The following is a 280,525-nucleotide window of genomic DNA, read 5'->3' as shown; positions in this document are numbered from 1 at the left end:
TTTTTCCCCAAGGCAGTTTGGGCCAGCATCTTACGCATTTCTGAAGAGCCCTAAACCCTGCCTTGGTGATGCTTATGCCAGCAGTAAAGCAGGGATTGAGGCCAGGCGCGGTGGCTCACACCTGTAATCCCAGCACTTTGGGAGGCCAAGGCGGCCAGATCACCTGAGGTCAGGAGTTCGAGACCAACCCGACCAACATGGTGAAACTTCATCTCTACTAAAAATACAAAAATCAGCATGGCATGGTGGCATGTACCTGTAATCCCAGCTACTTGGGAGGCTGAGGCAAGAAGAATGCTTGAATCTGGGAGGCAGAGGTTGCAGTGAGCCGAGATCGCACCACTGCACTCCAGCCTGGGCAACAGAGTAGACTCTGTCTCAAAAAAAAGGTAAAGCAGGGATTGTTCAGTGTCCCTCTTCGCAACGAGGTCGTCAGCTCCTCGGGCAGGCAGGTCTTCTCGTTAGCTGGGTGGCCCAGGCCCAGCACGCGGTAGGGTCTCCATCAGGGTTTACCGAGTGAGCATTCTGAGAGCTGGGACAATGCCATGGAACCCAGAAGCAGCACAGGCAGATTTCGGCTTTGTAGGAGAACATGGAGCTCCCGCGATGATGGGATGTAAAGTCAGGGCACAGCCGTGACAGAACCGCATGTGACGTTCGGACATTGGGGCTCAGCCCACACGACCACTGAGGGAGCTTGTTGTGGGGAAGATGCGCTCATCTCAGGGACGTCTGACGGTTGAGCTTACGAATGTGCAATTTGGAGACATTAACACAGAAATGACAGTTGAAGTCTTGAGTTTGGGGGAGGTTCTTCAGAATGAGTCAGAGAGAGAGACACACATATCTGCCTCTTGTTTGAGGTGACTCGTCCTGGACTTCTCTGAGTTGCTTTTCTGACCTGTGGACGATGGAGACCCCTGAAGTGGTGCTGAAGAACCAGACCTGTGCCTTCTCTTTCTCTGTCAATGTCAGCTTTCTGATCCCTGGAAGGGATGAAAATAAGAAATGAATTTGTTGTAGGTTTTTGTTTTTAATTTATTTAGTGACGGGGTCTTGCTCTGTTGCCCAGGCTGGAGTGCAGTGGTGTGGTCAGGTGCACGCCACCACACACCTCTGTCGCCCAGGCTGGAGTGCAGTGGTGTGGTCAGGTGCACACCACCACACATGGCTAATTTTTTAAAATGTTTTATAGGGACAGGGTCTCCCTGTGTTGCCCAGGATGGTCTTGAACTCCTGGCCTCAAGTAATCCTCCTGTCTCAGCCTCCCAAAGTGGTTACATGCATCTATACATGTGTTAAAGTTGATAGAACTGAGGCTGGGTGCAGTGGCTCACGCCTATAATCCCACCACTTTGAGAGGCTGAGGCAGGCAGATTGCTTGAGCTCAGGAGTTCAAGACCAGCTTAGGCAAGGTGATAAAGCCCTGTCTCTACAAAAAATACAAAAATTAGCTGGGCATGGTGGCTCACACCAGTGTAGTCCCAGCTACTTGGGAGGCTGAGGTGGGAGGATTGCTGGAGCCTGGAAGGCGGAGGTTGCAGTGAGCCGAGATCACACCACTGCACTCCAGCCTGAGCAACAGAGGGAGGAGACACTGTCTCAAAAAAAAGAAAAAAAAAATTGTGGAACTGTCCACTGAAAGAAAAAAGTCAGTTTTACTGAATGACCAATTTTTAAAGCATTATAATCAAAAGGAAAAGAAATAGCAGCAAGCCTGGAAGCATTTGAGCAGGACCTCAAGAGACCCACACCCTGGTCCCCGGGGGAGGCGGTGGGCCAGGCGGGGCCTGTTTGACTCCTGCATTTCATACCTCCTACCTTCTGCATGTATTACCTGTTGAAGAAAATATATATAATGTTATTTAAAAAACTTTAAAACTTTTTTGAAGACATCTTAGAAACACAAGAGTTGCAAATCTTGGCTGTGCACAGTGGCTCACACATGTGATCCCAGCACTTTGGGAGGCCGAGGCAGGTGGCTCCGCTGAGGTCAGGAGTTTGAGACCAGCCTGGCCAACATGGTGAAACCCCATCTCTACTGAAAATACAAAAATTAGCCAGGTATGATGGCATACTCCTGTAGTCCCAGCTACTCCGGAGGCTGAGGCAGGAGGATTGCTTGAACGAGGAGGTGGAGGTTGCAGTGAGCCAAGATGGTGCCAGTACACTCCAGCCTGGGCTACAGAGCAAAATTCCATCTCAAAAAAAAAAAATTGCAAATCTTGAAGTGTAAGTGAGAGCACACAAGAGTCCAAATCAGCAGGTGACTTTCAAGCACACAGCAGCCACCTTCCTTCCCCTGATGCAAAGGACAGTGGGGTGGCCGGCCCCTCAAGACCACCATCTGGAAGGTGTCCTTTTTTTCCCCTTATATACGCTTACTCCCCTTATATACACACATTTATATATACTTAATATGTATAAATTTGTATACTTTTTTTTTTTTTTTTTTTTTTTTAAGACAGCGTCTCACTCTGTTTTGCAGGCTGGAGTGCAGTGGCACGATCTCAACTCACTGCAACTTTCACCTTTCAGGTTCAAGCAGTTCTCATGCCTCAGCCTCCCGAGGAGCTGGGATTATAGGCGCGCGCCACCCTACCCAGGTAATTTTTGTGTTTTTAGTAGAAATGAGGTTTGCCACATTGGCCAGGCTGCACTTGAACTCCTGACCTCAAGTGATCCACCTATCTTGGCCTCCTAAAGTGCTGGGATTACAGGTGAGAGCTACCGCACCCGGCCTTCATTTAATTTTTTAATTTTAGAGATGATTTCTAGTTTATTCACTCTAAGATAAGTTAATGGATGTCTACTGTGTGGCAACAATTTTGCCTTTATGTATGTTCTTCAAAATTGGCCCCAACTCAACAGATGGCCTCAGATGTAGGGTGGGCTGGCAGTGTGTTAGCTGAGGAGACTTTCGCAGTTTCCAAGCTCCTTGCACGGCTATGCTACATACTTTTGTGCCATTCTAAATCCATTTGGTTTTTTAAAACGGTTTTGAGAAGTTAAATTCTAACTTTTGTTTTGTTTTGTTTTAGGAGATAAAGTCCCTCCAATTAAACCAAATGCTGGTCATGAATCTTGACAAATTGAGATTTGCTGACGGAAGCATAAGAACATCGGAACTTCGACTCAGCATGCAGAAGGTAAGAGCCTGGACTCGCTCTGGAGTGAGCAGGCTGGCTGCATACCTGGCCCTGCACTGGTTTTGTTTTTTTAAAAATAGATTTAGGGGGATGCAGGTGCAGTTTGTGTGGATGAACCGTGAGGTGGTGGAGTCTGGGCTTTTCATGTACCCGTCACCCAAGTCGTGTATGTTGTACCCAGCAGGTAATTGCTCATCCCCACCCCTCCCGCTTTTTGGAGCCCCCAGTCTCTGTTAGTCCACTCCGTGTGGCCATGTGTACTCACCATTCAGCTCCCACTTCCAAGTGAGAATGTGACACTTGATCTTGAGTCACTTCACTTAGGATAGTGACCTCCTGTTTCATCCACGTGGCTGCAGAAGACATGATTGCGTTATTTTTGTATGGCTGAGTATTTCACGGTGTTTATGTACCACATTTTCTTTGTCCGGTCATCACTGATGGGCACTTAGGTTGATTCTAGACTTTGCTATTGTGACTAGTGCTGCGATAAACATGCGAGGCTGCACCAGTGTCGAGGTAAACAGCAGTAGGACCTACTCCTCACCGTATCAAGAACATGAAAGAGACCAGGAGGCCTGAGCTACACAGAAGTGCACTTTTCCACATAGAAGGTCAGCAGGCTAGGGCAGAGTTAGTGACTGCTTGGCATCCAGGACGGCCTTCTCTGGTTCGCTCGTGTGTGCTTGGGCGTGCCCTCGTGCCCTGACCGTCGCTGGCTGTCGTGGATGAGTCACAGCATGGAGGAGAGGGAGCAGCAGGACTGCCGGAGAAGCTCAGTCCCCAGCAGGGCAGCTTTCTCTTCGCAGGTTTCCTGGAGTTCAACACAGTGCTGCTGCTTACATGTCAGGCCCACGTATTGATCATGTCATCATGCCTGGCTTCCAGCAGCTTGGAAATGTCTTTAAGCCGGGCCTGTTGCTGCCCCTGAATACACTCAGAAGCGAGGGAGAGTGGGCGGCAGGTGGAAACCGATCTCTGCGGCCTGTGCTGCTGGGAGTCGGTCCAGTAGGACCGTCTGTGACGATGGAAATGTTCCGAGTGTTTGCCGTCCAGTATGGCAGCCATTAGCCACAGAGGGCTGTGGAGAACTTGATATATAGTCAGTCTGAGAAACTGAATTCCTCTAATAACAAGGATTCTTGTCTATGAATGAGATCTCCTGTCTAGTATTTGCAAGAATTTCTGTGTATTTTCTAAAAAGAAGTCCACTGCTTTAGTGCTATTCTGAAAGGCATATGGTGTTAAGACACAAGAGAACAGGTTCCCTGCTGACATTTTCAGAGGCCTGTGCCCTTCAGTCTTCAAGTGAGGCTGGGCTTGAAGGAGGCTTTGTGGAACGGTGAGAAGAACAGTGTGACTAAGGCACAGAAGGCTGAGTGATGCCTTGCAGTACTTTTGTAGGGTTGGAGGCCAGCTGTGAGAGAAGGAACCATTGCATTAGAGAGTGGGAACATGCCTTAAGATATAGAAATGGCAAATCCGTGAGACAGTTTGAAGTGAGAATAATAGAAGCATTCTCACCAAACAAGGTGTGTCTTGGTGCCTGCTGTGTTGCAGGCTCCGTGAGATGCTGGAGTCAGCACTGAACAAACAGAGCTTCTTGTGCTCGTGGAAATGCGTTTCGTTGGGGGAAGAGATTTTTCTGCTGACTCTGGCTATTAATAGTAAGAATCAAAAAAAGAAATGAGGTAAATTGTTGGGAACAGGCCCCCAAATCTGGCCATAAACTGGCCCCCAAACTGGCCATAAACAAAATCTCTGCAGCACTGTGACGTGCTCGTGATGGCCATGATGCCCACGCTGGAAGGCTGTCAGTTTACTGGAATGAGGGCAAGGAACACCTGGCCCACCCAGGGCGGAAAACCACTTAAGGGTTTCTTAAACCACAAACAGTAGCATGAGTGATCTGTGCTTAAGGACATGTTCCTGCTGCAGATAACTAGCCAGAGCCCATCCCTTTGTTTCCCATAAGGGATACTTTTAGTAAATCTTATGACTGGCTTGTTGTCAGTAAATATGTGGGTAAACCTCTGTTCGAGGCTCTCAGCTCTGAAGGCTGTGAGACCCCTGATTTCCCACCCCACGCGCTATAGTTCTGTGTGTGTGTCTTTAATTCCTCTAGCGCTGCTGGGTTAGGGTCTCCACGACCGAGGTGGTCTCGGCAAGCGGCTCCCATGTGTGGGGTTCAGACCCAGGTCAAAGGGTCACCGGAGTGACGGAGAACATGCAACTAAGCTGGAGGACGCCCGAGTACTCTTAAGCCATCCCCATGGTGAGTAAGAAGGGGAGCTTGGAAGCATCATGGTAACAATGGGACAAAGGTGGGCTCTGGGTCGTTCCCTTGGAACCTTTTCATGCTAATAATAAGGGGGAAGGAGAGTATAACGAAGTAACAGAAGAAGTAACAGAGCAGGCTTGTTTGCCAGCTAAAGCTAAAGTGGCAAAGGAGGGAGAGGTTCATCCCTACCCTTCTGTACCCCCTCTTTATTTTGAAGAAAAAGAGTGACCTGACCCTCCAGATCTTTATTTTCCGGAGGACACTGGGCGAAAAGTAGTTGCTCCAGCGACTGACTGAGCAGTGCCTCGAGCGACCGCTCTCAGTTCTATTCAGCCAGGAATTCAGCAAGTTAGAAGAGAGGGTGATATAGAATCTTGTCAGTTCCCTGTTAGAATACACCCCACAGATCAACAGGGAAATATTTTAGCTACATTTGAGCCTTTCCCTTTAAATTACTTAAAGAGTCTAAACAGGCTGTCAATTAACGTGGACCAGGTTCTCCTTTTGTAACTGGACTGTTAAAGAATGTTGCTGTTTCCAGTCGGATGATTCCTACTGACTGGGACGCTCTTACTCAAGCTTGTCTAACTCCTGCTCAGTTCTTACGATTTAAAACTTGGTGGGCAGATGAAGTTTCCATTCAGGCTGCTTGCAACGCCCAGGCCCAACCTCAAATTAATATAACTGCAGACCAACTTTTAGGGGTCGCGGCTGGGCTGGTTTAGATGCACAAGTGGTCACGGCAGGATGATGCCACAGAGCCGCTTAGAGGAGTGTGCATTAGAGCTTGGGAAAAAATCCCTTGAGGTGGAGAACAGTACCCTTCCTTTAGTGCGGTAAAACAGGGACCAAAAGAACCGTATGCAGATTTTATAGCTTGGTTACAGGAGTCTCTTAAAAAGGTGATTGCAGTTTTGGCTGCTCAGCGTATAGTTTTGCGGTTATTAGCTTTTGACAATGCTAATCCCGGCTGCCAGGCTGCTCTACGACCTATTAGAGAGAAAGCACACTTAGTTGGTTATATCAAGGCCTATGATGGTATGGGAGGTAATATGCATAAAGCTACATTGTTGGCACAGGCAGTGGCGGGACTGAGAGTGGATAAAGGAAATCCTCTGTTCCCTGGAGCTTGTTTTAACTGTGGGAAGCATGGTCATACTAAACAAGAAAGTAGAAAAAAGCAGTGAGTCAGGCTGCCAAATAGGGGAAAAAAGAAAACTACAGAGCCAGAAATATGTCCAAAATGTAAAAAGGAAAACATTGGGCTAATCACTGTCACTCTAAGTTTGATAAAGATGGAAACCCAATTTCGGGAAATGCCATGAGGGGCCCGTCCTGGGCTCCGTTCCAAACCAGGGCATTTCCAGCTCAGGCCACTCCTTCACCCCTGTACAATGTCTGTCCCCCACCACAGCCGGTAGTGCTGCAGTAGATTTATGCTGCGCAATAGCTGTGAGTCTTCTGCCTGGGGAGCCCCTGCAAAAGGTACCAACAGGAGTCTGTGGATGCTTGCCAGTGGGGATGATAGGATTATTTTTAGGAAGATTTAGTTTAAATTTAAAAGGGGTACAAATACATGCAGGAGTCATTGATTCAGATTACAATGGGGAAATTCAAATTATTATATCTACTTCTGTTCCCTGGAAAGCGGCACCAGGAGAGCGCATAGCACAGCTCCTGACTGTGCCATATGTGGGAATGGGGAAAAGTGAAACTAAATGAACAGGAGGATTTGGAAGCACAAACAAACAAGGCAGAGCAGCTTATTAGGTGAATCCAATTACTGATAAACGTCCTACCTGTGAAATAACTATTCAGGGAAAGAAATTTAAAGGTTTGGTAGATACAGGAGCAGACATTTCAGTCATTTATCTACAGCACTGGCCATCCGTGTGGCCAATTCAGCCTGCTCACTGTAACATAGTTGGAGTTGGTAAAGCGCCTGAAGTATATCAAAGTAGTTGTGTTTTACATTGTGAAGGGCCCAGGGTCTAATTCCAGAACAATTATATAGCCCTCAAAGTCAGCATGTGATGCATGAAATGGGGTATGTCTGTGGTATGGGACTAGAAAAAAATTTCCAAGCTTTGAAAGAACCGCTTGCAGCGGAAAGACAAAGTTCCTGCCAAGGTTTAGGTGTCATTTTTGATGGCGGCCATTGTTAAGCCACTAGAACCTATACCTTTGAAATGGTTAACAGAGAAGCCAGTTTGGATAGAACAATGGCCGCTAAGTAAAGAGAAACTGGAGGCTTTAGAGGACTTAGTTAATGAACAATTAGAAAAGGAACACATAGCTCCAACATTTTCCCCTTGTAATTCTCCAGTTTTTGTAATTAAGAAAAAAATCGGGTAAATGTAGAATGTTAACTGACTTAAGATCCATTAATTCAGTTATACAACCTATGGGGACATGACAGCCAGGATTGCCTTCTCCTGCTATGATTCCGAAAAATTGGCCTTTAATAGTCATAGATTTATTAAAAGACTGTTTCTTTACTATCCCCTTAGCTGAGCAAGACTGTGAATGGTTTCCATTTACAATTCCTGCAGTAAACAACCTGCAGCCTGCTAAGCGTTTTCATTGGAAAGTGTTGCCACAAGTCAGGTTAAACAGTCCAACAATTTGCCAGACATATGTAGGGCAAGCAATTGAACCTACTCCTAAAACATTTTCACAGTGTTACATTATTCATTGTATGGACGATATACTTTGTGCTTCCCCCACTTGAGAACTATTACTCCAATGTTATGATCACTTGCAAAATTCAGTTTCTGGGGCTGGTTTAATTACAGCTCCTGACAAAATTCAGATTACTACTACTTACTCCTACTTGGGGACCTTAGTAAATGACACTACCATTGTGCCACAGAAAGTAGCCATACGTAGGGATCAACTGAAAACATTAAATGACTTTCAAAAATTACTAGGGGACATTAACAGGATACGACCTGCTGTAGGCATTCCTGCCTATGCCATGAGTAGTCTATTTTTTATCCTTAGAGGAGATCCTAGTCGCAATAGCCCTCGGCAATTAACGAAGGAAGCTGAGGCAGAGCTGCAGCTAATTGAAAAGCAAGGCCATAAAGCTCAAATAAATAGAATAGATCCAGAGAAGAGTCTAGATTTGCTCATTTCTCCAACTCGCGCTCACCTGCTGATGTTAGTGTCCAAGAGCAAGATCTTGTAGAGCAGCTTTCCCCCGCACCCCAATCCACGGCATAGAGCGGCTTTCCCCCCCGGCGTAGAGCGGCTTTCCCCCCGCGTCCCGATCCACGGCGTAGAGCGGCTTTCCCCCCGCGTCCCGATCCACGGCGTAGAGCGGCTTTCCCCCCGCGTCCCGATCCACGGCGTAGAGCGGCTTTCCCCCCGCGTCCCGATCCACGGCGTAGAGCGGCTTTCCCCCAGCGTCCCGATCCACGGCGTAGAGCGGCTTTCCCCCCGCGTCCCGATCCACGGCGTAGAGCGGCTTTCCACAGCGTCCCGATCCACGGCGTAGAGCGGCTTTCCCCCCGCGTCCCGATCCACGGCGTAGAGCGGCTTTCCCCCCGCGTCCCGATCCACGGCGTTAGAGCGGCTTTCCCCCCGCGTCCCGATCCACGGCGTAGAGCGGCTTTCCCCCCGCGTCCCGATCCACGGCGTAGAGCGGCTTTCCCCCCGCGTCCCGATCCACGGCGTAGAGCGGCTTTCCCCCCGCGTCCCGATCCACGGCGTAGAGCGGCTTCCCCCCGCGTCCCGATCCACGGCGTAGAGCGGCTTTCCCCCCGCGTCCCGATCCACGGCGTAGAGCGGCTTTCCCACAGCGTCCCGATCCACGGCGTAGAGCGGCTTTCCCCCCGCGTCCCGATCCACGGCGTAGAGCGGCTTTCCCCCCGCGTCCCGATCCACGGCGTAGAGCGGCTTTCCCCCCGCGTCCCGATCCACGGCGTAGAGCGGCTTTCCCCCCGCGTCCCGATCCACGGCGTAGAGTGGCTTTCCCTCCACATCCTAATTCACAGACTCTGACCCCTCATTTGGATCAAATCGCTACTATGATAGGAAATGAGAGAACTCGGATTGTTAAATTACATGTATATGATCCTGGAAAAATTATTATCCCTCTCATGAAGGCACAAATACAGCAAGATTTTACAAACAGTCTTACTTGGCAAACCCATTTAGCTGACTTTGTGGGTATTCTCGATAATCATTTTCCTAAGATGAAACTTTCAATTTTTGAAATTAACTAATTGGATTCTCCGTAAAATAACTAAATTTAAACCAATTGAAGGTGCTGAGAATGTTTTTACAGATGAGTCTAGTAATGGTAAAGCTTCTTATTCTGGCTCGAAAGGTAAAGTTTTCCAGATGCCCTATACTTCAGCTCAAAAAGAGGAGCTTGTATCTGTAATTGAGGTAGTGACTGTTAATATGCCTATTAATGTGATTTCTGATTCTTCATATGTGGTTCATTCCACACAGTTAATTGAAAATGCTCAGTTACGATTTCACACAGATGAACAACTGATGACTTTATCCAGTTGCAAACGGCAGTTAGGAGTAGAGCGCACCCTTTTTACATCACTCACAGTAGGGCTCATACACCTCTTCCAGGACCTTTGACTGCAGGGAATCAAATGGCCAATCGCCTAGTTGCTACTGCAATATCTAATGCCAGACACTTTCACAATTTAACCCATGTCAATGCCTCTGGTCTCAAACGCAGATACAGCATTACCCAGAAAGACGCTAAAGCTATTATCCAGCGATGCCCAACTTGATAAATGGTACCTTCCTCATCTTTTACAGGAGCAGTTAATTCTCAAGGATTGGAACCCAATTCTCAAGCTCTAGCTACATTTTTCTCTACATGGAATATTAAACACGTCACTGGTATCCCATGTAATTCTCAAGGACGAGCCATAGCGGAAAGAATGAATCTCTCCCTGAAACAGCAGTTGCAAAAGCAGAGGGTGGAAACAGGGACCACGGGACACCCCATATGCAGCTGAATCACGTTATTACCTTTAATGTTTCGAGCCCAAAGGCCGGATGTCGTCAGCAGCTGAGCAGCATCTACAGAAACCCGCCGCAAAGACGGAAGCAGAGCGACTGGTTTGCTGGAGAGACCTGATAACAAAAAGTTGGGAAATAGGTAAAATAGTAACTTGGGGTCGAGGTTATGCTTCTGTTTCTCCAGGACTGAACCATCAAGACACTTGAAACCTTATCATGAGCCGATGCTGAGGAGGAGATTCTGGGAGGATCCGGAGGACCCCCTGGTTGCGGCCATGTGGAGACTGACACTGAGGAGGACCCCAACTGTCACGAGCAACGCCTCCTGTCAAACAGCCACCACCTCGGGACAGATCAAGAAGCCGTCACAGATGGCGGAAGAAACCCTGAGGAAAGCGGGACAGCCGGTCCCAATGAGTGATTTAATGGTAGCTGTGGTAGCAGTGATCACCACTGCTGTGAGTGTCCTTCCGCCAGGGCTGACACAGGGAACAGTTGTGCTTATTGGGCATATTTATCCATCTTGGCTGGCAGTAGTGCCTGGACGTAATCACTCTATGACACAGTTACACATGCTTAGTAAATCTCCTGTGATTGGGGCATACCACCCTCAAAAACCTATTTGTAAACAGGATTGGACCCGCTCAGAGAAAATGAACGTGCTTATTTGGGAAGATTGCTTTGCAGAACAGGCAGAGGCGCTTCACAGCGACTCCTATGGAATCATTATTGATCAGTCCCCTAAGGGGATGTGTGGCTTGAATTTTCCCTCTCGGTCTGCGTGCCGTGGCCACACGATGTTCAGCTGGTCTGAACAAAACAGTCAGGTGGTAGAAATGGTAAGAAATACGGCAAGAGGCCGGGCGCGGTGGCTCAAGCCTGTAATCCCAGCACTTTGGGAGGCCGAGACGGGCGGATCACGAGGTCAGGAGATCGAGACCATCCTGGCTAACACGGTGAAACCCCGTCTCTACTAAAAAAAATACAAAAAGCTAGCCGGGCGAGGTGGCGGGCGTCTGTAGTCCCAGCTACTCGGGAGGCTGAAGCAGGAGAATGGCGTAAACCCGGAAGGCGGAGCGTGCAGTGAGCTGAGATCCGGCCACAGCACTCCAGCCTGGGCGATAGAGCCAGACTCCGCCTCAAAAAAAAAAAAAAAAAAAAATACGGCAAGAGCTCCTATTATCTGGAACCATAGCGATGTAGTGGCACCTCAGCCTCCAATGATATGGCCCACTGTAGGAGCTAAACATAAGGATTTGTGGAAACTATTAATAGCTTTTAATAAGATCAGAATTGGGGAAAGAATAGAAAAGCATCTAGAAGGACACTCTACAAACTTGTCTTTGGATGTTGCAAAATTAAAAGCACAAATAGTTGAAGCATCCCACGCACACCTGACCTTAATGCCAGGAACTGGAGTGCTTGAAGGAGCTGCAGACAGGTTAGCAGCTAGTAACCCGTTAAAATGGATAAAAACACTTGGAGGCTCTGTGATTTCAGTGTTGATTGTGCTTTTCATCTGTGCTGTTGTGCTTTTCATCTGTGCTGTTTGTATAGTCTGCAGTTGCAGATCCTGACGCCTGTGAGAAGTAGCTCACCGTGACAGAGCTAGCTGCCTTTGCTTTTATCACTTTGCAAAACAAAGGGGGACTTGTTGGGAACAGGCCCCCCAGTGTGGCCATAAACTGGCCTCCAAACTGGCCATAAACAAAATCCCTGCAGTGCTGTGACACGCTCGTGATGGCCATGACACCCATGCTGGAAGGTTGTCGGTTTACCAGAATCAGGGCAAGGAACACCTGGCCCACCCAGAGCGGAAAACCGCTTAAGGGGTTCTTAAACCACAAACAATAGCGAGTGATCTGTGCCTTAAGGACATGTTCCTGCTGCAGATAACTACCCAGAGCCCATCCCTTTGTTTCCTGTAAGGAGTACTTTTAGTAAATCTTATGACTGGCTTGTTATCAATAAATATGTGGGTAAATCTCTGTTGGAGGCTCTTAGCTCTGAAGGCTGTGAGACCCCTGATTTCCCACCCCACACGCTATTTTCTGTGTGTGTGTCTTTAATTCCTCTAGCGCTGCTGGGTTAGGGTCTCCACAACCGGGTTGGTCTCAGCAGTAAATATTGAAAAGGAATAGATAAAATTGCTATTATTTACAGACATAATTTCCAAAAAATTCCCAGAGAATAAACTGAAAAACTAACAGAAACAAAACAAGAATGCAGTAAGGTGTCTGGATAAGAGATTTGTATCTAAAAATCAGTAGCTTTGCAATGTGCAAGCAGTAATCTGCTCAGACATCAGTAAATACCTTGTTCACATTTCAAACAAAAAATGTAAAATGTTTTGAAATAATGTAACCAGAAATACAGGAAAGGATATGAAAATGTGGCTGCTAAAGGACATGAAAGAATGTAATACTAGATTCTGAGATGCAACTTTTTTCATTTGTTCTTCCTGAAAAACCATTAGGTTGATGTGCATTACAGTGTCATGATTATGTATGAGTCCAAGGAAAATCAGATGAAATGTCCAAATTAAACCATGAAGCTGCATTGGTAGAGGAAGAGACAATTAGGGTCAGTGGAGCAAAGCAGAGTTAGAGGGAGAAGCAAGGAGGAGGAAAGATCACGGAGGTTTTGCCTCTCTGTCCCACAGGGAGCAAAAGCTGGCGCCCGATTCCCAGCACACCTACAGGAAACTTCAGGTCCACTGCGTGGCACGTTTCTCGCCACAGTAAAACTAGGAAGGAAGTCAGTGTACAAGAAGCTTCTACAAAATAGGCAGAAGGCAGTAGCCAGATGGGCCAAGGGCCCCAGCCACCCACGCCCCTCCCTCTCACTCAAGACCTTCGGCTCCAACCCCACCATCACCAGGACTCTGCTCAGCTCCTCCTAGTGTGTGTCACCACAGGGCTGCTGGCTTGTGTCACGTTCACCACCAGACCCCACGTCAGGAGTCCCGCCAGGGGTGTGGGGAGGCAGCACTGCCTGGTTGACTGTGGAGCCATACGGAACATGGTGCCTCACAGGCAGTCTGCTTGGAGTCCTGGACCCTGGCTGTAGCCCACTGGAAAGGATGTGTCTGGGTCTAAGATGTGTATGTAATAGAAACATTTATTCAGAAGCTTTAGTCAAAACTTCATTTTTAAGTTCAGAGTAATAAACTCATAGTCTGAATTTCCTAATTTTTCTGCTTAATTTAGGTAACTTTCAACTGAAATGCAAAACAACAGTTAAGTCTAAAAGTTAAGCAGTTCTTGGTGTGGCTACTTGTATGGATTAAAAGTTTACAAATAATATTTTGTGCCACAGTCAATGCAAAATCATGCTGCTGTGTTCCGTGTGGGAAGCGTGTTGCAAGAAGGTTGTGGGAAAATCAGCAAGCTCTACGGAGACCTGAAGCACCTGAAGACGTTTGACCGGGGTGAGCAGACAGCGGGCTCTTTGTACAGTGTTGGGCCCTGCCTTCTGCAGGGTGGGCTGGTGTGTGTCCCATCAGTGCTGACTTAGTTCCATGCTTGCTGTCCGGATGGGTCCTGGCCCACAGCTATAAAGCCACAACCAGTGGCTCCACGGACTAGCAGGCCCAGGCTGACAGCTCAGAAGGCCCATGTGACTGGGTCCCGCCTGCCCCTGATGGAACTTTTTGTGTCCCCAGGAATGGTCTGGAACACGGACCTGGTGGAGACCCTGGAGCTGCAGAACCTGATGCTGTGTGCGCTGCAGACCATCTACGGAGCAGAGGCGCGGAAGGAGTCACGGGGTGCACACGCCAGGGAAGACTACAAGGTGCACTTTCTCGCCATACCCACCTGCACCTGCCTTTTCCTCCCACCTGGTGGGATTCAGCCCTACCCCTGCATTTTCTCTGCATTTTATTTCATTTTCCCAAAAGTAAATCCAAAAAATGCCTTTTTCCCCCTGGTAACTCTGATCCTTGGGTTCCCGCCATCCTCTGGATCACTGTGACCTTCTCCTTGCTTTGGGTCAGCATCTACTGATGCCAGCAGTGGCATTTCCAAGCCAATGTGCTTTGCTGTTAGAAGGCCAAGGTTAGAAGTGCAGCCAGAGTGGCATGACCAGGAAATAAATGCCAGTTTATTAAATAACGAGTAAGCCACCGTTTCAGACCTGCCCTGAGGAGGAAATGCCAGTTTATTAAATAACGAGTAAGCCACCGTTTCAGACCTGCCCTGTGGTTTGGAAAAGGTATTATAGAGCCTGCCCTGTGATCACTTGTTCTTCAGGTGAACTGATTTTTGTGCAGAGCACACATGTTGGATTCTGCCTGGTAAGAGTTTTTCACATACGATAGCAAAAAAACACGGAAAGGGAAGCTTGGGGTACAAATGCAAGTTCAGGATAAACCACATCAGCAAAAGGACAAAGGCTCCACAAGGCAGGCGCACAGGCTGGTTCAGGACCGTGTGTGGGCGGCTGCTGGCGGCCTTTCCAGTCAGCTGAACACGGTGAGTGGGAAAGCATTTTTATTCACCATGAAATTTTACCGATTTACCCTTCACTAGAATATGCTGATGGCTGTAATCACTGCTCAGAACTTGCTCTTGCCTCCTTGTACATATTAAGAGTCTTTCCTGCAAAGTATATGAATCCGTGTTTGCCAGAATACAGAATAATAATAAATTTGTTATTTTTATTTTTATTTTTTTGAGATGGAGTCTTGCTGTCCCCCAGGCTGGAATGCAATGGCGTGATCTCAGCTCACTGCAAGCTCTGCCTCCCGGGTTCAAGTGATTCTCCTGCCTCAGCCTCCCAAGCAGCTGGGATTACAGACGCATGCCACCATGCCTGGCTAATTTTGTATTTTCAGTAGAGTCTGGGTTTCACCATGTTGGCCAGGCTGATCTTGAACTCGTGACCTCAAGTGAACCACCTACCTCAACCTCCCAAAGTGCTAGGATTACAGGCATGAGCCACTGGGCCTGGCCAGTAGTATAAATTTAGTTGGTCACAACGAGTTTTAATTAGAATAGAAGCCAGGTGCAGTGGCTCACACCTGTAATCCCAGCATTTGGGAGGCTGAGGCAGGCAGATCACTTGAGCCCGGAGTTCTAGACCAGCCTGGGCAACATGGCGAAACCTGTCTCTACACAAAAATAAAAAATTAGCCGGGCGTGGTGGTATGCGCAGGAGACTGAGGCAGGATGATTGATTGAGCCCGGGAAGTCAAGGCTCCAGCAAGCTGTGATCACACCACTGCACTCCAGCCCAGGTGACATAGCAAGAGCCTGTCTCAAAAGAAAAAAAAATTTTTTTTAAATAAAAACAGGCTGAAAGAAAAGATTGAGGTAGTAGGTAGTCTCCCAGCGCATGCAGCAAAAAGACAAAGTATTTGGTAAACTCTTAGGTACATAAAGGATGTCTAAGGGAACGTGCGGACACGGATTACTCTGGACTCACTGCTGGCTGCACACCCCCTGGCCAGCCATGTGGCCTCCGTGGGTTCTGAACATGTTGATGGTGCCAGGGCTGAAGTGGAAATGGAATGAGTTCTAGGGCATCTGTCTCTTAGATCATTTTAATGTTTGCTGTGTGTTTTCTGTATTGCTCTGTTAGAGTAATAAGAAATGTGATGGTGTTTCTGGCCTCAGGTGCGGATTGATGAGTACGATTACTCCAAGCCCATCCAGGGGCAACAGAAGAAGCCCTTTGAGGAGCACTGGAGGAAGCACACCCTGTCCTATGTGGACGTCAGCACTGGGAAGGTCAGTGTGGAGCTCGTTCTCACCACAGCCCAGAACGCGCACGGCCCCGCCCAGGTTTGCGGGCTGACCTTGCTGATGGTGAACGGGGAGGAGCAGGCTGGATTTAAATCCACTCCTGACAGATGTGAGGCACCACTGAAAAAGGCACTCTGACAGCAGTCAGGCTTCTGGCTGGAAACAGAATCCAGTGCCTGCAAGTGGTTCAGAGGAGCCTTGAGGAAGGGTTGCTCCGTGGTGTGGGCCCGATGGAAGTCACTGGGCAGGAGCGAGTGTCCAAGGCCTGGTGGCGGGGGCGGAGAGGAGGGTTGTGGACTTAGGGAGAAAGTCAGCGTCTGTGGGGTGGGGACACAGCCACTACCAGAAACCAGTCCCAAACCAAGGGAGCCCAGAAGAGACCCCTCCCCTCTCCTCCCTTGGGCTGGCCCAACCAGAAGCATCTGCTGGGGAGCCGAGGGGATATGGTGCGGCACTGAGCATGCACAGAAGGGAAGGGCAGAAATTGAGGAGGGGTTGTGGTGAGCAGTGTCTTGGGAACAGCCAGCTGAGGGTGGGGTAGGGGGGTTGCAGCCTTGTTCCACACAAGCACAGTTCACCTATGTGGCATTTCCGCTGGGCATTAAGATTCAGAAATAATGAAGATAGAAACCTTTTACCCTTAAGCTTTTCGTAGCTTGTAAGAGATAGTTGTATAATCACTTAGCTGTGTCTGTGGAAGTTACCTTTGGACTCTCACTATCATCTAGTGTGTCTGTAATTCAGGCAGTAGGTCATTTTCAGGATGTATCATGAAGGCCATTTCCTGATCGTATATAGAAATCACACCTCACTCGCTTAGCACAAGTCTATTTTTAATGTTTCCGGGTTCGGGTTTTTTGTTTCGTTTTTGTTTTTCTGAGATAGAGTCTCATCTCTGTTGCTCAGGCTGAAATGTGGTGGCTCGATCTTGTCTCACTGCAGCCTCAACCTCCCCCTGGCTGAGGTGATCCTCCCACCTCAGCCTCCCAGGCACATGCCACCATGCCTGGCTAATTTTTGTATGTTTTGTAGAGATGGGGTTTTGCCACGTTGCCTAGGCTAGTCTTGGACTCAAGTGATCCACCTGTCTTGGCCTCCCCAACAGGCATGAACCAACACCTCAGCCAGTTTTAGTGATTTCTCAAGAAATACATACTCATTTCAGAAAGTACAAAGAGATTGAAATAAGAGCTCACTAACCAGAGATGACCCATTATGGTTTAAATTTCTTTGTATATGTGCCTACCTTTTCCTGTGTGTGCATTTTTAATACACAGCCTGAGTATTCCTTCTCTGAAATCCTTGGGACCAGAAGTGTTTCAGATTTCAGGCTTGTTCAGACTTTGGAATATCTGCATGATACTTGCTGTCTGAGCATCCCCAGTCGGAAGATCTGACTCCATAGCACATTTCTTTTGAATGTCATGTTGGTGCTCAGAAAGCTTCAGATTTTGGAGAATTTCAGATTTTTGGATTAGGGATGTTCAACCTATGTAAATATTTACTTTGAACTGGAAGTAGGTAGTTTAAACATAAAGTGTCTCAGTATAGACAAAGGTTCTCCCACTTTTCATGACCGAAGCATTTTTGTAAAGCACTGAGAATCTGGCACAGGGTCATTTCGTTGCTGTGTTCCACTCTACGGATCTGCCGCCATTTACAGTCCCCTGTTGCGCGTGTGGAACATTGTTGAATTTGTTATCGGAAAAGACTGCGGCAAATACCTTTAAGTTCCCAGGCCGTAAATCTGCTGGTTAGGGACCGCCAGTTTAAATAACCAAATACTGAAAGAACTGGCATAGAAGTAAATGGGCTGCTGCTTTATTTTTAGACTGTTCTTTTTAGAGAACAATGACAATTATTTCCAAGTTTGTCATTAGAAAATAATATTAGGTTGGTGCAGAAGTAATTGCAGTTTTTGCCATTACTTTCAGTGGTAAAAGCCATAATTTTGCACCAACTTAATATGATAAATTTGTTCCTTAAAGTGTATTTTTGGTAAGAAAAACCTTTTGTTTGTCCTTCTATTAATTTTTTGTCTTTTTCTTGGTAGAGACAGAGTCTTGCCATGCTGCCCAGGCTAGAGTGCAGTGGTGTGATCTCGGCTCACTACAACCTCCACTTCCCAGGCTCCAGCAATCCTCCCGCCTCAGCCTCCCAAGGAGCTGAGACTACAGGTGTGAGCCACTATGCCTGGCTAATTTTTATATTTTTTTTTATAGAGACCGGGTTTCACCATCTTGCCCAGGCTGGTCTCAAACTCCTGGACTCAAGCCATCCTCCTGCCTCAGCCTCCCAGAGTATTGGGATTATAGGTGTGAGCCACTGCCAGAAAAACTTTTCCTAAGGCAAGGCAGATTTTACATTATATTTAGATTTTTTTTTTTTAATGATGTCTTTTTTGGCAGTTTACAGCCAGAGAACAACACATCACGCAGAGGAAACAGTTGTGCTTATGTGATGGGGCCTCAGCACTAGGAAGGAATGGACTGTTGGCACATGCAGCAGCTTGAATAAATCTGAAAGTCACTATGCTGCGTAAGAGAAGCCAAATAAAAAAGTGCATGCTGTGTACAGAGGGTGTCGAGAATGCCTCCTACATGACGGAAAGCAGATCTGTGGTTCCCTGCAGACTGGCAGGAGCAGATTCCAAAGGCACAGGAAGAAGCTTGCAGGCAGAATGTGTTCATTACATTCTGTGCATTACACCACAAAAAAGCTGGTAATAAAAATGCTAACCAAAAAAAAAGGTGAAACTAGGATGAAATTTCTCACCTGTGTGATTGGTAAACGTGCAGGTTTGCCATCATGCTTTGTTTATGAAGCTGTGGGGTACAAGGACTCTCATACGTCACTGTGGAATGCAGAACGTTGCAGCCTCGTGGAAGAGGATTTGGCAGTGTCTAACAAAAGTATGTGGCATTTGCCCTTTGACTCAGCAATTCTGGAATCTGCATCAAAAAACTGGCAAAGAAATGAAAGGACTTTATGCACAGAGTTATTTTGACAGCCTGAATGTGTTTGCAACCAAGTTCTTCACTGTGGCATTTGTAAATGTAGGGAAAAGAAAGAGAAATCAAACTGTTACTGTGTCTATGTAGAAAAGGAAAACATAAGAACTCCATTCTGATCTGTACCCTGAACAACTGTTTTGCCCTGAGATGCTGTTATTCTGTAACTTTGCCCCAACCTTGAGCTCACAGAAACGCGTGTTGTATGGAATCAAGGTTTAAGGATCTAGGGCTGTGCAGGATGTGCCTTGTGAACAATATGTTTACAGGCAGTGTGCTTGGGAAAAGTCATCGCCATTCTCCATTCTCGATAAACCAGGGGCACAGTGCACTGCGGAAAGCCACAGGGACCTCTGCCTAGGAAAGCTGGGTACCGTCCAAGGCTTCTCCCTACTGAGATAGCCTGAGATACGGCCTCGTGGGATGGGAAAGACCTGACCATCCCCCAGCCCGACACCCGTGGAGGCTCTGTGCTGAGGAGGATGAGTGAAAGAGGCAGGCGCCTTGCAGTTGAGATAAGAGGAAGGCCTCTGTCTCCTGTCTGCCTCTGGCAACGGAGTGCCTCGGTATAAAACCCGATTGTACTTTTGTTCAGTTCTGAGATGGAAAAACCACCCTGTGGCGGGAGGTGAGACATGTTGGCAGCAATGCTGCTCTGTTACTCTTTACTCCACTGAGAGATTTGGGTGGAGAGAAGCATAAATCTGGCCTACGTGCACATCCAGGCATAGTACCTTCCCTTGAACTTATTTGTGACACATATTCCTTTGCTCACATGTTTTCTTGCTGACCTTCTCCCCACTGTCACCCTGCTGTCCTGCCGCGTTCCTCTTGCTGAGATAGTGAAAATGGCAATCAATAAATACTGAGGGAACTCAGACCGGGGCCAGTGCGGGTCCTCCGTACACTGAGCGCCGGTGCCCTGGGCCCTCTGTTCTTTCTTTCTCTATACTTTGTCTCTGTGTCTTATTTCTTTTCTCAGTCTCATCCTGCCTAATGAGAAATACCCACAGGCGTGGAGGGGCTGTTCCCCTTCATTCTATAGTTATTATAAATGTACAGGAATGTTAAAAGGATCATGTTTGTATAATGCCACTCAGTAGCCCAGGAAATGACCAATCTGATGTGTGTTATAATCCATCCAAGCCCCCTGCAACCACCATTTTTAAAATAAAATTTAAAACCTGTCCTTTCCTTGGTGATAGAGTAAAATAATAACTAGAACAGAAGAAAAAGAAATTCCCAAACAAGTAACTTTAAAATTTGATGTTTGTGCAGCCATTAATGGTAACAAGCTAGAATTAAAATGTAGTTCCCTTAACTAGGAAAAGAGCTACACAGTAAAAAATAAATGTTTGTCGTAAGCCAAGGGTCTGTGAAAATTGTGCCTATTGGCCATGTGTTATTTAGGCTACTTAAAAACAGGACAGAAAGGACCCAGTTCACCTTCAAAAAGGGGCAACCAAGCTCTCCTGGACCCCGGTCCCTGTAACCCACCAAACGAATAATCTCTAACCCCCTGGATCCCGGTCCCTGTAACCCACCAAACGAATAATCTCGAACCCCCTGGATCCCGGTCCCTGTAACCCACCAAACGAATAATCTCTAACCCCTTAGACCCCCACTGGAAGAAAGGAGAGCATGCAGCCCTGGGGATCGATGGGACAGGGCTAAACCCCCAAGTTGCTATTTTAGTCCGAGGGGAGGTCCACAGACGCTCTCCCAAGCCAATGTTTCAAGCCTTTTATGACGAGCTGAATCGGCCAGCACCAAAGCTTCCAAAAAAGACAGAGCCACACACACCTTGCATCACCCAGGTGGGGAAAATGAGCTGGGCTGTGGGTGCTGGGAAAGCCGTGCCTGCAGTCCTCTTCAGAGTCAGGCTGCACTGCACAGGGAGCTGGAAAGAAAGGTGGAGAGGCCTCCTGAACGGGGCTCTGGGCATTAGAACAGCTGGTGCCTTCCGGTCAGGACGCGCAGGGTCTGCACCGCCAGCTCCAGGGAGGTGGCCCGCTGACGGTGAGTTGGTGGTGCTCAGGGTTCTTGGTCCCATCCCACACAGCAAGACACAGACAAGACTGACCAGCCACACAAACCAAGGAGCGAGAGGAGTTCTCCAGATTGTGTGTCTGGAGGCTAAGTGGGTCCCTTGTCCTGCATCTAAAGCCCTGACCCCATAACCCCACAGCTTGCCCTGAGGTGGGTCCTGGCACATGGTTGCTGCCTCCAGGACAGGGGACATGAGCCCACAGTGTGGGCCGCCCCTGGCCATCCTCCGGGGCTGGCCATGGCCATGGGTGTGGCACTCTCAGGGCCCAGTATGCAGCAATGGAGGCCACAATGACGGGAATCTCCAGTGTGGTCGGGCAGGCGCCCAGGCCTTCCCTGGCTCCAGTCCATTGTCTGCCAGTTATGTTCCCCAGGGGCCACCCAATGCCTCTGGCACTCTCCGTGCTGGCTGGGAAGACCAGTGTCGGCCACTTGGCTGTGGGCAGCCTCCTTCTGGCACTAGCATGTGTCCCTCCCTCTGTCCTCGCTCTGCCTGCCACGTCTGCTCAGCCACATGGCACCGGGGTGCCCTCGCCTGTCCAGCCTCCCAGCCTGGTGAGCCTCAAGGGCATAGAGCTCTGCCCACCAGGCTGACATACCCCGAGGGGGGACTGGACTCAGGACAGCCCCGACTCATGGCAACCTTGTTGTCCACCTGGGCTCCTTGGCCTGGGTGAGTCCTTACTGGGGAGAGGGCTCCTCTGCCCTCCAGCTGATGGGTGTGTGCTGGGGAACAGAGGTCAGGAAGCAAAAGCAGAAAAACCAGGGAGGGGGCGTGAGGTGTGGAGGCGAGGAGGGGTCCTCCCCTGACCAGTCTGTGTAGCCAGCTGCCCCTCACACCCCAAAGCCATGCCCAGGAGCAGCCCCCCGCTGTGTGTCCAGGAGGCAGGGCGCTGACCCCACTTCACCTTCCCCTTAATCCAGCCGTGACCCTGCCCCATGCCGGGATGCGCTGGGATGGCTTGTGGGCAGCACCCTGCACAGCAGCTCTGGCTCTAAGCTGCACAATCGGATGTCCTGCACAGTCACCTGCTAATCCAGGACAAGCCGGTGAAGGTCACTCCTCTGGGCATGAGTCGCCACCCTGCACCCTGCAGGACAGGTAACTTGGGGAGGGCTCACGTTAATCTTATTTAACAAAAACATGGCCCAGAGCATGGTATGATAAAGACCTGGCAGGATGAGGGCGCCTCCCACAGAACTTTCACCAGGTGGAGGAAGGCAGGATGCCCACGGGGCGTTTGGGCAGATGCCACAGGGCGATGTTGGGTGGAACCCCCAGCTGCCAGCTCTGGGAGGGGTGAGGAGGCCCTTGGGCTCCTCTTCCAGGTAGCCCCACTCAGAGCCTTGGACAGAGGGCGGCGCTGCATGGAGGGGCAGCTGGAGCCAGACTGGGAGCAAGAGGGCCAGAGGGAGGCAAGATGCAAAGCAAAGCCTGGAAATCCAGACGACACCGGGAACCTCCTGCACTCTCTGAGGTTCACCAGCGCACACACAGACCTGCCTGTGGATGGACTCACCCTTGTCCTCTGGGTCCCACCTGTGCCCAGGACTCCCAGGACCTCGGAGGTATACCCTAGGCATGATCTTCATTCTTCTGCAGAACTGTTCGCCTTAATTTGCTGGAGATTGTCTTAAAGCATGGCCTCTATCCATCCACAGATTTAGCGGAATTGATTAAAATAAACAACACTTTCATGTCGTCCTTTTAGGGATTTCTTCAAAGCACTCTGTTGATTTTATAATTCACCTGCTGGGGAGAGTTGGCTTAAGGGATATTCTGAAATGAACAAACAGCCACCGTCGCCTGTGAAGAGCCACACGTCGCCCCTCCCATCCCAGCTCTGAACCTCTGCGAGGTTCTCCCCTGCCTGCTGAGCTCCCTCCCTTGTGACACTGGGGGTGGCCCCTCCTCCCATGCAGGGGCCTCCAGATCCCAAGGGGCAGGCCCAACTCCCTGAGAAACTCAGGGACCAGTGGCCCCTGTCTCCTTGGGGACAAGGGTTTGTCCAGAAAATGTGGTGGGCAGGATGGGCTGGATCTGAGACAGGCCTCCAGGTGCCGGGGTCACAAGCCAGTCAGCCCTAGCAGCAGGTGGTCACTGCAACGCATCAAGGCTCTTGTGACTTCGAGTGTGGCCCCTGGGAAAGGAACCAAATGGGCCGACTCAGTGTGGCCCCTGGAAAAGGGACTGAATGGGCTGACTCATGTCTGAGATGCCGGTCAGCCTCTCTCAACCTTGCGCCTCGCTGGGAGGCCAGACACTGGGCCAGGACCCAGAGGGTGGGAAGTCACAGCCCAGAGGATGGGGGAGAAGTGAGGACGATGGAAGGGAGGGCAGGAGGATGGGGGTTGCAGTGGGGGGAAAGTGAGGAGGACATAGGGGAGGTGAGGACAGAGGGGAGGTGAGGAGGATGGAGGGAGGTGTGGAGGACATGGGGAGGTGAGCAGGGGGAGGGGTGAGGAGGACATGAGGGAGGTGAGGAGGACAGGTGGAGGTGAGGAGGACATAGGGGATGAGGAGGACATAGGGGAGGTGAGGAGGACATAGGGGGTGAGGAGGACATAGGGGAGGTGAGGAGGACATAGGGGAGGTGAGGAGGATAGGGGAGGTGAGGAGGACATAGGGGAGGTGAGGACATGGGAGGTGAGGAGGACATGGGGGAGGTGAGGAGGACATGGGGGAGGTGAGGAGGACATGGGGGAGGTGAGGAGGACATGGGGGAGGTGAGGAGGACATGGGGGAGGTGAGGAGGACATGGGGGAGGTGAGGAGGACATGGGGGGTGAGGAGGACATGGGGGAGGTGAGGAGGACATGGGGGAGGTGAGGAGGACATGGGGGAGGTGAGGAGGACATGGGGGAGGTGAGGAGGACATGGGGGAGGTGAGGAGGACATGGGGGAGGTGGGAGGTGAGGAGGACATGGGGGAGGTGAGGAGGACATGGGGGAGGTGAGGAGGACATGGGGGAGGTGAGGAGGACATGGGGGAGGTGAGGAGGACATGGGGGGGTGAGGAGGACATGGGGGAGGTGAGGAGGACATGGGGGAGGTGAGGAGGACAGCTGGGGGTGAGGAGGACATGGGGGAGGTGAGGAGGACATGGGGGAGGTGAGGAGGACATGGGGGAGGTGAGGAGGACATGGGGGAGGTGGGAGGACAGGTGGGGTGAGGAGGACAGGGAGAGGTGAGGAGGACATGGGGGAGGAGGACATGGGGGAGGTGAGGAGGACATGGGGGAGGTGAGGAGGACAGGTGGAGGTGAGGAGGACATAGGGGGTGAGGAGGACATGGGGGAGGTGAGGAGGACATGGGGTGAGGAGGACATGGGGAGGTGAGGAGGACATGGGGGAGGGAGGAGGACATGGGGGAGGTGAGGAGGACAGGGGGAGGTGAGGAGGACATGGGGGAGGTGAGGAGGACAGGTGGAGGTGAGGAGGACATAGGGAGGTGAGGAGGACAGAGGGGAGGTGAGGAGGACAGAGGGGAGGTGAGGACAGGTGGAGGTGAGGACAGGTGGAGGTGAGGAGGACATAGGGGAGGTGAGGAGGACATAGGGGAGGTGAGGAGGACATAGGGGAGGTGAGGAGGACAGGGAGAGGTGAGGAGGACATAGGGGAGGTGAGGAGGACATAGGGGAGGTGAGGAGGACATAGGGGAGGTGAGGAGGACAGGTGGAGGTGAGGAGGACATAGGGGAGGTGAGGAGGACATAGGGGAGGTGAGGAGGACATGGGGGAGGTGAGGAGGACATGGGGGAGGTGAGAGGAGGACAGGGGAGGTGAGGAGGACATGGGGGAGGTGAGGAGGACATGTGGGAGGTGAGGAGGACATAGGGGAGGTGAGGACATAGGGGAGGTGAGGAGGACAGGTGGAGGTGAGGAGGACAGGTGGAGGTGAGGACAGGTGGAGGTGAGGAGGACAGGTGGAGGTGAGGACAGGTGGAGGTGAGGAGGACAGGTGGAGGTGAGGAGGACAGGTGGAGGTGAGGAGGACATAGGGGAGGTGAGGAGGACATAGGGGAGGTGAGGAGGACATGGGGGAGGTGAGGACATGGGGGAGGTGAGGAGGACAGGTGGAGGTGAGGACAGGTGGAGGTGAGGAGGACATGGGGGAGGTGAGGACAGGGAGAGGTGAGGAGGACATAGGGGAGGTGAGGAGGACATAGGGGAGGTGAGGAGGACATAGGGGAGGTGAGGACAAGGAGAGGTGAGGAGGACATAGGGGAGGTGAGGAGGACATAGGGGAGGTGAGGAGGACATGTGGGAGGTGAGGAGGACAGGTGGAGGTGAGGAGGACAGGTGGAGGTGAGGAGGACATAGGGGAGGTGAGGAGGACATAGGGGAGGTGAGGAGGACATGTGGGAGGTGAGGAGGACATAGAGGTGAGGAGGACAGGTGGAGGTGAGGAGGACATAGGGGAGGTGAGGAGGACATAGGGGAGGTGAGGAGGACAGGTGGAGGTGAGGAGGACATAGGGGAGGTGAGGAGGACATGGGGGAGGTGAGGAGGACATGGGGGAGGTGAGGAGGACAGGTGGAGGTGAGGAGGACATAGGGGAGGTGAGGAGGACATAGGGGAGGTGAGGAGGACAGGTGGAGGTGAGGAGGACATAGGGGAGGTGAGGAGGACATGGGGGAGGTGAGGACAGGTGGAGGTGAGGAGGACATAGGGGAGGTGAGGACAGTGGAGGTGAGGAGGACATGGGGGAGGTGAGGACAGGTGGAGGTGAGGAGGACATAGGGGAGGTGAGGAGGACATAGGGGAGGTGAGGAGGACATAGGGGAGGTGAGGAGGACAGGTGGAGGTGAGGAGGACATAGGGGAGGTGAGGAGGACATAGGGGAGGTGAGGAGGACATAGGGGAGGTGAGGACAGGTGGAGGTGAGGAGGACATGGGGGAGGTGAGGACAGGTGGAGGTGAGGAGGACATAGGGGAGGTGAGGAGGACAGGTGGAGGTGAGGAGGACATAGGGGAGGTGAGGAGGACAGGTGGAGGTGAGGAGGACAGGTGGAGGTGAGGAGGACATAGGGGAGGTGAGGAGGACATAGGGGAGGTGAGGAGGACATAGGGGAGGTGAGGAGGACAGGTGGAGGTGAGGAGGACATAGGGGAGGTGAGGAGGACATAGGGGAGGTGAGGACAGGGAGAGGTGAGGAGGAGGACATGGGGAGGTGAGGAGGACATGGGGGAGGTGAGGAGGACATAGGGGAGGTGAGGAGGACATAGGGAGGTGAGGAGGACATAGGGGAGGTGAGGACAGGGAGAGGTGAGGAGGACATGGGGGAGGTGAGGAGGACATGGGGGAGGTGAGGAGGACATGGGGGAGGTGAGGAGGACATGGGGGAGGTGAGGACAGGGAGAGGTGAGGAGGACATGGGGGAGGTGAGGAGGACATGGGGATGGGGGAGGTGAGGAGGACATAGGGGAGGTGAGGACAGGGAGAGGTGAGGAGGACAGGTGGAGGGAGTGAGGACATGGGGGAGGTGAGGAGGACATGGGGGAGGTGAGGAGGACATAGGGGAGGTGAGGAGGACATAGGGGAGGTGAGGAGGACATGGGGAAGGTGAGGAGGACATGGGGGAGGTGAGGACAGGTGGAGGTGAGGGGACATAGGGGAGGTGAGGACAGGTGGAGGTGAGGAGGACATGGGGGAGGTGAGGAGGACAGGTGGAGGTGAGGAGGACATGGGGGAGGTGAGGAGGACATGGGGGAGGTGAGGAGGACAGGTGGAGGTGAGGAGGACATGGGGGAGGTGAGGAGGACATGGGGGAGGTGAGGAGGACATAAGGGGAGGTGAGGAGGACATGGGGGAGGTGAGGAGGACATGGGGGAGGTGAGGAGGACATGGGGGAGGTGAGGAGAACATAGGGGAGGTGTGGAGGACATAGGGGAGGTGAGGACAGGTGGAGGTGAGGAGGACATAGGGGAGGTGAGGACAGGTGGAGGTGAGGAGGACATAGGGGCGGTGTGGAGGACATGGGGGGGGTGGAGGACATGGGTCAGGTGAGGAGGACATGGGGGAGGTGAGAAGAACATAGGGGAGGTGTGGACGAGAATCTCAGATGCCGGTGGGTCAGGGTGCCTGTCACCAGGTGAGTGCCTGCAGCTGCCCTGGCTCATGGCTTCCGTGGCCTGCAGGCTGTGCTGCTTTCTGGCATTTGTGGGTGCCTTTAGCCTTGTCCACAGGAGGAGGCTGCTTCTGCAGAGCCGGGCCCCTGACAGGCCTTAGCAAACCGCTGAGGACCTTGGACTTAAGGACCCTCCACAAGGAAAGGTGGGGGACAGGGCTGGCCACAGGGGCTCTTTGTCTAGCTCTTGCTGGGGGTGCCAGGCCCTCACCTGGATGTGAGAAGGTGGCCCCAGGGAACAGCTGGGATGGCCATGCTGGGGCCGGCTCCAAGTCCCCTCCACCTTCAGGGACAGAGGACACAGTGCAGAGGCATGGCCTTGAATCCATGTGGCTTTTCTACAGGCTGTGGGTGAAGACCACCCAAGGATTCTGGGGTGAGCTCCAGATCATGAGTTTCCGGTGGATGACGGGGGCAGCAGCAGCGGCCACATCTCAGGAGCCTGTCTAGGGGCCTGTCCTCCAAAAAAGCAGAGAAATGAGGCAGCAGCCCCCAGAGACCCTCCCGCATGTGGCCACCCAGCAGGTGGGGCTGCATCAGCCTCCTGACAGGAGGGGTCCCGGATGCAGCATCAGTTCCTGGGCCCTGGAAGCTGCCTGGCGCAGGCTGGCAGCCGCTTGACCAGGCTCAGCCAGGGAGGCATTTCCAGAACGCTTCCTTCTCGTCCTGAGAGCCGCCTGTGTTCTGTGCTGACCGGGCCTGTGGTCGGCACAGAATGTGGTTTAGGGCCGCTGCTCTAGGGGCTGGGGAGGGTGCAACCTGCGTGACCAGCGGCACCTGCATCCTGCTACCTCCTGAGACTCCTGAAAGCGTGGTGATGGCCGAGCACGTGGAGGCCCATTCTGGGCGAGGAGGCCCAGCTGGAGCTGCTGTGGGGAACTGAACTCCCCAGGAGCAAGAAGTCCTGGGGCTGAGGCTGAGCTGAGTGGAGTCTGGAGCAGAGAGGATTCGGGACATAAGTTCAATGTGAGGTTTTTAATTTTCAAGGGTAGGAGTTTGTGTGTATGAATGTTCCTGTGGTCTGAGCGGTCCCGCGAAATCCGTGTGTTGGAACCTTAATACCCAGTACAACAGTGTTGGGGGTGGGTCCTTTGGGAGGAGCTTAGGTCACGCGGGTGGAGGGTGGGGCCTTTGGGAGGAGCTTAGGTCACGCGGGTGGAGGGTGGGGCCTTTGGGAGGAGCTTAGGTCACGCGGGTGGAGGTGTGGGGCCTTGGGAGGAGCTTAGGTCACGTGGGTGGAGGGTGGGGCCTTTGGGAGGAGCTTAGGTCACGCGGGTGGAGGGTGGGGCCTTTGGGAGGAGCTTAGGTCATGCGGGGGGGGTGGGTTAGGGGTGGGGCCTTTGGGAGGAGCTTAGGTCACGCAGGTGGAGGGTGGGGCCTTTGGGAGGAGCTTAGGTCACGCCGGTGGAGGGTGGGTTGCGGGTGGAGGGTGGGTTAGGGGTGGGGCCTTGATGTGGAACTTCCCAGCCCCCAGAACTGTGCAAGAAAAAAACCTGTTCTTCATCAGTTACCCAGCAAGAAGCATTTCGTTACAGTAGCACGAACAGATTAACACACATGTATTGCTGGGGTATGTGTGTGTGTGCACACATGTATGCCACATTCCTTGTGAAAAGAAAGATATTTTCCCAAACGCAGACTGACTCAGTGCCCAGCCATGTTCCTAGAGCCTTGGCGGCTCCTCTGTGTGAACTGTGCTCACTGGGCCAGTGTCATGACCTGGAAAAGCTGCAACCCGAGAAAGGGAGCCAGCCCTGCCGTTCCCCATCGTGCTGAGTGAGCTGCCGCAAACTCGCTGCCGACTCACCCTGGATCCTCTGAAACAAGGACCTTCTGTCCCCAGGACCTCTGTCCCAGGCTCTCTGTGCACCCAGGACCCACCCAGACCACAGGAGCTGACAGTTGAGGCCGCGTGCAGGACACTGGGGAAGATGAGGGGCCTCTTTCACCTCGTCCTCCTCCTCTTCCTCCTCTGCCAGCTCCAGGTCTGTCCACCGCCTTCCCCTTATCCCCACATTGCTGCAACCTCACCCTTCCCTCCACATTCTTACTATCCAAGAGAGCAAGTACAGTATTTAGTTGAGTTTGTTTTTCATTGAGATAAATTGGTGTGTAACAAAACTAAGAATAAAATCTAGTTAGTGATAATCCATCAATCAGGCTAAAAGATGTAATCTGGATTAGGGAACATTGTATCTTTGAAACAGACGACTTTCATGCATATTTATCAATGAGAAAACCAGGCGCCAATGTTTTTGCGATGCTGTAGTGACTGACTGTACAAGACTCATTTACACTAACGCAGTTACTGAGAATGGAATGTTAGTGAATAAGATTTCTTTTACATAAATGAAGATGTCTTAAAATCCTGTTACCCTGAAAGTTGACTCACTGAATTTGCATTTCATGGATCCAGAAAAGGCCATGCCAGTGTAGCAGGACGAGCCACAGACAAAACTCCTCAGACACCGGCTTAAAGAAGGAAGAGGTTTATTTGGCCGGGAGTGTCGGCAGACTTGCATCTTAAGAGCCAAGCTCCCTGAAAAAGAAATTCTTGGCCTTTTTAAAGCCTTACAATTCTGAGGGGTCCATGTGAAAAAGTCGTGATAAATGAGCAGGCGTGGGGAACGTGACTAGGGGCTACATGCATCAGCTAACAGAACAGAAAGTTTTGCAATGCTTTTTCATATGATGTCTGGAATTTACAGATAACACACATAGTTTTAGTCAGGGGTTGATGTTATTAATATTTTTTAACTCCTAGGGCCGGGTGGTGGTGCCAAGGTTTTCTGGTTACTTATCTTACTTTTGTTTCTTTCTGACTTTTTGCTTTCTCTCTTTCCTCCTGCCTTGTGAACTAGGCAAGGTGGGGGGAGGAGGGCAGCAGGAGTAGTAGTGGTCTCCTTCCTTACCAGGTGGATTCCTTCCGAACCTCAACAGTGGTGACTGGTGGTTTCTGTAATGAAATTTCAATTCGACCCTCATCTGAGATGAGAGAGTGTCTGGTAACAAAGCTCAGGAACTACACACAAAACTTATGTCCAGTTTCCATCTGGTGTGCCAGCCCAATCGAAGGGCAGCTAAATGTCACTAGGAAAGTCCTGTCGGCAGTAAGTGTTACATAAGATGTAGATTCGGTGAAGCCAGGCCCATCACATGACGAAAGCTTGTTAGGGTGGGTTTATCTGTCAGATTCCAGATTCATAGATAGAAAAGGAGGAGACGTTTATGTCTTCAGCCATTATAAAGAGTAATTCTTATATGTTTTAAAATATTGGCTATGTATATAATTTAGAGATTTATATGTAGCTCTGTATAATCAATATTGCATATCTAATATATACTACATAGAGATGTAAGTATTATATAAATTCTATAGATCTATGTATTTAAAATGTAGATATGTAGAGAGCTCTACAGGCATACTTTGTTTTGTGGTGTTCTGCTTGATTTTGCTCCATGGATGTTGCTTTTTTTACAAATCACAGGTTTGTGGCAACCCGCGTGGACCAATTCCACGGGCGCCGTTTTCCCAGCAGCGTGTGCTGCCTTCATGGCTCTGGGTCACATTTTGGTAATTCTTGCCACATTTCAAATGTTTTCATTATTATTATCTATGTAGTGGCAATCTGTGATCGGGGTCTTCAGTGTTACCAATGTAATTGTTTGGGGTGCTATGAACTGCACCCATATAAGACACAAACTTAATAAATGTTTGGTGTGTCCTGATTGCCCCCCATCAGCCATTCCGCCCACCTCTCTCCCTCTTCCCAAGCTTTCCTGTTCCCTGACACACAACAATATTGAGATTAACCCAGTAAGTAACCCTACCATGACTAAAGAGTGCTCAGGTGAAAGGAAGAGCCACCGCATCTCACTTTCAATCAAAACCTAGAAAAGATTAAACTTAGCATAAGGCATGTTGAAAGCTGCGATAGGCTGAAAGCTAAGTGAGGCTTGCACCAGTGAGACAAGTAGTGAAGACAAAGGCAAAGTTCTTAAGAGACGTCACAAGTGCTGTTCTAGAGAGTGCGTGGATGATGGGAAGTGAACCAGCCTTGTTGCTAATATGGAGAAAGCTTTTCTGTTCTGGATAGACAATCAAAACAGCAACACCGTTCCCTTAAGCCAAACCCTGGTCCAGAGCAGGGCCCTAACTTTCTTCAATTCTGTGAAGGCTAAGAGAGGTGAGGAAGCTGCAGAGGAAGAGTGGAAGCTGGCAGAGGTGGGTTCATGAGATTTAAGGAAAGAAGCGGTCTCCATAACATAAAAACGCAAGGTGACACGGCAGGCGCCGATGGAGAAGCTGCAGCAAGTTACCTTCTGCAGCCAGAAGATCTGGCTAAGACCACTTAACAACAGATTTTCAATGTAGATGGAACAGCCTTCTGTTGGAAGAAGATGCCATCTAGGACTTTCCTAGCTAGAGAGGAGAAGTCAGTGCCTGGCTTCAAAGTTTCAAAGGACAGGCTGACGCTCTTGTTAGGAGCTGGTGCAGTAGTGACTTTGACTAGAAGCCGATGCTTATGGACCGTTCTGAACATCCCAGGGACCCTAAAATCATGCTCAGTCTACTCTGCCTTGCTCTATAGATGCAGTGAGAAAACCTGCATGTCAGCAAGTCTATTTACAGCATGATTTACTATGTTAAGCCCACTCTTGAGAACTACTGCTCAGAAAAAAAGATTCCTTTCAAAATATTACTGCTCACCGACAATGCACCTGGTCACCCAAGAGCTCTGATAGAAATGAACAAGGAGATAAATGTTGTTTCCATGCCTGCTAACACAACACCCATTGCACAGCCCAAGGACTCGTTTCAACTTTCAAGCCCTATAATTTAAGAAATACATTTTTTAAGGCTGTATCTGCCATAGTGATTCCTCTGATGGATTTGGGAAAAGTAAATTGTAAACCTTCTGGAAAGGATTCACTATTCTAGATGCCACTAAGAACATTCATGATTCATGGGAGGAGGCCAAAGTGTCACCATGAACAGGCGTTTGGAAGAGGTTCATTCCAGTCTTCATGGATGACTTTGAGGGAGTCCAGCCTTCCGTGAAGGAAGTCACTGCAGATGTGATAGGAGTAGACGTGAGACCAATTACTGCTGAAATGCTTGGGATATGCTCCTTTTGTCTTAGAAAGTGGCTTGTTCTTGGGTGTAGCAAAGCACACACTTTGAGAGACATTTCCCCATGGCAGCCAGCATTTATTACGCTGATCAGGAGCCACGCTTTGGGCGCCAGTACAGCAACAAGGCAGCGTGCTGGCCAAGCCAACTCCCTCCCACGGCACAGGGCCAATGACTTCTGTGTCCCGGCACTCAGACATGACCACATGACTGCTCCTGCCTGGGAGGATAGGGCAAGGATGCCACGCTCCCCGGCACTCTCTCCCACCCCGCCACGCCCCCACTTGTCCGCTGAGTCCCCAGCTCTGTCATCCACAGCTGGATGCAGGGACCCAGCCAGGGACTCCAAGGGGCTCCTAGAGGAAGGCAGCATCTCAAGGCAGAGTCAGGCCTGGGGAGAAACACTTTTACCATCCAGGGCCACAGAGCTCCTGGCTGTGAGTGAAACAGCACCTGGCCCTGGTGCACACACGTGGGGCACGCAGAAACCCCCACGCAGGGAATTCACCGAATTCTCACCCATGCGGTGGGCTGGGCCCTGCTCACCCCAGGTAAAAACCACAGGACCTGAGCTCACAGGGGAGTGCGGTGTGGGCTTCACCTGAGGGGGAGGCACAGAGGTTTCAACAACTCAGGGAGGTGGGCGTGCCTGGAAATGCACTGGGAACAACCTCGCCAGGAGCCAGAGGAACTTCCCCGTTACCAGCCTGGCCACAGCTCCACGCCCGGGCCCTCTGCCGTTTGCCAACTGTAAGTGGCCTCTACCCACCTGAGCAGTTCATGAGAAACAGGAAAATCATTTCCAGAAACAAGTTCAGAGTCAAACAGTTACTAGAGTCAACATTTCAAGAAGTTGAAACTTCTACGTCACACTTTTTTTTTTTTTTTTTTTTAATGAAAGCAATGCGTGCTAACCCTACAAAACTGGAAGAGGCAGAGAGAGAAAGGAAGAAACTGAAAATCATGGTCACAGGCCTTCTGGGGCTTTCCTCTGTGTTTGCGTCTACTTGGGGTTGAGGTCACACAGTTCTGCGTCCTTCATTGTCACCTGGTATTTTCTTAAGACGATTCCATGTCATAAAAGTGCTGCAGATGCATAATTTAAGGAGCTATATTGTATCATATCGGTTTTTCATCCACTTATTCCGATGCCCCCCGCCCGGTGGACCTGTTCTCACTCTGCCAGGGCCTTCACAGCGCCGTTCCCTCTGCCACCTCCACCATGCGAAGCCCTCCTCACCCTGTAGCCCCACCACGAGGGAAGCTCTGTCCGTCAGCAGCCAGCACTCGCGTGGGGATTCCTGCAAGAGAAATCTGAGGGCGAGGGCCGAGGCGAGCAGGACCAGGCGTCAGGAGGGGTCCCTGTCAGCCGGTGCCCGGGATCTCTGGGTGGTGACCCGCACCACAGTGCTGGCCCTGGGGAGGCCAGGGTGGCTGTCGCACCCACCACTGTCAGTCCCTGGCTCCGGGTCACCCACAGGCTGGGCTCGTGACCTCCCAGGCATCTCCCAAAGAGGCACGCAGCCTCCTCAGCCTGGCACAGGGATACAGGCCCGGACAGGGCATCTGGGAGGCACTCATCCTCCTCAAGCCCTGTGGATGGCAGTGGGCCCCATCTGGCACCACCTGCTCTGCACATGGCACTCGGGAGGCACTTGGGTCACCTGTGTTCATGGAGCACAGAGGCAGAACGGCACTTGTGTGCACATGGGAGTCATGCCCTGGCCCGCTGTCCTTAGCCAGTGGGCAGCAAGCTGGAGATACACTCCTTCCCGGAGGCCTCGGGCCAGGGGCTCTGTCACCAGGCTCTAGATCGGCACCGACCCCTTCCTGGAGCATGACCCGGACGTGGGGTGGACCCAGGGCCTCGGCTGGGTGTGGAGAGACAGCGAGGGAGGCTGTGGCCTGGGAAGTGAGGCCCGCAGGGCTCAGCACTGATCCGGCCTCCCCTCGGATTGCCCCGGTGGCCTCTCTCAGCCTCAAGCTTCCCATCAGTGAAATGGTGCAGAAAACAGGGCTTCGTGTCCTGGAGGGTGTGAATTCACCAGGGCCCTAAATCACCCAGACCCCTCCTGTGTCCTTGTAGGGACGTGGCACTCCTGTGTTTGCTTCATTCCATTAAAGAAAGAAAAACCAGGCACAGCCACAGTTGCAGAGCTCATCGTAAACAACCCACGGGCGGGCCCTGCTCCACAGCCCCCCACAGCCCCCCCACAGCTGCCGTTCTGACGCGCGGCTGCCACTGTGCAGCGGTTCCTGCTGGACGTGGCATCTTTGCCTCCTCCGACATCTAGAAGGCCTGGGCCAGCCCTGTGGTTCACCACAAGGAATGCCGTACGTTGGGCAACTCTGAGCCAGGAAGCCACACTCAGAGGAGCTGGACACGGGGCATCAAGGGCGCTGCTGGCAGTTGAATGGTGTTTGCAGAGGGAGGCGGGGAGACGAGGGCAACCTTGAGCCGATAAACACTTGAGCGACGCTGTCAGGAAGGAATCCATGACTCGATGGCTCAGCAAATATTAGCTCAGCAGGTGGCACTCTGCTGCGGGGGGCAGAGACAGCACTGCATGCAGACACGGGTCCTCTCAAGTTGGCCTGCCCTCGAGTGTGAGGAGGGTGCCCGGCCAGCCAGTACCCACCCTGGAGGCTCCCTTGGCAGGTGCAGCCCACCCGGCCCAGCTGCAGACAAGACCCGTGGCTTGGAGGTTCCAGGTGCGTCTCTGTCTCTGTGGGCTGAGGGACATCGCGGAGAACATCCTCAGCCCGTGGGAGCCTGAGACACTGCCTTCCTTACTGCTAACACCAGACCAGGTTCAGAAAGAGACATGAGGCACTGTGCGTTTTGCAAAGTCCACAGGATGAGCACAAGGGTTTGGAGCCCAGACATGCCAAATGCCTAAAGGATGCACTCATTAAAAAACAAAGCTTTGAAGCTGAGGATCATTTCCGCAAGACAGAATAATCCCTGTTATTAGAAAAATCCGTTTTCAACTCAATCTGTCTTATAACTGAAAATCTTTGTGTAGTGAAGTATCTTGAAGTAAAACAAGCTGCTAACAAGTCACCATCACAACTTTATGAGTGCAGCACAGGGACGCCTCCCGGCACGCGCCCGCCCTCAGCCCGCCAGGCTCCCTGCGTGTTGCCTTCAGGCTGAGCCTCGGATTCACACATGTTGGCCGTAGCCTTGTAGAACAGTTAAAATTCGTAAATGCACTGGGGTGTGTGGGGGACCAAGCCCCTCACCTTGCAGAGAAGGAAGATGAGGTGCTGAGCACCCAACGCCTTGATCAAGGACATGCAGTGACCCCAAACCAGGACCCGTCCCTCGGCCTCAGCTGCCCTATGCCCTGGTCAGATGTGGTCTGGCCTGTGGAGTTTCTGTTTGGCAAAGACCTTGCATCAGGAACGTCACCTCCAAGATGTCCCTCCCTTTCACCCTGCCTCTCATTGCCAAGCTCAGACACAACTTTACCTGCTTCCAGACATCCAATTAAAACCCATCCATGCATAAAACCTTTCAGGTCATGAGGAGCGGGGTTACACCTGGGGGCACTGGATGTGGGGCATGGCCTTTCCTGTGCCCCTGGGCCCCAGGTGCCCCCACAAAGCCCTTGGCTGCCCTTGGGGCCACCCTTCCTCCCCCCCAGCACAGCAGTGTCCGGCACTGAGACTTGTGCTGGACCTGCTGAGACTTTCGGAGCGTTCATTTGAGCAGCACCTGTGGCCAGTAAGATTCTTACGCTGAAAGGCCTCCCTGCCTCTGGAGGCCTCCTGGGAGCTGCTGTCCTCATAGGATGTGCCCCGCAGGGGAAAGGCTTCCCACCCTGCCAGTTCCTCCACCAATGGGACGAGCAGCATCCACCCGCCCACCAGCCACAGGATTCTCCCCACACCCTGCCCCATGCCCCACAGAGCCAGGGTCCCCTCACCCTGCGGGCAGTCACTGCAAGGCCATGCAGCCCCTGAGGGCTCACCCTGTCCCGAGTGGAGTGGGCCGCCTTCCACCAGCGCATCAGCACCTGTGACCGTGGCCTGCTGTCGCTCTCGGCTGTGCAGGGTTGGGTGCCAGGCACTCAGGCATCTGGTACTATTGAGGACAGCGGGTCCCCCTCACCCATAGGGTAGAGTGGAAGGAGGTGATCAGAATAGCCCCTGTGGCTCAGCAGGCCCAGCTTCCAGGCCCACCAGAGCCTTGCCGGACCCCACTTCCCCCATCAATGGGCTGCAGGGGAAAGCACAGGGCTGGGCTTTTCTACCAAAGGACCATCCGGACATCTCAGATTACAGAGCCACAAAGACTGGGAACTGGAGGGGGCAATTCCTCAAAATCCAAAGGAATGGGGGGCTCTAAGCGGTGGGGACTCTTAAGTCGTGGGGGTCCTCTCAGAACCTTCTTTGGCAGAGGAGAGCCCACCTGGGGTAACGCTCACTGCCTGAAAACTAAAGACCAGCTCCGTGCACTTTAGGACGTGAAGAAAAGGCAGAGTTAAGGAGGCTCCTGAGCGTCCTGTAAACTCTTGAAGTTCCTCCAGGTTCAGGGCGCCTCTTTCCCCAGCCAAGCCCAGCGGTGCTGTCTGCTCCCCCCACCCCTGGGCTGACGTAATGAAAGCCTGCTCTCTCCGGGCGCCCATCTGTGAATCCATCGCGGCCAGGCCTCGGCGGGGCCCTCTCTGCTTAGAGCCCGTCTGGGTGGAACAGAGGCTTTTTGTTGCATGCGATTTCCAGGGCTGTGCTGGCTTCATGCACCGAGGAGACTGCTCTATAGGCCACGGCCGCCGGGCCAGCGTTCAGCGGGGACACAAGGGATCTGTGTGTCGGGCCAGGTCAGCATCACAGCGCAGCCCGGCGGGAAAGTGGGGCGGCCGCTCCCAAGGCTCTGGCTTGTTTGAATGAGGTTGCTTTTCCCAGAGTAGCTGAAGTGTCAGTCCACCCTGAGAACTGGTTGCCTGCCAGCATCATTGCCTTTAGATTTAAAATGAAAATATGACAGAGCCAGAAGCTGGGTAAACTGTTTTCCCTCCCTCTCCTTTCACAAAGCCAAATGGAATAATTGAGATCAAATCCAACTCTTCAAAAGTGCATTTGCCTGAGAACTCTCCGTGCCAAGTGTCGGCCTGAAATAATCCCTTCGCTGACACTCTAAGCCGGGAGAAAGGCTGCCTGTCACAGAGGTGCTGACGCTGCCAGACACAGCCACGCCAGTGAACTGAAGCCTCACTCTGAAGGCGAAAGGGTTGGCTGCGAACTGAAGCTAAAACCAGATGCCTATCAATGCTGTTAGCAGTAAAATGACTTATTATTAGGAAAATGGTTTTACTTTGAATTTTAAAATAGAATTGAACAAAGCAAAATTAAAATAAAAATACAAAACCATCATTTAATTGTCAAATAAAGCTAAATGGGTAAAACTTAAAGTCACAAATGAACACTTGTGAAGTATCTTAGCACCTCACCCCTCTCAGTCCCGCCCCCGAGTCCCACACAACCTGGCATGTGAGACCCTGAGGGCCCCCCAGGTCACCCCGTTCCCTTCCTGTGCACCGTGTCCCCAGGCTCAGCCACACAGGGTTTATCTGCTATTGCTCCTTCTTTCCAAGTGGTGTTTTCTCTGCCATCTCTACTCCGTCTCTTACAAAGATCCAGAGCCCCCCATGAAAAGTGCTGCCTTCAAAGTCCCCCAGAACCCGTGTCTCTCCTCTCTGGTCGCACAGCACGGTTACTGCAGGGCCTCTAAAGCGATCCCCATCCCACTGTCTGGCTTGGGCTGCATGGTGATGCTGCTAACAGGAGCAGGTGCGGGCAGTCGTGGTTACGCATCGGCTTGACTGAGTGTTCCGTGTACTACTGTGCAAAACTCTCATCACTTCTTCCACTTCGTATATCACTCTCCTTGCAGATGGCCATTTTCAGTTTCTCATAATTCCAAAATAAAAATTCTTCTCAAGTGTTAGTTTCTTCAGGGCCTATTCCTGCAAGTGTTGTTCCTGAATCTCAGCCTCGCAGCTTCCTTTGCTGGAGATTTGCAAATTGCCTTCCTGAGAAGAACCTCCAGTCTGTGTATTCAGTGTGACTGCCCGGCAGTCACGGGCTCTAGGCCTGGTCACACCTGCTTCCTTCCTCAGTGGAGGGGAGAGAGGTGCATCCATCCCCAGCGGGGCACCCGCTGCAGCTCCCGTACCCCAGGCAGCTCCAGGCCAGGCGCCCACTGCAGCTTTGGTACCCCAGCCATCTCCAGCACGGCGGGTGCCCTGTCTCCGTGGCCTGTTGGGTCTCCTCTCAGCAAGTCTCCTGTTCACGAGCTGTGCCTGTTTTTTGGTGCTTTGCTTTCCTATAGCTACGAGGAACTTCTTTAGTCTATGGATGCCAATCCTTTTCCAATTATATTCACTGTAACTACTCTTTGTCCAGTTCACAGTTTTTATTTTCCGTTGGTTTATGGTGACTTTAACAGTGTTGCATTGTTTAAATTTGCCAGTGTTTTTCTCTGTGCTTTTAGTTATTAAGAAATCCTTTTCTAGGCCGGGCGCGGTGGCTCAAGCCTGTAATCCCAGCACTTTGGGAGGCCGAGACGGGCGGATCACGAGGTCAGGAGATCGAGACCATCCTGGCTAACACTGTGAAACCCCGTCTCTACTAAAAAATACAAAAAACTAGCCGGGCGAGGTGGCGGGCGCCTGTAGTCCCAGCTACTCGGGAGGCTGAGGCAGGAGAATGGCGGGAACCCAGGAGGCGGAGCTTGCAGTGAGCTGAGACCCGGCCACTGCACTCCAGCCTGGGCGGCAGAGAGAGACTCCGCCTCAAAAAAAAAGAAAAAAAAAAAAAGAAATCCTTTTCTATCTCAGGCATTAAGAAAACCTTCTAGTTTTTTTTTTTTTTTTTTTTTTTTTTTAGACGGAGTCTCGCGCTGTCACCCAGGCTGGAGTGCTGTGGCCGGATCTCAGCTCACTGCAAGCTCCGCCTCCCGGGTTCACGCCATTCTCCTGCCTCACCTCCCGAGTAGCTGGGACTACAGGCGCCGCCACCTCGCCCGGCTAGTTTTTGTAGTTTTTAGTAGAGACGGGGTTTCACGTGTTAGTCAGGATGGTCTCGATCTCCTGACCTCGTGATCCGCCTGTCTCGGCCTCCCAAAGTGCTAGGATTACAGGCTTGAGCCACCGCGCCCGGCCTGAAAACCTTCTAGTTTTTAACTTTAAGATTTATACTTTTCACATTTAGTCACTCCTTCCTTTGGGTTTTTATGAACTACGGAATATCAAATATGTGTAACATAAAATTTGCCATTTGAGCTGTCTTTGAGTTACCCGTCAGTGGCATTCACAATGTTGTGCAAACATGGCTGTTTCTATTGCCAAAGCTCCTTATTACCCGGACAGACTCATTCACTTTCTAACCCGACATTCGGTGGCACTGGATGAGTATCTCCTAACAGCCGGGCCCTGCCCTCAGGGGGACTGCTCTCTAGTAGGGGAGGCAGACAGACAGGCACAGTGGGCGCCGCAAACAAGTGAATGAGAGGGCCTGGGGCTGGGCAAGGATAGCCTGGATGGCTTTGCAGAGGGAACCTTTGCTCCCCAGGGCCACAACCCACCATGACCTGGGCGGTGACTGTGCTGCGTGTCCACCCCCAGCTGTGCTCCTCAGCCCCAGTTCTCATGATGTCTGTTCTCCTGGGTGTAGCGATGAGGCTCCCATTCCACCCGGTAAGGAAGAGGCACAAGATGGGGCCGTCGTGCAGACTTCTAAAGAAAGAACTCATGTTATTAACACTGAGCTCATTGTCTCCATTGACATTTGCGGAGGGATGACCACGCCATGTACCCACTGAGCCCCCATCCCTGCCTGCACAGGGCCTATTTCTAGTGGGGACAGAAACAGCTTGACCCCAAGGAAAAGACAGGGAGCCTACAGGGTGGGGTGGGGCCAGAGCTGGTCTTAGCAAGGACAGTGGGAGTCCACGAGCCTTGAGAACCTTTTGTGGGAGGGGCAGCAGGGGCAAAGGCCCTGGGGCAGGAACAGAGCAGAGGTCAGAGGTCGAAGATCCTCTCCAGGAGCCCGCGTTTTCTGTGTAGCTGTGTTCTTACCTGGGAAGAGGCACACTCAAGTTAAAAGCAAACCCAAGGCCATCTTGAGCCCACGGGGACAGGATGACCATCGCCGTAGCTAGGGGTGGAGGATGTGGGACAAAACGGACGGGGTGCTGGTCACACTCCTGAGAGCACTCAGGCCCAGGAGCAGGGGGAGAAAGCCTCCCACACACTTAGTGCCACACGCTGGGCAGGGGCTTCTGACATTCCCATGACCCCACGAAGCAGCTCTTATGTCCCATTTTCCAAATGAGAACACCAAGGACCCAAGAAGTCAGCAGCCGGCCTATGGCCACGTGGCTGGAGAGCAGAGGTGCTGGCCTCGGGAAGGCGACCCCACGGGTCCATGGCTGAGACTGGCAGGCTCCATCAGCACCCTGCCCTGCTGCCCTCAGAAACTGTCTCCCCCCGCCTCTGCAGAACACGCCCTGGGCTGTCATCTTTGAATGCCGCAGGGACTCTGGGAGAAGGTGGCAGCTCCCCACGATCCACTCCCACTCTGGTCCACATTTCACAGGGCCAGGGCCTTAGATAACTTCAGAGGTTTTCTTTAAGATAAATGGTACATAATCACCAATGCTAAATTGATACGAAATTGAATATTTATGCAGAATGAGGAAAGAGATGGCGGCTGAAGGCAGGTGTTTCAAAGCTGCATCACCCAAGAGGAAGACTCTGCCTGGAGCGGTCACTGACCTGCTGCGACCTGGCAGATCCCACGGCGGCCTGCGTTGGGGGCTGCGTCCTCCCTGCATCTCATCCTGGGCTGGGGTGTGCTGCTGTCCACGGATGGACAAAGGTCGTGGAGCCCAGCCTGGTCTCACCTCCCAGTGGCTGTGCAGTGTGGTTTTGTTGGCACTGGAAGCTGGGAAAGTTCTCTGCTTTGCAGACAGCTCACTCAGGGCTGACACCACACCTGCACCCTCCACAGGTGGATTTTCTGCCTTAGAAGAAGTCATGCCCTTTGACCTCAGCTGGCATGGTTCCCTCAGCCAGATCTGAAGTGTCCCTCAAGAAGGCAGCAGAGAACATGGCATTTGACCTTTTTCCTTGGGGTCAAAGAGCGTGGAGAGTCCACATGGGCAGGTGGGCCTGGGGGCAGGGGAGGAAATGAGGCAACCCACATGTCCTGAGGCAGCCCAAAAGCCCACCCAGGGGAGAGGGTTACCCCCCAGGCTGGGGCAACACTTGGGCTCCTGGGCCAAGGTGGGAGCTGCTGCCACCCCGCTGTGCCCTGGAGAATGTTCTGAATGACCCAGAGAAGGGGGAGCCCTGGATAATGTTCTGGAAAGTTTGGAGAAGGGGGAGCCCTGGAGAACATTCTGGAAGGTCTGGAGAAGGGGGAGCCCTGGAGAACATTCTGACAGGTCTGGAGAAGGGGGAGCCCTGGAGAACATTCTAAATGACATAGAAAATGGGGAGCCCCGGAGAACATTCTGGAAACTTTGGAGAAGGGGAGTCCTGGAGAACATTTTGGAAGGCTGGGGGAAGGGGAAGCCCTAGTACCTGAAGACGACCCCTCTTGGGGCTCTTGGGTGAGCAGGAAGGGTGATGGATGTTTCCCCTGACGTAGCTAGGAAAGATGCTCTGCTTGGCAAGACGCTTCTGGAATCCTCATGTCAGGTGCGGGATTCAAGGAACGCCTCTCCCAGGTAGGCTGCCCTTCTTCAACTCCGAGTGGCAATGCCAGGTGCTTGGCCAGCGGGCGGGACGCCATACAGGCCTGTGGCACATCACGCATGTCCAAGGGACCCTGGAACGCTCCTGGTCTTGCCATGTGGGTCGATCATCTACACCAGGGAGGACCAGGAGCCGGGCTGCCAGGCCCCAGGTCTTGGTGGGCCGCTTCTGACCCTGTGACCCGGGGCTGTCACCGCAGGGGCCTCCCTGGCTGCCTGGCTGTTTGCTGTCACCGCAGGGGGCTGCTGGGGCTGCCTTCCCTCTGCGGATGCCACCAAGGTGCCCTGGGGAGCGGCAGGCACGTCCTTTCCCGTACTCAAGATGCCCCTTGACCTCGGTGCCCCGGCAGGGCAGACTCTTTGGGCCCTCTCAAGTGACACCTTCCTCTTCTTCCTTCTCGGGGCTGCGTCTCCTCCTGATCCGTGGCCTCACTCCTGCCTGCTTCCCCAAGCAGCCCTCCCACGTGTGCTGGTCAGACGGAGGCCGCCGGGGATCTACAGGGAAGTCTGCCAGGGCCCATCATGGTGCTCACAGCAGTGACGGAAAGGTCTGATGACCCAGAACCAACCGTGACCCAAGTACACAAGAAAGGAGTGGGTCGCGGAAGATGCCGAGGGCTCCACAGCCAACTGACAGAGCTGGCAACGCCAGGGAGACGGCAGCACGGCCGCACGGCCCATTCTCTGCTGAACCTTCTCATTAGAAACTTTATTACTGAGAAAAAACAGGAAACCAAAATATCAGCAAATGAAAAGATTCTGAGAAAAAGATTAAGTTGGAGCATTAGAAACTTTATCATGTGCAGTGCAGCTTGAGAGGTGGACCAAAAGGAGAAATGGCCATTCAAAGACGTTGAGAGTAAAAGTTTGCAAGTCTTCTGCTCACAGATTTTACCGAGTTTCCTATCGTAAGGCAGAATTCAGTTTTAAGGAAGGAAATTGTTTCTGGATGTGTCTTCTGAAGAACTCTGGGCCCCTCAGCATTAAAGTTGCCATGTCTCTTTACACTTGGGCTTTAAACAAATTAAATGACTCTTGGTTCCAACGGGCAGGCTGTCCGCTTGGGGGCTGCACCGGCCCACTGTGCAGGCAGCCCACGCGTCACCGGCCCACCAGCACAGGCAGCCCACCGGTCACCGGCCCACCAGCACAGGCAGCCCACCGGTCACCGGCCCACCAGCACAGGCAGCCCACCGGTCACCGGCCCACTGTGCAGGCAGCCCACGAATCACCGGCCCACTGTGCAGGCAGCCCACGAGTCACCGGCCCACCAGCACAGGCAGCCCATGCGTCACCGGCCCACTGTGCAGGCAGCCCACGCGTCACTGGCCCACCAGCACAGGCAGCCCATGCGTCACCAGCCCACCGGCACAGGCAGCCCACCCGGCGTCCTCTCCCCACTGAGCCTGGCCCTGATAAAGGGCCCCTCGGACAGCAGGACAGGCCAGTCCCAGACATCTAAACTTGCTCAGCACCCTTCTGGGGTGGACCTGCCCCATTTGCAAATGTGGGTTCTTGCGCAAGGAGTCCCATGTTTGCAGGTATTTCTTCTTTATGCCTGCTCAAGGCAACCGTGGCTGCTGAAGACCCCGGGGCAGGACGGTCCGCAGTCTCCCTACACAGTCAGCTGCTCCTGCTTCAGAAGAACTGGCCCCTCATCAGGATCCTGCCCGTTGGGAAACCTGCATGGATTCTTCTGTATGCCCATGACACAGGCAGGGTCTGTGCTGTAGAGGCTCCTCCGCAGTTCTCCAGGGAGACACCTGTGGCCTACAGTGAAGAGGGCTCTGAGTGTCACTGTCTGAGGGCACTTTCTGAGAAACAGCAACAACGCAGAACAACAGGCAACATTGTGCAGCGTTTATCAGCCCCTCCGGTGGTACCATTTATCAACCCCTCTGATCACACCACTTATCAGTCCCTCTGATCACCCCATTTATCAGCCCCTCCATCACTGTTTTGCCATGTGCATGGCTTTCCCAGCGTTCTTCTTAAAAAAAGAAAAGAGGGCCAGGTGCGGTGGCTCAAGCCTGTAATCCCAGCACTTTGGGAGGCCGAGACGGGTGGATCACGAGGTCAGAAGATCGAGACCATCCTGGCTAACGCAGTGAAACCCCGTCTCTACTAAAAAAAAAAAAAAAAAAAAAAACTAGCCAGGCGAGGTGGCAGGCGCCTGTAGTCCCAGCTACTCGGGAGGCTGAGGCAGGAGAATGGCGTAAACTCGGGAGGCAGAGCTTGCAGTGAGCTGAGATCCGGCCACTGCACTCCAGCCTGGGTGGCAGAGCGAGACTCTGTCTCAAAAAAAAAAAAAAAAAAAGGAAAAGAGAACATTTCCTTAGATCTTCTTGCCTCTTACAGATTGATTTGTGGTTGGCTGATTTTATACACACGCGCCTGGGTCCCTGGGGTCTCCTTTAGAGGATCCTGTACCCCCAGCCATCCCAGCTTATTTCCTAGGGTTACAGGTCAGTGAGGTAGTTGAGTCATTTACCTACTCGCTTTTTTCATGAATCTCTTGACAGCTACTAAAGAAGAGACAACATCCAGCAACAGCCTCTCCCGCAGGACACCAGAGAACAAGGACAGAATGAGAATTGAGAAGCAGAGCTGAGCTGGGACTCAAGCCCCAGGCTGGCTGTCACACAGCATCCCTGTGACACTCAGACACCAGCTAGCGTGTTCTAATAAAAGTAAGCATCGCTGGCTGGGCGCGGGGGCTCACGCCTGTAATCCCAGCACTTTGGGAGGCCGAGGCAGGCTGGTCACCTGAGGTCAGGAGTTTGAGACCAGCCTGGCCAACATGGAGAAACCCGATCTCTACTAAAAATACAAAATTAGACGAGCATTGTGACAGGCACCTGTAATCCCAGCTACTAGGGAGGCTGAGGCAGGAGAATCACTTGAACCCAGGAGGCGGAGGTTGCGGTGAGCAGAGATCACCCCATTGCATTCCAGCTTGGGCAACAAGAGCGAAAGTCCATCTCAAAAAAAAAAAAAGTAAGCATCGCTTTTGAAGACATAATACCAACATGACATCAGCGGCTGAAACATTGTCTGATTTCATGGTTAATAAGAAAAAGCACAACGCCAGCGCACTTGGTTTCTGGAGAGAACCACTGTGAGGAGGCCGTGCTGACAAGGACGTTGGAGGAACTCAGCCGCAAGCACCAAGCAGACTCCTGGACAAAAAGAAGCCGCGGCTCCGAACCTGAAGGGTGGTGAAGAGTACGTTCCCTTTGGCTGGCACAGTGAGGGGAAGAGACCAGAGTTTATTCCCTGTAGAGAAGACTCAACGCGTATGGCGCTAACGATAACAGTGACTGATGAGTAAGCACATTCCACCACGATGCTATTCCAACAGCCCTGAAGACAGGGCTTCCATTAACCCCTTTCTACAGAGGGGACACCAAGGCTTAGAAGTGGAAATTCCTTTCCAAAGTTATCCCGGTGGTAAAAACAGTACGGGGATTTGAACCCAGGCCTTCCTGGCTGCAGGGTCCTGGTGCCTGTCCCACATCCTACGGTGTCACTGTCTCCCGGGAGACCCTGAAGGGCAGGGGGAGCCACAGAGCAGAGCGGACAGCCTCCGGTTCTAGCGCCCGATGTGTGTACGTCGATACATTAAAGCCCTGTCACTGGGCAGATGGACGAGGGATGTATGTCCAGGGAAATACCCGTGTGCTTTGAGTAGTAACAAGCCTGGACTATCGAAATGAAGAACTGAGGGCACATCATTGGGCCCATAGAATTCTGAATCAGCTGTGAAAGTAGAAGAAATAATTTGCTCCAAGAGAAGGTGTTGACTTGTCCAAGACAGAATACGCTGTCTCTTCCTCTAGAAATCAGAAGTATTCAAACCCGGAGTTCTACTGAAATATCCTAAATTGGCTGTGCTTTTTTGTGGTAATTTAATCAGTAGCTGAAGCTGAAACACCCGGCTTTTCACAAAAAGCAGTTTGCAATCTGAGATCCAACACCGTAAAAAAGTGTAGCTGATTCTTCACTCTCATAAAATAATCAACATTTTCCAGCCACCTGGTCACATCAGCTCAAACTCCACCTAGATCTGGTGCTGTACACCCTTGCCCACCCCAAAATTTCCTCCGTGTTCATGGAAGACGATTGACTCCAGAACGGAACATGAAGCGCGTGCTGAGGCATCAGCACCAAGTAAGCACCCACTGTGGGCCAGGCCCTGTCTCTGGACAGCTGCGCTCCCTCCAGACTCCTCGGTCCTACGGGTAAGTTCCACCTCGCCCCTGCTTTGCAGAGGATGGAAAGTGAAGCAGAAAAGCCGAGTCACTTCCCAAGATCACAGGACAGAGCTCAGAGCCCTGTCACTCCCTGTGTCACTCCCTGTGTCACTGCCTTCCCGGGTCACGACGAGTAAGTGCCTGAACAGAAGCGCCTGACTTGCTGCGTTTGTCCCGGCGGAGGGATCACTGTTGGCTGCAAATGGGTGTCTAAGACAATCATTTAAATGTGAACATGGAGAAACGGAGAATCGCTAAAAACATTGCTGGAAAACGTTGCCCATATAAACGTCTACCTGAAAGAGCAACTTAGCCAGAGCAAAATCGTCCACTAAATCAAAGGCAGCTGGCACAACTAAATGGTGTAGAAGCAAATATTTCATTTTCAGCTTAAAGAATATCGCCACAGGCCGGGCACGGTGGCTCAAGCCTGTAATCCCAGCACTTTGGGAGGCCGAGACGGGCGAATCATGAGGTCAGGAGTTCGAGACCATCCTGGCTAACACGGTGAAACCCCGTCTCTACTAAAAAATACAAAAAACTAGCCGGGCGAGGTGGCGGCGCCTGTAGTCCCAGCTACTCGGGAGGCTGAGGCAGGAGAATGGCAGGAACCTGGGAGGCGGAGCTTGCAGTGAGCTGAGATCCGGCCACTGCACTCCAGCCTGGGCGACAGAGCGAGACTCTGTCTCAAAAAAAAAAAAAAAAAAAAAGAATATCGCCACAAAAATATGTTCATTCTGGGTTATCAATGCGTTTTCTAAAAGAAGATCATTCTAAAAACACACTAATAAAGTTAGATATATGCTGTTTCAATCCCAACTGACACAAACACTCCAAGAAGTCAAGGACTCCAAACCAATTATGTTTGCAAAATCCTGGCCCAAATGTCCTTCCTCAAACACAGACGTTAATGTCTTACTCAGTGTACTAAGAAATATGTCCTCTTTGCTGACTCTTTAAAATCAAGTGGTTTATGAAATAAACCTCCGATTCAGTAAGAGCTCTTGGCCTTATCAACCCATATTGAAAATAGGCACAAGGGTTCTGTTATGATAGTCATCTCACTGTTGAAGGGTCAAATCAGGTGATTCTCGGCGTCTGTTACCAGAGACCAGGTGCTTCCGCTCAAGATGACTTCCCGGTTTGCTCAAGCAAGAACCACTTAATGAGAAAACACTCTGGGCTGCTCCAGCTTCGGTGAGAGTGAACATGTGGGGTGACGTAGACAGCTGGGGATAGAGGAACAGGTGTGCGTGCAGGTGTGAGTGCAGGTGCAGGTGTGTGTACACAGGGGAAAGTGTGTGTATAGATGCAGGTGTGTGTGTAGGGATGTGTGCAGGTGTGTGCACAGGTACAGGTGTGTAGGTAGGTGTGAGTGCACAGGGGCAAGTATGTATACAGGTCTGGGTGTGTGTGCACAGGGACGTGTATGTACAGGTGCACGTGTGTGTGCAGGTGTGTGCAGGTGTGTGCACAGGTACAGGTTTGTGTGCAGGTGTGTGTGCAAGTGCAGTTGTGTGTTCACCGAGGCAAATGTGTGTACAGGTGCAGGTGTGTGTAGGTGCCTGTGCAGGTGTGTGTGCAGATACAGGTGTGTGTTCACAGGCCCAGTGTGTGTAGAGGTGAACATGTGTGTGCAGGTGTGTTTGGAGGTGTGGGTGCAGGTGCAGGCGTGTGCACACAGGGGCAAGTGTGTGTATAGGTGCCGTGTGTGCAGGTGTGCGTGCAGGTGCAGGTGTGTGCACACAGGGGCAAGTGTGTGTATAGGTGCCGTGTGTGCAGGTGTGCGTGCCGGTGCAGGCGTGTGCACACAGGGGCAAGTGTGTGTATAGGTGCCGTGTGTGCAGGTGTGCGTGCAGGTGCAGGCGTGTGCACACAGGGGCAAGTGTGTGTATAGGTGCCGTGTGTGCAGGTGTGCGTGCAGGTGCAGGCATGTGCACACAGGGGCAGTGGTGTATAGGTGCCGTGTGTGCAGGTGTGCGTGCAGGTGCAGGCGTGTGCACACAGGGGCAAGTGTGTGTATAGGTGCCGTGTGTGCAGGTGTGCGTGCAGGTGCAGGGTGTGCACACAGGGGCAAGTGTGTGTATAGGTGCCGAGTGTGCAGGTGTGCGTGCAGGTGCAGGCGTGTACAGGGGCAAGTGTGTGTATAGGTGCATGTGTGCAGGTGTGCGTGCAGGTGCAGGCGTGTACAGGGGCAAGGTGTGTATAGGTGCCGTGTGTGCAGGTGTGCGTGCAGGTGCAGGCGTGTGCACACAGGGGCAAGTGTGTGTATAGGTGCCCGTGTGCGCAGGTGTGCGTGCAGGTCAGGCGTGTGCATACAGGGGCAAGTGTGTGTATAGGTGCCCGTGTGTGCAGGGTGCGTGCAGGTGCAGGCGTGTGCACACAGGGGCAAGTGTGTGTATAGGTGCCCGTGTGTGCAGGTGTGCGTGCAGGTGCAGGCGTGTGCACACAGGGGCAAGTGTGTGTATAGGTGCCGTGTGTGCAGGTGTGCGTGCAGGTGCAGGTATGTGCACACAGGGGCAAGTCTGTGTAGGTGCCCATGTGTGCAGGTGTGCGTGCAGGTGCAGGCGTGTGCACACAGGGGCAAGTGTGTGTATAGGTGCCGTGTGTGCAGGTGTGCGTGCAGGTGCAGGCGTGTGCACACAGGGGCAAGTGTGGTATAGGTGCCGTGTGTGCAGGTGTGCGTGCAGGTGCAGGCGTGTGCACACAGGGGCAAGTGTGTATAGGTGCGTGTGTGCAGGTGTGCGTGCAGGTGCAGGCGTGTGCACACAGGGGCAAGTGTGTGTATAGGTGCCGAGTGTGCAGGTGTGCGTGCAGGTGCAGGCGTGTACAGGGGCAAGTGTGTGTATAGGCCATGTGTGCAGGTGTGCGTGCAGGTGCAGGCGTGTACAGGGGCAAGTGTGTGTATAGGTGCCGTGTGTGCAGGGTGCGTGCAGGTGCAGGCGTGTGCACACAGGGGCAAGTGTGTGTATAGGTGCCCGTGTGTGCAGGTGTGCGTGCAGGTGCAGGCGTGTGCACACAGGGGCAAGTGTGTGTATAGGTGCCGTGTGTGCAGGTGTGCGTGCAGGTGCAGGCGTGTGCACACAGGGGCAAGTGTGTGTATAGGTGCCGTGTGCAGGTGTGCGTGCAGGTGCAGGCGTGTGCACAGGGGCAAGTGTGTGTATAGGTGCCGTGTGTGCAGGTGTGCGTGCAGGTGCAGGTATGTGCACACAGGGGCAGTGTGTGTATAGGTGCCGGTGTGCAGGTGTGCGTGCAGGTGCAGGCGTGTGCACACAGGGGCAAGTGTGTGTATAGGTGCCGTGTGTGCAGGTGTGCGTGCAGGTGCAGGCGTGTGCACACAGGGGCAAGTGTGTGTATAGGTGCCGTGTGTGCAGGTGTGCGTGCAGGTGCAGGCGTGTGCACACAGGGGCAAGTGTGTGTATAGGTGCCGAGTGTGCAGGTGTGCGTGCAGGTGCAGGCGTGTACAGGGGCAAGTGTGTGTATAGGTGCCATGTGTGCAGGTGTGCGTGCAGGTGCAGGCGTGTACAGGGGCAAGTGTGTGTATAGGTGCCGTGTGTGCAGGTGTGCGTGCAGGTGCAGGCGTGTGCACACAGGGGCAAGTGTGTGTATAGGTGCCCGTGTGTGCAGGTGTGCGTGCCGGTGCAGGCGTGTGCACACGGGGCAAGTGTGTGTATAGGTGCCGTGTGTGCAGGTGTGCGTGCAGGTGCAGGCGTGTGCACACAGGGGCAAGTGTGTGTATAGGTGCCGTGTGTGCAGGTGTGCGTGCAGGTGCAGGCGTGTGCACACAGGGGCAAGTGTGTGTATAGGTGCCGAGTGTGCAGGTGTGCGTGCAGGTGCAGGCGTGTACAGGGGCAAGTGTGTGTATAGGTGCCATGTGTGCAGGTGTGCGTGCAGGTGCAGGCGTGTACAGGGGCAAGTGTGTGTATAGGTGCCCTGTGTGCAGGTGTGCGTGCAGGTGCAGGCGTGTGCACACGGGGCAAGTGTGTGTATAGGTGCCGTGTGTGCAGGTGTGCGTGCAGGTGCAGGCGTGTGCACACAGGGGCAAGTGTGTGTATAGGTGCCGAGTGTGCAGGTGTGCGTGCAGGTGCAGCGTGTACAGGGGCAAGTGTGTGTATAGGTGCCATGTGTGCAGGTGTGCGTGCAGGTGCAGGTGTACAGGGGCAAGTGTGTGTATAGGTGCCGTGTGTGCAGGTGTGCGTGCAGGTGCAGGCGTGTGCACACAGGGGCAAGTGGTGTATAGGTGCCGTGTGTGCAGGTGTGCGTGCCGGTGCAGGCGTGTGCACACGGGGCAAGTGTGTGTATAGGTGCCGGTGTGCAGGTGTGCGGCAGGTGCAGGTGTGCACACAGGGGCAAGTGTGTGTATAGGTGCGTGTGTGCAGTGTGCGTGCAGGTGCAGGCGTGTGCACACAGGGGCAAGTGTGTGTATAGGTGCCGAGTGTGCAGGTGTGCGTGCAGGTGCAGGCGTGTACAGGGGCAAGTGTGTGTATAGGTGCCATGTGTGCAGGTGTGCGTGCAGGTGCAGGGTGTACAGGGGCAAGTGTGTATAGGTGCCGTGTGCAGGTGTGCGTGCAGGTGCAGGCATGTGCACACAGGGGCAAGTGTGTGTATAGGTGCCCGTGTGTGCAGGTGTGCGTGCCGGTGCAGGCGTGTGCACACGGGGCAAGTGTGTGTATAGGTGCCGTGTGTGCAGGTGTGCGTGCAGGTGCATCCGCGTGCAGGAACACTCATGGTTCCACGGCCAGCTCATCCGCAGCAGCTGTGCCTGCTTACTTCCGGGCGTGAGTGGGGAATGCGTCACCATCCAACTGAGTGAGAGGCCCTTCCGAGGAGCCGGTGCCTGCTCACGGAGAAGAGGGGAGATGGAAGGGGACAGGGAAGGAGGGCAGCACGGAGAGAGCATCTTCTTATTCATTCAACCCCCTGCACGTGCTCCGATGTGGTCACATCCAGCCGGGCCCTGGCCGGAGCTGACGATGGCTTTCCCTCTTGCTCCCTGCTTTTCTCCTGAGCCTCTTCCCCCATCCTTCTCACATACCCTCCTCGAAGATCTCCTGGGACTCCCAGGCAGGAAGGAGCCACTTCTCCTCAAGAGAAGGGGGCAGATAGCAGGGGCCAGGCTTCTCCCTGAAGCCTCTGGGCCCACCTGCAGCGATGTGAGTCCCAGTCTGCCGCCAGGGCCAGAGCCCTCTGCACCCTGGTTCCTGTCCTGGCATCTATTTAGGACAGTAAAATGGCTACTTAGATACTAATGAGAATGAGGATTTATTAAATGAAATCTTTCTAGAATAATTTTTTTAATTCTCCAAATGAGTCTCTTTTCTTTCTTTTCTCAGACAATGAATATTATGCAACAAAAATGTCTTGGGAATTCAGAGCCAAAGGCAGCATTCTGAGGAAATGCCTCCTGCTCTTTTGCCATGGCATAGAGCTCTGCTGGCCTCTGGAGCTGCAGAGAAGGTGAATACGGTTCTGAGGGTGTCAGATGCCAAGGGGTGACCTGAGGAGGAGGTGGGCTATGGAGTGTGAGGCAGCACCCCACATTCAGCAGACAGCAAGGCATGGGGGCTCCGTGGGGAGGAAGGGCTAAGGCGAGGGCAGGGGAGGTGGGGCTGGGAGGGCAGGAGTCCTCGGGCACCACCGAGAGAGCCACAGCTCAGCAGCGTGCAGGAAGGGAGGGCAAAGGGAAGGGAGGGCAAAGGGAAGGGAGGGCAAAGGGCCAGGTCAAAAAGTCCGATAGAAAGTGGGATGAGAAACAAAATTGAGGTTGAGAGGGAGCAGCAAATAAAAGTACTCAGAAGGATTCGAAAGGGTTTTCTAAATTTACTTCAATATGCAAAGATAGATGACATGGGCCTTGGTTTTGCTTTTCCAGTCCAAGCATCTCCAGGAGCCAGCAAGTCCATTAGAATCAGCTGCACTTGCAAGTAGCAGAAATGTCCAAAACAATAATTACCTAAATGAGTTAGAACTTCCTTCCTCCCTCCCATTCATTCCCCCTCCCATTCATTCCTCTCTCCCATTCATTAAGGCCAGAGGTAGCCACTCCAGAACTGAGAGGGCCCTTCCTAGGTTCCAGGACACAGACTCCTTCTCCCCAGGTGCTGCTGGCCTGATTTCCCTTCCTGAAGTTGTTTTATAGCCCAAGATGGATGCTGTAGCTCCAGCCAACACAGCCAACTTCCAGCCAACAGGAAGTTACTCAAGGGCACTTCCCAGAAGCTCCACAATCTTGGGATCATATCCAATGTACAACCACACCTAGGTTGGGAATGCAGTCTTTCTTCACCCTGGGTAGTCACATGTCCAGCTAAAACATGCAGGTTGTATCATTAGGAAGGAGGTAAGGCCAGATGCCAGGAGAGGCCATCAGACTCTGTGGGGCCTGGCCACTGACTCCTCCCCACAGCAAAGTTCCTCCTTTCGAAACCTGCCCTCCTCCCAGCCAAAGAAGGTCTCTGTCTTTGCAACTCTGGGAAAAAAAAAATTATATGTATGTATATATACACACATACGTGTGTGTATATTATATATGTGTGTATATATACATATATACATACGTGTGTGTGTATATATGTGTATATATTTGAGACAGTCTTGCTCTGTCTCCCAGGCTAGAGGGCAATGGTGAGATCTGGGCTCACTGCAACTTCCGCCTCCCAGGTTCAAGTGATTCTCCTGCCTCAGCCTCCTGAGTAGCTGGGATTACAGGTGCGTGCCACCGCGCCTGGCTGATTTTCGTATTTTTAGTAGAGACAGGGGTTTCACCATGTTGGTCAGGCTGGTCTCGAACTCCTGACCTCGTGTTCTGCCCGCCTTGGCCTCCCAAAGTGCTGGGATGACAGGCATGAGCCAGCACACCCAGCTGAGAAAATATTTTTTTATGCTGAATTCCTTACAAATGACACAATAGATCATACAATTAGCCATGCTTATGTTTTCGACAATATAAAATTACACATGATTTTAAAAAAGGAGATACACCTTCCTCATTCGATCAACAGATGCTGGGGATTGTGGGGGGCCAGGAAAGGAAGAGGCCCTCGTCACAGTGGTCCTGAGACGGTGAGGCAGGGGTTTCCCTTACACTCCCTGTCCCCAAGTGTGTGAAGACAATTCCAACCAGCACTTCTCAAAGCCAGCTGGGACGAGTTACTGTAAGCAGTCTTTCCACAAAAGAGCACTCTTTGGGAATCCTTGTTTTCATATTTGTGCTATTTTTGACATTTTGGGAAGCAAAATTATATGCAAACATTTGTTCTGCAAACCCAAAGTGTGAAGAAAGATGCATTCAAATACTGAAAAAAGCTGCATGCCTCTAGATTTCAAAAATCTTTTTAGTTTTCACAAAGACCCACTGACGAGATAATCATTCCAGCTCATGTTCCCACACAGCATCACATATTTTACGTCAAAGAAAATGGGACAGACGCAGCCGCTGAGGGAGATACTGTGTTCACAACACAAGTGTTTTTTACATGACTTGGGACCCCAAGAGCTGCATCTCCACGGAACCGGTTTCAGCATCCTGGTCCTGCTGCCACGATTACTACCTCGTGCTTTAAATGCTTATCACAATATAGTAAATGAAGTCAAAATTTCCCAATAGGATATAAAAACAATGTCAAGTATCTAAATCCTTATTTGATGTCAAATGTCCCGTAGTTGAGAAAAATGGTTTCTTCTGGGAACCAAGTGTTATGAACCAGAGCCTCCTTCGAGAAATCACCTGCAGAATGGATGGTCACAGGGCAGACTCCACCAGGGACGCTGGATGAGTGCCCAGAAGAAAGACCCCAGAGACTGGAAAGGAGGTCACCGCCTTCCTTCACTGGTCCTGGCTATGATCCGGGTCAGTCTCTTGTGCCTCAGTTTCCCTGACTATAAAACGGTCTAACTCACTCACCGAGGTGCCTTGGAAACCACTCTATACCAAGCAATGAAGCCTCCTCTAAGATGCAGGCAGAATGCGTGGGCTCACAAGAGCTGTGCACACAGCAGGGCCCAGGGCTTGTCTGCCGGACTTTTGGGTCAAGACCCAAAAGAAGTGGCTGCAGGAACAGCAGGCGCAAGAGCCCACTGGCCAGAGCACAGCTGCCTGGGGGGCAGGGAGGACCCTCAGGAAGGGTAGGGATGAGGCAGAGGGGTCAGGAATGAGGGGCCACAGTGGCAGCCAGGCCCAGAGGCATCTCCCTGCTGGAGAGGTGGGTGCCACTGGTGGCCCCAGGCAAGGAAGTCCCATCCACTCACTGATGTCCAGAAGGATCCCCTGGTCACAAAGATGAAAAATCGGGGCACAGTCAGAGCCAGCCAGGAAGTCAGAGATTCCTCAGGCAGGAGGTGCTGGTGCGGCGAGAAGGGAATGGGTCCCAGTCGTCTTTATGTTCCGAGCTTTGACTCCGGAGCTTTGCTGACCCTAGAGCCATCACCTCTCCCAGGTCTGGCCAGCACCTAGAGTCAGGAAGCCGCTTACCTGTAAGCACACCTTCCATATTAGTCTGTTCTCACGTGCTAATAAAGACAGGCCCAAGCCTGGGTAATTTACACAGGAAAGAGGTTTAATTGACTCACAGGTCCACATGGCTGAGGAGGCCTCACAACCATGGCGGAAGGTGAATGAGGAGCAAAGTCACATCTTACATGGTGGCAGGCAAGAGACCTTGTGCGGGGAACTCCCATTCATAAAACCATCCGATCTCGTGAGACTTAGTCACTACCATGAGCACAGTATGGGGGAGGCCGTCCCCATAACTCAGTATCTCCACCTGGCCCCACCCTTGACATGTGGGGATTATGACAATTCAAGGTGAGATTTGGGTGGGGACACAGACAGCCCGCATCACTTTCCATGTGGAAACCGAACAGGCCAGGGTGCCCTTGCCTCCCACTGCCCACCTGCCCTGCCCACCCCAGGGCCGGGTGTCGGACAGCAGGGGCAGCTTCTGCATGTACCCTGGACCCTGTGGAACCACAGACTAATCCAGTGAGTCAACCCTAAGCCTGCTTGCCCTGCCCGGCTGAAATGCCTCCTGATGGGTTCTTCCCACATGGGCTTGTGAGGCCCTGTGTAGCTCTGTGTGACCCTGTGTGGCCTGTGTGGCCTGTGTGACCTGTGTGACTCTGTGTTGCCCCATGTGGCCCCGTGTGGCCTGTGTGGCCTGTGTGACCCTGTGTGGCCTGTGTGACCCTGTGTGACTCTGTGTTGCCCCATGTGGCCCCGTGTGGCCTGTGTGGCCTGTGTGACCCTGTGTGGCCTCATGTAGCTCTGTGTGACTCTGTGTGACCCCATGTGGCCCTGTGTGGCCCTGTGTGACCCTGTGTGGCTTGTGTGACCCTGTGTGACTCTGTGTGGCCCCGTGTGGCCCCGTGTGGCCCTGTGTGGCCCTGCGTGACCCTGTGTGGTATGCTCTCCCTCCCGTCCCCCACCTTGGGCACTGTGGGGAAGAAACTCTCTTCTCAGTGAGCATCATTCCTGACACATTGGCCCTGCCATATCTGAATAATAATAAAACCTGCATTTTCAAACAAGGTTGGGCCATCAGGAAATGCAAAGGGGTGTGAGGGTGAGAGGCAGAGGCAGGCAGTCCGAGGGTACCCGGGTTTGGCTTGAGCAGCCAGAGCATGGGCTGCCCCTCCCTGGGGTGGTCCCAGGAGCAGGGAACACAGGCTTGGGAAGGACATTACGAGTGCAGCCATGGATGCTGTAGATTTGAAATGCCTGTTAGACCCCACTATGGACTGAACTGTGCCCCCCAACCACCCCCCCATTTCCAATTCCTACACTGAAATTCTTACACCCAAGGTGATGCTATTAGAAGATAGGGACTTTGGGAGATGATTTGGTGCCTAATCCTTCATGAATAGGATGAGTGTCCTTAAAACAGAGACTCAGAGAGCTCCCTCGCCCCTTTCACCACATGAGAACACAGGGAGAAGACGCCATGTATAAACCAGGAAATACGGCCTTACCAGACAGCAAATCTGCCACGCCTGGACCTCGGGCTTCCAGGCTTTAGATCTGTGAGCAGTAAGCGTCTGTTGTTTGAGCCACAAGCCTGTGGTGGCTTCTACTGCAGCAGCCTGAGCAGACTAAGACAGGCCTCCAAGTGAAAGCATGGAATCACTGCCAGACGTGTGCATCTGAGCTCAGAAGGAGGTCAGATGCAGACGCAGGCATCACCCATGGGCAAGCAGTGTGTAAGGCACAGTCATGGCCCAGAGCACACAGGGCAAGAGTGTGCGGAGAAGAGAGGGAAGGGGAGTGGAGGGAGCCCTGGAGAACGCCACATTCACAGCTGGATGAGGGGGAGCCATCAGCCAAGACAGGGAGGAGTAGTGGCCAGAGCACAAAGGGATGGGGAGAGACCACAGTAGCCTCTCCACCTGAAGTCTGAGGAGAAAGGCTTTGGCAGCGAGGCCTGCTGTGTGGGCAACGTGAGTGCCCAGGTGATGGTGGCGAAGGCCCTGGAGCACCATCAGAATTCCCCAGTGCCACGAGAAGGGAGCCTTAGCACTGACCTCCACAGCGAGGAGGAGTGGACGGCAAAAGGGACATGGGCAGCCAGCAGGGACCACACTTCATCTCTAACATCTGTCATGGATTTTGCCCAAATTTTACGAGATTGGATGACTGTAGAGTTGGGGAGTGGCCCCAAAAAGATGTGTCTAAGTCCTAACTTCTGGTACCTGTGAATGTGACCTTATTTGGAAACAGGGTCTTTGTAGATGTAATTAGGAGGGGCATCTTGAGATGAGATCATCCTGGATTTGAGGTGGGCCTTAAATCCCATGACTGGGGTCCTTGTCTGAAAAGGAAGAGGACAACTGTAGACACAGACACAGGAGAGCAGCCAAGTGAACTCAGGCAGCAGGGCGGTGAGGCAGGGGCAGGAGCTGGGAGAGGCCTGGGTCAGACCGTCCCTTTTAGCCCTGAAGAAACCAGCCCTGCCCACACCTTGATCTCAGACTTCTGACCTCCGGAACTGTGAGACGACACATTTCTGTTGTTTTAAGACACCCGCTTTGTGGTAATTTGTTCCAACAGCCCTAAGAAGCGAGTACACTGGCCAAGGTAAAATTCTGTCATTAGTTCAACCCAAACACGAGCAAACTACACACTACAGAATCCCCCAACCCGGTGGTTCACTCAGAGGCAGACCCCGGAACTGCAACTGTGTCCCTTCCAAAAGCTCCGTCCTGGGGGAAAGAGCCGTCTTCCGACCCCAACTCAGAAGAGAGGACTCGAGTCACAGATTTTATTACATTAGGAGGGTTTTGTGGCAACCTTTTCCGTTTTCTAAATTTCTATCTACAACTGTCACACAGTGAATGACCAACGGATCTCGAACCCGGAAGTTGGTGAGGTAGTCCCTGTGGTGGGACGGGCACAGGATTTCAAGGCATAAATCTGGCTTCCAACCTCAGTGCTGTTCCTAGCCTCCTCTGACACCTTGGGCTGTGTTGTGCAACCTGCAGAGATTCAACGTCCTCCTCTGAAAACTGGGGTGAACACCACCTGATGGAGTTAGTAAACAAGAAGATAATTCACGTGAAAGTAGCCAGATCACCGCTGAGCCCAGCCACAAACAGAGCCACAGGGACCAGATGGACCACATCCTTCTTATGTTAGGTACGAAGTAAACGTCTGAGCAAACATTTTCATCTGTAGCCTTTCTGGAAATCAGAAAAAGCCTAAATTGTAGGCAATTACAATAATTGTACCCATATTATTTCCTATGGAATAGTTTAGCGGGGTGGATTTCAACTACATTTAAATGGAGATTTATCATAGATGAGAAATAAAAGTGCAAGTGAGAGTGACAGTTGATTCCATTTTTTAAAAGTTTCCGAAGTACATTAAGATATCTGGAGAGAGAACAGTTCAGCATTTTTAAAAATATAAGTTTGGAGTTTTCCACTTTGGGTATGTCCATGTAAGCTGCTATGAGACAAGACTCCTGAGATTTTTTTTTTTTTTTTAACGTTTTGATAACCTGTCTTGGAGAATGAACAAAAGCTGGTAAATTGTGGATGGGAGGTAAACCTTGTAAGAAGAGATATACACAGGGAACTGTCCCATTTTGTAGCTTTGAGCCAGAGGTTAAAACCACACAGAGTGGCTAATACTATGACAGAAAATCCACTAAAGGGTAAGGGGGAGCCCTAAAAAGAGAAAAGACATGAAGAAGAACCCCAAATTCTGTGCATAAGCTCTATCCATGTCACATCACTGGTTAACAGCAGGGTCACCAGGTGTGGAGTGACCCAAAGCAGCTCAGCCAAGGACTGAACTGAACCAAAACAGAGGCTGCCACCCAGGAGACAGAGTTCACATGCGAGTCAGACCCAACTAAATAGCACTAAAGGGAAACCACCAGCATTCACTGAGAGAACGTGCGCCCCAGAGCCTCCTATATCCCACGTGAAGAACAGGGAAATGCGACCCAATCTCAAAGAAGAGGACGACCAAGCAAGCTAAGCCCTGACGAGCCAGTGAGGAGACAGCAGATGCGGGCTGTAAGGCAGCCATTCCAGCTATGCTTAGAGCAAAGAAAACATACTCACAATAAATAAAAAGATGGGGAATATTAGCAGAGAAAAAGAAACTATGAAAAAGAACCCAGTGAAAAACTAACACTGAAAAACACAATATCTGAAAATACAAATTTACCAGGTTGGCTTAACAGCAGAATGGCAATGACAAATGAATTAAAATGGACGACAGATCACTCAAAATTGCCCAATATAAAGAAGAAAGAGGGAATTTTTTAAAAAAATGAACAGAACCTCAGGAACCTATGGGACGATATCAAAAGGCTTATGTATCTGTAATGGAAGCTCCAGAAGAAGAAAGGAGAAAAAAAAAAGGAGCAGGAAAAAAAATCTAAAGATATATAGTAGCAGATAATTCCCCAAATGTAGTGTATACACTTTCAGATTCAAGGATCTCAGAAAACCTACAAGCAGGATACACTCTAAGAAAACCACAATTAGGAAGATTAACATCAAGCTGCCGAAGATCAAAGATCAAGATAAAAGGAGAGGGCAGCCGGGTAAAAATGACGCATGACACACACAAGACGAAGATTTAAATCACTGTCGATTTACCACCAGCATTTTTAGATGTCAGAAGACAGGGCAACAGGATTTTTAAAGGGCAGAATGAAAATAAACTGTCAGCCTAGATTTCTAAAATCATTAAAATCGTGAAAGCAAATAGTGAAAGCAAAATAAAGATTTAAAAATTAAGATTTAAAAAACTATTCGTGTGCAGCAGACAGGTACTGTAAGGAATGTTAAAGGAAATTCTGCAGGATGAACATATATTATACTATGGAAACAGGGAACTTCAGAAAGGAATAAAGAACTTCAGAAATAGTAAATCAAGTGATTATTAATTTACTATTAATTTCTTTAAAATACATAGGGCTGTTAAAAGCAAAAATTATTAGATTCTGTTAAAGGGTAGGTAATCAATGTAGATATAAGGCACATTAAAAGTGTTCTGTGAAGAATGGGGGTAAAAGGGCTGATAGAAAAAGAATGAAAAGTCAAGAAAAAAACCGTATACTGTCCACAAAAGATCCATACTAAATATAAAGACACAAATCACAAATGGGTTCATAGTAAATGTACCAGGCAAAACTAAGACTGGAGTGCGTTTATTAATATCAGGAAAAAATAAACTTCAAAACCAAGTGTAGGCCGGGCGCGGTGGCTCAAGCCTCTAATCCCAGCACTTTGGGAGGCCGAGACGGGTGGATCACGAGGTCAGGAGATCGAGACCATCCTGGCTAACACGGCGAAACCCCGTCTCTACTAAAAAATACAAAAAACTAGCCGGGCGAGGTGGTGGGCGCCTGTAGTCCCAGCTACTCGGGAGGCTGAGGCAGGAGAATGGCGTGAACCCGGGAGGCGGAGCTTGCAGTGAGCTGAGATCCGGCACTGCACTCCAGCCTGGGCGACTGCGAGACTCCGTCTCAAAAAAAAAAAAAAAAAAAAAAAACACAAGTGTATTACCAGAAATAGAGATATTTCATAATGTTAAAAGGCTCAACTCACCAGAAAGACATAATTAAATGTGTGTGTACCTAATAACGGAGCTTCAAATCACCAAAAGTACAGGTAAAAAGAAAAAAGAATTAGAAGGAGAAGTAAACCATATCACAATACGAACAACACATCAGTAAAGACAATCAGACAAAAATGTCAGTTAAAAGTAGAAGACACGACATCATTGGCCACAATCTTGAGCTAATTGACATGTATAAAACACTATACCCGACAGATATAGAATATACGTTCTCCACAAGTTCACAAAAATTTTTCAGTGCCATTTAAAATATTAAATATTTAATGATAAATCTGACAAAAGACGGGTAAGATTTACACATTGGAAACTACGAAACATTGTTGAGAGAAATGAAAGAAAGCTGAGACAGGCCGGGCGCGGTGGCTCAAGCCTGTAATCCCAGCACTTTGGGAGGCCGAGACGGGCGGATCACGAGGTCAGGAGATCGAGACCCTCCTGGCTAACTCGGTGAAACCCCGTCTCTACTAAAAATACAAAAAACTAGCCGGGCGCGGTGGCGGCGCCTGTAGTCCCAGCTACTCGGGAGGCTGAGGCAGGAGAATGGCGGGAACCCAGGAGGCGGAGCTTGCAGTGAGCTGAGATCCGGCCACTGTGCTCCAGCCTGGGCGACACAGCGAGACCCCGTCTCAAAAAAAAAAAAAAAGAAAGAAAGCTGAGACAAACTGAGAGATGTGCCATGATGGGGGTCAGAAGACTCAATATTGTCAAGATGTTATTTCTCCCAAAATCTGTGTACAGTGCCAACATAGTCTCAAAATTGCAGAATTTTTCTGTGGTAATTGACAAACTGATTCTAAGATTCATATGGAAATGGAAAGGACCTCAAAAAGTTGGAACAACTTTCAAAAAGAAAAACTAAGTTTAAGGACTAATGTCACTGGATCTTAAGACATATTATAAAATTACAGTAGTCAAGACGTACATCCAAATGAATAAATAGGTCAATGCAATGAATAGCCCAGAAACAGAAACACACAGATGTGGTCAATCAATTCTTCACCAAGCTGCAAAGGCAATTCAGTGGAGAAGGGATAGTCTTATAACAAATGATATAGAACAATTCTACATCCGTAGGTAAAAATAAAAAATAAAAAACTTGTATCTCTACCTCATACCATGTAAAAGTTAGCTCACAATGGACTATAGACCTAATTATAATATATAAACTAGAACACTTCTAGAAGAAAACAAGAGAAACTATTCATAACCTTGAATTAAGCAAAGATATTTTTAGATATAACATCAAAAGCATGATTGTTTTTTAAAAAGGTAAATTGAACATAAAATTAAAAAGTTCTCTTTGAGAAATATTGTTAAAAGAATGAAAAAGCAGCCACAGAATGGTACAAAATATTTGCAAGTCACATATCCTATAAAGAAATGGTATTCACGATATATAAAAACTCTCTAGACCCATTAATAATAAAACAAAGAAAAATACTATAATGAGAAAAATATTTGAACACATCACCCAGGAGATTTATGGATGAGAAATGAGCACATGTACAGATGTTTTAGGTCATTATTCAAAGGGAAAGCAAATTAAAATCACAATGAGACACCACTGCATATGTATTAGGATGCCTAAAACTTAAGTCTTACCATACTAAGTGTAGGCAAAAATATATAAGAACTGAAACGCTCATTCACAGTCTGGGTTGGCGGATGTAAAATGGTCCAACCACTGTGGACAAGAGTTTGACCATTTCTTTCAAAATTTATCACCCAGCTTCCCACTGGTGAGTATTTATCCAACAGAAATGAAAACCATACATCTATACCAAGACTTGTACTCAAATGCACGGCATCTTTATTTGTAATAGTTCCAAACTAGAAACAACCCAAATATTTATCAACAGGAGAATGGATAAACAAATATCCATGCAATGGAATACTATTCAACAATAAAAACAAGTAAATGATTGATAAAAACAACAAAAAAGTGAACCTCAAATAGTTATGCTGAGGGAAATAATTGGCACCAAAGAAGAAACTGTATGATTTTATTTATATAAAATTTCAGAAAATGCAAACTAACTTACAGCAACAGAAAGTGGAACAGGGGTTGCCTGAGGATGAAATGTGTAGGGGTGGGATGTAGGGATTACAAAAGGGAGTGAAAATGCTTTTGGGAATAATAAATATGTTTCCTATCTTAAATACAGTGGCAATTTCATAGGATGTGTGTGTGTGTGTACATACAGGTGTGTGTATATATAAAAACAGCAAAATGTCCACTTTAAATTTATGTGGTTTATTATATATCAATTATAATTCAATAAAGTCATGATAAAAAGGAAATAATGACTATAAGTTTTCTAAATTTTATTAAAAGTATAAACCCATAAATCAAAGAAGCTCAGCTCAGTGATTTCTCACACACAGGCACATCATAATTGATTTGTGGGAAAACAGTAATAAAGACAAAATTTTGAAAGCAAATAAATATACAAACAAAATAAAAAATTTTTGAGTTAGAATTCTATATTTATCAGGGGAAAAATCCTACAAAACAAAGGTAAAATAAAAAAGTTTTTTATACAAATCAAATCCGAAAGATTAGTTGTAAACAGCTCTGCACTGCAAAAAAATTAGTAAAATTTCTTCAGAAGGCAGAAAAGTGTTAGAGAAGGAAACTCAAATCTCAAGAGAGCAATGAAAGTGCTTGAAATAGCAAACATACAGATAAATACAAAAGCTTCTTAATTTTTAAAAAATCTCTTGAAAAGACTGCTCAAGACAAAAAAATTATATATTATGGAGCCTACAGCATATGTAAGAGTGAAATGTATGAAAGCACTAGCCTAAAGGATGAAAAGGGAAGCGAAAGTGTAATACTGTAAAGATCTTCAATTATATGTGAAGCAGTATATTACTTAAAATGTCTTCCAATAATACGCATATTAAAAGCAGATACTAAAAAGGTAAAACAAAGAGGTATAGCTGATGAGCCAATGGTGGAGATAAAATACTAAATTAATCTAGAAGAATGCAGTTAAAGAGTAAACAAAAGTTAAAGAGTAAACAAAAAGACCAGATAAGACAATAGAAAACAAATAGCAAGGTTGTATATTTAAATCTAACCATATTAACACATCAAATATGGATGATCTAAACATACCTATTAAAAGACAAAATTTTTTTTTTTTTTTTTTTGAGACGGAGTCTCGCTCTGTCGCCCAGGCTGGAGTGCAGTGGCCGGATCTCAGCTCACTGCAAGCTCCGCCTCCCGGGTTTACGCCATTCTCCTGCCTCAGCCTCCCGAGTAGCTGGGACTACAGGCGCCGCCACCTCGTCCGGCTGGTTTTTTTTGTATTTTTTTAGTAGAGACGGGGTTTCACCGTGTTAGTCAGGATGGTCTGATCTCCTGACCTCGTGATCCGCCCGTCTCGGCCTCCCAAAGTGCTGGGATGACAGGCTTGAGCCACTGCACCCGGCCAAAAGACAAAAATTTTAAGATTAGATAACAAAGCAAGATCCAACTCTATGCTGTATACAAGAAGGCTTCTTTAAATATAAAGCCACAGAAAGATTAAAAGGATGGAAAAACAGGCCATGCAAACACTAAACATAAGAAATCTGGAGTGACTATGTGAATATCAGACAAAGTAGCCTTCAGAACAAGAAATGTTACCGGAGGCCGGGCGCGGTGGCTCACGCCTGTAATCCCAGCACTTTGAGAGGCTGAGGCTAGCGGATCACAAGGTCAGGAGTTCAAGACCAGCCTGACCAACACGGTGAAACCCCATCTCTACTAAAAATATAAAAATTAGCTGGGCATGGTGGTGCACACCTGTAATCCCAGCTACTCGGGAGGCTGAGGCAGGAGAATCACTTGAACCCAGCAGGTGGAGGTTTCAGTGAGCCGAGACTGTGCGACTGCACTCCAGCCTGGGTGATGGAGTGAGACTCCATCTCAAAAAAATAAAAAAGAAAAAAATATTACCAGAGTAAAAGAGAGCCATAACATGATGATGAAAACGTTGATTCACCAGGAAGACATAACAATTTCAAATATATATGTACCTAATAACATAACTTCAAAATATATGAAGCAAAGACTAATAGTAGTGAAAGGCAAAATAAACAAATCCACAATTATAGTTGGTATTTCAATTATTTATATAACAGTAACAGAAAAGCACAAAGGTACAGGAAGCTTGAACAAAACTATCAACCAATGGAGTCAACTGGCGTTCATAGAACACCCCACACAAAAACAACAGAGAGGCCGGGCGCAGTGGCTCAAGCCTGTAATCCCAGCACTTTGGGAGGTCGAGACAGGCGGATCACAAGGTCAGAAGATGGAGACCATCCTGGCTAACGTGAAACCCTGTCTCTAGGGTGGCCTACCCCTCCAGACCTGTGGGCGTTTCTCTCAGGTGGAACGAGAGACTTGAGAAAAGAAATGAGACACAGAGACAAAGTATAGAGAAAGAAAAAGTGGGCCCAGGGGACCGGCGCTCAGCATACAGAGGACCCACGCCGGCACCGGCCTCGGAGTTCCCTAGTGTTTATTGATAATTATCTTTACCATCTTAAAGATAAGGGAGTGGCAGGATAATAGGATCATTGTAGGGAGAAAATCAGCAGTAAGACATATGGATAAAGATCTCTGCGACATGAATAAGTTTAAAGGAAAATGCTGTGCCTTGATATGCATATGCAAACATCTCCATAAACCTTTTAGCAGCACTGGGCCAGCAAGTCCCACCTTTTGCCGTAAGGCAGTTTTCTCCTATCTCAGTAAACAGAGCATACTATCTCGGTTTTACACCGAGATGTTCCATTGCCCAGGGATGGGCAGGAGACAGATGCTTTTCTCTATCTCAACTGCCAACAACCGCCAAGAGGCCTTCTTTCCTCTAGTACTAGTCCTCCTCAGCACAGACCCTTCACGGGTGTCAGGCTGGGGGACAATCAGGTCTTTCCTTTCCCACGAGGCCATATTTCAGACTATCACATGGGGAGAAACCTTGGACAACACCTAGCTTTCCTAGGCAGAGGTCCCTGTGACCTTTGGCAGTGTACGTGTCCCTGGGTACTTGAGATTAAGAGAATTGTGATGACTTTTCACAAGCAAGCTGCCTTCAGGCACTTGTTTAACAAAGCACACCCTGCACAGCCCAGAATCCATTAAACCTTGAGTCACCACAGCACACGTCTCTTGCAAGGACAAGGTTGGGGGTAGGGTCACAGATTCACAGCATCTCAAATACAGAATAAAATGGAGTCTCTTATGTCTACTGCTTTCTACATAGACACAGTAACAGGCTGATCTTTCTTTCTTTTCCCCACATACAAAAAACTAGCCGGGCGAGGTGGCGGGCGCCTGTAGTCCCAGCTACTCGGGAGGCTGAGCCAGGAGAATGGCGTAAACCCAGGAGGCGGAGTTTGCAGTGAGCTGAGATCCAGCCACTGCACTCCAGCCTGGGTGACAGAGCGAGATTCCAAAACGAACAAACAAACAAACAAAAAACAACAGAGAACCCTATCTTATAATATGCATCTCAACAGTCATAAACACAGTCTATAAAAGGATTGAAATCATACAGAGTATCTATTGTGACCACAAATAAATTATAATAAAAATTAACTGGAAATTCTCCAAATATTTGGAAATTAACATATAACAAAAAAGCCAAATGAATCAAAGAAGAAACCACATGGGAAAAGAGAAAGTACATTGAAAACTGAATGAAAATGAAAAATCAGCATGCCAATATTTGTGGAATGCAGATATGGCAGAACTTAGAAGGAAATTTGTGGTATTACATGAGGCAGGTCTAAAATCAATGGTCTATACTTCCAACTTAAGGAAGTAGGAACAAACGAGCAAATTAAACCCAAAAGAAGGAGAGAAAAGAACATAGCCTGGGCGGCAGAGCGAGACTCCGTCTCAAAAAAAAAAAGAACATAATAAAGATAAAGACAGAAATCAACAAAAATAGAAAACAGAAAAGTAATATGAAAAAAATCAATGAATTCAAAACGCAGCTATTTCTAAAGATCAATAACAAAATACACCTCTAGCCAAAGTGATTAAGAAAAAGAAAGAAGACACAAATTACCAATATTATAGATGTGAACAAGGGACATCAGTCTAGATCCTATAGATGTTAAAAGGATAAAAGGGATTATGATAAACAACTGTATGCCAATAAATCAACAACTTAGATAAAATGGACAAATTCCTGGAAATATCTAAATTACTAAAAAAAACAGGTTTTTAAATGGAAGAAATATAAAAGATGAATAACACCATACCTAATGAAGCATTCACATTCATAATGTTTAAATCTTTCTGAAAAAGATAACCCTCATTACAGATAGCTTCATTGATGAACTCTAACAAACATTTAAGGAAGATATAATACCAACCCTACTCACTCTTTATTTAGAAATAGAGAATTTGGAATACTTCCTAACTCATGTTTGAAAGACAGTATTATCCTCATTAGAAAGTCAGGCAGGCCGGGCGCGGTGGCTCAAGCCTGTAATCCCAGCACTTTGGGAGGCCGAGACGGGTGGATCACGAGGTCAGGAGATCGAGACCATCCTGGCTCACCCGGTGAAACCCCGTCTCTACAAAAATACAAAAAACTAGCCGGGCGAGGTGGCGGGCGCCTGTAGTCCAGCTACTCCGGAGGCTGAGGCGGGAGAATGGCGTGAACCCGGGAGGCGGAGCTGCAGTGAGCTGAGATCCGACCACTGCACTCCAGCCTGGGTGACAGAGCAAGACTCCGTCTCAAAAAAAAAAAAAAAAAAAAAGAAAGTCAGGCAAAGGCCAGGCGCGGTGGCTCAAGCCTGTAATCCCAGCACTTTGGGAGGCCGAGACGGGCGGATCATGAGGTCAGGAGATCGAGACCATCCTGGCTAACACAGTGAAACCCCATCTCTACTAAAAATACAAAAAACTAGGCGGGCGAGGTGGCGGGCACCTGTAGTCCCAGCTACTCGGGAGGCTCAGGCAGGAGAATGGCGGGAACCCAGGAGGCGGAGCTTGCAGTGAGCTGAGATCCGGCCACTGCACTCCAGCCTGGGCGGCAGAGCAAGACTCCGTCTCAAAAAAAAAAAAAAAAAAGAAAGTCAGGCAAAGACATTAGAAGAAAAGGAAACTACAGTCAATATTTCTCATGAACACAGACACAAACATCTTTTTTTTTTGTTTTTTGTTTTTTTGTTTTTTTTTTTTTTGAGGCGGAGTCTCGCTCTGTCGCCGGTCTGGAGTGCAGTGGCGGATCTCAGCTCACTGCAAGCTCCGCCTCCCGGGTTTACGCCATTCTCCTGCCTCAGCCTCCCGAGTAGCTGGACTACAGGCGCCCGCCACCTCGCCCGGCTAGTTTTTGTATTTTTTAGTAGAGACGGGTTTCACCGTGTTAGGCAGGATGGTCTTGATCTCCTGACCTCGTGATCCGCCCGTCTCGGCCTCCCAAAGTGCTGGGATTACAGGCTTGAGCCACCGCGCCCGGCACAAACATCTTTAACATAAATTTATCAACTTAAATTCAGGAATATATAAGTCAGTCGTGTAGTATGGTTAAGTGAGGCCTATCCAGAAAAACCAGGTTGGTTTAAAATTGGAATATGAACCAATTTAATTCACCATATTCACAGGATTAAGAAGAAAATTTTAAGACAATCTCAATAGACGGCAAGCAAGATTTTTGGCCAAAACGATAAAAACTACTCAGTAAACCAGGAATAGAAAGGAGCACCCTCATCCTTTTTCACGGCATCTGTGAAAACCCACAGCTCACATCAAGACTGGGCACTGGGTACTAACAACCCCAAGATTGTTAACAAGACAAGATGCCCAGTCTCAGCACTCTGTCCAACATTCTGTAGAGGATGTCACAGTCAGTGGAACAAGAGGAAACGCAAACAACAAAAGGCATACGTGTTGCTGGTGAAGGAAGAAATAAAGCTCCTTATTCACAGGTATTATGATTGTGAAATGGGGAAAATCCTAAAGAATCTACAAAAAAAGTCACTAGAACTAATAAATGAATTTAGCGAGGTTAATGCATACAAAGTAAATTTATAAAATCAGTTGTATTTCTATATATGAGCAACAAACTTCTGGAAATTGAAATTAAGAAGCAGTATCATTTACAACAGCATCAAAACATGAAATAGGAACAGAGTTAGAAAAACCTATGTAAGACCTATGCAGTGAAAATTATAAAACATTGCTGAGGGAAATTAAAGAAAACCTAAATAAATGAGCTCTATACCATGCTCATGGATGGATAACTCAAAATTGCTAAGATGGCAATTTTCCCAAATTGATCAATAGATTCAACACAATCTCATTAAAAATCCCACCAACCTTTTGTTCATTTGTTCCTGGATACTTCAGTTTGTTGACAAAATGATTCTAAAATTTGGCCGGGCATGGTGGCTCATACCTGTAATCCTAGCACTTTGGGAGGCCGAGGTGGGTGGATCACCTGAGGTCAAGAGTTCGAGACCAGCCTGGCCAACATGGTGAAACCCCATCTCTACTAAAAATACCAAATTAGCTGGGTGTGGCAGTACATGCCCATAGTCCCAGCTACTCGGAAGGCTGAGACAGGAGAATCGCTTGAACTCAGGAGGCAGAGGCTGCAGTGAGCCGAGATTGGGCCACTGCACTCCAGGGCAGTGCAGTCTAATTTCAAGACTTAATATAAAACTTTAGTAATCAGGATAGTGTGATGTTGGCAGTTGCAGACGTACAGATCGATGGAACAAAATACAGAGTCCAGGAGTAGACTCAACTATACATACATGGACACTTAATTTTTTTACAAAGTTGTTAAGGTAATTCAATGGAGAAAGAATATTCTCTTCAACAAATGGTGCTGAAATAGTTGAATATTCAGACGAAAAAATTTGAAACTAACAAAGCCTCTGCCTCTACTTTATGCCATGTACAAATGTCAACTTGAAATGGAATACAGACCTACACGGTAAAGCCAAAACCATAAAACTTCTGAAATAAGAAAACCTTGATGACCTTGATACAGGTAAATATTTGTAAAAGAGGATACCAAAAACATGATCCCTAAAAGAAAACACTGATAAATTGGACTTCATCAAAATTTAAAATATCAGCTCTTTGAAAGACACTACCACTGCTTAACAAACTCATCTCAGTGACTGAAAACCACCAGAATGTTCTGTTAGTCGTGATCCTGGGTTCGCTAGGAAGTCCATCCTCTGTACATGACGGGGTCCCTCACTCTGGGGCTGTGCATTCCTCAGCTGCAACATCCACAGGTCCTCTTGTACCCTGGGGTCTGTCTTCATACAACCTCTACAAGTCCAACACAATCAATAGTGGTTCTCCATATAATCCATACTGTCAAGAGTCATTTTTTTTTTTTGAGACAGAGTCTCGCTCTGTTCTTGCCCAGGCTGGAGTACAGTGGCGTGATCTTGGCTCACTGCAATCTCTGTCTCCCAGGTTCAAGCAATCCTCCTGCCTCAGCCTCCCGAGTAGCTGGGACGACAGGTGTGTGCCACCACACCCGGCTAATTGTCATATTTTTAGTAGAGACGGGGTTTTGCCGTGTTGGCCAGGCTGGTCTCGAACTCCTGACCTCAGATGATCCGCCCACCTCAACCTCCCAAAATGCTGAGATTATAGGCATGAGCCACTGTGCCTGGCCCAAGAGTAAATTTTGAAATGATTATTATACCACCGCAGAAGTAGGAAGCATTAAGGAATTAACAAAAATACAGAATCTTTATGTAGAAAAATGTTAAATGCTGTCAAAGGGCATGAAAGAAGATCTAAATAAATGGTGGAATAACCATGTTGGTGAAAAATAGTTCTCAAAATTGTAAAGTGTCCATGCCACGTCATCCATTTAAAACAATGTTTTTTGTATTTTCTAGTGCTTTGAAACCTTGGAGGCTTGCTGGCCCTCAGAGGGCCCCTCCCAGGGCCAGCCAGCTCTTACTGAAGTAACCTTCTTATGGGACGGGGAGAATGAACATTAAGAATGAAGTAACATTCTTACTGAAGTACCCTGTACAATTCATGTGATTCAAAAGGAAGCTTCCAGTGGGAATTTTTAGCAACAGCGACAACTGCTTCCAAAATTTGGATGGAAAAATAAAATTCCCTGAATTCCTACTACAATTCTTGGGAAGAAGAGCCAACAGGAAGGAACCCCTCTGCACACGGTTGAAAGGTGTAGTCATTGAAGCAGCCGGATGCCACCACGGGAGTAAATGAGTACACAGACCGGTGGGTGACATGGGGCAGCCAGAAGGAGCTTTAGGAACTCTTCTGTTCACGCTGGAAGTGGACCCACAAGAGGGAGTCCATGATTCATACCTGGTGTTGAGAATATCGGGTCTCCATGCAGAGAAAAAAATCTTCAAGTGGATTAAAATACAACCATGAAAGGCAGAACTGAAAAAAGATGTTAGTAGAAAATGAAGGAGAACATCTCTTTCTATCCTAGAGATAACTCTAAAATTCAAAAATTAAACCAACAACACAAAAATACCCAGCCTCACCAGAACAAGCAGGTACCTCGTGTTCTCAATGCACTTGGAGTATAGGAAACACCTCTTGTGAACCTACACTCTTAAAACAGAAACAAAACCAGAGAGAGAAGCCTCAGGGATGTGGTTACCAGCCCCAGGGAGCTGTTGGGGGGGCTTCCAGGAGGTTCCTGGGAACCACAGTGGGGACTCCTTTTGTAGTTAAAGGGCCATTAGGGTGGTTTTCCCAAAACTAAGTCCTAATGATAAACTCATTTTTCCCCTGCTACAGTGAGAAAACTGCTTATACCTCCCCACCCAAGACAAGCTTCTCTTAATCAAGCTTCCAGAACCCTCCAGATCTTAAGAACATTCCATTACACAGAAGAACCAAAGCCTAAGTGTGAAGGACCGGTGCGGGTTGAGGAATTTCCTTGCTGCTCCTCCAGGCTTGCACTGATTTCCCCATAATCAGGCTCTCCTCTCCACCCCTCACAGTCCCCAGGAGAAAACTGACTCCTGCACACAAGAGTGCCCCAGCTCCCCACCCCCTGGGCACATGCCCTGTGGACCATCCCACCCCTTTCCAGCTGCAGCAGAAAAGAAGTCCCCACTCCGGACCCCAGGCCCTTCCTTCCCCTGAGCGCTGGATCCTTCCTGACTGAGATGGGCCCATCACACCCCCTCTCATAAGGGTTTTCAACATCTCCTGTGAGGCTGGCCTGTTGCCTTCCACCCAGGAACATGTCCTGGGCCCCTTCCTTGAGCTGCTGCCCTGGATCCCAGCCTCCCACCAAGCCTCCACCTTCCTCCTCCTGCCCTTCACGCTTCCTCCTTTCTCGGGTAGCTGGGAAAGAAGCTCTGTAACTCCTGTCCACTTCACAGCACCCTGCAGGGTGGTAGTCTCCACCGCTTGCTACTACCACTGCCTGGCCTTCCCAGTTCTCTCCTGGCCAGTCCTCCTAGAAGCGGCAGTTCTGTGGACTCAGCCCTTCTGGGGGCCCTCCACGCCTTGGCTGCTCTCTGGGGCCTCCTTGGGTTCTGCTTGGTGAGGAAGAGTGTGCCCCAGTCCTGCCCCCTGCTCTGCTCTGCCCTTGGCCCTGTCTCACCCACCCTCCCAGCTGTGCCCCCTTGTGTACTGACCCCAGAGCTGGGCCTCTGGGCCTCTTCCAAATGGTGCCTCAGTGACCCAAGGATCCACTAAGCTTCTATACCAAGGTCACGCTACCCATAGTGGCTCCACCAAAGACCTCTGCTGGGAGAGGGACTCCTCTTTCCACTGACCTTGGCTCAAGGACAGCCTGCCGACCCTGCTTAGATTATGGGGCAGTATGAGGTTCTTCCCCCAGTCTCCCCACCTCCTTCCCTGGGGTCCGACTCACTTTGCACTCTGCAGGTTAAAGCTGAAAAAATTTATTCTCTCCCAGCCTGGAGGTCAGAAGCCTGTGATCATGGCGCCCCAGGGCTAGGCTCCCTCTAAGGGCACTAGAGAGGACCTGCCCCAGGGCTGTCCAGCTCCTGGGAGCTGCTTGCCTTTAGCAGCAGAACCCCGGCCTTCCCGTGGAGCTCTCTCTGTGTCTGTCTCTGAGACCAAATCTCCCTCTGTATAGGGACACAAGCCATTTCAGACTAGGGCCCACCCTAATGACTTCCTCTTAACCTGATCATGTGCAAAGACCCTGTTTCCAAATAAGGTCGCGGCCACAGGTGCTGTGGGTTAGGACTTGTGCTTCTTCTGGGGACACAGCCATGACTCTCTGGCGCTCTCCCCATTGAATCTGGCTCCACACCATCTCCAGCAGGCTTCCCCTCCACCACACACCACTTCCTGGCCTGTGCTTCTGGAAGGACCCCACTTTCATGGCTCTCCAAGCCTGGTGCTGAGGCTGCTCTCATCCCAGGACTGGGACACCCTAGGACCCCACCTCTCCAGAGTACTCAGGCAGCAGGTGGGGCCGCCTGGATCGCTGGGGTGCAGGTGCTGCCCTGTGGCTGGCAGGCTTTGTGTCCTGGGCTTTCTTGATGATCAGTTCTGTGAGGAGCCTTGCGTGGCCTCGGGTGCTGGGTTCTGGTTTTGGGGATCAGAGCAAGTGGCCACTAACAGCCCAGGAGGTGGGTGCAACGCTGGTGGTGGAGCCACAGAGCTCACCCCATCTCTGTGGGTGTGGCACTTGGGACAGGTGCTGCTGCTAGGCATAGGCTGGGACTCTTACGGGGCAGGAACAAGGCCAGGCAGCCGGTCTGGCCTGCCAGGATCTTCTCTCTGCATGTTACGTGGATAGCACAGACCTCTGGCCCTCACCCAGGTCTCAGACACAGAAGGGTCTCTGCCTGCCCACTGCACTATGAGGTCCACAAGGGCGCAGGCAGGGTCATCGGAGGGATTGGGGCACTCCCTGGCATCTGCTGAGGATGGGGCCCAGCTGAGGCCTGCACAGCAGTGACATCCCCAGGAGCCAGGACCCTTGGGGTTTGGCCAGGTGACCCAAACCGGCTCTGTCTGGGTAAGGTCCAGTGGCCGTGCAGGAACCAACAGTGCCAGCCGGGGTGAGGAAGCCGTGAGCACTGTGACCGAACGCCTGCGTGGGTTCTTAAATCCATGCGTGTTCACCCGGAGGCAGGAGCCCATCCCACTCTCGCCCCGGCTAACTATGGGCCCCACCCTGGGGCTCCTTACAAGGCTCCCGAGCACCAGAGGCAATGCCCGAGCCAGAGGAGTTACGGGTGGGAAAGCGCTGGGATCCCATCGCAGCCCCTGCAGAACCAGCACGGACAGTCAGGGCCCCTGTGTGCACCTCCTGCCTGGGCCATCCCTGCGGGGCCTGAGGCCTGGGAGGTCCTGAGATCGGAGGGGTCCTGAGGCCTGAGGGGTCCTGAGATCTGAGGGGCCTGAGGCGTCCTGAGATCTGAGGGGATCCTGAGGTCTGAGGGTTCCTTAGTTCTGAGGGGTCCTGAGGTCTGAGGGGTCCTAAGGTCGAGTGGCCCCCAGGCGGGAGTCGCCAGGGCTGAGGCGTGGCTGGAAGAACCTCCCTCAGCCCGGGGCAGCTTCCAGGGTCGCCGGTGCGAGCTAGGAGCAGGACGAATAAGAAGAATGGCGGGCCTTGGCCGGTACAGCCCGGGGCTCGGCACCCAGGGCCTGGTCCGCCTTGCGCGCAAGCTGGACGCGTGCCCGCCCCTTCCTCCGTCCCCGCGAGCAGGCGGGCCGAGCGGCGGAAGGGGACGACGTGGCAGCCTCGCGGGCCCCGGAGACCTCCCTTTCTCCCGGCGCAGACCCCGCCGGGAATCCCTGTGCTCCAGTGGCTGCAGGAGGCGCTACCGGCCTCCCACGGCCCAGGCCCCCCACCGACCCCAGAGGACCCTCCAGGGCGCGGAACTCACGCTGGTGCCGCCCCTGCCGGCCGGCGGGAGGCGAGGCTTCCAGGAACGCCCCGCCCCTGCCCCGCCCCGGCCGGCGCCCCCGCCCCGCCCACGTCACCTCCCGCGCCTGCGCGCCCGGCCCGCTCCAGCCGCCGCGCATCCTCGGCTCGCGCCCAGAGACCCGCGCCCAGCCAGCCGCGGCCCCGCTCGGCGCCCCAGGCAGATCGGCTGAGCTCGCGGCGGGACGGCGCGGCCATGAGGTTGCGGGGATGCGGACCCCGGGCCGCCCCTGCCTCCAGCGCAGGGGCCGGCGATGGTCGGCTGCTGGCGCCCCCGGGGCGGAACCCCTTCGTGCACGAGCTGCGCCTCAGCGCCCTGCAGAAGGCCCAGGTGGGTGCCCCGGGCGCGCGGCCCCAGGAGCTGGCGCGGGCGCCAGGGATGCGGGGACCAGGGAGGCGCGGCGGAGCAGGGGCCGGGGAGGGGGCCTGGGGCGCGGCGCGGCCCTGCAAGCGGCGGCGCCTTCTCTCCCCGCTGCCGCCCCTCAGCCCGCGTCCCCGCCGCCCGCACCCGATGCCTGGGTCCCTGCGCCGGCTTCCCGCCGCCCACACGCGCATCCTGGTCCCTCAACGCCTTCCTCGGGGTCCCCGCTTCCGATCCCCGCCCCGCGTCCTGCTCCTCCCCGCAGGCCCCCGCACCTGGAACCCGGCCCACAACCCTTTCTCTGCCTCCCAGAATCCCGACCTCGGGCCCCGCGGGAGCCTGGACCTGCATCGCCGGTCCCCGCGCTCGTCCCTGGTCCGGGCCCCGCCCGCCCTGGCAGGCCCTGCGCGCAGCCCGGGGACTCCCGAGCGGCTTTCCCTGGACGCGGCCCGCGGGCTGGAGGGGACCGCGGCGCTGGATGAGCCTCGTGTGCGGGGCCTGGTGGTGCCCGGGACGGGGCGCGTAGGCGGTGCGGGTCCCCTGCAGGCGCACGGGTGCCCCTGCTCTGCGGCCGCACGTTGCCTTCTGGGGTGCATGCTTCGCTCCTGTTGTAAGGGATGCTTTCTCAGGGCTGGTCTGTGACCAGAATCAACTTTATGCAACCTGGGCTGCCACGTGGGAGGGAACGGTTTGCTGAGATCTTGCGATCGGACAGTGGTGAGGGGAGACCCGGGGGCGTCGTGGGGAGGGGGCCGCTCGCTGCCGGAAACTGCACCGGAGATGTGCTGGCTTAGCCTGGCTTTTCCCGCTACCTGGCTGCCAGCTGGGTTTGCAGTCGCCTGAGATCCACTCTCAAGAGGACCTTACTTTTGACTCCACAATAATTCCTACAAGCAAGCACCGCTTCGGGGCCTATGGGGCTGTCCGGTTTCTAGGGAGCACACTTCCAATTGTGAGAATACAGTTTCCGGGAAGATGGAGATGTGTTCATGCATAAAGTACTTTATCTGAAAGAACACTAAAGTGAAAAGTTACTGACGCCAGTTTGAGGTTGTCATTTTCCCAGGACGCCTGCTTTAGCTCAAAGCCCCTTGATGCGGCTGGTCCTCAGGGTATGGAAGGGGACGGGGAGCAGGAGAGCCCGATGGTGCCGCCTCTCCTGGTGACCCACAGGGTGAAGTCATCCCCAGCTTGGCTCCCAGGCCCTTCGCCGCTCTCCCCCCGCCTCCCCGGCTCCGTGTGTGTCGCAGCTGGACTCGGGCTGGGACCGTGCCGACCCCTCGGCCACCGCTCTGCCTGGCCCTCCCTCTGCCACATGCTGTCAGCTGCCGTGTGCTGTGCCCCTCAAAGGAGGGCTTGGGACACGGTCGCTCCTTTTGTGCCCCTCAACCATTCCTCCTCTTCAGTCCTCACCCCCACCCAGCCACCAGGCTCTCTGCCTGGATCACTCCCAGCAGACTTTTTTCCTCCTGCTCTCTGCTGCTCGGAAGCCCTCAGCCCTGACGCCCCGATGAAATTTGAACCCCTGCTGTGGTTTCCAGGGCTTTCCTAGCCCTGCTTCTGCCCCAGCTCTGCCTGCATCAGGCATGTTCTCTCTTCCTGCCTTTCCTACTCCCTCCTGACTCCCTGGGGGAAACATCAAGCCACTTCTCCCTGGAGGTCCCCAGAGGCTACTTTGTCATCCCTGTCGTAGTTGCAGCCCCCGGTTGAGGTGTGTTCTGTCCAAAAGTGTGCACCCACTGCCCTGGCGAGAAGCAGGGCAGAGACTCTCATGGGTAGGTACGGATGTCAGGACAGAGCCAGAGTGCCCAGACCCTGGGCCTGCTTTCCTCTCCGAGACCTCAGGGTGCAAGCTGCTCCCAGTGGCTCTTGGACAGGGGATCATCGAGAGGCTCCTGGTCCCAAGATTGAAGGCTTCGGGCAGCTGTTCTCCCTTGGGCGGAAGCCAGGCAGAGGTCCTGGCTTTAGGTGTTGGGGCCCCTGACAGAGGGCGTTTGCTTCGTTGTCACTTCAGAGGCCCCATCTGAGTAACTGGGTGTGTTTGTGCATCCAGTTGTTTCTGCTGGATGTCTGCAGTGTGTGGCTCAAGGGTATAGTTTGTAAATGTTCTCGAAACATTTTGGTTTTCACCAAGCATTGCATTGCAAAGCTTTTACCTTTATGTAATATATTCTTGTAAAGTTTCCACAGAGTGAAATGGCCTGTCTTTCAAGCCAAGAGAGCCTTCTTCCCCAAAGAAAGAAAGGAGTCCAGTAGTGACTGACACACTCAGCAACCCTCAGGAACCCAGCTAAGTTCCCAGTTGAGATAAACCAGTGAGTACCTGCATTTACCTGTGAGCATTTGCCACCTGGGAGGGGCTGCTGGGATTAGCACCATGCGGGGACACCTCCCCAGCCAGCCCATCTGTCATTTAACTACAGATTTAATGAGGAGCTTAACTACCTCTTTGGACAGAAAACAGCACATTAAGATCTGAAAAGAGGTATCAAAGCCATCAGGGTCTGTAATACGTGCAATGTTTTAATCCCGGGCTAAAGCAAGGATATAGATTTAGTAGAGAGCAGTGAATAGTATACTGTAGGATCTTGGTGAATTCAGCTGAAGTTCTTCAGAGTCACACATTCATGTATTGTTTTGGAGTCGTGAGTGGTTTTCTATCACCCAGGGTTTTCTCGGTACTTTCCTTGGAGGCTGTGGGTGTGAGTATTTCCCACCCTGGTTCTGATACATTTTCCCCATTTCTAAAGTCTCTGCTGCTCAGAACCAGAGTCGGCAAGAACTTACATTCTGGAAAGCATAACGCCTTCCTGTGCACCTTGTATCAGAGTCCTCGGACGTGCGTGACTGTCTCAGAGTGGAGGAGGCTGCTGGGTGCCCGCCTGCCCACGCTGGCTAATCCACAGAGAGGATTATGATGAGGGTTGAGTCCAGGGACAGATTTTGCCCCTCCCTGCCTGGTGGCCCTGCATGGAATTTACCCAAAAGTGGGCCATCTTTTTCTCCACATTTTTATACAAACGCCTGAGTTATGATTTTTTAAAACAAACTCAGGAGCAGGACTCTGCCCTCTCAGCCTCGCTCCTGAGTCCAGTGTGGCCACTCCCGAGCAGGAAATCTTGTGCCCGCACACCTTGCCAGGTTCCTCATGTGGATGGCTGTGTTTGTCGTGTGTTCTTGACCCTTGGTGCCCTCCAGGCACACATGCACAGGGATGGAGGTTCCTCAAGCTTCTCTGAGCTGCTCCTGCTGCCCACGGGGTCCCCGGGTGCTGCCTACCTGGATTCAGTAAGACCAGCTCTTGGCTCAGCCCCAGTGCTGAGCAGTGGGTGTGGAGGGGTGGGGTGGCCCAAGAAGCCCTGGGCAGCGTACCCGGTGGGAGCACTGGGCAGCCACACCCTGTGGAGGATGTGCAGGAGAGTGCCTGTCCCTTGGGGAGGGTGGAGAAGGCCAGGGCTGTACAGGGCCTGTTCCCTCCCTGGATGCCTCAGAGGCCTTGGAGACGGTGCCAGGCCCATGGCCCCCAGCTGCCTTCTGATGACCTGGGTGTGATGGTGCCAAACTGTTCTGGTCCAGTAGAGGCCCAGGGATCGTTTTCCCGTATCCTCGCCTCTGGTCACTGTCATCCTTCGCCCCAGGAAGCACAGGTGAGGACCTAGAAGCCCAGGTGCTATGCCGTCTCCCAGGCAGGGAGGGCAGCATGGGCTGTCTTAGCATGGATGCCTGCCCTGACCTCACAAGGAGCCCTGACCTTAGAGAACTGGCTTTTTTTCTCAAAGTCATCGAGAGCGTTCCTGTAATCCTGTCTAATTTGCTGAATGATGCACTCATGAAACAGTTGTGGTTAACTTTGCAGAATGGGAAAGGGGATTCAAAATTGGAAAAGACTTTACTTTTCATTTTTTATAGTATTCTGTCCTAAAACTTGGATTTCTAATATGAGTGTGTATGAGACTATGTGTGTACACACACGCATACACACATACATGTGAGTGCATACACACGCATATACATGCAAGTGTACACAGACATCCACATAAGCATACCCACATAGACACAGAAACGCACACACATAGTTTTGTTTTACAGCTGACAGCAAAGCACCATCAGTTTCAGGCGGAAGCCTGTGATCGTGGCCCAAAGCTCGTGTTAAATGGATACTGTCTTGGCACTCCTGTTTCATCGTGAGAAAGAGTCCTTTATCTTTATATTGTCAGCACTCATCTGTGCCAACTTTTAAAACTCTGCAGCTTCTGGGTCTGTTTCAGGACGAGAGGCTGGCGTGAGCCATGGGAGGTGCTTTCTTCCCCCACGCGTGTACCCTGCCCTGCGCACTTCCTGCAGGCACGGTTCACTTCTCAGACAAGTGAGGTGGCACCTTCCCATTCCCAGACAGGAGATGACACCCAGGGTGCCTGCTTTGCTGCCTGTAGTCGTGGCTCCGGAACTCTAAAGGAGCACATGTTTTTATACATTTCAGAATGATGTTGGCCTCTTGCCTGGGACTGGCCACCTATCATTATCGATGCTGGGGGCCCGCTCCTTCCTCGCACTGGAACACGGGGCCACGTGGGTTCTGCTCCTATCTCTGCTTGCTGTTCACAGCTGTGGTCGGTGCTGGCCGCAGCAGGTGCATTTTAAGTTTTTACTATGCCCGGGACAAAAAACCTGGGGTAAGACATCAGCTCTGTCTTACATTTTTCTCTTTTTTTGCAGCTGTGTGTTTTTTTTTTTTCCCGCTTTAAACCACGCAGTGCCTTTTCCCTGGAAGGCGTCCAGCCAGTCACCCAGCCCAAGCCCTTCATCCCATGCATGGGGCCACGGCACATCCCCCGCCCTGTGGGACCCAGGTTCAGGGGTGGGTAGGCTTGAGAGAGGCTGTAGGGCCGTGCTCTGAGTGGGGTGGGAACCTCGAGGCGTCCGTCAGCCCCGTGGTTCACTTGTGCGTTAGTCCGTGTGAGCTGTCACCAGACTTCGCAAACGTTTCCTCTCTGATGTCCACTTTCTTTAATAAGAGGCGGCAGGCGGCCCACAACTGCCTTCAGAGTGTGTTCCGGATGCCGCTTTCTTGAGCCCTCCGACCTCATCCTCTCGTCCCCTCGTCCCCTGTGTGGGGAGGCACTGGCAGGGGTAGAGGCTCCTGTCTGGGAACAGCGGCCTTTTTCAAACCTTGATTTTACTCTTGAATTTCACACGTCCCCTCTGTTCCTGTATGAACTGTAGTCTTTAGAAAATGTCAAGCTGTGGTCACTACTTGCTTCCATTTCATTTAAATAATTTCTTCCTAACATTGGTATTTTTTTGCAGTTGAATTATTTGTTTCTTATATAAAACTGTTAGGATTTTGTGCCTGAAAAAGTGGCCACTCAGGAGACCTGCTGCAGGAGCCGGGAGTGGGACTCGACTACCACACTTGCTGGGTGTCTGGCCCATGCCCGGTGCCTCCTGTGCCCGCACGGGCAGAGCGCCCTTGAGTGCTGGGAGGGCCCAGGCGGTGGAGAACGTGGCTCCCTCTCACCGCTCTTGTCTAAGAAGGCGCCCTGGGCTGTGCTGCTTGGGCATGACTGGTTGGGAGTGTCCAAGCTAGGCTTTCACGAGGTCACCCGTCTTGCTAAGCCATGTCCCTGCCTCTGACACAGAGACCACAGGAGGAGCCCTCCTGACCATCCTCTTCCTGTTTCCAGGGCCCCCATCCCCACGCGGCCCATGACAAAAGTATCATGGTTCTCAGAATGGCCAGGGGCCGCCGCCATCCCCTCCGAGTCCTGTGGGCCTCCTGTGGGTGCTGGGGCCTGCTTACCGCTCCCAGTGACTGTTTCCAGCATTGCCAGTGTAAACCTTGAGTCTAGGTGTGAATCATTTTGAAAATGAGCCCAGGGAAAAAAGCATGATGCTAGACTTGTGTTTGGAAATAACACTATTTTCTAATGTGATCAGTGTTTGTCCCTCTGAAACCCACGTCCTTCTGCAACCCTGAGGGATACTTGTTGTATTAAAACCAGCGCATCCCTGGCTTCTCAGCCGTGTTCCAGCAGTGTGAGCTTCGTGTGTTAAAGGTGAGGGCTATTCTTGAACTTATACCACAGTCAGCTCCCAGCTTCCCTCAGTGCGGTCTTTCCTCTGCTTGGTTGGTGGCCCTCCAATCTCGTCCCCTGTCCCCTCGTCCCCTGTGTGGGGAGGCACTGCCGGGGTGGGGCTGGTACCTGGGGACAGCAGCCTTTTCCAAACCTTGATTTTACTCTTGAATTTCACACTTCCCTCTTAGAGCCAGAGGAGTGAGTTATTTCCTCTTAAAGAAGGTATTTGCCACATACAAGCTTTAAAAAAAAAAAAAAAAAAAAGGAAAGAAAGAAAACAGTCTTCCAGTTCTAAATGTTTTAAAACCCTTGGGGTAGAACCAAGGCTGGGCCAAGGTACTGGAGGGCTAGGGCCCTGGAGCTGGGGAGGGCTGGTGTCCAAGCACAGACAGTGGGGATGCCACCAGGCTGGGCAGGCGTGGATGGGACATGGCATGCCTGGGCTCCTTAGAGTGGAGTCCCTTTGCTCTCCTAGGCTACCCCAGAGGGGTCAGATCCACCTTTCTGCAGCAGCGAGTCATTGCCCCCATCAGGGCAGGGTCATGGTCACCTCTGTGCCATGTGAGTCATCACTGTGACATCCTCATGGATCCCGTGCATCCACCAAGCTCAGCACATCCCAGACTAGACCCGACCTGTCCCTGTGCCAGGTTGTCTTTGCCCAGTCGGTGGCCCCAGGACCACACGGCGCCCGTGCCTGTGGGGAAGCCTCTGTGGAGTGGGCTCTCCTGTCCCTCACCTTAGAGCCATCCAGGTCATTGCTGCCTCTCCCACAACTGCCACCGGGCAGTGGCCTCCAGCCCCCAGCAGCCCTCCCCCTCTGTCCACAGCTGCACATCAGGCTGGTCACCTCCGTCCCTCCCTGCACTCAGAGGAGTAGGCATACTTGCCAGGGCCCATTCCCCTGCCCACTCCCGTTCTACCCGGTAGCCGGCACCAGGGTTCAGCCTTGCCACACAGACGTTACTGGTGAGCCAGGGGCTCCCTGCAGCTGGGGGGAGCAGGATGTCCTGGGTGGAGGGTCTCCCACAGCCGGGGACAGGGCCAGGATGTGCTTGGTGGGCTCCCTGGAGATGGTGGCACAGACCCAGAATTGTGGAGACAGAGGCACTCCTGCAGCTCGGGGAAGTGGGGGTGAACCAGGATGTTCCAGGGGGGCCCCCTGTCTCTGCCTGTAGTGTGGAGCATGGTGTACAGGGCAGGCCGTGGGCTCCTGCAGCTAAGGGGGCGGGACTTGGGCCAGGATGTTCTGGGCGGGCGGCAGTGGGAGGTGGGGGAGGGTCCCAGTATCTGTAGATAGTGCAGGGCAGGGTATACAGGGCAGGCCAGGGGGTTGGGCCAAGATGTTCTGGGGGTCCCTGTATCTGCAGGTTGTGTAGGGCAGGGCGTACAGGGCAGGCTGGGGGCTCCTGCAGCTTTTGAGGGCTTGGGCCAGGATGTGCTGGGGGGCCTCCCCATATCTGTGGGCAGTTTGGAGTACAATGGGCCGGGCACACTGGGGACTCTTGCAGCAGGATCCCCTGATGCAGGATGTGTTGGGGGTGGGGCTCCCACCACAGGCGGCTTGGGAGGTGCTCTCCACCAAGGCCTCATTACAGGCAGAAAGCACCAGGGCTATCTGGAGATGTTTGTTAAACAAATGCAAGCAGCTGGAAATGCCGCGGATCTTGAATTTCAGGATTCTTTTTGCTCAGACCTTGCAGGAGATCCGGGGAGACTGGCGTTTCCCTGGGCCCCAGCTCCCGAGGGTCTGTCTCAGGGCCTGGGCTGAATGGGAAGCGTGCTGCCTTGGGGAAGGGTCCCCTGAGGGAGGTGCAGTTCTGAGGTATGTGTGACGGTCCTGTTTTGGCTGGACATGGAAGGCGGGGTCCTGGCGGAGCACGCGGGTGGACCTTTCTGTTGGAATGGTCCCAGGAGCCTGCTTCTCCTCAGCCCTCCATGATGTGGCACTATCTGCAGCACCCCCATGGTCCCCAGCCCCCGAGGTCTTCGGATACCAACAGAGCGAAATGCTACTGCAAACCTCGGCCTGGCCGTGTTGTAGGAGCCTTTCCCAACCTTGGAATTAAAATGTGCAAAATGTGCACCTTGGCGGTCAGGGTGTGGCCTTTGGTTCACCGTACCGCCTGCGGGCCCCGTCTGGACTTTGAGTCCCCCAGTGTCCTGGGACATAGCCTGGGGCTCAGGAATGACCTGTTGAAGGAACAGTACTTAAGAAACAGGGTGCCTTTCACGGCAAGTGCTTGGCATGGCTCTGCTTTGTGAAGCTGTGAGACCCGTGCACCTGCGATGGCCCCTCGTGCTGCTGTGGCTGCAGTGCTGGCATTTTGACCCTGTTTGTTGTTTTTGGATATCGCTCAATGGGCATATGAGGCTGGGCCCTCCCTGTGCCTGGCCTGTGCCAGGCCCCTTGTCCTCAGCATCTCCTGTGCTTCTCCTCCCCTTGGCCTCGAGGACAAAGCTGGTACCTCCCAGGAGGGCCCTGGCATCTCCAGCCTCTCCCCAGCTGCTGGTGGTGGGGGTCCTGCTCTTGGGCTGCCCTTCTGGCCCTGTTCTCATTGGAGTTTCTCCACTGCTCCTGGGGCTCCCGCCTCCAGGGCCTGTTTCTGCACGTGGGAGCTTGATACCTTGAAAGCTGCCTTCCAAGGAAATGTAATCACAGGTGTCCTGCCCCATGGGTGAGAGCCTGTGGAAATAGGTCAAGTGTAACCGAGTCCCTGCAGCCTCCAAATAGGAATCTGCAGCCAGTTTCTGCTTTTGGAGCTTAGCCTGTTCCCACAGTGGAACGTGTGCAGCCCAGAAGCTTACACCTCTCAGAGTTTCTGCTCCCTTTCCTCCTGTGTTCTTCTTGCGAGCAGCTGCCATGAGCCAGGCCCTGCAGGAGCTGAGTCCTCGGGGTGACCAGGCAGCGATGGAAGAGCCTCCCAGCCTGCAGCCTGGATTGTGGTGGAATCTCACCTCTAGAGTGTGGGGCTACAGGTTGGACATGGGGGACCTCATAGGTAGGGACCAGAGGGACAGAACTCTGGCTGGGAGTCCCAAAAACTTCAGGGAAGGGGGATTTGTGCAGAGCTTCTAGGGTGAGGAGGCATGAGGACTGTCCAGGGGAGCATGTGGGCAGGACCGGGAGGCCAGCCTGGGGACCAGAGGAGCGGCTCCGGCACCTGCCTGCCATCGGTCATCTTGAAGCAGGAACTGGGGCATCGGCTGTGATGCTCACATAACCACCCTGCCTGGGCCCTCCCTCCATGGGACTCTGCACTCTCTACTCCTGATTTCTTAGCTGAGCTTGCACCCCCCCCCCCACGCCCTTTTCCCACAGGCCCACACCTGGATGCCTGCGCGTGCCATCTTGACATGGGCTGCACCCGTGCCGTCTGAGCCAGGCGGTGCTGCGGTCTCCGTCGGTCTCGTTCTCCCTGTACCTGGACACCATTTGTCCAGAGTGCACATCGCAGGTGCTCAGGAAGTGTCTGCAGAATGAGTGAACATGTTTTCTTTCACACACCTTTTTACCAGTTACTTACCAACAGCACCAGGGCGTGAGCACCGGTGTTTTCTTTCACACACCTTTTTACCAGTTACTTACCAGCAGCACCAGGGCGTGAGCACCGTGCCCTGTGCTGGCATCATGGGTGTGTGCCAGGGCTTCAGGGAGCCCTTAGTCCAGACAGCAGAGTCCCCTGATGGGAGGAAGACTCCAGGTGAAGGCTTGGGCCATACGTAGCTCAGGGGGCCCGAGGGAGCCAGCCCACAGGGCACAGCCTCATTCCGAAGGTTGTAAGGTGTCCAGGAATCTGCATTTGTAGTACACAAGATTAAAAGTCTGAGATGTGGCCCCCCCGGGCACTTCAGCAATCTGTGTCTTCTCTGGCGACTGCAGGGTGCTTGCCCCAGATGTTGGAGGGTGGTCTCTGGTCCTTGCTTCTACAAGAAGCACAGGTACTGGGTGCTTTAGGGATAGAGTGAGAGGGAGGCTCTCATGTGGGGCTGCTCTTGGGCCGGGGCTGTGTGACCCTGTGAGTCTCTGTGGGACGACGATGCTGAGCTGACGGTGACTCTGAAGGTGGGTGTGGCTGGCCCAGCGGCTCCATATGTTCCTGATTGGACATGGGGCATGGAGGGCCTGCCTGTGTGGCACCACCCAGCACATAACCCCACTGCCACTCATGGGGCCGCACCCCACACAGGAGCTCAGACGACTGTGCCTGCCAAGCCCTGTCTGGGTAGCCGTGGGGCTCGCTCTACTGGCGAATGAGCAGGGCTCTAAGCGTGGTATACGCCCTCTGCCACCTGTTGTGTCCTGGTGGTGATGTGGGGCTGCCCAGGTGGAGCCTCCTTGCCTGGCCTCAGTAGGACCCAGCCCACCCTCCAGACACCCGCTGAGACCAGGAAGTGATGCTCCTCCCAAGGCCTCTGTGCTTAGGGACAGCTGGGGCTGCAGCTCGACACAGCCAGCCCCAGGCATGGGGCCTCCTCCTTGGGGTTGTTTGCTGAGTGGCAAGCAGGAGGGTGCCACCATCTGGGAGCAGAGGACGATGCCCAGCTTTGCTGTGCAGATGCATGAGGCTACTGGATGGGCCTCCGTCCTGGAGGGGCTCGGTTCCTGGCCAACCGAGACTGGAGTGGCCTGATCCCACTTAGGGATCCCCTGGCTGTTCTCTGACCCTGTCTGCTGGAAGCAGTTCTGCGTTCAAGAGAGGAATTCAAGTGGTGTCCTGATGGCAGAGTGAGTGAGGCGTACAGGTGCATCGCCACGTAGGGTGAGTGAGGTGAGCATGTGACGTCCCCACATAGGGTAAGCGAGGCATGCAGGTGACGTCCCCACGTAGGGTGAGTGAGGTGAACAGGTGATGTCACCAGGTAGGGTAAGCGAGATAAACAGGTGACGTCCCCACGTAGGGTGAGCGAGGTGAGCATGTGACGTCCCCACGTAGGGTGAGCGAGGCGAGCAGGTGCATCTCCGCGTAGGGTGAGCGAGGCGAGCAGGTGCATCTCCGCGTAGGGTGAGCGAGGCGAGCAGGTGCATCTCCGCGTAGGGTGAGCGAGGCGAGCAGGTGCATCTCCGCGTAGGGTGAGCGAGGCGAGCAGGTGCATCTCCGCGTAGGGTGAGCGAGGCGAGCAGGTGCATCTCCGCGTAGGGTGAGCGAGGCGAGCAGGTGACGTCCCCACGTAGGGTGAGTGAGGTGAACAGGTGATGTCTCCACATAGGGTGAGCCAGGTGAGCAGGTGACGTCCCACGTAGGGTGAGCGAGGCGAGCAGGTGGTGCCCCCTGAGGGTTGGGACCACGTGGTCTCTGATACCACATCTGCTGCAGGACCTAGGTAACGGGAACACACAAACAGCGGCTCGCCAGGGAGGCCAGCCCCTCAGAGCCAACCATGAGCCCAGGTGCAAGTAAGGAGCTGTGCGGTCGCAGTCAGAGGTGCTGTGTGTGGCGATCCACAGCGAGGCCTGCGTGGGCCTGAACAAGTAACCGCAGTGACTACCTGGTCTCTGCTTGCTAGAATATGGGGCCTCAGTGCCGTCTTAGGGGCCCAGGGTTTTCTCGGAGCCAGTGCCCCTCAGACGCTGGTGGGACGCCCCTCAGGAGGAACGTGTGCTCCCCCATGGCTGTTTCCAGAAAGCAGGACTAACCAGGGCATTCAGAAGCCATGGGAGACAGGCTTCACCCACGCCGCGGAGAGTGGCTTCGGCTCCAGAGACACCACACGCTCCTCCAGGCCCGCCTGCCATCCAGGTCATGCTCCAGTGTCCCACAGATGCAGCACCGCCGCCCAGGTGGCATTGGTGTCACCCCGGGGTGCTACGTGCATGATGCCGTCCACTCCTAGTGACTACGCTGGTGCCAGCGGTCCCGGGGCCTTCCCTGTATCCCGGAAGCTGGCTCACGGGGGAGCTGGTTGGGTGTTGATGGGGGTTCTCCAGTCACAGGGTGTCATGGTTTAGGGCATGGCCAAGACCAGACTGGCTTTGATCCCGTTCAACACTGCAGCATTCTCGTAAGACGCCCGTGGACTGGAGTGGGTTGAAAATGGTAAATAGAGTGGTCTAGGGGAATCGCTGCGCTGTGGGACTGCGGGACCGATTTGCAAATTCAGAGGGAATCACTGAACACACTGTCCTCTCGCAGGCGAGAGCCTCGGGTAGGCGACGTGCCGAGGATTCTGTGAGGACGGTGGAGTAGAGATGACAGCTGCAGGAGGCGGTGTGGCTGGTTGAGGGTTTGAAAGGAAAAATAGTTCAGTTTTAGAAAAGCTATATTTAATTTTAGATTTGAGTGGGAGAGCAAAGAAGAAACAGCTTTATAAATAGCAGTCAGCATGGGCTCTGGGGGAGAGGGGTTCCTGCGGGGAGGCGCAGATCCTCCTGGAGTCGCACGGGGTGGGGGTGAAAAGCTCCAGAGTGCGACCTCACCGAAATTTAAGGTCAAGGAGACAATGGGTGTTCACAGGGGTGAGAAAAAGAAAAGAAACCCAACGTAAATTTGGCAAAAGATGTATATACATTTATATAAATGAGCAAATTACGCAAACAGAAATGGGAATACCCGCTAAGCATCAAGTATTCCTCCTGATGAAACTGTCCCGGTGATGTGGCCTGCGCTTCTGGCAGCCCGTCCCGCCTCCTGCAGGTCTCACCTGGGGTCTGTAGCGCCTGGGGTGTGGGCCGTGTCTGCCAAGGTAAGAGCGGTTGTGTGTGGAGAGAGAGCCCACTGCGCTCCTGGCAGTGGTTCACAATGCCAGTTCCTCACGTTTCGCGTCTGCGTTCAGTATCGTAACTATGAGAATTGATTGTGGGCGTGACCGCTGATTCCATATTTGAATGCAGCGTTTGGTTTGGACCAGAAGGCACGTTACATGAATAAAGGTGTTTTGGTGACTGGGGAGACAGAAGAGGAGGGCGTTTGCTATCGCTGCCTTGCTTGGTGTGTGTCTGTGGGTGCTGGACGGGAGTGGGTGAGTCCCGAAGCTCCCGCCAGCTCTCAGATGCCGAGGGCGGGCTGGGGGGTGGTTGCCGGTGGAAGTGCCAGCTCCGTCCGGTGGGAGGCCTCAGAGAACTGCTGTGCTTTCAAAAGTTGTTCTTTCTCTAAAAGGAGAAAGCGAAGTAAAATTAGATGTACCTTTTACCTCCTGCCCGTGTTGGAAGTGGCCCTAGGATCTGAAGTGCTCCCAGGTGGGTCTGCTGAAAGTCTGTGAAGGCTGTGTGGGGCCTCACACCACCCAGGGTCCTTCACTCGTTCCCAGTTTTTGTTCATTGTGTCTCATCTAAATTAGGTTACAAATAGCTTGCTTTCTATTAATTCCTAAGTAACAACAAGAGCAACCAAGATTGCTCCCTGAGCAGTGGGGTCCTGCCCACCCCCCAACCAGCCTCAAGGTCTTCCAGTTTCTGCCTCTCGCCTCTTTAATCTGCTTCGGGAAGCCTGTGCCCCTGTCCTCAGGGCCTCTTGGGAGGATCTGGAGATGACTGAGACCAGGCCCCTGGAGTGGCCTTCAAGGACTGCACAGCCCCAGAAGCTGCCGTTCCCTTCGCTTCCCGAGGAGCCCTGTCCTCCCCAGTGGGACTGCACTGTTCTCCAGCTGCCCTGCCAGATAGGGGTCGATGAGGGTTTGGGCCCCCTCTCCCCTGCAGGAGAGCCAGCCATCCTTAGTGGTCCCAGTTGCAGAAGGCTAGGAAGCTGTCTGAGGGAGTGGGTGCTGGGTTCATTTTGCAGGGGTTACCAACGGGAGTTGGTGAGAAAGTGGGCCGTAGGAATGGCGGTGCCCTGAGAAGGGAAGGGTGGAGCGGGGCCGGGTAGGGCTGGGTTTGGGACATCAGCTGGTGGGATGGTAGGTTGCCTGCGGGCCCTGCACACTGGAGGGGGCTGAGTAGCAGCTTGAGGGCATCAATGTGATGGTACTGGCCACTGCCCAGGGTCATGAGAGTGCACAGAGCGGAGGGGGTCCCGGGCCTGTGGATCCCCTGCCACCTCCCCACCTCCCCCAGGGCGGCCCCTGCACTCCAGCCACCCTGCAGCCGTGGCTCGTGTGCTGACCTGCTGGCCACCTGGGAAGGCTGCCCTGCTGTCCCCCTCTGGCCTCAATTTCCCCACTTGTACAAGGCTCCCACAGTGGGTGGGTGTTTTTGCTCTCTGGGGTTGGACAGGCTCCTGGGGCACACGGCCGCATCCCCTGGCAGGATTTTCTCTGCCTTTCCCTTGGCAAGTGAGGTGACCTTCCGGGTGACATGCAGGAAGTGTGGCCTGGCCTCCTCCGTCTCTACATCTCGCTCAGCAAATTCTAGCGTGTCGTGTGCACTCCATTCTGGGTGTGGAGTTAACTGGTTTTGGGGCTGGCTATTAATGTGTTGTATTGTTCCTTAAACCACGTCTTTGGGTCTCACTGGCCTTTCCTTCTGTTCGGCACTGTCCATGAGCAGCTCTGGCTGGCTGCCACCCACTGCTCTGGGTTTCTGGACTGGGGCGCAGGCTGGGGCCTCTGGGCCTCTGGTGTGTCCCCTCAGCATCTGAGGGTGGCCACGATGCCTCTGTGCCCTGGGCCGCATTGTGCCCTGGCCTGCAGTGTCCTCAGGGGTTGGGGGAGCCCACAGGTCAGGGCACCTGCTAGTTCTGGGCACCCTGGGCCCTGGTGCTGCCACCCGGAGGCTGGCTCGGCGGGCACTGGGCCTGGCAGCCCCTCACTGTGCTGTGCTTCTCCCCACCCAGGCCCCGCCTAATGCGTGACTTCATTCCCCAGTCACGCACGTCTGCGTGTTCCTCTGGGACTGGGAGCCTCGAAGATGCTTGGGTTGCCATTGAACGTTGACCCAGTGGCACAAGGCACCAGCCCTGTGCTGCTTCTGACCTCAACCACCTCGGGATCCATCCCTGGTGCCCTGCGTGGCTCGGAGCCTCTCCCTCGACTGGCTCGAGGTGCTTGTTGCACAGGTGACTCCCGACTCACCTGTCCCTCATGGTACCCTGGGTAGCGTCCTGCCCTGTTGCCACTAGTGATGAAATCCACAGCCTGGGGCCGCCTTCCCGATTGCCCAGGCCATGTGCTCAGCTCCTGGGATGCCTGCTGCCAGCCTCAGCGAGGGCCTCCCTCCCCTCCAGCCCCTCTGAGGCACCTTGCTCTGAGTGGCACAGGTCGTACCTGGGCTCTCGGTGGAAAACCTGATGGAGAGAGGCACCCCAAGAGGCGGTCTTCTGCTGAGCCCGAACATCACCAGCGTGGTGCCCTGGACGGGTCATGACAGGAGGCCGGTGCCTGCCCTCCACACACCTGCTCTCCTCCTCTTTTGAGCCAATGGAATTTCTCAAAGGAGGGGGATGCAGAGCCTTCTCGGACATAGGAGTGCCTCCCAGGGCTCCCCGAAAGGGTGGGCGCTCCCAGTCTGTCCAGCCCAGCACAGGTTAATTTGGCAGCAACGTGTTTTACCAGAATCTTTGTTTCACCTTCCCCAGAGCCCACCTTTCCCAGTTCCCACTGAGCACCTCCCTCCCTCCCCGGCTGTGGAGCACCTGGACTCCCAGGTCGTGTGCTGTGGGATAAGGGGCATCAGCCCTGACCCATAGGGCTCCCAGGAGCAGCCTGCAGCCCCCACCCCCATGCCTCCCTTCCCTTCGGCTTCACTTTAGAGGAGCGTCTTTCCTCCGCGTCTCCGGGTCTGTGCTTTTGGTGCCCTCCGGAGATGGGGTAGACTGAACACTCTCCCTGTGAACACAGTCTCCCTCTGTTTCTATGAACAAATCGGAAGCGTCTGAGAAGCAAAGACAGCCCAGAATGTGGCTGTGGCAGCAGCCTCTGGACAGCAGGCGCCCGTGTGTGCTGGCGCTCGCCCTCTCACCGTGGGAGGAGTGAACGTTCTTTCGTGGATTTGCAAGTGCACTGTCACATATCCTGTGGAGTCGGGATAATTTTTTCTCCAGAATTAAAGCAGCAATGTCGGGATGCACCTTCAGGAGGGAGGATTCCTGTGAGCTGCCTCCACTGTGCTAATGGTAGAGCTAGGGAGTGGCTGGTACTGAGCATCTGCCCTGGCTGCCTGTGCGGGGTGACGCAGCCCTGCGTCCTTCGAGTCTCCGGGCCCCGTCCTTCGGGCAGCCTCCCCTCCACCCCTGCCTTGTTGCAGGTGCATTGAAGCCCCTCACTGACTGGGGCACTGCAGTGTGACATCCCCAACACGCGGGCTTGGAGGGGCCGCAGCATCACTGCGCCTGGTGGGCCTCACCAGCTCCCCTGCCGGGCACCACGATGGTCTGAGTGCACACGAGAGGGACCACATGTTCTCTGGAGACCGTCGTGTCTTTGGGTTTAGCACTGATTGTGAAACGCCGGGCGATGCTGGGGCCTGGGGCTGCTTTTGGCCCTGGTGGCCTTGGCAGAGACGAGGGAGGGGTTTGCCAGCTGCCTGACGTCAGAGAGCCTGGGCCTGGGCATTGTGACCACCAGTACCTTCACTCAGAGACTTCCAGAGAGTTCCAGGCCAACATTAGGATGGCCTTGTTTACATTTAAACCAAGAGTCATCACTTTTATACTTTTTGTCATGGGAAATTTCAAACATAGGTCAAATGTCTTTCTCAGCTCAGGCTTCCCTAATAAAATGCCTCAGACAGGGCTTAAACCACAGACATTGTTCTCTCACCATCCTGGAGGCTGGAGTCCGAGACCGAGGCGCAGCAGGGCTGGTTCTTCCTGAGGCCACTCCTGGCCTTGCAGACGGCGCCTTCTCCCTGCGTCCTCACAGGGCTGTCCCTCCGTGGGTGTCTGTGTCCTCATCTCCTCTTCTTATAAGGACACCAGGCAGATTGGCTCAGGGCCCCCAGATGACCTCAGTCTACCTTCATCACCTCTGTAAAGGCCACATCTCCAGATACAGTCACGCTCTGGAGCCCTGGGGGTCAGAACATCAACAGGAATTGGGGAAGGGGGCCAAAATTCAACCCAGAACACCAAAGCAGTGATAATACGGTGAGCCTGGGACCTGCCCCCAGCCTGGAGAATGACGGTGTGTGGTCAGGCCAGCGTCACGTGCACTCCCACTGCGCCTGCCCTGCTTGGCGCGGCTGCTGTCACAAAGGACCACAGACGAGATGGCTCCTAAACAGCAGACATGGATTTCTCACTCTTCTGGAGGCTGAAGTCCAAGATGCTGGCAGATTCGGTGTCTGCCAAGGACCCCCTCCAGGCAATGGATGTCCAAGATGGAGGGTTGAGTGAGCTCCCTCGGGCCTCTGGTGCGTGTCGATCAGGAGGGTCCTCCAGCTCCTCCTTGTTTGCTGCAATGGATTTGGGCTGTGTTTTGTGGAGTTTTGTGTTTTGTGGAGTTCTCTGCATTTTCTGATTGATTGCATCTCCTTGTTTTCACTGGGGTTTTCTGGAAGCTGGTGGTTGCATCTAGACCCAGAGGGGGTCAGTTCCCACCGGTCTGCTGTGCTCCTGCACCAGGCTCGGTTGGCTGCTGCTGGGCCCCTGTCACGTGAGTGTGTGTGAGCTGGGCAGGCCTCGAGCCAGCCCTCAGGACGTGAGCCTCTGCCAGCTTCCTTGATTTGGGCTGCACCATGCTCCTGGGACTGCAGGTGTGAGCCCCCGCGCCAGGCCCCTGCCAGCTTCCCTGATGTGGGCTGCACCATGCTCCTGGGACTGCAGGCGTGAGCCCCCGCGCCAGGCCCCTGCCAGCTTCCTTGATGTGGGCTGCACCATGCTCCTGGGACTGCAGGTGTGAGCCCCTGCGCCAGGCCCCTGCCAGCTTCCCTGATGTGGGCTGCACCATGCTCCTGGGACTGCAGGCGTGAGCCCCCGCGCCAGGCCCCTGCCAGCTTCCCTGATGTGGGCTGCGCCTGCTGTCCCATCTTCCTTTCTGCATTTCCCACCCGTGACCTGGAGTAAGCCTGGCTGAGGACCCTTGGGCCTTCTGCTGGGAAGTGGTGTTCAGCGGCCGCAGTCTGCACCAAAGCTCTCCATGCATGTGGGCAGGTCACTGCCTGGATGCCTTCGTCTATCGTAGCCAACTTTCAGATAGTTCAGACTTCAGACAAAGTTCCTCATAGGATTATGCTATAAACCCTCATTTATGGCTCACACACAGGGTGACCATATTGCTTCCTCCAACTGGCATTTCTCAGGGTGATCAGGGTCCTATGGTGACAGCCGGTCCACAGCCATCAGCAGCTTGTCTTCGGAGGGTCAGGTTGCAGGTCTCAGCATCTGCAGGTGTCCACAGCGTCCTCCCCAGTTAGCTGCCACGTGGAGGCCTGACCTGTGGTGACCTGGAGTGTGGTCCATCTTCTCCTGTCTGAGTCCCTCCGCCTCCCTGCATCCAGCCTCTGGCCACACTGCCTGGAGGCTGCTCCGGCTCCCCACGGCTGCCCGCCTTGTCCATGCGACAACCTGCTTATCCCTGTCCATGACTTGCAGTGATGTCTTGGGCCGCACACTGCCCCTGCTGCCTCTGGTGAAGGTGCCAAGGGGGCCTCTGTGGGAGCCTCTGAGCCAGGGTGCTGGACCTTGCTTAGGTGAGGAGAACAGACACCTGCCCTCTCTGCCATGTGTCCCTGTGGCTTCAGGTCTGAAAACGCACGCCTGCTCTCTGTGGACACTGCAGAGCTGCCTCGGGAAGGAATGGCTGTGCCCAGTGCCTCCACTTTAGCGACCTGAGTCTCCAGCGACGCTGCCTGGGAGACCGCATGGCCAGGCCCCTTTCCTTAGAGGGCCATTGTTCTGGGAGTTTCAGGTCTAGCCAGGATTTTCTAAGAATTTCTTTGCCTACCCAGCACCTCCCTTGGCCACCCCCGCCAGTGCTGAGGGCTTGGCTGCCGCAGCTGCCCCAGCCAGCTTCTCTCTCTGCAGCTCTGCCATTCTGGCATCTCCCGGGGGGGGCAGAGTCCATCCAGACCCATCTGCACCAGGGCGTGGGGGCATGAGGAATGGAAGGATCCCAGTGGGTGGGCTTGAGGCTGGATGGAGGGGTGAGGCCTGTGGAGGAGGGTGGGCAGAAGGTGCTGGAGCATAGAAGCTTCTGGAAGGAGCCACAGCAGTCTCCCAAGCCCTGTTCTCCCTGGCGAGGGCTCTGGGCTCCTGTGGGCGGGCCAAGCCTGGCAGAGAAAGAGCGCACAGGCCCAGAGCTGGGTGAAGTGAAGGCAGAGCGGTGGAGGTGCCTGGGCTCTTCACCAGGAGCACTGCTCCTCCTCTTACCTGGGGCTCCCAGAAGCCCCCTCTCCAAGTAGATTTCATAGCACTGCAGAGCAGAGCCACGCCCTCCCCATCTCCCGGAGGCCTACCCTCCACTCATCAGCCCTGTTTAGCGAGGGTCAGCGATTGCAGTTGTGGCCCACAGGCCCCTCTCCGTGCTGCCGCTAAGCCCAGAAGCACAGGCTGCATTCCCTGATGCACCACGAGCAGGCTCAAGGATGCATGGGCTGAGGGTCACATGGTCACGCAGTCTTCTGGGACGCCAACAGGAGCAGGTGCACTGACGGGTGGGGAGGGTCACGTGGTCAGGCATTCTTTCCCATGCAGGAAGGAGCCGGCGCAGACGGTCACTTGTTCACGCAGTCTTCCCCGTGCACTAAGGAGCAGGTGCATGGATTCATGGATGTGTGGGGCGAGGGTCAGGTGGTCATGCAGTCTAACCCGTGCACGAAGGAGCGGGTGCAGGGATGTGTAAGTTGAGGCTTGGGTGGTCTCCCTGTCTTCCCTATGTGCGCAGGAGCAGGCGCAGGGGTGCGTGGGCCTAGGGTCACGTGGTCGCACAGTGCGTCCCCCCACTGGGTGGCCCAGCGAACCCCATGTGCTAAGGAACCAGCAGCTTGACTACCCTGGATGCAGGCAGGGCCTCCCCAGCCAGGGCTCATTCATGCCCCGTGTTGTTTGGGGATGGGCGCTGCTCCCCCAGCCCCAGAGCCTTTTCCAGTGGGGGTCCCATATGGAATGGCCTGGCTGGCAGTGCTGTTTCAGGAACGCCAGAGGTGGAGTGAAGCAGGCTGTGGGATTACAGATGTGAACCACCATGCCCGGCCCAGCTGTCGGCTTTAACAGCAGAGCCAGGCTTGTGTACCCCGGAGTGGCCTCTTCCCAGCCAATGGCCCTGGAGCCCCAGGACCGGGCGGGCTGAAGGCGGAGGCAACGGTCTCCTCCACTGCAACAAAATATGAAACAGTACCGTTAGATGGGAATGGATGAACTATTTAAAACTAAATTTTACAAATGCAGGAAAAGGCTGCCCCTTAAATTTGTGGGATTAAATCGAGGTGGTCCTTAGGGGAAGCTGTGACCTAAATGTGAATATCAGGAAATAAGGTGTTTCTGAAAATAATGACGTGGGCTTTTCCCTCAAGAAGTTGAAAAGAACATTTGACTAAATTCAAAGCAGAAGAAAGAGGAACTCATAAGAGCCAAAATTAATATGATTAGGTCCCAACAGAGAGAATGAACAAATCTGAAATGGTTCTGTAAGCGGATGGATAAAAGAGAAAAATATCTGGCGACATGGGTTTAGAAGTTTTGGCAGGCACAGATAACATTAGAAATGGAGCCAGAGGCCGGGCGCAGTGGCTCACGCCTGTAATCCCAGCACTTTGGGAGGCTGAGGCGGGCGGATCACGAGGTCAGGAGATGAAGATCATCCTGGCTAACTCGGTGAAACCCCGTCTCTACTAAAAATACAAAAAAATCAGCCGGGTGTGGTGGCGGCGCCTGTAGTCCCAGCTACTCAGGAGGCTGAGGCAGGAGAATAACGTGAACCCGGGAGGCGGAGCTTGCAGTGAGCTGAGATTGCGCCACTGCATTCCAGCCTGGCGACAGAGCAAGACTCCGTCTCAAAAAAAAAAAAAAAAAAGAAATGGAGCCAGAGAGCAGCTTTGGTGTAAACCCAAGGAGAGTGTGGTGGGCAACTTGACTCAATTATCTTAAAGGCAGCTGGGGGAGACCTTGGTAGCGGGAGGGGAAAATATGCCAAAAGCTTCCAGGAAGAGATTTCCTCATTGACAAAAATAGTGAGGTCAACCCAAGGAAAAAGAGGGACTTTTAGGCAGTAGGGTTGGAAACAGTGAAGCAGCCGTCAGGGGCTGCCGGCGGGCATGGCCGCACGCTGGTTTTGTAGGGCGACCGCATGAGGAAGCCGCCGGGAGGAAGTGACAAGTGCGTCTTACTCAACAGGTGGTGACAGTCCCAAGCACCTGTTACCCAACAGACCTAGCAATTCCTTTTAAAAAACAATCCTCACAGGTGGCGGCACAGTGCTGAAGCTGGGTTTTAGTGTTAGAGAGACCGTGGCCGTGAGGCACCACAGTAGTGGATTAAAGTGGGAAACAGCACGTGGCTGACCCCATAGATGCAGGAAGGACCGTCTGATAACGCTCAGCACCCACTCATGATTTAAAGCAAGACAAAGCTCGTGGAGGATGAGGCCTGGGAAGGTTTCTCAGCGGTAAAGAACGTTTGCTGAACGCCAGTAACATAACACGATGTTGAACAGTGACAGTCGTCCCCAGTGGCGGCGTACCAGGTTTGTGGTTGCTTGGCGCAGCGAGGGTCATGCTGAAGCGGGGACCCAGCTGGGGTGAGGAGGAGCCCCCGGAAGCAGGGGAAGGAGAGGCACATTCGAAGTCGCCACCTCTGGCAAACCAAACATCGTCTAGATCTGTGTACCCAACAGGCTGACCTGACCACTGGACCCTGACAGGGTGGAGACACGGGTGGCGTGAAGCCGTGAGAGTGAAATGCACACTGTACATACAAGACAGTGTGAGAAAATGCAAACCAGCCAGTAGCAACTTCTATGTTGAGTACGTGTTGAAATGATATTTCAGATATATCGGGCAAAATGAACTATGTATTAAGTTGTCATTCCCTTTAAATGTGGCCCCTTGAAAATTTAAAATGACGCTTGTGGCCGGCATGTTTCTCTTGGACTATGTGGGGTCTCTGTTGAGAACCCAAAAGAATCTAGGGACAAACCAAGGAAACAGTGGGAGCGCTCTCATGACAGGCGTCAGAAATGAGGGATGGCTGCCGCCTGGGAGCCGACTGCGATCTGTGTCTCCTGGGTCTTTTCTGTCTCTGTGCACAAAACCTGCACCTCACGACTGGTGTTTCCCCTCATCCAAAGCCTCTGGCCCCTCTGCGTGGAGTCCTACCTACTGCCCGGAGGGACCTCCATCCTCAGACCCTGGGCTGCCTGGGATCCACAGCCTTGGCCTGCCCTGGCGTGGGGGCCTGCCCTGGCGTGGGGGGTCTGTCCTGGCGTGGGGGCCTGCCCTGGCATGGGGGCCTGTCCTGGCGTGGGGGCCTGCCCTGGTGTGGGGGCCTGTCCTGGCGTGGGGGCCTGCCCAGGCATGGGGGCCTGCCCTGGTGTGGGGGGTCTGTCCTGGCGTAGGGGGTCTGTCCTGGCGTGGGGGCCTGTCCTGGCGTGGGGGCCTGCCCAGGCATGGGGGCCTGCCCTGGCGTGGGGGCCTGCCCTCGTGTGGGGGCCTGTCCTGGCGTGGGGGCCTGCCCTGGTGTGGGGGGCCTTCCTGAGCCCCCATATTGACCTGCACCCCTGCCCTCCTGCCAATCCACTCTCCTGCGCTGGGTCTTCCATTGGCTGGAAAGTCACAGCTTCATTCTGCCGTCTTCTCTGTGGTCTGAGGTCCAACCTTGGACCAGCTACCTCCCCACGTCACCAACACTGCCGAGGGTGGCGTGTACATTCTCATGTCCACACAAACGATTTCAGGGGAAACTGCTGAGTGAGGCCTGGGGGCTGGGGGCTGTATCCTGGGGGGCGGAGCTGCCTGGGGATGTGTCCCGTGGGTCAGAGTGGCCCTTGAATTTGCAGGAGGAAGCTCCACTGTGTTGTTCCCAAGCCACTCGCTTGGCGGCTCCAGTAAGGAGGTAGGAAGCTGGCAGTGGGCGTGGAGCGTGCCAGTCAGCACTGGTCAGTGTGCACAACCATGGTGAGGGCTGGTCAGCACCGGTCAGCCTTGGTTAGTCGTCAGTGCTGGTCAGTGCTGGTTAGCCTTGGTCAGCACCGGTCAGCCATTGTCAGCCTTAGTGCTGGTCAGCCTTGGTCAGCTGTGTGCCAGCTGTAGCCCCTCCCCAGTTCTCCACTCTGTGGGGCGCGCTGTCCCCCTGGGCTGACCTCCATCAGGTGGGGAGCTGCCTGGTGTCCCACATGGATTCTCTGGATAACGCCCCCCTCTGTCCGCAGGTGGCCCTCATGACACTGACGCTCTTCCCGGTCCGGCTCCTGGTTGCCGCCGCCATGATGCTGCTGGCCTGGCCTCTCGCCCTTATCGCATCCCTGGGCTCTGCGGAGAAGGAACCCGAGCAGCCCCTGGCCCTGTGGAGGAAGTAAGTTGAGCATGTGCTGTGGGGGAGTCACGCGGCCAAACAGTGGGAACCCATTCTCCCGGTGGGGTTGCGTCTCTCCACCTTAGCCCATCCGTCCTTCCCTTCTGAGCCCAGCATCCACCAGGGCTGCCACCTCCCAGTGGGGACTGGGCCACTTCCCTGCTGCCTCCTTCTTCCACGCCTCCGCCACAGTCCTGCTCCGAGGCTTCATTTTCCAGTGCTCTGCAGGACGTGTGGCCACTGTGACACACCCTTGAGCACAGAGATCCCCCTACGCCGTGGCCTTCTCTGCTCCAGAACCTGCCAGGGCTCCCTGTTGCTGCTGGAAGTCAGGCTTCTGGACACCCTCTCCTGGCTTTGTGACTCCGGCCCCCTTACCCCTCCCACCTCAGACCCTCAGCTCTGGCCCTGTCCATGGTGGCCTCCCCAGACCCTCAGGCTGTGAGTGGACGACCTCTTGGGCTGCACTGACAGGGTACCACAGTGACATAGGCCTCCTGCCTAGGGAGGTCCCCACCTGAGTGGCCCCCATGCAGAGGCAGCTGGACCTGGTACGGTTGCTGTGGGCCTGGGAGGGGCCATCTTCCAGGTGTAAGAGCAGCAGCAATGAGGGGAATGGCTGCTTGGGGGGCAGGTGGCCGCCGTGGCATCTCCTGCCAACCTGGTCTTATTAAAAGTGGGCTAAGTGGGAACAGGTTGCCACATCATAAACGTCCAGTGACTTGACATCAAAATCCCCATTTCCGGCCAGGCTTGGAGAAGCAGAAGCTGCTCCCCAGGGCCAGCAACTGACTGGAGCCAGGCCCAGCCCTGCCTTCGGACAGGAGGCTCGGGTCCTCCCCCACCCTCCGAGACTGCGTGTCAGCCAACACTGGCCTGGCCTGCTGCCTGCTGGCACCAGCCCTCCAGGGCCGTCTTTCCCTTGCTTTGTGGACCTAAAGTCTTCCTGGCTTTTAAGCACGGAATATAAATAAAGCACTATGAGGATTACATCTAAACTAAAGATCCAAAACAGACCACAAAAAATTAAACTAAATCACAATATTTGTTTCATTTAAATTCCTGAATTCTTGTTTCACTTAAATTCCTGAAAGTATCTGCCATTAGCAAATGAAAATGTTGAGATATCATAAATATTTTGATAAATATTTTCAGTGTCTTAAAAGTTATCACTCATGTCCTATAACCACAGCTCTGACAACCCTTCCATGTGTTGTTAACGTCTCTCATCGTCCTGAAGGGGCTCCCAGAATCTTTTATTCAGAAAGAGGATTAGTAGTAGTTAATTGGAGACTGCTGCCTGACTATAAATTAAGTTTTACCGGAGCACGGCCACGCCCACTCGCCTGCGTGATGTTCAGGGCTGCGTTGGTGGGGAGCCGGGCCAGGTGGTTGGGACAGAGGCCATGTGGCTGTAGAGCCTAATGCATTCACTGCCTGGCCCCTGACAGGTGTAGTGGACATGCCCAGGCCCCTCCTTTCTCTGGAAGGTGTCTGATCTGTGGGCTGTATGTACACCAAAGTGTTCATGGCCAAGAGGCTGAGGGGAGCTGACATCTGCCTGAGCTTCGGTTCTCCTCGATACCCAGGGCCACACTCAGACACGCAGTTAGGTGCAGGGGAAAGACGACCACTTAGGGTCCCGGGTGTGCCGCCCCATTGCGTGCAGACATGGTGCAGTTGTCGTTGAGGGCAGCCTGGGCACTGGGGTCCCCTCACTCCAGGCCCTGCTGAGCGGGTGGACGTTGAGCAGCTCACTGGGTGGTAGTATCCTGGGGCAGCCTGGGTTCTTATTTTTATTTTTTTATTTTATTTTTTATTTTATTTTTTTTTATTTTTTTTGAGACGGAGTCTTGCTCTGTCCCCCGGACTGGAGTGCAGTGGCCGGATCTCAGCTCACTGCAAGCTCTGCCTCCCGGGTTCACGCCATTCCCCTGCCTCAGCCTCCCAAGTAGCTGGGACTACAGGCGCCCGCCACCTCGCTTGGCTAGTTTTTTGTATTTTTAGTAGAGACGGGGTTTCATTGTGTTGGCCAGGATGGTCTCGATCTCCTGACCTCGTGATCCGCCCATCTCGGCCTCCCAAAGTGCTGGGATTACAGGCTTGAGCCACCGCGCCCGGCCACAGCCTGGGTTCTTTAGGGCAGTGGGATTATCACTGGCTTTGGTTCTTCATTTTGCCTTTCTAGATTTTTAAAATTCTTTGAAGAATATGCTTTATCTTGAGGTTTGTTTTTGAAATGTTTTAACCACAAAATAGGAATTGAGTATCAAATATATAACCAAGCAAAATAAATCAAGGCCATATCAAAGTCAGGTTTTCAGTTTTGCTGAGTTGAGAAGCCACAGCTAGAAAGTGGGGGTTCTATGGTGTTAAGCTGCAGGTGACCTGGCTGAATGTGCTGCTGTGGGTCGCAGTGGCTTCATGGTGCTTTCCTGGCACCCTTTCTCTTTAGCCCCTGTGTCCTTGTTGGGCTGAGCTCCCCACCTCCCCTGTTCTGTCTCGGGAGGCAGCAGCCCAGTGCAAGCACAGGCTCCACTTTTCAAAATAGACGGCTTGGGGCAATTTTCCATTTCCCCGTGCTAACCCTGGTGGTTTTTCTTGTCTATGAATAATTGACTTGGCTTCATCAGGTGGTAAATGGACCATGACGGACTCTTATTCTAGCAGCTATACTTCAGAGACGCTTTCCTGTGTACATCTCATGCACATGTACAGTGTACCATGACAGTGACATGCTGGGATTCCTGTCACCTCTGCTTCATGAGATCTTTGGGCATTTGGGTCTGTGGAGACTCACTGTGTATCATTCTGTGTATGTGTGCAGAGAGGGTGTGTGTGAGAGTGCACATGTGTGTGTATGTGTGTACGTATGTGCATGTGAGTGTGCATACATGTGTATGTGCATGCATGAGAGTAGGTACATGTGCATAGGTGTGTGGTTGCATGCGTGTATGTGAGCCGGTGCGAGTATGCGTGTGTATGAGAGTGTGTTCATGTGTATATGTGTGTGCTGTGTGCATGTGTGTATTGCATGTGTGTACACGTGAGTGCATCCATGTGTGTATGGATGGATGGATGTCTATGTATCATGCACATGTACGTGTACGACGGCATGTACATGTGTATGAGTGTTGTGACTGTTCATGTGTGTATGTGTGTATATGTGCAACGTACATGTGTACAGGTGTCCACATATGCATGTGTGTACATATGTGTATGAGACTATATGTGTGTACACATGTATGAGTGTGTGTGCATGAGCGATGTGTGCGTGTGTGTGAATGTGTACCTGTGTATGTGCAGGTGAACGTGTGTGCATGTGTGAGAGTATGCACGGATGCTTGTGGGCACTCAAGCTGCCCGTGCTGCCTGGCATTGAATCCCAGCCCTGGAGCCCCTGGCGTCTCCTTCAGCAGCACCGATGGGAGCTCCTTGGTGCACAGTCCTGGGCTTGGCTTGGTGCTTGAAGGGAAACAGAAGAGAGAACAAACCCTGAATTCTGAACTCCCCAAAGGGAAACCTAGTCACAAAAGCACCGTAGTTAGGGACGCAGAGGATCAGGAGAAAGCTGAATTTGAAGTAGCAGATTCAGAGTGTACCGCTGAATAATAATTATGTAGTCGGTGGGGACTTCAGTTGACTCACGTTACGCTCTGCTCTGCGGTTTTGAATAGATTGATGCTGAATTAAAGCATTTTTGCTGAATGTAAGTGAGTGTCATTCACACCCTCCTAAAATAAAAATCTTAGGCTTTCAGTGAAAGAATGACACAGTTTTGCAAAAGGCACTATTTTAAGTTACTTTCAAAACACACAGTGTTGTAAAAACCGTAGCATCGTTTTGCAAAACCCGACCATCTGGTGCTGAATCCTTGACCGCTGGCCAAGTCCTAAGCTGAGCCAGGCCCCTCCAGGGGCTGCCCCTTGGCTGACTGGACAGTTCAGATGATGGTGCCCTTTCCTGAATGCTCTGTGTGGGAATGTCCGTTCCCAAGTTTGGGGATGCCATCCCCATGATGACTCTAGGTACTCCACGTATGTTGGCCTGGAGGTTGGAGCTTGAACTTGAGCATCGATCCACTTTAGTCTCCCAGAAGCCGGCAGCTCCTGCCACCTGCGTCTCAGCCTAGGACTCCCCGCTCCCCACCAGCTGCCCAGAGGCTGTCTCTGACCCAGCTAGGCCGGTCCACATGCAGCACCAGACTTGGCTCCTTGAGGCCCTGCCAGACGTGGCCCCAGGGCCCCTTCCCTTGCCCTGCCCCACCGGCACTGTAGCCGGCAGTCAGGCTGTGTACCTGTGTACAGGTCCTCTCCAGGGCCCGCTCCGCCTCTTGCCTCCGGTCGCAGCAGAACATTTGGAACCTGCAGAGCCGCGGCCTGTGCATGCCCCTCACGCTTGGAGGTGTGGGCCTCCCCCGCCCACCTCCACACGCCAGCTGGGTTGCGGGGATGAAGGCCTCAGCGGCCTTTCTCCTTTTCCGCCTGCACGTTCTGGGAGATTTCCTCCTCCTCATTTCCCAGGCTTTCCTGTGAGTTGCTTGTCTCCACAGTGAGAGTCTTGGTTTCTGAGAGTGTTTTCTTGTTCCTTGATGCCCCTCAGAGCACCCCGTTCTTCCTGACTCTCTTGGTGAGCATGGTGGATGTTTTGCACCCCTCTTCTGTTGCCCACCCTTTCTGTCTCCTTGGGGTCAGGCCTCTGCTTCTCTGCCATGCAGCTGCTCTGCTCACACGTCTCAGGATTCTTGGGTGTCGTCTGTGTGAGGACGGTAGGACGGAGTGGATTTCCTGGGGGTGCTGATGGAGATCCCCGCTCCTGTGTATGAGACAGATCCGTCTCCTGACTCACACTCGCCTGGGAACGGGCTGCCCAGGCACCTGAGCACCTTGGGCTTGCACTGGCTGCCTTTGCCTTGGGGTGAGTGGGTCCTGGGCCCCCCACCCCACAGCGAGCGGAGCTTTTCTCTAAGGCCGTCATCTGCACCAGCAGTCCGGGTTTTCACATGTGGGTGGTTTAGGTATAAAATTCCTCCAAGATCTTTAGAGACGACCAGAGGCTGTTTTTTCCCTTCCCCGACACCCAGTACATTTCCCCTGAGCACGGTCTGACCCTGCACTTCGATTTGGGGGCTGGCAGGTGTGTTCCTCCAGGGGCTTCCCAGGTTTTGATCCCTTTTTCTCTGCTGTCCTCTCTCCTGCCCCTGAGCCTGCCCGGAACCGGCTCCTGTGGCTGCCGCAGCCTCCTCTGCAGCCTCACTTCTCCTCCCACTGCCTTGTTTCTTCCATCTTAGGCATCATTTGCTGTCTGTTGGCTTTTGTTTTTGTACTTTTTGTGTGTGTGTGTGGAAAATAACATGCATACATAAGAGTACATCTTTCTTTTTTAGTTTAGTTTAGTTTTCTTGAGATAGAGTCTCACTCTGTTGCCCAGGCTGGAGTGCAGTGGTGCAATCTCGGCTCACTGCAACCTCTGCCCCTTGGGTTCAGGCAATTCTCCTGCCTCAGCCTCCTGAGTGGCTGGGATTACAGATGCCCACCGCCACGCCCAGTTAATTTTTGTATTTTTAGTAGAGACAGGGTTTCACCATGTTGGCCAGGCTGGTCTTGAACTCCTGACCTGAGGTGATCCACCCATCTTGGCCTCCCAAAGTGCTGGGATTACAGGCGTGAGCCACCTTGCCTGGCTAGAAAAGTACATTTTTAAATGTTCAGCTGAACAGGTGGTGGAGAAGTGCAAGCCTGTGTAATCCCCCTCCTCTAGAAAAGCAGCATCCTGGGTTGGTCCCCAGCATCTCCTTACGTAACTACACCATTGTTTATCACCCACATACACAAAGGCCGTTCCAGGGTGGCCCCACGAGAGGCTCTGTGCTCTCCTAGTGACCGCCTTGGCTCAGATCCATGGGGACCCCTGTCCTGGAAGTCTTCTGAGAGGACCCTCCATCCCAGGGGAGTGTGAATCCAGTAAGGCTTCAGGCTCTTGCTTCTCTGTGCCGTGGTTTTACCCAGTGTGATCCCCCACTTAACCCAGTGGCCGAGTGAGATGTGGCTTTTCACGAGGGTGAAGCATGTTCTCTGTGGACTAAGGTGTGTGTGGCCTGTGGCTTCTCACACACTGTGGCTGTCTGCTGCCTGTCAATTCCCTGACGTGTGGAATAACAGCCTCATCTGTAACCTTATATGAAAGCGAATACACACATTTAAAAGGCTAAATTTGTATCTATTTTTAAAAAGAGATTGAGGATACACAAATTCAGTTAACCTAGGCTGATTTTTACTTTATTTTCCAAATCTATTGGCCATGTAATTTCTTCCAGAAACAGCTCACTGTAATAACACAACGCCTGGTTGTGGGAACCCCGGGCTTCCTGTGGAGATGAGATGGGGAAATTCGCACGCAGGTCTCAGCGTCTGCTGTCAGCTCTGAGCCCCTCCATATTTCGATATGCATTTTAAGAGTTTTAATGGTTTTCCCGTTTCAAAATGATAGGATGCTGATAAATAAGTTGCTAACATGAAGGTCCGGAGGTCTTCTGCCCTGGGGCTTGTGCTGTCTGTGTTCTGGAGTCTCATGTTGTCTTAGCACTGCCTGTCGCGTGGCCGTGACCGTCACACAGGGCCCCACGGCCTCCCTCATAGGAGAGAGCGCAGCCAGTGAGGACACAGGCGGAGGCCAGGAAGGTGTGGCATCTTTTCTTCCCTCAAGCAGATGTCCCAGTAGCAGTGACCGCAGGAAGCCCGTGGCCTGGACTGCGCCCTGGAGGGCCCTCCCGTGGGACTGCCTCTGTGCCTCACACAGGCTCCGAGACCGCGGACCCATGCCCGTGTGCCCGTGTGACGCGAGACCGCGGACCATGCCCGTGTGCCCGTGTGACGCGAGACCGCGGACCATGCCCGTGTGCCCGTGTGACGCGAGACCATGGACCCGTGCCCGTGTGCCCGCGTGACACGAGACCACGGACCATGCCCGTGTGCCCGCGTGATGCAGCGCCCTCTTTTGCAGGGTTGTGGACTTTCTGCTGAAGGCCATCATGCGCACCATGTGGTTCGCCGGCGGCTTCCACCGGGTGGCCGTGAAGGGGCGGCAGGCGCTGCCCACCGAGGCGGCCATCCTCACGCTCGCGCCTCACTCATCCTACTTCGACGCCATCCCTGTGACCATGACGATGTCCTCCATCGTGATGAAGGCAGAGAGCAGAGACATCCCGATCTGGGGAAGTGAGTGGGACCCCCCTGCTGGGAGTGAGGGACCCCGCCCTGCTGGGAACGAGAGTTCCCCCCGTCCACTGGGAATGAGAGATCCCCCTGCCACTGAGAATAAGAGATTCCCCTCCTGCTGGGAGTGAGGGTCCCCCCTCTGTTGGGAATAGCGAGACTCCCTCTGCTGCTGGGAGTGAGAGATCCCCCTCTTCTGGGAATGATAGATCCCTCCCCTGCTAGGAACGAGGGACCCCACATGCTGGAAATGAGTGAGACCCCCCTGCTGGGAGTGAGGGACCACCCCACGCTGCTGGGAGTGATCGAGCCCCCACCGCCGGGCACATTGGCCTTGCACGCCATTTTCTGTGTTGTGGTTTCCTGTGTAATTTTCATTGTTGTAATTGTTATTTTTATTGGCACCTGAGTGCCCTCACTATCATAACAGGCTACAGTGCTTGCTCCAGGTCTGCTTGGCAAGGGTGGCTCTCCTTTATCAGATGGCAGCTCTGGAAGTCTTTGGGAGCAGGTCGGCAGGGCTGCCTGTGCACCCGGGCTGTGCCGTGAACCCAGAGGCCTGAGCACCTGGTGCTGCTGTGACCCCTCACCAAAGCCAGGGGCTCACTGCAGCAGAGACCCACCCTCTCGTCATCTGGGGACCAGATGTTCAAAAATCAAGGCGTCTCTGGGCCGAAGACCCTGCGGGGCCCCTTCTTGCCTCTTCCCACTCTGGGGGCTGCTGGCGATCCTGGGCTGTGGCTGCATCGCTCTGCCTCTGCCTCTGCCTCAGTGGTGGACTGGCCTGGCTCCCTCCAAGTGTCTCTCCTCCATGTGTCTCTTACAAGGACCAGTCATTGGATGATCCAGGATGCTCTTGTCTTGAGATCCTTAATGAGTTTCCTCTGTAAAAACCTTTTTCCAAATAAGGTTCCATTCACAGGTTCCAGGGTCAGCATGTGGACCCATCTTTGGGGGTCACATCCCATGGACCCACTGTCTGGGAGGACTGTAGGGAGCCCTGGAGCCCTGCGTGGCCCCTCACCCAGCTGTGTGCAGCCCTGACCCGCCAGAGCTCTGTCCTCGGTGCTCTTCAGGGCGGCTGGGCCTGTTCTGTCCTCGTGCTTCCTTCACAGGTGCCATCAGCACAGCACAGCAGGTTCTGGGGCACAGCGGGTCCTGGGTTGGCAGTGGGCGGTGCTGCGGGCAGGAGCTGCAGGGAGGAGGGGCGTCGTCTGTGGCCGGGGCCCTCACCTGGGCGCTCCTGTCGGCTCTGTTTCCACGCAGCACCTAACCTGAGCATTCATGTGACAGTTTTCTGGAGAATATCTGGGGGGGACACATTCTGTGGTGCTGACCACTGAGGGTGGCAGCCACAGCTGGGATAGGAAGGCTGGAAGTGGGGTGAGGAAGCCCTGGCACGGCCCGTGGGAGATTGGGCCTGCAGCAACCGGAGGGTGTCCAGACTGTGCCTGCAGCTGGGCAGTTGTGGGTGGCCTGAGTCTGCCTGGGACAGGCCTGGAAATCGGGGATGGTCCTTGGTGGGACTGGAGGTTCTAGGGCTGGCTGCACTCAGCTGGCTGGGGAAGCCTGGAGGAGGCTGGACAGGCCGGCAGTGGAGGCGAGATTGGACTGCAGGCACCATCCGAGGGATGGCCTTGGCTCTCACATGCAGGTTTCTCTGCTCTGCACGCTCCACTGGCCTGTGGGGCAGCCCCAGCTCCAGTCAGCACTCTTTGCATCCTGTGGTTCCGGCACACCCAGAAAACCACATTTGTGCTCCCCACCGTGGCAAAGGCCCATGGTCCTTCGTCATCCGCTCAAGGAAGGGGATTGTGGAGCCCAGGGACCCTCGCAGTGGCAGGAGTCCTTGGGTAGGGGGGCTGGCCCACCCGGAGTGAACCTGAGCGTTGGCCGGGCTCTCCCCGTGCCCCTTGGTGCTTCCCTGTGGAGATCGCCAGCGTGAAGGAGTGTTTGGTGCGGTGATGCTGGACGTTGTAGTCCCATCTTGCTTAGAGGCCCGGGAGTCCACCTCTTCAGGACCAACCCAGGTGGCCCAGCACTGCCCTTCATCTCGGCGCAGCCATGCTGCTGTGTGCAGGGCTCTTGTGGAGCCCTGTGTGTCTCGTCATTTCAGAGATCGTCCATGGACCTGTGAGGGAAAGACAGTGACAAACAGGCTTACCAGAAATTTTTGTTAGAATTCAAACTTAGCAGGAACCACATTTTGCTCCCTGCTGTCCTGGCCTGAAAGGGCCATCGTCGTGGGGCGTGGCTGATGACTCCTCTACCGGGCACCTGGAGCACCCTCTGATTCGGGAGCTCAGAACCATCTCCCCAGGCTGCAGCTCAGAGACATCTCCCCAGGTCCCAGCTCAGAGATGTCTCCCCAGGCTGCAGCTCAGAGACGTCTCCCTGGGTCCCAGCTCAGAGACGTCTCCCAGGGTTCCAGCTCAGAGACATCTCCCCAGGCTCCAACTCAGAGACATCTCCCCTGGTCCCAGCTCAGAGATGTCTCCCCTGGTCCCAGCTCAGAGACGTCTCCCTGGTCCCAGCTCAGAGACATCTCCCCTGGTCCCAACTCAGAGACATCTCCCTGGTGTCCAGCTCAGAGACATCTCCCCTGGTCCCAGCTCAGAGATGTCTCCCCAGGCTGCAGCTCAGAGACGTCTCCCTGGGTCCCAGCTCAGAGACGTCTCCCAGGGTTCCAACTCAGAGACATCTCCCCTGGTCCCAGCTCAGAGATGTCTCCCCGGTCCCAGCTCAGAGACGTCTCCCTGGTCCCAGCTCAGAGACATCTCCCCTGGTCCCAACTCAGAGACATCTCCCTGGTGTCCAGCTCAGAGACGTCTCCCCGGTCCCAGCTCAGAGACGTCTCCCTGGTCCCAGCTCAGAGACATCTCCCTGGTTTCCAGCTCAGAGACGTCTCCCCAGTCCCAGCTCGTGGTGACTTCTGGTTCCTCTCGTGGACCCTTTGAAAGCTCACAACTTTGTTGAAGACATGAGTGTTGAAAATGTTCAAAATATTTTCATTTTTAGATGTATCAATACCAATTAGAGTGATCAACCAAGTGGATTTTTTTCATTTTCACGTTGTTAGTTTCCTTTCAGTGACCTTCATATCTGCACCATCCATTTACAAACCTTGTCAAGGAAAGTTTGAGGCTCAAATGCCCAAAAGATAGCAGAACGCTGTCACCTTCTTGCTGGCAAAATGCGCCAGTCCCAGTGTGGCTGTGCACACGGCGTGGTGATGCCGTTCCCTCCTCAGAGCTCCCGGGGAGGAGCTGCATCTCCTTGCCGTCCTCGCCGCCCAGTTCTCAGTGCTCGAGTGTGAAACGCACCCCGGGCAACCCACCCGAAGACGCACAGCCCAAGACTTCTCTGGGATGCAGAGTCCTTACCCTGCACCCCCCACATGTATCCCCGGACCCCACGGAGAGCGTGAAATGCCCCCATGTCACTGTTCTTTTCTTCGCCGTTATAGACAACTTCTGAAATTTTAACTCTGTTCATGAAATAAACCAGCTGACAAGATGGCGAAGGTGGCAGGGTGGCATCTCCAAACCCCGTGTGCCCTCAGGATGACCATGGGACGCTTTGGCCAAAACAGTGGGCACCAAAAGACCATGCAGTCAGGGCCATTTCTTTCACACGTGCACCATCCTGTGAGACAACTCTGTCATTCTTTCCTTCTTCTGATTTCGTCCTTTTTGGCAGAGTTGGGAATAACCCATGAGTAAGGATGAAATAGTCCTGGAATCGTGAAAAAGGAAAATGATTCAAGACATGGGAAAGACCACAAAGACCCTCGTGTGTCTTTGATTTTACAGGAGGTTCCCACAGACCCAACAGGCAGCCACAGGATAGAAGGAATTTTCTTTTTTTGGCTTCAATTTTCTCATTGTTCTTGGAGGAAAGAACCTCCAAGAAAGAATGAAAGTCATGAAATGCTACTCCTTACAAGTAATAAAAACACTAAGAAAAGAAACTGAACTGGAAACTGAACAGGGGTGGGGAGGTGGAGCTGAGCTGCAGCAGCCTGGGAGCCCATGGTGGGGTCGGAGACACGCTCAGTTGGCCTGGGCGGCGCTGTGCGTGGATCCTGCTCACCGTCCTCAAAAAGGAAGCTCCACTCAGCGGTAGTTTCATTTTAAAGTCTTCAGAGTTTGCTCTTCTGAGAAGTACGTTTCCACGTTCAAATCTTTTTGCAGAAAGACAGGTGCCGTGCCTGTGTTGTCCTGGTTGAGCACCAGCCTTCATGGCAGGGTGTCCCTTGTACCCCAGCCTTGCACCTTCCAGGAGGCTGTGGGGTGCCGTGGTTAGAACTGGGGCTGCGCTACAAAGCACCACAAAACTGGTGGCTTAGAACAAAAGGAATGTATTCTCCCCCATCTGGAAGCAGAAGCGCCAAATCAAAGTGCTGGCAGCACTGGGCTCTTCTGAAAGCTCCTCAGCCCTCCTGGCTCCTGTCGGGAAGGTGCTGGCTGTGGCCACATCCTCCCATCGCCTCCTTCATCATTGGCCTTCTCTCCCCTTCTTCGTGTCCTCTTCCCATAGGGACCCTCATCTGGGACTTTAGCTTGATCGTCTGCTTTGTCTCCTTCTCCCATAGGGACTCTCAACCGGGACCTTGAGCATCTGCTGCCACCTGTTTCCCAATGAGTTCCCATTCCCGGTACCAGGAGTGAGGGATTCAGCTTCTCTTTTAGGGGATGCAGTTCAACCCACACGGGGTGGGCGGGGCCCAATCCACGCAACCTGGCACCTTCAACCCTGTCCTCTGTGAAGACCAGGACTAAAGACATTCTGCTTCCTGGCAGTTGTCTTTCATTGACTTCTGTTCTGTGCTCTGTGTCCTCAGTGGGTGCTGTGGACTTGGTGTTTGTTACTTGTGGCACTGAGGATACAGGGCTTGCTTCTGTCACAGATGTGGGAAGGCCAGGTGCTGTTCCCATTCCCTCAGTCAGAGACTCACAGCCCACCCGTGGCACAGGCCCTGGGGCATCTGCCCCACTGGGCACCGTGCAGCAGCCCCCTCATTGCCCAGCCCTGCCTGGCAGGAGCCATGCATTCCACGTGATCCGTCTCCCCTCCTCTCTTCCAGCTCTGATCCGGTATATACGGCCTGTGTTCGTGTCCCGGTCAGACCAGGATTCTCGCAGGAAAACAGTAGAAGAAATCAAGAGGCGGGCGCGGTCAGATGGAAAGTGGCCGCAGGTAACGCGCGCAGCCCTGATTGTGTCTCAGTGCTTTTATTCCGAAAGATGCGAACTTTGGGAGTGGGGAGGAAGAGACCGGGGCCCTTCCTCCGGGGCTGGATTCCGAATCTCTTCTCCTAGTGAGTACGTGAACTCAGGAGGGTGCTGCCAGGCACCTTTGGTTTTGGCACCCAAAATTTAAAGTTAAAGTAAGGAAAAACAATTCTCAGATGCATCTCAGCTTCCTGAATCACCTTTTTTGAACTAAGTTCTGACTCAGAGCATTGCTCATCCACCCTCCTGTTGCAGTCTGATTTTGGAGTTGATGTGTCAGCCTGCTGTGTGTTGGGTGGTTCCAGAAGTCCTGGAGTAAACTTCCTGGTCTGTGTGCTGGTTCCCAGGCACCATTCAGAAGCCCTGACCCCAGCTGTAGGGGCAGCTCGGCCAACATGAGCTTGGACACTCTTTTCCTTCCAACTGAGCCAGCATTAGAAGCTGGACATTTCACAGAACTGTCTGGGATCTGATTGCTCAGGAAGCTTTGCAGGGTCTGGCTGGAGCTAGCCCCTTAGAGGGCTGTGACTTCCAGGGTGCCCCAGTTCTGCCCCCGCAAGCACAGGCAGCCTCCTCCCCCACCCAGTTGGCCTGCCTGGCCCTGGGCTTGCCAGGGTGAGCCCACACCGGCCCACCTGACGTCTGGGTGAGCCTATGCTGGCCCGCCTAAGCTCTGTCTTCCTCGCGGGGCCCAGAACTGAAAGCAGCCTGCAGGGCTGGGAGTTTGAGTGCAGTTTCGGCTTCTGTAGGCCAGTGTGAATCGGAGGAACCGAAACCCTAGTGTGGAGGGTGCTGCCTGACTGGGGCTCAGCTCCCCTGCTCATGCAGCCCGTTGCTGGGGTCCCAGCCCTCCTTCGGCTCCATCGGCCAGGCACTGCCATTTGTGGGTCTTTGCTCTCCTCTCCGCCTTCTTCCTGATGAGAATGAGTGCTGCCCCCAGGAGGTGTTTATGTTGTGCCAACCATGGGTTATATTTAGTTGCACCTGGTTCTCACAGTGTCTGAGAGGTGGGCACCGCGATGACCTGGCTTTCCAGGAGCTGTAGTTGAAGAAGACAGATGCTGTTTGTGTATTGACACTGCTGCCACAGTTTCAGAAAACCAGCAGAGTGCAAGTCAGTGTGTGCTTCCAGAATGCATTTTAATAATTTAGCTACTGAATCTGAGTCCAGTGTCTAAATTATGTCAGTAGCAAAGAAAATATATTGTGAAGATTGGCATCGGTAAGCTCTGAATTATAATTATGTACAGTTTAATGCTGATCTTTTTCTTCCTCCCACTTCCAGATAATGATTTTTCCAGAAGGAACTTGTACGAACAGGACCTGCCTAATTACCTTCAAACCTGGTATGTAGTTTTCTTAATTGTTTGTTGTTCTTCTCGAGAGAAGGAAAGTATTAAAGTAATGCTTCTGAAGAATGTGCTGTGCACATAAGAACAGTTTCTGCTTTTATCCTGTATGCTGGAGTTCTTAGCGGTATTCCTAAGAAAAGTCACAAAATAAATTTGAGAATTTGAGTCAAGGATTATCGTGTTTACAGGAAGATGGAGAAGTTATGGTTTCAGGTCGTTTCCAGTGAGGTGGAGATAGAGGTTTGCCTCTGTTTTGAGATCCAGGCTAGGGGAGTCCTGGGTCCACAAGGGGCCTCCTTGCCTTTGAATGGTTCAGGGTGCCCTTCTTGGCCTGCAGCTCACCCCCAACACCCGCCTGGGAATCCCAGGTGCAGATCCCTGCGAGCCATCCTCAGATGCCCAGGTCCTCAGGTCCCCAGGTCCCCAGTTAGACAGTGTTCTTTCTCCCTGGGGAGGGGGGACTCAAGTGCATGTGAACTTGGGTCTCTCCCGCAGTGGTCACCCGGGTCTAGTGTTGTGTCTGCACCCGTGACATGGGAAGTGTGGCCGTGAGCAGGCATTGGGTCTCTCCCGTGGTGGTCACCCTGGTCTAGTGTTGGGGTCTGCACCCCGACGTGGGAAGTGTGGCCATGAGCAGGCATTGGGTCTCTCCCGCGGTGGTCACCCGGGTCTAGTGTTGGGGTCTGCACCCCGACGTGGGAAGTGTGGCCGTGAGCAGGCAGCAGAGTCCACTGTTCTTTCTGCGCTGAGTCTCTTTGGAATTCTGCATACCCTTGGGCATGTCAGAGGGTCCACCTGGATCCTGTCGTCTCCCTTGGGCTACTTTAGAAAGTCATGGCTCTCATCAACTGTGTCCACACTGGGGCATGCAGACCTGTTCTCCGGGGTTGGGTCAGAGCCACGTGGAAAAGCCAGTGCCTCGCTCGGACTGGCACCGGCCGCCGTGCCTCTGGGGCCGCACAACCTGTGTGTCTGGGCTTTTGTGGGAGCTGGGTCGAGGAAGTGTGCAGTCGCTTGCCTATGTGTGCCGCCGTGGTTTCCGGGGCCTGTGGCCATCCTCCTCCTGCTCAGATGCGTGTGCTTTCACCCTCCGCCCTCCTTGGTGCAGCAGGCAGATGGCAGGTTTTGTTGCTAGCAGCGCCTTCAAAGTGCAGCTCCATGGAAGGTACTGGGTCTTCCCGTTCCATTGTCTTCACCACATGTGGTTCTGATCAGAACCAGAGATGCAGGGGGTGGAGGCGGCACCCAGTGACCAAGAATCCACGTGCCCCCACCACACTGGGCCCATGCCTGGGCATGGCCTGTGGGCAACCTTGATGAAGGCTGAAAGTGGGCTGTGTTTCCAAGGCTCCAGGCAGAAGACAGCTGGCAAGTGTGTCAGGTCTTGTTCCTCGGCAGGTGTGGGGCTGGGGTGAGTGCCGGGCCCTGTCTTCAAGGGCAGCCGTTCCTTGGGAGTGGAGCCTCGTGCCTGCGGGGAGGCCCCTGGGGAGGGCCATCGCCTTGCCCTTTGGAGCTGGCAGCCTTCGTGTAGACATGAGGAGGGCGTGTGAGCACCTCTCAATACATATCACAAAACCGAGGGGAGTCATGGCGGTGCCCGGCGGGCGCTCACTGTGCCCCAGGTGGGTTCCACAGCATCTGGGGAGACAACACGGCAGCTTGATCCCATCCCCGTCTCCGTTTCCAGTGGGTCCAGCTGTGAGTTCCGCATGTCACCCTCAGGCACAGGGTTCCGGCTGCCTCGAGTCACATGTTCGGAATCTCTGAGGCCCTCATGCGTCTTAGCTGGGTACTTTTTAGTGAGGTTTGGAGGTGAAATTCGTGTGTGGTGGGTGATCCTGACGCCTCGTGGGGGAGCCCTCCAGAGCTGTGGGAGTCTCCCGCCTTGAGCCTGACACCAGAGGCACCCACAACCTCCCTGGTGTCTTGGGCTCAAGCTGCCCCAGCCCCATGGTGGCCCGCCCACTCAGACCCCTCCCTCCACCTTCCATCAGATCGCCTGATGTTGGGGTCATGTTGCTGGGGTCACCCCTGTTTGGGCACCACTGCCAGTTCCCCACCTTCATCCGCGGAGACCTTCCTGCATCGGGCCCAGCCTCCAGCCTCAGGCTCCTCCTGGGCCCGGGGCCTTCTTTCTCCTGAGTGTCTCCTGTCTGTGCTGCACTGTCCACCTGAGTCCCCCGTTGCAGACCCAGGCCAGGGGTGCCAGGGAGTCCCTGGCCTTGGCCGCCTCTGAGGTGGGAGTGACAGAGCTCAGCAGAGCCCCGTGGGGTCTGCTGGATGTAGTGGGTTCCAGCAGGGCTGAGACCCTCAGGCTCTGCAGGGATCAAATTGCACTTGAAACAGGCCCATGTGGGGCCTTCCTCTCCAGTGTCCACACTCACCCTCTTTGTCAGGGGACACTAGAGCAGGATCGGCTGACTGGGTGCCTGGAGACCCCTCCTGGAAGGTCCTGGGCCCACGCCCTCCACATGCCCACACCCCACCCGCCTGCCAGCTCCGAGCTCTCAGAGCACAACGAAGACAGTGAGAAGGCCCTAGGATACTGTGTGGGTCCAGCGATGGCACCGACTGCCTGAGGATGCAGAGGCTGGGCCTGCCGAATGTGGCTGCCGGGAGTGGACGCAGCTCTCCCTGGGCCACAGTGGCCTCCCTGCACGGGCTGTGAGCAGACATGGCTGCGGTTCTCCCTGGGCCGCGGTGGCCTCCCTGCACGGGCTGTGAGCAGACATGGCTGCGGTTCTCCCTGGGCCGCGGTGGCCTCCCTGCACGGGCTGTGCCCAAATGTGGACATGGCTCTCCCTGGGCCATGGTGGACTGTTTCTTCCTGTGGGTGGGCTGTGGGGGATGGGCATTGTGAGTAAGGGGTGATGGCCTTCTGGGGGCCTCAGGGGTCTCTGCTGAGCCATCTTCCAGCCTCATTGTTGCAACCAGTGAAGTTAGACCCATGCGCAGCACAAGGTATGTGTGAATATGGAGGTTTCTGCGCAGTTTAGAAGCCCGCGCCTCCTCCCCTCAGCTGTGTTCCTGCCTTCAGGAGCCCCTGGGCTCCGACTCCTCATCTTGGTTTTTCCAGCCTGACCCTTGTGCAGCCTGCCCTGGGTGCTGGTGCTGGTGGGGTCTGGGTGCTGCTGACCCTCAGGGGCCCCTGGGAGACTAGGGAGGCCAGAGACTCCTGCAGACTTTCCCACTGGGATTTCTGTAAAGTCACTGACCTTTCAGGCTCATGGGGGCTTTCTGCGCTCTTGGGGACTTTCCCAGGAGGTCCCCAGTGTGTTGAGGTGTTCTTTGATTCTTACTGAGTTTCTTCAGTGATGTCCCCTTGACACGTGGTTGAGATGATCAGCTGAGCTGCAGCAGCAAAGCCATCATCACCCGCAGCAGCTCTCGGCACTCCATGTGTGCTCCTGGGCTCGGTCCTGGGCAGTGAGGACTGTTTTCTCCACACTGCATGTCTGAGGGGCTGGGGCTCGGCTGCCGGACGTTGGAGCTGGGGCTTGAGCCTGGGTCTGTGCCAGCCCTGCCATCCTCCGCCTCCCCGACGCAGCCACCCGTCCACCTGGGTACACAGAAGTGCAGGGTGAACTGCGTGAGCTCGTTCCCAGATGCTGCTGGGCCCACAGCAGGAAAGGGGCAACCCAGCACTGGACACGGGGGAGCTGCGGCACACAGGCCAGGGACTTGGGGTGCCGGCTGGACACCAAGGGTGCAGGCGGATGTCCTGCATGAGACGAAAGCCGAGTGGGTTGGGCTGTCAACTCGAAGTTTCAGCCCTGACACGGGCCTCTGGCCTCAGGCCACCGTGAAAGGAGAAATGGCCCTAGGGACAGACGCTCCTGGCAGCTCCAGGGGCAAACATGGGCTCCATTCTCCCAGAATCGTGCAGAATCCCGCAGCCAGGACCAACCCCAGATTCCTGACCACAGTGGTGCTCGCTGGTAGCCTGGGAGGAACGTGCTGCCTGGGGATTGACCCGCGTGGCCTCCGGTTGTCAGGCAGGGGAGCCCTTCTCAGACCGCCTGTCTTGTTCTAAAACTTGAGTACTTCTAATGCCTCAGTTTTCCGGTTAAAAACAAAATCTTTCGATAGACATTTAAATAGAATTTAAAATAGAAACAGAACCCACAGAGTCCATGGTGCCTTGCTGCAGCCCGCAAGGGCACAGCTTCAGCCAGAGAGACGGCGGAGCGGCAGCTGGTTGCAGCCACAGTTCCAGTGGGAACGGGGAGGTTCCTGAGTCTCCGTGGCCTGGGGCTCTAGCTGGGCCTCGCTGGGGCTCGTCCTGATTCCTTGGGAGCCCATCAGGTGACAGCCGCTCAGAGAAAGAGGCAGGTCCCAGGCAGGTCCTGCTGCAGCTGTGACCAAGTCTGCCTGTCCTTCGAGCTGAGCCCCAGGGGCAGGTGAGGGTGGTGGGTGGGGCCCGAGGCAGATGTGTGTGCTTGGTGGGGGCAGACCCTGACCCCATCAGGTGCATGGGCATGGCCGGTGATGAGGACCCTCACTTCCACCGATGCCTTCCAGCTGGTGCGAGATGTTATAACAGAAAATGTCCGTTGGCCGGGGAGCGCCCCTGGCCGAGGTTCCCGCCCATCCGTGCTGTGGCGCTGGGTGTTTATGGTCAGGATGGATGTTGAGATAGTCCAGGCATGGAGTGCCCTTGCTGACCAGGAAGGCCTAGACAGAAAAGCTCGTTTTCATCCCAAGAGCAGCATGAGAAACGCAGCAGATGCTGTCCTGCGTGGGCTTCCGTGGGTCACACCACTGTTCCTTTCTCGGCAGGTGCGTTCATCCCGGGAGCACCCGTCCAGCCTGTGGTTTTACGATATCCAAATAAACTGGTGAGTTGTGTTTTCCTGGGGTCAGCTTCCGGGGAATTCTCTGGGAATGGGAACTGCGAGCTGCTTCTATGCACCTGTGTCTCCATCTCTCCTCTGTGCACCTGTGTCTCCATCTCTCCTCTGTGTACCTGCGTCTCCATCTCTGCTTCTGTGCACTTGCGTCTCCATCTCTCCTCCGTGCACCTGCATCTCCATCTCTCCTCCGTGTACCTGCGTCTCCATCTCTCCTCCGTGCACCTGCGTCTCCATCTCTCCTCCGTGCACCTGCGTCTCCATCTCTCCTCCGTGCACCTGCGTCTCCAGCTCTCCTCCGTGCACCTGCGTCTCCATCTCTCCTCCGTGCACCTGCGTCTCCAGCTCTCCTCCGTGCACCTGCGTCTCCAGCTCTCCTCCGTGCCCCTGCGTCTCCATCTCTCCTCCGTGCCCCTGCGTCTCCATCTCTCCTCCGTGCCCCTGCGTCTCCATCTCTCCTCTGTGTACCTGCGTCTCCATCTCTCCTCTGTGCACCTGCGTCTCCATCTCTCCTCTGTGTACCTGTGTCTCCATCTCTCCTCTGTGCACCTGTGTCTCCATCTCTGCTTCTGTGTACCTGTGTCTCCATCTCTCCTCTGTGCACCTGTGTCTCCATCTCTCCTCTGTCTACCTGTGTCTCCATCTCTCCTCTGTCTACCTGTGTCTCCATCTCTCCTCTGTCTACCTGTGTCTCCATCTCTCCTCTGTGCACCTGTGTCTCCATCTCTCCTCTGTCTACCTGTGTCTCCATCTCTCCTCTGTGCACCTGTGTCTCCATCTCTCCACACCCTTTATCTGCGCCACAGCCCACGCTCGGCTGTGCTGAGTCCATCTGGCCTCAGCGCTGGAGAAGGCAGGACAGGGCTGGGTCCTGGGCTCGGTGCGCCATGTTCCCGAGTGCGGCCTTTTCTACACACGTGTCCCTGATCAACCCCATGATTCCACAGTGGTCCCCAGTATCCCAGAGCCCTGCTTCCATAGGTCCTGAAGCAGCTGCCCTTTCCTCTGTGTGGCCAAACCTGACATTTTGGAGAGGGAACCCCCCAACCCCACGTCACCGGCCAGGGCCCCCGGCAGCTTTCAGTACCCAGTTCATGCCAGGAAGTTTAAAAATTAAGAACATTTAAGTTCTGGAAGGCGGGGGCAGCTGGAGAGAAAGGAGGTAACTGTGTCATTTCTGTAGTTTTGTCATTTAGTGCCCAGGTTTTGTTTGGTTTAAGAGAACAAAATTAAGAAGGTGTTTGGGGCCCGGAGCTCCTGGGGTGAAGGCGGCCCCACCTCTGGGGAGAGCCTGGATGAGGCCTCAGGGCAGTTCCTCATGGGGACTTGCTGCCTCTGGAGGAGGCTCAGCCTGCCCTGGCTCTGCCCTGGTCCACCCCACCCCAGCCTGCCCTGGCTCTGCCCCGGCCCCACCCGATCCCTGACCCAGGCCCTGCTCCATCCCCGCCCCTGGCCTCAGCCCCACCCCCTGGCCCCGCCCCTGCCCACGTCCCGCCTCAATCTCCACACCTGTAAGGTGGCTGCTGCACCTTCCTTTGGGTGCTCTTGGATGCTCAGAATACTTCCGGTTCCATCGGCCCCCCCCCCCCATTTCAGCGGCCTCGCCTCACAGGCCTGCCGCTGAGCTCAGGGCACTCATTTAGTGCCAGCTGTGTTTCCCCTTCCACCGCAATCACTCCCGCACGTCGTGGCCCCTTCATGGGCTCCTGGAGCATAAAGACGGCCCAGGCGGACTCAAGGTCCCCACAGCCCACTGGTGCTGGGCTCACTGCAGGTTCCTGGTAGAGCACCCACCTGGGAGAGCGCCGAGGAGGGCCTGTCCATCACAGGGAGCTTCCCGTCTATCGCAGTTCCTCTTTGTGATGGCAAAGGAAAGCACTGAAAGAAAGACCTCGCGGATCAGGACACAGTGGGGCAGAAATACAGGTGACCTCTGGGTGCCAGGGTTCTGGCCCATCCGCCTCAGGGCCTGTCCCATCCGATGCCTGTGGGTTTCACTCTGCCCGGAGGGCTGATGGTCAGGTAATAAAATAGAGTCGGGGCCGGTAGTCACACGACTGAAAGGCCTCGTCCTTCTCACTGAGGCGTGTGTTTGTCAGCCAGGCTCCTGGCCACGGGCCCCTTCCTGCCTCTGCTGCAGGAACCATGTCCCAGTGCAACTCCGATGGGCAAAAAAATCAACCCAAGGACAACAGACTCCGATCTGTGCAGAAATCTGGATTTTCCCACTTTTTTTTTTTTTTTTGAGACGGAGTCTCGCTCTGTCGCCCAGCCTGGAGTGCAGTGGCCGGATCTCAGCTCACTGCAAGCTCCGCCTCCCGGGTTTACGCCATTCTCCTGCCTCAGCCTCCCGAGTAGCTGGGACTGCAGACGCCCGCCACCTCGCCCAGCTAGTTTTTTGTATTTTTTAGTAGAGACGGGGTTTCACTGTGTTAGCCAGGATGGTCTCGATCTCCTGACCTCGTGATCCACCCGTCTCGGCCTCCCAAAGTGCTGGGATTACAGGCTTGAGCCACCGCGCCCGGCCTCCCACTTTTTAAGATTGTTTCGTCAGCGTGTTTAAAGCAACACACTGTTACTGGACGCACCGAGAAACACCCAGCTTAGCCGTCAGGGGAGCAGAAGGTCCACCCCAGGGTGACAGTGCCCGGGCCTCTGCCATCAGGGCCCCTGCTGTGTAGTCCCTGCCCGGCGGCACTGAGGCTAAAGATGGGACTTCCAGAGCACCCGGGGTGGGGGGGCCCTGCACATGCACAGTGGCTGGGGGAATACCCAGAGCACTTGGATAGAGCGGGGAGCGGGGGAGGGCTGGGGTCCTGGGCGCACACTGGAATCGGTGTCCCCCGGCCTGTGAGGAAAGAGGAGAGCAAGCAGGGAGGGAGGACCCTTTTCCCAGATCCTAGGGGCCCTGGGAACCTGTAAGAGGGGGCTCTGAGTCCTCAGGGACTCTGGGGATCTTGGGAGAACTCTGGGGACCTGTAAGGAGGTCTCTGGGTCCACAGGCTCATCAAGGCCTCCAGGGTGCTGATGTCTGAGCTGACGTCAGGAGGGAGGGTAGAGGGAGCGGGGAAGTGCAAGAGAGACCCAGAGTTCTCTGGGTCCTTAGAGGCTCTGGGGACCTCAGGTTGGGGGCTGGTCTGAGTCCTGGATCCTCAGGGGCTCTGGGAAGCTGGAGCTCTAGCACCCTCCTCCCTTCCCCCTGGCTGCAGCGCCTCTGTGGGGTAGGAGGTGCAGGGAGAGGCTGGCACACGCAGGTGCTGGGTGCAGGCCCCGGGTTCAGGCCCTATGCTGACTGACCCTGCCTCTTCCTCCACAGGACACCATCACGTGGACGTGGCAAGGACCTGGAGCGTAAGTTGCGTGTCATCCTCTTTGTCCTGTTGTTCCATGAACACGTAGGGGCTGCTTGGGGTCTGCTGTGCACGCTAGTTACTTTTGCAGTTGTGAAAGCAACTGTGGGACAGCCGTTAGGTTCAGCCCATTGTGAAAACGAAACGCACAGACGTGGCCCCACCCTGACACTCCTGGATTCTGGGGTCTTAAGTTGCGTGTCCTCAGCACCAGCAGGAAGGGGACAGTGAGTCTTGCGTTCTGCTCTCGAGCTTGCCAGCTCAGTAGTTGCCATCGTCCACCTGGCGGCCCCTGGTAAGGAAAGTGGAGATTTAGGGGTGTCTGGAGGGACCCCGTCTGCACAGGTGCAAGGACTGAGTAGTGCTGGGAGGCCAGCCCCTATTGTAAGTCAGTGTCCCTGTCCCCCGGCACAGACACTGAAGGTCAGTTATGCAACGATGAACAACCCCACAGAAACGGGAATGAGCCCCACAGGAAAAGCCCGGGGCCACAGGCTCGTCAGGGCCTCCTGGGTGCTGATGTCTGAGCTGACGTCGGGAGGGAGGGCAGAGGGAGCGAGGAAGTCCAAGAGAGCAGCTCTGTCCCAGGGGCTTGGGAGGACGTGGGTCCGCTGGTGCGTTCAGGTGAAGGTGTTGGGGTCCGTGCTTCCCAGGCTGGCGTGTGGAGGCTCCCAGGTGGGAGCAGAGCTGGGAAAGGACTCTGGGGGGTATGGGGGCTCTGGGGTCCCTGGGGCCTAGGGCTGGGGTTGGCGTGACAGGGCAGAAACAGGGTTGGGGCGGTGGGCTGTCTGTTGGGGGCGTGTGGCCCTGGGAGCAGCTCCGAATGTCTCCTATATCAACTCCTGCAGCAAAGGCATGGCGATCCTGGTTCTGAGGTTGGGAACCCTGGATCCAGGCTGGTGGGGTGGCATGACTTAGGGCCTGTGCTGCCTGGGGACGGCGAGGAGGGACAGGTGTGGAGGGAGGAGGGACAGGTGTGGGTTGTACGAGGTCTCCTGAGCTGGAGAACAAGCAGGAGATGGTGTCTTGCTAGATGAACCAAAGACATAAGCAGGTGTTGAATCAGAAAAGCAGCATTTCCACCCACAGCTGCATGTCACACTGGGGCTCGGGCTGGGTGGGCACAGCACCCCCTCCGCGGGAGCGTTGACTGCCCGGTAGTGCCCTCTGGAGGGCATGTCTAGAGGTTTTGCTCCAGAATTGGAAGTAATTTACTTCTTAACCTGTGTTGTAAATCTGCTCAACATTGCGCAATCTGTTTTTAAGGCTGGAAATCCTGTGGCTCACGCTGTGTCAGTTTCACAACCAAGTGGAAATCGAGGTTCGTATGGATATGGAGTTACACAGTGCTCTTCACAGTGGCTGATGCAGACACAAGGTTACACCAGGATGCCCAGATAAGCCTTGTACAATGTGACGTAGCACCTGTCTTGCTTCCCCATCTTTCCATTTCTCAGGGCTCTGCAGAGGAGCCTCTGGTTACTTTACATCAGTGACTTTATGTCTCTCCTGAGTCTGAACCACTTGGATACGATTTGGGTTTTTGTTCTTTGTTTTTCTAAGACAGCATCTTGCTCTGTTGCCCAGGCTGGAGTGTAGCATTGGGCTCACTGCAGCCTCGACCTCCTGGGCCCAAGCGATCGCCCTACCTCAGCCTCCCGTGTAATTGGACCACAGGCACACGCCACCATGCCTAGCTAATTTTTGTAGAGACAGGTCTTGCTTTGTTGCCTAGGCTGGTCTCAAACTCCCGGGCTCAAGCAGTCCTCCTGCCTCGCCTTCTAAAGTGCTGGGATCCCAGGCATGAGCTACCACACCCAGCTGCGTAGGAGTTTTTAAACCTACCATTCGTTATGATGAGTATTGTAGCTTAAGGGCATGTGAAGCTGGCCCACGTGCAAAGAATTATTCACTTGGCTTTTAGTTTTACTTGACATACTTAATACTGCTGAGCTTGTCACAATACTTTGCTCTGTTTAATACACAGTCAAAGAATCCCCCTTCTCAGCCTGACCCAGGTCTCCAGAGTCAAGACCTTGGGCTAAATAGTCACCTCTGTGTAGCCTGCACAATTTTATCTAAGTCGATGAGGAGTAGTTCTTTTTTTGTTTAAAAGGGGAATTAATATGCACTTCTTGCAACTGGAAATAAAAGATGAGTCACATGCAACTTAAATATTTAATAAAACAATTTGCTGCCTTAAATATTACAGAGCATTACGAAATATACCTATGAGCCTGGCTTTCAGCCCAGCTGTTCACTTCCACAGAGGATAAGCCACTCTCATTACAGAGGACTGGGCTGAAGCGCCTCCGCCCAGGCCTGAGGGCGGCAGTCCCCCCACCCAGCAGGATTATGTGGCTGGATGGGCAGTGGCTGGGAGGGTGCAGGCCAGGCCTCGAGCGCAGAACACAGGGACTGAGCTTGAGCTCCTGAGGGCTCCCTGGTGTTGAACGGCTGTGTTACAGGCCTGGTTTCTAATTTTAAGAGTTGAAAAGAAAGTGAATGGCTTTGCAAAACTGCTCTGTTCTTACGTTGTTCATACAAGATGCAAATGCCGATGCGAGGAACCATGGCAGTTTACGGAAGTTTTAGAAATAACAGGAGAACTGGGGTTTCAGGATGTTCCTGTATTCTGAAATATTCCATATGAGAGAAAAGGCCATCCAGGATGGTCTTCTGCCCTTTCCTGCACCGTGTGCACTGTGGGTCATATTCATTTAAAATGCTGTGCAAGTGTCACTCAGGCAAGGACAAGTTCATTGGACAATTTCTTTTAATTTCAAAATGTACAAGGTGCCAATAATCTGTTCCAAATGTCGGAATAACGTGCTGCATTATCCCCATTACAAAACGGATTCCGTGAGAAGTGGGCATAAGTCCTCTGTGAGATCAGGGAGCCGGATGTTCTGACGTAGGCAGCAGGTGCTCCTAGGAGCACTGACGGGGTGAGTGTAGATCAGGAAGTCGGATGTTCTGCCGTAGGCAGCAGGTGCTCCTAGGAGCACTGACGGGGTGAGTGTAGATCAGGAAGTCGGATGTTCTGCCGTAGGCAGCAGGTGCTCCTAGGAGCACTGACGGGGTGAGTGTAGATCAGGAAGTCGGATGTTCTGACGTAGGCAGCAGGTGCTCCTAGGAGCACTGACGGGGTGAGTGTAGATCAGGAAGTCGGATGTTCTGACGTAGGCAGCAGGTGCTCCTAGGAGCATTGACGGGGTGAGTGTAGATCAGGAAGTCGGATGTTCTGACGTAGGCAGCAGGTGCTCCTAGGAGCACTGACGGAGGTGAGTGTTCAGGTGCAAACGTGTGGAGTTCATGCATCTTCGGGTGTGTGTGTGCACGCGTGTGCACATGACAACTTTAAAGACGGTTCTAATAGGCATTGCTTTGACAGATTTTAATTTTGTCGTTATGGTGGTGTTGCTGAGGTCAGCGTCTTGTGATACTAACGCAGCTTCTCTGTGTGTTCAGTTCCTTCCTGTGTACAGCCCTTCTGAGGAGGAGAAGAGGAACCCTGCGCTGTATGCCAGCAACGTGCGGCGAGTCATGGCTGAGTAAGTGAGCAGCTCCTTGCCCCACTGCTGAGTCAGGGGCGTCTCCTGGAGTGCTGCTCGCTGGGTATTTAAAATAGCCCACAGTGTTAGGAAAAGGCATTCTTGCTGAAGCACAGGAACCAGCTCCATGCGTGTTGGTAAAGTGTGCTTGGCCTTGTGCTCCACATCCCTTGTTTCCCTCTGATGGCGTTTCACCGTCTTTGATGTTTGGAAGATGCACGACTGATTTTTCCAGACCTTCCTGCAGCTGTTGGTCACCCCAGGCCCTATGTTCCCTGTGCCCTAAATGATCTGACGGGGCACTGGCCTGGGTCAACTTCACATCTGTGCGGCGGCCTCCACGCCTGCCTTTGCTCATCTGCCTGTGTGATACTTACCAGTGCCCTTACTCTATCTGGCAGGGCAGAGTGGTGGTTGCACATTTAATCTTGTAAGGTGACTTGTGCTACTTACACAATTCTCATGCATACAGTTAGGAAGAGGGAATGTCCTCGCTTCCCATGGTCCCAGGTCCCCTGCTTGCATGGCCAGCAGTGCTGTCGGCTCACACGCCCTCCCCTCTCCCTCTCTCAGTGCCGTCAGCTCACACGCCCTCCCCCTCCCTCTCTCACAGCCCTCCCCGCTCCCTCTCTCACATGCCCTCCCCCCTCCCTCTCTCACACGCCCTCCCCTTCTGCCTCCCTCAGCACCTTCCATCCCTCAGGGTCCCATTCCCCCAAAACTTGTCCTTGCAACCAAGTCCTCCCACCTGGATTTCCCCCCACCTGGACGCCTCCCTAGTGCTTCCTCCTGCAAAGCTCTGTCCAGTGGAGCTGGAGCCTCCCCTCCACCAGGCGGCTGCCAGACCTGAGCTGCAGGAGCCACCTGGGAGCCACATCCACCTGAGTCCGCCGGCCCCACCCCCAGGCTCCTGCTGCAGCAGATCGGGGCATGGCTGGGAACTTGCCTCGCCAGAGAGCCCAGAGGGGAACACAGCCATGGCCAGGCCAGCCGAGTGTGCCTGGCTCTGACCTTCCGGTCACTTTGTTCACACTCCGCTGACACCCTGCAGATTCAGCTGGGCGGCCCTTTCCCTCACATTCCCGTCCTCTCCCTCCCAGAGCATGTACCCGAGGGTAAAAATGGATCCGGCAGTCTCTGTCCCCCAAAGCTCCACACAACCGCACCACAGGCCGCTCTGAACAATACAAAAAGCTGAGTAGGTGCCAACCAGGGGAATGCATTCCCACCTCCAAGCCCAGCACCTGTGACCCAGACTGCTGCCAATACCTGCTACTTTTGGGGACTTGGGAGGAAGAGAACACATTTTACAGAACTCAAGGAGAGATCACCTGCGGGCCTCACTGATTATTTTAGAGCCCTCCATTTCAAACGGACTCTGAGGAGCCTGCACCTTTTTTTAGGGTACGAGAGTGCCATCATTTCCATTGTAGTAATTCAGAATTCTCTTAAAACCCCACTCTGAATTACCAGGAGCTGTGTTCATCCCATCAGGGCCATTGGGGGGTCTACCACCATCAGCAAAAAACCTCCACCAAGGAACATGGGAGGGAGAAGCAGCCTCAGACTCCTGGGCCTGGGCGGGTGCCCCGTGCAGCACCACTCAGGGAGTGGAGTTGGTCACGAGCAGAGGGACCCTGGCGGTGCCTCCTCCTGGCTGGTTTTCCAATCCTGTAGTGGGTCCTAGGAGGCAGTGCTGGAAGCACGTTCTCCTCCCCTGCCTGCTGCGAGGACAGCGGCACCCCAGGGTGGCAGAGCGCACACATCCTTCCCTGACCTTGCTTTTTCCTCTGGGATGAGGCTGAGCTCTGTGTCATTCAGGGTTCTGAGATGAATGACACATGTGCAGTGCTGGCCTGGAGAGAGGTGCCACCCAAGACAGGCCATCAGGAGAGGCCAGGGATGGCCCCAGGTGTGGCTGGCGGAGGTGGGTGGTTCTCCCAGCCAGGGCTCCTGGTCCCTGGCCCACCTGCAGTCACCTGGCGGAGGTGGGTGGTTCTCCCAGCCAGGGCTCCTGGTCCCTGGCCCACCTGGAGTCACCTGGCGGAGGTGGGTGTTCTCCCAGCCAGGGCTCCTGGTCCCTGGCCCACCTGGAGTCACCTGGCGGAGGTGGGTGTTCTCCCAGCCAGGGCTCCTGGTCCCTGGCCCACCTGGAGTCACCTGGCGGAGGTGGGTGTTCTCCCAGCCAGGGCTCCTGGTCCCTGGCCCACCTGCAGTCACCTGGCGGAGGTGGGTGGTTCTCCCAGCCAGGGCTCCTGGTCCCTGGCCCACCTGCAGTCACCTGGCAGAGGTGGGTGGTTTTCCCAGCCAGGGCTCCTCTGAGCTTCATGGCCAGCCCCTCAGTTAGGCTTGTCCTTCTTTCCTGTGGATAGCCTGAGACTCTCCTGTTCCCAAATGGTGATGCCTACTTTTGCCAAGGGGAACTTGAGCGACTCTCAAATAGGACTGGAGAGGTACCAATTTCTCATCACCTGAGCGTACACGGCGCGGTCAGGGCAGCTCTGGGAGGGAGGGCGCCCCCCGCTTCACTCTGCTTCATGTTACTGTGCTTCAGACAGTTGCTTCACGTTTGTGGCAACCCTGTGTTGAGCAAGCTTATCAGCACCATTTTCCAGCACCGTGAGCTCACTTTGGCGCCTCTGGGTCACATTTCAGTAATCCTTATACCATGAGCTCACGTTGTGTCTCCGCATCACATGTTGGTAGTTCTCACAGTGTTTCGAACTTTTTCACGGTTCTCGTGTGATGGCAGTCTGTGATCGGCGAGCTTTCGTGTGACTGTGGCCATTGTTTCAGAGCACCCATATGAGAGTGAAGCTCATCGATACATGTGTGGCTGTCCCAGCAACAGGCCATTCCCGTCTCACTGCCTCTCCTCAGCCCTCCTCTCCCCTGAGCCATCGGCGGCTACTCCGGTGGGGCGGTGGGAACTGGCCGCCATGGGGCTGGGCTGACGGGGGTGCTGCCCTCCTTGCAGGGCCTTGGGCGTCTCCGTAACTGACTACACGTTCGAGGACTGCCAGCTGGCCCTGGCGGAAGGACAGCTCCGTCTCCCCGCTGACACTTGCCTTTTAGAATTTGCCAGGCTCGTGCGGGGCCTCGGGTGAGTACCTGGTTCTTCTTACTTGAGCATTAGCTAGAACCCCTGCTGCCAAGGCCCGGCGGGGGCTCCCTGGGGTTGCAGGGCGGGGAACTAAGGGAGTAATTATTAATGATGTTTATTCTGGCTTTTGCTTGGCTTTTTTCAAACATCAACTTCAGCCTACATAGTGTCTTTAAACCCCTTAGTGCCTGGCCCCAGCTGTCTGTGTGGATGGCGCCCCAGGAGGGCCACCCTGTGTCCTGCGAGACCCACCCTGGGGAAGGGAACGGGTCTCAGGGGCACAGGCACCTGGCATGACTCTTGGACAGAACACATCTCACACCTTCCAATTAGGAGAATGCCTTTTCTTGAAAACTAACTTGCTGCTTCTTCTGTAAATAATTCTAATATTTTGATGCGTCTTACAACTAAATCTAGTGTTAGCGTGCGCAATTTTATTGAAAAAGAAAGCTTTCCCTCTCTTTTTGTCTAGGCTAAAACCGGAAAAACTTGAAAAAGATCTGGACAAATACTCAGAAAGTGCCAGGATGAAGGGAGGAGAGAAGATGGGCATTGCGGAGTTTGCGGCCTCCCTGGAAGTCCCTGTTTCTGACTTGCTGGAAGACATGTTTTCACTGTTCGATGAGGTAGGGCTGTTGCCTGAGGTGTGGGGTCTCCACAAAACCTCCTGCTTTTTGAAGTATAAATTGTTCTCATTCTAATATAAATATATTTTCACATGAATTTGAAAGCAGAGAAGGGAAACCACCCCTCACTACCCACCCCGTCATTTTGAGGGTATTTGTCTCCTGTGCTTTTAAATACATGTACACATTAGACGTTGAAATGACCCTTTACTGATGAATATGCCTGTGGTTTGGGGTTTTTTTTTTTTGAGATGGAGTCTGGGTCTGTCGCCCAGGCTGGAGTGCAGTGGCCGGATCTCAGCTCACTGCAAGCTCCGCCTCCCGGGTTTACGCCATTCTCCTGCCTCAGCCTCCCGAGTAGCTGGGACTACAGGCGCCTGCCACCTCGCCCGGCTAGTTTTTTGGTATTTTTTAGTAGAGACGGGGTTTCACCGTGTTAGCCAGGATGGTCTCGATCTCCTGACCTCGTGATCCGCCCGTCTCGGCCTCCCAGAGTGCTGGGATTACAGGCTTGAGCCACCGCGCCCAGCCGGTTTGGGGTTTTTTTTTAGTCTGATTACGGAGTCCAACAATATCAAACAGTGACACCCAGCCTGAGGTCTCCAAAGGGACCCCCTGCAGGGCCCCTGCTCACCAGAGCTGCTCTTTGCAGCGTCAGAATTTCTAATAATGCGCCCGTCCTCTATGATGGGCTTAGAGGCCCCCCGCCAGCCTGTGGGTGTGGGAGGGCTTCCTCCTGGTGCAGCCGCCCACTCCCCTCTGCCCTCCACACGTCATCCCCAGGTCCTTGTAATTGATGAGGCATTCATGATCATGCCAGGTGGGCCTGAACATGTGGGCAGCCTTGGGGTTTTAGGAAGGTGCGAGGCGGTATGCAGGGGTGGGACAGGCTGCCACGGCGAGCCACAGGTCGGCCAATCCTGGTCGTTTCTGGGTGTCAGTGTCACAGCATGGACACTGATGCTGTGGTCCTAGAGGAGCCGGTGACACGCCAGGTATGTGTAGAGGGCTCCTTCCGCCTTGACTGTCCCGCTGCAGCGTGGGATGCCCTGTGTGACAGTGCGATATGTGCTTTGCACCAACACGGAGCAGCTGTAGTGCCGCCCTGGGTGGAGCCTGGGCAGGCAGGAGGCCTCTCTGGCCAGAGAGCAGGTGAGGAGCACTCAGGGCAGGGGGACTCTGGCCAGAGAGCAGGAGGTGAGGAGCACCCAGAGGCAAAGGAAGGACTCCCTGGTTGGAGAGAGCAAGAGAAGATGAGGAGCACCCAGGACGGGAAGGAGGCCGCCCCACGAGTGTGCAGAGCGTGAACCAGGGATCACAGTGCGTGGCTCAGGGCATTCTCCCGCACGCACCAAGAGGGTCCCCAGCCATTGGCCCTCCGCTACGGGGCAGCTGGAAACGGTGTCTTGGATGCGAGGCCTGCCTGGTGTCCGTGCCACAGCTGCAGCTGCGTTTGCACCCAGGGCTTTACCACCGTGTTGGAATTGAAATGCGAAATAGTGAATGCTGGTTTCACAGGCAGCATTCCGAGGTAACTTACGACACTGTGCGGTTAATTTTTTATTTTCTGCAATTTCAAATGCACATGATCTTATGAGGTAGGAATATTCTCTGTTTATACCCAGAACTTCAGACCCCCAGCCCGAGGCCTTCCCAGAGCCAGGGACTCGTAGTCATTTCCACCTGCCAGATACCCAAGCCCCAGTCCCAGTACCCCATGCCTTGCAAGGGGTGTGGCATAGCGCAGAGAAAGCTGTGAGTTCCCTCAGAAGACCCTCAGGGACCTGTGTGCACCTCACCCCTAGCACCTATGACCTGTGTTTGACACAAGCGTAGAGGGGCAACTGCTGGTCAAAGTCCTCCCTCTGCTCCTGGATGCTCCTCACCCCTGGCTCTCTGACCAGGGAGTCCTCCCTCTGCCCCCTGTGTGCTCCTCACCTCACCTCCTCCTGCTCTGACCAGAGTCCTCCCTCTGCTCTTGGGTGCTCCTCACCTGCTGTCTGGCCAGCGAGTCCCCCGCATCCTGGGTGCTCATCACCTCCTGCTCTCTGATCAGGGAGTCCTCCTGCCTCGCGTGCTCCTCACCTCACCTCCTCCTCTCTGACCAGAGTGTCCTCCCTCTGCCCCAGGTCCTCCTCATGTCCTGCTCTCTGACTAGAGTCCTCTGTCTGCTTCTGAGTGCTCCTCACCTCCTGCTGTCTGGCCAGAGTCCTCCCCCTGTCCTGGGTACTCCTCACCTCCTGCTCTCTGGCCAAAATCCTTCGCCTGTCCTGGTGTTCCTTATCTTCTCTTGCTCTCTCCAACAAGGGAGTCCTGCCTTTGCCTCTGGGTGCTCCTCACCTCCTGCTTTCTGGCCAGAGTCCTCTGCCTGTCCTGAGTGCTCCTCACCTGCTCTTGGCCAGTCTTCCCCCTATCCTGGGTGCTCCCCACCTTCTCTTGTTTTCTCCAACCTGGGAGTCCTCCCTCTACCCCTGGATTCTCCTCCTGCTCCTCCTGCTGTCCTCCTGGAACCTCCTCCTGCTTTCTGACCAGGGAGTCCTCCCTGCACTCCTGGTTGTCCTTCATCTCCTGCTCTCTGAACAGAGTCCTCCCCCTGTCCAGGGTGCTCCTTACCTCCTCCAGCCCTGACCTGGGAGGTTCTTTCCTGTGGCCTGGGCACACCCTGCAGCCACGTGCAGACCGTCCCCATCATCATCAGAAGTGCAGACCCTGTCAGCCCTGACCTGTGCCTCTTACCACCCTGCTCACTCACATCACCATGTCCCTGGAGACGCTGGGTGTGAGGAGTTACTGAGAATGGTCAGCGTGGGGCCGACTGGCTTCCACAGCTGGCCCGGGCTGCGTGTTTAGCTCCACCTAACAGCTTCGGGTTCACCTTCTTTCTGCAGGATGGATGGGTTGCCATAAACAGACTAAATTCCTAGAGCCCAGAAGCAGCCTTGGTGCTTGCGGAGTTTTCTCAAATGCAAGTCTCGGCAGGTGGCAGGCACTGCATTGCATGTGCTTTGCTGAGGTGCTTCCTGTGGCAGCCTTGTGAACTCTGGGAATTCATTGTAATGAACCCAAAAAGTGTACGCAGCACAGTGACCTTGGAGAACCCACTTGGTGGGATGTCCTTCCAAGATTCCCTTTTCACGTGGGCAGACGTTCCCGCGTGAGAGCGGGACTGGCCCTTAATTAACACCAGGAGCTGTGGGAAGCCCTGGCATTTCTCCAGTGCCAAAGGCGGCGGCCGAGCTGTGGCTGAGAGCGTCTCTCCCCACAGAGCGGCAGCGGCCAGGTGGACCTGCGAGAGTGCGTGGTTGCCCTGTCTGTCGTCTGCCGGCCGGCCCGGACCCTGGACACCATCCAGCTGGCTTTCAAGGTGAGTACAGAGTTCACATGGATTTGACTGGGGATAGGACAGTGCAGTCATGTCAGCACCACTGTTCATTTCTCTAGTTCCTTATAATATCAGTTAATTGATCATTTGCCCAACTGCTATTTTTACATAAGCTTTTTGTGCTAGCTGTTGTTTGTAAAATGCCCAAAAAACTCCCAGATTTATTTCTTGATGAAATTAGCAATCCACATTCATCAGAAAGGCATGGGTGAGGTTCTTCCTGGGTCCTGGGGCACCTGGGTGGGGCTGGTGGTGTCACACCCCATCAGACACTACAGGGCACCTAACACGGGCCACACGCCTCGCCCTCTCTCCCCCTCAGACTGTGGACTGGTGAAGAAAGCATGGCTGAGGAGCTGCCCGCCTCGGCTAACCCCAGGGGCTACATGTCAGAGCCCAGTCATTCACCACTGGTGGAGTCTGGGGTCCCAGCCCAGCTGCAGACTCCTGGGAAACCCTTAGGACTTGCCTCACCGCAGGGGGTGGGGGAAGGGAGTCGCTGCTCGCTGGGGGCTGAGTGGGGTCTAGGTCAGCCTGGAGGGTGGGAGGCTAAGTAACCCTGAGGGTGTGGCCTGGCCTATGCTGAGGCTCCAGCAGCACCAATGCGGATTTCATCTGGGATAGAGCTGAGCCGGCTTTTCCTATACAGAGGCACAGTTTTACCAAGGCTTCTCACAGGGTGTGACTCACATCAGCCAGACTCTTGAGGGCCTGATGTGTGAGTCAGGAAGCTTCTTGTCTCTCACTGCTCCAAGAACTCCCTTCTCTCACTTATGACGCCAGCACACCCTCTCCATAGCAACACTGGGGAATGTCCCCACATGCAAAGGTGGCTTGTGGGGGTCACCCCAGGCAGGATGAACGGGATGACCTCAACATTTGGCGGCCCTGTGTAAGAAAGCCTGACCTCCCCGCCTCCTCCAGGCCTAGGCAGCCTGCCTCCTAGAGCCCCTGGTCTCATCCAGGCCCTGTGGCCTCACGGCCCCCACTGGCCCTGCTTTCACCATGCCCTGGTTTTTTGGTTTTTTTAATTTTTTTGAGACGGAGTCTCACTCTGTTGTCCAGGCTGGAGTGCAGTGGTACAGTCTTTGCTCACTGCAACCAACCTCTGCCTCCTAGGTTCAAGCGATCCTTGTGCCTCAGCCTCCCAAGAACCTGGGATTACAGGCTCATGCCACGGCACCCGGCTAATTTTTGTAATTTTAGAAGAGACAGGGTTTCACCATGTTGGCCAGGCTGGTCTCAAACTCCTGGCCTCGAGTGATCCACCCACCTTGGCCTCTCAAAGTGCTGGGATGACAGGCGTGAGCCACTGCCCCCTGTTCCGCTGGCCCTACCAGCCCCTGCTCTCAAGCTACCAGGTATCATCTGGAATCGAATGACAGCAGCGGGGGGGTGGCATTACCTTGTTTCTCAACATAAACAATGGGCTGTGGAGCCCGACCGTCCCCCCGCAGAGGCCCCGCCTGCAGGTGTGCAGGGTAACTGGCTGTGGTAGGGTTGAGGACGGCTGCCGGGGAGGACAGTGTGCACGGGGTCCCTGCTTGGGGTGGGCCGGGAGGTCTCAGGTGAACCAGGCAATGGGTGAGGCCCAGGCTGCCCTACAGTGACCCCTAGGGGCAGGATGGGTGATCACGTCTCACAGGCTTCCAGGCGGGCTGATGTGGCTGCCTCTGCGTCCCCGCGAGGACGCCTGGGTCCCGCCTCACCTCCACCCTCAGCAGCTCTGCCCTGACAGGAGATGCCCTGGCGCTCTTCAGCTTACCTGCCTTCCTCCCACCTTCTTGCGGGCTGCCTCCCTGTGTCCCTTTCTGCAGCCTACAACTTCCATGGCATCATTTCCTGATGTCATGGCCACTGTGCTTTTCTGCTGCCCTGGAAGCCTGGCACATTCTCGGGGGGCTGCGTGTAGCAGGAAGGGCTTCCACGGAGCAGTCTCGTGGGAGAGAGCATGGCAACTGTACCAGCGTGCTGCCCTTGGGACATACAGAGGCAGGACGCTGCCTCCCAGGCTGACTGTGGCCACAGAACTCCTAGCACCTAGAACCCCAGAGGCACACGCCAGTGCTCAAGACTTTCCAGATGTGCAACGCACAGACGTGCTTCATACGCCTTGGGGCCCCTTGTTTTTGTTCTTGTTCACTATTATTACTGTGTAAAACCTTAAGATGTCCTGGTAAAAATTCCAGCGGCTCGGAGAATGGACAGTGAGAACCTGAAGTCTGTTGTCTGTAGTAGCCTCCGTCCTACCTCTGCATTTCCCCTGTAGCATCTCCACCAGGCTGAAGGATGAAAGTCCGCATCTGCAGTTCTCGTGTCCAAACGGACACAGATGTCAGGTCGTCCCCTCTGAAGCAGCCTTGCAACCACTGGGGGGCAGGAGGCACTGCTCCCTGAGGGCTGAGTGGGAGCCGGGTTGGTCGGGGAGCTGGAGGCCATGGCCCTGGGGGTTGACCCGGCCTGTGCTGAGGCTCCAGCAGCACCAACGTGGATTTTGTCTGCAGACGTTTGATTCAGGAAATGTAAAAGCAGGAGAGAAACGTAGACCACAGAAGACAGGGTGGCCGCGTGCACCCACGCTGTGGGATGAGGCCCAGGGGAGGCAGGGTGGAGGGTGAGGATGGGGCCCCCAGAGCCTGCGGCAGTAGGCTGTGGGGGTAGAGGCAGAGCCTCGGGAGGAGGGTGTGATCCCTGGGACAGCTCGCCAGGCCAGCAGGCTGGAGGCGCCAGCGTTTCTCCCCTGAGCACCACGAGGAGGAGCCGGGTGAGGTGAAGGCGCAGCCCCTCCTTGGAGAGAGGACAACGCCCTTCACAGGCAGCCTGCTTCTCGGAGGGTGGGGCGAACGCTCACAAGATCCCCGCGCACCGGAGCAGGAGAACGGGAGGAGGGGCTCGGAGTCAGGACGACCGCCCTGTCGGGAGTCCCGGGAACCACAGGCCCCAGGCAGAGAGGGCGGCGGGGATGGTGCATCCCCAGGTAGAGGACTCGGGGCAAGAACCAGGTAGAAGAGCTGGTCCATCTGAGGGAGCCCAGGGGTTGGAGCGGAAGGACACGGCGGCCTCAGGATCTGAGACGAAGGTGCTGCCACAGAGCCCGTGGGCCAGGCTCGAGCCTCAAGGGCTGGGGCAGGATCCTGCACCCCACAGGGAGCCGAAGTGTTTCCGAGGAGACAGAGGGACGGGCAGGCCCTGAACAAGGGGTCTGGGGGATCCCCAGGTCACAGGGTCCGTATGAAGCCAGGAGGGGAGCGCCGTGGAGCTGTGGGGCGCGGGCGGCAGGTGCCTCGGCCCTGGTCCCTGCACAGAGAGGGCCGGAGCTTCCGCCTCCACAGCTGGAGCAGGAGGAAGAGAGGAGGCGTCACGTGTGAGGCTCAGGACAGAGCCCGAGTCCTGGTTTCCGCTCCCCCCTGGGGCCCTCCCAGGTCCTTCTCGTTTCTGCTCCTGATCTGCCCTGTCGATTTCTAACCATCGGGGCTTTTTAAATGTTATTACTGATGCTTGTGAACACGTCCGCTGTAGCCTGCACTTAAACGCAGGCAGAGGGCCGTGGGGAGACTCTGCAGCCCAGGCTTGCGCCACGCTCGCCCATGGCCCAGGCAGGTCCCTTCTGTGGCCTCCCAATGGCAGCCACAGGTGCGGGTTGCTTTGCTGAGCTATCACGGGTGTGGTGGGCAGCGTCTGAGTCCTTGCCCGAGAAGCATCTGCTGTGTGTACGCAAGGCACCTGGAGGGGCCGGATCCAAGGCACAGGGCCCTGCCGCGCGGCTCCACACGGAAGCTCAAGTCCCCTGTGTCCAGCCGCCAACCCTGCAGGTGCCCGGCAGTTCTGAGATAGCGGGGCAGGGCCGCTGGGGTGTCCCTGGACAGCGGGGCCTGGTGGGCAGGGGAGGAGGCCGCAAGGTGACACCCAGCTTGCCTTGCAGATGTATGGAGCGCAGGAGGATGGCAGCGTCGGTGAAGGTGACCTGTCCTGCATCCTCAAGACCGCCCTGGGGGTGGCGGAGCTCACCGTGACCGACCTGTTCCGAGCCATTGACCAAGAGGAGAAGGGGAAGATCACATTCGGTGAGCCGGCAGGAGTGGGGTCGTGCCCGCGGCCCTTGGGCAGGGGCCGGGCAGTGTGGGTGGGGCGAGTCTCCGTGGGAGCCCAGGACGGAGTGGAGTCCTTGCCATGCCTCCATTCAGCAGGCTGCCCTGTGTATCACAGAAACCCCTGAGAAGGAAGGTTCTGGAGACCCGGCAAGGTTCGTAGGGAGCTTTCCAATCTGATTTGTTTTGGTGATTTATACAACCAAACTCCAAGCCCAGTTCCGACACTCTGAGCGTTCCGTGGCCTCAGGCCACGGTGCCTGGAGGTGGGGGATACCCGCACCCAGCCCTCGAGGCCACTGGCTGTGGCCTTTGTCACTGCTGGCGGGGGAGGGGTCTGTCAGGAGAGACGAGGAGGAGCACTGCAGACCACCGTGCCGCCCAGGGCGACTTCCTCCCGAGAAAACTCACCTGTCTGGACGTCTGATGAAGTGACTGGTAACACGGCCGTTTCCAGAGCACGAGCTGTCAGTGTCTGGGAAATGGCGGGTGATATTTTTAAATTGCTGTGCAAAATCCGCAAACCCGAGCCCGGAGCGCCTCCCTCTCCTGCAGTGTGAATGAGCCACGCTGCATCCACCCAGGGCTCCGAGGGCTGCAGGCTCTGGCCTCGTTCCTCACGGTGGATGCCGCTGAAGTGTGGCCTCAGAGCAAATGAGAAGACACGTGAGAGCGCTGCGTGCACAGTGTCTGCGTGGGGTCTGGAGGCAGAAGTGCAGATGTGTGCATTTGTTTCAGTATTGAGAGCGCCTATGTGTGTTTAGTTACCATGTGTGTGCACACGTGCGTGCTTTTAGTATTGAAAGTATGCATGTGTGTTTAGTTACCGTGTGTGTGCACACGTGCACACGTGCGTGCTTTTAGTATTGAAAGTTTGCATGTGTGTTTAGTTACCGTGTGTGTGCACACACGTGCGCACATGTGCGTGCTTTTAGTATTGAAAGTATGCATGTGTATTTAGTTACTGTGTGCACACGTGTGTGTGCACGCATGTGCGCGCTTGTTTCAGTATTGAAAGTATGCATGTTTATTGTGTGTGCACGCATGTGTGTGCATGTTTCCATTTTGAAAGCGTACATGTGTGTTTAGTTACCGTGTCTGTGTGCTTGTGCTTGTTTTGTGTGTGCGTGCATGTGTGTTTAGTTACTGTGCGTGTGTGTGCATGCGCTTGTTTTGTGTATGTGCGTGTGCATGTGTTTAGTTACCATGTGTGCACCTTTGTGTGTGTGTGCATGCATGCATGTTTAGTTACCGTGTGTGTATGTGCTTGTTTTGTGTGTGTGCATGCGTGTTTAGTTACCGTGTGTGCGTGTGCTTGTGTGTGTGCACGTGTTTGTGTGTGCATGTACTTTTGTGTCTGTGTGTGCGCACATGTGTTTAGTTACTGTGTGTGTGCATGTGCTTGTTTTGTGTGTGCACATGTGTGTTTAGTTACCCTGTGGGTGCGTGCACTTGTTTTGTGTGTGCTTGCGCACATGTGTGTTTAGTTACCGTATGTGCACTTGTTTTGTGTGTGTAGGGGTGCATGTGTGTTTAGTTACCGTATGTGCACTTGTTTTGTGTGTGCTTGCGCACATGTGTTTAGTTACCGTATGTGCACTTGTTTTGTGTGTGTAGGGGTGCATGTGTGTTTAGTTACCGTATGTGCACTTGTTTTGTGTGTGCTGCGCACATGTGTGTTTAGTTACCGTATGTGCACTTGTTTTGTGTGTGTGTAGGGGTGCATGTGTGTTTAGTTACCGTATGTGCACTTGTTTTGTGTGTAGGGGTGCATGTGTGTTTAGTTACCGTATGTGCACTTGTTTTGTGTGTGCTTGCGCACATGTGTGTTTAGTTACCGTATGTGCACTTGTTTTGTGTGTGTAGGGGTGCATGTGTGTTTAGTTACCGTATGTGCACTTGTTTTGTGTGTGCTTGCGCACATGTGTGTTTAGTTACCGTATGTGCACTTGTTTTGTGTGTGTAAGGGTGCATGTGTGTTTAGTTACCGTATGTGCACTTGTTTTGTGTGTGTAGGGGTGCATGTGTGTTAGTTACCGTGTGTGCACTTGTTTTGTGTGTGTAGGGGTGCATGTGTGTTTAGTTACCGTATGTGCACTTGTTTTGTGTGTGTAGGGGTGCATGTGTGTTTAGTTACCGTGTGTGCACTTGTTTTGTGTGTGTAGGGGTGCATGTGTGTTTAGTTACCGTATGTGCACTTGTTTTGTGTGTGTAGGGGTGCATGTGTGTTTAGTTACCGTATGTGCACTTGTTTTGTGTGTGTAGGGGTGCATGTGTGTTTAGTTACCGTATGTGCACTTGTTTTGTGTGTGTAGGGGTGCATGTGTGTTTAGTTACCGTGTGTGCTCGCGTGCTTGTTTCAGTATGGAAAGCGCAGGTGTGTTTAGTTACTGTGTGTGTGTGCGCGCATGTGCGTGCTTGTTTTCTGTGTGTGTGTGCTCATGTGTGCGTTTGTTTCCATTTTGAAAGCGCACGTGTGTTTAGTTAATTGTGTGTGCGTGCGCTTGTGTGTGCACGCGTGTGTGTTTAGTTACTGTGTGTTTGCATGTGCACATGCGTGCACTTGTTTCAGTTTTGGAAGCATGCAATGCTCCTTGTGTGTTTGGGCTCTTTGATGTTTGTAGCGGGCAACGACCAGCTGCAGACAATTTCCAGTAACAACCATCCCTGGATTCCTCGCCGGGTGGCCAGGGTTCTGAGTGTTTCTGGAGCTGCCTAGCATGACCAGCCCCCTGCACCATCTTTCCAGCCCCGCCAGAAGCCTCCATGGGGCCATCGGTAGGAGCCGAGGGCGCTCACCCGAGAGCCAGGCACAGAGTGGCCAGGAAGTGCAGTCCGAGGCTCTGTGAGGACGGCTCCCTGCCTGCCGGTTCCTCCGGTGTGGGCGAGGGCACCCCCTCAGAGTGCCAGATCACTACCCAGACACTTGGTCATGTCCCTGAGCCAGCTCCTCTGGTTACAGTGCCTCAGAAGTGCTAAGTCCCCAGGATATATCTATCGAATTCAAAACCAGAAGCTTTCTGTAGGTTTTACGAAAAGCAGGAGTAGCTAGGAGGACACTCAGCCTGCCCTCGTTGTCAGGGTGACTTCGTACACTGCAAAGAAAATAAGCGCAAGTTCCTGTCTCCACCCTGCAAGCATCCATTTCACAGACGATTCTAACCCTCCCTGAAGGGCGTGAGGTGGACACCCACCAGGGCCCTGGGAAAAGAGCCTCCAAACCCTAGGCATTTGCTGCTCCCCAGTCCGTAACCACAGGGGCCTTTGTCTTTCCAGCTGACTTCCACAGGTTTGCAGAAATGTACCCTGACTTCGCAGAGGAATACCTGTACCCGGATCAGGCACATTTCGAAAGCTGTGCAGAGACCCCGCCTGCGCTGATCCCAAACGGCTTCTGTGCCGATTTCAGCCCGGAAAACTCGGACGCTGGGCGGAAGCCCGTTCGCAAGAAGCTGGATTAGGACCGAGGGTTGCGGAGAGACGCGGCCCCTCCCGCGTGGCCATCACCGCCATGAGCCTCTTTGCGAGTGACCTCTGGGCTCCGCTCCTCACTCCTGCTGTCCAGGCACTGTCTTCAGCCCGAGTTCCAAGGGCTTCGGGGGCTGTTTGTATCTTGTTCCTTTGTGAAGAGTCTCTGTTGCAGAACCGGTGCGTACTGTGCGAGAATCGGAGGGCGCGCACGCGGATCCCTCGCCTGGCTTGGACCCCGTGGGGTCAGGTTCCCTGCTGGGCGAGGGGCACCGGTGCCGCCCCGTGTTCTCCCACGGGGTCCTGACTTCGAGTCTCTGTCGCAGCCTCTTCCAGTGGCAGCGTGCACCGGGCGGGCCTCCGTGCACACTCAGCACGCGCCTACCACACGGAGCGTGCGCCTGCGTGTCGCTCTGGCACGAAACCTCTGTCTGCCTCTGTGGTTCCACAGCCTGGCAGAGCCGTCGCCTGAGTTTTCAGTGTTTCTACCTGTGTGCTGGAGCTCATGAGTATTTTATAAACTTCCACTTAGGTACTTCAGGAAACATGCAGCATTTTTTAAAAATGAACATTGTTTTTCTACTTCATTTTTCCTTTTAGGGTCAAAGGATATTTATTTATAGGCCTTTTTTTTTTAATATAGAATCTGAGGCTGTTTGGGCTTTGACTTAAATTTCCATCAGGCCTCTCTCCAGCAGGTCATCCCTCTCCTTCCGTTGGGTCCCCTGGGGAGGTGTGAACTCAAGGACCTAGCCCCAAAACACTTTTTCTGCTTTTCTGAATCCTTTTCCAGTCCTCTCTTTTTTATAAACGTTGGCAGTTCGGTGTTTTTGTTTCGGCATAACGTAATCCACTTCACTGTAGCCTAAACTCCAATCCGAAGTTGAATATTGTTCAAATGAGCAGGGCCCAAGCTGGAAGCTCAAGGCAGCCACCACCGTGCCGCTCCTCCCTTGCTCTCAGGCCAGGTCCCTGCTGGAAGCGGCTGCATCTTCCTCTCAGCCCTGGTTTCCATGGTGACTGGTATGACACAGCCGCCTGAGTGTGGCTGACCTTCCTGCAGAGAAGGGAGCCGCAGTCTTTTGCTTGTGGAAGGAGACGCTGAGCCATGCGGTGCGGAGGGTGACGAGGATGTCTGGTGACAGCTGCGCGGACACCACTCCTCTTTGCAGCACTGCCTCCCAGCGCCAGGGTCGCAGGCATATCCCACTGAGAGCAGGGGTCCTGCCCCATCTTAGAGTCAAAGGCAGAGGGACTTCCAGGCCCTGGGAAGGGGGTATTTTGGTGTCACCTGAAGTCCCCATGATGTCACCTTGTTTCATCATTTTTTATGACATAATTAGAAACCCGTCCTTCAAGCACAATAATCATCACAGACTTTAGTTTGCTTCCTAAAGCAAAGGCTCCGGGTTTATTTGAAAATTTTTTTTGATTTCTGAAATGAATTGATTTTTATATTTGGGGCATCTCTATAGAAAGTGACCACCAAGGCCAGTAAGTACAGGAAAAATGTTTACTAACTTCCTCAGAGATTCGTGATACACGTTTCTCCACTGACAGACATTTAAAAACAAACAACCTTCAGCTCTGTTTCAATCAATCACCTCGACTTGTTTCTAGCATGGACACTGCCAGCAGGACAGACAGGGACGGAGTAAACCGAAGTCAATTTCAGGGCTCTCGGTGTGTTGGACACAGAAGAAATTCTAGTGCAGCCTTTGGTAGCTAACAGTCATTGATTTTATAATTGGAGAATGCGTAAAGATTCCTTTTTCAAGGAGAAGAGCCTGCAAATGGCCAATGAAGGAGGTAAATAAACTAAGATATTCTGAGGGAGGGACCCAGGCCGTCTCCCTTCTGCACGTCTGCAGATGAAGGGTTTTTTTGAATGAAATGCCACTGTGCATTTTCAGAAAAAAATCTCTGATAAACAGACTTTGAATGGATGTTTGTTCCTCCTGATTCTCTTTTCTCTTTGTGGTGACTTAGAGTTGGCGGGTATTCAGAACTGTGAATGTACATAGCATTGAGTTAAATCCCTCGTGCATGAGACGGGACGCAGTGGGCCCCCTGGTGGCCTGGGAGCCAGACCCATGGGCAGGCGGGGCATGGGCCCTGGCCTGCAGGGACCTGCTGAGGTGTGAGGGCAGAAGGAGGGTCGCCACGAAGGAACTTGGGATTTTCAGTGGAATAAATAAAACGTAAAGTCTTCTATACTTGGGAGTGATGTTGTTTTGTGTGGTTTTTTATTAAAAAGACAACAACAGGCTTTGTGAGAGGAGAGCCAATCCAGATGAGACTTTCTTAATGTGGTTCTAGCATGTTTGGAAAACACAAGAATTGAAATTCTATAGAAAAAGCTGTCTTGGTGGCAAAGGGATGCTCTGGAGTGTTTTGGTATTTTGTGGACAGTAGCAGACATTTTAGAGTTGAAACGTGGATGGCTGTCTGCCTGCCTGGTGGGTTGACTTACGTAATTTCTCAGTTGTAAGCACATGCACCTTAAGCATGTTTTGTCAAGCAAAGAGGAAAATGGATCCGGCACTGAGTCCTACTGAATCAGTAAAAGGTTTGGAAATAGAGGTTAAAGACGGAGTTCACCTGTTACACTCCCCAAAACTGCATGTGAAGAATCAAGATTGTGTCTCCACCAGCATCAAGTATGGAAGAAAACTTAAGGAGCAAAGCCTGCAAACGGCCAATTTGCAGGCCTTTCTCCTTTTTAATACTTTGAAAAACTAAGTTTCAAAGTTCACCATCCACCACTACTCATTTCCCTGTGTACAATTATGGGGGATACTGAGAGGGTGAAAAAGGAATCGTTCTGTTGTTCAGGAAGGTAAGTTTCAGACGTGGGCTACCAGTGAGCTGTGCAGTCTGACCTCACTCAGTGAGAGAATATGCACCAAAATGACATTATTTCAAGCAACAGCAATTTTTACTTCTTCATGCTGGTATGCATTTGCCATTTTTAATAAATGAATACTGCCTTTGAAATTGATTAAATATGTCCAAGTTTTAAGTAAAGCAAGGGTTAAAACAAAGACTAGATCTGCACATCTCACTTCAGTGCTGGACGGGGCAGCCGCTGCTAAGATGCAGCTGGCGTGAGACCAAGGAGGAGGAGTGTGGCTCCAGGCGCAGGCTGTGGGCAGGGTGGCCATGCCTGGCGTGTGCACACAGGGAGGTGCACAGCAGGGTAACTCGTGTGGTTTGGGGCACATGTGTTTGTCATCGGACATGCTCTGCTTCTGTGTGTTCAGTTCTCCTCCACCCAGCATTGGAGCCAGGAGAAATGAAGGTGGGGCCCTCAGAAAAAGCGAACCCACCCCTGGTGTTCACGCAAGAGTTGACACAGCTGCACCTGCTGTGCCAGAGACTCCATCAGAACCAGGGCAGAGAGAATGGGCTCGTCTTCCTGGCCAGCTGCTGTTGCTGCCGTGTGTGTGCTGATCCTAACCAGAAGCTGGCTGGGAGGGGAGGCCCCCTAGGCCACGAAGCAGAGCTTGGGATGTGGGAAGTGGGGCTGAGGGCAAACGGGGTAGTGAAGAACCAGCACTGCCCACACACAGCTGTTCCGTGTCCACAGGTAAGCCACACACTCGGACATGTCCCGACAGTGCTGTACTCACCACCCAACACAGGTGCTTTTACCTTCCCCAGAAACAGTAAAGACCCAGGAGTCTTCCTCGCCATCTCTGGGGGACTCCGGTTCTCTGGTACAGCCGTAAACCCGTCTGGATGTTCTCTGACATGAAAATCTAAGTTTCAAAGTTCACCATCTGCCACCACTAATATTCCCTGTGTAAAATAGTGGGGATACTGAGAAGTGGATAAAGGAGTAATCAATTAAATGGCATGCGTGCCCCCAGGCTCACGTGCACATACACATGCACAACACATGTTCACATCCACACATGCTCACGCAGTCATACATGCTCACATGCACTCATGCTGATGCTCACACATGTACATGCATGCTCACGAACACATTCACATGCACACGTTCGTAGACACATTCACGTGCACATGTTCATAGACACATTCACATGCATGCACATGCTCCCACTAATGCACACACACATATGCTTCCACACGTGCTCACACATGCATGCACACCAAGCAAAGGACATGTGAGGCATGAGGACAGCCTGCATGCCCGCTACTGTCCTCATGCTGTGGCTAGCTGTGAGGCTAGCCTTCTTCCTTCTTCCACTATCCATTCCACGTTTTCTTGACCCTAAGCAGTACTTGGGATGGTCAGGGGTCTTTACCCAGTGAGAGGACTCAAATTTTCATTTCAGTGTGTCTGAAGCAGTTGTCGTCTTGCCTTTGTTAGTCACAGTATTAGTCGTAAAAACACTGAGAAGTACCTAGAGAATCCACTGAGCTCCAAGATAGCCCTTTCACTGGCGTTAGCCATCCCCACTGAGACAGCACGCTTTTCTTGAACTATTAGCTAAGTGGTATGAGCCACCCCAAATAGCTCATGACCGTCTGAACTTTCAGTGCAGCAGATGGATCGCTGAGGTCCCAGGTGAGAGCATTCCAGCCTTGGGAACTAGGACCTTGAAAGCAAAAGGGCCCAGCGTCACAGACAAGAAAAGCAAAATTATGTGAATGGGTTTATCAGCCCACCTGGGATCATTGATGCTGCAGTAACAAATGTAAGCCAATAAAATGTAAGGGTAAGCTAAATAGATGTGGTCCTCACCCGTCTCTCCCAGGCAGGTCAGCTGCAGCTCTGCTCCACGTCACCATCTGCATCCAGCCCTGCACAGCAGCCCCTCCTGGGACTTGGCCAGTCAGATGACTTTGGGAAGAGAGCGGTGACGAGCCTGCCTAGATGGTAAATCTTATGCACAGATGCAAAATACAGCAGCCCCACTCCTGGTTCATTGGCCACAGTAAGCCACACGGCCACAGCTAGATTCAACAGCCAGGGATGCACAGTCCTGCAAGGGAGCCCCTCAAAGGAGGTGAAGGATCTTTTGAACAGCAGCACCAGCCACCCTGCAGTAAGTGCTGGATGTGGTGGTGAGCAGGGCTGGTCTTAATTCCACCCATTTGACATTACAGACATTATTCTGGCTATGAAATTGTGCCATGTCTTGGCCCACAGTTTGAGGCTCTATGTGTTCCATCTGGATGGCAGTCCAATGTTCTAGGGCACTGCCTCCCCATGGCCAGCACACCTGAAGTGTCAAGAAGTCATCCTCACGCTTTATCAGACTTGCCACCTCTGGGTGATGGGAAACGTAGGGATTCCAAGTGTGTACCTATTCCCCTGCTGCTTTTGCTGTCAAATAAATTCCTTAACAATGCAATAGGAGGTGGGCAATAGTGAGTCAGCCATTCATCAAGCCCACAGATGGCACTGGCAGAAACACTGACAGCAAAGACATATCCATATCTGGAATAAGGGAAACAAACCAGGAGATATTCCCCTCAGTGATGGAAGAGTCCGGTGGGATCAGCCTGCCTCCAGGGGGCTGCTAGTCCCCTTCCCAGGAATGGTACCTGCAGCTAAGTACGGGACCCTGCTTCCGACACGCTGGGAGTCCAGTGATAACTGCCTCGGCCTAGGCTGCTGTTGACGGGTCAGCTGTGTTGTTGATCCACACTTATCTCCACCCATTTCCAGTGCCAGTTTGTCCAATGGTTCTATGAGGTAAACACTGGATGGGCTGGGAAAGAGGCAGACTGACATCCACTGCCTGTGTCATACCCTGGTGGAGACTATAGTCGATTAGACCCAACAAGAGAAAATATTAGTGAACCTGAAAATACAGCTATGTGTGATCCCAGTGATGTACAGGGAGAAGCAGATGGAAAGAAATGGCACACGTGGCCATGGAATAATGCCACAAGGCCCATCCTGTGTGACTGGAGCCCTAGGAAGGAGGGGGATAGGACAGAAATAATGATGAAATAATGGCCAGAATTTTTTTCCAAATCTATAAACTAAGATACTCAGGAAGCTCAGTAAGCACCCAGCAGAAAAAATACAACAAAAACACAGTGAGGCACACATCACAAACTGCTGAAAGCCACTGAAAAGGAGAAAATCTTAAAAGCAGCTGGAGAAAAACAACATACTCTCAAGGAACAGAGATAAGAATGACGGTCGACTTCTCCACAGAAACGATGCCACCCAGGTGACTGATGACATCTTCAAAGAGACTAAAGGCGAATGCAGTCACCCTAGAATTCTGTGTTCCATGAAACTTCTTTTAAAAATCAAGGCATAATACAGACATTTTGAAATCAGCAAAAGCTGAAATACTTCATTGCCAGCAGTTCATAATGACCAACAATGTTCAGAGTTCTACGGGCGGAAATATGAGAATACCATGCAGAAATTTGGCATTTGAAGGTAGATTGTGGTAAGTTAAAAATACACCTAGTGGCTGCGCATGGTGGCTCATGCCTGTAATCCCAGCACTTTGGGAGGCTGAAGTGGATGGATCACCTGAGGTCAGGAGACCTTGTGGCAAACATGGTAAAACCCCATCTCTACTAAAAATATGAAAACTAGCCGGGCATGATGGTGGGTGCCTGTAATCCCAGCTACTCGAGAGGCTGACGTGGGAGAATCTCTTGAACCCTGGAGGTGGAGGTTGCAGTGAGCTGATATCGCACCACTGCATTCCAGCCTGAGGTGACAGAGCAAAACTTCATCTCAAAAAAAAAAAAAAAAAAAGAAAAGAAAAAACCACATAGTAAGACCCTCCCCCCATAGAAAACAGGACCAAAGAAGTATGACTAATATAAATGTAAATTTTACCCAAACTAAGAAGGAAGGTGAGAGGGAATGAACAAAGGACAGAGAATATAAATATACAACAAATAGCAAAATGGTAAATTTAAATCCAATCATGTTAGTAGTTACATTAAGTATAGACTAAAAACTCCTAAATGACATTTGTTGGACTAAATAAAAAATAAAATACCTAATTATATGCTGTTTAAATATAGATTGAAAGTAAAAGAATAGGCTGGTCACAGTGGCTCATGCCTGTAATCCCAGCACTTTGGGAGGCCGAGGCAGGTGGATCATTTGAGGTCAGGAGCTCAAGACCAGCCTGTCCAATTGGTGAAACCCCATCTCTAGTAAAAATGCAAAAAAAATTAGCTGGACATGGTGGCACATGCCTGTAGTCCCAGCTACTTGGGAGGCTAAGGCAGGAGAATCACGTGAACCCTGAAGGCAGAGGTTGCAGTGAGCTGAGATCGCACCACTGCACTCCAGCCTGGGTGGCAGAGCAAGACTCTGTCTCATTAAAAAATGAAAAGGTAAGAAAGTAAAAGAATAGGAAATATATTTATAACATGCAAACAGAACCTTAAGAAAGTTTATTTGACAAGATTGTCATACTAAGCGTACTTTAAAGACTAGGAGAATTAGCAGAGTTAAAGGCAGACATTTCATGATGATAAAAGTTCAATTCAACTGGAAGACACAGTGCTTAAAAGTGCATGTATCTAATCACATAGTTTAAATATATTAAGCATCAATGACAGGATTTAAAGGAAAAATAAATCTGCAAAAATAGTTGGAGATTTTAACATCGATCTCTTAGTAACTGATATAACCATCAGGGAAAAATGTAGTTGTGTAGAAAGACAGCTCTATTCATCAAATGATGTGCCATTTCAAGTGCACATGAAGCAGTTGACAAAATAGACCATATGCTTGACCACAGTTAAATTTCAAGATGTTTAAACAACACAGAGTATGTTCTCTCATCTAAATGAAGCTAAATGTCATGAATTCTGCCCATATTCCCCAGGGCAGAACTGAGCTACTTGGCCGAGAAGCTACAAGAGTAACTGGAAAACATTTGCTGAGGAAGGACAGCAGAAACAGCAATACTGATGAGGAGGCCACTGTCTGTCACGTGACACTGTCAAGGGCTGGCTAGGTGCAGATTAACTCCCTTAAATGTAAGAAAAGTGGATGGGGGCCCAACACAGTGGCTCATGCCTGTAATCCCAACACTTTGGGAGGCTGAGGCATGCAGATCACCTGAGGTTAGGAGTTCAAGACCAGTGTGGCCATCACAGTGAAACCCTGTCTCTACTAAAAATATGAAAATTAGCTGGGTGTGGTGGGGCACGCCTGTAATCCCAGGTACTCTGGAGGCTGAAGCAAGAGAATTGCCTGAACCCAGGAGGCGGAGGTTGCATTGAGCCGAGATCATACTACTGCACTCCAGCCTGGGCAACAGAGTAAGACTCCATCTCAAAGAAAAGAAAAGAAAAGTTAATGGGTCCACAATTTTTGCTTCCAGTCACAATGGAAGAGTAGAGACTGGATTTACCCTCCGTTGGGAAACCTGGTCATCAGGCAGGAAACTAAGATGGGCTTTGCCCCAGCAGGGAAGAAGCATCAGCCCTGAGTAAAGCACTGCTCTGGTCCTCCTGGACAAAGCTTAAAACTGAAACCTAAAAGAATGACCAAACTATAACAGGGACCTTACCAGTGGCCAAAGAAAAAGTTCCAGAATATTCTCATTAGTACAGTGTTATCCACAAACCAACAGGGTTAAATTGACAATGCTGGGCATCCACTGGAAATTAGCACAATGCAAAAAGGTGCGAAAATGTGACCTACAGTCAATAGAAACAGACCCAGAGACGACTCAAATGATAGAATTAGAGAGGCCTTGACAATCATAACTGTTACCTCATTCCAAGAGCTAGCCAAAGGCGAGACTGAACATGTTTAATAGAGACATGACAGATATTTTTTAAAAGACACAAATCCAAATTCTAGAGATGAAAACCACAATGTGTCAGATGCAAAATGCACTGGTTGGGATGAGGGGTGGATTTAACATCTCAGAAGAAAGGATACATAAACTTGAAGACATAGATGTTAGTGCAAACTGTTCAAAATGAAATAAAGAAAAAAGACAAAAAAAATGAACCAAGCATCAGAGAACTGTGGGACTTCAAGCCACCTAATATGCAAGCCATGGGAATCCTCAAAAAAGATCATGTCTAAACAAGGTCATTTTATGATAGCATCAGTTCACCAAAAGGACAAATGTTTATGTACCTAATAACAGAGCTTCATAATGAATTCAGCAAAAACTGACAGAACTGCAAGGAGACATACAGCAGTTCACACAATTATACTTGGAGATTTCAATACCTCTTTCCCAATAGTTGATAGAACAGATACACAGAAACGTTTAAGGATACAGAAGACTTCAAAAACAGTATGAACTAACAACCTATTTGATATTTATACAATAATTCACCCAATAATAGCAGAGTGCACATTCTTTTAAAATGCATGTGAAAAGCTTACCAAGATAGACCACAGTACAGACCATAAAATTCCCTTTAGGGATTCAGGTAATGTAAAGCATGTTCTCCAATGAAGAGGCAAATAAATTTGATACTGAAATGAAAAATACATTTGGCAAAAAATAAAGAAGCATATCCAGATAATCTTCTAATATTTGGAAACTAATCACATATCTAAATAACAATGGGTCAAAGAGGAAATCAAAAGGAAAATCAGAAAATATTTTGAACTGAATGAAAACAAAATGACATATCAAACCTTTCGGAATTTGGCTAAATCAAAACTTAGAAGAAAATCTAGACATGAAGCCTGCCTCAGAAAGGAATAATGATGAAAAATTGATGGCAGCCTCCACCCAAAGAAATCCCATATGGGACTTTGGAAGAAATTGAAAAGTTTATTCCAAAATTCATATGAAAAAGCACAGGACCTAGAATACACAAAACAACTTTGAAAACGAACAAAGTTGTCTGACTTACATTACCTGATTAAAAAATGTATTACAAAAGGACCATAATGAAGATAGTGCTACTTTAATCTCCTCAGGCTGCCACAACAAAATATCCAGATACGGGGAATTAACAGCAGACGTTTGTTTCTCACAGTTCTGGAGACTGGAGATCCAACATCAAGGCGCCCGCTGATTCGGTTCCTGGTGAGGCCTCTCTTCCTGGCTTGCAGACGGCCACCTTCTTACTCTATCTTCACATGGCAGAAAGTGAAAGAGAGAGAGCTTCCTCTTCTTATAAGGTCCCAGTCCTCCTGGGTTACGACTCCATCCTTACAATTTAAGGTAACCTAATCGCCTCCTAAAGACCTTATCTCCAGATAAAGTCACCTTGCAGGGGTTATGGGTTTAACCTATGAATTTGGGAGTACACCATTCAGTCCACAGCAAGTGTGGTATCAGCATCAAAATGGATTAACAGATCATAAAACAATGAGCCCAGAAATAAACCCACACACATACACACAACTGACTTTTCAACAAAGGTGCAAAAGCAACTCAGCGGGGAAAGGGCTGCCTTCAACAAACCACTGGAACAACTGGCTCTTCAGAGGTAAAGTGGTGATCTTCAATTGGTGTCTTACACCAAGCTAGTTTAGAATGCATTCTAGGCCGGGCACGGTGGCTCAAGCCTGTAATCCCAGCACTTTGGGAGGCCGAGATGGGCGGATCACAAGGTCAGGAGATCGAGACCATCCTGGCTAACATGGTGAAACCCCGTCTCTAGTAAAAAAATACAAAAAACTAGCCAGGTGAGGTGGCGGGCGCCTGTAGTCCCAGCTACTCGGGAGGCTGAGGCAGGAGAATGGCGGGAACCCGGGAGGCGGAGCTTGCAGTGAGCCAAGATGGCGCCAATCACTTCAGCCTGGGCGACGAAGCGAGACTCCGTCTCAAAAAAAAAAAAAAAAAAAAGCATTCTATGTGTAAATATGCAATCAATAATTTTAAAAATTTTAGAGGAAAACTTAGGAGAAAATCTTTGTGATCATGAATTAGGTAAAGATTTCTTAAATACAATACTAAAAGCAGGATTTGTGAAAGAAAAATGGATAAATTAGACTTCATCAAAATTAACAACTCTTCTCTTTGAAAGAATCTATTAAGAGAACGAAAAGACAGTCCAAGACTAGGAAAAATATTCGCAAAGTACCTGTCTCATAAGGGATTGGCATCCAGAATAGTAAAGAACTCTCAAAACTCAATTAAACAACCCAAAGGTGCAAAAGATTTGAACAGACACTCGACACGAAGTGGCACTGATGCAGCTAACACATGAGAAATTGCTCAAAGATCATGCTCATTAGAGGAGTACAGGAGATATTACTGTAAACATATTAGGATGTCTAAAATTTAAAAGACTGACTATACTAAGTATTCATTAGAATATGAAGTAACTAAAATTTTCATACACTGTTCATGGAAATATAAAATGATACCACTACTTTGCAAAAGAATTTAACAGTTTTAAAAAAATAGTTAAACATCTATCTACCAAGTCATTCCACAACTAAGTACTTCTTACCTACCCCAAAGTAGTGAGAGCCTATGTTCAGACAAAGACTTGCACACAAATGTTCATAGTAGCTTTATTTGTAACAGCCAGATGTCCATCAACAGGCAGATGGAATAACCAAGTACATCATATCCCATATCCACACACTGGATACTACAAATAAATAAAAGGGAATTCGCTGCCAATGCAATGATGTGGATTCTTCTCAAATACAATGAATGCAAGAGAACAGACCCAGAAAACAGTACTCACTGTATAATCCTATTTATATAAAATTCTATTAAAAACACATTGTTCTATAATCATAGAAAACAAATTATCCCAGCATTTTGGGAGGCCACGGTGGGCTTATCACTTGAGGTCGGGAGTTCAAGACCAGCCTGGTCAACATAGTGAAACCCTGTCTCTACTAAAAATACAAATATTAGCTGGGTGTGGTGGTGGGCATCTGTAATCCCAGCTACTTGGGAGGCTGAGGCAGGAGAATCACTTGAACTGAGGAGGCAGAGGCTGCAGTGAGCTGGGATTGCGCCACCGCACTCCAGCCTAGGTGACAGTGTGACACTCCATCTCAAAAAAAAAAAAAAAAAAAAAAAAGAGCAAATCAGTGGTTGCCTGGGGATGGGGCAAGGTAAAGAGACACGGAGCAAAGTCAATGAGTGATGAGCACCACCATCATCTTGCATGTGATCGCATTGCCATGACCCCATCAGTCTCTCACCAAATCGTACACTTGGAATATTGCGTATCCATTACACCTCAGTAAGGCTGTTTTTAAAAAGACACCAATGCCAAGATAATTACAGAAAAAAGTCCAATTAGTTTTGTTAGGATGGCAGAATCGTGCAAAGTATCTCCTAGGTCCTCCAATGTTGTTCTTTTTCAAGATTCTTTTGACTACTCTAGGTCACCTGCATCTCCAAACACATTTTAGAACCAGTTGGTTCATTTCTTCAAAAAACCAAGTTACGATTTTGATTGAGATAGCATTGAATCTGTATGTCAACTTATGGAGGACTGGCATCTCATCAATATTGAGCCTTACAGTCAAACATGGACACCCCTCTGCTAGTCTAGGTTTTTAAAAGTTTCTCATAGCAATAGATTCTAGGTTTTTGGTGCACAAGTCTCAGATATGTTTTATCCCCAAGCATTTTGTTTCGGATGCTATTGTAAATGAAATTATTTTAGGTTTCATTTTACAATTGTTTGCTGCCAATACATAGAAAGAGAATTGATTTTTTTTTTTTTTTTTTTTTGAGACGGAGTCTTGCTCTGTCCCCCAGGCTGGAGTGCAGTGGCCGGATCTCAGCTCACTGCAAGCTCCGCCTCCCGGGTTTATGCCATTCTCCTGCCTCAGCCTCCCGAGTAGCTGGGACTACAGGCGCTCACCACCTCGCCTGGCTAGATTTTTATATTTTTTAGTAGAGACGGGGTTTCGCCATGTTAGCCAGGATGGTCTCGATCCCCTGACCTCGTGATCTGCCCGCCTTGGCCTCCCAAAGTGCTGGGATTACAGGCGTGAGCCACCACGCCTGGCTAGAATTGATTTTTATCAGCTCCCACGGCCTTGCTAAATTCATTTATAAATTCTAGTAGGTTTTTTGTAAATTCCTTAAGATTGTCTACAAACATGAAATCTACCAAGAAAATCTTGTCATCAATATTTCAATTTTCTTTGAAGTCCCCTACTCTGTAGCCAAGCCATTTGCCACCGCCTATGACTACATTTAGGGCCATCCTCCGGCCATCCTTCCTTGGCTAAATGACGAACCTGACGCATGGTTTGAATATGTGTCCACTGGGAAGCTTTCTTTCACTGGTCTTTCACAGAAGGCCACGATGACACAACCTTTCACTTTCAGCTGGGGGCAGTATGTTGTGTACAGACACATGTAATCCAGGCCCCAATGCATGCATTTCCTCTGTTCAATGTCATAAGAAACTCTCATGTAGCCAGAGGTCTGGGTTAAGGAAGGGGTCTCAACGCAGCAAGAGTGGGTGCTTGTTTGTGGAATTTACCGTGCCTTCCAGACCTGTTCAAGCCTTGTGTCGTAAACATTCCACCTGATGACGGCAGGATGCTGTCTGCACAACCTCTGTGGGTCCGATAACAAATAGCTTCTGCCGGGCCACTCCGCTGCTATGGTGACAGAGCTCCCCGAGTTTCTGCTGTGGCTCAGGGGCGCTCTTATTCCAAAGGAGAAGACGTATTTTCAGGAGAGAGTTCAGCTCTTACTCAACTGCCTACAACATCTCCATCTGCCACGGACCCTCCAAGCCCCACTGGTTCTGCAGATCAGTGTTTCTCAAAGTGTGGTTCCTGGGCCAGCAGCGTCAGCATCGCCTGAGAACTTTCTAGAAACGCAAGTCCTCAGGTCCCGCCTCAGACCTACTGAACCTGCGACTCTGAGGACGGAGCGAGGTGATCTGTGCCTCCCGTGCATGGAAAGGTTTATGTAGGTGAGTCTGATGCCGGCCAAAGTCTGAGAACAACACCGGATTGTGTGGCCTCCCGGGACAGCAGCAGAACCTTTCTTACTCTGGGCCCTACTCGAAACCAAACGCTTTATGAATAGCACACAAAACGGGCCAGAGAAGCATCCCTGAGTGTCTTGTACCTTGCCTGGCAAATGCGAAGAGCCTCACCAGGTACGACGCTTCTTTCTTAGGGGCAGGCTTGCCGGAGGCAGCATGTGTTCTTCACTTTGGATATATATTTTGACCAATCAGACCAATGGACCCACAGAAACTTCACCAAGGTGGCAGGCTTTGAAAATGTGCTATTTTTTCTTTCAATTTTTAGCAAGCATGTGTCTTACCAAGGCATCTTGGCATTTTTCATTTTTTGCTCCCCAGCCTGATGTCACCAGTGTGGCAGACCACTGTGACATACTGTGCAGTAGCAAGACCATTAAGATGTCTGTGATTAAAACCAGCAGTGAGCTGGAAAATGATACGGCTCTGAGAGAAGACATTGGAAGTGTACTGCTGTCCCTGCTGTGTGAGAGGACACTGTCTTCCTCCTGAGGTGGCCCCTGGGAGGGCACAGGGGTGCAGCAGTGAGTAGCGCCTCCTGCCTGGGGCCAGAGCCTTCCATCATTCTCAGAACCTGGACATACAAGGTCTGGGATCTGACCTCCCACACCCCTGGACAAAAGTCATTCCTGCCTACTGGCCCCTCACCCTTGCCCTCCCCGAGCCCCCCGCCCCCAGGGCCTTCCCAGCACCAGTGAGAGGTCGGGGTCTTTAAAGTCTGAGCTGGGCTCCCTGAGACTTCCTCTGAAAGCACACAGGACACCCTCGATGGAGTAAATACGTGGGCAGGTAAATGACTGTCACCTCAGTGCCATTTGTCCGAGAGCACACTGGTCCACTGTCCTTGTCCCCTCTCAGATAGAGCACTCATGGGGGGAGCACCAACACTGTCTTCCAAATCAGGGGGACACGGGGCAACGTCCAGCACTGAGGGCCTCCCAGGAGGCAGCACCCAAGAAGGGGGAGACCCGTGGGGCAAGGCTGCTTTGGAGACATCAGTCAGCAGCCAGGGTCTCCCTGTGGTCTCTGCAGCTGTGGTCTCAGCCAGTGGGGAGAGGTGCAGAGCATGGGCAGGAAGTGCAGAGGCAGAGGGGCTCCACCTGCCTGCACCCAACGCCCTGAGCCCACAGCAGCCACAGCAGCAACCGCAACGACAATAAAGCTGGTTTGGCATTTAGGGCAAAGTTCCAAGCATGCAAAGGTCAGCCGTTTGATCAGGTCTGATCAGCTCATAATCACACTGCTTCCACCTGCACAGTTCAGAGAGCATTCCTGTTGTGGGAGGATGGAGACCCATGGGTCTGGCAGCTGCGCTTTCTCTGTGTCATCCACCAGCCCAACTTCCACAGATGGTTTGTTCTTAGAACACCCAAAGCTCCTTTATCCTAATTCATGTGGTTGGAGGTTGGGGTTGAGGCAGGGCTGAAGGAAGGCTCTTTGTCTTGACAGAGTGCAGGTTACATGCGTGTGATCACTCAGTGGTCCCTCCTGAGTGTGGCAGGTGCACTCTCTGTGTGCTACAGGTCAGTAAGGATGCGGCCGCCTGGGTCCGTGTGACCTCTGGTCCCTGCTCCTTCCTGCCCTGTACGCTGTTAGCTTTGGGTCACAATTCTGCACTCCTGCAGTGCTTGCAATCCCTTCCGAAATGTTGTTTCTCTGTGTATTGTTTTGTTTTGAGACAGGGTCTCATCCTGTGGCCCACGGTGCAGTCTTGGCTCACTACAATCTCCACCTCCCAGGTTCAAGCGATTCTCCCACCTCTGCCTCCTGAGTAGCTGGGACTACAGGTGTGGGCCACCATGCCTGGCTAATCTTTTTTTCAAAGTCAGGGTTTCGCCATGTGGCCCAGTCTGGTCTCAAACTCCTGGCCTCAAGAGATCCTCCTTTCTCCGCCTGCCAGAGTCCTAGGATTACAAGCGTGAGCCCTCATGCCCGGCCTGTGTATTTTTAATATACCTGAACATCCATTCTCTCTGTGTTTTATTTAATGGCCTCCCTTAGTCACCTGCAAAGGCTTTTCCTTGGGAGACTGTTTCCTCAACCCTGCTGCTCCCGGGCCAAGCCCTTACACCCTCCTTTTTATTGAAACGTGTGCCATGGAGCTTATAGGGTAGAGAGATTCCTTCTGTGGGGGCCACCGCCACGCTACAGCTTTGAGGTGGCACATCCCCCTCTCCTGAAGTCTCCTCACCTCCCTGGTGATGAAGTCCCACCCCTGATGGGAGGTGGCGTCAGGAGGCCTTCAGGTGGTCAGGCCAGGAGGGCTCCACCCTGAGGAATGGGGCCAGTGCCCTCATAAAATAGACTCCAGAGAGCTCTCCACAGTCCCCACTATGGGGAGATAAAGGGAGAGAACTGTCTGCAACCCAGAAGCGGCCCAGTCGGCCAGGCCTTGGCCTTGGCCTGGGGACACCGGAACTATTAGAACTAAAGGCTTCTGTGTGAGCCCCCAGGCTGTGGAGTTTTTGTCATAGCAGCCCAGGGGATCACCAGGTTTCCACTTGATTCCAACTCAGCATGGAGGCACAACCCCGAGTGCCTTCTGCCTGGGTGCCAGCCCCGGGGTGAAGGGTGCGGGGAGTGCGGGGCACCGCGCTGCCGGCGGGTACTGCAGGGTCAGGCACCAAGGGGCCCTGCCTCCCTCACTGCTGAGCGTGGGCTGCAGGCTGGAATGGCTGGAGAGCCCCAGGGCTCGCCTGGACGCCCAGGGCGGGGTGCTCACGGGAGCACGAAGGGTACACGGGGAGGAACGCCGGGGTTTGGGTGACCCTAGGGGCGACCCGCAGAGCTGGACGCGGCCACTCACCTCGGTGCCTTCTAAGGACCTGGACATCCTGGGCCTTGGCGGCCCGGGGGCTCCATTCCCCTGCGAGCTGAATGGAAGAAATCCTGCCCCGACATCTCGGAGGCAAAGCCTCGGAGTTCATTCGGCCCTGGAGCCGGATACCAATCGCCAGTGCTTTCCAGGCCAGTCCCGGGAAATGGTTTTCTCGTGCGATCGCGAGGCGAGCCCCTAGGTTCCGATGTAGGCGCACTAGATGCCGGCAAGGTGGGGACTAGGCTCGGCCGGTCGCCTCGAGGTCGCGGAGACCCCAAGGCCACCGAAGGACCCGCGTCTCTGCAGCCCGCACGCCGGGAAGCGTAGGGAGTCCTCGGCGGGGTCCCGAGTCCGCTGGTCAGGGCGTGGAGCGGCAGGTTGGGAGGGACGTGGTCCCTAGAGCGCGGAGCCACCGCAGGGGCCCCGGACGCGCGGGGAGGGAAGGGTCGGTCCAACGGAGTCCCAGCAGTTCCCCTCGCGCCGCCGCTCGGCTCCCTCCGCGTCCAGCTGGGAGCCTCCAGCCCTGGGCGTCCGAAGATAGCGGGTGCCCAGGGCAGCCCCGAGGGGTGCCAGCGAGGGCGCAGGGCGCCAGAGAGTTCTCCCGCGGAAGGCGCCGGTCTAGATCCGCGACGCCTGGGACCCACAGGTGCCCGCATCCCGTGTCCGAGGCCCCGGGACGCGCAGGACACTGGAGCCGAGGCCGCCGCTTGCTCCAAGCCATCTGCGTCCGCGGGGCGGGGGCGGGGGCGGGGGCGCGGCCCGGGGAGGTGAGGAGGCGGAGTCAGGACGCCAGGACGACCCCGACGGCGGGAGGGCGGGGCTGGGCGGACCCTGGCGACTGGATAAGAGTCCGAGGCCGAGGTCGAGACCGCCCAGCGCGGCGGAGCGGGAGGGGAGGCTTCGCGGACAGCGCTCGGCACCAGGACTCGCGTGCAAAGCCCAGGCCGGGGCGGCCAGGTGAGGCCAGGATCGCTCCCTACATCGGGGCGCGCCGCTCCCTCCGCAGACCCCGAAGTGGGGTGCAGGGGCGGGGCACGGGGGCCGGGCACAGTCTGGGGCCCCCGCGTCCCGCAGACCGCGCCATCTCCAAAGTCGCCAACAGTCGCAGGTGCCGAGCGCCCCCTGATAGCGCCGCATGGGACCCTGAGGCCGTCCGGCACGAGGAGGGTGCAGGGCTGTCCCCTGGCCCGTCCCAGGCTCAGGACCGCGTGGGCACCTGGTACCGTCACCGACTTAGGGGACGCGTGGGTATCTATGGCTGTGACTCGGGGGTCCTGGTTTCTTCTCGTGGAACTTAACCCTACTAGGAGTGCGGCGCACCCCAGATCCTATCGAAGTGGGTCTTCTACACCGCCGCTCCATCTCGCGGGAGCTTTGTCTGATTTTGGGGTAGTGGCGGGCGCCGGCTGCGCGCTGGCTGGTGCTCTGGGCAGGGCGAGGGCTCACCAGGCAGTGCGGCTTCTTGTTCTGGGCGCGGTGAGGAAGGGCGCTTTCTAACGGGCCACGTTTGGCTGTGTACACCCAAAACTCGCCTCCGAGGCCCCGCGTTCAGGAGCGGGGTCAGATGGCCCCAGGGCTGCGGCGGCTTCCCGGCGGCGGCTTCCCGGAGACTCTCGAGCTCCGCACCTGGCGCCCTCTCCCAATGCGGCCTCCTGCTCGCGCCGCGGAACCCCTTCCGCGGGTGTTTTACCCATAGGACGGGTCGTGCGGGTTGGGGTTGTCACCGGGAGGTGCAGAAGTCACCCAGCAACGGTGCGTGGCATAGCTCGTGATAGCTCGTGGGTGAGGTTTTGTGCAAACTTGGATGCAGGGAAAGTTGCCTGTTGGAGCCTCTACCTGCGACCTGCTTCAGTCATTGTGTGTGCGCGCGCCTGTGTGTGTGTGTGTGTGTTTGTGAGTCTGTGTGTGTCTGTGTGTCTGTGTGTGCGCGCGCGCGACTGAAACATGGTGCTGTTGGATCCAAATGCCAGAAGTCGCCCTGGTTGGGGAGGTGTAGACCTTCCTGCTCTCCTGCGCTGCGTTGCAGGGGGGTTTATGGGGCTTTGGACAGGATTTCCTGGGTCGCCCTGCTGGCCCAGGAGCTGGTTTCCGTGATGAAGCCCTGTCCATCCTCTGCCCAGCTCTCTCAGGTGGGGTGGTGCCACCTGCCCTAGGTGGATGTAGCTTGTACACTCTTTGAGGAAACGGTTGTGATGGCTATGTCTAAATTCTCCTTGACAGTGGCTGATTTTGCTTATATAAATTTTGCTCTTTATTACTGAGTATAAACAATACACGGCCAGGCTTGGTGGCTTATGCCTGTCATCTCAGCACTTTGGGAGACTGAGGCAGGAGGATTGCTTGAGACCAGGAGTTCAAAACCAGCCTTGGCAACAATAGTCAGACCCTGACTCTACAAAAACATACACACACACACACACACACACACACACACATTAGCCAGTGCTGTGGTGCGCACCTGTAGTCCCAGCTACTCAAGAGGCTGAAGTGCAAGGATCACTTGAACCCAGGGGTTTGAGGTTGCAGTGAGTTGTAATCACACAACTGTATTCCATCCTGGGCGACAGAGCAAGAAAAAAGGAATACAGATGAGGAGTCATAAAGACATTATTGAATGCTCTTTGAAGATTGCAAAATTGCTCTCTGGAAGTGTGGGGGAAGGTGGAGGTAATATCCATGCACTGTTATTAGAAAGCCATGCTAGAGCTCACATAGCATTCCACATTGATAAGAGTGAGGAGGGGTGCAGGGGAAGGAGGGGCAAACCAGAGTGTCTGTCTTGAGGCCTCCATGGGCCAGTGCCCCAGCCCTGTGGTGAGGGCCCGCACTTCCCAGCTCCTGAACCCCAGCTGTGCCATCTCAGGCCCTGGGAATGCACCCATTCCTTCCAATGCCCATGAATGCCTCGGGGCTCTGCCCTCCACAGCAGGCGCGTCCCTAGCCCTGGCTGCTGAATTGTTGCATTCCTGTTGTGTGTTTATTTTTCATATTGACTGAAGACCAAGAGGGAAGAAGCACAGAATTCCTCAATTCCCGGTGTGCCCATGAGTAAGAGCAAATGCTCTGTGGGACTCATGTCTTCCGTGGTGGCCCCGGCTAAGGAACCCAACGCCATGGGCCCAAAGGAGGTGGAGCTCATCCTTGTCAAGGAGCAGAACGGAGTGCAGCTCACCAGCTCCACCCTCACCAACCCACGGCAGAGCCCCGTGGAGGCCCAGGATCGGGAGACCTGGGGCAAGAAGATCGACTTTCTCCTGTCCGTCATTGGCTTTGCTGTAGACCTGGCCAACGTCTGGCGGTTCCCCTACCTGTGCTACAAAAACGGCGGGGGTAAGTCCCATGTCAGCCTTTCTGAGCACAGTCGCCAGGTGGGGTTCATGGGGGCAGCCGGGGCTAGGCCTTTTAGGAAAGGCGTGCACCCTGACAAGATAAAGCTGTACCGTGCATGAGGACAGAGCTCCCTGTGAGAGCTGGTGGCCAGTGCAGATCTTCCCAGAGGACGTCACAAAACCACAGAGCAGGGCTCAGAGCTGCCTGGTCCCATGCCTGCATTTCGGAGTTCAGGAAAGGGAGGCCAGCGAAGAAGCTGGGGCGTGGGGGTGGGGGGTGGAGCAGCTTGGCTCTGCCTCCTGTTTCCAGAGGCTATTTTCACTTTGGAAAGAAAATTCTCAAAGGCCCATAGAACAGCCTCTGACTGACTTTGGCAGCCTTTGCAAAGCATGTGGAGGTCCTGGAGCCTGGAATGGCAGAGGAGGCCCCTGGAAAGTGCGTGTGTCCCCTGCACCCTCCAGAACCCAGCCACAGAGCCAGAAAACAAAGATTGAGGCAGAGCCACCAGGGACATCCAAGAACATTGGTGATCCCTTCCCAGGAGCCTCTTTTGGCCTTCCAGCCTCCACGCCTGGCCTCCCTCATCCGCCTCTATGCTAGTCTGGGAAGGGAGGCCTGGGGAAGAATTTGGGGGGATGCCTCACAGGCTGCCTGTGAGGAGGTTGGCATTTTTATGCCCATCTTGAAGAGGGGAAGACAGAGGCCTCAGCAGGTACAGGAAGTTGCCCAAAGACAGAGCTGTGGGGCCCCATGCCTCCTCCTCCCCTTCCCCAGGAGAGAGAGTGGCAAAGCTCTCCCTGACTCCAGTCAGACCAGGGGAGCAGAGGGGATTTAGGAGGTTGAGACCAGGGGCCCTGGGCTTTGTGCCAGGGGCAGGGGAGGTGCAGGTTTCAGAGGAACTAGGCCCTACCCTGGAGGGGCTCCCAGCACCTGGGGCAGCAAAGACCCTCAGCCACTGTCGATGGGGGCAGTCCCTGAGAGCCCAGAAGCTGGGGGCCACTGTCGATGGGGGCAGCCCCTGAGAGCCCGGAAGCTGGGGGCCACTGTCGATGGGGGCAGTCCCTGAAGCCCGGAAGCTGGGGACAGGACGGCAGGGCCCACTCAGCTCAGGGGCAGAGTTGGGGGATCACAGATTCACAACTCAAGAGGCAAAGAGGATCAGGGCAAAGTGGGGGGATGCAGGCCAGGGAAGGGCACCCCGAACCACCACAGGGAAGGACAGTACCTAGAGCACCGCCGAGCATGGGCAGGGCCTCCCTGCGCTGTTCTTGGGTTTGACTTCACGGCTCAGGGTGTGCAATGACAAGGGGATCCAGGAGGGACGTGTCGGGCACTGACAGCCGTGGAGGGCGAGCTTCAGGACTCATCTACCCCAGCCTGGGACTTCCCGTTGGAGAGTGGGGTGAAGGGGTCAGGCCAAGACATGGGTGGTCGACTGGGGTAGCAGCCCAAGCTCCCATGAGGAGAGATGGGCCCTTCCACGGCCCCAAACTCGAGGTACTGTTCTGCCCCATAGGTGCCTTCCTGGTCCCCTACCTGCTCTTCATGGTCATTGCTGGGATGCCACTTTTCTACATGGAGTTGGCCCTCGGCCAGTTCAACAGGGAAGGGGCCGCTGGCGTCTGGAAGATCTGTCCCGTACTGAAAGGTAATGTGCAGGTGCCTCCCTTCACCCTGGCGCAGCGCAGACCATGTTGGTGATGCTGGAGCTTTCAAAGCAAGCCAGCTGCATCATGGGCGTCCAGCCCTGCTTTGCTAAGACACAGGCATGGCACACGCCACTTGAACTTGGGTCCTGCCTTAAAGATCTGTGATGACAAGGACTTGATAGTTCATTCCCTTGCTCTAGGTGAGGGTCTTGCAATTCCTTTGTGGTATTACTTTGTCAAGATGTTAAAATGTAGTTAAGGTAAAACACATGTCTATCTATGGATCTGCCATCTATCCATCATCCATTCATCCATCCATCAATCATCTGTTATATATCTATCCATTATTTATCTATATCTATCTTTATTATTGATCTTTATATCAATCATTCACCCATCTATCTACCTATCTGCCTAATCCATCCATCTATCGTCATCTATCTGTATCCATTTCCTGTGGCTGCTGTAACAAATGACACAAACTGGGAGGCTTAAAAGGCACATGTTTATTGTCTCACAGCTCTGGAGGCTGGAAGTCCAAGATCAAGGTGTCGGCAGGGTTGATTTCTTCTGAGGCTGTGAGGAAGCATCTGTTCTAGCCTCTCTCCTTGGCTCAGAGACTGTCTTCTCCCTGTGCCTCTTCATACTGCTTGCTTCTATGCATGTCTCTGTAACCAAATTCCCCCTTTTTATGAGGTCACAAGTCCTGTTGGATTAGGGACATCCTAATGACCTCACTTGAACTTGATCACCTTTGTAAAGACCTTGTCTCTAAATAAAGTCACATTCTGAGGTTTGGGGGGTTAGAACTTCAACAGATGAACTTGGGGGAGGGATGCAACCCACAACTCTGTCTATCTATTATCTATCAATCATCTATTCACCTGTCTATCATCTACCCATCCATCCATCTATTATCTGTTGATCCATCCACCTATCTATCAATCCATTCATCCACCTATCCATTCATCCATTCATCCATCCATCCATCCATCCATCCATTATCTACTGATCCATCCATCTACCTATCGATCCATCTATCCATCCATCCATCCATTCATTCATCCATTCATCTATCTATGGATCCATCCATCCATCCATCTTCTATCTATTGATCTATCCATTCATCCATCTGTTATCCATTGTTCCATCTATCCATCCATCCATCCATCCATCCATCCATCCATCCATCCATTCATCTATGTATGGATCCATCCATCCATCCACCTATAGACCTATCCACCTATCTATTAGCTATTGATCCATCTAGCTGTCACTGAACCTTTCTGGCTGCCGGTGTCCTGCTCTGGCACCATGAAGTAGACACACCTCGTGTTGAGTGCAGGTGGTCTGTCCAGCACCAGGCCCTCTCCTGGCATTTCTGACTCCATCCTCAGGTGACCCTGGGAAGGGCACACACTGTGTCTCCGTGTTGGAGATGCAGATGCTGAGGACCAGAGGGCTGGGGTCGTTCCCCTAGTGTCGCCATCAGAGCAGAGTGGGATTTGATCCCAGATGTTTCTGACTCCCCAGTCCATGCACGCAGGTCACGCTTGCCCAGTGGGCCAGAGCCACCTCTCAGGAGCTGGTGGTTCAGGGAGGATTCAGGCGTTTACTCAGAGGCACCACTCAGACAATTGGCATTAAGAAAATGACTACTAGAAGGTCAGCCTCTGGATACTCATAGAAGTTCTGGAAAAGCTGTGTGTTTATAAGACAACCGAGCCCAGCACAGCCCCAGGACGCTTTACCAGTGGGTCAGGTCTGGGCCTTTGGAGGTGAGCCGCTGACCTCCCTTAGGAGAGGGAGCGGCTGAGGTCAGGCTCCAGGAGGAGAAGTCACTCTCGCAGCCGTGGAAATGCTGAGACTGGACACAGGTGTGATGGTTCTTCCCAGGCACGAGACTCGTTCATTCTTAATGGGCTACTTAGTGAATCTTACGACTTCAGTCATTTCTTCCTAGGCTCCATATTCACTGAACTGCACTGAAATGGAGCTACAAAAAGAGGCCTCCCTCCCCACCCCCACCCCACACACATCTTCAGAGTGAGAGACAGATGCTTTGGGCACGCACCGGTGCCAGACGACCCCTTGGAGGGATCTGCAGGTACAAGTCAAACCAAACAAGAATTGCTCAGAACATGTCTCCGTCCCCATCGTCAGGTCCCCAGTGGAGGAATGCAGTAGCTAAGGGAAGACCCAGGCGTGTCCTTACAGACAGACAGGTGTCAAATCGGGAGTTGCAGTGAACCCAGGCTAACAGTTCAAGACACACACACGTTACCTGTGTCCTTCCCGGCCCTGGCCAGTAGCACGGACATGTTTCGGGGAGATGCTGCCTCTGAGCCTGCAGTCGTAAGCGACGCTGAGCTTGCAGTGTGGTCTGTGTTGGAGAGCTCAGAGCCTTGGGATGCTGAGTCAGAGATGACGCCGGCCCATTGGGGTGGGGGAAACTGAGGAAAGATGACATCGTGCTCTGGCACAGGCTGCAGCGACGTCAAACTGTGCTTTGCTGGATTTTCAAGAGCCATCCTGGAGCCTGTCGCAAGTGTCTTACATGGCACAGCCCTGTGCCCCACTCCCGCCAGTGAGCCTGGTGTTGGAGCAAATTAAATCACCTCTTCACATGCAGGATTCAGATGAGGAGGGCAGGAGAAAAAGGGACCTGTGGGTCCGCGGATAAGAGCTTATTTCCTTCTGTCTGTCACACGGAAAGGATGTTCACCAACAAAGCTGCTGGTGTGGGTCTTCATGATGCAGTCCATAAAATAACAAGAAGCGATTTCTGAGAATTTCAGAGCACCAACTTGACTTGGGCTAGTAGAGAACCTCTGACTTCTGTCAGCGTGAGCAGTGGTACCTCATTCTGAAGAAATGCAGCCGGCAGATGTGGGCATCTCATCGTGTTCCCCGCAATGCGTAGCTGGGGGAAGCTGGGCAGTCGTCTCCTCCGTGTCACAGCCCCTGTGCCCACAATCCCGCATCCCACGCTGGCTTTGTTCTGAACACTAGTCCCAGAGGTGGGCTGCAAAGCGTGGCCTCAGGACGGAAGGCTCGTGGCCCCGTGGGCGGATCTCGGGAAGAGCTTGATCACACCCACCTAGTCCTGGTGAGGAAGGAGAATTGCAAATCACAGAAAGTGAAGTGTTCGACCCACGAAGGGATAGACGAGTTGGTGCAAGAAAGCTGGACTTCTTCTTAGAGATGAGACACCTTGAGTTGTTGAATCTCAGTAGTGCTGCAGGTCCCAGTGCCAGCGTCCCGTTCGTTCTGCCTGCCCATCAACTGCAGGATGCCAGTTTAGAGAATATTGACAGTGCCCATGAAATTAGATGTGCACCATGCTTCCCATGCCCTGATACTGTTCCTTCTCTTTCCTTTGTCCTTTTTAAAAATTTAGTTAATAAAACGTATGCATTTTCATGTCTCATCGAATAGAAGTGCCACGTGGTAAATTAAGACATGAGCTAAAGTGCCCAAAGCAGTCATTATGGAGCTGAAAGGCCATCCAGCCCTGAGCAGGTGGCAATTCCATGGGGAAACAAAGCCCAGCTCTCCAGGGAACCTGGTTGTCCCTGGCCCTTCCCCTCCAGCAGACCTGCGAGCTGCTTCCTGCTCATAACTGGGAGCCAAGATCCACCCTCAAAAGCCAGAGGGTGGAATTCATGGTGAGGTCCAGCTGCTCAGAGGCCATGACTCATCTGCATTTCCCATAGTCTCGCCAGAGCAGCTTGGGGTGGGCACCACAGCCAGAGGGGCCTCTGGGGCCTTCAGGCCCCACGGTACACCCCAGGGTCCTGAGAGGTGGGTCTTTAAAACTCTCCCTCTCCTCCCTTCCCCTTGCTCTCTCTTTCCCTCTCCCTGTGTCTGTTTCTGTCTCTCTCCCTCCTTTCCTCTCTGTGTCTCTCCTGTTCTGTCTTCTTCTCTCTGTCTCTCTGGTACATGCACACACAACAAGCACATACTAAAGACACCCAGACGGACACAGAGAGGCGTCCTCTCCCGTCTTTTTTTTTTTTTTGGTGAGACAGAGTTTTGCTCTGTTGCCAGGCTAGAGTGCAATGGCGTGATCTTGGCTCACTGTAACCTCCGTGTCCCGGGTTCAAGGGATTCTCCTGCCTCAGCCTCCCGAGTAGCTTGGGCTACAGGTGCATGCCACCACGCCCGGCTAATTTTTTGTACTTTTAATAGAGACGGCGTTTTATCGTGTTAGCCAGGATGGTCTCAATCACCTGACTTCGTGATCCGCCTGCCTTGGCCTCCCAAAGTGCTAGGATTACAGGCGTGAGCCACCGCGCCTGGCCCTCTCCCATCTTTCTTCCGAAGACCTGCTGATGCCCCCTGTGAGGTGTGGCGGGGCTGCTCCAGCAGAGGCTTCCTCCAGCAGGATCCATGCATGCGTTGACAACACCCTCTCCTGAAGCCAACTCTCATGGGTGCCCTGGGGTGTACCGGTGTTCAGGGATGGTGCAGGGTGGCCGTGCTCTGGTGGGTGAAGCACCATTTGCAGGCAGGAGCCTCAGCCGGCTTCTGTTTGTCAGGTTTCGGTTTCATTGCCAAGGGCAACCCCATTTTACAGACACCCTGGAAACCCCACCATTCAATTGTAGTGAATATAAAATATTTTATAGTCAATCATATTTTAGTGTGATTTCTCAAACACAAAACAAACTACACACAAGGTTAATATAAAAAAAAGGTATGAAGTAAAAATAAATTTAAGGAAATTGACCTTAAGAGCTACGCTTGAAATTCATGCTTAGCGCTGAGCTTCCTGGGAGTCAGACAGGAGGGAAGGGAGGCTTCACGTTCTCATGAACGTTTTCCCTGGAAACGTGAGCAGGGACTTTGCCTGCCACCTCCTTGGAGAGACAGTCTCCCGTGTCACTAAATGGTGTTTAAGAAATGTGTCAGGTGAAGCTTCATCTAGAGCCCACAGTGATGTCATGAGCAGAGGCCACTAGAAGGTTCTGTAGCAAACAGGGTAGTGGGTTTCGTGTGTCTGGGCCTTCGGTGAGCTTGAGGAGCTCATGGTGAAGTTGGCTGATTGGTGAGGTGCTACACATCAGTGACCCAGGTCAGGGGCTCTGCCTTCCCGAAGGGCAGGGCTTGGAGCAACCAAATGACTGGCCAGTACTGGCACTGGCCACCGCCTTTCAAGGGAGCCGTTTCCTCACCCAGGTGCCCAGGGAAGCATCCAGGAGGAGTCCTCTTGGTAAGGGGGACTCTGGTGTGGGGGCTGCACTGTCCCATGGATCAGAGCAGACCCATTTGCTCTGGGAGCCATGTCAGCCAGCGTGGCCAATGGTGACGTCATGCACAGTGGCCATGGTGACGTTGTGATCCCATGGCAGGCCTGCCGATCTGTGGTGCAGGGCAGGAAACAACAGCGGTGGCTCTGGAAGGACCCAGGGCACAGTCAGTCCTTCCTTCAGACTCTGGATTGGGATCCACTCTGGTGTAGTTTGATCAAAGACTTCCCAGGGTTTCAAGCTAAGGACTTGGTACAGAAAGTTTTAACCTTGAAAAATTTTCAAATTGGGCATCCACTGTCAGTCATCACCATGGAAAACCCTTCACAGTGCTCTCTGGAAACAATGTGGCTTCCCAGGAGAGTGGCTCCCAACGTGGCTGCCTGGGTGAGTTCACTGTGGATCACAACCCAGCCTCTCTCTTAAGGGACTCTGTGACAGATGGTAATATAGAATTATTTAATATGGACAGGAGCCATGTGGGAGAAGGCCTTCCAAAGGCAATCCGTGACCGACTGTAATACAGAATTATTTAATGTGGACCAGATCCACATGGGAGAAGGCCTTCCAAAAGCAACAGCTTGACTTTCGTCATCACCACCACTGAGCACGCTTTCCAAGAAGGATTACCTGCATTCCTGATCCTGGATCTGTTTAAAACAAAGTTTTGAGCCTTCTCTTTGCTTTCATGATAGGAAGAGAACTTTACTGAGGTGCCCTGAGCATAAGAACAGCTTCTCCTAAGGATTGAGACCATAAAAAGCAAGCCCACTCCCTGCAAAAGTCACCTTGAAGGTATGCTCCTACCCTGGCCATGAGTAGGCAAGACAGGGCATGGTGCCTACTGGGTTTTAACAAAGTAAATCAAAGTTGTACCCAAACTAATCATGTCAGCAAACTGAGAAGAAATGTGGAAATGAAAAAAATTCTTCCTGGAGCTTAGTAAAGTGAACCCCAGTAGCAAGAACATGATGGTGCCCATCCAGCAGTGAACAAGGAGGAAGCTATCTGACCACCAGGCCCATCTGCCCACCAGTCAGGCTGACACCGCTCCAAAGACTGCTGACCAGTGAGTTCTGTTCCAGTTTGCCAGGAGCCCCCATAAAGGATGGAGCCCAAACTCCAGGTCTGTGGTCCTGGAAAGGACACTCTAAAACACCCTGGATGGCATTAGATGGCTATGGATGGCCCTGGCTGGTCCCTGATGGTCTTGTATGGCCCCGGGAGGCCTTGGAAGGTCAAACATGGCTCTGAGTAGTCCTTGATAGTCATGCAAGCCTCTGGGTGGCCCAAGAAAGCCCTGGATGATCTTACTTGCCCTGGGTGGTCTTATGTGGTCCTGGGTGATTCTAGGAAACCTTGGATGGTCATGCATGGGTAGTGTGACCTTGGATGACTCCACATGGCTGTAAATGAACCCAGATGACTCTTCTGAGTAGTCTTGTGGGAGAGGCATGAGCAGCTATAGATGGCCACCGATGGCCATAGATGGCTATGGATGGCTCTGGATGGCCATGGGTGGCTGTGGATGGCCACGGGTGGCCTTAGATAGTTGTGGGTAAATGCAGATGGCTGTGGATGTCTGTGGATGGCTGTGGATGGTTGTGAATGGCAGTGGATTGTTGTGGATGGCCAGTGGTGGATGTGGGTGGTTGTGGATAGCCATGGATGACTGTGGATGGCTATGGATGGATGTGGATGGTTGTGGTTGACGGTGGATGGATGTGGAAGGTTGTGGACGGATGGATGGTTGTGGATGGCTGTGGATGGCTGTGGATGGCCATGGATGGCCATGAATGGTTGTGGATGGCTATGGATGACTGTGGATAGTTGTGGATGTCTGTAGATGACTGTGGATGGTTGTGAATGGCAGTGGATTGTTGTGGATGGCCAGGGGTGGATATGGCTGGTTGTGGACGGCCATGGATGACTGTGGATGGCTATGGATGGATGGATGGTTGTGGATGGCTGTGGATGGATGTGGATGGCCGTGGATGGCTGTGGATGGCCATGGATGGCCATGAATGGTTGTGGATGGCTATGGATGACTGTGGATAGTTGTGGATGTCTGTAGATGACTGTGGATGGTTGTGAATGGCAGTGGATTGTTGTGGATGGCCAGGGGTGGATATGGCTGGTTGTGGACGGCCATGGATGACTGTGGATGGCTATGGATGGATGGATGGTTGCGGATGGCTGTGGATGGATGTGGATGGCCGTGGATGGATGTGGATGGCCATGGATGGCCATGAATGGTTGTGGATGGCTATAGAGGACCGTGGATAGTTGTGGATGAATGGAGATGGCTGTGGATGGCCGTGGATGGCCCTTTGTGACTCAAAGTGGCCCTGGATTAGTCTGGGTGATCATGTGTGGTCCTGGGTGCCCTCCATAGTCCTAAATGAGCCTGGTGGCTGTGGGTGGCTGTGGATGTCTGTCAAGGACCCCAGGTGTCCCTTAGTGACTATTGGCAGTCTTGATGGCTCTGGGAGACACTGGGTGTCCCTAGACAATATTTGATGGCCCTATTTGCATGAGTTCCCTAGGTAGCCCTGGGTGCTTCTGGGTGGTCGTGGATGATTCTGATGGTTTCACATGGACCTGACAGACCTGGTTAACCATGGGTTGGGTTGCCCTGGGTCACCCAGAGTAGCCCTTAGATGGCCTCGATGATCCTGGATGACCCTGATGGATCCTGAGTGGTTGTGGTGGGGATGGATGGCCATATGTGGCTGGGGGTGACCTTCGTGTCCCTGGGGGTCTCTGGGTGCATCAGGGTGGCCCTGGATACTCGCCATAGCTCTGGGTGACCTTGCTGGCCCTGGATGTCCCTCAGAGACACCCTCAAAGTCCTCAGGGTCTGTGCTCAGGGTAATGTCTCCTGTGAGGGGAGGCGGAAGGGATGCGTTGCTGATGGTGGCTCTGTGCTCTGCCCACGTGGGCTCCACGGCCACCCCCTTCCTGCTAGGTGTGGGCTTCACGGTCATCCTTATCTCGCTGTATGTCGGCTTCTTCTACAACGTTATCATCGCCTGGGCACTGCACTACCTCTTCTCCTCCTTCACCACGGAGCTCCCCTGGATTCACTGCAACAACTCCTGGAACAGCCCCAACTGCTCGGATGCTCCACCTGGTGACTCCAGTGGCAACAGCCCGGGCCTCAACGACACTTTTGGGACCACACCTGCTGCCGAGTACTTCGAGTAAGTGGGAGTCAGGTCCTTGGGAATGGGAGAGACGGTGCAGCTGGGACCCCATGGTCGCCCCTTGGTTGGCCACCAGCCCTTGCTGACTCCCAGGGTGCAGGGAGGGGGAATCTGTTCCAGCATTCCATCCCTTTAGTGCTGTGGAGGGGCGCATTTCTGAATCACTGTGATGGTCTCCAGGGACTCAGCAAAACTCCTACAGGGCGAGCCCTCAGCAGGGATGGGGCACTGAGCAGCGCCCCTGGCTGCGATCCTGCTCCCAGCAGTGGCTCGGGGCGGGAGGGGGCTGGTGGGGAACACAGCAGCCCTGTGTGGAAGGTTGGCAAGCTCTGGTCTCTGGGAGCTGCAGCGGCGTCTCTGGAGTGAGTCAACCCCGTGTCTGGGCTCCCTTCCTCCCTGCCCTTCCTCTGTGCATAGCCTGGGGCCAAACTCCCTCACCTGGGCCCTTGCCCTCTCCAGAAAAGATACCTTTCTGGGCTTCACTGCACAAGAAGTCTATGGCTTCAGTAGGCAGCCCCTGTCTCCAGGGCGCTCCAGCTGTCCACTTTTCACAAGACTTTGTTGTTTATGTGCACGGCTTTATTTCTGTCTCTGGGCCTCCTTCCACCTCCCATGCCGGTGAGTCCCATGTCCAGCAGCCTCCTGGGTCTCTGCCTCCTTCTCTCTTTGCGCTGGCCAGGCCTGACCTGCACAGTCCTCCCCACCCAGGCCCACCCCTCACCGTCCACCCCGGCCAGGCCCGCCCCTCACCGTCCACCCTGGCCAGCCCCAACCCACACAGTCCACCCCATCTAGGCCTGTCCCTCACTGTCCACCCCAGCCAGGCCTGCCCGTCACCATCCACCTGCAGCACCTGCTTTCCTGGACCCCGATGTCTGCAATGAAGTCTTTTTGGGCCCCGTGCCAGCTCCTGCTGGCCCTCCCTCATCACCACATAGCCTAGCCCAGCCTGGAAGGGCTGTGACTGCCCACCATGGTTCCCCTGTTTCCCCTGGACCCCTCCCGGAATCCAGACCTGGCAGGTGCCATCCACATTCCCCTGCCCCCTCCAGCTGGGCCTGGAGCCTTGTGCTGGGTTGCATTCTGACAGGTGGACTCTTAAACTCAGCTGCCATTTTGGAGAGGAGGAGAGGACGTTTGTGCGATTCTCACTACATCCACTGTTTCCCGTCAGGAGGAGAGACAGTCCAGGCTGGGGCGCCAGGAAGGTGCTCGTGGGAGGAGGGGTGGTTTCAGAAGTGGGCAGGCGGGAGAGAAGATGCACCCAGGATGAGTCCCGGTTGGTTTGCCTGAAGACACCTGAGCATCGCCATAGGAAGCACAGCCTCAGGCAAGGTCGTGGAAGCGTCTGACAGGACTCTCGTGGTGACAGGCAAGCAGGAAATGATGAAATCGTCCAAATAACGCACAGTCACACCATTTGTCCAAGTAGATTTTAACATTCTTGAGGGAGAAAATTCCCATTGGGTGTGGATAGCCTGTTCACACCTACATTTCCCTAATTAAACACCCCACAGACACCCCAGGCCCGGGCTGCATGTGCCCTTGCTGTGTGGCCAGATCTCAGGGTTAGTGTGTGATCAAAGAGAGGGGCCAGCAGGAGAGAGTGGGGGGCGCACAGAGCCAGGGGCAGAGGCTGCAGAGGCACCACCGGGGCGAGAGCCTGAGAGGTCCCAGTACCCAATGCCCTGTTAAAGCTGCCAAGTGCTGCCACGTGGGGACTGCTTTCCTTTTGTTTGGGCAGTGTGGGAAATGTTGACTCACCTAAGTGATGTTCAGGTAAGAAAATCAGAGAGGAAAATTTAGTGTAATGATTAGTCCAGTGATCCGTTGTTAAGAATGCTAGAAGGAAAGAACACGTGTTATTATTTTAAACGATCAGACTAGTGAAGTCTATTTGGAAGTTCTCAGTCTGGAAGGAAGGAAGGAAATGGAAAGGTGCCCAGCCCTTCACTCGGAAGCCCTGTCCGCACTGGCACGTGGTATACTGTAGCCGGCGGCAGCCCAAGAGCAGACGTGGGGAGTTGGAGAAGGTTTAAGAGCAATTCACGAATGATTAATGCCCCAGGGCACCGAGGTGCTTGGCACTCCTCCCACGCCTTCCGAAGGTGATTTTCCCAACAGTGGGACTCAGGTTCCCCTGAAACAGGCCCCAGTGACTCTTGGGAAGCAAGGGGGACAGTCGTAACGTGCCCAGGTCTGCTGGGAGTTTTCTGGATTTCGAACCTGCTTTAGAAAGCAGATCACTGGACAAAGGATGTCAGGTTCCTGCTGGCACATGTAGTCAGGGAGTGGATGTCCCACCGTGAAAGGCCACAAAGGCCAGAGTGGTTGTGATGCATGGTGGTGCGGCTCTTTGTCCTAGATAATGGGTATGCCTGACTTTGTCAGTAACCACAAAAGGGACTGAGTTTCCTACACAATGTACCAAACATGCCGCGTCATAAATTGGACAACTAAGATGTTAGCAGGAGTAGATCTGGAAGGGCTTTTTCGTGCATTTTTACTACAGGTCCTCAGGAAGTAACCGTGAGGCCTGGGTGAGACGCTGGCCATGTCTTCTGGGCCCTAAGTCAGAAAAGGCTGCTGAGCTGCCCCATTGACAGCACTTCCTCCACATGCCACGAATGCCGTGTGCGGTGCTGGCTCCTGCACCCAGTGTTCCTCAGGGTTGGCAAATGAGAGGTATCCTTGGGAGTTGCTGGCACCCTGGCCCCCAGGGGTCCCAGCCAGCCTTCCTGCATTGCCACTTCCTTCTTGGGCAGCATTCCACCCACCAGAAGGAGGTGGCAGAAATGGTTCCTGCAGAGAAATGAAAGGAACCCTTCCCTGTAGGAACCTGGAGATTACTGATTAGCTGCATCCCACAAATTTGATATGCTGTGTTTTCATTTCAAAACCCCAACACAGGACCACATAACTCTGACCAGTTTACAGTTTCTCCACTTCTATAAATACTTATCGACACTGCCTAATATAAATTATAAAGTTATAAATTAAAGCTATTAATTTGCCTTGAAGGGACTGCATTAGCTGCATCCCACAAAGTTTGATATGCTGTGTTTTCATTTCATTTAGTTCAAAGTATTCCCTAATCCTTCTTTTGATTTCTATTTGACTAATGGGGCATTTTTAGAAGTTTGTTGTTTAATTTGAAATATTTGGAGGTTTGCTAGATATTTTTGTTATTGATTTCTAATTTAATTCTGTTTTGGCAAGATGATGTGCTTATACATCTTTAATATTTTAAAATATATTGAGACTTGTTTATGACCTACTAGATGGTTTACATTGGTGAATGTTCCACATGCGCCTAGAAAGAATACGTATTCTGCTGTCTGGTTGGAGAGTTGCATAAATGTCAGAGAGGTCATGTTAGGTCATTGTGTTGTTCAGGTTTTCTACATCCTTACTGGTTTTCTGTCTACTTATTCTATCAGTTACTGAGAAAGGGGTACTGAAATCTCAACTATAATTGTAGATTTGTCTATTTCTTTTCACTTCTATCAGTATTTGCTTCATTCATGTATTTTGAAACTCTGCTATGAAGTGCATACATGTTTATTATTATTAGTCTTTGAATTGACCACTTTACCATTTGAACTATCCTCGCAGGTTAAATGTCTCATTCTGAAGTCTACTTTGTCTGATAGTAATATGGCCACTCCAACTTTCTTATGGTTACTGTTTGTGTGGTATTGTCTTTTCCAGCCTTTTATTTTTTGTTTTTTTTTTTTTTTTGAGACGGAGTCTCGCTCTGTCGCCCAGGCTGGAGTGCAGTGGCTGGATCTCAGCTCACTGCAAGCTCCGCCTCCTGGGTTCACGCCATTCTCCTGCCTCAGCCTCCCGAGTAGGTGGGACTACAGGCGCCGCCACCTCGCCCGGCTAGTTTTTTGTATTTTTTAGTAGAGACGGGGTTTCGCCGTGTTAGCCAGCATGGTCTAGATCTCCTGACCTCGTGATCCACCCGTCTCGGCCTCCCAAAGTGCTGGGATTACAGGCTTGAGCCACCGCGCCCGGCCCAGCCTTTTATTTTTAAACTATGTGGGCATTATGTATAAAATGGATTTTATTGTAGACTCCATCGAGTTGCTTGTGCTTTTTATCCAATACGGCAATCTCTGTTTTTAAATTAGAGTTTCCATTCAATAATTGTCAGCATGGCTGGCTTTAAGTCTTTCATTGTGCTAATTTTTTGCCCCATCTCTTCTTTGTTTCTTGTTTCCTCTGTTTATTCCCTGTTTTGAATTAATTTTTTAGGCTTTCATTTTATCAACATTATTAGCTAATAAACTATAGCTTTCTGTTTTCATTTTTTCGTTGATTTTATAGGATTTACAACATTGACGTTTAACTTATCACAGTCTATCTTCAAGTGACATGATACCGTTTCACGGAACAGAAGGGCCTGCGACAGTAGACTTCTGTTTACCTTACGTCCTTTGTGCAATTGTCGCCATAGATTTTATTTCTACAGTATGTATCAACTCCATGACACCTTGCTGCTATTTCTGCTTTAAGCATTTACATTTTAAACAAATCTAACACAGAAAAGAAGTTTCCTTTTTTTTATATTTTTGTATTTACCTGCATAGTCACCATCTCTAGTGCTATCTGATCCTGTATGTAGATCAGGATTTCCATTTAAGACCATCTTCCTTCCATCTAAAGCATTTCCTTTAACATTTCTTGTAGTGTAGACTTGCTGGCCGTGATTCAGCTTGGACTTTACACAAAAATATTTTGCCTTCTTGAGGGGTTATTGTGATAAACTATACATAGCATTGCTTACCATCTTAGCCATTTTTAAGTGCACAGTTCAGTGGCATTTGGTACATTCACATGTTGTGCAACCATGACCATCATCCATTGGAACTTTCCCCTCCTCCAAAGCTGAAATTTTGTCCCCATTAAACACCAAGTCCCCATCCTCCCTCACCACAGCCCCTGGCAGCTACCATTCTACTTTCCATCTCTGTGAACTTGTCTACTCTAGGTCCCTCCTCTGAGTAGAATCACTTATTTTTTTGTGACTGGCTTATTTTACTTAGCATATGTCTTCAAGGTTTATTGAAGAATTTCAGAACCAGAATTTCATTCCTTTTTAAGGCCAAATAATATTCCAATTCCATCGTATGGATATATCATGTTTTGTTTATCCATTTATCTTTTTCCTTTTTAGAGAGAGGATCTCACTCTGTTGTCCAGGCTGGAGTGTGCAGTGGTATGATCACTGCTCACTGCAGCCTTGACCTTCTGGGCTCAAGCAATCCTCCTGCCTCAGATTCCCAAGTAGCTGGGACTACAGGTATGTGACATCACATCCAGCTAATTTTTTAAAAATTTTGTATAAAGTGGGGTCTTGCCATGTTGCCCAGACCTGTCTTAAACTCCTGAGCTCAAGTAATCCTCCCGCCTCAGCCTCCCAGAGCACTGCAATTACAAATGTGAACCACCACACCTGGCCAGATCTATTTATCTCTTGATGGACATTTGGGTTGCTTCCACCATTTGGCTACCGTGAAAACGTGCTGCTATGAACTTCAGTATTGAGTACCTGCTTTCACTGCTTTCGAGTGGATACCCAGAAGTTGAATTGCTGGAGCCATGTGATGATTCTGTGTTTAATTTTTTGAGGAACTACCACACTGTTTCCCACCGTGGATGCAAATCAGAACAAGGGTTCCAATTTCCCCACATCCTTGACAACACTTACTTTCTGCTTATTTATTTTGATAACAGCCGTCCTAATGGGTGTGACGTGGCCTCTCACTGTGTTTCTGATTTCTATTTCCATAATGATTAGTGACTATTGGGCATCTCTTCATGTGTTTATTGGCCATTTGTATACCTTCTTTGGAGCAATGTCTATTCAAGTCCTTTGCCCATTTTTGAATTGGGCTGTCAGTTTTTTTGTTGTTGAGTTTTAGGAGTTATTTACATATTTTAGATATTATTCTCTTATCAGATTAATAGATGATTTGCAAATACTTTCTCTCATTCTGTAGTTTTCCTTTTCACTCTGTTGATAGCATCCTTCAATGCACAAAAGTTTTAAATTTTGATGAAGTCCAATTCATCTTTTGTGTCATATCTAAGAAACCATTGCCAAGTCCAAGATTGTGAAAATTTACCCTATATTCTCTTCCAAGAGTTTTATGGTTTTAGCCCTAATATTTGGCTCTTTTATCCATTTTGGTTTAATTTTTGTATATCATGTGAAGTGGCTGTTGACTGATTTTCCTCTGGTTGTAGATCACATTTCTTGCTTCTTGTCATGTCTAGTAATTTTTTATTAGATGCTAGACTTGGTGAGTTTTATACTAATGGGTACTTAGTTGTTGTTGTCCTTGTTTAGAGAGTGTTAGATTTGTTCTAATGGGAGGTTAATGTGCTTTGGCACAATTTTATCCTTTGGAAGCTTGTTTCACCCCCTCACTGCCTTGGCTCCCTCTTGGTAAAACGGGGTGAGAGGGCTGCTGTGAGGTCATCACAATGATGTGTGGGAGGCCCGAGCATGCCTGGGTCACCACCAGTGGCTCCACTGTCACCCAACTGAAGAATCATGGCCACGAATTCACCAGGAAAAAGAGCCCAGCAGAAACTGGGAGGTGCCGTGCCTTTTCCATGCCCAGTGAACATCCTTGGGCCAATGCTTTTCTGGTCCTCCGAACTATTTATGGCTTATGAAATGCCTGCACGTGAGCCCTATGCCCCTTCCCAGACGTCCTTTGATTGTCTCACCCACCCTGCCCTCAGAAGCATGGATATGCTGGGAGCCACACAGCTTTCCCTGGCTCCTGGTATGGCTGGTTCCCATGCTGTGGTCAGCTGTGAGGACCCCTCTTCTCGGGTTGACAGCACTCAGGAGTGTCCAGTTCTCTAAATTGTCTGTGGGATTTCAAATAACATCAAAGCACAGTGACTTTCTAATCTCGAGAAGGGGCTCGACACGGTGTGTTGAGGTGCTGCTTCTGAAGTTGCTTTCATGTTTGATGCTGAGCCAGCTGTGCGTGCTGTGGACGCAACCTTGTGAGAAGGCCCCAAGAGTGGCAGCACACTTTCCCTGGGTCTCCGCCTCAGGTTCAGGAGGGCCTGTGCCACGTAGGGGCATTGGCTGAGTTTGCCTTTTCTCCAGGCACATGGGAAAGGGGAGAGGGTGTGCTGTCTGGTCTGGGTGTGTAATCCATGCACGTGTGTGTGCGAGGCACCGAGGCTGCCAAGACATGGGCGGGTGGCATGCTGGGGCCAGTGACACCATGGGCAGTGAGTGAGGAGTGGTCCAGGCTGCACGAAGTTGCTGTGAGGCCTCAGAGGCTCCCCGTGGTAAGGCCTTGCTGGGGGAGCAGAGCGACGGGGACTCGGCCAGCAGGGGCACAGCCTGGTGTGTGGCCGGAATGAGAAGAAGGCCCTGGGAGTCTCCACTGCCCCAGGAAGGGCAGGCGTGACCTCCACCGGCTCAGGCGACTTCCCCTGCACAGTGTGGGTGACAGACAGCCTCCTGACTGAGCGGCTTGCCCTCGGAGAAGAGCAGAGAATGGTGGTGACGGTTTCAGTGGTGCAGCCATCTGTCCACCCGGCCAACCTGGGGCCTGTGCCTGGGCGCCCTCCAGGATAGGACGGAAGCACTGTGCAGCCCTTTCAGGGCTCGTGGGGCCTTCCCTTCTGGCAGCAGCCAGGGTGTCTGGTATGATTCTGGAGTTTGAAGAGCCGAATTCCTGAGACATGGCCCTGGAATGCCTCGCAGCTGGTGGAAAGCTCCCCGAGGCTGCAGTCGGCCGGGCTCCCCCTTGGGTGTCCATTGTTATCTCCTGGGGACCTCAGTGGACCCACAACAGAAGCAAACCTGGGCGTGGGAGCTCCTCTCATAACGCGGTTCCTGGCTGTCACAGCTCCTGACTCTACGGTGGCAGCGGCACGGCTGTTACGGTCGCCTTGGCCCCAAGTCACCGTCTGCAATGGTGACTCAGCCTGCTGCACATAGCCTGGTGCATGTTCTCCCGCAGAGAGTGTCACTGGGATGGAATGAGTTCCCGCAGAAAGGGGGCCCAGGATCTGTGCCTGGGGCAAGGAGCACGGCCGATGGTCAGCTCCATCCCTCACCCTCTGTTCTGCCCTTTGTGAGGGATCCTGTAAAAAACAGTGGAACTGCGAGTGATTCCTGCTGGAGCAGAGTCATCCACTAAACCTGTTCCTCATGGAATCCTCATAGCAGCGGGGGCTGGGAGCAGGTGTCGTGAGCCATCCCCTCAGAAAACAGTGCTGGCTGGAGCCTGTGTGCCTGGTATTATTACTGGAGTTTGCTCAGTCTCATCCTTGGAGAAGGACCCTGGGGCTGTCCTGTGGGCAGCAGTGGGCACCCAGCATTGCTCAGCAACTTTCTTTTGGTTTCTGTGGCTCCTTTTCTTAAAAGACCCAAGGTGCCCTTTCTCTCCCCAGCTCCAATGAGCAGAGGTGCCAAGGGCAGAGGGTGAAGTGGGGCTTCCTGGGCCTCCCATGTGCTCCGAAGGTTTCACGGGCAGCCCTGACACCTTTGCCAGGGCCTGTGGGCCAGACCTCCCTGGAGGGCATCTCTTGTCCATCAGACTGGATGCTTTCTGCCCTGCTGAGATGGGGAGGGCCGGTCCCTGGGCAAGCTCAGCCATCCAGTTCCAGGTGGGTTGACAGCCACCCACAGAGGCCCCCGCTGACTCCCCTCTGCAGGCGTGGCGTGCTGCACCTCCACCAGAGCCATGGCATCGACGACCTGGGGCCTCCACGGTGGCAGCTCACAGCCTGCCTGGTGCTAGTCATTGTGCTGCTCTACTTCAGCCTCTGGAAGGGTGTGAAGACCTCGGGGAAGGTGAGGCTCGGGGTCACCAACTGGGCCTGTAGACATGGGGCCATCAAGTGGACATGTGGCCGTGGCTGGGCAGGAGGTGCACATGTGGCCTCAGTTGGGTTTTGTGCTACAAATGTGGCCATGGCCAGGTTGGGGTGGACACATGGCCATGGTTGAGTTTGGGGGACACATATGGCCATGATCAGGTTGGGAGCGTACACGTAGCCATGGTTGGGGGTACACCTGTGGCTGTGCTGGGTTGGCTTGGGTGGACACATGGCCTTGGCTGGGTGGGGGGAGGAGGACACGTGGCCGTGGCTGGGCTGGGTGGACACAGGGCACTGTTGGGTTTTGGGTCCATATGTGGCTGTGTTTGGGGAAGGGCTTCAGGAGGGAAACACCCACGGCAGTGTTTCTGGCAGGAGGGCACACACAACATGATTTTTTTTGTTAATAAAAATACTTTGGGAGGCTGAGGCGGGCAGATCACCTGAGGTCAGGAGTTCAAGACCAGCCTGGCCAATATGATGAAACCCTGTCTCTACTAAAAGTACAAAATTAGCCAGGTGTGGTAGCACGTGCCTGTAATCCCAGCTACATGGGAGGCTGAGGCAGGAGAATGGCTTGAACCTAGGAGGCAGAGGTTGCAGTGAGCCGAGATGATGCCATTGCAGTCCAGCCTGGGCAACAAGAGTGAAACTCCGTCTCAAAAAAATAAATAAATAAAATAAATAAATACTTTTTTTAAAAACCAGTTTTGACCAAGGAATGCCCCTCCCTGGGAATAGTGTGTGTGGTATGGCACCAGCCTTGGGAGCCTCCTGCAGGGACACAGCCCAGAGCTGCCTTTCATCGTCCCACCGTGCCATTCACCAGTGTCTATCCACTCACATCCCACACCTCAGAAAACCCCCATCAGACACTCCCAGCTACTCTGGCGGACCGAATGCAGGAAAGGAATGTGCTTTCCCTGCCAAGCTGTTCTTCCCATTCCGTCCCTGGGGAGGGTATGCAGGACAGAAAGTGTTTGACCTTCTCACTCCAATGAGCATTTGCTGAGCTGGCATCCCAGGAAATGTTTGGGAATTGGGCTTCCCAGTCAGAGGACAAGCTGTCAGGGCAACCTAGTGCCCTTGTGCCGGTGTTTGCTCCCACCGAGGGCCCCACTTGTGCAGCCTGGTGATGCTGTCCTCTCCTGCAGGTGGTATGGATCACAGCCACCATGCCATACGTGGTCCTCACTGCCCTGCTCCTGCGTGGGGTCACCCTCCCTGGGGCTATAGACGGCATCAGAGCGTACCTGAGCGTTGACTTCTACCGGCTGTGCGAGGCATCTGTGAGTACAACCCTCTCACTGCGTCACAGTCCACAGGGGCTCTGACGTTCCCAGATTTCTGTATTCATTGCCTGCCAGGACTGAGATGTATCAGAGTTGCAGAATCCAGGGTTCTTTCCTCAGGAAGCCACATCTCAAGTACCCATGATACAGTATGAGTCATCTAAATCAGATTATACCAAAAACTCCATCTAGAGTCAGGCTGCAGATTGGGTCAGCAAAAGAAGAAATAACTCAGGGTTAAAATGTTTGGAGAAGGCCTCCTGGAGAGAGGAGACTTGGCTGGGCTATGGGGGACGGGTCCCTTGTCAAGAAAGGGAGGAGAAGGGGCTGTACCATTTCTGACAAACAGGCCCAGAAACAGAAGCAGCCGTTGGTGGAAGTCTGGCATGACAAAAATGGCAGCTCACTTGGGGCATTATTGGAAATCAGGTGTGAGAGGACGATGCAGCAAGAAGGGTAGGGCCATCTCAGCTGGAGTGTGAGGCAGGATGCTGTTGAGAGGTGCTGCCCTATGTCCCTATGTGGGTGGGCTGGTGGAGCCAGGTCTAGGGGTCATGAGGCAAGTGTAAACCCAAGGCAGAAGTGGGAAGGAAGGGAGACAGGATAGGCAGGCATGGCTGCAAGCCTCCAGGAAGCCCCAGGGAGGCAGCAGCTGACAGGTGCAGTGGAGAAGGCACCTATGAGCCTGCAAAGCAGCTGGGTGGGGGTGGGGGTGGAAGTATGTCTGCAGCACTGAAGAGGAAGCCTCTGTGGAGACAGGAGCCATGGGTGCAGCAGGCATGTGGCCCACGGAGCCACAGAAGAGAGAGGAGGACAACCAGGGCAGCAAAATCAGCCGTGGCCAGGGACCCACAAGTGCAGAGCTGGAGCCGGACAAATCATGAAGCCAGCAGTGTGTCAGGACCCCAGAAAGGCCAAAGTGAAGCCAAGGGGTGTATTTGCAGGAGCAGGACATGTTATAGAATCAAACAAAAACACCACAAGTACAATGTAGAGCCTAGTGCTCCAGCCAGGAAGAATAGGCAGCCCTATGAGGAGGCAAAACAAACACCAGTGCATATGAAAAGATGTCCATTGACGAGCAAATTACAAAGGTGAGATGTCAAAAATTAGATGGAGAGAGTGAATAGATTGGATGGATGGATGGATGGATGGATGCTAAGTAGGTAGGTGGATAGGATGGATGAATGATAGGTAGGTAGAGAGAATGGATAGATAGGATGGGTGGATGGAAGGCTGGCTGGCTGGCTGGATGGATGGATGATAGGCAGGTAGGTGGATAGAGTGGATGGATGCGTGGATGGATGGGTGGATGGACAGATGGACAGATGGATGGATGGATGGTTGGATGGATGGATGAGTAGGTAGGTAGGTGGATAGGATGGATGTATGCATGATAGTTAAGTAGGTGGATGAAATGGATAGATAGGATGGATGAATGGATGGCTGATAGGTAAGTAGGTGGATAGAATGGATGGATGATGGATGGGTAGATGGATGGATGGATGGATGATGAATGGATGATGGATGGGTGAATAAGTGGATGAATGATAGGTAGGTAACTGGATAGGATGGACGGATGGATAATGGATGGATGATGGATGGGTGGATGAATGGATGGATAGATGATGGGTGGATTGGTGGATGATGGATGGATGGGTGTATGGATGAATGATAAGTAGGTAGCTGGATAGCATGGATGGATGGATGATGGATGGGTGGGTGGGTGGCTGGATGGATGGATGAATGGGTGAATGGGTGGATGAGTGATAGGTAGGTAGCTGGATAGGATGGATGGATGGATAATGGATGGATGATGGATGGATGGATGGATGATGGGTGGATTGCTGGATGATGGATGGATGGGTGGATGGATGAATGATAGGTAGGTAGTTGGACAGCATGGATGGATGGATGGATGGATGGATGGTTGGATGATGGATGGGTGGGTGGATGGATGGATGGATGGATGATGGATGGATGATGGATGGATGAATGGGTGAATGGGTGGATGAATGATAGGTAGGTAGCTAGATAGGATGGATGGATGGATAAAGGATGGATGATGGATGGGTGGATGGATGATGGATGGATGGGTGGATGGATGAATGATAGGTAGGTAGCTGGACAGTATGGATGGATGGATGGATGATGGATGGGTGGGTGGATGGATGGATGATGGGTGGATTGGTCGATGACAGACGGATGGGTGTATGGATGAATGATAAGTAGGTAGCTGGATAGCATGGATGGATGGATGATGGATGGGTGGATGGACGGATGATGGATGGGTGGATGGATGGATGATAGGTAGGTAGGTAGATAGGATGAATATACAATAGGATGGATGGCGATAGATACGAACACACACATGTACTTCATATATTCATAGATGATATATGGTTGATAGATTATAGAGATGACAGATAGATGATAGATGGGTGATGGATTGATAGATGACAGTGATAGATGATAGATAGATGGATGGATGGTTGATAGATACTAGATGATGGATTGATGTATAGTGAAGAGAAATCAGTAAAGAAATGGAATGAAAAGACAGTTCCAGGTCCTGGAGTGTAAGTGCATGAGGTGAGGCCCAGGGAGGGAGCAGTGGGTACTGGCTCTGGGGTGGCACTGGGCAGAGGCCTGAGCTGCACACACAGCTCAGGGTGAGGAGGAGCCATCTGCCCCCAAACCCACTGTCCCAGGACCTGGGGTGGCTTTGAGGCTATGATATGCTGCCCAATGGACAGAGGGCCCCGCCCCCTCTGCAGCACCCAGTTCCCTCGTTCAGTCAAGCTCAGGCAAGCTTGACCTGGGACCTGGGATGCCCTGAGCCCACCTGACCTCCCCAGCAGGAGCATCTGGTGTCTCTGTCTCAGCATCCTGGCCCACAGCCTGTACCATGGGCTTCATGGACTTGCAGGAACAGCCCTGACTGACTAGTCCCTCATTGCCTCCAAGGGGGTTTGGCTGCTCCTTCTCCCCCATCCGAGGCCCAGGCAGGGGCAAGGTGGGCATGTGAGTCACTGAATGGTCTCCGCAGTGCCCTCACCTCAGCAGGTTGTGGCTGACTTTTTAAAATACACAGTGGTCCAACCATGGACCCACCCACCTTTCCTTTCACATCCAGAGTTGTGGGTGCCATCCACCAAGTTGGGCAGGCACAGCACCAGCGTCTAAGCTGCAGGTGGGCTCCTGGCCATGCTCAGGTGCTACTGTGCACCTGTACTGCTGGTATTTTGGGAAAAATACGAAGCAGGTATTGCTGGTGTGTGTCCAGTCAGGACACCATCATCATGTAGTGTGGATGTGGATGTGGATGAGTCCATGCCTTTCTCAGGGTTATCAGGAAGCCGCCATCGTCCAGCGTGTGGCTGATCCCTGATGCTCTGAGGGCTATCAGGACGCCGTCAGCATGTCGTGTGTGGATAAGTTCATGACTTTCCGAGGGCTATCAGGGTGCCGCCATTATGCAGCATGTGGATGGGTCCGTGCTGTTCTGAGGGTTATCATGGCTCCACAATCATGTCCTGTGTGGATGGGTCCGTGCTGTTCTGAGGGCTGTGGAGCAGGGCATCTCTGGTTCTCTGGAATCGCTGCCCTGACACTCCATGGGGAATCCCAGATCAATGAACGCAGACAGCGCCCTGCTTCTCAGGCTCTTCCAGGCTGCTGACCCGGGAGGGTTCACTTCCTGAGGCTGCGTCTTCCACCAGTCGCACTGCTGCCATTTGCTTCTTGAGGATGGTGTCGAGCTTAGAGGCCTCAGCATGGGGCTGGGATGGGGAGGGTGCTCGGGTCCTGTGTTCTCCTGGGACAGGTTCTCACTGCCCTCTGGGTCTGCAGGTTTGGATCGACGCGGCCACCCAGGTGTGCTTCTCCCTGGGCGTGGGGTTTGGGGTCCTGATCGCCTTCTCCAGCTACAACAAGTTCACCAACAACTGCTACAGGTGAGTCCCTAGCAGGGCCAGGCAGGGGCCTCATCAATACTGGGGAGGGGTGGCTGACTTCCAGAAATAGTGCGTTCCTGGATGAGGACAGGGCAGATCAACTGAACCCTCAAGTGTGGGAGCTGCGTGGCCTTTCAGACAGAAGCAACAGGGAGGGAGCTCCCAACACGATTTTGATTTCAACTTTAAAGAAGGCACTGAAGCACGTGGGTGTGTCACCTCCTGGGAGGGACCTGCCAAGGTTTGACCTGTGGCCAGATTCCCCACTGAGGACCCCGAGCAGCAAGGCCAGCCCCTCCCGGCACAAGGACACACCCTCCTCCCTCACACCAGCCCCAGCGGGGTCTCTGTCCTCCCTCGCTCAGGGTCCAGCTTCACAACTCCCTGAGTGTGTCCCCCCATCCCATGTGCACCCTGTGTTACCAGCAGGCACCTGAAGCCCCGTGCTGGACCCCAAATCCTCCTAAAAACAGAAACAGAATTTCATCTGGGACCTGCTTTCTTTGACCTTTATGGACTTGTGCTTACTTTCTTCCACATCATGCGGATAGAAACACAGTAAAAATACAAGTACAGTGTGTGCAGCCGAATGGCCAGAGAGACCACAGACAGGCTCCACCGAGAGTGGGCGCTGGAAGGCAGGTCCCGAGGCAGCCTCTGCCTGCAGCCCACCTGCGTCCACCTGGGTCCAGGTGCTCTGCCGATGAAGTGTGTGGGGTCCTTCCACCCCGGTGCTGGGCCACACAGGAACCCAGGAGGAGGACGCTGGTGCTGAGTCCAACCCCAGGACCCTCCCTGTTCCTCCCTTGCTTGCCTCCAGCCCTCTGGTTTCTCAGCCCTCAGATCGGGGCCCCAGGCCCGCAGCACCAGCACCCTTGGGAGTTTACGGGGAACGCAGGCCCTGAGACCCCGTGAGACACCCCCAGTCAGGACCCGCATCTTAGCAAGGTCCCCGGGAGGTGTGTGCTCCTGGAGGTTCTGGAAGCTCTGCCCTGGGTGAGGCGCCCACAGCAGGACTCGTGGGGCACAGGGGCAGTCGTCTGTTATGCCCGCCCTGAGCCTTGATGGCTGAGCCTTGAGCAGCTCAGCCAGGGGGCCAAGGTGGTCCAAGGACAGCTCTGCCAGGCTGCTAAGGCCGTGCTCACTGGGAAAAGCGGCCCCTCCAAAGACCTCCCGCCCCCTTCCCCAGACACAGTAAATTAAGAATAATGACTAGAAAATTGCAGCTGCTGCAGCTCAGCTGGTTCCTGAGACGGCTTGTCTCGTTCTTTCAGGGACGCGATAGTCACCACCTCCATCAACTCCCTGACGAGCTTCTCCTCCGGCTTCGTCGTCTTCTCCTTCCTGGGGTACATGGCGCAGAAGCACAGCGTGCCCATCGGGGACGTGGCCAAGGACGGTGAGCCCCTCCTGCCATGCTTGGGCCTGCTCCGTGTAGCCCCGGTGCCCAGCTCTCAGCAAAGCCTTTTTCCTTGTGAAAGAGGAAGGAGACGCACAGGCCCTGAGCGACGTCAGTGAGAGTTGCTGCCTCACTCTTGAAGGGTGGCGGTACACATCCCAGTAGGGACCTGCCTTCAACCCAGCGCCTTCCCTGCCCTGCCCCTCGCGGGCCCTCCACCCTGGGCTGTGGAGCCTCAAGCCCAGATGCAACTGAGCAGCACAGTTGGTGCCTTGGTCCCTCCGCTGCTCCGTGCAGATGCCACATGAGGCTGACCCACCGGGGTCTGGCATGGATGTTGTCACTGAGGCCCTCTAGACGTTTGCTTGCCATGTGGTGTGGGAACGTGCAGCTCAGGGAAGGGGAGGAATGAGCCGTTCCAGCAACACCTGGAGGCAGGCGGGGATGGCGCGAACGTCAGCTTGGCCACAGAGCAGACGGGAGATCCCTGAGGCCTCCAGCACAGGGTGGCCCTGCCTGCTGCCCAGGCCGACGCATGACGCTGAGTGTCCCTGCACTCCTGGAGTTGTCTCCGAGAGGGTGGGGAGGGGTCCAGGTCTTGGGCAGGCGCAGGTGAGTTGGGGGGAGGCCTCGGCCACAGCAGGAAGTGAGCCAGGCAGGATGAAGCCGGCAGGACAGGCACAGATGCAGGGGCTGAGGGCAGGTCCAGGCACTTGGGGCCACTTGCCCGGCTCTGGTGCTTGCAGTGGAAAGCTGTGGCGTTGGCAGCCCTAACTTGGGCCAACCGAGAGCTCCAGGGAGTCCCGAGGCTTCTCAGTCTCTGTCAGCCAGCAGAACCCCCGCCTGCCTCCAGGCCTGCTCTGCCACACGGATGTGGAGGAGGCCCTTTCTCTCCAGACACAGGCCCCTGGCTTGGGCGGGCTCCCGTCCTGCGTCCCCATCCTTGCTTCCTCTGGACTGTCTTCTCCGGGGCTGGGGGTGACGGGGGAGGCTACATTTGTGAAGAATGATTGTGCTCAGAAAAGCCTGTCTGGTGTGGGTGTTGTCGCTGACTGAGCTCTGCCTGGGTGTTGGGGCTCAGTGAGGGCAGGGAGCGACAAGCACCAAGCAGGGGCAGCCTTGACCCCATCTGAGTCTCACAGAGGGAGGCACTAGGACCCTCGCACCGCAGGTAGGAACAGGCTCGGAGACCTGAAAGCCCCTCCGTGCTTGCAACAGAAAGCCTGGGTCAGGGCTGGAGCCGCAGCTCAGAGGTGGGCCTCCAAATCCCGTGTTCTTTCCTCTAGGAAAAAAAAATTCAGTCAAAGCGAGAGAAAGGGAACATCATGCATATAAATGCAGGCCAGTGAAATTTACTCGGTGCCGCGTTTATGCATTTTCTCCATTCTTTTTGCCCTTTATTATGATAACTAGCATAGTTTGCAGAAACCTCTATTAACCCCTGAAAATAAAGTTGAATGTTCTGTGCATTTCATAACAAGCAAAGTAAATGTCATTTACAGGCGTAATTCTCAAGAAAACAAGGTGAAATGTTAACTCAGGTACCGAAACGAAGGCAAGAGTGTTGACATTACGTTCCCCGAGCTGATGAATATCTTCCCAGGCTCCTGGCTGGTACCATCCAAGCCCCGGAACGTCTCAGGCAAGCCTGCCTCCCCCACCCGACGTGGACACTGTCCCCGTCCACCAGGGTGTCCGGGAGCTGTGAGAGCCCAGGTCTGACCCCGCTGCTTGGCTGACTGTAAGGCCCCTGAAAGACCTTTAGGAACGGCCCCTGGCTCTGGCCTTTGATTATTTAAAAGACCCGGCCCAGGCCTATTTTCGCAGGCTAGGGCCAAACACGTACCTGCTGAGGACAGGGGACTCTGTTGCAGGCAGATTGGGCTCTGGAGATGGTGCCAGCCAGTGGAGGATGCAAAGCTTCTGAAATGGTCCAGGGTCAATTGCCTGTGGGACTGGTTTTCACTTTGGGGTCATCGGAGACCAAATTGCGTTGACTTTGGTCGCGTGCCTGCCACACACTCATCCCCTCCACCTCCATCCAGGTCTGCCTGCTGGTATCAGGAAGCATGCGTCAGCTCCCCAGAGAGCTGTGCGGGGACACCTCCTCCGCCGTGGCCATGCCACCCTCACCCTGGCGTGCCCCTAGCTTGCAGGGATAGCAAGGTTGCAGGTGTATCTCTTATCTTTGAAGCCACCATCTGAGCCCCTGTATCCGTCAGGATGTGCTGCTCCTCTGAGCCCTCAGGGCCCCAGCTGATAGGAGCCCGTCTCCATGTGGCCTCCAGGACGCCGTGGCAGGGGCAGTGATAAAGGAACCACATACTCCTCTACCAAGCTTCACTCACAGGGACCCGCTCATCGTGGGTTCACAGCGCATTGGCCAAGGGTAGCCATGTCTAACCTCACGGGAGGGTGGGAGGACCTCAGCTTCCTCATGTGCCTGGAAGGCGGAGGTCAGGAACGTATCCCTAATGTTTTGCTAAATTTAGAAATTAGGCTACTGAATAGTGTGGACGTATGTGATGTGTGTGTTCTTTGTGTGTGTGTGCATGCCCGTGCATGCGTCTATTCGTGTGTGTGCACGTGGATGTGTTCTTGCATGGATGAGTTTGAATGCACAAATATGTGCGTGCATGTGCCTGCGTGCGTATCACATGATATGTGCAGGAAAAACTAGAAGGACATTAGCAGGTGTCCCTGGGACGAAGGGCAGGACCAGCCTGGAAACCCCTCCTGCCCTCTCCTCGTTACTGCCCTTCCTTCTCCCAGCGCCCCCATAACCCACGAGGATGCAGGTAATTTGGAGGAAGGAGCTCCATTGCTGGGTGGCAGGCATGATCCAAAGCCCTCCGATCGGTTCTGAGTTTCCGTTTTCCTGAGTCCCAGGCCAAGGTCTGCTGGATGCACAGGAGGGAGGCTTTTCAGCAGGGCTGCACCAGCCCTAGTCTCTACAGGCCTGTGGCAGGCCATGTGGGTCTCTTGGGGCGCGGGGTGGGGGGGGCAGGATGGGTGGGAGGGCACAGCATGGGCTCTGTGGCAAGCAGGGTGGGTTCTGTTTCAGGGCCGGGGCTGATCTTCATCATCTACCCGGAGGCCATCGCCACACTCCCGCTGTCCTCGGCCTGGGCCGTGGTCTTCTTCATCATGCTGCTTACCCTGGGTATCGACAGTGCTGTGAGTAACCCTCGCCTCCCGGCCCTGTCCTCAGCACTTGGGTTCCTTCCACCCGAGGGGGCCCTGCCCTCCCAGGGCCAGGCAAGATCCCTGGGCTCACGGATGGCCCCCAGACCTCCTGTGCTCAACTTGGGCGAGCCCCGCGATTATTTGGGAGACCTTTCTTGGGGCTGGGGTGAGTGGTGACTGGAGTTTAACTTTCCCTTTATCCCTCTACTCTGGGGTACCCGTGTGCCCTGCCCTGAGTCACCTACAGATCCTGGACATGTGCACATACATGCACACACACATATACACGAACGCATGCACACACACATACACGAACGCATGCACACACATACATGAACACACATACATGAACACACACATGAACACACATGCACACACACATGCACACACACGCACATGCATGCATACACTCATGCATGAACACACACATGCACACACACATGCATGCACGTGTAGCAGGGCCCCAGCCACCAAAGACTTGGCTCAGGACACCAGAGTGGGGGGGCCTTGGAGGGCACACAGCAGGTCCTTCATATCTCATGGCTTTCCCTGGAACCCTCAGCAACCCCACGAGGAATAAGGAGGGCAACAGAAGTTCCTGGCACCCACCAACCCCAGGCCTGGCCCTGAATGCTTTGTGTGTGGCCCCTGCACCTCCAGCTGCTGGGGATGGTGGGTGGAGCCCTCGATCAGCCCTGGGCCTGCTGGACTTTCTCAGGCTCCTTCTTCCCTGTTAGCTGCTGGGGACCAAAGAACCCAGAATCCGTTTCCTTATAAACACGGGTCATGCACCTGGCCCCCACTCATATCCTATCCAGCTCAGCCACAGCTCCTGGGTTGACCACAGGCCTCGTGTTCCTGACATGGGAGCATGAAGGGGAGGCCTGGACCGAGACCGAGCAAGGTGAAGAAGGTCACTACGTAGGAGTCAGGTGCCTGGATGGTATCCCACAGGAGGATGCCTGGAGCTGGGAGGCTCCATCGAGAAGGTGTAGCCAATGACCGGGCCAGGTGCACCCGGAAGCTTTGTGTGGGGGGCGCATCTTGCTCAGGAAAATCTGGCTGAGCCGAGCCTGTGCAGCAGCAGTGGACGGGGTGGTGTTGTTTTAGCCACACTGCATCTTACCCACCCAGAGACGTCGAAGAGGCTGCAAACCCCCTGCCATGGATACAGTGGTCCCTCTGGGTCCTCTCTCCTGTGGTCGTGCCACCATAGAAGCCCTCACCAACAGCTGTCCTCCCTACCAGGCATCCTGCACCCTGGACAGCTGCGCAGCCCCTGTTCTATGTCCATCTCTGGGTGTGCGTCCCCTGGGTGACAAGTAGATCTTGGCCCAGGCTGCAGTCAGGAGTGCTGGCAGCCTGCAGCCCAACTCTGTGCTCTGTGTGCAGATGGGCGGTATGGAGTCGGTGATCACCGGGCTCATCGACGAGTTCCAGCTGCTGCACAGACACCGTGAGCTCTTCACGCTCTTCATCGTCCTGGCGACCTTCCTTCTCTCCCTGTTCTGTGTCACCAATGTACGTACCATTTGCTGGCTTCGCCTTCTCCTGGTCATGTCTCCTTAGCACATGGCACGGGGTGCCCTGGCTGGGACTGTCAGGCCAGACAGAACCACAGCACTTTCAGGAAGCTGCATCCCCACCCACCCCAGAAAATGACGCACAGCAGTGAACAGGGGAACTGCCCATGGGAGCTTGGGCCCAGAGTCACTTCAGCACCTGGACAGCTCCCCCAGAAGCGCCCAAGGCTTCATGAAGCTGCCTCCCTCTAGGGTTTGGGGACTGGGGGGTGCTGGGGGTGTGGTGGCAGAGCCCATGTACGTGGGTGGGGGTGGCAGAGCCTATCTACATGGGAGGGGGAGCCCAGGCCACGTCCTCTCCAAGGGAGGCACTGCCAAGTTCCACGTGCAGTTGCTTCCATCTCTAATTGCACACGAAGCCCTGGGAAGGGAAAGGAGAGGTCATTTTTATTTTTATTTTTTTGTAATAGATGTGGCCCTAAGAAGCTGCATGTGGATTGAATTTTAGGGACTCAAACCAGAGTTTGCATTGAGTGAAACCATTTGTGTGCACAGTGAGTCCCATGCCAGGTTTACCTTTGAGTGAAACCATTTGTGTGCACAGTGAGTCCCAGGCCAGGTTTACCTTTGGGGAAAGTCCTTCTGCAGGTCCACAGGCTCCCTCTCTTCCAGGGTGGCATCTACGTCTTCACACTCCTGGACCATTTTGCAGCTGGCACGTCCATCCTCTTTGGAGTGCTCATTGAAGCCATCGGAGTGGCCTGGTTCTACGGTGAGTCCGGGGGGAGGTAGCCAGGCCAACGCCCTCTTGTTTGGTGGCTGTGCCACTCCCCTTCTGACAAAGCCGCTGTGAGGAAACACCTTTCAGCTGCCGGAAGCCTGAGTTGTGATCATCACAGCTCCGCACAGGGGAGAGGCTTGGCCCCTGGTCCTTTTGATGGGATCAGTGAGGTGCTTAGTTTGGATGGCAGCCAGAAGACGCACACTGTGGTCAGAGGTGTTCACAGTGGCCGGGCGTCTTCTGCCTCCTCCAAGCTGGAGGCACTGGCGAGCCCATCCCACACAATCAAATCCATGCTGGGGGTTTCAGCAGGGATGTGACATGGTGCATTTCAAAGGTGCCGTCATGGCCTTCCCTGCTGACCAGAGCCCCAGAGCAGTCGGGGCCTGATGACCAGCAGGCGGCCCTCCAACAGGTGCTCCAATGGGTGCAGCTGCTGGCCCATTGGTCTGCCCCAGCTGTGTCCTGGGATGTCCACCAGGGGTTTAAACAGCAACAGAAAACCCAGCCTGGAGCCAGGGCTGCCCTTTCCCTGAGTGCTGACCTGGACAAGTCACCTCGATTCCCCTCAGTTCTCTCTTCTGTAAAGTGGGCCGGAGTGCCAGCTCCACTCACCTGGCCAGGTCGCTTCCAGGGAGGTGGCAAGGCTGAACCCGGGCATCTCACCATGAATGTGCAGGCTGGGCACGGTGACCTGTGACCCAGCAGTTTGGGAGGCCAAGGTGGGCAGATCACGAGGTCAAGAGATCAAGACCATCCTGGCCATCACGGTGAAACCCCATCTCTACTAAAAAAAAAAAAAAATTATCCGGGCGTGGTGGCACACGGCTATAATCCCAGCCACTCAGGAGGCTGCAGCTTTTCTGAAGACACAGTGATGGTGTACTTACGACAGAATATGATTCAGCTTGAACCCGGAAGGCGGAGGTTACAGTGACCCGAGACTGTGCCACTGCACTCCAGCCTGGGCGACAAAGTGAGGCTCCATTTCAAAAAATAAAAAAAAAATGTGGGGATCCGGCTGAACGTCTGTGGTGCTGCCTGAGCCCTGGTTTTGGAGGACGCCCAGCTCACCTGCAAACAAGGGGGTCATTTTCTCTGCCGCAGAGCCATGGAATTTACAGCCAGATAAACGCCCTGGCTTTGAGACAAATAGGAGAAATAGCTCCCATTCTGAGAACGTTGTTTTCAGTGTTGCTCTACAGAAAAGGGAAATATCAACGTCGTTGTACTTTCATGGGTGCCTGGAATCAAAACTTTGTCTATCGCTTTCATTATCATGTTCCCTGAACAAAACATAGACCTTCACAGAGGAAGGGAGAAAGTGCCTCGAATTCACCAGCGCCATGGCCTCTGGAACCACGGGAGATGGGGAGAAGCTGGCCCTCGTGAACTGAGCCTCCGGAGACCGAGATCTGTGTTATTTTTCCAAAGAGAAATCCACACCCCTATCATCTAAATGAAACAAAATCTGTGCTCTAATAAGCTGTGTCGGAATACGTTGGGCTTCCAGCCTGATGCAGTCCTGTAGGTCTTGGAGCTGATGACTCCCGCTCCGGCAGGGGCCGGGGAGGAAGGGTCTGGGGGCTGAGGGGCCTTGGGGACGCCCTCCTTGGCTGCTTCTAGCCTCACCTCTCTGCATCCCCACTGCCTCCCACGTCCATCGCTCATGTCCAGAGCTTGGATGCCGGGGTGGGGTGTGAAGAGGGGATTCGGCGTGGGGGCTTCTTTCTGAGGGAACACGGGACGACTGCAAGACTTGCCCCAGATCTCAGCAGATAGCTGCGGGCACACAAGTCACAGACCAGGCCAGATGTGGGGGGAGAGATATGGTCAGTTCCTAGAAGTTAGATGATACCAGTGAAAGAAAAATAGGCCTTTCTAAAGCGGACTGCTGGTACTTGCTTTTGGGGAGAAAAAAATGTTTATTATGTTTCTAGAAATAGCTTTTCTGAAGGCACAGTGACGGTATACTTATAGGACGGCATATGATTCGGCCGTAAAACGAAAGGGAATGCTGAGGTGGCTGCAGCTTGGGTGGCCTCAGGGACACTCTCCAGGGAGTACGCCAGTCGCAGAGGCCCCGTGCTGCGTGACTCCACTGATGGGAGGTTCCCCCAGGAGTCACATTCATTCAGACAAAAAGCAGATGGGGCCGGGGCCTGGCGGGGGTTGGGGGTCGGGAGGAGTTGGCGTTCCCTGGGGGCAGAATTTCGTTTTGGAAGATGGAGTTCTGAAGATGGTGGTGGTGATAGTTACACAGTATGTGAATGTATTAATACATTACGAACTCTACACATAAAAATGGCTAAAATGGGAAGTTTTATGTGATGTGTATTTTGACACAATCTTTTTAAGTGAACAAGGAGTACTGGTGGCAGAGGGAGGCAGGGAGAGCCGTGGGATGAGGAGGAGGACCTGAGGGGCTGTTGTGGGGATGCGGCTGTTCCTGGTGGGTCTCCAGGGTGGAGCGGGCACGTGGGCTCCCACCCGTCAGCGAGGCACCCAGTGGGCTGGGGTGTGGCCCGGCCCCCCCCACAGGAGGCTGGGTGCAGCCTGAGCCTGGGGCCGGTAGGTGGGACGCTTGGGGGTCAGCGAGGACCCCCACGTGTGTCTAGCATCAGGGGAATGCACTGCCCTGATGGGCGCTGATGCTGCCTCTTCTCCCCTCAGGCGTCGGGCAGTTCAGCGATGACATCCAGCAGATGACCGGGCAGCGGCCCAATCTGTACTGGCGGCTGTGCTGGAAGCTGGTCAGCCCCTGCTTCCTCCTGGTAAGGGATCTCGGGCCACCTGCCCCTCCCCCTGCCCACTGCCCCCCTCTGGCACCTGCCCCTCCCCCTGCCCACTGCCCCCCTCTGGCACCTGCCCCTCCCCCTGCCCACTGCCCCCCTCTGGCACCTGCCCCTCCCCCGCCCACTGCCCCCCTCTGGCACCTGCCCCGAGGTCCAGCACCCGCATACGGGTCGTTGCTTGGGCAAACTGTGTGCACAGGAGGTTGCAGGCAGGGCCTGGGGTGGGCCCCTAAAGGCTGCTTTGAGACTGAGCTCACCGTGGCTGGAGTCAGGGGCCTCAGGACTCGGCCCGGAAGGGCAGGCCGGTCCCCGAACTCATCTCTAGTCTCCTGAAGGTGCCTTCCGCCCTCCCCTCTAGACCCACCAAGAAAACCTCAGGTGTGGTCCCAGGTGGTCTTGGACCCCTGCCACAGTCCGTGTGAGGCCTGCACTTGGGCTGTGCCGCTGTGTTGGGAGGGGAAGCTGGAGGTGAGTCTGGCCATCCACTCACCTCTACCTGTGAGGATCAAGGTTGAAGTTAGAGCTTCCGGGGTGGCGGGGACAGAGGATGCCGAGTGCTGGAGACCCTGAGAGTAGCAGGGACCTCGGCCCTGTCCTGTTGCTCACGCAGGCCTCCCTCTGGCTCAGCAGGGGCCTTGGCGCTGTCCCGTTGCCTCCCTCTGGCTCAGCAGCATCACTGAGTCCAGTAGGCACTTACTTCTATCATCTGGGCCGGGCCGCTGAGTCAGGGCCCACCGGGCCAGGCTGTGTTTGTAAATAGAGTTTTGTTGGCACGTGGCCACGCCCATCCATTAGGGATTGCCTGCAGTGCCTCCCCGGCTGAACCACAGAGGCCCAGAGGCTCACAAAGCAAAGCTGTGCCACCTGGTCTGGGCAGGAGACCTAAGAACTGTCCAGGTCTAAGCAGAGCGTCTGTGAGCTGCTCACAGAGAGAAGCACCTCCCGAGTCCAGCAGGCACGAGGCGGGGCCTGGAACAGGGCGGGGGACTCAGGCCGCACCCTCTCATGGACGAGGCTGGCCCCAGGGTCAGCAGGGCCTGCGTGCGTGGAGACCCCTTGTCACCTGCACACAGCAGGTGGGACAGCCCCGTAGTTGCAAGCAGAGAGGTTCCAGGGTACAGGAAAGAGATGAGAGACAGGCCCTATCCAGCAAAAGCTCAACATAGTGTGACAGAAGCCGCCTGGCATCTTGTAGAAATTCCACCATATCTGAGCTCCAGGCCACATGGCATGACTGTACCTAAGTGTCCCAAGTCCAGTTAACTGCGCTTGTGCGGCTTCTGTTGAAGGCTCCTGGATGCACGGGGCAGCCTTTTAACAGGACACAGACTACACGGCTGTTCAGAGGGGAAAGTGAGGAAGCCCTCCGGGAAAGTCAGCCTCCTGCCCACCTCCGGAAAAGTCAGCCTCCTGCCCACCTCCGGAAAGTCAGCCTCCTGCCCACCTCCTGGAAAGTCAGCCTCCTGCCCACCTCCGGGAAAGTCAGCCTCCTGCCCACCTCCGGAAAGTCAGCCTCCTGCCCACCTCCCGGAAAGTCAGCCTCCTGCCCACCTCCCGGAAAGTCAGCCTCCTGCCCACCTCCCGGAAAGTCAGCCTCCTGCCCACCTCCCGGAAAGTCAGCCTCCTGCCCACCTCCGGAAAGTCAGCCTCCTGCCCACCTCCCGGAAAGTCAGCCTCCTGCCCACCTCCCGGAAAGTCAGCCTCCTGCCCACCTCCCGCTCTCCCCCGCCTTTAGTTGAAACAGCTGTTTTGCATGAGGACGTCGGCTCCCTTCAGGGGGTGTCTCCTCTTAACACCCAGAGGGCTGACCTCGATCTTAGGAGACAAAATGTTCTACTGGTCTTAGACTAAATCTTCGAACTTCACACAGAAACACAGGTTGCACAGTTTTAGATAAACTACAAACTATATGAAACAGGACTTCGTTTTGCCAACTTGAGAGAAACACGGCCATTTCGTTGCTCTATGTCATTTTATATTTAGTATTACAGTGCAATTCCTATGAAGTTTTGATTTTAGCAGAAAAACGATGTCTGTATTATCATTTGTTGCTTCAGGCTGTGGCGTAGTCCCCTGCCCTCTGGCGTGTGCTGGCCTCTGGTTGTAAGGGGTATACACGCTGCAGACTTGTTCAGATGACTCTGTGGCAGATGACGCCGCAGCACTGCTAAAGGGAAATTATGCCGGAGCAAAGGCAACTCACATGGGCAGACTGTGGCCTGGGGAGGCATAGTTCTTTCTAAGAAGAGTGGTATCTAGCGAGAAGTTGAACAGTACAAGAAAGCACGTTACAGCCATACCTACATGTCAGATATGCAAGACCAACATGTCCAGGGACGCACGCGTGGCTCTTTAAAGCATGCTCAGGGCTTTCTGTGCAGCGGAGGCAGATGCTCCAGGACGCTGGCTTTGCTCACCAGATGGCTGCCCACCCTGGCCTTGGTCATGTGACAGACACAACCCCAACCCCCATCCCAGTCCTTCGCTACCCGGCTCCAAACCTGCGGGTGGCTAGAAGCAGCACATGAAGAAGATGCTGAGACTGGCATGAGACACGCATCCAACATGCTTTTCGGGTGCAAGGCTTGGATGTTTTAACTTTTCTGAAATTGAGGAAAAATGGACAATTTGGAAAAAAATGCATTTTAAGCTACATCATAAACCATATCTAACAGAGCTTCCCTTGTCTCCTTGGGAAGGACTCAGGTACACAGAACACACGTGTAGGCATGCAGTACACATGTGGGTGCACAGAACACATTCAGGCGTGAGGTGCATGTGGAGGCACGTGGAGGATCTTTTTAGATGGCGGTGCATGTTTGTGGAGTGGAGGAACAAATGCATGAGCTGCCTCAGGAGAAGCCTCTGGAGGGGGGGAAGCTGCCCTCCGAGTGGCGTCCATCCCACCCTCTGTGTACCTTCGTGGTGGTGGTTCTGAGACAGGTCTGTGACTTCATCAGATTTGCTTCTAGAAAGAGTAGAGATACGGAGCCTGGGTGGCCCTAGGATGGTCCCGCATGGGTCACAGTTGTGTCTTCAGGCCATGGATCATAGATTCAGTGGACTGGCTAGTGGCCAGTTTTGTGTTTGTTGTGATTTCAAGCAAGGAATAGAACAAGGTGGGATAGAGCAGGAAGGAATGGGATGGGATGGGATGGGATGGGATAGGACAGGATCTGGTGTAATAGAACAGGATGGGATGGGATAGAACACGATGGGATGGGAGGGGAGAAGAGGGGACGAAGCAGGAGGGGAGGGGAGGGGAGGGGAGGGAACAGGATAGGACAGGACAGGCTAGATCATGCCTCAGGAGGACATGGATTGCCTGGGATGCCCAGCTGCCATGTCTGCAGGCCTGGCCGGGTTCTGCACGTGCACAGCTGTAGGGGCTGAGAGACCCTCTGCCATGAAGTGCCTGCCCCATCCCTGCTTTGTCCTTGCACCGCCGGCTGAGAGCTGCCTGACCTGTGTCTGCTGGTTTCAGTTCGTGGTCGTGGTCAGCATCGTGACCTTCAGGCCCCCCCACTACGGAGCCTACATCTTCCCCGACTGGGCCAATGCGCTGGGCTGGGTCATTGCTGCGTCCTCCATGGCCATGGTGCCCATCTATGCGGCCTACAAGTTCTGCAGCCTGCCTGGGTCCTTTCGAGAGGTGGGTATTGGATGCGGCGCCTTCACCTGAGTGCGAGGCCACCAGAAAGGTGTCCACGGCCCCAGTCCTCACCTGCCTGGGTCGTCTGTGACCAAGAGGAGGAGACTGGAGGTGGCCACCACAACAGTGTGTGTGTGTGTCCACCTGCACGCCTGTGTCCATGGGTGTGTATACATATGTGTATTCATGTGTGTGTCTTTTTGTATGTCCACGTGTGTGTGTCTATGTGTGCATGTACCTGTGTGTATGTCCACTGTATATCTGTCTGTATGTGCTGTCTCCATGTGCCCGTGTGTGTGCACCTGGGTCTGTGCTCACATGCGTGTCTGAGTGTTTGTGTGTACTGAGTGCATGCATGCCTACACACTATGGTGTGTGGTGGGGCGGACACAGCAGCCATCTGAGGGCGGTAGAATCAGGGGTGACTTAGGCCCCCCAGGGCCAAGCCCCACTTTGGCTGAACAGGGGCAGTTGGAGCTCCAGGCAGTGGAGGAAGCTCTGTGGAGTCCCTGACACGCACCTCCTTTCCTCTGCTTGGTTTTGCCACCTTTGTGTGGAGGAGAGGCAGGTGGACCAGTCACGGGGTCCTCCTTTAACACTCTGGCTCTGTGGTTCCCAGAAGAGACAAAGACATGCCTTCCTTGGAAGAGGGTTGTCCTCACCTGAGAGCCCACCACTGGGAGCTCCCAGAAGCTGCTTCCTTAAATCCCATCCTTTCTCAGAAAGAACTGGCTTGGCCCTGGGCAGCAAAACCCTAGAGTGGCACCTGCTGTGTTCAAGGATCCCACCTTAGGGCCACACGGTGTCCCCTGGGCTCAGACATGCGCAGGTGCTGCCAGGCTGGCACTGAGCCCGTCTCTCCAACAGCCCGGCCAGGCCAGGGTCCAGTGCAGGCAAAGCACAGTGTGTGGCTGGGGGCTTCCGTGGAGTGGGAGGGGCTCTGGGGCTGCCATGGCCCTAGGAAAGCTGATGACACCCTGCTGTGGACGGTCCCTCTCAGACCCCCACACACTGACCCGCCAGGACCCAGCGCAGGGGAAGAGCAGGCAGCCAGGCAGTCCCTGCAGGGAGAGAGCTCCTCTGGGAGGCTGGATGGACTTGGGAGGCGGGGCCTAGGTCAGCTGGAGGACGCCTGCAGCCTGGTGGGCCTGAATAGCCAGTGCCCTTACCCCTCGCACAGCCAAACTCTGAACATAAGCTAAGTAAAACCTCAGCAGTTGAGCCAGGTACAAGTGGAATTGTGGTGATGACATGGGGTGGAGCCACACACAGGGCTCCCTGGGAGAGGTCATCTGGCCTCAGAGATCCAGACACAGGCATCCAGGTCTCCAAGTGTGAGCTCCTGAAGATGCCGCCTGCTCTGGGAGGACTTGGTGCCATCCAGGCCCCAGGAGCTGCCGCAGCAGGCAGTGAAAGAAAGGCAGGTCCCGCATTCACTCTCCCAGGAGCTGCAGGTGACAAAAAGCAAGTGCTCCTGGAACATGTCAGCTGCAGGTAGCCCCGAGGCAGCCCACCTGGGTGTGAGCACTTTCTTACTCAGAGCCCGGCACATGTGGTGACTTAGAGACAAGGGCCATCTCCAGGACCATGTTTTATTTCAAGCGAGGGCTCAAATGCTGATGTCCTGCTCTGCACTAGACTTTAATGGGACTGCCAGGATGTCGGCTTCGGGCCTGACCGCTGTCTGGTCGGTGTGGGCACTGGCAGTGTTAAGTCAGTGGTGGGCGCTGGTGGTGTGGACGCCGGCGGGTGGGCGTTGGCAGGTGAGGAGGGCTGGTGGTGAGGGTGCTGGCAGGTGAGGGTCCTGGCAGTGTGAGTCAGTGGTGGGTGCTGGCGGTGGGTGCTGGTCTGCACTGGCCCCCGCACTCTCCTTCTCTTTCAGAAACTGGCCTACGCCATCGCGCCGGAGAAGGACCGCGAGCTGGTGGACAGAGGGGAGGTGCGCCAGTTCACGGTAAGGTCGCGGTCCCCGCTGGGCCTCTCTCAGGGGAATTCAGAATGATCCCAAGCTTGGTGTTCTTAGCCCCCAGAGGGTTCCGAGGCTGGTGTAGACGAGGCTGGTGTACATGGTATTCATTTACTCAGCCAGCATGTGCTCTATGAGGACAGGCCACCGGCGGTGGCAGGTGACAATGGAGACGTGCACCTGGGACGAGGGGCGCAGGACGCGGGGGCCCCGGGAGGTGCGTCTGCACGCATGGTTCTTGCAAAGACCTGGGCATGTCCCAGACTATGGGAGCAGCCCCCTGTGGGGCCAGCTGAGCCAGCTTAAGGACCAGCAAGGGACCCGCCCACGTCATGGGGGCAGGAGGGACAGTGCCAGGAGGGGAGGCTTGGGCCTGGCCATAGGGAGCCACAGGGAGCCCTGGAGGGGCTGGGACAGGCCTGGGAGCTTGGGGCGGGCTTCAAGTGAGAAGATGGTCACGACAGGTGTTTCCTGCACCCTGGGAGCCCTCCAGGTGTGTGCGCACATGTTCATGGCACGCCGTGGAGCAGGTGCATTCCCGGGGCACAGAGTAAACACTTGATGTGTTTTTACTCCCACAACCCTAAGAGGCAGCCCACCACTCTCTCTATACAAGGGTCCCTGAGACCCAGAGAGGCCCCGGAATGTGCCCAAGATCACAGAGCTGGCCAGCAGGAGAGGAGCCTGGGCTGTGCCCTGGGCCTGTGGCAGTGTCCTCCTCCACCCCAGAGCAGCCTCAGCTCCGACCTGATTTCACACACTAAAGTCAGCCTAATGCCGACAGCAGAGTCCAATGCACAGCAAAGGGGAGAGAAGGTCATAGTGTGGAGGGCACCGCGGCCCCCACCTCGGACCTGCCTCTTCCCTCTGGCCACCTCTCTGCACCTCGTCCTCGTAAACAGTTCTCCTAGCAGGGGTCTCATGAGCTCACGCCTGAGGAGCCCAGCATGGACCTGCACATGGGGCAGGAGCAAGGATGCAGGCAGAGGGAGGGGGCACCGTGTGCCTGGGAGGTGGGGGGTGATGTCAGGCAGAACAAGACGCTGAGCAGGGAACAGGCCAGGAGGCAGTGGGGAGAAGTCACCTCTAGGTGCACATCTGCCCAGCTTGTTCCTCCTCCCTGCAAGTCAGGTTCTGGTGTGGGCTCTGCCTCCCTCCCTTGGCACCCTTTCCTCTGTCCTCTCAGTGACTTGCCTGCTCCAAACACAGGAGGAGTGACCAGGCATCTCACCCCATCCATCTAGGGGCTGCCAGCCCCTCTCCACTGGCCTCCGGTCCAGCTCCACCAGAGCCTCGCTCCTCTGAGCGTCCTATACCTTTGGGTCTTACACTTTGTATAGGATCTTGCTAGTCTTCTCAGATATCCAAATTTGACTTCATGTGGGATTCTTGCTGTGTGTCCTGTCGCATTAATCTCAGCTACTGTTTCTATCATTTCTTCCTCTGCTTTTCTTGGATCTACCCTGTTGTAGTTTTGCTAACTTTTTAATTTGGACTTTAGATTATTAACTTTCATCCTTTGTTCTTTTCTAATGTAAGCACTCAAGGCTATGAATTTCACTCAAAATACTCCATGTGCTGCATTCCACATTTTTTTACATAGCATTTTTCTTTATATTTTAGTTCTAAGTATATTTTAATTTCCATCGTGACTTTGTCAACTCATAACTTGCTTAAAAGTCTGTTTTTAAATTGCCAAATATATGGGGATGTTTTACTCATCTTTTTGGTTTTAATTTCCAAATTAATTTCATTGTTCTCAAACACACATAATACCTATTATTTAAGATGTATTGGCCGGGCATGGTGGTTTACACCTGTAATCCCAGCACTTTGGGAGGCCTAGGCGAGCGGATCACGAGGTCAGGAGATCGAGACCATCCTGGCTGACACCCTGAAACCCCATCTCTACTAAAAATATGAAAAAAGAAAAGATTAGCCGGGGGACGTGGCAGGCGCCTGTAGTCCCAGCTACTCGGGAGGCTGAGGCAGGAGAATGGCGTAAACCCGGGAGGCGGAGCTTGCAGTGAGCTGAGATCCGGCCACTGCACTCCAGCCTGGGCGACAGAGCCAGACTCTGTCTCAAAATAAATAAATAAATAAATAAACAAACAAATAAATAAAATGTATTGAGACTTCTTTAGGGCCTTACACCTGATCAACTTTGGTAAACGTTGCACATCTTTTAGATGAATGTGCTATTTATTCTCTAATTGTCAATACACAGTTCTGCTTCTGTCCATTTGAGTAGGCTTGTATATCGTGTTACCCACATCGTCTACACTTTGTCAGTTTTAGGGGTGCTTGACTGTGAGTAACTAAGAGATGCCTGTGGCATATTCTTCCTCGATCGTATATTTGTTTTGCTCTCTGTAGTCTGAGGCTGTTTTCTGAGGTAAATCCATGTCTGGAATGACCATCTCTTCCTGCTGACATGGACGCATCTTCACCCCCTAATGATGCTTTTGGTCTTAAAGTCTGACTTGTCTGGGATGAATACAGTTGCACCAGGTGTCTTTTGAGTTTGCCTGAAATATCTTTTGCAATCTGTTAACTTTCACCTTTGCAGTGGTCTTAAGATTCAAGTGTCTTTTGCAAACCCAGAATATACCTAGAATCTTTTACTCTGACAATTGAGCAGGTTAATCCATTTACGTTTGTTGTGATTATTGATATATTTGAACTTGATTCTACTATCTTTCTAGTCTATTTGTCCCATTTTTAGTGTTTATTTTTCTCCCTTATTGCCTTTTTATAGACTGATTTTTCTTTCTTGGTTCACTCATTTTTATTTTTCTGTGTATTTCTCTCTACTTGCTTAGAACTTATATACTTTATTCCTTTTTTTTTGAGCTGGAGTCTTGTTCCGTCACCCAGGCTGGAGTGCAGTGGTGTGATCTCTGCTCACTGCAACCTCCACCTCCCGAGTTCAAGCGATTTTCCTGCCTTGGCCTCTCAATGGCTGGGATTACAGGCGCCCACCACCACACCTGGATAATTTTGTGTTTTTAGTAGAGACAGGGTTTGACCATGTTGGCCAGACTGGTCTCGTACTCCTGACCTCAAGTGATCTGCCCACCTCTGCCTCCCAGAATGCTGGGTTTACAGCCATGAACCACTGTGCCTGGCCTTATTCTATTCCTTTAATAGCTACTCTTGAGGTTGTACCATACATATTTCACTTAAACTCTACAGTTAAACCGTATTTTAACCCCATCCCATTATGAGGACTTAAATCTTCCTCCTACTGATGAATACGCCATGATTGCTCAGAACTATTTCTGTCTTTTTAACCCACTGTTATTAGACACTGTTACTGTTCTCGTTGCTGTTACTATTTTGTATGGACTCATCCTGTTCCTTGGACTAATGTGCATGCTTGATGTTTATTGGTTTCCATACTTTTGTTATCGACTTCTTTTCTTCTAGGACTATTTTCTTGCTTTTCAAAAAGCATCCTTCGGACATTCCTGTGAGGAGGTCTCTTGCTAACCTCCCTCACTATTGGTGTCTGGGAACGTCTTTATGCTGCTGTCATTCGCGAAAGCACTGTTGTGGGCTCGGGGATCCAGGCCGACGGTGACTGTCTCTGCGTTTTGGAGGCAGTGTTCCGTGGCTGTGCTGAGATGTGTGCACCTGTGAGCCTGCCCTGTGGTGAGCTCTGTCCTCACCCCTGCACACGGCCAAGTTTCCTTTAATTTCCATGTTGTGGGTTCACTGTGGAGTGTCGGGACCTGAGTTTCTTTTTATTTATCCTCTCTGGATATGTTGTGTAGCCAGATCTGCGGATTCACAAATCTTGTCATTCTGTGAATTTTGCAGCCACACGTTGAAAGATTGCCTTCTGCCTTTCTGTGTTTTCCGTTAAGAGGCTCTGGTGTATCCACTTTGCCCCGGGTCCTCCAGGTCTCTTACCTCACTTAGATTCTGTTTTCTTTTCATTTTTTTTTTTTTTTTTGAGACGGAGTCTCGTTCTGTCGCCCAGACTGGAGTGCAGAGTGCAGTGGCCGGATCTCAGCTCACTGCAAGCTCCGCCTCCCGGGTTCACACCATTCTCCTGCCTCAGCCTCCCGAGTAGCTGGGACTACAGGCGCCCGCCACCTCGCCCGGCTAGTTTTTTGTATTTTTAGTAGAGACGGGGTTTCACCGTGTTAGCCAGGATGGTCTCGATCTCCTGACCTCGTGATCCACCCGTCTCGGCCTCCCAAAGTGCTGGGATTACAGGCTTGAGCCACCGTGCCCGGCCTAGATTCTGTTTTCATTCGAATCTTAGGTGCACAGTTGAGTAGCACAGTCTTATCATTAATCCACATGTGGCCATTTTAAAATTATTAATTTGTCCACACAACAAACAGACCCCTGTGAGCCCACAGCAGGAAAAGCAGACACTGTGGAAACAGCCTGCCCTGCACCCATCTGTCTCTGAGTCTAGCTTGATCTTTCCTTTGCCATTCTTACAATTTCATTTGTTACATCTCTAGATATTCCTAGGTTCCGAAAAAGTGTATTATTTGGCTTCAGCACTTGGTGTAGCCCTAACCGACCCCTACTGAAGCAAGGCCCTGTGCGCACTCCATGCAAATCCCCGAGAGTCGCGATTGCTCCTGGCTGGGGGAGCAGGCACTGTGCCCAGCCCTGTGTGGGCATCAGAGGTGGTTCCCTCTGGTCCTGTCCGCGATGCTCTCCCCAGCCTCCTCATACACAGCGGGTGTGCTCGACTGAACCCTCAGCGGGGATCCTGGGCCATTGTCCTGGGTCTTCTCTCTGTGTGGCCACCTCCTCTCTGGTGCTCTAGCCTGCAAATTGCAGCCACCTCCATTTCCCTCGCTCTCCTTTCCAGCCTCTCAACCCAGGGAGTGCACCATGCTGCACCCTCGCTGTGCTGCAATCTGGAAACTCCCTCGAGACAGCGAGCAGGGTGGCAGAGGGGGCTCTTTGTTGACTTCCCTCAGGGACCACTGACCCTTATGGTCTGGTGTCCACAGTCTGGAAGGCCATTGGTGCATGTGTTTTGTTTATTTGGGGGTTGTTTCGGACAGTCCAGTAAATTCGATCCCTGTTATTCTGTCTAGGTCAGAAATGTCCATGTCCATAGCTACGCTTCGCCTGCTGTGACTGGTCCCTGACCGTCTGTCACGTAAACAAACCATAGCTCAGCTATGGACGCTCCGCTTCCCACTGCCCTGCCCCGGTTCAGCATCCCAGCCATTCTCTTTTCTACTTCATCTCTGGAAGCTGCGTGTGCTCTGCTGTTTCTTGTGAAATTCTCATCACTGTGATGTGCGTGTGTCACTTTTTCAAGGGTCCCCTATGTGGCCGTCCTATAATCTGTTGCAACAGCTCCAGTCCTTTGGGATCAAACTGAGGTCTGCTTTCTGGGGACTCACTTAGAGTGGGCTGCTGTCCTCTGTTTCTAGTCTTTATTTTACATTTATGGCTTCATCTTAATCTGTGGGAATCTGGGAGCCCCCAAGCACACCTCCTTCCAGAGGGGAACCTTCTGCTTCTGTCAGAGAGCAGGGCAGAGAACTGCTTCACCCCGGGGGTACGGGGCTCACAGCTGGAGTCCCAAGCATGGCTCCTTCATCACTGGCCTGAAGTGGGGCTGCCACCCAGAACCTCTGCTCTAGGGCTCTGGCCACTGGGCCACCCCTGGCTGTGGGTCCCGGCCGGGCTCCCTGCCCCAGCTTCCTTCACGGAGCCCCGAGTTGCACCTGGATGCTGCCTGTGCTGGCGTCAACTGTGGCTGCTCCAGGCCCCCAGTAGACCCCTGGCCTGCAGTGTGATCCCACCCAGGCTGAGGAGGTCCCTGCAGGCGTTCAGTGGAGGGGCCGGAGGAACCTGTGGCGTGGCCAGTGGTAGCTTCAGTGGCTTTCCATGGCTGGCATGGTTTTGTCAGAAGAAAGCCCTGTGTGCCCCTGTTTGGAAATGTTTATGAAGCACACTTCTTGCCATTGAGTGTTATCGAGGGGCTTGTGCTCACAAATAGGCTGAACTAACGGCTGCATAATAGCAGGCAATGACATTTGCTGGCGGTCTAAATAGCTGCTCTTGTCTATGTCATCAGTCCCTGAGCCGTCAGGACACCCTGCTCCTGCGCCCGCCCGGGTCGCAGAGAGCAAGACGGAGCTGCAGAGGTAGCGTGTCACTTGGATGGAGCATCTGAGGCCCCCAGGAAGGTGGGGCGACCTGGGGGAGAGGTGACATCACCACGTCACACCCGAGTCGCTGGGGTACAATCTGGAACCAGCCTCGGATTGAGGGTGCCCGGCATCTCTCAGACTCAGCAGCTGATCAATATGCCCCAGAGGCCACCACGGCCACCACGGCAACCACGGTCTCACGGCTTTTTAAAAAATCAAGTAATCATTGATTTATAGAAGTTTGAGTGAGGCATCGGATCCCTGGCACCCGTCAGGGGCGTGTTGGTCCAGGCCCCTGACGAGCCTCCCCCTCTCCCAGGGCACATGGCCAGGAGGCTGCAGGCTGCTCACTGCCTTCAGCTGCTCTTAGCCACAAGATGGGGCATCGCCCCAGGGCTGCTCTTCTCCCAGCAGCCACACTCTCCATTTCGGAATAAACCTGTTTTCTTTCCAGCTCCGCCACTGGCTCAAGGTATAGAGGGAGCAGAGACGAAAACCCCGGGAAGTCATCCCGCAATGGGAGAGACACAAACAAACCAAGGAAATCTGAGTTTCAAGAGAAAGGAGGGCAACTTCTACTCTTCAACCTCTACTGAAAACACAACCAACCAAGCAGAAGACTCCTCTCTTCTGACTGTTTACACCTTTCCGTGCCGGGAGCGCACCTCACCGTGTCTTGTGTTGCTGTAATAAAGATGTAGATCTGTGCAGTGAGGTCCACCCCATTCCCGTCCCTGCAGGGCAGAAAAATGTCTAACTTCATGCCGTCTGTGTGAGGCTGGCTGCCTCCCTCCCTGCTCCCTGCTCCCTGCTCCCGCTCCGAGGCTGCCCCAGGGGCACTGTGTTCTCAGGCGGGGATCACGATCCTTGTAGACGCACCTGTGCTGAGAATCCAAGAATCCCTGTGCTCACAGTAGCTTCCTAGACCATTTACTTTGCCCATATTAAAAAGCCAAGTGTTCCACTTGGTTTAGCTGTGCAGAAGGTGAAATGGAGGAAACCACAGATTCACGCCAAGTCCTTTCCTGACGTGTGGCTCCCAGCAGAGGCTGTAAACTGAGCGTTCAGTTGACACATCGCAGTCTGTTCAGAGGCATTGGAGGACAAGGGTCCTGGTACGTCTCACCAGGAAATTCTGTTTATGTTCTTGTAGCAGAGAGAAATAAAACTCCTTGAAACCAGCTCAGGCTACTGCCACTCGGGCAGCCTGTGGGTCCTTTCAGTGTAGGGAAAGCCTTGGCAGGAGCATGTCCTATTCCCGGACGCACGCAGGGCCCCGCAGGAGCGTGTACTACCCCAGGACGCATGCAGAGCCCCCACGCAGGCAGCCTGCAGACCACACTCTGCCTGGCCTTGAGCCATGACCTCCAGGAAGGGACCCCATTGGAATTTTATTTCTCTCAGGTGCATGTCACATCAGTAACAACAGTTTCTATGTTTGGGAATGGCTTTTTAAAATCATATTTACCTGTGAATCAAAACAAATTCAAGAATGCAGTATCTGCAAACCTGTCTGCTGATACTGCAGTTTTTGTTTACAAGAATAATTAGCAATACTGAGTGAAGGATGTTGGCCAAAAGCTGCTTTCCACGGCACGCTGCCCTCTGCCACTGACAGGAAGGTGGATGCCACAGTTTGAATTTGTGCCTCTAGTCGGTGGGCCTGCCTGCGTGTTGCCCAAGGGCAGGGTCCGTGCAGGGCCAGTCATGGCTGTTCTCTGCAAGTGGACGTGGGCTCCAGGGGCTGGAGTGTGATGCTCAGTGGGAGCCGTCAGCCTGTGAACTGCCAGGCAGCTGCATTTAGCACAGAGGACGGCTTCCCCATCGCCTCCCGGGGAGGGACAAGCAGGACGGCTTCCCCATCGCCTCCTGGGGAGGGACACAGACGGCGGCTTCCCCATCGCCTTCTGGCCGCTGCAGTCAGCACAGAGAGCGGCTTCCCCATCGCCTCCTGGGGAGGGACACAGACGGCGGCTTCCCCATCGCCTCCTGGGGAGGGACAAGCAGGACGGCTTCCCCATCGCCTCCTGGGGAGGGACACAGACGGCGGCTTCCCCATCGCCTCCTGGGGGGGGACACAGACGGCGGCTTCCCCATCGCCTCCTGGGGGGGGACACAGACGGCGGCTTCCCCATCGCCTCCTGGGGGGGGACACAGACGGCGGCTTCCCCATCGCCTCCTGGGGGGGGCTCCGTGTAGCGACCCAGGTGTTGTCCGTGTCTGTCGACCTCTCTCTAGTCAGCATCGTGTGGGGCCCTAAACACAATAAAAGACGTCCACAATGGAAAAACTGCCTCAACCTCCTTGCCTTGTTTCCGCTGGGTGCCATCCATTTACACAGGCTGAGCTCACCTGCTCACACCCTGAGGTCAGCTTCTGCCCCACCCCAGCCCACCCAAGCAAGCCTTCCTCACCTGATGCCTCTTGGCCCATCTCTCCTTCTGGCCTCCCCTAAAGCCTAGATGTTAGAGGTAACACATCCACTACGCTCCCACGCAGGTGTGCTGGGTGTGACCTGCCCCCGCTCCCCAGACTCCCATGCAGGTGTGCTGGGTGTGACCCGTCTCCCTCCCCAGGCTTCCATGCAGGTGTGCTGGGTGTGACCTGCCCCCACCCCCGGGCTCCCACACAGGTGTGTTGGGTGTGACTCGTCCCCCCCTCCCCAGGCTCCCATGCAGGTGTGCTGGGTGTGACCTGTTTCCCCTTCCCTGGGCTCCCACACAGTGTTGGGTGCAGTGGTGACCCTCACCCAGGTCCGCACTCCTGCAGGGTCCCCTGTGGCAGGTCATGGCACCTGCTTTATGTTGTGCCCACTTGCTCAGGCTGGACCTCCATGCCATCCTGCACCACTCTCCCCCAGCCCCTCACCTGCCTGTCAACATTCTTGTGGGCTCCCCACATGTCCAGACTCCAACCATACTGCCTGGCCACTGCCGCTGCCCAACCCAAGAGCCTCTTCCAAGCCCCGTCCCAGATCTTAGTGGCTCCTGGCACTCAGTCCAAGCATCTTTCGTTGTTCTGTGGCCTAAAGGATTCTTCTAGATACCAACAGATCAGGCCACATCCCAAGGAAACCCCAGAGTTATCCTGGTGTTGGAGTAAATGCCAATGCCCTCAGCATGACCTGTGATAGGATGGCAGCCACCCCTCCAGGCAGTGACCTGTGATAAGACAAGTGTCACTGCTGCCAGCTCCATCTGCAGCCCTGCCCCGAACTGCCTGAGGGCACACCCCACACCGAGGGCTCTGTGCCCAGCAGCACGTGGGGCACTGCTACTGCTGCATCATAGCAGGTGCCACACACACGTGGCTGCATGTGGACAGGAAGGACGCTCGTGCCTTTCAGGTGGGTGTGTGAACTCTGTGGCAGGAAAAGTGCTGTGCTGCCTACGAGGGCTGAACCTGCCTGCAGCCTCCCCGTTGTCACATACGATGCCCCTTACCCTCAGGGGTGGCTACACCCCCCTGCTGCAGGTACCGCCCTAACAGCTCACACCTGGAGCCCCCAGGTGTGATCTCTGCTAACCACTCAGGTCTGGGGTCCAGGTAGATACTATGTGGGTGGCCATAAGTCACTATGTGGGCTGAGACTTGAAGGACTCTGACAACATCATGGGTGACTGTATTAAGCCCCGGCAATTGGAGAGGTGGGCTCTGGGGCTGGGTGGATCTCCTCTGCCTGTGGTCCCAGCAGCTCAGCAGCAGGGGCCGGTCCAGATGGCCATTGGTCACAGAGGCAGCTGGGCTTTGCTGAGTGGGTCATGGTCCAGCCTAGGCCCATGCCACTGAAGCCTTTCTCAGAGGTGTGGGGTCTGCAGGGACCGGTCACAGGTGGACCCAGGATCAGGGCACTGGGGGAAGAACCAGCTGAGGACCTCCCCCAGTCCCAAAACAAAGGCACAGCAGTCCCCGAGCAGGGAGGAGTGAGGACCCGCATGTGGGATCCCGCCTCTCTGGCATGTGAGCTATAGATGGCATCCGGTGCCAGCCCCATGCCCGCTGGCTGCTGGCGAGCTTGCAGGCTCTGCAGGCAACCAGAATAGCATCCTGCAGGTGCACACGGGGTCCTCGCGCTGAGTGATTTACTCAGGGAGTGACTGAGGGAGCAGATGAGGGAGGGGCACTTACACCCTGAATGTAGAAAGAACTCCACAAGTCCATAAGGAAGAGGCAGACACCCCATCAGAAAAGTGGACAGTAACCTTGAATGACTGCCATCAAGGGAAAATGCCCATGTGGCCAACAAAGCTATGAAAAGAGGCCCAACCTCACTGGTTGTCCTGGAAATGCAGTCAGCTGCCACATGACACAGCAGCACACCCATCACAGCAGCCAGGCTTTGGAAAGTCTGAGCCCCTGTGTGGCTGCGTGTGGACAGGAAGGACACTCGCACCTTTCAGACGGGTGAGTGAACTCCGTGGCAGGAGAACCACGAGGCCTGAACCTGCCTGCAGCCTTACTGCTGCTCCCCACCCTCCCTGTTGTCACATAGGGTGCCCCTTACCCTCGGGGGTGGCCACGCCCCCCTGCTGCAGGTGCCGTGCCAACAGCTCACACCTGGAGCCCCCATGGCCTGCCTTGGGCAGCTGGGCCCTCGTTCAGGGGCTCCTGGAATTGAAGCCTGTGCCAGGGTGGCCCAGGGCCAGACCCCGACCACCTTGAGGTCAAAGCCCCCATCCCGACCTGCAGTCTGATGTATGTCCAGAGTCCCCGTCAGGACCACTGGACACCACCTGAAACCATGTCTGCTCCGGCCTCTCCCTTCCCTTGGCCTGTTTCCCGCTCTCTCCTTCTGGTTTTCTCCTGTGAGTCCCAGTGAGTCAGGAGTACAACAATCTCCCCTCAAGAGTCTGCAGGATTCCAACTGAAGGGAGACAATCACAAGCCCCACAGTTCTCTCTGCATGCCTGACAGAAACACATGGAGAGGCATGTGCAGTGGCCATAAAAGCCGAGACTAGGAGCAGCAGGAAGGGCCAGCACTGAGTGGGCGCTCATGGCAGGAAGGGTCCGTGAGCCGCAGCACTGGCTGGTGGGGTGGTGGGAAAAGCTGAATTGTATCCCGAGAAGGCTGAAGTCCTGACTCCTTATGTGAAAATAAGGTCGTTGCAGATGCAATTAGACAAGACGAGGTCATACCTGAGTAGGGTGGGCCCTAAATCCAATGTGACAGGGAACCTATAAGAGGAGAGGAGAGACACTGAGACCCTAAATCCAACACAACTGGTGTCCTTGGAAGGGGAGGACAGACAGTGAAACAGTCCAGGACAGGACCGCCGTGTGACAACGGAGGCAGACATCAAGAGATGCGCCTGCAAACCAAGGCTCACTGAGGGCTGCCAGCCATCACCAGGGGCTAGAGACACACACACGGAACAGACGCTGCCCCAGAGCCTCAACAGGAACCAACATTGCCAACACCATGATTTCAAACTTCTGGCCTCTAGAGCTGTGAGATGACAAACTTCTGCTGTTTCAAGCACCCAGTTTGTGGTGGACATTCCCAGGGCACTAGAGAAAGCACGTCCATCCTGCCTGGGCGTTTGGGTACCTGAGACACTACCAGCCCTTAGGACGCCTTCCCAGGCTTCACTCTCCTTCCTATCCTGTACTTCCTTTTGTTCCCTCATCTGGAACTACCTTCTTTTTGTTCTCACCATGAACTTTCCAACCTTAACCCACTAGCTTCTATGCCATGTCAGCTTCCCCTAGACATCACCACTGGAAGTCTGCTCCCACTCCAGCTTCTGGGTTCTGGCCCTTGGCCAGTGTTCCTTGAAACCTCCATTCTCCACAGATCTTCCCCAGCAGGTGTCATATTGAAGGCAGATGACTTATTGTCTCTTTTCCCAGCAGGAATTGAGTTAGTCTCACTCACTTCAGCCAGTGTTTTGAACAGGCCTGGTACATGGAAGACAGTGGCACTTAATATATGTCTACAGATGGGTGAATGAATGGGTGGGTGAAGGGGCTGGTGGATGGATAGATGGGTGGATAGATAAGGGATGAATGGATAGATGGAAGGCTGGATGGATGAAAGGAGAGAGAGAAAAGGGTGGGAGAAAGAGAAAGGGATAAGTAGATTGATGAATGCACGGGTGGGTTAATGGATGAGTGGTGGATGGTTGGATGAATAAATGGATGAGTGGATAGTTGGATGGTTGGACAGGTAAATGAATGGATGTATGAATGGACCAAAGAAAGAAGAAAGGGAAAGACGGAGGGAGGGTGAGAAGGAAAGGGGGTGAGTAGATGACTGGGTGGATGGATGGTTGATTACAGTTGGGTGGATGGATAAATGGATAGTTGGATGGATGGGCAGGCAGATGATGGCTGGATGAATAGATGGATGGATGGGTGGACAGATGAACGAGTAGGTGAATGGATGGATGAGTGGATGGGTTGATGATGGATGGATGGATAGACAGATGGGTGGGTGGGTATGTGATGGATGGATGAATGAATAGGTGGTGTGTGGGTGGATGGGTTGATGCGGGGGGTGAGTAGGTTATGGATGGATAGATGGATGAATGGATGGATGGACCAGTGGATTTGTGGATGGATGGATGGATGGATGGATGGGTTGATGGGTGAATGGATGTGTGGGCAGGTTATGGATGGATGGAGGGATGGATGGATAGATGGAGGTGTGGATGGATGGATGTATGGATGCATGGGTGGATGGGTAGATGGATGCATGGATGGATGGATGTATGGATGCATGGGTGGATGGATAGATGGATGCATGGATGGATGGATGGATGGGCCAGTGGATTTGTGGATGGATGGATGGATGGATGGAGGGATGGATGGATAGATGGATGAATGGATGAGTGGATGGATAGATGGATGCTTGGGTGGATGGATAGATGGAGGTGTGGATGGATGGATGGATGGATGGATGCATGGGCGGATGGATAGATGGATGCATGGATGGACGGATGGATGGATGATGGATGGAGGAATGGATGAGTGGATGGATGGGTGGAGGGATAGATAGATTTGCAGATGGATGGGTGGAAGGTCCTGGATGACATGAACAAGTCTACCATTCTGGTCCAATCTCAAATTCCCCTACAGGGCTGGCTGTGTGGATGCCGTATTTAGCACTTGTTCTCCAAGGAGGGTTGAGCTCTTGAATACAAATGAAATATGTTAACTTCAAAATGTCTGAAGAAGTCTTTTCTTCTCACACTAAGTCTGTGCAGCACCCAAGTTCCCTGGGAGGGATGAGCCCGCCAGAGCCCGCTTTGGTGCTGGACGGGAGGCCCATCCCTCCACACCCTGCACTTTACCATCGGATTTGTGCTCTTCGTCAAGTGACCTTTAGACACACGGCCTGGGTTTTTTAAGCCGGAAAAAACTATACAATTTTTCCTTTGAGAGAAGCATTTTAATAAAGGTTTGGCAGCAGTGAAATACGCGGCTGAAAGAGTAAACGGATTCCTCTACGTTTGGCTTGTTTTGGTTTTCGCTCCACAATCCTCCTTTAATCTCTGTAGATTCGACTGGCCCAAAGGTCACAGCCTCTACCTGTTTCCTGATGTCTGACAACAGAAAAAAACCCACCTTTTTTGAAACACAATACATTAGCAAATCCTACGTTCCCTGGCGCCTCGCCTGCTCTCCTTCTCCTGAGGATGCACCAGGTCACAAACACAGCTGGCCCTGGCGCCACGGCCAGGACTCACGATTCCCAGCAGGACAGAGCCGAGGATACTCATGCCCTATCGACAGAGGGGTGTCCCACAAACCAGCTGCCACTCTGCCGGTGCCTGACTCAGGAAGCTGGGTGAAAGCAGAAATGAAACCGATGGTCGCACCCTGGCCTCCTCCTCCCCTCACCCCAGCCTGTCACTTTAGTGAACCAGGGCCATGCGGAGCTAGGCAGGGCCTGACCTGCAGCCCCCAGCTGCTCTGTGCAGCCAAGAGTGAGAACCGTGGCACCAGCCATGACCTGCAGCTGTCAGCATCCCCACAGAGGACAGGAACCTCTGAGAACCACCCTCCTGGCAGAGAGGGCCAAGGGCTGTTCTGTGAAACCTGTGTCTCAGGTGTGTGTGGGAGAGACAGGCAGACATTCAGACAGAGAGAGGGGGAGAGAGACAGACAGAGACTCAGAGAAGCAGAGAGAACTTAGCTCAGGGTCAAAGACTTTGGAGGGCCCTCCCCTAAGCAGGGTGGTCGTCCATTCCAGTCTGCCCTGGACTGAGGGGTTTCCTAGATTCAGGATTTCTGGGACCAGTGGTCGTCCCTGTTCTTACTCTTGGCCAGCCCTGCTCTGCTGAGTTCAGGAGAGCAGCCCCGGGCAGGGAGGACTGAGGAAGGGGCATGGAGCCCGAGATGGGGGTGGCAGAGGGAGATCACAGGGGAGCAGGTGCGGCAGGCTCAGACCAGTTCCCCACGTGTCCGGGGGCAGCAGGGGCAGCAGTGGCTGCGCACAGCGGGAGGGCGGTGTTTGGGGTGAACCGAAGGTGCCGAGCTCCAGCCCCACTGTGTGGGACGCACTCAGCCTTTAAGGTGCTGCCCTGCACTTCTGCAGAGAGGACCGAGCGTCACAGACGCCAGCACAGCCGGCCAGGGAGGACATGACAAGCCAGAGGACAGGACCTGTGGGCAGGGGGTGGAGCGCAGGCCAGACAGACGCTGCCGCCTTTGAAGAGCAGCTCAGCGCGGCCACACACGCCCATCGACAGGGCATCTGAAGTTTTCCTTTGTTTTCTTTTGTGTGAGAAGCCTGGAAGTGTAGACTTTTACACTTGGGTGAAACACCCCGGTGTTTGGGTGTCGGTGGCTGCGTCCCCGCATCCGTCAGGATTCCCGGTGGCCCAGGCTGCAGCAGGGCAGGGGCAGGGGCGTCCCCTGGCTGAGCAGAGACTTGGTCCTCACGTCCATGGCGCTCACAGAGGCCCCAGAGAACTGGCTCAAAGGCCAGCAGGGCACAAGGCGGAGTCAGCCGGGTGAGCAGCTCTGCGCCCCATTGGCCCCCACACCAGCCACAGCAGAGGAGACTGGCGGCCTCACTCCCCCGCCAGCCCCAGACCCACCCCCCATCCAGGTGCAGCAGGGCCCGGGGCGCAGGCCAAGGGAGCCGGCAGGGATGGCTGCGCCCGGCCAACGGCAGCAGGACCACAAACACCCCATTGCACCCCGTTCCATGAGGGCAGCTTCATGTGAGCCAGACACGGCCCTGTCCCAGGGAGCCTACTGCCCCGGCCCAGGCTACACCCCAAGGAGCGCCCTGTGGGCGTGCTGAGCAGCCCAGTCACCAGGCCCAGCGGCCGGCCCTGCGTTCACTCTCTTGTGCCTTCCCTGGGCAAAGGCCCAGCCTGGCAGCACAGAACCTTTGCTTACACAGGCTTGAATTCGAGGTCCGGGGAATGGGAGAGTGGAACGTGATAGCTGAATGTGCCTCTCCGATGTTCACACTATGTCCAGTGGTGAAAGTTCATCGAGCGTCCAACCCAAGCACCAGGCATTCTTCTACTTTTCCCCTCCCTGGCCTCCCTTCCCACCTCACAACGCTTACATGAATAAAGCGTGGCCCTCATGGCACTAGAAGAGCCCCCCCCTAGACCACAGCCCCCTCTTGGTGGTCCTGGAGAGGCCTCCTCCCCAAGGACACCAGCCCACCACAGTCCTCTGAGGACGCAGGGCCAGATACCAAGAGGGCAGGTGGCATGGAAAGAAAATATCGCAAGCTCTATTTGCCTAAAAATATCACTCTCCTAAGGTGAATGCAGAAGAATTTCCATGTATATGACTGACCTTCACAAATCCAGCCAGCATTAGCCCATCAAGCACTGAACACATTCATCTAGAATTTAAACAATTTTACTTATTCTGCAAGCTGAGATCCTCTTTACTTAAAACTGTTTGTCATACAGATGAAGGGATCCATCAGACAGAACATTTTATTTGATTAAAAATTGGATGGCGTACATATTTACACAGTATTAGTGGGACAGAAACACCCCTTTTGAAGTACATGCCCTCAGCCACGGCTGCCGACCCCAGGTTCCAGCCAGCCACGCCCTGCAGGTCCCCACCGTTAAGCTCATCCTGCTCAGAATCAAAGGTTAATATTTAAGTGGCTTTTCAATATGTGTATTCAAAGATAGTATTAGGACCTGCACGCCACAGAAACATTCTCATATCCTCTAAGCCTTGTTCACACAGAGAAACTGTATCTAAAATTCTGAAAAGTTCTATTATATCACAATGGTAATTTTTAAAGCTTAGAAAGAAGAGGAAAAAGAAATCACCTGTAGGTCAGTTACCCAGAAACAGCCAATGGCCCGCCCGTGCCCTGAGTTCATCCCGTGCCCATGCCGAGGCCGGGTTCAGTCCAGGTCCTGTCGCTGGGACACTGCTGGGCAGCTGCAGACCCTCCCTGTACTTTCTCCACCCAGGGTCAGGCATCGGGGCTGTGGAGGGGAGCAGGTGGATGGGAGAGGGCAAGGGCGAGACTCGGGGCCAGGGCCCTGGGTTAGAATCTCTGGCTCCTTCACTTTTTGGCAAGGGTCCTGGCACCTGTGCCTCAGTTTACTTATCTGTGCAGACAGCAGTCATCACACCCAGCACAGAAGGTTGTTGAAAGGACTGGACAAGTTCAATGATGGAAATGGCTTGACGTTTATGCTCCAGTGCTATAGATGTCGCAGATCCATGTAACAGTCTAATGCTACTGTAATCAGCTCTTAAAAGTATTTCAGATAATGAAATAAAACAGACTTTCCAGATTCTGCCATGATGTAAAAAGGCTTCAGTGGGGAATCACTGACCTGAGGTTTCTGGAGATGAGCCTGGCCTTGCCATCACACAGGTGGGGTCATGACACAGAGGACAGCCACCTGCACCTGCCACCACCCGACAGGATACAGAGGAAAGCTACTCCCACCTGTTACCACCTGGGAGGACACAGGACAGTCACCCCACCTGTCACCACCTGACAGGACACAGAGGACAGCCACCCTCACCTGTCACCCAACTGACAGGACACAGGGGACAGTCATCCCACCTGTCACCACCTGGGAGGACAGAGGGGACAGCCACCCGCACCTGTCACCACCTGACAGGACACAGGACAGTCACCCTACCTGTCACCACCTGGGAGGACAACAGAGGAACAGTCACCTATACCTGTCACCACCTGATGGGACATGGGACACTCAACCCCACCTGCCACCACCTGGGAGGACACAGAAGAAAGCCACCCACACCTGTCACCACATAAGAGGACACGGGGGACAGTGACCCCCACCTGTCACCGCCTGGGAGGACACAGGGGACAGCCACCCCACCTGTCACCACCTGGGAGGACACAGGGGACAGCCACCCCACCTGTCACCGCCTGGGAGGACACAGGGGACAGCCACCCCCACCTGTTACCACTTGGGAGGACAGAGGGGACAGCCACCCCTGCCTGTCACTACCTGACGGGACACAGAGGCTTCTGGGAACCACTTGTGTTGTCTGTGTGTCCAGAGGGTGTGAAAGGACAGTCCAGTGACTGTTGCCTGCACAGAAATGATGCCCTTAAGACCGGAGGCCCAGGACACCTGCCCCTGTGATGGGCTCGGTGCTGGGCTCGAGAGCAGGAGTGTGTTCTGCTCCTGCATGTGTGTTCTGAGCGGAGTCCCTTTCCCACGTGGCTGCCAGGACACTCAAGGCTACTGCTGAGCTCAGGTTCAGTGACAGAGTGGAGCTGTCATTTCCTCCTTGTGGCAGCCAGACTCCCAAGGCCCCACCTCCTGTTGGTGACACCCTTGTGTGGTGTCCCGGTGATAACCACCTCCTAGCCCACAGAACACAGCCAAGGGGAGTGGAGGAACGTGATTGTGTTACGCGGGATTGCAACACTCATTTCTCTGGAGCCTGTCCCTCCCCTGTGGCTCCGAGGAAGCCCATGGCCGGGCTGGGGAGCCCCAGGTGACAGGAACAGCAGGTGGCCTCTGGAAGCTCATGCAGCCTCTGGCCAGCAAGGAAGTCAAGTCCCGAGTCCACAGCTGCAGGGCCCGGGATCCTGCCAATATCCCAAGGAGCGGAGTCCCAGGTGGACCCTGGCCCACAGGAGCCTTGAGTGAGACGGTAGCGCTCTGACGTCCGGGCTGCACTGGTGAGGCCTGAGCAGGGGACCCCGGACGCCCGGAGGGAGGAGACATGGGCTGCGTTCAGCCGTTTGGCTCGTGACTGGCATTGCCATACGCAGGAGGCACTTGCTTCTCTGCCATTTTTATTTTATGTTTTCTTGTTAGCAGCCCTGGGAGGGGCCTGGCACAAAACATGCCTCAAACACTGCGGAGAGAATGAAGGAGGGTGGGCAGGGAGGGGCCTCAGAAACCCCTGGGGAAATGAGGTGTGGTATGTAAAAGTGAATGTTTATTATTTGTAATAAAAACATTCACTGTTTTGTGTTTGTTTGTTTGTTTTGAGACAGTCTCACCCCATCGCCCAGGCTGGAGTGCAATGGCGTGATCTTGGCTCACAGCAACCTCCCGGGATCAAGTGATTTTCCTGCCTCAGCCTCCCGAGTAACTGGGATTACAGGCGCCCACCACCACGCCCGGCTAATTTTTGTATTTTTAGTAGAGACAGGGTTTCACCATGTTGGCCAGGTTGGTCTCAAACTCCTGACCTCAAGTGATCCGCCCGCCTCAGCCTCCCAAAGTGCTGGGATTACAGGTGAGCCACTGCACACAGCCAAAATTCACTATGACATGGAACTTCTTCCATTTGTTTTCGTGTTTTGGGCTCTGAAATACTTACTGGTAGTGCGTGATCACCGCAGTGCCTTCCCTAAATGGGGAGCTGTGCCCACAACACAGGTGCCCCAACACACTAGAGTGTGCCCCCACCCCTCCAGCCTCAACAGGCTTTCCCAGGCCTCTGCATGACCGGGATGCTGGGGTACATCCTGGGAGGCCCGTACCCAGGGACTGATGGGTGAACGCATGAGAACACAGCCTCCCTGCCTGGCACGGGCAGCTCAGAGCCGTAACTCGTCCCCCAGAGCACCTCTTGGGTCCATCGGGAGCCACTCGCAGGGCACTTCCTACGAGCAGAACCTGCTCCGCCGCCTCCCTCCGAGGCCTCCCTGCTACTCCCGGAGACCACTTCCCTGCTCAGCTCTGCAGAACCAAGCCCTCTTCCCGGACCACGGGGGCTGCAGCATGGGGAAGTCGGCGCCACACTGGCTTTTTCTGGAACCACACGATCAAGAGGGTTTGGCTACTGAGATGCCTAGAAAGCTTCAGGACCAAGCGCTCTCCTGAAAAGCTAAGCTCCTGGTGGTGGCGCTCATGCCCGGTGCGGTGGAAATCCAAGAAGGCCCCCCAGCAATTGCACGGGAGCCCCAGGTCCCTCTCACAGAAGCCTGTGTTTGGGGTGGGGAGGGTGGTGGAGACTGACAGTAAAGAAATGAGCAGATGTGGGGCGTCAGGGGTGCCGCGGTGGTGGGATGGGCAGGACAGGAGGAGCAGACAGCTGTGTCCTTAATTTAGTCGTCAGAGCCCACAGCAGCGCGTCCTCAAGGCCGGGCCAGGCTTTTCTCCCTTCCCTGTTTCTGCACCTTGCCCTTGTCACCATGTGATGCCCCCGTCACCGCTGTGTCTGTATTTTTAGGAGCCCCAGGAACCGGGCACAGTGATGCACCTGCAGTCCCAGCACCTCGGGAGGCCGAGGCAGGGAGCTGGGACCACCCTCTCAAAAAACAAACAAGGAAACCGGCCTCGGGAAACAGCCAAAGACGTTCTCCCTCAGGGCAGCTCAGTGGTTGGTGATGAGGCCTCTCAGGGGTGGAGGCAGGAGCTGCGCAGGGAGAGAGTAGGGATCATGGCCTTCTCCTTTGGGGCTTCCCCAAGTCCCCAGACAGCAGGCAGAAGGGCCGGCCCCTCAGCTCTGGAGCACAGCATGTGAGCCCAGGGGCCCATCTTCCCTAAGACGATGCCTGTGCCTGGCAGCCCTGGCGCCTGCCGCCCACAACTGCGTCTGGGTGAGGGCAGCACCACCACCTTCTCCTCCTGGTCAGTGGCCCCGTCAGTGCCTGGAGGGGTGAGGAGGGCCTGCCTCCCCACATCCTTGAACACAGGTTGAGCACTTCCTGTGTGCACGCCCCACGTGGGGTTTCACATCTTAGCCTTGGCATGACCCTTGCACAGGCCCCCCCATCTCCCAGGCTGTCAGAGGCGAGGAGACACCCTGACTCGCCAGGTCATGCAGCAGGCGGGCGTGCCCTCCCGGGGTGCCAGCTGGCAACCACCATACTGTCCCCCGGGTTCTCAGCTGGGGGAACCCCTGCCCCACTGGAGATGTGTAACAATACCTGGAGGCACTTCTGATTGTCACTATGGGAGGGAGAGGTGCTCTATCAGATGGGCAGAGGCCAGGGTGGCTACATGATGTCCTCTGCATCCCCAGTCTCCGTGCTGTGGTTGAAAAACACTGCTATCTGGTCAAGTGAGTGGTTTAGGTGGGCATGCGTGTATATGTGGGAGTGTGTGGGTGTGTGCCTATGAAAGTGGCCATGTCTGTGTGCATGTACGTGTGTGCATGTAGGAGTGCCTGAGTGGGTGGGTGTTGACCATGTGCATATGTGGGTGTGTGCAGGTATGTACAGTGTGTGCACATGTGGGTGTGGGAATGATGCGTATGGGCGTGTGCACAGGTGTGTGGGTGTGTGTGGGGTGTGCATGCATGTATGATTGTGTGCACAGGTGAGTGTGCAAGCATGTGCAGGTATGCATGGGTGTGAGGTGTGCATGGCACGTGTGTGGAAGGGGTGTGCCTGTGTGTGGATGTGTATGGGTGTGTGCAGGCATACATGGGTGTGGGGTGTGCACAGGCAGGTGTGTGCATGGGTGTGTGTGTGCATGTGTATGGGCACATGCATGTGTGTGGGTGTGTGCGCCTGTGTATGGGTGTGCATGCAGGGGTGGGTGTATGGATGTGTGTACACGTGTGCACAGGCGGGTGTGCGACTGTGTGCAGGTGTGTATGGGTGTGGGGTATGCACAGGTGGGTGTAGGTGTGCACATGCCTGATGGGGAACAGGAACCTCGGGTTCCTTCCTACGGTTCTTTCTGGCCCCGCCAGTGGACCCGGAGTAGAAACCAGCCGGAGAGAAGTGCAGGGGGAAGCACAGCCATCGCTTTGCAAAATCACTTAGTGAAATTTGGGGGAAAATGAGAGTGGGCTGAAGGCAAAAATCAGTGTGACCTTTGAGCCGGAGAACACAGCACTTAGGGGGACAGGTGCATGGAACAGCCCGGAAGCTGTATGCAGAGAGCTGTGCAGCCCTCATGTGCCCCAGGAGTAGGAGGGTGGTGGGCATGTTCACGCACCACATGCAGCCCCGGCTGCTCTGCTAGAGTCCGTTCTGGCTGCTGTGGCAGCATGCCTGAGCCTGGGCCACTTGTCAACAACAGACACTTACTGCTTACAGTTCTGGAGGCTGCAAATCCAAGACCATGGTACTGGTGGATGTGGTGTCTCACGAGGCCGCCCTCTGCTTCCAAGATGGCGCCTCTTGATGATACTCATGGTGGACAGAGTGAGGGAGCTCCCTGGAGCCTCTTCTACCCGGGCACTCATGCCATGCCATTTGTGAGAGCACAGCCCTCGTGATCTACTCACCTCCCAAAGGTCCCACCTGTTAACACTGTCACATTGGGTATTAGGTTCCAAGCTATGAATTTTGGGGTCGCCAACACTTAGGCCACAGAAACTACTAATGCATCCTGGGACATTGTGAAACTACCCCCAAATGTGAGTTTCTAAAGGATGAGCTAAACATGAAATAAGGACCATGAAAATGTGCTGATGTTGCCAATGGCAATGACTCCACATCAGGAGCTGATGTTTCATGGCCGCTCCAGGAGAGGTGTGCAGGCAGAGCGGGGAGCGGCGTCCCTCCATGGGCCTGCCCTAGAGGGCTGGTGCGTGCATCGTGGTTGCATTCAGGCAGCCGCCCCGTGTGGTGCTGGGGAAGCTGGTAAGGGCATTACTCCCCCAGCATTCTGTGCGGTTTCCTCTCGGGAGCGATGTGAAGCCACTGCCTCCACTGTGAGGTTAAGCTAATGCCAGATGACAGTCTGATCTCCAGCGGCAGCCAGCCATGGGATTGCAGAAGCCCCTCACCCCCTGCAGTCCTGCCACCCTGCTCCTCTGCCTCCTCAGGGAGTTCCCACTTTGCAGGAGAAATGGGGGCTCAGATAGGTGGGGGAGTCAGTGGAGGGAACAGGGAGACAGGACCCTCCCTCCTGGTCCTTAAAGGTGCAGGCGCTGGTGGGCTTGGCTCTTGTGGAGGCTGCAGCTTTTGTGTTCCTTCCGGGACCACAGAAATATACCACACACCATCCAAAGTAAATAAGTGATTAACAACCACCAGGATGGGGGCATGTCTCCAAAATGGAATACAAGCAGTAACAAATGAACATCGAAGGAAGTGGGGAAAAGAAAACCTACCACATGCTTTGGAAGACAGTATTTTGATCGTCAGCTGTACAACAAAAAGAACGGTGTGCAGACACCGTGCCCTAGTTCGTGAAGCTGTCTTGCACAGCCACCTGAGTTACCAATGATGAATTTACTGTGTGTGCCCCAGAACTGAGTGAGCAAGCACATTGTGCGTAATTAGAGCCAGAGATGTAATTTACGGGATCCGGCACAAAACTAGATTGTGGGGCCCTTGCTCAAAGCTCATTAAGAACTTCAGGATGGCGACAGCAGAGTCTTAAACCCTCTGAGCAGGAAGCCCCGTGTGGCCACTCAGGTCACCTCTCCGTGGCCACGCTGTGGGTGGCAAGTCTCGCTGCTGGAGAAGGGAGCTACAAGTAAGGAGTGTGAGAAGCTGGGAGGAGAGGCAGCAGTTGGAGCTTGTAGTTTCAGCACAGAAATATCAGTAGACAGCTGGGTAGACAGGTGTGAGCCTGACATGGGCCCGTGTGTTCTCAGCGAGGTTTTAGCTGTGTCCACTGGGGGACCTCAGAGCAGGGACACCCCACAGCCACAGGCACCCCCAGAGCTGAATCTCGGGCACTAACATCCTTCTCCAGGGCCAGGCACTGGGGCCCCCAGCACCGAGGCAGGGAGGGTCCCGGGTGAACCTGGAGCACCTGTGGTCCCACAAAGTAAGGCAGAGTGCCCAAAGGGCAGCGGGGTGTCAAAAGGACACAGGACCAATCTAAATGGCTCCAGAGCCAAACCTGGGACAATCAGAGCAAAACAATACGTAAGTATAGCAATGGGCCAGGCGCAGTGGCACATGCCTGTGATCCAAACACTTTGGGAGGCTGAGGTGGGCAGATTGCTTGAGTCCCGGAGTTCTAGACCAGCCTGGACAACATGGTGAAACCCTGCCTCTACAGAAAATAAAAACTTAGCTGAGCATGGTGGTGCGTGCCTGTGGTCCCAGCCACTCAGCAGGCTGAGGTGGAAGGATCATTTGAACCCGGGAGACAGAGGTTGCAGTGAGCTGAGATCATGCCACTGCACTCCAGTCTGGGTGACAGCGAGATCCTGTCTCAAAAAAGAAAACTCATAACCCATCTTATAAGGGCTCAATGCCCAGGAGTCCGTACATAATTGCATAGATAAATAACAGTTAAATAAGTGAAAAGAGAGGGTGAAATGCTTGTCACCTCCAAATTGCAGTTAATAAATGCAAAAGCGATGATGGCAACAGAGAATTGCCATTTTGCGAACAACACAGGAACCATCGAGAGATGTTATGATTAGTAGGCAAAATTAGGATGAGAAATGGGCTATTTCTTGGCCTCAAACTATCTCCCCATGAGATAATTGAAGGGAAAACGCGACTTGGTGGCAGAGAGGCCTGGCAGACGGCCCTGATCCCAGCAACCAAGCTTAACACACCAGTAAAGGACAGGCCCACATCACAGGTCTCCTGATGAGATGCCCTGAGGTCAGCCTGGCATAGCTTCTGTGGGTCCTGCTCAGAGGATGTGCCCTCAACGCAGCCGTGAGAAGCAGCTGTGTGCTGGACAATGACCACACTCCCCAAGCTGTCCCCACTGGGAGGCAGCCAGGGAGAATGACAAGCAAATGCAATGTGTGGTCCTGGACTGGGCTGTGGGCCAGAAAGACACTGGGATGGGGCCTGTACATTAGTTAATAGTATTGCATTTAAAATAATTTTTAAAAAATAGTATTGCATTGGTGTAAATTTCCTGATTTTGAACCTCACACCATGGTTCTATATGAGATAACCTCTAGGGAAACTGCTTACAGGATATGCTGGAATTCTTTGCACTGTTTTTGTTTTTTGTAACGTTTTTCATAACTCTGAAATCATTTCAAAACGACTATTTAGAAATTAAAAATGAAAACAAAAGATGATCTTTTGTCCTCAGAGAATATCCTTCTAATTATAAATAGTGTGAATGCTATGCTTACAAGTCACCTGAAGGCCGGGTGTGGTGGCTCACGCCTGTAATCCCAGCACTTTGGGAGGCCGAGGTGGGCGGATCACCTGAGGTCAGGAGTTCAAGACCAGCCTGATCAACATGGTGAAACTCCGTCTCTACTAAAAACGCAGAAATTATCCAGGCGTGGTGGCTCACATCTGTATCCCAGCTACTTGGGAGGTTGAAACAGGAGAATTGCTGGAACCCAGGAGGTGGAGGTTGTAGTGAGCCAAGACCACGTCACTGCACTCCAGCCTGGGCAACAGAGAGAGACTCTGACTCAAAAAAAAAAAAAAAGTCACGGCTGTTGGCAACCGTATTTCATTTGTGTGGTCACATCACCAGCACTGTGATACGTAGTTGTCCTGTGGCAAACAGTGCCCTCCAAACACCTGTTCACCGAGAACCCCAGAACGTGAACTTGTTTGGAAACAGGTTCTTGGCAGGCGCAGTGAGTTAAAGTGAAGTCACTCTGGATTAGGGCCAGCCCTAAATCCTATGGCTGATGTCATAGGATTATGACATCACACACTGTGCCCATATGCTGTGAACTCAGGGCGCACTGCCTGTGAGTAGAGACAGATCAGCACAGAGCAAGAGCCCCATGCCGAGAGGCAGCAGACTGGAGGGATGCAGCCACCAGCCAGGGTGCACACCAGGGCCGCCAGCAGCCACTGTGTGGGAGAAGGGCATGGGAGGAGCCCACTCTGCCCACACCTCACTGTCAGACCCTGGCCTCGGAGACAGAAAGAGAGCAGGTGCCTGTTGCCCCAAGCCATGCAGTGTGCAGCACCCTGTTATGGCAGCCACGGGAGACCAACGTTACCATCCAGCTCATGTCTCCGCCTCAGAGTTCACCTTCTTCCTTCCGATGTGAGGATGGCATTCTGCAGACGCGGAAGACTTACTCCCTCGGAAGCCAAAACCACAAAGCGGGATTCCTTCGGAGAGGTCTAGCTGCCGTACAGATAACTGCTTTATTAGACTTTAGGTTTCTTCCCACCCAACCTTCATTTCCCCCATGATCAGACCAATGGTAAGGCAGCCTCACCCTTTTTCTGCCCCTTCGTCCTTCGATGCAGGAAAAATGAGCCCTAAAATTGGAGTTTTGCCGGGAGGGTTCTTGACTTGACCCAGGAAAGACTTGGAGGGGAAGCCGGTGGTGTTAGCTGCTCCCCGTGGAGCAGGGCTGACTCACAGGCAGTGAATCCACAGCGTTCGGGCTGTCGGCAACCGTGTTTATACCAACTTCTTTTACGTGCAGATTAAGCAGGGATCAATGCAAATTGAGGAGTGGGTTACTTACAATTGTCTAGGAAAGGAGTGACAACTTCTGGGTCATTGCCATGGAAAAAGGTGGTGACTTCCAGGTCATTGCATGGCATTTGCAAACTATCATGGCACCGGTGGGAGGATCTTATGCCATGAGCAATGATGGCAGCCAGGGATTACCTTTCTCACCATCCCCTGATTCCTGTCTCCACTTCATCCCATCCAGATCCTGTTTTGGTCAGCAGGGCTGTGACCAGAAAACAAGTCCTGCCATCTTCCTACCTCATCCCTGCCCTCAGAGATGAGATCCTTTGCCTTAATCTTAAGGGGGTACAGAAGGGCAGCATCTGTCTTCTGGAACTGCTTCCTGCTGCGTTCATGGGCACAGGCCCTGCGTAATGCTGGAGGAGGGAAAATCTCTGGTGCCCGATCTAAGGGCTCCAGAGGCCGGGTGCTTCCATTCTCCAGGTCAGAGGATAGGATGGGTTGAAGCCTGTACCTGCGTTGTCTTTGTGGGGAATTGCTGCAGTCAACAGGACTCGAGCTTTGCTACGAGCCAAAAGTTAGTAATGATAAGATAGTTACTAGAGGTCCTGGGAAAGGTCCTTTGCCTTTCCAACAGCCCACATGGTTGCCAACAGCCCATACGCTGTGGACTCGGGGCGCACTGCCTGGGAGTCAGCCCTGCTCCACAGGGAGCAGCTAACACCACCGGCTTGCCCTGGAACTCTTTCCCGGGTGAAGCCAAGAACCCTCCTGGCTAAACCCCAATTTTAGGGCTCATCTTTCTTGCATCAAAGGAAGATGGGGCAGAAAAAGGGTGAGGCTGCCTTACAAGTTGGTCTGATCATGGGGAAATGAAGGCTGGGTGGGAAGAAAACCCAAAATCCAGTAAGGGAGCCAAAGGTTAGCAATGATAAGATAGTAAAGGTCCTGAGGAAGGCAAGGCCAGGCGGGAAGAATCGGTGCGGCTGATGGCTGCACGTGCTCCTCGCCCTGTGATTTGTGTGTATTTGCAAAACAACAGCTTTACGCCTTCCAGGGGCTCACAGGTGAAGGGCATGGTGTCCTCCTCGCATGCCTGCAGGACGCAGAAGACGCAGGTTAACCCTGGGCAGGTGCACCCAGCGAGTGACTTCCTAAAGTTTAACAGCAGTGGGAACACTTAACAATGCCCCATATAGGCCCTTTTATTTTGGTTGTAACTGATGCTTGGGGGAATCCTCCTTTTTAAGGTTTTAATAAGACCGAGTTTTCTGGCTGAACAGGGAGCTATTTGCCATCGTTAGCCACCATCATGCCCGGCTAATTTTTGTATTTTTCGTAGAGACAGAGTTTCACCATGTTGGCCAGGCTAGTCTCCAACTCCTGACCTCAGGTGATCCGCTCGCCTCAGCTTCCCAGAGTGCTGAGATTACAGGCGTGAGCCACTGCTCCTGGCCTTCTTATAAGTTTTGAAGGGCCTTTGTGCCTGGCCTAAATTCCAGGCAGGGGGGCGTAGTGAGACGTGTCCAACCCCTCTTTCCTGTCATGGCCTGAATTAGTTTTTTAGGGTTTTTTTTTGGGTGGGGGGAGTGGGAAGGCGATTTCCTTTGGCCAAAGGACTTAGAGTCAAAAGACTTCTAGCCAATAAAACATTCTAGGCCAGATGAGAATAGAGGGGGCAGGCACGCATTAGTCCTCAAAACCCTTTAAAGCAGTAAGAGTCAAAAACTAAAAGCCAAAAATAAAGTTATAAATCAAGAAAATCCAGGAGCACAGCATCCAGCTGTACCGGGGACAACACTGTTCCCACAGACCTCTAAGATGCAACGCTTTAGCATCAGGCCATGACATCAGTTAGAACTGGAAAAGAAAATATTACAGGAGCGGACGAAGAAGCTAAAGGAAAGAGCCACTATCCCGGACCTTTTCAAGGGGAGAAAGAGCTGACACAGAGACACACGACAGCTGAACCTCCGGAACACCAACCCAGGAAGTTTTTGTTTCTGTTTTGTGAGACAGGGTTTCGCTCTGTGGCCCAGGCTGGAGTGCAGTGGTGTGATCACAGCTCACTGCAGCCTTGACTTCCTGGCCTCAAGGGATCTTCCCACCTCAGCCTCCCAAGTAGCTGGAATTACAGACACGCACCACCATGCCCAGACTACATTTTTTTTTAAATGTATTTTTTTGTAGAGACAGGGTTTTGCCATGTTGCCCAGGCTGGTCGTGAACTCCTAGGCTCAAGTGATCCACCTGCCTCGGCCTCCCAAAGTGCTGGGATTTACAGGTGTGAGCCACTGCACTTAGCCCAAAGAAGTTTTAAAAGAAGCTAGTTGGAGCTTTAAAATTAACAATTCTCATAACTTGATAAATCAATACCTTAAGAAAACCCAGTTCCAATACATAGACCATTCCCTAGAAAGTCTACCACAAACAATTTTTCTTTAATCAGCGGGGCGCGGTGGCTCATGCCTGTAATCCCAGCACTTTAGGAGGCCGAAGCGGGTGGATCATAAGGTCGAGTTCAAGACCAGCCTGGCCAATATGGTAAAACCCCATCTCTACTAAAAATACAAAAATTAGCCAGGCGTGGTGGTGGGCACCTGTAAGTCACTCTTCATATCCCTCCTGCAAAAAAAAAAAAAAAAAAATATATATATATATATATATATATACACACACACATAGATAGACAGATAGATAGATAGACAGATAGATAGATAATATAGCTATAGCTTCCATCAATAACTCTCCCCACTTCTCTCTTTTCTACTTGCTGTTTCCCTCATATTTTGAGCCTCTCACTTAATACTTTCTGGACAAAAGTTATTTTTTCCCAATAAAGAATGTATCTTCCGGCCGGGCGCGGTGGCTCAAGCCTGTAATCCCAGCACTTTGGGAGGCCGAGACGGGTGGATCACGAGGTCAGGAGATCGAGACCATCCTGGCTAACACGGTGAAACCCCGTCTCTACTAAAAATACAAAAACTAGCCGGGCGAGGTTGCGGGCGCCTGTAGTCCCAGCTACTCCGGACGGAGGCTGAGGCGGGAGAATGGCGTGAACCCGGGAGGCGGAGCTTGCAGTGAGCTGAGATCCGGCCACTGCACTCCAGCCTGGGTGACACAGTAAGACTCCGTCTCAAAAAAAAAAAAAAAAGAATGTATCTTCCCTGGCACATTTTATATACACGTAGGAAGCAAGAAATCCTGAACTGCCCAGCAGACATTAGCATTCTGTAGATGAGAAGCATTCTACAATTTCAAGATTTTTAAGCCATACAAAAGCTCATTACTTAAAGCCATTGTAACCATTCCAAAACCTATGAGCATCAGTGGTTTACCTAGGTAAAAATTTTCAAGTTAAATTTTAGAAGACACAACATTCCCTCCAAACTAACATATTTAGACTTACTTGTTTAATTTATGAGCACGCTTTTATTTATAAGCCAATTTGATAGCATGCTAGACACAACACACATCACACAAATGACGTGACCCGTGCAAGACAGTTGGATCCAAATTATTTATAAAATTGGGACCTGTTTACCTGAGCACATTTTATTTTCCCTGATAAGTATGAAAGACAGGGGGAAGTGGAGAAAGATTCTGTAGAAACGAGGGGGTGAACCACATGGCTCAACGTGAGACCTTGCAGTCCCTGAGCCACCAGAGAGCTCACCCAGCAGCAGAGACACCAAAGAAAAATGTTTAAGTGGCCACTTGTCTGCCTGCAGGAAGCCATCCACCAGGCCAAGGGTCCGAGGCCCCCAGTACACTTACTTGAGCAAAACACCTCGTTGGGGTCAGGAGATTGAGACCATCTTGGTTAACACGGTGAAACCCCGTCTGTACTAAAAATAAAAAAATTAGCTGGGTGTGGTGGCACGCACCTGTAGTCCCAGCTACTCGGGAGGCTGAGGCAGAAGAATTGCTTGAACCCGGGAGATGGAGGTTGCAGTGAGCTGAGATCACACCACTGTACTCCAGGCTGGATGGCAGAGTGAGACTCCCTCTCAAAAAAAAAAACAGAAAACAAAAAACATACAACAACAACAACAAAAGCACCTCATTGGGACTAGCAGAAGAAGGTTAGCTCTAGTATTGACAGGCAGCTTTCTTCTTTCTCACCAGGGAAGGTTAGGACATTCTCATTGCCAAAGGCCCTTTTGCTTACAGTAGGCACACTGATTTTGACCCGGGGCCAGCAAGTCAAGAGCTCTTGTCTGGGCATGTCAGATGCCAATCTCACGACACTCTCTCAGGACAGGTAGGGCTGAGGGGCAGGCACTGACAGCAACTGTTAGCAATTGCACATTTTGGCTATTTATCTTGCTTTTAATTCTACCCCTTTTGCCCTGTTCCTATTGTTGCAAACTTTAAAGGGCATATTCAGGAGTTGGCACACAGGGTTTCAGGTCCCATTTCTGTTTTCTGTAGCTTCCTCCTCATGTCGGAGGCAGATTCAGGGATAAAATGTACACCCAGGAGAGCCTGCCCTTCTGGGTGGTCGGAATCTGCGTCATCACGTTTCCTGAGTGCCTCAACCAAACTTCCTTGAAACAGTGCGATTTTCATCCTTCCCTGAGTTATTTTTCTAACCTTGTCATAACTGACTGGCTTAATCTCACACTTTTCCCTCTGCTTCTCCCTCACGGCACAGCAACAGTGCTTACAAGTCATGACAAGTGAAAGAACATGGTAGACTTAGATCATTCCAAAAACCCCAGATTATCTGAAAACTGGCCACTTGCCTCCTTTCACGGAGCCAAGTCAGACATAGAAAATGGCACCTGCCCTTCAACTGCCCCCATTTCCATCAGCTGCCTCTCGCCACAGACACAAATTTGACTTTAAGGGCTGATATGGGGCCCCGCTTCTGGGGGTGCCTGTTGGGCTTGCTTTCTTAGCAGTTGGGGGTATAGGCTGGGGCTAGTGGTATAAGGGGGATGGGGGCCTGATGACCCTGGGTGGAATCCTGCACTGGCTGAACTCCCCTCAGGTCAGAACTGGGGAACTGAGGAGTCTCCAAGGAGGGCACAGGCCCTCTAGGGAGCAGCTAGGAGGGGTTCCCTTAGATGTGCCTTCCTGGTGCCTGGAAGTAACAAGAGCCAGTAAAGGGCCATAAAAGCCTGTACATAAGGGACCTCCTCCCGTTTTTCTTCTTTTTTACACAATAAGTCCAATTGTGAAATAGCATTATAATGTATAGAGCCATGTTTAGAACAAATCTCTTGATTTTCTAATTTTTGTATTGGACCCAAATGGTCTTGCAATAGAAAATGAATTTCTTTAAGTCGAATTTCATCTATTACATATTCTATACATCAAAGATGAAATTAATAGCCCTTTGCTTACCATCAAAGCTGTAGGACACTGATGATATTGATGCTCTGAATACGCAGATTATGAAGACTTAAATTTTGACTCTTACATACTCAACAGTTCTAAAGCCAGGAGAGTTATGATTACTATGAGCTATGGTGAAGTTGACAATTGAGTAGTCTTCCCTATAGAAATATCAATTCATATACTAATTTCATCAGAAGATGTTTTATGTTCATGAGCCGTACTGTCACCAGGCCTGAAAACAGATGCAATTCCAGAACATTTAAACCAAGCAACCTTAACGTCTACACCACCAGGCCTTTACCAAGACCAATGCTCAGAAATCTGCAGGTCTAACCACAGCTTTATGCCAATTGTTCTTGGGCTAGAACTAGCAGAAGAACATCAAACACTGGCCAGCATAAAAGACACTCCAGCTATAAGTGTTCTGGGATGCTCATCATCGTCCCCATGTCTAGCAAGGATTTCTACTGGGCACAGGCGTTTTTCTAAGTTTAGCAACAGGAGAAGAAGCTAGACCTTTGCTGTCGTCCCCTTTCAGATTCCCATGTCCTGCAGAGAAGGAATAAGTCAAGGTAGCAAGGCATTAAAAAGTGCTGGCACTATTCACAATAGCAAAGACTTGGAATCAACCCAATGTCCATCTGTGACAGACTGGATTAAGAAAATGTGGCACATATACACCATGGAATACTATGCAGCCATCAAAAGGATGAGTTTGCGTCCTTTGTAGGGACATGGATGCAGCTGGAAACCATCATTCTTAGCAAACTATCACAAGAAGAGAAAACCAAACACCGCATGTTCTCACTCATAGGTGGAACTGACAATGAGATCACTTGGACTCGGGAGGGGAACATCACACACTGGGGCCTATCATGGGGAGGGGGGAGGAGGGAGGGATTGCATTGGGGAGTTATACATGATATAAACGTTATGCACATGTACCCTAGAACTTAAAGTATATAAAAAATAAAAAAAATAAAAAAAATAAAAAAAAAAGTGCTGGCAAACAATACGACAAAACAAAGCATAGAAGAAAAGGTGTAGATAAAGTGACAATAAGAAAAAGTGGTTTCAGAAAATAACTCTCGGTACAAAACAAGAAAAGGCAAGGCCAAGATCCCCCTAGGGTAGCCTCTAACCCACAATCCTAGAGGGAATGCCAGTGCCAAAAACTCCGGAGCATCTAGGGGTGGCCTACAATCCCAAATGCCAAAGACCCAGAGCAGTCGACTATCAGCCAACAAGTATCCCCATACCAACGTCGAAAACCCCAGAGCATCTAGCTGGTGGCCAACAGTGAACCCCAAAGGCCATGCTGGGGCCACAGGACAACATGACCCTGCTGTCCTAGGGTCAACACAACAGGAGACCTCCCACAATCAAGTGTCTTGCCTTAAATAATTGCCCAAATATAGTTAGTAGGGAGCCAAAGCAAAAATTCCAGATGAAACATACATTTCAGAGCAGAAATAAATAAAACAAAATGGCCAACAGACAATGAAATGGCATTAGAGGAGAAAGGCTCAAGAGAAGGAATGACAAGGATGTAGCTGGTCAGGCTACGGGGACTTCAAACTGACCACCTAGCCAAAGGCCGAAGTTCCTGGCTCACCTGATTGGCAGGGGTGGGCAGAGGGGAGGACACTCACCCAACCACAGGAGCCAAAATGGCTCTGACCAGTCTCCACCTTAATCCCTGGGTAAAGGTTTCCTCCTAGGGTTTCCCCAACTTGGGCAGGCTCGGCTGCTGTGAGGAGACTGGCACGTGGACCAGTGACCTGCCAGCCAGGGCAGGGGTCCCCCTATGGTGATGGCACTATGGCCACTCCCCCAACCACTCGGCTCTGCTGCCTGCCAGGAAAGATGATGGCTCTGAAAAGAGCCTTTGGCTAAGGTTAGAGCTCTGCTGCACTAGCAGCTCTATGACTTTGATTTTCTTTGATCGCTGCAGAGCCAATTGCCATCTCTCTCTAATTACTGCTTCTTCTCATCTCACCAATCACCGTCTAGTCAATCATCAGATTCCTGGTTGCCGTCTTGCTACCTCTCCACTGTCCAGCCTTTTTGTCAGTTGCCCCCTCATCACTTCTCTTCTTTCGAGAGAATCAGTTGTCCCACCAACTGCGGACCACCACCTCTCTGCTATCTCACCACCCACCCACCCACCACCGCCACCTCCACTGTTTCATCTTCATGGCTGCCAAGTGATGCAGGGCAGGTGAGCCCCAAAACTGGGGCTTAGCCCAGGAGGGTTCTCAGCTTTGCCCAGGAAAGAATTCAAGGGTGGGCCGGCGGTGGCAGGCAGCAAACTTTTATTGAGCAGCATTCTTCCTTGCAGAGGGAGGCTGACTCACAGGCAGTGTGCCCAGAGTCCATAGCATATGGGTTGTTGGCAACTGTATTTACACCCACTTCTACCCACTTTCAATTATATGCAACTTAAGGGGCAGGTCAATGCAAACTGAGGGGCGGGTTATATAGAATTTTCTAGGAAAGGGGTGATAACTTCCAGGTCATTGCCATAAAAAAAGCAGTGGTAACTTCCGGGTTGTTGCCATGGCATTTGTAAACTGTCATGGCACTGGTAGGCATGTCTTATGCTAATGACCAACAAGGGCAGTCAGGGTTCGCTCTCTTATCATCTGCTGGTCTCTGCCAGCTTCTCCACTTCACCCCATCTGGACTGGGTCCTGCTTTGGTCAGCAAGGCTGTGACCAAGAAACAAGCCCCACCACTCTCCTTAAATGCCTCCCTTGCATTTAACGCCATCTCTGGAAGATAACTTCTTGTCAGCACAGAGATAACTTTTTTATTCTTCTTTACAGACACATTTTGCGGGTGTGTCTCAGTTATTCATTAAACCTTCTGCTCTTTGATATCTCGGTGTTTCCAAACCTTTGCCACTACATGTGATGCCACAGTGAATAGCAGGGAGCACTTGCTGCATGTCTGGCCATCTCAGGGACAGATGCCACATTTGTTGCTGCAGCTGGATAAGTGGGAGGCCCCCCCAAGAGCCACCTCCCCTCCCAGGCAGCGGCACCCTATGAGCTGCCCATCTCCTTGGGGATACAGAGGCGCGGTTGGAAGTCTGCATCTCGGACAATCTGATGGCTGGGAAATGGCGTGCAGAGGACCTGCGGGGTGCACTTTGACGGTAAGTGAGGCAGAGTGTCTCTTCACAGGGGAGAGCCCTTTGCCTTTCTTTTTTCGGTGCCCATGTTTCCAAGAGATAATTGGGTTTTTGCCTTGATTGTTAGGAGCTTGTTACAGTTTGCAGAGCTTGATCCTTTGTGCGGTAAGTTGTAAGCATTTCCTCATGTGCTATGGCTTTCATTTCCCTGTGTGCTACACCTTTGATTTTCTTCATGGGTTTTTGTTCGTGCAAAAACGTATATTTCTCCTTCCTTCCTTCCTTCCTTCCTTCCTTCCTTCCTTCCTTCCTTCCTTCCCTCCCTCCTCCCTCCCTCCCCCCTTTCCTTCCCTCCTTCCCTCCCTCCCTCCCTCCCTCCCTCCTTTCTTTCTTTCCTTCTTTCTTCTTTCCTTCTTTCCTTCTTTCCTTCTTTCCTTCTTTCTTTCTTTCTCTCTCTCTCTCTTCTCTCTCTCTCTCTCTCTTTCTTTCTTTCTTTCTTTGATGGAATTTCGCTCTTGCTGTCCAGGCTGAAGAGCAATGGTACCATCTCCGCTCACCACAACCTCCGCCTCCCAGGTTCAAACAATTCTCCTGCCTCAGCCTCCTGAGTAGCTGGGATTACAGGCATGCACCATCACGCCTGGCTAATTTTTGTATTTTTAGTAGAGATGAGGTTTCACCATGTTGGCCAGGCTGGTCTTGAACTCCTGCCTCAGGTGATCTGCCCTCCTTGGCCTCCCAAAGTGCTGGGATTACAGGCGTGAACCACTGTGCCCAGCCTGTACATTTCACTTTTAATGTTTTATTTTTTAGAGCAGTTTTAGGTTCACAGTAAAAAAGACGAAGGTACAGAGATTTCTTAGAGCCCCCTCCCCACGATGAACTTCCCACCAGCGGTGCATGTGTTACAGTTGATTTTCCTGGTCCAACCTCCGTCATCATCATCGAGCGTCTGTAGCCTATATTCAGGCTCACTGTCAGTGCTGTACCCTCTGAGGGTTTGGACAAACACCTAACGACACGTGTCTACCATCACAGCATCACACAGAGGAGTTTCACTGCCCTAAAAATCCTCTGTGCTCCTCCTGTTCAACCTTCCCTCCCCTCAGCCTCTGGCAACCACTCATCTATTCACCATCTCCATGGTTTTCTGAAATGTCCTGGAGTTGGAACCCCACAGGGTGCAGACTTTTCACATGGGCTTCTTTCACTCAGTGATAAGTATCTAAGTTCTTTCTATGTCTTTTCACAGTTTGGCGGCTCATTTCTTTTTAGTGCTGAGTCCACCGTCTGGATGTACCACAGCTTATTCACCCATTCACCTACTGAAGGGCATCTTGGTCGTTTCCAGGTTTTAAAACTTATGAGTAAAACTGCTATAAACACCCATGCACAGGTTTTGCGTGGACAGAAGTTTTCAACCCCTTTGGGAACATACGGAGGAACATGATTACCGGACCGTGAGGTGAGATCATGTCTAGTTTTGTGAGAAACTGCCAAGCTGTCTTCCACAGTGGCGGCCCCATTTTGCATTCCCACCGGCGATGAGCAAGAGTTCCTGCTGTTCCACATCCTTATCAGCATTTGATGCTGCCGGTGTCTGGGTTTGGGCCACGCTAGTAGGTGTATGTGGTGTCTCAGTGTTGCTATAATTTGCATTTCTCCGATGATGCGTGACGCTGAACATCCTCATGCACGCCTTGCCACGTGCGGAAGTTCTTCTGTGAGATTTATGTTCCAGTGTTTTGCTCACTTTTAAAATCTGTTGTTCATTTGTTATTGTTGAGTTTTAACAGTTCTTTGCATATTTTCAGTACTGTTCTTTATCAGATAAGCCTTTTGCAAATATTTTCTCCCAGTCTGTGGTTTGTCTTCTCTTGACAGTGTCTTTTGCAGAGCAGAAGCTTCTCATCTTCATGAAGTGCAGCTTACCCATTATTTTTCTCATGGATCATGCCTTTAGATTCCACAGGCATGTTGAATGCTGAGTCTAAAAGGTCATCTCCATATGCAAGGCCATCTAGGTTTTATTCTATGTTATCTTCTAGGAGCTATACAGTTTTGTGTTTTACACTGAGGTCTGTGATCCATTTGGAGTTCGTTTTTGTAAAGAGTGGGAAGTCTGGGTCTGGATTTGTTTTTCGGCACATGGGTGTCCTGCTGTCCCAGCACCATGTGTTGAGAAGACTCTCTTTGCCCCATGGAATTGGCTTTGCTCCTTTGACTGCATCCACGTGGGTCTGTTTCTGGGTTCTGTATTCTGCCCCCTTACCCGCCCCCTTATCCGCCCCCTTATCCGCCCCCTACCCGCCCCCTTATCCGCCCCCTACCCGCCCCCTTATCCGCCCCCTTACCCGCCCCCTTACCCGCCACCTACCCGCCCCCTTACCCGCCCCTTATCCATCTTTCATTCACTGCCCTGCTTTGATTAGTGCAGCTTCATCATGAGCCTGGAAGTCGGGCAGCATGAGTCCTGTGACTTTGTTCTTCTTCAATTTTGTGTTGGTTGTGCTGGGTCTTTTCTTTCTCCATATAAACTTCAGAATCATTTCTCAATATCCACAAAATAGCTTGCTAGGATTTTGATTGAGTATATACACACACACACACACAATTTGAGATACTCCTGGAGTGCAGTGATGCGATCTCAGCTCACTGCAACCTCCGCCTCCTGGGTTCATGCAATTCTCCAGCCTCAGCCTCCCTAGTAGCTGGGGTTACAGCCGTGTGCCACCAGGTCTGGCTAATTTTTGTATTTTTAGTAGAGATAGGGTTTCACCATGTTGGCCAGGCTGGTCTCGATCTCCTGACCTCAGGTGATCCCCCTGCCTCAGCCTCCCAAAATGCTGGGATTATAGGCATGAACCACCATGCCAGACCTGAGCATACATTATTTTAAGTGGTAAATTTTGGCAATCTTGTATTTGTCCTTCTGAATTATAAGATGTGGTTAGAAAGCCTTTTCCCCTCCTGTGACATCCTGCAGTTGCGTTTTCAGCCAGACCTTACTTGCTTCCTTCTCGCATGAAGATCTCTGGTCTTTGCGGATTATTCTGGTGTTGAAGATGAGCTAAAGGTTAAGTTGCATCGTTTTCTTTTCTTTTCTTTTCTTCTCTTTTCTTTTTTTTCGAGATAGAGTCTTGCTCTGTCACTCAGGCTGGAGTGCAGTGGCACAGTCTCAGCTCACTGCAACCTCCACTTCCTGGGTTCAAGCAATTGTCCTGCCTCAGCCTCCCAAGTAGCTGGGACTGCAGGCGCCCACCACCATACCCGGCTAATCTTTGTATTTTTAGTAGAAATGAGGTTTCACTGTGTTGACCAGGATGGTCTCGAACTCCTGGCCTCATGATCCACCCACCTCGGCCTCCCAAAGTGCTGGGATGACAGGCTGAGTCACCGTGCCCCACCTGTTGCATCATTTTCTATGTGGCTATCCAACTGTTCCAAAAAATTATTGTCAAAAGTCCATCTGTTTCCACCTCCCTATATACCTAATCTCTACATATATATTTGGTTCTATTCCATCGGTCTGCCTATCTAAAAAGCAAAATTTCAGATATTGACACTTAGAGTTGAAGACGCTTTCGCTTCTTCCCGTTTCATCCAGTTGGGGGCTAAGTGTCCTTTGGTTTGGACTATGCAGCTCGGGTCACCTTCTCTCTGTGGAACAGCAAGTGAAGAAAGAGTCAGAGCCGTGTGCTCCAAACCTCGGAGACAACTGAGAAAGTGGGAACCCATTATTCCCCAAGCCCAGCCAGCAAACCTCACCGATGGAACAGAGAAGCACTTCCTGTAGGTGGGGTTGACACTGGCCAGGACACGGTCCTCTCTCTCACCGCGGTTCCAGGTTGTTCACACACAACATTTCACAAAGGTCAGAGCTCGTCTCTCCACACAGATGAGCTTTGAGGTTAACCTGAATTCACTGAACTGGCATTTATTATTATTATTATTCTATTTCACCTCTAACAGAAGTTTAAGGTCCATGTAAGTTTCGTTCCTCTCTGTGATTCTAGGGGAGACGCCCAGCACGCCGTTTGGAGGAGAGAGCCTGGCGCCCTTTCCCTACCTTCATTTCGAGTACCCAGCTCCTAGCAAATGTGTCTTCCTCCCAGGTTCTTTGGGGTAAAGAATTTGGTGAGAAGGAGCCGAATATTACGGCTGCACTTCTCAGACACCTGCTCAGGGCCAAGCATCCTCTCACCCTTTCTTTCAACTGGTAGCCAGAAAATATGGGCTGAGCATCAGGGATTCTCAACCTCGTCAAGCTCCAGGCCCTGCCTGTTGTGACAGACATTTCCTGATGCCCTCTTGCTCTCTGGAATGAAGGTCATGGGCAGTATTACCCACACAGCCATTCAAAATCAATCGGCTTCATGACCTGTTGTGAAAGGATGGTGATTGCCGTGCCAGCACGTGACATGGACTCGGATGCCTGCACACCCAGGTGCACCTTCCAGAAGGTGAAGTCAGCCCGAGTGCCCACCCCCATGTGAGTGCGCAGCTGCACAATGACCAGTTGCTGGAATGTTCTGAACAGAGCCCAACGCCACTGACTTTGATGTGCGCTACTGTCAGATATCCGGAAAAATCAGAGTACATTAAATTCCTGCAAAAGTTCTGTGTGTCTGTCTCCATGTAAATGAGCTAGGGCTTTGCTCAGCCTCCTCCCTGCATCTGGCAAGAGGAGAAGCAATTTTTAATTCTTATACTTCAAGGCAGCCAGCACCCAACACACCACAGCCCTTCCCAGCCAGTGGGACAATCAGCGAGAGCCCCGAGAACTCCCATGGCAGGGCCCCGGGAGGGCAGCGCAGGGCCATGCATGCAGGGAGGAGGGAAGAGCCAGGAGCAGCCCAGACTGCCCGGGCCCAGCAGATGAGTCCACTGGTCCACAGAGCGCTCACCGCATGGCCCACACTGCTTCTTTGTTTTTTCCTTTTGAGACAGAGTCTTGCTCTGTCGCCCAGGCTGGAGTGCAGTGGTGTGATCTCGGCTCCCTTGCAACCTCCACCTCCCCGGTTCCTGTGATTCTCCTGCCTCAGCCTTCTGAGTAGCTGGCACTACGGGCACCCGCCACCATGCCTGGCTAATTTTTGTATTTTTAGTAGAGACAGGGTTTCCCCCATGTTGACAAGGCTGGTCTCGAACTCCTGACTTCAGGTGATCTGCCCTCCTCAGCCTCCCAAAGTGCTGGGATGACAGGCGTGAGCCACGGCGCCCGGCCAAACTGCTTCTTTTACTTTCATCTCCCTATGGAGAGCCAATGCCAGTCACTTTCCGTGGAAACCTGACTGGCTCTTGTCACTGAACTGGAAACAGAAGGAGGACGGCCGTGTGGACTCCTCCGGAACTTTCTCAGCCTTGCTCACAGTATCCTCCTCACCACGATAAGGGCTAGAATTATTGCGAAAGCTGGAGCCATGCACTTAAGAATAGGGTGGAAATTCGCTTTCTTTTGTGTGGATAAAGGAAAGCTGTTCCTCCATTCACAACACAGCCGACAACAAGCGTGTGGGTTTTGCACACCAGCCAGTTCTCCAGTTCTCTGCAGACACCACCTGAGTGTCCTGCAATTCAATTCAACTCTGACACTGTCCGGCGCTAGTGCAAACCCTGAAGGTTGAAGGCTTTGCCCATAAGGCTGCCCCCATTCCGCCAGTCACAAGCATCGTGTCCCCAGGCCACCCACAGGTCTGTCCAGCGTGGCTGCAAACGGAGGGTCCTACTATCCCCTCCTTAAATTCAATACTTTGCTGGGACGGCTCGTGGAAGTCAGCGAAACACTTTACTTACCATTACTGCTTTCTTGGAGAAGATATTGTGAAGAATACAAGCGAACAGTCAGATGCAGAGGTGCCTGGGGCGAGGGCTGGTGCCTGGGGCGAGGGCTGGAGGGGTCCTGAGCACAGGAGACTCCATTGTCCCTGTGGGCTTGGGGTGCGCCCCTCCCACATGCGGATGTGTTCACCAACTCTGAAGCTCTCCAAACCCCGTGGCCGAGGGTTTCTGATGGAGGTGTCATCACATGGACACAACTGGTGACATCACTGGCGACTGTTCACTGGCCTCTATCTCCCGCCCCTGGCCCCAGAGATTGAGGAATGGGGCTGAAAGTTTCAGCCTTCGATCACGTGGCTGGTTCCTCTAGCAACCAACCCCACCCTCAAGCTACCTAGGGGCCTACCAAGAGTCCCTCACAGCATAAACTCAGGAGAGGTTGAAAGGGGCTTGTTACGAATACTCACCTCCTACCATGCAGGACATTCCAAGAAGTACTGTGTCAGGAACTGGGGACAAAATAGAATAGATAGTTTCTTTTTTTTTTTTTTTTTTTTTGAGACGGAGTGTAGCTCTGTTGCACAGGCTGGAGTGCAAGGGTGCAACCTCGCTTACTACAACTTCCACCACTCAGGTTCAGCTTTCCGAGCAGTTGGGATTACAGGCACGTGCCTCCCTCCACACCTGGCTGATTTTATTATTTTTAGTAGAGACGGGGTTTCACTATGTTGGCCAGGCTGGTCTCAAACTCCTGGCCTCAAGTGATCCGCCCGTCTCTGTCCCCCAAAGTGCTGGGATTACAGGTGTGAGCCACCGCACCAGGCCTGAATATACATTTTCTACTATGTCACAGCAGACAGTCTCAGCATCCCCTCCCAACTTCCCACCCCTGAACCCAGCCCCGCCACGAGCCCCAGCCTGCAGAAGACACCACACCAGCCTCAGTCCTAAACCAAGACAGCCTCCAGCCCTGTCCAGCCCCTAAGCGTCCCCTCCCATGTGCCCCCTGGAACCTGCAGACCTGCCCTCCACCCTGCCCTGATTGGCCCCAGGCCTCTGCACCCCACCCCTGTGTCCTCACCAGCTTTCTCCTCTCTGACAGGGTAACCACCAGCAGCCACACCCGAGGCTTTTTTCTTACAAAAGAAAACCCCCACCCACGAGCCCACTGCACATCTCATCGATGCTGCCAGTTACCTGCATCATCCACGCCACAGCCCACCCCTCCCGTGGCTGAAACCCCCACCCACGAGCCCACTGCACATCTCATTGATGGTGCCAGTTACCTGCGTCGTCCACGCCACAGCTCACCCCTCCCGTGGCTTAGCACCTGCACTGGACGCCATTAACCACACCCTCCTCCTGCCCTCTCCCCTCAAAACCCCCAGGGCTCCCCAGCTTCTTGTCCCCCAATCCCTGCGTGTGGATGTCTGGGACACTCAGTAGCCTGGGTGCCCCTGGGACCTTGGAGAGTGCAAAGGTAGCTAGGGCTGTGCTCCACCTGGCCGGAAGACTCCAGGGTGTCCCCAGGACCATGAGGGCCCCCTGCAGGGACCCCTTGGCTACCATCTCACCCCATCTGTCCAAAGCCGGTGCCTTTGGACAACTCTCCTTATACCCCTTGTGCTCTGAAGCAGGAGCTGGATGCTGACCGGACGGTACCCGCCGGGAATCCTCTAGGCGACCAGGGCTTGAGAAAGGAGGAGCCTCAGGCTGTGATCAGGCTGAGAGCCAGGGTCAGGCCCCACGTGGAACAGAAGCCACTTGAGGGTCAGACCCCAGGAGAAGGGTCCCTCTATCGGGCCCACTCAGGGCCCTGTGCAAAAGGAAAATGTGGAATGCCTCATTAAAAAGCAGGGGAAAGTGCCGGCAAGGTATTAAAATATATAACTTTTTCTTTTCTTTTCCTTTTTATCAGACAGAGTCTTGCTCTGTTGCCCAGGCTGGAATGCAATGTCACCATCTCAGCTCACTGCAACCTCTGCCTCCTGGGTTCAAGTGATTCTCCTGTCTCAGCCTCCCAGGTAGCTGGGACTACAGGCATGAGCCACCATGCCCAGCTAATTTTAGTATTTTTAATAGAGACATGTTGGCCAGGCTGGCCTTGAACTCCTGACCTCAGGTGATCTGCCCACCTCAGCCTCTCAAAGTGCTGGGCTTATAGGCATGAGCCACCGTGCCTGGCCTAGCTTTTTCTTTGTCCGTGGTTTCTCTCTCAACTGTAATGTTTTTTTAAATTGCTATTTTATGTCATTCTAAGAAATTCTGAAAATTAGAATCATTAGCATGGATCTGCCATTCATCTTATATTGTCCAGTTTTTTCTTTGTTTTACTTTTATATTTTATTTTAAGACACACATACAAGAGTTTTAAGAAATGATGAATATAACTCAAAATCACAGTAAGTTATTAAACCCATTTTCTGTATTCAAACACTAAAATTCCGAAGGTGGAGTATCATCCAATGTGAGACACATCATAGCCCGGCCCATATGTACACAGCACACGGAGCTCTGCCTGCGCTCATCTGTGAATTCCTCATTTACAGGTCACTGATACATAAACCTGCAAGGGAACTTCTCCTCTTCCTGATACATTGTCACATACTTTTAAGGAACTTTAGAGATAGGAAGAAAATGCATTAAAGTGAGCTTCTGCTAAGGGCTCTCCACATTTTGCTCTAACCAATTATGCACTACATCTTGAGAAAAGCTTTTGCAGCTCATTTCCAGCTAAGATAGCAGAAAACTCTAGGTCTTTGCTGATATGACATTGTTCAGTTTTAAATGCAAAAAAGAAAGCATCCAACTCATCCGGAAGGTGAAATCTCCGTTTCCGTTTCACAGTTTGCACATGCACCTGCCCTCAGCGATGCCCAGAAAGGAGGAGAGGTCCCACAAAACCAACACAGAGGCTGCTTTTTTTTTTTTTTTTTTTGAGACGTAGTCTCGCTCTGTCGCCCAGGCTGGAGTGAGTGGCGCCATCTCAGCTCACTATAAGCTCCACCTCCTGGGTTCACACCATTCTCCTGCCTCAGCCTCCCGAGTAGCTGGGACTACAGGCACCCACCGCCACGCCTGGCTAATTTTTTGCATTTTTAGTAGAGACGGGGTTTCACCGTGTTAGCCAGGATGGTCTTGATCTCCTGACCTCGTGATCCGCCCGCCTCGGCCCCCCAAAGTGCTGGGATTACAGGCGTGAGCCACCGCCCGGCCAGAGGCTGCTTTTATTCCACCTCCCAGTCACCACATTCCACCCACTTGGTCACCACATCCCACCAGCACAGAGCCTTCCACAGGATCAGCTGAGGAGGAAGGTCGGGGCCTGGTCGCTGGCGTTTCCTCCCACTGGAAGCTGCTCGGTTTGAAGGGAAGGTGAGGCTGGGGCTGCAGCCCTCACCCCGTCCTGGCTGCGACCAGCCCTGTGGCCACCGTGGGCCTCGCTCTGCACTCTGTGCAGGTTCCCAGTGGTGCTGGGCTCAGAGGCGCCCGTGGCTTGCTCTTGCAGGGACTCCACGCCCGTCCTACCTTGCTTGAAACACACAAGCTTAGTGATAAAATGGGTAAGAATTTCAAGACAGTGACCCTGGAGTCTTAAACCCGAAGTGGCTCTTGCCCTCCCCAGGCACAGTGGAGCACCCTGGGGCAGGCAGGGTGGTCCTGGAGGTCATTCTGGGAGGGGCCAGTGCCTCTGCCTTGATGCCCATGCTGTCCCCTCTCCACCGGTCCTCGCCTATCCCCGATTGCTGAGTGACTGGCAGGAGCCAGCCTGCACCCCCAGCGCGAGGACTGGCCCTGCTCCTGGCACTGCAGGCTGGAGTTGCCTGTGGGACTGCCCAGTGCACAGCTCCTGCACCACGCGGGCATGGGTCCTTGTCTCCATGGAAGGGCAGTGCTGATGCTGAGTTCACGCCTCAGCCTGGGCAGATGCAGGGGCGCAGCCCAGCTCCCGCATGGTGTGCTGGGTCCCCCACGTGTGACCCTGTGGCTGGGGCCTGCAGCCCTTCCTGCCACCTGCTGGCCTCTCCGTGGTCACGTGCTTCCTTCCCACTCCCTGGATGGCGCAGGTGTGGCGTGGCCTGTGTCCTCCGACGGCAGGGGGCACATGCGCAGCCCCCAGGGTGGCCCCCAGCCTTGCTCTCCCACCCTCTTCCCCCTGAGGTGGGGCTGGGACTCTCAGGACAACAGCACCTCTTCCCCACGGCCCTCCTCGTCAGCACCACTGGGCCCTTGCACACGCTTGCCAGGGTGGGCCGGGTGGGCAGCTCAGCGGGTGGTCCTGAGCCCTGGCCCCAGCCCAAGCATCTGGTGAAACCCTTCCTGGCCTCGGCTCCTCGCCTGTGCGGTGGGCATGGCCATCACTCCACCTCGGGCGATCGTGGGCATGGAACTGAGTTAATCCACCAACAGGGCTCAGGATGGCACCCACTTAGGTCCGTTGGTTTCTTTTACATCACCTGATGCCATCTCTTGTCAAGTGCCTGCGGCCACATCTCTGTGACATGGGGCTTCCTGCCACTGGCATGTACCTGGGAGCATCCCAGGGCCTGTCTGCACATGCACCCCGTGTCCCAGGAGCCCAGGGTCCCCCAGTAGCCTGGTCCCCTTGGCCCACAGGGGCACTGCCTTGCTCTGGGAGGGCTCTGTGTCCCGCTTTGTAATTGTACATCACAGCTGTCACCATTGCACTGGTCAAGGGGGCAGTGACAGCAACAGTCAGGCCATGGGCTGAACTCTGGGCACCCATCGGCGCAGAGCTAGGGGAAGCTGGATGAAGCAGCAGGCGCGGCTGTGGGGAACCGGCTTCTTCTGCCAGGAAAAGGGCTATTTCCATAAGCTGCTGGCTGTCAAAAGGCATTTAGCTCCCCCTGTGTTCCAGAGAACATAATCTATTATTTGTTCGAAAGTAGGTTTCCTCAGGTAGCTACAAAACCCCCAATATTGATGCTAAGTCACATGGAAAGCTGCGGGAGGCTGGCCTGGCTTTTTGTAAGATAATAGCAGGGCTTGTGTGCTCTCTGCTGAAATCTGCCATCCCATCCATTTCCTCCTGGGAAACTGGGCCATCGATGAGGGTGACAGCCCTGCCGGCCAGCGACGTCCTCCTATACTCAGTGCCCAGGCAGCACGGTCAAAGGGTGCAAATCTGAGTGCTGGAGAGCCCTCTCCTCCCCTCAGTGCCTGCTACCCACCCCTTCCTCCTTCTGACACTAGCCCCCAGTAAGCACAAGGGCAGCATGCTGCTCCTCCCTACAGCCCTGCCCAGGTGGGGACCCCAGGGGTGGAGTCCAAGGTCCTCCCGCTTCCCAGATCCCTCCTATCCCCTCCGGCTCTGCCACTTTACCCCCTTGACCCTCATTCTCTTGAAGCTCACAACGGCAGAGCCTGTGCTGACCCTTGGAGAAGACGCGAAGTGAGATTGGAGGACTGTGGAGGACTGTGGAGGACAATGGGCTGTGATGGACGGGACTGTGCCTGCCTCCAAGTTTAAATGTTGAAGTCCTGACCCCCAGGACCTGAGGATGTGACGGTATTTGGAGATGGGGTCTTTACAGAAAGGATTTCAGTTAAATGAGATCATGAGGGTGGACCCGTTGTGACTGGTGTCCTTGTAAGAACAGGAGATCAGGAGGAGCACGCAGAGAGGGGCGACCCGGTGAGGACTCAGGAAGAAGACGGTGTCTGGGAGCCAAGGAGAGGCATCAGGAGGAAGTAGCCCCGCCGTGGGACCGCCAGCCTCACGGACTGTACTTTGAGCCACACCTCGACGTGGGACCGCCAGCCTCACGGACTGTACTTTGAGCCACACCTCGACGTGGGACCGCCAGCCTCATGGACTGTACTTTGAGCCACACCTCGACGTGGGACCGCCAGCCTCACGGACTGTACTTTGAGCAACACCTCGACGTGGGACCGCCAGCCTCATGGACTGTACTTTGAACAACACCTCGACGTGGGACCACCAGCCTCACGGACTGTACTTTGAGCAGTAAATGTCCTGTTTAAGCCCCAGCCTGCGGTCGTCAGAGGCGCTGGAACCAGAGCGACTCCATCTCGAGTGAGGGCTAGAAAATGAGGCTAGGGCTTGCTGGGCTTCATTCCCAGAGAGTCGGGCATTCCCAGCCTCTAGATGTTTATGGATAAGGGAACAAATAAATGTTTACTAAACAGACCCAGACTTGGGAGTCCAGATACCCTGATATCCAGAGAACAAAGGTATTCCTAATTTTGCTTTAAAGATAAATAATATCGATTCTTGCAAAATATAGTAATTAAGAAAATTCTTTATCACCAACCCTCGTAGCAGAGCACATCTCCCCATATATACCAGGATTGTACCCAGGGGGGCGCCTTTCTCCTCTTAGTTTCGGGAATGTCCTACTCTGTCTATGGAGCAGCTGTCCTGTCACTACTTTACTCTCCTAACGAACTAGCTTTCACATGAGACTGTGGACTCACCCTGAATTCTTTCTTGTGCAAGATCCAAGAACCCTCTCTTGGGGTCTGGATCGGGACCCCTTTGCTGTGACATGGTGCTGCTCCGTGGCCACGTGGGCCAACCGATGCAGAGACCGACGGCGGGCTCTTCGTTACCCTGGCCCACCCACCAGGCTCCCACGCTCCCCAGCCCTTCCGTCCTCGTGCTCTGATGGTGGCGCCGTCGGTCAGCAGCTCAGCTGCTGCTCTGTGGGTCGGTCATGGGCACTTCCTGACACTCTACAGAGCGGGGCCTTCCTGGAGTCATGAGATAGGACACTGAGAGTGGCCGCCTCGTCTGGAGATTGAGTCGTGTCAGGGGCAAGCAGTGACAGCCTCCCTGACCTCTGCCTCCTCCATGCTGGCAACAAGGGCAGGAAGCAGGAGGCCGGCCTGATACCAATGAGCAGATGCGAGGGGCCGCACTTCATTCCAACGCCCAGCAGCTGTTCCTGAGAGTTCTGCTTGTGTGTAGGTGATGTCGGGAACTGCATTGTCCACACTTCCCCAAGCCTACAAATTCGCTTCGTAGGATTTTATTTTTACTGAATGAATCCTACAGGGCTTGTTTCCCAATTGCTGAGATGAACAGATGGTGGTGGCTGTCATCCCTTGAGCTCACACATCCCCCAAGGGCACCATAGCTCCTGCTGCAAATAAGCCTGTTAGCTTTCTTTTTTCTTTTCTTTTCTTTCTTTTTTTTTTTTTTTTTGAGATGAAGTCTCACTTTCTTGCCCAGTCTGGACTGCAGTGGCACAATCTCGGCTCACTGCAACCTCTGCCTTCCAGGTTCAGGCAATTCTCCTGCCTCACCCTCCTGAGTAGCTGTGATTACAGGCGCCTGCCACCACGTCCGGCTACTTTTTTGTATTTTTAGTAGAGATGGGGTTTCACCGTGTTGGCCAGGCTGGTCTTGAACTCCTGACCTCAGGTGATACGCCCACCTTGGCCTCCCAAAGTGCTGGGATTACAGGTGTGAGCCACCACATCCAGCCAAGCCTGTTAGTTTTCATGATCAGAGAACTAGAAATGAAAACACTGAGTTACAACATCTCTCCTATCAGGTTGGCAAAACTCCACCAGGTCACCACCACACCCTGATGGGGAGGAAACACACAGTCTCATGCTTTGCTGCTGGGATACAGACAGCACAGCCCCTGTGGGAAGCTCAGAGATGCCCGGAAAGATGCGTGTGCATTCACAACTGCATCCTTCAATTCCACTTCTAAGCAGCTACCCTAAAGTCACACCGTCAAAAATATCAGAAAATGGATGTTCAAGGTCATTCAACATAACCCTGCTTTTAATACCTACAGACTTTTTTTTAACCAAAGGATATATCTCGGCAAAATATATTATGTATGTATATAACTAAATGGAACCTCTGAGATGAAAAATACATTTGAAATGAAAAATTCATAAAATGAGCTTAGCAGCAGTTTGAAAACTGCAGAAAAATGCCAGTGAACTTGAATACAAGTGAGAACTTGAATACAAGTATTAGAAAATATTCAAACCTAAGCACGGAGATGGGGGAAAAGTTTCAACATAAAAATAAACAGAACCTCACTGACACTGAAACAGCATCAAGTGTGTCATAGACATATAGCTGGAGTCCCAAAAGGAAGAGGCAGGCAGAAAAATATTTGAAGAAACCTTGACTTCAACATTTTCAAACTTGATGAATCTCACAGATTGATAAGCTCAGTAAGCCCCAAGCAGGACAAACAAGGCAAAAGCAGCCAGACAAATATACATTGACCGCAAAGAAACACAGAACAACTGGTAATCTGTCATCGGAAGCAACGCAAGTCAGAAGACAGCGGACGGAACGGTGTGATTTCACGTGGCAGAAGAAAAAGTGTCCATCCACCTAGAGAATTAGTGAAAATATCTTCCAAAAAATGAGGGCAAATTAAGGATATTTCCATACAAACGACAACTGGTAGAATCCATTTTCAGTAGGTCTGCATAACACGAAATGCTAAAGGAAGTTATTGAGGCGAAAGGAGTATACATCAGCTTATTTCACGTGAAAGTGAAATGTATGACAATAAAGAAAGGAATAGGACAGAAATGGAACGTTACTGTTTAAAGTCATGAAAATCTACATGAAGGGTTTTAATATCATCAGGAAGTATACTAGCTTAAGTTTAAGCTACAAATTGACAATTGTAGAAAAAAAACACTGAACAAGTAAAGCAAAAAGATCTAGCTGAAAAGCCAGTTAGAAGACACATTTGAATCCAAAAAAGATAAATTTATAATTCTAAAAGAAAGAAGAAAAAAGAGGGAAAAGAACAAAGAATGGATAGGACAAATAAGAAAACATTGATAATTACATTAAATTTAAATGATGTAACACTCCAATTAAATGGCAGAGATTGTTGACTGAAATAAACAAAGAACTAACTCTAAGCTGCCTACAAGAAACCCATTTTAAATATAAATACACAGATAGGTTAAGGCCAAGCATGGTGGCTCATGCCTATAATCTCAGCACTTTGGGAGGCTGAGGTGGGAAGACTGCTTGAGTCCAGGAGTTCAAGACCAGCCTGGGAAACATAGTGGAACTCCATCTCTACAAAAATTACAAATATTACCTGGGTGTGGTGGCACACCCCTGTGGTCCCAGTTACTTGGGAGGCTGAGGTGGGAGGATTGCTTGAGCCTGTAAGGGTGAGGCTGCAGTGAGTCAAGATGGTGCCACTGCACTCCAGGCTGGATGACAGAGCAAAACCCTGTCTCAAAATTTTACTTAAAAAAAAAAAAAGGCTGGACACGGTGGCTCAAGCCTGTAATCCCAGCACTTTGGGAGGCTGAGATGGGCGGATCACGAGGTCAGCAGATCGAGACCATCCTGGCGAACACGGCGAAACCCCGTCTCCCCTAAAAAATACAAAAAAAAAAGCCGGACGAGGTGGCGGGCGCCTACAGTCCCAGCTACCCGGGAGGCTGAGGCAGGAGAATGGCGTGAACCCGGGAGGCGGAGCTTGCAGTGAGCTGAGATCCGGCCACTGCACTCCAGCCTGGGCGACAGAGCGAGACTCCACCTCAAAAAAAAAAAAAAAAAAAAAAAACACAGGCTGGGCGTGGTGGCTCACACCGATAATTCCAGCACTTTCGGAGGCCGAGGAAGGTGGATCACCTGAGGTCAGAAGTTCGAGACCACCCTGGCCAACATGGTGAAAACCTGACTTTACTAAAAAGTACAAAATTAGCTGGGCATGGTGGCAGGTGTCTATAATCCCAGCTACTTGGGAGGCTGAGGCAGGAGAATCACTTGAACCTAGGAGGCAGAGGTTGCAGTGAGAGTTAGATAGTGCCATTGCACTCCAGCCTGGGCGACAAGAGCGAAACTCCATCTCAAAAAAAATAGATAGATGATAGATAGATAGATAGATACATACATACATACATACGTATGTATATTTAAGACACAGGTAGGTTAAAAGTTAAAGGAGAGAAAAGGGCATGCCAGGGAAGTGCTGTCAAAAGAAAGCTGAAGTAGTTATGTTGACATGACACAAAGCACACATCAGAACAAAGAACATCACCAGGGATAAAGAAAGACAACAGGGTCAAGGCATCAAGAGGACATCATGACCCCAAATGAGTATGCTCCTACTAACAGAGCTTCAAAACACATACGGCAAAATTCAAAAACTTTTATCATTGAAACATGATTACATTGGATGTAGTAAAAATGTTCAACGTTTGCTTTTTGAAAGTCACCAGAAGGAGAGTGGTGTTGGCAAGAGGGCTGGCTAGAACTGCCTGGTACTCATCCCCTCCTCTCCACAAGGAAGGACCAAGGCAACAAGTTAACAGTGACAATTTGACTGGAATGTCGAAGGTGGAGGGCTGGACTGCAGCAGAGGCCTTGAGACACACCTGTGGTGTTTGGAAGCCCAAGAGGCCTCTGCTGCCCACTCTTCCTCACCCACCAGTTTGACCTAGAAGCAAAGAGGGACTTCCTGTGGCAAGGAAAATGTAAGCAGATCTCCACCAGCTGCCACTGCAACAGCAAATGCTGACAGTCCTTGCTGCATGAGAACTCACAGTCCCTGCAAGCCCTCAGCCCAGTTGGGAGCACTGCAGGGAAGTCATACAGCAGCGTTGCCCCGATTAGAGGCACAAGGTGTGTACCTCCCAACCCACACCCACACCATGAGCCAAGCTGCTACTGCATCTGGAGGGGCTCTGCCCTGGGGCCAGTACCCTCTGCACCTCTCCAACACTGGGGCTCCACCTTCACGCCACCAAGCCCACATGGGCGGCTGAACACCACAACCCCAGTTGCATGGAGCTTGGACCCAGGCTCAGCTATAGCTCTGGTCCTGCACAGCAGGGAAAGGCATCCCCACCACAGCTCTTCCAGCTGTCTGCCCCTCCCGCCTGCAGCAAACCCACCCCTGAGCCAGCCAAACAGCTGCAGGCCTTCTCATGCAGGACCCGCCTGCCTCCAAGCAACTGATAGCAGGAGCTCAAGTCCTGATAAATCAGCCCCACAGCGCCCCCACCTGCAGGTATGCCCCTGGCCTGCCCAATGGCTCTGTGTCTCCAATAAGGGCCTAAGAAAAAGTCCCACAGGCTGCCCCTGGCAATATACAAAAATTAGTAGCATTTCTATACACAAACAAAAAACTAGCCGAAAAAGAAATCAAGAAGGCAATCCTATTTCCAATAGCAACAAAAAATATAAAATACCTAGGGATAAATTTAACAAAAGAGGTGAAAGACCTCTACAAGGAAAACTACAATTGAAGAGGATATGAACAAATCAGTAGACATCTCATGCTCAAGGATCAGAAGAATTAATATTGTTAAAATGATTGTGCTACCGAAGGTAATCTACACATTTAAGGCAATGCCTATCAAAATACCAATGGCATTCTTCATAGAAAAAGAAATAATATTAAAATTTGTATGGAACCACAAAAGACCCCAAATAGCCAAAGCCATTCTGAGCAAAAAGAACAAAGCTGGAGGCATCACACTCCCAGACCTCAAAATACACTACAAAGCTACAGTAACCAAAACAGCATGGAACCAGTATAAAAACAGACACATGGACCAATGGAACAGAACAGAGGGCCCAGAAATTAATCCACTTTCTACAGCCAACCGATTTCTAACAAAGGTGCCAAGCACACTCACTGTAGAAAGGACAGATTCTTCAATAAATTGTGCTGGGCAGTGGTTCACACCTATTACAGCTACTTGAGAGATGGGAGGATTGCTTGTGCCCAGGAGTTCAAGACCAGCCTGGGCAACATAGCAAGACCCCATCTCTATAAAAAGTTTAAAAATTAGCCAAGTGTCCTCTCTTCATGGCCTTCCCCACCACTCTGTCAGGGCTTTCTTAACATTAGTGACTCCATTTTGATTCTGACAACTTTCACAGCATGTATTTAGAGCAGCTGCTAGGTGTTCGTCCACAGAGGTGGCCGTGAGCAATTCCTGGGATCATAACAAGAGTCCATTCTGCTTGGGGCTTACCACAAGTGAAGTAAAGACAGGCCCATGGGGACAGCTTGGGCAGAGTGAGCCCCATATGAGCAGGGCAGGAGAGGGGCCCGCACCCCAACAGAAATGTCAGACGATCATCAGGTGATGGTCAAGCAGTTGTTAAACTGACTAAAATAATTATTGGTTGCAGCTGGTGCCAGGGAACGGCAGGCTCCCAATAGATAGAAAACACCTGAAGCTGGTGAGGAGCCGCTTCCCGATAAGATCTCAGGTGTTGGCATAGGTGGGAATTGAACGGTGAGAACACTTGGACACAGGGCAGGGAACCTCACACACCAGGGCCTGTCGTGGGGTGGGAGGGACAACATTAGAAGAAATACCTAATGTAAATGACGAGTTAATGGGTGCAGCAAACCAAGATGACATATGCATACCTACGTAACAAATCTGCACGTTGTGCACATGTACCCTAGAACTTAAAAAAAAAAAAAAAAAAAAAAGTCGGCCGGGCGCGGTGGCTCAAGCCTGTAATCCCAGCACTTTGGAGGCCGAGACGGGTGGATCACGAGGTCACGAGATCGAGACCATCCTGGCTAACATGGTGAAACCCTGTCTCTACTAAAAAAAAAAAAAATACAAAAAACTAGCCGGGCGACGTGGCAGGCGCCTGTAGTCCCAGCTACTCGGGAGGCTGAGGCAGGAGAATGGCGTAAACCCGGGAGGCGGAGCTTGCAGTGAGCTGAGACCCGGCCATTGCACTCCAGCCTGGGCGGCAGAGCGAGACTCCGTCTCAAAAAAAAAAAAAAATCTCAGGAGACCTCAGGTGAGTGAGGTCAAGCACGCGCACTACGAGGCAAAGTGGCAAAGTTTAACCAGCGTGTGACCTTCCCCTAGGAACTGGTAAGGGAAGACTGCCTCAAGAGGGCACCGCACAACTCCAGTAAGCACATTGTGCCCGCGGCCCTCCCAAGAGCTGGCAGGCTACTGCGCATGTGGACAGCCCACCCCAAGAGAAGAATCAGGGGAGAAGGGATGCAGCCCCCCAGAAGCAAGCCAACATATAAACCTCAAGTCAAAGGTCAAAACTGTGTACTTGGTCTCTCAAGATGCCCCCCGGCCCTCCTCCAAGTGTACTTTACTTCCTTTCATTCCTGTTCTAAAACTTCTTAATAAACTTTCATTCTTGCTCTGAAACTTACCTCAGTCTCGCACTCTGCCTTGTGCCCCCAGATGAATTACTTCCTCTGAGGAGGCAAAAGCTGAGTTGCTGCAGACTCATATGGATTTCTGCTGCTGACACTAGGAGATGGCGTTCTAGGCTCCCTGCAGCCCTGGAGAGTAGCAGCCTCCCCTTTTTCTCTAGGAGCCCCCCAACTAGGAAATGGCAGTAGGCACTCAGCTCGTTACATTCCATGCCATTGATACCTGTGTGTGCATGAGCCCCAGTCTCACGCAGGGCCCTAGGCATGAGCCACGGCCTCCCTCTGGTGTGAACGGTTAGCCTTTGGGGAACCCTAAGCAGATGCCCACATTCAACTGGCAAGATTCTCAAACATCAGCACACAAGCCAGCCCCGGAGGGCTGCTCATGCACATAGTGGCACTTATCAATAACTTTTCAACGATGGAAAAATGTTCTTGGGTGGACTAGAAAGTCCTTTAAGAGCTGTGTCCTTGCAAGAGGAGAGCCAGCAGCCAGGCACAGTGGTCACACCTTGGGCCTAGATGTCCCTGCCTCTGACCTGCTAGAAAGCTGGCTGATCTGCCACAGAACGCTTCCGCTTTGCCTCCAGGAAAAGGCCTTGTTATCTGCAAACTCCCGGAGGTGCCCATCGCAGGATACCCAGCTTTGCCTGAGGGCTCTTGTCCCTGCTTGCCTATAAGTATCTCTGCACCTGGGACAGAATCTAATCCACATCAAAACTCAGTGTGAGACTTGCTTTCCTAGAACTACAACCCCGGGGGCAGGTAGTGTGGGCAGAGACAGAGTCCCACCCCGCCCAGTGGACACAACATCTGTTGAATGAGATCAAACATGGGTTTGTGGCCCTTCATCCATATATCCTGCAGATGTGTAGGGCGCGGCGGCTCAAGCCTGTAATCCCAGAACTTTGGGAGGCCAAGGCGGGTGGATCACAAGGTCAGGATATTAAGACCATCCTGGCTAACACAGTGAAACCCCGTCTCTACTAAAAACACAAAAAATTAGCCAGGCGTGGTGGCGGACGCCTGTAGTCCCAGCTACTCAGAAGGCTGAGGTAGGAGAACGGCGTGAACCCAGGAGGCGGAGCTTGCAGTGAGCTGAGATCATGCCACTGCACTCCAGCTTGAGTGACAGAGCGAGACTCCCTCTCAAAAAAAAAAAAAATCCTGCAGATGTTAGAATGCTCGGAAGAGAGAGAAACCCAACGTCAATGAATACAGAGAGGCAGGAGATCCAAAACCTTCCTTCCCAGAAAAGCCTGGGTGCAAGGTCCCCGAGCTGAGCTGAGCCCGGGGCGGGCTCCAGTCTGAGGACACCCGGCAGCCCTCACAGCAGGAAGTATCCACATTCAGATGCCCTCCTCCTTCCCTCCCTCCCAAGGCTGCACAGCAGCTATGGCCTGTAGGGAGAAGTGCGGTTTGCAGGTGCCATTCCTATTTCCTTCGCGTCTGACCACTGCTGAGGGCCTCACAAAGGAACCAAATCTCTTGGAGCCTGCATTTCTTGTCATCCTGAGTGGCCATTGGAGTCCTCAGTGAATAAGGACAGCAAGGGCCAGCGCTTCATGTGAGCTTTCTAGAACATTCCAGGCACTCCATGTACTAACAGGTTCCTTGCTAGAGGGCCTTCAAATGATGGAATTGGTCAAAGCATTTTAAAACGTTGAATAATTCTCTAACCATAGATGTGGAGCTCAGTGAGTACAAATGCAAGATGTGACTCCCCCAGGCCTAGAAAGAAAGCCTTAGCTTCAGAGACATGGTAACCTTGGCTCTCCAGGGAGTGAGGCCAACAAAGTCAGCAGAACAGGGTCAAGCAGCTCCTGTTGCCCAAGCAGCCACAGCCGCCTGGCCTTCACTGCATCCAGCTGTGCAGTGGCCGAGAGGGTGCTGCGTGGGGACAGCGGGAGGAGAGGCCTTGAAGACCCAGGCCAGCTAAGCCTGGGGAGATAGAAGCAGGCACCACACTGGAGGAGTGTTGAGGGGGACGCAGGAGTTTGAGGAGTTCTGCGGGGTGCTGAATGGGGTCCTCCTCTGGCGCTTTCTCGAGGGAGTTCTGCAATGATCCACATCTTTTCCAGGGACTTTGCGTCAAGTGCTGTCACATGCTGGCATGGCTGGCTGGCAGCCCAGCCTCTGGCGGTCAGAGTCAGGAGGTGACAGATGCAAGGGTCCCTTTCCTCATGCGGTTTCTCAACAGGGCAGGGGATGCCCACGAGTGTGCAAATATGTCCAGACCACTGCAGAACCCCGTCTGCTCAACAGGGCAGGGGGATGCCCACGAGTGTGCAAGTGTCCAAACCACTGCAGAACCTCGTCTGCTCAGCTAAAGAGGCCCTTCCTCTGTGATCTTTCCCAAGATGGCAAATGTCCTGCACCACCAGCCACCACTTCCGTTGGCCACTGTGGATGACACTAGGGATGGACACTGACCAAGAAGGTACCAACCTGATTTCAGCTCCTGGAGCTGGCCAGGTGCCTGACAGGAAAATGAGACATCTGAGGAATACAGAGATGGGGGTAGGGTGGGAGGGAGAGGGAGATGAAGCCACACCCCAGAGCTCCTCAGTTTGTAGCTCTTTCCCGAGGCCTGGCTAGGTCCCTGCCTTTGGATGCCATGAGACATCCACCCTGGATAGCCTGCCAGTCCCTTTATGTTTGACAGCTGGAGTTGGAATTTGCCTCCCGCAGACCACAGGACTACAGCCTTCATTCACATGTTGCACAGACTGTGGCAGGACCACACCTGCTGCCGGTGTGGGATGCCTGGCCCTGTAGGGGCCCCCAAGAGTGGCTGAAGAGCAAGGCGTGATGCCTCCTGGGCTACCCTGCAAACCGCTCACGAGCCTGTTGAGGAGGATGCATTTGATCAGGGTAACTGGAGTCCGCAGAGGGCTTTCCAAGGACAGGTCGGCCAAGAAGCGAGAACAGACTGAAGGGGGAAGGAAGGACAGAGGCCCTGGGTGTAGTCAGACACCACTGCCGCGGTAGACGAAAATCGCGCAGTGAGAGGACTCTGTGGGGAGGGTAACTAGGTGCACGAGAGTGAGAGGGGCGAAAAAAGACTGGGATGGCTCCGAAGCTCCTGGCCCAGCTTCCAAGGGTTGGCGGCCCAGGACTGCCCCTGCACGCGGCCTCGGGTGCCTGCTCTGGACAGGCCTCCTTCTCTGGCTCAGTCTCGGCACCAATCATTGTCTCATCCGCCAGTCAGTCAAATCCTGAGGTCTTCCCGGAGCCCAGCACTCTGATGCAATTGTCCCTGCTCCGAAAACCCTCAGCAATCTATTGGGTCTTCAGTAGCATTTACTCTTTCCAGAAATGTCGAACAAGGTTTTCGATTGTGGTGCGCTTGTGGGACGCGTGTGGCAGACACAGAAAACGAAACGACCTTCCAGAGAACTGGCCAAAGGGCGGGAGCCGCTCCAGTACCTGAAGGGCACGGACTGAGCGCTTCTCACGGAGTCGGGGAGGTCGCCGGACCATCCACCGGCTGCCCGAGGGCCTCCCACTGGCCTCCCACGGCCGCCCTCCGAGGGGCCGGGGCTGACCTCGCCGTGCTGGGCACGCCTGGCTTTAGCGGGAAGGTGGGGGTCAGGTTCAAGGCTGTGAGGAGCCACTTCAGCCTGGGAATTTGAATTCTTCCTTCAAAAGCGCCTGCCCCCACAATGGGCTTGTACTGGGGAAAACATCCACACACGGATGAGGTGCTCAGCTTCTGTGAGGGTGAGGGTTCTGAGCACTTCGTTTTTCTTCCCTTCAGATTTTGACAGTTGTGGACTAAAACGGTTGCAGGCCCAGTGCCGGAATTCCCGCACCGCCTTCCACCAGGCTCCCCACACGTCGACACGGCCCCCACTTGGTGGTCTGGCAGGCGTGGTCGGTTGGGGACGGCGCCCCGGGGACCTCGCAGCGCTAGCCTTCCCCGGCGCCCCGAACACCCTCTGCGGCCCCAGCAGCGGAGCTCCTGGGCTCCTGGGAGGCACGCCCGGAGGGCGGCGCGGGCTGGTGACGTCACACACGCGCCGCATCCCGGACGCGCGTGCGCGGCGGCAGCCGAGACTCCGCTTCCCAGGGAGCCGCGCGGCGTGTCCACTTCCGGCAGGCGGCGGGGCCCGGAAGCGGCGCGCGGGGACGGCGAATCCGGCGGCGCCAGGTCGGAGCTGGGCCGGAGCATGCGGGGCGGCGGGCGGTCTGCGGCGCGCGGCGCATTCGTTCCCCCGCGGCGGCGGCGCGCGGCGGCTCTCCAGTGAGCGGCGGAAGCCGGAGCGGCGGGCTGGGTGCCGGGCGGGCGGGGCCCGCGGCTGAGAGGCGGGCGGGCCGGGGGCGCCGGGCGCGAGGCAGCCATGTGGAGCGGCCGCAGCTCCTTCACCAGCCTGGTGGTGGGCGTGTTCGTGGTCTACGTGGTGCACACCTGCTGGGTCATGTACGGCATCGTCTACACCCGCCCGTGCTCCGGCGACGCCAACTGCATCCAGCCCTACCTGGCGCGGCGGCCCAAGCTGCAGGTGAGCGTCCGCGGGGCTGGCGGCCGGGGGCCGGGCGGGTTGGGGTGGGGGCCACTCCTCCAGTCCCCAGACGCCGCTGTCGCGTCTTAGTTCGGAGCTGTGGCAGCGCGACTCGAGATGGAACCTTTCCTGGTTCCCCAGCGGCCAGGTCTTCCGCCCTCCGACTGGCCGTGGGATGCGTGTGTGTCCTGCCAGGGCCTGGCCAGGCTGACTCTTGACGCCCCCTCCTTTCCAGCTGAGCGTATACACCACGACGAGGTCCCACCTGGGTGCTGAGAACAACATCGACCTGGTCTTGAATGTGGAAGACTTTGATGTGGAGTCCAAATTTGAAAGGTATGGTTGTAGGACAAAGTGCCAGTGAAAGGGAAAACATTACTTGTGTTCAGATCGTTTAAAAGTTAGCTTTCTGTACCCAGCGTGTTTACCTTAGAGGACTAGTCTTACCGAGTGTCTCGAAGTGGTAGAATATCGTAAGTGGAGGCCTATGCCTGGCCTGTAAACATTCAACCTGGAAGGTGACAGGTGATGAATGTCGTTGGGGAGGTAGCTCTCAGCAGAGTCTGATGGCAGTGGGATGTCCTGCAGCGGGGAGGCTCCGAAGGAGCAGGGGCCAGGCTTGGTGAACCAGTTGAGAGCGGACAGCTCTGTAGTTTCACTACCGGCCGACTTGTCTCTTCCTGGTGGAAGTAGTTCGCTTAAGTTACTTGTGAAGGAAAAGGGATGGGGATGGAGGAAGCAATTTTGTAGAAAGTCATAATTAAGTGACATGTGATGTTAGAATAGGTCAATGTCCAAATACGTAGAGTAACTTAAAAATTACATCTAACATATGGCCTAGTTTTTTTTAATTGAATAATGTGAACTACGATTTGCTTCTCACAAGTCGGCCATTTCCCTTCATTGCCTGGGAGGTATCTGAGGAGAGAATCATGAAAGCTTGAGACTCTTGCTGGACTCCACGCCCTCGAGGCGGCCAGTCCCTGCAGGTAGCTGGAGGCACTGGCAAGGCGGTTTCTGCCTGGCCTCTTTGGGCCTGTGATCTCAAGCCAGTTGCTGCCCTCTCTCTCTGCCTCCATGAAATAGAGGCCAGAAGTGCTGGCCTGGTCACCAGTCGGTTGTAGCTGCCCACACCTTTCAAAGACATTCAGGATTCATCTGCATTGGGTTTAATTTCCCAGACAGGAATACTGCCTTTTCCATGCTGGGCCCTGGACCAGTTACCAAGGACAGCTAATGAGGTTTTCCATTTGACCTGGCACAGTGTCCGCCTGGAGGTAGCAGGGAGAATGAGCATTCTGACACAGCCCCACCACAAGTGTCTCTGAGTGCACATTCCATCAGAGATACAGAGCCCTGCACCCCCGCCTAAAGAGAGACACTTAAGATGTCCTGGTGGAGACGGATTCTTTCTTGGGTAGTGGGGAGCCATGGATGCCTTTGGTTTCTCATTAGAACTTTGGCCATAAGATTTTTTTTTTTTTTTTTTTTTTGAGATGGAGTCTCGCTCTGTTGCCAGGCTGGAGTGCAGTGGCGCCATCTCTGCTCACTGCAGCCTCTGGCTCCCGGGTTCAAGTGATTCTCCTGTCTCAGCCTCCAAAGTAACTGAGACTACAGGTGCCCTCCACCATGCCTGGCTAATTTTTGTATTTTTAGTAGAGACGGGTTCACCATGTTGGCCAGGCTGGTCTCAAACTCCTGACCTCGTGATCCGCCTGCCTTGGCCTCCCAAAGTGCTGGGATTACAGGCGTGAGCCGCTGCACCTGGCCAACCATAAGATTTTTAAGGAGAGACTGGGCACAGTGACTCACGCCTATGATCCCAGCAGTTTGGGAGGCTGAGGCGGGAGGATCACTTGAGCCCAGCGGTTCGAGACCAGCCTAGGCAATGTGACAAAACCCCAGCTCTACAACAATTTTCGAAGTTAGCCGGGCGTGGTGGCACACACACCTGTAGTGCCAGCTACTCGGGAGACTGAGGCGGGAGGTCCCTTGAGCTCAGGAGGTTGAGGATGCAGTGAGCTATGATTGCACCCCCTGCAGTTTCAGCCTGGTGACCGCGAGACCTCGTCTCAAAAAAAAGACTTTTAGGTCGGGCGGGTGGATCACAAAGTCACAAGTTCAAGACCAGCCTGGCCAACATAGTGAAACCCCGTCTCTACTAAAAATACAAAAAATTAGCCGGGTGTGGTGGTGTGTGCCTTTAATCCCAGCTACTTGGGAGGCGGAGGTAGGAGAATCGCGTGAACCTGGGAGGCGGAGTTTGCAGTGAGCCGAGATTGCGCCATTGCTCTTCAGCCAGGGTGACAGTGCAAGACTGTCTCAAAAAAAAAAAAAAAAGACTTTTAAAGAGGAAGAAGAACTCATGTAACCATCGACAGGTGACATGTGAGGTTTTCCATGGGGCTGTAGCATGGACGTCGGACTCTAGCGTGCAGGTGAAGAGCCAAGCGCCTAGTCCGAGGCCTACAGTTCTAGCAGCTCACTGGGCCTTTCCTCAGCTTGCACTGGAGGCCGCACAGTCAGGGCAGACAGGCCTAAAAGTCAGTCCTTTGTGGCTGATCGTCTTTTTATCTTTAAAAATGCAACACCAAAAAAACTACCCACATTAAATTTCTGAGACTCCAGTAGCGGGCATATGGAGCCCTCGTGGCTGCTGCCCTTGGTTTCAGAGTGCTGGGATTCAGTGTGTATGGTCAGCTGGTGTCCTGGCCAGGCCCAGAAGCTGCTTTCCCCCTGGCTGCTTCAGCCCTGTAGCCTCAGGCGGGTCATTGACCTCTCGGCCTCCTGAGATGGAGGCAGGAAGTGCGGGCCCTTTTGCTTTCAGCTGTAGGCGCCCACACCTGTGCCGAGTTCTCAGGACACACACACCCAGGACTCGTAAAGCCCCAGGCAGGTGGGTTTCATTTTTAGTACTTCTGAGCTGAAATGAGTTTATTGAAACAGCTTTATAAAGGTATTTGAATAGTTTCTAGAGACAGAATATAATATGTGTGTAGTGCAAATGGTGGTTCTGTTTCAGGACAGTTAATGTTTCTGTACCAAAGAAAACGAGAAACAATGGGACGCTGTATGCCTACATCTTCCTCCATCATGCTGGGGTCCTGCCGTGGCACGACGGGAAGCAGGTGCACCTGGTCAGTCCTCTGACCACCTACATGGTCCCCAAGCCGGAAGAAATCAACCTGCTCACTGGGGAGTCTGATGCACAGGTGAGGTCTTCGTGGGTCACTGACAACAGGCTGTGCCACCCTGTCAGAACGGACGTGTCTGTCTCCACACAGGCAGGCAATGTCTGGGGCTCCAGTGACTTTGTTGGGAGTAAAGCCATTGGAATGTTACTGGCATGCATTTCTGACTTTCAGCTGAGTCATATCCATGAGTTTGCAGACAAGTTTTATCTAAAATTAGGGACAGTTGAAGTGGTCGCTGGCATTCTTTATGCAGAGTCCCTCAGGGAGTGGGCCCTCTCAGCGTCTGGAGGCACCTGCTGCACTTGGTGGGATGGAGCGCTGGTCCTGCAGGGCTGTCCTGCAGCTTCTCACCAGGAGCTGGGCTCATTCTGCGTTCTGTGTAAGACTGGACTATTCCTAGATGTTTATTCTAAGAACGTAACTGGAGATGCTAGAAAAGGTAGAGGTACAAGTTGTAGTTTGTACATCTGTAGAAAGGTGTATGCACAAATAGAAACTGGAAGTCACTGAAGTGATCATGAACACAGGCCAAGGATAGAGCAAGGGAATTCTGATACCCACCTTTGTGTTGAGTGGAAAGTGAGAGAATTTGCAAAACAAGGCTGGGCGCCGTGGCTCATGCCTGTCATCCCAGCACTTTGGGAGGCTGAGGTGGGTGGATCACCTGAAGTCAGGAGTTCAAGACTAGCCTAGCTAACGTGGCGAACCCCGTCTCTACTAAAAATACAAAATTAGCTGGGCGTGGTGGCGTGTGCCTGTAATCCCAGCTACTCGGGAGGCTGAGGCGGGAGAATCGTTTGAACTCTTAAGGTGAGATGGCACCACTGCATTCCAGCCTGGGCGACTGAGGGAGACTCTGCCTCAGAAAAAAAATTTACAAAACAAGAAAGATGGCAGCTTTCCAGGAAGAGGCTGTGAAATTGTTCCAGACAGAGAGAAAGAGAGGTGTCTCGGGGTTGGTGTGGTTTTGAAAGCCCTGCCAACACCTGCTCCTGCCTCTCCCCAGTTTGCATCTGTGTCTCCTCGGGAACAGCCCGCACCTGCCCCTCTCCATGTCCCCCTCATCCGGGGCCCGCATCTCTCCGCGCCAGTGTCCTGAAAAGTGGGTGGGGTGATGGGGACATAGCATGTAGTGCAGGGAGCCTCGCTTCCAGGTAGCAAATGTGAGGAGGTGTGAAAAACCATTTGTAATGTAAGTTATTGCTAAACTGTGTCTTTAGGTAGGAAAAGGGTAAGATCATAGTGTTTCCTAGGATGTATCAGATCTGAAACGAGCTAAGATTTCCCTGTCAGTCAGTGTCACTTTGAAGTTTAACTTCATTTAAGAGCCGTGCATGGCCGGGCGCGGTGGCTCAAGCCTGTAATCCCAGCACTTTGGAGGCCGAGACGGGCGGATCACGAGGTCAGGAGATCGAGACCATCCTGGCTAACATGGTGAAACCCCGTCTCTACTAAAAAATACAAAAAACTAGCCGGGCGACATGGCGGGCGCCTGTAGTCCCAGCTGCTTGGGAGGCTGAGCAGGAGAATGGCGTAAACCCAGGAGGCGGAGCTTGCAGTGAGCTGAGACCCGGCCACTGCACTCCAGCCTGGGCGGCAGAGCCAGACTCCGTCTCAAAAAAAAAAAAAAAAAAAAAAAAAAAAAAAAAAAAAAAAAAAAAAAAAAAAAAAGAGCCGTGCATAGTTCTCAGTGTGTCTCCTGCTTTAGGCAGCCCCACATGCTTAGTTTTAGAAGCCGACTCCCTCTCAGTCTCCTTACAGCCACCGGGCTGTGTGAGCTCTGGACTTGCACAGTCTTCTGCCAAGGTCAGGGGACTCTCACCCTCTCAGCTTCTGAGAAGTGGGCTCACTTAGTTGAGAACCCCAAAGAAGGAATTGGTGAGATCCGTGACCACATGTTGCAAAGCAGCACCCCCTGGCTTCCATGTTGATAAGGATTGGGGGTGTTTGGTGAGAGTCTGGAGGAATTGGCAGCTGTGGGGCCACTGTGCCCTCTCTGCTGGGCTCTCCCCCAGTGGTGCCCATGCATGGCTGTCTGTTCATGGGTTAGGATGCTGACCCTGCTGTCCCAGGCATGGTTTTCTGTCCTAGCATTGGCCTCTGTTTTCCTCACTTAGCAGCAGCTCGAGGCGGAGAAGAAGCCCACGAGCGCCCTGGATGAGCCAGTGTCCCACTGGAGACCGCGGCTGGCGCTGAATGTGATGGCAGACAACTTTGTTTTTGACGGGTCTTCCCTGCCTGCCGATGTGCATCGGTACATGAAGATGTAAGTGGGGCCCCAGAGCTGGAGCGCCGGCGGGAGGGTGCTGGGACCCTGGCTGGCCGGAACCCACCAGTGGGCCACTCCTGCCTCCTGGAGTCCCTTCTGTGGCGAGGCACTCGCTGCCTGGGCCCCCCAGCTCTTCCCACTTCCTCATTGAGGTTGTGCTGCTACCAGAGGGCTGGAAGGGAGAAGAAAGGAGTTCAAGCTGGAGCGTCCTGCCCTCTGCTCCTGGCTGGCGAAGGCTTCCATGGAGAGAAAGTGGAAGGTGCTGACGGGAGTGTGTTGCTTTGCTGCCCTTGTGATTTTTTAACTTGGCTCATTTAGATTTACTTAAAAGTTAACCTTTAGATTATTAGTTTAGTATAACTTGTCATCAGTTAAATACAATGATTGCAATTTACGTATTTGGCCACCTAAGCTCACCCCGTGTCTCCCATGTGTTGGGGATCCCCCCCCAACTCCCACACCACAGCTCCGTCTCCTAGGTGGCTGCAGGTGACTCGCCCTTCCAAGTGTAGCGGCCACGTCCTGGGATTGCTCCATGTCCGTGCGCAGAGGGCCCTGGGCTCTGCTGTACGGCCTTGTCCCTGCAGTTCCCCCTAGTGGCCGTGGAGGCATTTTCCCACCTGTGGCCGTCACTTCGTGGGGAGTGGGTCTCAGAAGCGTGCATGTGTTGTCAGGCTCTCTGATTCTGTTTGGGGAGGCTGTGCCCTGGGGTCATTGTGACTGAGAAGCAGCTGAGGGTGGTGTTGGGGGACTTCTCTGGGGTAAACCCAGTGCCTGAATGTATTGATTCATTGAAGGGAAAAACCTTGGACTGACTTTGGAAAGTTGTGGTTTAATCCCAGGATCCAGCTGGGGAAGACCGTGCATTACCTGCCCATCCTGTTCATCGACCAGCTCAGCAACCGTGTGAAGGACCTGATGGTGAGTGACGCCTCTGCCCACTGGTTGTGCAGCTGGCGAGACCGATCCCAAGACTGGCCCCGCAGCCCCAGCACCCTAATGGACAGGGCCATTGCTGACATGTAGCACGGAGCTTTTACCTGTGCTGGGAAGCACTGCCTTCGGGAGTGGGAGGGCTGTGACGGGGGGCAGCCCTGGTGGTGCGCTGGGTTTGCTGTTGGCTGGCCGCGGGGTCCTCCTGAGCCTCTGGATGGTCGCTGGTGAAAGGCCCCTGAAAGATTGATTATGCAGCGCCTAGAGGCCAGGCGCCTGAGCACCGTGTAAAACCGTGTCTGCGTGCAAGCTCTGGTGTGCCATGTAGGTTAATTCAGAGTGTCCAGAGCAAACTCCTGCTTTCCCCGTCAGGGCTGGTCCTGCACAGGCGGCCAGAGGAGCGGGTGACAGCCTTCCTCAGCTCCGGGGGTGACCCCTGGCAAGGCGGAAGGCCTGTGCGGGAGGGAAGTAGCTGCTCTCTGGGCTCTGGCGCCATGTGGTTATGGGCAGTGACGATGCCTGCTCTCCCAGGGTTGCTTTGAGGGGAGATGAAATGTGGCCACCCTTCGGCCAGTGTGGAGACTCACAGAAGCAGTTAATATTTAATGTCCCTTGCTGCACATGCGGCATGTGCTAAGCACTCTGTGAACCTCTCTGTGATCGTGCTGGGAGCTGCGGCGTCGTTTCACGGATGAGGTTATTTGGGGTTCAGAGGTGAAGACTCAGCTGGGGCCCGGCAGGATCACCGCTCTGCCTTGCCTCCCTGCAAGCTGTCGCTGTCACTCTGGACCACCCAGTAGGAGCCAGGCCGCTTGACTTATGGCTTTCGGCAGCTCTGAGGCGGGCCCTTTCCCCATTTTTGTTGAGGAAACAGTCCTGGGGAGAGCAGGGAGCTTGCTGGGGTGCAGCTGGGAAATTGGGGTGCGGCCACCTGACTGCTTTGATCTCTGCCCTGGCCCTGCTGCCTCCTGCTGACTGTGGCTCTCAGAACCGTCGCTCTGTACAGCTGTTCCCTCAGACCCCTTGTGGTCCCTAACACTGCCTCCTTCACTTCTGGGGTAACTGATTGCTCCTATACAACCTGCAGACTGGGGGCCGGACAGGCAGTGACTGGTGAGCAGGTCTGGTGTTCCAGCCTCTCCCTGAACAGTTTCTCTGTCAGCCCCTGCAATTCCAGTGCCTTTCTCTGTTTGCTGGAGTTTGCTGGTGTGCTGCTGAGAAACCTCAGGACAGCAGGTTCTGCTAAAATGCCCCGTACGGAGTTGTGTGAGCTGTGGCACCAGCCCGTGGTCGCCTCTTGTGAGGCCTCATGCCGCTGACTCCTTGTAGGCATTCAGAAGACGGTGGAAGGGGCAGGCGGCTGCAGAAGGCTGCCCTGTGTGTGTGTCTGCAGATCTGTCTGTTAGAGGCCCAGGGCAGGCTTTGTGGCACAGCTGTGCCAGTGGTGGCCCGCCCTGCAGTAGTTATGGAGACACGTGCCGACAGCAGCTTCCCCGAATCCCGGCCTCTCATGTGCTGTGTCTCTGTTGCTGTGTCTCACTTTGGGCCAGATTTGAGAGGTGCTGTCTTAAGAGAGGAAGCAGGCAGCTGGGACGCAGCAGGCGCAGGAAGTCGGCACCTTATGTGGCTGGGCCCGGCACTGCCAGATGGAGCAGGCAGTGACACCCTTCAGACACGCTTGGCAGCTCGAGGGGTGCCTGGAGGCCACCGTCCACGTGCACTGATGCCACTTGGCTGCGTGGGGCGCCCTGACAGCTGCTCTCAGGACAACCTGGCACCTGCTGGTTGTGGCTCTGACTCCACCACACTCTTGACACCAGCAGTGCCTGCCATGGCGGGTCATGGCGTGAGGCAGGGCAGGTGGATTAGAGCACAGCCCTCGCTGGACGTTCCAGCATGTGGAGGGTGGCGCTCACCAGGTGTGGTCACTGCGCATGTGTTGTAGGGTGTGGGCTTGCCCCTGTGAACCCGTTCCTTACCCTCCTACCTCGGTGCCCTGGGACCTGGCCTGCAGCCTGTGTGCATGAGGCCCCGGCGGGCCGCAGGACTAAGCTTATTGTTCTGAGGCCCACACATCCACCCCACTGCCCGTGCTAGCTCTGCGTTCCAGAAGCCTTCTGTTGTCCCCATGGCCACCGCCTGCTCCGTGCTTTAGGCCCTGAGGGCACTTTGCCCATGTGCTGCAGGGCTGTGCGTGTCCCGTGGCCCCAAACTCTTAGGACAAACCAGCGCTCTGCAGGCCAAGCTCAGCGCTGTATGCTGCGCCGTGGATTCCTAGCAGATGGGTGGCAAGCATCACCTCCAGAGAACCAGGACTTGTGCACTTGAAATTGAAGGGGCACGTGCAGCAGAACAGTCCAGGCACTGCTAGCACTACTGAGCTCACAGGGTCCTAGTGGTGGTGGGAACCTCCCTGTGCTGGGACACAGCACACTGGGGCCTGGGTCCTGTGGTGACAGAAGGAGGGACCTCAGGACGCCTGCTGGGTCCTGTCATGTCTGACCTGGGGCCACACAGGGATGGGAAGGGGGGTGGCAGGGTTCACGAGGGCTGCCAGGCAGCTGGGCGCAAGGGTGTGAGGCCAGGGCCCTCAGTGTGGCTGTCTTCATCAGGTCATAAACCGCTCCACCACCGAGCTGCCCCTTACCGTGTCCTACGACAAGGTCTCGCTGGGACGGCTGCGCTTCTGGATCCACATGCAGGACGCCGTGTACTCCCTGCAGCAGTTCGGTACGTGCCGCACACGGCTGGCGTCGGGATGAGGCTGCCATGGAGCCCCCCGGGCGTCTGAGTGCAAATCCTGACACAGGCTGGGGCCTCCATGCCTCCTGCTGCAGATGCTCACACAGATGTTGAATTGGAGGCTCAGCAGCGCCTGCCTCATTTCTCTCCTTGGAGATGACCTGGTTGATTGTCTGGAAATTGGCTTTATTAAGAACATAATATGTGAAATGCCATGATTTTGGTCAAATGAACCTTAACTCTGTTGACGAGATTGATTGATTGATTGATTGATTGATTTTTGAGACAGAGTCTCACTCTGTTGCCCAGGCTGGAGTGCAGTTGCGCAATCTCTGCTTACTTCAGCCTCCGCCGCCCAGATTCAAGCGATTCGCATGCCGCAGTCCCTCCAGTAGCTAGGATTTACAGGCATATGCCATCACGCCCGGCTAATTTTTGTATCTTTAGTAGAGATGGAGTTTCACCGTGTTGGCCAGGCTGGTCTCAAACTCCTGACTTCAAGTGATCCACCCACTTGAGACTCCCAAAGTGCTGGGATTACAGGCATGAGCCACTGCACCCGGCCTAAATTTTTATATTGAAAACTGTATTTGTAATGTTAGGTAAGATTGATATTGCCTGTTTTGTGTTGTGTGTTTTTTTTTCCTTGGCAGGGTTTTCAGAGAAAGATGCTGATGAGGTGAAAGGAATTTTTGTAGATACCAACTTGTACTTCCTGGCGCTGACCTTCTTTGTCGCAGCGTTCCATGTGAGTCGTCCACCAGGAGGGCTTGTCACAGGCACTGGGGAGGCTCCCTGGGTCCCAGGCCTCCTGCAGGGGCCCCGGACCTGGGGTTTGTGGGCGCCGTCCAGCCCTGTGGCCCTCAAGCATCTGCTCCCATTGCTCAGCAGCCGGCACTCCTGACACTTGGCGACCATTGCCCCAGTGGGCAAGTTCTCCCAGTTCTGTAAAGGGAGGGACCATAGAGCTCCATCCACAGCCTTGGGGACTTGGGGACTTGAGCTGTGCTGTGCTGGCTTTGGGGGCGGTTTTGAAAAGGATCCAGAGTATTCTGAGCAGTGTCCACACCAGTGAGATGAACAGGTGCAGGCATCTCACTCTCCCCTGTTCAGGCCCCGACCCCATGCGTGCCCATGCAGAGGTGGGCAGCTTCTGGCAGAAAGTACTTGTACAAATTCTAACACACTGATTTTTAAATGTAAAAAGTCGTGTGTGTATACTGTAGTCCCCCTTTATCCTCATCCGGTGTGTATACAGTAGTCCCCCCCATCCTCATCCGGTGTGTATACAGCAGTCCCTTATCCTCATCTGGTGTGTATACAGTAGTCCCCCCTTATCCTCATCTGGTGTGTATACAGTAGTCTTTATCCAGTGTGTATACAGTAGGTCCCCCTTATCCTCATCCGGTGTGTTTACGGTAGTCTCCCCTTATCCTCAGGAGATAGGTTCAAAGACCCTCAGTGGATACCTGAAACCAAAACCTAGAAAGACGGGTTTTTCTGATAAATATATATATTATATAATGCTTATGATAAAGTTCAGTTTATAAATGAAGCACAGTAAGAGATTACCAATAATAACTGGTAACAGAAACGGGACAGTACACTGTAGTAAAGTTACATGGGTGTGGTCTCACTCTCAGAATATCTCATCGCACTGCTCTGTGGGTAACAGCGAACCATGGGTAAAGCAAGGCTACTGTGCTCTTATTTTCGCCTGTGGAGTTGAGCTGCTAGAGGAGAGCCATCCTTGTGGCTGTTAGGCTGGCCTGTGGTTAGGCTGGAAGGGTGAGGAGGCACCCAGGAGTGCAGCTGGCACTGGTTCTGAGTGCCTGGGAGTTTGGCTGCCCATCAAGCTAAAACTTTCTAAAGCCACATTGGAGAATTAAATGATTTTTATTAAAAGGTCGATGTCTCTAAGGATGAGCTCATGCATGGTTAGGTTTTTTTAAGTTTTTTTTCTTTTGGAGATAGGTCTCACTGTGTTGTGCAGGCTGGTCTCAAAACCCTGGGCTTAGGCAGTCCTCCGGCCTTGGCCTTGCAATGGCCAGGACCACAGGCATGGGCCGCCACGCCCAGCCCCTGCATTTCTGGCACAGTTGAGAGGTAAGGCTGCCCGGCGTAGGCACAATCCGAGAGCAGGGTAGGGACGCCCAGCCAGCCCCACAGTCCAGGGAATCCAAAGCCTCCAATTGCCTGTGGGCCTTTCCAGCAATTCAAGTCAAAGATAAGTGTTATTTCAGAATGGTCCCTGCAAAGCCTGCCTGGGCACTCTAGGTTCTGACAGGACATGGCAGGCCGGGCACATAGAGGTGCGGGTCCTGAGTATAGACATCTGTCCTGATGCATCCCGAAGCTGAGCACACCTGCAGTCTCACGGTCACACAGGAGGTCTCTATCTCTGTCTCACAGGAGATAGAAGCAGCAGGAGATGTGAGTTGCTGTCGTGTGTGTTCTCTCTAGCTTCTCTTTGATTTCCTGGCCTTTAAAAACGACATCAGTTTCTGGAAGAAGAAGAAGAGCATGATCGGCATGTCCACCAAGGCAGGTAGGCGCCCCGGACGTGGCCCTGCTCAGATCCTCTGCCCCGGGGATGCTCCCTGGAGCCTGCGGTTGAGGGCTGCCCGCCTCATTCCTGGCTGCAGACACAGCGCCGGGTGTGTGCTTGGCTCTTGAGAAGCCTCTGAGACCAGGCACTGTAAAACCCAGAGAGCCTTGGCGGCAATTGCAGTGGGACTGTTGGAGGCTGCGCAGCTCAGGGCCTAGCTGCAAACTGTGGCATGTGTGTGGTGTGACTGCCGGAGGCTGCATAGCTCAGGGCCTGGCTGTGGACTCTGGCGTGCATGGGGTTTGGGCCTGGGCTGTGGGGAGTGAGGATGGACCTCTCGAGCCTTCCCGGCTGCTCACGGGCGCTGAACGGGGCTGGGCCTCACATCCCCAGTCTTAGTTCCCTCGTCCTGTCCTCCCGCGGGTCTTCCTTCCCCAACCAGCGCAGGCCTGGGCATGTGGGGCCTGTCGGGTGATGGCAGTTGATAGGCCCGTGGTGCTGTGCCCGGCAGCGACAGGGAGTGTGCAGCTGTTAGGGCGGTCAGGGACCCCTGGGGCCAGGCAGCCCGGGCAGGAGGCCTGCCAAGATCTGGGACCAGTGTTCCTGGCCAGGGGTGCCTGCTGTGGTTAGGGGGCCCAAGGGAGTGAGGGTCCTCCTGACCTTGCAGAGGTGGAGGTTGTTACAGTGGGGTGGGGAGCGGCAGTCTGGACAGGGGCGAGGCGTTGGCGGTGTGAGGACGAGGCGTGGATGAGTCCTGTTGGTTAGGAGTGAGGAGTGTTCGGCTCCAGCGAGGGTTTGGCGGTGTGAGGACGAGGAGTCGGTGAGTCTTGTTGGTTAGGAGTGAGGAGTGTTCGGCTCCAGTATCAGAGACCCAAACACGTTGTTTTTCTCACATGGAAAAGATGCCCAAGCGGGTGGCCCTGGCTGCCTGGGGGCCCTGCGGTGCTCTGTGGTGGTGTCTCCGAACCCTAATGCCTTTCCCGGCGTCCCAGGTTGGGGTGGGCAGCACACAGCGCTGTGGCCATGACCACTGCTTGTCGTGTGGCTCCATGGATCTGCTTCCCCTGCCTGCCCTGGGGGTTTGCGGGAGGAGGAAGACATGTTGAATAAGCTGGAGTGGTTGTTAAGGTACAGGCTGGGGAGGAAACACGTCCAGACTTGAAAAGCCACGCGCTTATCGCAGAACCAGCATAAGACCTGCCTGGAAGCAAAGCTGTGCTGGCTCCGTCATCCGACCTCTGCCCACGTTCCATGCTCGTTTGCAAGTGTGGCTCAGACACGTGTTTGTGGAGCTGGTGTGGGGCCGGCTGTTCAGTTCAGCAGCCTTCAAAACACTTTCCTGGCTGCTGGATACTTCCTGTTCTTTTTGAGCAGGGTAACATGGACTGGGGAGGACCTGAAGCTTCTTGGGCGTGGGGGTTGGGATGGGGACTGGGGGTATGTGTGCGACTGGGGCACAGGCGGGTCTGCCCTGGTTGGGATGGGGACGGGGGTATGTGTGCGACTGGGGCGCAGGCGGGTCCGCCCTGGTTGGGATGGGGACTGGGGGTATGTGTGCGACTGGGGCGCAGGCGGGTCTGCCCTGGTTGGGATGGGGACTGGGGGTATGTGTGCGACTGGGGCACAGGCGGGTCTGCCCTGGTTGGGATGGGGACTGGGGGTATGTGTGCGACTGGGGCGCAGGCGGGTCTGCCCTGCACCCTCCCAGCCCGATCGTCCTGTCCTCAGTGCTCTGGCGCTGCTTCAGCACCGTAGTCATCTTCCTGTTCCTGCTGGACGAGCAGACGAGCCTGCTGGTGCTGGTCCCGGCGGGCGTGGGAGCCGCCATCGAGGTGAGTTCCAGGCAGTGACCTGAACTGTCTGAGGTCCATGGGCCTCCACGCACTCAGGAAAGGCTTTCAGCCCCAGCCTGGGAGACCTTCCGTGGAAGCCTGCGTGCTTGTTCCTGACGACCTCAGTGTTCTGGAAGCTGTGGAATGGCAGGCAGCAGCTAGAGAGGCTTTGAACACGTGGAGAGCAGGGAAGTGGGTGTTCTGATGGCGTCAGCTCCTGAGGCCCTGTCCACCAAGCAGAGTGTTTTTACGTGTTTGAGAAATCCCACCACGCGCAGAGCAGAGGCATAAACCGTGGGGCCTTGAGAGGCTCGTGCTGTGGCTGCAGAGCTGAGCACGGCAGCCAGGTGGGCAGTGACGGAAATCACTTGGTGCCCTGTGGTCCAGCCCTGGTGGTTCCGGAGCTCAGAAAAGCCAGCCAAAAGGGAGCCTCGTGGGGCAGGGCCAGCTTGGGAGCAACACTTGAGGGGGATGATGGCCCCCGCCGTTGGTGGCCCATTTGTGGGTGGGAGCCTGCACGGCCGTCATGCCTGTTGAGGAGGAGCTGGATTCGATGGTGCTGGAGCACCACAGGCGGGGCCCTCCATAGGTACGAGTCACAGTGCCACGCCCGGCTCAGGCACCAGTCCTCTGTGAACAGTGCCTTCCAAGGATGCAGCCAGGTGGTGGCGGCTCTCAGAGAGGGCCTGAAACAGGCTCCATGGCTGCCCAAGTGCCAGGCAGAAGGAGGTGGGGGCTAATTTGGGTGCAGGCGGGGTGGTTTAGAGAACCGCACTTGCATGCTGCTGTTGTCGTCTGCTGGTCGGTGGCTGTGCAGCCCACCTGACCAGCTGCACCTGCCGGGTGTGGGTTAGAGGCCCCCACCATTCTGCCCTGAGCAGTGGGAGGGACAGGAAGAGGACAGTGGGCTGGGCGGGGCCGTGGGCAGCAGGTCCCCGTTACCTTCTGGGTCATTCATTCGGGGTCTTGTGGTCTTGGAAGATGAAAGGAGCTATTTCCTGATCTCTCCCCTCAGCTGTGGAAAGTGAAGAAGGCATTGAAGATGACTATTCTTTGGAGAGGTCTGATGCCCGAATTTCAGGTAGGATTTAACTGTAGTGGCTGAACCCCACGCCCTCTCTGAAGAGTGTGGTTTTGCCCCCTGCGCACAGAGTAAAGTGGCCATCCGCGGATGAGTCACTGCGGGCCTCTGTCGGGAGCCTCCGTGGTGGAGGCAGCACTGGTTTCTGATCACAGCCACTCTCTTTGCCTGAGGACTCCCCAGTCATGTACCCAGTTCTGACCCTCTTCAATGCAGATGGCAGCGCTTCTGGGCCTGAGCTGGCCTCTGGGAGAAAGGACGCTGGCTGGCCAGCGGGAGTGCTTCATTTTGGCACCTTGCCTAGAGCATGCTCCCGAGGCTGGTGCTGACTGGGGTCAATACAGTCCTGGCAATCCCCAAGTGAGCGAGCCCCTGCCTCTTGTGGCTGCCCCAGTGCCTGGGTGCTCATGAGGCCCCTAGGCACATGAGGGCGGGGCAGAGCTGGAGTTGAATCTCAATGCCCACAGATGGACCTTGATTGAGGCAGGGCCCTCAGCAGTCACGGCTGAGATTTTCCATGCTGTGGGCAGAGGAAGGGCAGGAAGCCCAGCAGATGCAGCGCAGCCACTGTGTTCCAGCCTGGCCCCGTGACTCCTGGCCGGCTGGTTCAGAGCATTGTCGGCTGTGCCTGTGCCCTCTGCAGTGTTCTCACTGTGAAGCAGCGGCACTGAAAACCAAGCCCCCCAACGAGGAGCAGCAGTGAGGCCGCGCTGTCCCCTCTCAGGCTTGCGGGACCCAGGGCCAGGGTGAGGTGGGAAGGGTCCATGCAGATCCCTGTCCTCTGGGTCCTCTCCTCGGCCGGTAGGGACCTGAGCGCCCTCTGTAGCGAGGCCTGGGTCAGCTCTGCAGCCATGTGTGATGCCCCTTAGTCACAGCTCACCTGTGCTCAGATCCTCCCTGAGTCTGTTAACATCCGTGTGTTGAATTTCACAACAGTTTGGCACTTACAGCGAATCTGAGAGGAAAACCGAGGAGTACGATACTCAGGTAAGTCGCGTGTGGTTCAAGGCACGTGCATGCCGGACACATCCCACATCCTCCACGACGGGGCTCTGGCTGTCACTGCTCAGTGCGGAGTCTCCTTGGCACGGGTCAGCCCGCCTTGAGCAGGGATCGCAAGGGTGAACACACAAAACCCAAATTTCTTACTGGGAAGGGCAGGGGCTTGCAGAGATGCTTTTTCCCCAGTCCTTACAGGCACAGCCTTCCTGTGTCACCGTATAGTGGGGTATTTTCATCGTTTGTAAGTCACATTTGCCAGGCAGCTGACGCAGGCCTTGGTGTCTGCTGTGGTTGCTGGGAACGCACTTGCTGTTACCAAGGCCATAACGGCCTCGGCAGCACGGTGGCCTGGAGGATCGGCCCCAGAAGCACAGAGCATCACCTTTCCCCAGTGCTGTTGGGGGAGCTGGAAGTCTCAGTTCAAGTTAAAAGAACATTTCTGCACAGGAATGATTGTGGTTTGGTTTAATGTTCACCAGCTTGTATCTAACTTTCATGGAGTTGTAAAGCTGAAATCAATAGATACTGCTGGCGATGTAACTACATTACTTAGTAGACAGTTTTTTCAGGTGTCTTTCTATTATGTTTATTGATCTGTTGTGGGTTGGTTGGTTTTGACCAGCCCGAATTGATTTATTATTGGTAACTAGCGCCTGTAGTTACACCCGGGCTGTGGCAAGTGCACGAAGCCCTACGTGCGCCCCTCACACCACCCGCCCCCTTTCAGAGCAGCCCTGCCGCCCTGAGGGCTGTAGCTCGTTCTGTCTGTCCCGGTCGTAGTGAGCTCCATGCAGTGCATTTACACAGGCCTGGCGTTTGGGCCTCTAACTGGAAGCTCCCTTTGTTCCCTGTAGGCCATGAAGTACTTGTCGTACCTGCTGTACCCTCTCTGTGTCGGGGGTGCTGTCTATTCCCTCCTGAATATCAAGTATAAGAGGTAGGAGGCCACAGACGCTTCACCTGCTGCGTCTTTCCCCTGAGAAAGCCATTTGGATGACTGAGCCAGAGCAGAGTGCGGCTGGAGGGCAAGCTAGGGGCCAGGGCACTTGGACGAGTGCCTGGGAGGGGTCCTGACCCTGTAGCTGCGCACAGTGGCTCTGGGCCTCAGTGTCCCCCTGGTAAGGTGTAGCTGAGAGGACTGACTCCGGCCACCAGGCTTCATGGGAAGCTTGGCCCTGAGCTGAGAGGGGTCCTGGAGCCCCTGGCCTCTGCTGTGCGGATAGGATGCTGGCCCTGAGTCGAGAGGGGATGGAGCCCCCAGCCTCTGCTGCCCGAGCATGGTGCTGGCCCTGAGCCAAGAGGGGTCCTAGAGCCCCCGGCCTCTGCTGCCCGAGCAGGCTGCTGGCACTGAGCTGAGAGGGGTCCCAGAGCCCCCGGCCTCTGCTGCCTGGGTGGGGGCGCTCAGCGCTGTCTCCAGCTTGAGAACCAGGCTCAGCACTGCTGCTCTTGGCTGCCCAGCTGCAGTGAGAACACCTGGGGGTTTAGAGAATTTTTACTGAAAGAATTATTTTTCGTCAATTTAATACAGATACTAAGCTATGCAAGAAATGGGACTTTCCTTTTTTTTCCATTTCAGCTGGTACTCCTGGTTAATCAACAGCTTTGTCAATGGTGAGTCCATGTGCTTCCCTACTTCAGTAATAGTATTTACAGCAGGCACCAATTTAATTGTTCTCATCCTGTAACCCAGTGTGGCAGGTGCCTCTGCGGTGTCCAGGGCTCCCCCGAGCCTGTGAGCAGGTAAAGCCCCGCATAGCTTCACAGCAGTGACTGGTTCTGAGTAACAGGTCCTTGTACCAGCGACAGGGAGTGCTTACACCAGATGCGGCAGCCACTCCACGCCAGGCTGTGTGGTGCAGCCGCCTGGTGTACCTGTGCGTTGCTCATCACAACAGCGTTGTGTGGTACAGGATTGTTGTCTGTTTTCTTCATGAAAACAAGTAAACTTAAGCATTAAAACAACATCATGTACGTCTGGTTCCTTAGAGCAAATGGAAGCACCAGGCTCTCCTGCCGATGCACGGTGGGGACCCCGCAGGGCCCTGTGCTCGGGGCCACATGTCCTGGGAGGCCCGTCCGCCCCCACCTGCCCCAGGTGGCACCTTCAGCTGCATGGGCTGCTGTGTCCATCCCCCCGCCCCACCAGACCAGCCCTGATCGCAGCTTTGTGGTCTCTTTGGGAAGTGGTCCCGTGAGCATTAAGGGCGAGGGCCTGTCTGGTGCAGAGCAGGTGGGTCCCACACTGCCGTCCTCCCCTGTGGGAGTCCCACCTTTGACCCCTGGGGCAGGACCCTGTGAGTCGGGAGACCGTGTCCTTAGCCCCAGGGTGCTCCAGTGCCCTCACTCACTGGACCCCATGGGCAGCAGTTACACTGATTAATAAATAAAAGAGCTTTGCTCTCCAAAGTTGTCGTAGACTCTTGATGAACTTACCAGCCAGGAAGTTGCTTCACACAGTGACAGACTCTGAAGTTGTCTGGATAGCAGACCTTGTTTTCTGCCCGCTATGCACGGACGTGGCAGCCCGGCCCTCCACGCCTCGTGAGTGCTGTCTGTCTTTCTGCAGGGGTCTATGCCTTTGGCTTCCTCTTCATGCTGCCCCAGCTCTTTGTGAACTACAAGGTAAGGTGGTGTGTGCTGCCTGCGGCCCGGCCCCCATCTCCCGTGCTGCCTGCGGCCCGGCCCCCATCTCCCGTGCTGCCTGCGGCCCGGCCCCCATCTCCCGTGCTGCCTGCGGCCCGGCCCCCATCTCCCGTGCTGCCTGCGGCCGGCCCCCATCTCCCTGCTGCCTGCGGCCCGGCCCCCATCTCCCGTGCTGCCTGCGGCCCGGCCCCCATCTCCCGTGCTGCCTGCGGCCCGGCCCCCATCTCCCGTGCTGCCTGCGGCCCGGCCCCCATCTCCCGTGCTGCCTGCGGCCCGGCCCCCATCTCCCGTGCTGCCTGCGCCCGGCCCCCATCTCCCTGCTGCCTGCGGCCCGGCCCCCATCTCCCGTGCTGCCTGCGGCCCGGCCCCCATCTCCCGTGCTGCCTGCGGCCCGCCCCCCTCTCCGTGCTGCCTGCGCCCGGCCCCCATCTCCCGTGCTGCCTGCGGCCCGGCCCCCATCTCCGTGCTGCCTGCGGCCCGGCCATCTCCCGTGCTGCTGCGGCCCGGCCCCCATCTCCCTGCTGCCTGCGGCCCGCCCCCATCTCCCGTGCTGCCTGCGGCCCGGCCCCCATCTCCCGTGCTGCCTGCGGCCCGGCCCCCATCTCCCGTGCTGCCTGCGGCCCGCCCCCATCTCCCGTGCTGCCTGCGCCCGGCCCCCATCTCCCGTGCTGCCTGCGCCCGGCCCCCATCTCCCGTGCTGCCTGCGGCCGGCCCCCATCTCCCGTGCTGCCTGCGGCCCGGCCCCCATCTCCTGTGCTGCCTGCGCCCGGCCCCCATCTCCCGTGCTGCTGCGGCCCGGCCCCCTCTCCCGTGCTGCCTGCGGCCCGGCCCCCATCTCCCGTGCTGCTGCGGCCCGGCCCCCATCCCCGTGCTGCCTGCGGCCCGGCCCCCATCTCCCGTGTGCCTGCGGCCGGCCCCCATCTCCCGTGCTGCTGCGGCCCGGCCCCCATCTCCCGTGCTGCCTGCGGCCGGCCCCCATCTCCCGTGTGCCTGCGGCCGGCCCCCATCTCCCGTGCTGCTGCGCCCGGCCCCCATCTCCCGTGCTGCCTGCGGCCCGGCCCCCATCCCCGTGCTGCCTGCGGCCCGCCCCCATCTCCCGTGCGGCCTGCGGCCCGGCCCCCATCTCCCGGCTGCCTGCGGCCGGCCCCCATCTCCCGTGCTGCCTGCTCCCGGCCCCCATCTCCCGTGCTGCCTGCGGCCCGCCCCCATCTCCCGTGCTGCCTGCGCCCGGCCCCCATCTCCCTGCTGCCTGCGGCCCGGCCCCCATCTCCGTGCTGCTGCGGCCCGGCCCCCATCTCCCGTGCTGCCTGCGGCCCGGCCCCCTCTCCGTGCTGCCTGCGGCCCGCCCCCATCTCCTGTGCTGCCTGCGCCCGGCCCCCATCTCCCGTGCTGCCGGCAGCTGACCTGTGCCTGTCTCTCGTGTTTCAGTTGAAGTCGGTGGCACATCTGCCCTGGAAGGCCTTCACCTACAAGGTGAGTGTGACAGTTGGCGCGGAGTCCCTTCTCACTGAGCAGAGCATGAGTGAGGGCGTCTTCCAGCCAGCAGCATTACCGGGGCAGTCTCTGCCCAGACTGCATCTGCAGCCGTCCCTTTCACTGAAAAATATTAAGGCGGCTCCTTTAAAAACGGAAGAGCTGTAGAGAACTTTAGACCCTGAGAGACTGGGGTTCTCTCACTTGTCACAGATTTGGTTTTGTTTTTTTTAGTTTTTATGTTTCTTCTTAGCACGGGTGTCAAGACACAGACCCCTGTGGCCCAGTACCCAGTGCCTGGGGATAGTAGATTCAGGCCTCCCAGGCAGGAAGGGAAGCCCCCATGGGCCGTGGCCATTCCCCGCGGGTAGAGCTGTGGAGGGCCCCTTGGCTCCGTGTGGGATTAGAAGTGCCTCAGCAGGCCGGGCGCGGTGGCTCAAGCCTGTAATCCCAGCACTTTGGGAGGCCGAGACGGGCGGATCACGAGGTCAGGAGTTCGAGACCATCCTGGCTAACATGGTGAAACCCTGTCTCTACTAAAAAAAAAAAACAAAAAACTAGCCGGGTGACGTGGCAGGCGCCTGTAGTCCCAGCTACTCGGGAGGCTGAGGCAGGAGAATGGCGTAAACCCGGGAGGCGGAGCTTGCAGTGAGCTGAGACCCGGCCACTGCACTCCAGCCTGGGCGGCAGAGCGAGACTCGTCTCAAGAAAAAAAAAAAAAAAAAAGAAGTGCCTCAGCATTGCAGGCGGAGCTGAGTTAATGGGACGTGATTTGCACTTTTCTGCAGTCAAGTCCAAGCTCCCAGAGGAAAGGGCAATGCTCGGGCAGCTCTCCCCTTGGCTCTGTCTCGGGCAGCTCTCCCCTTGGCTCTGGCTCGGGCAGCTCTGCCCTTGGCTCTCCCCTTGGCTCTGGTTTCAGGCCATTCTCTTTGGGTTCCCCAATGTGGGTGGGAGCCTGGGCGAGACCTGCAGTGTGTCGGGTGCCAGCGGCTATGGGGAGCCCCTGAGAGAACAGAGCGTCGTGTCTCCACTTGCTGGCTTTCTGCTCTTTTCATTGTTGCTGTGAATAGTTCCAGTTAGTTAGTTCCAAGTATCTGCCAAAAGCCATTTGCTTGGTTACGTTACCAGAAACAATAGGATTCCAGTCCCAGCAACTGGGGTTCACCTTCCTCCCGTCTGGCCCTGCAGGCTTTCAACACCTTCATTGATGACGTCTTTGCCTTCATCATCACCATGCCCACGTCTCACCGGCTGGCCTGCTTCCGGGACGACGTGGTGTTCCTGGTCTACCTGTACCAGCGATGGTGAGTGCGGCTGTGCACGCTCAGCTCCTGGTCCGTCTCAGCAGCGTGGCGCTGCTGCTAAACGGGATGACGGCTTTCATAGCACCCAGCGCCTGTCTGTCCGTTTGAGGGCAAAGATAATTTGCGGGTGGTGGTTTTTCCTGTCTTGCCTAAACTTGGGTTCCAGTTGCCCATGATACGACCTGGCAAGAAACTGTTGCAGCTCTGTCTCCTCATTGTGCTTTAGAAATGCTCGTTTCTATGTGAATTATTGATTAGCCACTGAAAGCAAATTTCTCTCCTTAAGCTATTTACTTATTCACAGTCATTGCTATTGAGCAGGACAGAGACTGTAGCACGACTAATCCATACTTGGCACTAGCCTCGAAGTGTCCAGCTGGCAGTCCTGGGGTCCAGGTCTCCAGCGTCGGGAACAGGCTCTGGGCCACTCTTGGGCTGTGTGTCCCTGCAGGGCAGAATGTCACTGGAGAGCTTGCTCACCTCAACATTGGCCACACCCCTTAAACCAGCCACCCGGGTCTCTGAAGACGACATTGTGTTGACCTCCCGGCTTGGCCTTCAGGTCGAAGGCTGATGGCTAAGGAAAAGGCTTTGTGGAATTTTCTAAATGCAGAGGCTCAGGCCCCACCCCGGCCTCAGAATTTTCTAAACGCAGAGGCTCAGGTCCCGCCCTGGCCTCGGAATTTTCTAAACGCAGAGGCTCAGGCCCCACCCCGGGCCTCCTGCTTCCCTCCAGGGCTGACATCTGCCCTCTCAGTCAGCAAGAGCTCCCTCCAGCTCTGCTGTGCCAGGGTAGGAGCCAGGGATCTGGGGCTCCCCTCAGGAGCGTTGTATCCGGACCACTGCAAGCACTGCCCTCACCTCCCGTCCTGGCCCCAGGGCCTTGTCCGGGGTGGAAGGAGTGTGTGTCACCCCCAAGGCCTGTTGCCAAGTGTCTCAGAGCCTCCTGGCTGTGTCCTTTCTCTGGCCCTCGAGGTCCCTCTTCCCATCTCCCCCCGCCCCGACCAGGAGGCCACCACTCATACACCATGGCTGTGACACTTTCCTGTGCCCTCCCCAGGCCATGGCCCCCCTCAAGGCCTGGGGCCATCCGACTAGTGCTGGAGAGAGGTCCTTTTCCCCCAGGTTGTCCTGGGGGTTCCTGCCTAGGTCTGGGCTGCCGGCCCTTGGGGAGCGTAGTGCTTCCGTCCCCGCCTGTCTCCGCACGCGACCTCGTCCCCGCCTGTCTCCGCACGCGGCCTCGTCCCCGCCTGTCTCCACACACAGCCTCGCCAGGTGTTTCAGAGCCTCTGTCCCGGCCAGCATGAGACTGGCACTGTTCGGCCTGTTTTAACTCTTTGTTCAGGTGCAGTTGGCACATCCACACAGTGGCGCGTGGCCGCCCTTGCCTAGCTCTCCAGGCCTGGCCGCCGGCTGCCCACCCACCCCCTTGCTGTCTCGTGCAGCCCCTGCACTGGAGCTCCCGCTTGGGTCTCAGCAGGAAGGACTGTTTCCCTGTAAGCAACACTCACACAGGGCTTGGTTCCCGTCCCCCGTTCACCATTCTCAGATCCCCCAGTTGGCCTCCTGCCCCCTGCAGAGCATGAGGTTGTCCAAGCCATGGAGCCCCGGATGCTGCTGTGCCTGGCGTGGTTGTCACTCTTCAGGGTCCCATCTCAACCGTGAGCCCTTCGGTGGCTCCCAAGTCCTCGCAGGTGGCCCAGGGTGTGCCTGAAACTGTGCTATACTCAGGCTCTGTGTGTTTCTGGTTCCAGACCTGCAAACGGTGTTTGGCCAGGACCACAGGGCCCTTGGTGGGCAGCAGGTCCATTTTTAAGCTGAAACCCTGTACGTCTACTGTTCGTGGCTGTGAGGAGCTGCCCCTCACGCCACAGCTTCCTCATCCATACCTAGGAGTGATGTTGGCAAGGCCTCTGGGGCTCAGGATCAAAGGTGGTGGCAGTGTCCTGCCAAGTGTTCACAGCTGAGGAGACGCGCTCCCTGAACATGGCAGTTCCTGTTCCGATCGCTCGGGTCTCCGTGATTCCACAGTTCCCAGAAGGCAGCCAGTGCAGCCTCTGGGTCCTCCGTTTGGCCAAGCTTCCCTTTCCTTGAGAGCAGTGCGCTGGCCTGGCCATGCCGAACAAAACACAACTCAGAAATCCCTCCTCAGCCCTCAGCAGTAAAACTTCTGAGGATTAGACATTTTAGTTAATTTGCTCACTGTGGCCGCTCACTGGAAAATAAATCAAGGATGCCAAGTCCTCCTCTTAGGAAAATAGCCCCTGCGGTGGGGTTTGCTGATGTGCTCATTTGTGTCGTTGTAGGCTTTATCCTGTGGATAAACGCAGAGTGAACGAGTTCGGGGAGTCCTACGAGGAGAAGGCCACGCGGGCGCCCCACACAGACTGAAGGCCTCCCGGGCTGCCGCTGGCCACGTGCGACTTGAATTGTCCATGAGTATTTTCAGAAGCCTTTGGTGGAATTCCCAGACATTGCATTTTCTGTGTTGCCAAAATCGCTTTGGACATTTCTCAGACATCTCCCAAGTCCCTCACATCAGATTTGGAGCTGGTGGTGCTCACGGTGCCCCCACGTGTGAACGTCTGTCTTGGTCACAGAGCTGGGCGCTGCCAGTCACCTTGAGCTGTGGTGGCTCCCGGCACGCGAGTGTCCAGGGCTCGGCCATGTCCTCACACTGGCAGGTGCGGGAGCCCTCACAGGCAAGGGGGCTGTCGGAGTTCCGTTCAGGTGGTTTTCTAAGTGCTCCTTATGTGAATTTCAAACACATACGGAATTCATTCCGCGTGGACTCTGGGATCAAAGGCTCTTTCCTCGTTTGTTTGAGAGTTGGTTGTTTTAAAGCTTAATGTATGTTTCTATTTTAAAATAAATTTTTCTGGCTGTGGCATTTTTCTTGACCTGGTATAATGAAAGTATTTCAGATATTTGAGTTTAACCCTTTTCCAGAAAGTAATACATAATATGGATTTATTTATGCATTAAAAGAGCAAATTTAAAGAGCCCTTCCCAAGCCTTTGAGTCATGAGTGTTCTTACATACTTAGCATCTCGGTTATTTAAGACTAAATTATTGTACAGAGCCATGACCCGTCGGGTCAAGCCCATCTTGCCCTAGGTTGAGACAGAGAGGGAGAAATGGAATAGAAAGATGGGTAGAGAACTGCTGGACTCCGTGTGCAGTCAAGTTTCACGTTTGCGGAAGTTAGTTCTTGTGGGGTTTGTTCTCAGCCCACAGCAGCCTCCACCTCCCATGTTCACGTGATCGATGCTCCTGCCTCAGCCTCCTGAGTAGCTGGGACTACAGGTGTGTGCCACCACATCCAGCTTTTTTGTATTAATATTTTTAGTAGAGATGCAGTTTTGCCATGTTGGCCAGGCTGGTCTCAAACTCCTGAACTCAAGTGATCACTCGCCTTAGCCTTTTGAAGTGCTGGGAGTACAGGCGTGAGCCTCCCCACCTGGCCTCTAAATACGCAATCTTTTTTTATTCCTGGGCATTTCCTTGCTCTAAGTCTCCTTTGCCAATAGCAGCTTTCATCCTCGTGTGTTTCTGGAACAGGTGCCCCTGTGGTGGGCCTGGCTTCCTCACGGCTGAGGGGCTTCAGGAGCCCTGCTCAGAGCCCCAAGCCTGTTCCATGTGTCTCCACGTCAGTGGATGAGACACGCCATTCCAGGATGCTCATTCAGGCTGAGAACCAAATCCAGGTGCTCTCAGGCCATCCGCAGTTGGCA

The 280,525-nt window shown here is 53.5% G+C and overlaps 6 protein-coding genes, 3 long non-coding RNA genes and 1 pseudogene across 19 annotated transcripts in view; 8 read left to right on the top strand and 2 right to left on the bottom strand.

Annotated features, from left to right (window-relative positions):
* LOC117064660 (succinate dehydrogenase [ubiquinone] flavoprotein subunit, mitochondrial-like) overlaps positions 1-20,372 on the top strand; it is a 30,601-nt gene extending 10,229 nt beyond the window's left edge. Inside the window, 5 exon segments of the mRNA XM_033178650.1 lie at positions 3,042-3,149; positions 13,744-13,855; positions 14,090-14,220; positions 16,044-16,157; positions 18,971-20,372. Of these exon segments, the coding sequence (XP_033034541.1) occupies positions 3,042-3,149; positions 13,744-13,855; positions 14,090-14,220; positions 16,044-16,157; positions 18,971-19,273 (768 nt within the window). The 3' untranslated portion in view covers positions 19,274-20,372.
* LOC117064709 (endogenous retrovirus group K member 7 Env polyprotein-like) lies at positions 9,219-13,611 on the top strand. The gene is made up of 2 exons (XM_033178732.1): positions 9,219-11,283; positions 11,599-13,611. Exons 1-2 carry the CDS (start codon positions 10,650-10,652, stop codon positions 12,000-12,002), a joined length of 1,038 nt encoding a protein of 345 aa, XP_033034623.1. The 5' UTR covers positions 9,219-10,649; the 3' UTR covers positions 12,003-13,611.
* A 570-nt stretch (positions 20,373-20,942) lies between the features above and the next one.
* Positions 20,943-23,551, top strand: LOC117064710. Of its 5 annotated transcripts, none has more exons than XR_004429625.1 (4): positions 20,943-21,787; positions 22,157-22,334; positions 22,562-22,801; positions 22,945-23,551. XR_004429625.1 is itself a non-coding variant. In XM_033178734.1 (4 exons), exons 1-4 carry the CDS (start codon positions 21,397-21,399, stop codon positions 22,975-22,977), a joined length of 693 nt encoding a protein of 230 aa, XP_033034625.1. In that variant the 5' UTR covers positions 20,943-21,396; the 3' UTR covers positions 22,978-23,551. The 5 variants fall into 5 exon arrangements, 3 of the variants coding, with proteins under 3 accessions (XP_033034625.1, XP_033034624.1, XP_033034626.1); XM_033178734.1 differs by having other exon boundaries at positions 22,711-22,801; XR_004429624.1 differs by lacking the exon at positions 22,945-23,551 and having other exon boundaries at positions 20,943-21,905; positions 22,562-22,928.
* A 5,248-nt stretch (positions 23,552-28,799) lies between these two features.
* On the top strand, positions 28,800-33,615 carry LOC117064708. The gene is made up of 2 exons (XR_004429623.1): positions 28,800-29,344; positions 30,275-33,615. It is a non-coding gene; the product is annotated as an uncharacterized LOC117064708 (long non-coding RNA).
* Positions 33,616-39,316: 5,701 nt separating this feature from the next.
* On the bottom strand, positions 39,317-43,384 carry LOC117064707. The gene is made up of 3 exons (XR_004429622.1): positions 42,087-43,384; positions 39,670-41,672; positions 39,317-39,351 (listed from the first exon to the last, which is right to left on the bottom strand). It is a non-coding gene; the product is annotated as an uncharacterized LOC117064707 (long non-coding RNA).
* Positions 43,385-74,296: 30,912 nt separating this feature from the next.
* Positions 74,297-140,699, top strand: LPCAT1 (lysophosphatidylcholine acyltransferase 1). 3 transcript variants are annotated; one of them, XM_033178729.1, is made up of 15 exons: positions 96,108-96,429; positions 96,607-96,709; positions 98,113-98,255; positions 105,258-105,472; positions 110,556-110,668; positions 111,989-112,049; positions 116,835-116,893; positions 120,222-120,256; positions 121,522-121,576; positions 123,727-123,809; positions 126,787-126,912; positions 127,385-127,538; positions 130,804-130,902; positions 134,843-134,984; positions 138,285-140,699. In XM_033178729.1, the coding sequence occupies exons 3-15, from the start codon at positions 98,122-98,124 to the stop codon at positions 138,467-138,469; spliced, it is 1,461 nt and encodes a 486-aa protein (XP_033034620.1). In that variant the 5' UTR covers positions 96,108-96,429; positions 96,607-96,709; positions 98,113-98,121; the 3' UTR covers positions 138,470-140,699. The 3 variants fall into 3 exon arrangements, with proteins under 3 accessions (XP_033034619.1, XP_033034620.1, XP_033034622.1); XM_033178728.1 differs by lacking the exons at positions 96,108-96,429; positions 96,607-96,709 and adding an exon at positions 74,297-74,830; XM_033178731.1 differs by lacking the exon at positions 96,607-96,709.
* A 15,353-nt stretch (positions 140,700-156,052) lies between these two features.
* Positions 156,053-206,046, top strand: SLC6A3 (solute carrier family 6 member 3). The gene is made up of 15 exons (XM_033178727.1): positions 156,053-156,129; positions 158,172-158,502; positions 160,019-160,150; positions 168,372-168,606; positions 177,313-177,451; positions 178,632-178,766; positions 182,622-182,725; positions 184,000-184,124; positions 187,189-187,301; positions 188,703-188,831; positions 189,506-189,605; positions 192,288-192,388; positions 195,894-196,061; positions 197,944-198,015; positions 204,625-206,046. Exons 2-15 carry the CDS (start codon positions 158,217-158,219, stop codon positions 204,646-204,648), a joined length of 1,863 nt encoding a protein of 620 aa, XP_033034618.1. The 5' UTR covers positions 156,053-156,129; positions 158,172-158,216; the 3' UTR covers positions 204,649-206,046.
* Positions 206,047-223,189: 17,143 nt separating this feature from the next.
* On the top strand, positions 223,190-236,954 carry LOC117064375. Of its 2 annotated transcripts, none has more exons than XR_004429411.1 (2): positions 223,190-223,545; positions 236,350-236,954. It is a non-coding gene; the product is annotated as an uncharacterized LOC117064375 (long non-coding RNA). The 2 variants fall into 2 exon arrangements; XR_004429410.1 differs by lacking the exon at positions 223,190-223,545 and adding an exon at positions 232,134-232,498.
* Positions 236,955-252,422: 15,468 nt separating this feature from the next.
* Positions 252,423-255,304, bottom strand: LOC117064703 (annotated as a pseudogene).
* Positions 255,305-255,356: 52 nt separating this feature from the next.
* Positions 255,357-279,795, top strand: CLPTM1L (CLPTM1 like). 4 transcript variants are annotated; one of them, XM_033178726.1, is made up of 17 exons: positions 255,357-255,770; positions 256,006-256,106; positions 258,793-258,982; positions 261,085-261,230; positions 262,076-262,154; positions 264,779-264,896; positions 265,562-265,656; positions 267,372-267,456; positions 269,185-269,288; positions 270,304-270,369; positions 271,306-271,356; positions 272,226-272,308; positions 272,948-272,982; positions 273,938-273,993; positions 275,443-275,487; positions 276,676-276,791; positions 279,098-279,691. In XM_033178726.1, the coding sequence occupies exons 1-17, from the start codon at positions 255,609-255,611 to the stop codon at positions 279,180-279,182; spliced, it is 1,617 nt and encodes a 538-aa protein (XP_033034617.1). In that variant the 5' UTR covers positions 255,357-255,608; the 3' UTR covers positions 279,183-279,691. The 4 variants fall into 4 exon arrangements, with proteins under 4 accessions (XP_033034617.1, XP_033034615.1, XP_033034614.1 ...); XM_033178724.1 differs by having other exon boundaries at positions 255,362-255,770; positions 273,938-274,017; positions 275,383-275,487; positions 279,098-279,791; XM_033178723.1 differs by having other exon boundaries at positions 255,362-255,770; positions 261,082-261,230; positions 273,938-274,017; positions 275,383-275,487; positions 279,098-279,791.
* Positions 279,796-280,525: the final 730 nt, after the last annotated feature.

The sequence above is a fragment of the Trachypithecus francoisi genome, unplaced genomic scaffold (assembly GCF_009764315.1).
Source record: "Trachypithecus francoisi isolate TF-2019V2 unplaced genomic scaffold, Tfra_2.0 Lachesis_group2, whole genome shotgun sequence".
Classification (NCBI taxonomy): Eukaryota; Metazoa; Chordata; class Mammalia; order Primates; family Cercopithecidae; genus Trachypithecus; species Trachypithecus francoisi.
Note: the sequence above shows the minus strand (reverse complement) of the source record. Positions and strands in the feature narration are given on the sequence as shown.

Coding starts and splice junctions, on each gene's coding strand:
- LOC117064709 (XM_033178732.1), top strand. CDS start 10,650: ATGCTGAGGAGGAGATTCTGGGAGGATCCGGAGGACCCCCTGGTTGCG. Junction 11,284..11,598: donor GGTAAGAAATACGGCAAGAG/GCCGGGCGCGGT, acceptor ATACGGCAAGAG/CTCCTATTATCTGGAACCAT.
- LOC117064710 (XM_033178733.1), top strand. CDS start 21,397: ATGGTTGCTGCCTCCAGGACAGGGGACATGAGCCCACAGTGTGGGCCG. Junction 21,788..22,156: donor CTGTCCAGCCTCCCAGCCTG/GTGAGCCTCAAG, acceptor CCCTTAATCCAG/CCGTGACCCTGCCCCATGCC. Junction 22,335..22,710: donor CCCTGCACCCTGCAGGACAG/GTAACTTGGGGA, acceptor GCACTCTCTGAG/GTTCACCAGCGCACACACAG.
- LPCAT1 (XM_033178728.1), top strand. CDS start 74,696: ATGAGGTTGCGGGGATGCGGACCCCGGGCCGCCCCTGCCTCCAGCGCA. Junction 98,256..105,257: donor CCCCTGGCCCTGTGGAGGAA/GTAAGTTGAGCA, acceptor CCTCTTTTGCAG/GGTTGTGGACTTTCTGCTGA. Junction 105,473..110,555: donor AGACATCCCGATCTGGGGAA/GTGAGTGGGACC, acceptor CCTCTCTTCCAG/CTCTGATCCGGTATATACGG.
- SLC6A3 (XM_033178727.1), top strand. CDS start 158,217: ATGAGTAAGAGCAAATGCTCTGTGGGACTCATGTCTTCCGTGGTGGCC. Junction 177,452..178,631: donor GTGTGAAGACCTCGGGGAAG/GTGAGGCTCGGG, acceptor CCTCTCCTGCAG/GTGGTATGGATCACAGCCAC. Junction 184,125..187,188: donor CGGGGACGTGGCCAAGGACG/GTGAGCCCCTCC, acceptor GTTCTGTTTCAG/GGCCGGGGCTGATCTTCATC.
- CLPTM1L (XM_033178723.1), top strand. CDS start 255,609: ATGTGGAGCGGCCGCAGCTCCTTCACCAGCCTGGTGGTGGGCGTGTTC. Junction 265,657..267,371: donor TCTTTGTCGCAGCGTTCCAT/GTGAGTCGTCCA, acceptor TGTTCTCTCTAG/CTTCTCTTTGATTTCCTGGC. Junction 274,018..275,382: donor GGTGGTGTGTGCTGCCTGCG/GCCCGGCCCCCA, acceptor TGTGCTGCCTGC/GCCCGGCCCCCATCTCCCGT.